At 37.9% G+C, this 281806-nt stretch overlaps 2 protein-coding genes, 1 long non-coding RNA gene and 1 pseudogene across 6 annotated transcripts; 1 reads left to right on the top strand and 3 right to left on the bottom strand.

Moving 5' to 3' along the window:
- Positions 1–70172: 70172 nt before the first annotated feature.
- COMMD10 (COMM domain containing 10) lies at positions 70173–252604 on the bottom strand. Of its 4 annotated transcripts, XR_012037696.1 has the most exons (8): positions 252455–252604; positions 250832–250922; positions 246798–246908; positions 245006–245161; positions 220011–220121; positions 129450–129559; positions 71632–71691; positions 70173–70910 (listed from the first exon to the last, which is right to left on the bottom strand). XR_012037696.1 is itself a non-coding variant. In XM_072840614.1 (7 exons), exons 1-7 carry the CDS (start codon positions 252493–252495, stop codon positions 70872–70874), a joined length of 609 nt encoding a protein of 202 aa, XP_072696715.1. In that variant the 5' UTR covers positions 252496–252602; the 3' UTR covers positions 70173–70871. The 4 variants fall into 4 exon arrangements, 3 of the variants coding, with proteins under 3 accessions (XP_072696715.1, XP_072696716.1, XP_072696717.1); XM_072840614.1 differs by lacking the exon at positions 129450–129559 and having other exon boundaries at positions 252455–252602; XM_072840615.1 differs by lacking the exon at positions 129450–129559 and having other exon boundaries at positions 252067–252517.
- Positions 199774–250723, top strand: LOC140641183 (uncharacterized). Its single transcript, XR_012037697.1, has 3 exons — positions 199774–199975; positions 204024–204185; positions 249794–250723. It is a non-coding gene; the product is annotated as an uncharacterized lncRNA (long non-coding RNA).
- LOC140641988 (small ribosomal subunit protein eS24 pseudogene) lies at positions 226088–227283 on the bottom strand (annotated as a pseudogene).
- A 12658-nt stretch (positions 252605–265262) lies between the features above and the next one.
- ARL14EPL (ARF like GTPase 14 effector protein like) lies at positions 265263–277142 on the bottom strand. Its single transcript, XM_072840613.1, has 3 exons — positions 277047–277142; positions 274772–274911; positions 265263–270407 (listed from the first exon to the last, which is right to left on the bottom strand). Exons 1-3 carry the CDS (start codon positions 277140–277142, stop codon positions 270185–270187), a joined length of 459 nt encoding a protein of 152 aa, XP_072696714.1. The 3' UTR covers positions 265263–270184.
- Between the last annotated feature and the right edge of the window lie 4664 nt (positions 277143–281806).

The raw sequence follows: 281806 nt of genomic DNA, 5'->3' as shown, positions 1-281806 counted from the left end.
GAGCCTGATGATCTTCAGGGAGGATGACAAATAGTGGACACTCACGCAGGTTATAGGAGCGGGTGCTGGTTCCCTGTCACTTCATCCCAGACTACCCCTCACCTAGTTACTGGGATTCCCCACCGACGCACCAGGAGCCCGAGTCTTAGGAGATGAGGTCCCTTGCCCCCCCCCCCCCCCCCAGTAAGCGGCCGACCTGGCACCCGCATTCCTGGCTGCGCCCGCGGCTCCCGCCCTCAGCCTCATGGACACCACCCAGGGCCAATGCCACCTTCCTGTGCACCGGCTTCCAGGCTGCCCAGCGGCGGCCCGCGGCGGTTCCACGCAGAGGGACCGAGACATTGCCGCGGATGCTGAGCGACCCGGCCGGTGGTGTCGTCCCCAGGGCCTGCTTCGGTCCCCTGATGCCAGTTCCCATTAGGGCGGGAGGCACTTGAGGATTCAGTCTGGCTCCTAAGAGCATTCCGCCACCGGAGAGAGGGGCTTTCTCTGCCCTCCCGGGGGACAGGACGGCTGCGACAGGGCCCACGCGGCGGTGCAGCACGGGGGCTCGTGCAGCGTGCCCTTGCTACGTCTTTGCTTTTTCTTGCATGACCCCCCCCCCCAAAGAGATGACAGATTCTCTTGTGCTGGGGGGGGGGGTGTCTTCAGTTGGGAAGTCGAAATGCATTGGTGTCAGTAATGAGCACCCGTGCACAGAGAGACCCCTCTCCAAAAGAGAGCAGAGCCCCCCACGCCGCACCCCCGCACCCCGCCCCCCGGCCCCCCGGCCCCCCGCACAGAACCACTCCAAGCGAAGAGAGGCCGACGCAACGAAGCGGGAGCGCGAAAGGAGCTCAAGCTAGTAAATGTGTCAATTTACTTGGACTCCCTGCAATTTAGAAGCTGATTTCAAAGAAAAATTGCTTCAGGCCTCAGACTCCTGCGTGGCCAACTGCGGCCAATTACAGCTGACGGGCCACGGGCTGGGAGGGCGGGCTCCTGGGAGCGGCCGCGGCCACCGGCGCAGTCACAGCTAATGCAGGCGGCGGGGCGCTGGCCCCGCATCCCCGCCTCCTGCTCCCCGGGACGGCGCCCGACGGCGCAGCAGCTGTCGTGAGGCCGGTCGACAGCGGACGGGACTCCGGAGAACCTCGCACCCCTCCACGCAGTCCCCTCTCCCCTTTCCGACCTTCTGTGGTCTCCGGGCGCAGGGCGCGCTCCGCGGCTTGGTGCTCCCTGCCTTCCCGCGCCCCCACCCCTGCCCTGCGAGACCGCCTGGGTTAATGATGCTGCCTCCAGCCCCCCCCCCGCTCCCCCGAAGGAAAAGAAACAGTCTGACCTGAGCAAGAGTGACTGGGCAGAGGGGCAAGAAATCCAGCACCCCCCCGCCCCCCCACCGCAACACTCACTCACGCATCAATCATGACAGAGGCCTTGTCCATTGACAGCTTCAACCTGAGAGTGTCTCACTTAAAATCCACCCTCTCCCATTGCCAGCCTGAGACGAGGGATACGGGGTTATCAGATTGCTCTGTGGTAAGAAGGAACATATTAATCTCAGCCGAGTTTCCAGAGATGCTGGGTTTTGGTTTGGTTTGGTTTGATTGGGTTCTGGCTCAGAAAGGGCAGTTGTTCAAATAGTGTTGTTGTTTGAGAGTGAACCATTAATCAGTTGTTCCTTCAACAGATCCTTCAAGAATCTATCAAGGGAGCTTCAGTTGTTCAGAGGGGAGAGACCTCTGCCAGAGCCAATCTGAGAGCAACTGGAGGATTCGTTACATCTGGTCAAAGGGAGCCTGTCTGGAGGAAGGAGGAAACCGGTGATCTGGGGAAAGCTTCGGATGGCACCTCAGCCAGTGGGGTTATTCTAGGTCGAGGCAGACCGTGGGAGGCCAGAAGCAAAGGGACACAGCCACCAGCAGGTGGGGCCGAGCGGACAGAGCAGGGTAGACCAGATGACTTTTCTCCTCAGCTGCCCCAGCCCTGGGTTCTGTACCTGAACTTTTTTCTTTTGTGAAGACAACCGTCTAGACGAATGAAGATAACCTTTCCAGACCAATCATGACCTTCCACTGGGACATTTGCATGCAATTCTTACAGAAAGGTCACCCAGAAAATTCCATGGTTGAAGAGCATCCTTCCAAACAACAAATGTGACAATTAAAACAAAGCACCCTTCTCATGTGGTGGCGCGGAAGCAGCTGGGCTCCAGGATGGCTTGGCTGGCCCAGGCTCATGGCATTTGTCACCTAAAGGAAACAATAGCAGCTCTGTAGGCATTTCTGTCTGAAAGGGCAGGAGCTATTGCTGGCTGCTCAGTTCAGGACAATGAGACAGGGCAACAAGAGACTTCCCATCAGGACTACAGGGTGGTTTCACACCTTCCCCAAGCCCCTACCTACCCCTGCCTCCCAGTGTGTGCGTGCATGTGCTGGTGAAGAAGACTTGGTTTTGATTCCAGAGCAGGACTTGAAGCTTGGGGAAGGGCACAGGCAAAGAGGCTGTGGGTGTGTCTCTTCCATTCTACTCTGAAAAAGCCAGATCGCCCACGGCTTTGTCTGAAATTGAAAAATGTATATTAGACTGTTAGAGCCAAAGACACATTTCTCACTTTCTCCTGTGGAACCAGCTCTTCCATAGAAACGAGTGTTTATGGATAGATTATGGCTCCTCTAAAAAGATACTCAACTGCTGGTTATCTTGCTGGGTACTCTACCTAAAGGGAAACTAACCCATGTAAAGCCCTTACAGCTTAGATGGCTTACTTTTGAACCTTCTTCCCCATCCATACGCCTCCTACACAGCTCACTGGGTCAGGGGTTGGAGGCCTAACCCACAAAAAGGACCCTTCAATACCTTTCCAATGACCTATGAGCCATATGGTTTCCAAGAAAATAATAAAAGGAAGAGAAATAACTGAACCTATTACATTCCCTCTGCCTTTCTGTGTCTCTTTCTTTTTCTCTCTCTCTTGGACATGAGCCATGAATAAGAGAAGAATTTCCCACTGGCAGGAGAAATTACTCCTCAAGAGTCATGAGGTAAATTTAGAACAAAAGCAACCAAAATTAGGGGCGAGCTGGGGCAGGAGACAGGCAGAGGAAGCTCTTGTTGGCTGGGAGTGAGCAAGAAAGAGACATAGAATGTAGGTATTTTGTCTCGATGGTGCAGTGCTGGAATAATGACCCTGCTGGAGCCCCCTTGAATCCTGCTCCATTTCCAGATGACCCAGCTACCGATCCCCTGGTTTCTGGACTTCCTCACTTGCACACGCACCTTAACATTAATTCCCTTTACTTTGGCAAGCTTCAAGAAGTCTCTATCCCTTCTTTGAAAATAAGCCTGGGAGAGGGAAAAAACCCCCACACAACAGACATCTTGGGGAGACTTGCTTTGCCCGGGCCCAGAAAGGAAAGGGTGATTATATTGAGAACACATTTAATTGTTCCTAATCTATTTGATTAAAGGAAGGAGGACCCAAAGCTCTGCAATCACTGGACACAGAGAGGATGATCCGAGGCAGTCAAAGGCGCTGCCATTTATACAGATTATTGAGTAACCTGATTGCCTCAGAGGGAGAGTGATGGGTGTCTGATCTCTCCCAGCAGGAAGGCTGCCCATTGGAGACTGGAAAAACTGAAGTCACAGCAGCTCTCCTGTCTCCCTCTGGGCAGGGCCAGCAGCATGGGCACCATAGCAAATACGGCTGGAGAAGAAGTCAAAACCCTGTTCCACCTGATTCCTTGAGCCTTGTGGACTCTGACACAAGATGAGAGGCTACAAGAAGGCTAGGAGGATGCTAAATTGTCAATCACTCAGGTGTTTTATCTTTTTCCTATTGGGTTTACAGTGAACATGCTCTAGGTGAGGAAGAATGCACAGCAGTATTACAAATATCAAGAAGTTTCTACGCCATTAAATGTTCTTTGCAGCCTGTTTGAGGAGGCTGGGAGGACAAAGGTAGAGCAGATTATGTAGTATTAAAAGACCTCAACTAACCAGAATTCAACTAACCATAACTTCTCAATTAATTAGACACTTAACTTTCTACTTTTATAAACATGAAAGGTCAAACGGCCAAAAAATTCAATTAAAAAATGTCAGACTAGGTTATTTCTTAGCAGCTACACATTGAGATCTCTAGGATTATGACCTTGTCATACTGCAGGATCTTGACTCACATGAGAATGTTTGTTTTGTTCAGTAAGTTCTAGTGACAAAGGCATGTGTATGATTACAAATACTTTGGATAGGTTTGCAATAGGTTTCTGTTTTGTTCTCATAGAAGCAGGGAATTGGATGCTTAAATGCTCACCCATGAGATCCTATACATTATTCTTTAAGACTATATTATAACAGCCTGAATATCATATTTTCTTCTGAGAAGAGGGATCATGAGGATGGATTTTTCCAGGTGCTCCCAACTTAAACAAATGCCTCAAGCACTCAATGACATGAGTGAGCCATTGCCCATAAACAAGTCTTGGAATTTGGACTTCTTTGGTTAAGAGACATGGGTTTAAGTCTCAGCCTTGCCAGTCGAGGAATGACCTTGAGAAAGCCTAGTCTCATTTTCCTCAGCTATAAAATGGAGAGATTGTATCAGTGTCAAAAATGATCTATCTTGGGCAGCCTGGGTGGCTCAGCGGTTTAGCGCTGCCTTCAGCCCAGGGTGGGATCCTGGAGACCTGGGATCAAGTCCCATGTCGGGCTCCCTGCATGGAGCCTGCTTCTCCCTATGTCTCTGCCTCTCTCTGTCTGTGTCTCTCATGAATAAATAAATAAAATCTTAAAGCCACCTGGATGGCTCAGTGGTTGAGCGTCTGCCTTTGGCTCAGGTCATAATCCTGGGGTGCTGGAATCGAGTCCTGCATTGGGCTCCTCACAGGGAGCCTGTTTCTCCCTCTGCCTATGTCTCTGCTTCTCCTCTCTGTGTAATAGAATAAATAAATAGATAAATAAATAAATAAATAAATAACCAACCTTAAAAAAAATAACAACAGGAAAGTGTTTTGGAAAACACAAAACAAAACAAAAAAAAGCAATCATCTATCTCCAAAGATATTTTCACTTCCAAAACCTGCCACCACCATTTGGAGAGGAAATTTCAAGGCTACTTGTCTTAATTTGAGCCCTAAATTCAAGGCAAGTTGTGGAGGGTGGTACCTTTGAGCGAATCTCCTGCTCAAAGTATTACAACTTTGCCCTCTGAGGGAAATTCCACCCGGGACGATCATCCTGCATATTTAGTCCTGATTGTAGTTTACAAACTTCTTGATATAGAAACACTTTGAAGGTTCCAGTCCATCACCACGGTTTGGCATTTAAAGATATATGCCTCCCATACTGGAGACCCCCTGACCAGACCTGAGATTACGTAGCCTGGAGGACACCTTTGTATCCCTCAGACCTCTCATTCCAGGCGGAAACTAGAAGTTCTTCCAAATCCATTTGGAGATGAAGAAGTGGCAGGCTTCACATGGGAAAATGATGAGGTGCTTCCTTCCTCTTAGAGCTGGTGACCTCGCTTTTCAGGACTCCCATGGCCTCATAGGCCAAGGGGTCAGGGGGCTGAAAAATAGGGCAGAACCAGGTTTCCTTTTAGACCACACACTCAACCCACTGCAACAGCTGCGTGTAAGCTAATGTAATCAGCGTGGGAGAGACAATATTCCTAATGCTAAGGCTTGGGCTCTGGAGCGATGAAGCTTGGACAAGTGACTTCATCTACTAAGATTTTAATTTCATAGGCAAAATGGGTTTAGAAACAATCCTCACTTCATAACCTTGGTGTATCCATTCAGTGAGAATTTATGCCAAATACCTGGCAGATAGAAAGTTTTTAGTAACATGTAGCTCCTATCTTGTCATATCCCAACGACCCCAAAACTTTTCTCTGTCCCCTCAGTCTCCCGAGGACAGGGCATCACAAGAGCCAAGTTTGCTATGACCTCTCTGTCTCATCTAGGAGGAGTGGGGGCTGAAGAACCTTCTGGTTTGTGGTGAGCATGAATCGGTTCACTGGCTGTGAGTCAACAGCTCTGATTTCTGCACCTGTGACTTCACTCAGTCCTGAAGCACCACCTCTGCCCTTTGTGGATAAAGGTGAGAAATGAGTCATTTTTGCCACCCTCAAAGCCCTGATGGTTTCGATCACACCTATGTTCATTAGAGTTCTACAGGAATCACAAAATAACTTTTAGTTGAGGTTTGGGCAATCAGATGCAGCCAAGCTTAATTAGAAAAGAAGAGGTTGTATAATTTGACACAAGGAGGGATAGCCAGAGTTTCATTGTGGCACTTGGGCTAAACCAATGGGCTTGAGCACATTGGTTCACTCATTCTGCCTCTGCCATTTGCCAGCTGCATAGCTGTGGGCAAGTTGGCCCTCTCCAAGCCCACACTGCCTTCATTGTGAGGAGAAGGTAAAACTCTAGTAGTAGCTCTATCCTAGGGTTTTGCTGGAGACAAGCATTCTGTAGCTTAGCGTCTGTTGATATTGAGTCTACTGAGCTTCTCTCCCAGATCCACTGATGGCTAGTAGGCAATTCCATGAACCATCTGATATCTCTTCATCAATGGCAACTGTAAGCAAGCAGCTCATCCTCCTTCTGGACTGGTCTCCCAACTTGCACCACATCTACCAACTTGGACTGCCCCAGGACAGCCCTGAGCCTGCAAATCCACCACCAGCAGGGGCACACTTCTTTATCCCCTGCAGGTCATCAGCCCTGGAACAGGCTGGGGTCAACAGAACAGGGAAGGCTTCCACCTGATCCCCTCTGGAGATCACCTGCCCCTAGAGAGACTCTATATCCAGCAGGAAGGTGGTAGGGACTTCATGACTCTGGGTTGTAGCTCTGGTAAGATACATGGCAAAGCTTCCTCCTCCTCTTCTTCTCTTGACTACCTCTTAGTCTTCCAGTGGAACTTCCCACCACCCACCTGATATCCTTCAAGTCTTGGTCATAGCATTTCCTACTTGGACTTAGTGTTTATTTCAACCTTTTTTTTTTTCTATCAAATGTTCAGCCATTCTTAGCATGGACTCTGGTCTCAGACTACCTGCATTGCAATGCTGCTTCCTATGGATGTGGCTTTAGCCAAGTTACTTAAACTCTCTGCAGCTGTAACACTAGGATAATAATAGCTCCTCCTTTACAGAGTTGTCCTGAGGACTGAACAAGTGGATGCAGGTAAAGCTCCGGTGAGGCATCTGGAGCACAGTAAACAGCTGACTGCGGTGCTATTGTGTTCTTATGCCTGAGGGACATCTCATAACCTGTGGTGTTCTTCAGAGGTTTCACCTTGCAGGAGAAAGGGAGTAGAGACTGTCCAGTCAGCTCTCCACCAGGATGCAGAGTTAATCCACTGTGTTGTAACACACAGTTGGACTCTCCCTCTGCCTGTTTATCACGATCCTAGGGCAGCTCAGAGCTTCCTGCGCTGGGGACAGTTCCTCTTCTGGAACTCTCTGTTTACTCACATTTCTGTAGATCCACCCTTCCCCAATTACACACAGGGAAATATGTATCCACATTTTACAAACAGATGTAGATTTAATTTTTAAAAACTCAGTATACCCCAAACATGTCCATCTTGCCACCACTCCCATGCTCAACCCCATATCTTCGCAGGAGATAGGCGAGAAAGGGGCAGTTATGCTGTGTCCCTCACTCTCCCTAAAGATGGGCTGCTGTGGTTCTTAATATTTCTCCTCAAGAGCCTCTTTTAACAATCTTCAACAGCAGAGGAGTAGAATTAAAGGAAGATTCTGGGGAGCATCCTGTCTTTTTGGCCAGTTGGGTAAAACTCATGGAAGTAATGTTCCCAAACCCCACCCTCCATCCTCTCCCTACCCAGACCCCAATCCTCACAGTCCTAAAAATGGCTCAGGACAAAAGTCATCTTCACAGAAAGTGCTGGCAAAAGACCCAGTGGGAAGGAAGCTACCTTTGCTGCATGCAGGGGCTTGCGAGGGCGACTCTGAGCACTCCTCACACCTCTCCCATCTGTGTGGCACAACAGACTCCAGACATTTCCAAATAATTGCCCATCAGCTTCCCAGTAAAACGAAAAGGCCGTAGTTGGCACTTTCTTTTCGCTCCCCACCCAAGCTGTTCACGCAAGAGGAAAAAAAAAATTTTTTTTTTAAGCCTACGAGTTGAAAGGCTTTTTTTAAGCACCTACCCACATGAAGGGAAGACTGTTTAATTTAGAGCTAGAGCTACAAGATCAAAAATAGGAATAATTAAAGCCTGAGATGTAACTGTTAAGATAGGCATTTTTATTTTCTTTGCCAAGTTCTTAAACAGGTAAACCACATATTTAAAGAAAGTGCTAAGATCTGAAAATCCCAATGGGGATTTTTTTTCCCTTGTTTAAGACGTAATGAGTGCAGTCTTCAGAGACCAGGGAGCAGGGTTTGTTAAGCTCCCTAAACTGTCAGCTGAATAATTACCTAGCAAAGTCTGTGTGTAGGTGACTCCCCATGATTTAGCCTCTTTCCTGTTTTGAAACAGAAGGTTACTAACCTCTGGAACAAAATTTGGCAAACTCAGGGAATGTCAGTTTGTGGCCTTCTTTTTCATCATGTGATTATTTGATTTTTAAGCCTGGTAAATATACTGAATTTCACTCAAGTACCCTTTCCATTTTGTCCTAGAGGATGTAGAATTTAAAAACAAAACAAACAGACCAACAAATAAAAAACCCAACCAAACACAAAATATCTCCCTTTTTCAGAGTGGCTGGAGCCAAATGAACTTTATGTCAAAACCCACCAACAGCCTGACAGTTTATACTCCAAGGAGAAGATGAAACCGGCACATTAAGAACTGAATGCAAAATAAGAATTCTGAAAAAAAAAATCTCATGACTGCCAAACCTGTTGGTTTTTTAATATGATTATAATTTTAAATTATGGCTTTAAAATATCTGAGTGCTTAGATGTTATTGCTTTAAAATCTCCACTTGAGGGGCTGTGGCTGTGGGGTTTCCCATTCACCTAAAAGGAATCTGGACAGCTGACTAAAGGGCTCATCCTCTTGTGGCATGGATCTCCTCCTCCTCATCATATTGAAACTGAAGTATTCAACCTCCTTCCCCACAGGGTGCAAGGTACCTTCAAACAAAGACAACGCGTGTCACTATGCTAACTTGACTGAAAGCACACCTAAGCAATGAACTCAAGAGCTGACACAAAACCTGATGTGGAGCAGAGATCATACCTGGCTTGCTGGTGTCCCAGAGGAACTTTGCCTGGGTGTTGGGCAGGTCTGGTAGCTTCACCTGACCAGGCGCGAGAGGTGGGATTTGCAGAAGAGAACACCAAAATCTCAGTTCCTTGTTGTAAAGGAGGAAAATTAAGAGCCCACCTGTTCCAGAGCTGGCCAGCTTCCTTTAGGTTCAGTTGAATAGGATGTTCTGTTGCTTCTGCCCTAAAATCAGCAAACTACCTCCCGGCTTCTGCTACTACCTCTGTCATCTGCCAAACATCAAAATGGGCCCCGAGTAGGCCACCTACTTCTCTATCAGGGATAGTAGGAGAGTTCAGAGGAGGGCAGTGATCAGCCAGTGTTATCTTAGACTCCTGTCCCCAGCTAGAAATCTCCATTGTCCATGTAGACAAAGGTCATTGGCGAAAGAGGCAAATCCCCAGTGTGGCTGTAGAGTGTTCCTGATGGGACCTTATTTCTAGACTTACCAGCCTTGATCGTGTTCCTGGGACTGGAGACTGGCCATCAACATTCACAAACCACAAAATGAAGAAACAAATGTAAAGGAGCGATCCTGTGGCCACATATTTGGTAGTTTCCCATTGGAATCAGGAATTAAGTTGTTAAGATGTTTTATTTCACCCTGATTTTTTTTTTCAGGTCACCCTTGCCCTGGAAAGACTTCTGTTTATATGAGTACCCCTTGCCTCAAGACAAGCTGCCAACTTCTTGGGAAACTTTTCTATCCTGACACCCAGAGTTATTTCCCAAAGTTTGGGGCTGGCATTTGTCTCCACTCTTTACTTAGGCTACTAGGTTATCAGTGTTCCAAGAACCTTGAACACCTTAGGATTTTCACTGTGTCTCCCTCAAGTTTCAAATCGCTTGTGAAAACCGGGTATGTCCCGATGTCTTGTAGATCCCAGCCAGGACGCCAGTTATGCCTCGATGGGGCTGCAAACCGGTTTCAAATATATGGAACACACATATACACCCGTGAGAGCTTGAAAGCCACCACTGTTGATGCCAGCCTGCCTCTGTGACCAAGAAAATGGCCCATGAACCCAGTCCTCAAAAGATGCTGAGAAAATATCTCAGCATAAGCAGAAAACAGATATTCCTCCAATCCCCACCTCCCATATTCTTTGATAATATTAACTCCATGGCTGCATGATTGCTGCTGTTACCAGATCCCACTCTTCCCTGCTGCCCAAATCCAGCCAAAAACTGTCTTGATCCCTCCACCCCACTTTCTTTCTTTCTAGAAACTACAAGGACTGTATGATTTGCTTGAGCCGAGCAGTGAATACATGGCCTGTGGTCATTTCAAGGAAGAGCTTTCAGTTCTGCAAAACTTACACATCAAACTGAGAAAGAGACAAGTAGACAAATGGCTTGGGGTCAATCAGGGCCAAGGGCTCAAATAACATCTAATTCTGATTCTGACAGGTGCATGGACTTGTGAATTAAAATTTGGGACACCCTGTAGGAAAGAAAGTAAATCCATGCTCTTTTTTTTTTTTTTAAGATTTTATTTATTTATTCATGAGAGACACACAGAGAGAGGCAGAGACATTGGCAGAGGGAGAAGCAGGCTCCACCCAGGGAGCCCAATGTGGGAGCCGATCCCTGGACCCTCGGATTGTGACTTGAGCCAAAGGCAGACGCTCAACCCTTGAGCCACCCAGGTGTCCCAAAACTCATGGTCTTAATGGGAAGTCATTGGTCAAATGTTATAGTGTGGTCCTGTCTCACCCAGACGGGCCCCTTCATAATTCCTACACTTCATAACGTTTCCTTCAATCTGTGGGAAACTATTTCTGTTTGGGTTTTTTTTTCCCCTTGTGTAGTTCTTACACATCTTCTAGTTTACTCTGGGTAGCTTAGAGTTCCAAAAATGTCTTTTTTTTTTTTTTTCTCATGACATTTTGCAATTGCTTCTTAATGAGATGTAATATCTGGCCAACTTACTGAGATTCTCTTATTAGTTGAGATTATATTTCAGTTGATTTGCAAGGATTTTTCAAAGAGACAATTATATGGTCTGCAAGTAAAAAACAGCTTTGTCTCTCCTTTTTCAGTATTTATACGTTTTGTTATTTTATACTATTGTATCCCATTAGCTAGGATGTTGAATCATAATGGTGTTTGTTTCTGATTTCAAACTAGAGATTCACCATTGAATATGAAGTTTGTAGAGGGGTTTCTTTCCTTTGTTAAAATGTGGCTGTTTTATTTTAATTCTATTTTGTGAAGTGGTTTATTACATCACAGATGGGACTTTGTTGAACTCACTAAAATATTTTTTTCTGAATCTATCAAGAAGACATTATGGTTTTTCTCTCCTAATTCCTGATCAAATGAATGACATTAATGTTTCCTCATGTTGAAATATCCTGGCATTCCAAGGATAAGCCCTACTTAGTTAAGATGTATTATTCTTTTAGTGCACAAATGGATTTAATTTACTAATGCTTTATTTAGGATTTTGCTGTCCTTGTTCATAAATGTGATTAATCTATAATTTCTTCCCTCCCAATATCTTTGTTTAGTCTTATAATATGGTTACGCAAGTCTCAGTCAGGAGCTGAGAAGCTTCCAAGTTTATTCTGTGCTCTGAAAGAAGTGATATAACCCCCAAATTATCTGAGCTTTATGGCTAACTGCCTAATTTTTACATGTTTCTGTAATTATTTATCTCTTTAGTCCATTTTAGAATTTATATTTACCAAGAAATCACCCATTTTAAAATCCACATTAGCAAATTTATTTTATAAAGTTGAGCATGGTGTGTTTTATGTTTTAATTTTCTTAATAGAATATATGTCCTTTCTTATTTATAATGTTTCATTAATTTCCTTCTTGTTCATAATTGGCTTTGATCAAAGCCTTGATCATTTTTCTTTTTTGCATTTATTCTATTAACCCCTGCATTTTCTCATGCTTATTAATTCTTTCCTTCTGCTTTTTGGAGGATCACTTTAATTTGTAACCTAGCTTCTTGATTCAGATGTTCCATTTATTTTCAAAAAATCTGTCATGGGGTGCTTGGCTGGCTCAGGTAGTGGAGCATGCAACTCTTGATGTCACGGTTGTGAATTTGAGCCCCATGTTGGTATAGGGATTACTTAAAAATAACTTTTTTTTCTTTTTTTCTTTTTCTTTTTAGAGAGAAAGCACAAGCATGAGGTGGGGGCAGAAAGGGAGGGAGCGAGAGAATCTTAAGCAGGCTCCATGTGCAGCACAGACCCCAACACAGGGCTCAATCTCATGACCCTGACATCATGGCCTGAGCAGAAATTAAGAGTCAGATACCTAATCAAGTGAGCCACCCAGTTGCCCCCAAAATAAAATCCTTAAAAAAACTCCATCTCATTATCTAATTAGGATATTTCAGGCTATAAAATGTCCTCTGAGTATCATTTTGCATGCATCCCACAAACTTTATGCCTAATACTGTGCTTACCTTTTCATTTATTCCTGAGTTATTTGTCATTTTGGTAAGATTTTCTCGTTAACTTAGGACTTATTTAAAAGTCTGTGCTAAAATGTCCTGGTAATTATATCTAGGAGACATAAGAACTCCTACAAATCAATACTGAAAAGACAGCTCATTACAAAATGAATAAAAATTTGAACAGTCAACTCATCAAGAAGACACATAAGTGGCCAAAAACCATGTGAAAAGGTAGTCAACATTAGCAGTCATGAGGGAAATGCAAATTAAAACTACAGGGAAATACCACTTGACATCCACCAAAGGGCTGCCATTGAAAAGATGTTAAAATATCAAATGTTGGTGAGTAAGTAGAACAAAAACTCTTCTATGTTGCTGATGAAAGTATAAAATCACACAACCACTTTAAAAAGAGTTTCTAATAAAATTAAAGATATCCCTACTCTACAAACCAGAGACTCTGTTTCTAGGTATATACCTCAAAAGAAATGAATGCATATGTTCAGAAAAACCCTTGTTCAAAAATGTTACTATTAGCTTTATATACAATAACCCCAAACTGAACTCTGTTATTACCAAGTGAGTAATATATCTGCACAGAGAGATACTTAATAAATGAATAAATAGGGGCACCTGCATGACTCACTTGGTTAAGCATCTGACTTGATTTCAGCTCAGGTCATGATTTCGGGGTCATGGGATTGAGCCCTGAATCAGGCTCCATATTCAGCTCAGAGTCTGCTTGAAATTCTTTCTTTCTGCCCCTTCCCCAACTCATGATCTCTGTCTCCCTTTAAATAAATAAATAAATAAATAAAATCTTTTTTAAAGAAATGAATAATAAATAAATGAACTGTTGCTACACACAATAAACAGGAATGTATCTCAAAATATGCCAAGTTGAAGAAGCCAGATACAAAAGAATATCTTCTGCATGACACTATTTACATAAAGTTCAAGAACAGATAGTGATCATCTCTGGATGGCAGGATGACTGGAAGGGGCAGGAGGAATAATTTTTGAATGATGGAAGTGTTCTAGATCTGCCACTGAATGATTATATAGGTGTGTACATTGAAATTCTATGAGCTGCACACTGAATACCTGTGCATTTAACTATATAAATAAGAAGAACAACACCATAAAAAAGAGGTTTCTGCCCACTTTCTGTAGCTAATTTACAGTATTAAATGTAGCTAATATTACAGTATTATTAGCCAATTAGCAGTTGGCTAGTAAATGTATTTAAATACTTTCAGCTACTTAATATTTATTGAGATTTCCTTTGAATCATAGTAGATAGTACATTTTTGTTACTGCTCCATGAGTATTTGAAGGAATATATGTAATTCTGTTAAAAATAACTTATACAGCTTGTAGTTTCTTATTCAAACATACCAGTTTTCTTTTTTTTTAATGGTCTTTCTGAGAGAACTGTGCTAAAATTGTGGATTTTTTTCACTTATTTCATCCAGTAAATATTTGTTGAGTTCCTACCTTTGAGGAACATACGTTAACACCTGAGAGCAAAGGGTGTGGAGCCAGACCACCTGGGTGTGAATTCTGGCTCTGGTATTAACTAGCTATGTGACAGTGAACATGCCACTTAGGCTCTCTGTGCTCCAGTTTCTATATCACTAATATGTGGGCAATATAGCACCTCTTCTTTGTGTCTGTCATAACTATTAAATGAGAACATGTGAAGTCCTAAAATAATGCTTGCATATAAGAACTTAATAAGTTCCTATCACATGAAAGGAACTATGCTAAGCCCTGTTGATATTACAATGAAAGAGAAAATATAAGACATGGTCTGAGGCCTTCTGGAGCTCACAATAGAGGAGTCAGACTTTTTGTCAATTGCATAAATAAATGTATAATTACAATTGGGATAAGTGCAACAAAAAAGTGAAAACAGTATCACAAGAGCATCTAACAATGGGACATGCACTATTTTGAGGGATTGGAGAAGGCTTTCCTAAGGAAGTAGCATTTGGGCTGAGAAGAACCTGGTTCTGACTTTCAAATACAAAAGAATTTCTTAAACGAGTCACAGTAAGTATAGCCTATAAAATCTGATTGCATTAAATTTTAAGCTAGTGTAGTTCAAAAATGCTGCAAGCAAAATGAAAAGACAAATCAAAGACAAGAACAAGATATTGCAATGTATATGGCTGAGAAAAGTTTACTTTCCAAATTTATAAAGAAATTCTACAAATCAATAAGAATAAGACAAAATGTATAAATGCAGGGACAGATGACAGGAACAAGCCGTTCATATAATAAAACTGGAATAGCAAAAAAATACTATAAAGTTACTCAACCTCATTATTAAGTAAGGTAACACAAAATACAATAACAATGAAATAGCATATTATACCTGATATACTGGCAACAATTTTAAAGTATAACAAAATCAATATTTGGCAAGGGGAACTCTACCACCACTCTAAAAGTAAATTAATACAATTAATTTGGAGAGCAGTGAGGCAATATCTAGTAAAACCAAATCAGCACATAATTTTTGACTTAGAAATTTTACTAATGTTTTGGAGTGTATCCCCCAACTTTCTAATGTTTTCACATCATGGCCCACAGTGGATTTTATTTTACCCAAATCATGAGTCTCTGTCTCAACAGGAGAAATTTAGCCTATTTACATATATTATGATAACTAATATGACTGGATATATTTCTACAACCTTATTTAATGTTTTCCATGTATCCTACTTCAAAAATATCTGTTAGCTAGCACCCCCCACACCTTTTTCCTCTGCTTTAATAGGGGGAAGTGCAGGAAATACAGGCATAGTGGTGGGTGTGAACCCAGCACACGTTGCTCAGGCCTGTGTCAGGCAAGAGGCATAGAAATGTACTCAGCACATAGTAGAGATGCAACAAATACTTGTTAAGCTGCAATCTAAGGGAAAGCAGTAGTGGACTGAAGGATAGCAGTTTAGAGGAAGTCATTGGTTTTTAGCTGCAGGTTGAATTCTTTGAATTTTTTTTCCTCCAGAAGTTTGGACATTATAGATCCTATATCTATGTTTTTCTGGTGATCACCCTTACACTTGAAAACACATTTAGGCACCTATTTTTCTATGGATCTCTGGTACTAGTCAATGTCTGTATACTCTCCCTGAAAAGTTATCTATTGATTTGATACAATTCTAATATTAGCCTGCTTTCACTTTCTTCTCTGTCCCAAACCCAGCACACTGAAATCATTTGGGATTATTTTTTATTATTTTAAAAATATTTTATTTATTTATTCATGAGAGACACACAGAGAGAGGCAGAGACACAGGCAGAGGGAGAAGCAGCCTCTCTGTGGGGAGCCTGATGTGGGACTCGATCTCAGGGCCCCAGGATCATGACCCAAGCTGAAGGCAGATGCTCAACCACTGAGCCACCCAGGTGCCCCAAGATTTTAGTTCATGTTTAGCTGTATTCATTATTTTTCACATTGTACTATCACAAACTTTTTAGATTTAACTACTAAGTTTATATGCTTATTGGCTTGCCACTTTCTTATGACTTGATCTGTTTCTTAGGGTCGCTTTTCTTCTTGCTAGAAACACTCGAGTGTATCTGCTCAGAGAGGGTCTGTGGGGGTCAAGTCCTTGTGTGTCAGTGATTTTAGTCTGCCCTTGAACTTTGATGCTAGTTTGGCTCTCACCCTAACATGATAGTTCTCTGTAGCCTTTCTTTCTCCTGCATCTGAAAACCAATGACTTCCCCTACACTGCTATCCTTCCGTCCACTGCTGCTTTCCCTTAGATTGCAGTTTAACCAGTATTTGTTGCATCTCTACTATGTGCTGAGTACATTTCTATGCCTCTTGCTGGGCACAGAGGGGTGCCTGACGCAGGCCTGAGCATCGCATCGTGTGCTGGGCTCATGCCTACCACTGTGCCTGTATTTCCTGCACTTCTCCTGGATGACTGGCCGAGGGGCTAACCTGCTCAGGCATAGCCAATGCCCAGGCTGGCCAACAGCACGGTGTGGTCTGATATTCCACAAAACCCCCAAAACAGCAGCAAGAGAATGGAGTTGCACTGATTTAGTTCTCATTCTTATGCATTTCAATGGGGGAAATGCCCAAAGAATAAAGCTGTAAAAATAACTCTGGCTGCTGTTTGGCCATCTGCCCACCAAGGGCAGAGCTTAGGGCATCTGGTCCCTCTGATAAATGCTCTGACCCAGCTCTGCCTGACAAACCACATCTTTCTCACTATCGCTTTCTGAGCAATGACGTTTGGGAGAGGAAAGACCAGCTTCTTGGCACCGCACTTTCCCTAAAGAAAGAAAATAGGGCTGGGTGTGGGGAGCGCATTTATTAAATCACCTGGAAGACTTGGGTCCTCAACCCGAGAATGAGAGTTGACTTGTTGAGGATGTTGAGGATGAGGAGGTTGACTTGTTGACCACTGTCACATTGATGGTAGGGTAGGTGTTGGAGGGTTTTGGGGCTGGGGAGCAAATAGAGATTTGGAAAAAGTATTTCAGGAAGTTATCATCTATATTTTATGTATGACCACTCTGCCATCTTGAGTTGACAGCCACGGATGTTATACATTCCTCTCATTTTTGTAGATGAAGAAACCATGACCCGGAGAGGAAAGATGACAGATTTGTTTCAGGCCACATAGCTAGCCATAGCGGAGCCAGGATGAGACTCAAGGACACTTGGGTCCTACACTGTACTTCTCTTGACTTTACCTGAAATATGTCTTTAACTCTTGCTCTACTTGAGATCATCATCATCACCATCATCACTGTGATTACCACCATGACCACCTCCACCCCCATCATCATCATTGTTGTATTCATCATCATCATCTTCACCAGACATTCTATTGGCCACTTATATAAACTTATCTCTCGAATTGACAATAATCCTACAAGGCAAGTATTGTCTCTGTTTCTCACTCCTTGTTCATGTTCCCAACCTTTACATACTATGCATACTATGCATCCTGACACACAGGATCTATTACCACCAGGTGCCTCTATCTGTGCTCTTTGTCTTTAGTTGTAAGATCTCTTCATATCTTGCCCTAATGGAAAATTGGCTGTCTCCCAAAAAGGCCACATCATCTGTACTTTCTCAAGTGGAGAGGCTATTTGGGGCTCACCATCATTCATTCCTTATATCAGAGGGCTTGAGGGTGGGGCAGGTATCCCAATGTATTTGTAATTCAATTCTCTTCCCTCCAACTTCAAAACCCCCAAGTCCTTCGAAATTCATGTCACACTTTCCTACCTGCCATTCTTACTTGCAACTGTTGTCTACCAATCTACTCTCCTTCATTCATTAATGACTCTAGCATCTAGCTCTCCATGCCAATTCCTGTCACCATTCTTGGTGACTTAACAACCTTTTAGAAGAGCAGACCATTCCATACCTTTCATGACCGCCTCCCCTCTAACAATCTTTAATCTCTACTCTCCCCCTCAGCCACCGTCTCATGCTTGTGTTCCAAACCCTGACATCACATCTCTCCAATACCAATCCATTGACTTTACCATCTTTGTATATTTCTTTATAAAGATACAAAATATATGCCAAGATAACATATATGCATATGTATGCAAGATTATTTATATACAGTGAGTTTTTATATATAAGGAGATATATATATCTCCTTATATATAAACACACACACATATGTGTTTATATATATATATATCTCCTTATATCCTCACTTACCTCCTTGTTCTGCTTCATTCCATGGTTTACCATTACAATGGATGCTTTATGAATTCTCGTATTTTTCTTGCCTTTTGTTTTCCATTAAATCCATCTGGCATAAGTCCATTCAAGAGTAAATCCATATCCACATATCTTGTGACCATAGCTGAGATGTTCCAAGTGGTAGCTGAAAATACAGAGGGGCTATAGGGTTTACCTTAAACACATTACTGCACACCCCAAGTACAAACCCAGCATGTTTGGCAGTTTTATGATACTTCCACTCGATGACAATTGTTTCACACCTTCCCCTCCTTCTTTCAATTTTATGAATGGCTATCTTCATTTGAGTTCCCCTAAAGGCTGTGCCTGAGAAACAGGCTTACTTGAAGATAGTTTATTCGGGAAGTGATTCCAAGGATCCAGAGAGAGGACCTGAGTAGTGAAACAGGGAAAAGTGAGAAAGGCAAAGATGTAGGACTGAGTTGATTGCTCCTATGGGCAACAGAGGACCATTGTAATTTCTGAAGAGCCTGAGTGAGTGTAGCTCAGATTTCTCTGCTCAGGTAATGAAATGGTGAGCGTTGACTTATAGGCTGTCTCCCAAGGGTCAATGGTGGCTCTTGCACTAACTCCCCCACATCTCCAGGCTGTCCCAGGATGAGTGCCCAGCATATTCTGTGGGCATTCATGCAGCAGCTTCAGGAACATCCTGGGGCAGACACTGTCACATTGCTGTTGGGCTGAGTTGTTTTGAAGCCTTCCAGACTGGTCCCTGAGGATTTGAAATAAGGCAGAAAGGAAGTCCCCGGCACTTTCCATATCCATCATAGACCCTCCAATTCAGCTGAGTCTTTATCCAAAGCTACAAGCTTTGCCCAGACTCCAGGCAAGACAGCGAATGAAACGAGCCCTGGTCCCCTTATTCCAGCTGATCTTAAAGTCATAGCTGATACTCATTGTCTATTTCTACCACTCAGTCCCCATTTCCCTCATTCTCAGCCAGCACTGAGATGGTAGAAGTTGACTGCTTTATGCAGGGACCTTTGTCCCCTAAGAGGCCCACCTCTTGATGCCTTGCATTTAGCAGGTCATAGGTGCTGAACCACCCATTTACCATAGTTATTGGTAAAGAAAGCTCTGAAAGTCATTTGTGTAGATCTCCTGAGCCCTGACACAGATTTCCCTGCTTTCCTGGGCTAGGTGGCAGCCATCCAGCATGAGGAATATGAGGGCACTAGCCTTGAGTAGAAGGTAAGAGGTAAAAAAGTAAGTTGTTAGAAGCTCAACCTGATCAGATGTGTGTAAATACAGACAGAATCACGCGCTAAGACATGGCCAGCCACTCGGCATGCCCCCTGAAGCCTCTCTCCTCCATGCTTTCCCCATGGTACTCTTTGCTTTCTTCCCTACTGTTCTTTTAGGAGTAGGGCATCTTGGGAAGATTCATGTCCATCCAGTGAAGGCATGTACCTCTCTCCTTCAGGTCACTCTCTTCCCAGAGCTTTGTGATCCATCACATCCAAGTAGGTCATCCTTGGAGGGGTGGGTGAAGTCCAGGGGTATGGCCAGCAAGCATCCAGGCCACCTCTTTCCATGAGGAAACCCTGGTCTGTACTGGGAGCAGCCACAACACAGTAATGACAGTGTGCAGGCGGGGGCAGGGCGGGGTGCAGGCAGGACCCAGATGGGATACTGGCCTCTCTTGCAAAAGACGAAGGGAGGCAGCCAGGTCCCAGGAGCACATTGGTTCCACTTGCAAGCACCCAGTAGCCAGGGAAGAGCAATCGGATGGAGAAGTCCTAAATCAGGAGATGTTGGCCTGCAGCAGCAGGCCACCAGGGCTGACCTGTGGTCAGAATGCTGGGAGCCACAAATAAACTATGGATTTGAGAACATCCAGCATGGAGGAGCTGTGGCCTCGGTGGGAGCCACTGGAACAGGGCTGGCCCACCCCGGTTCCCACGTCCCCTGCTCCACCCCTCGGGTTTCCCGCCTAGCATGTCCTCCTGATCCAGCCTCCTCCTCTCATGTCTCATTCCTGTACTCTGTCTGCTGGCCCCATGTCACTGTCCTTCAGGGTGGCCTGAGCAGCTCCAGCAGGCCTGAGGTAGCAAGAGAGAGGGCTGGTGCTGGGCATGTGCCTCCTCCCACCAGCCATGGGCCCACCTGGGTGTGCTGGCTCTGGGCCACGCTCCCAGCCTGGCTGTGAGACTGGGGACAAGTCACTTGGCTTGTCTCTGCCTGTTTCCTCCTCCATAAGATGGGGATGCTGGACGGTGATGAAAAAACCACCCTCCTCCTAAGTTGTTGGTTGAGTGAAGCAATATGTGTACAGTCATTTAAGAGGTGCAGAGCTGATGTGTTTTGAATCATTTCGATTACTGTTCAGAGCAGTATAATTTGGTACCATTTTATAGATGAGGAAATTGAGGCTCCAGAATGAATCGGCATTCACTGAATGACATGCATGAAGCAGGCACCACAATTGGAAATCCAAACTCTGTGACTCTAGAGCCTAGGGTGTTTTTGGCCTCTCTAGGTACAGACAGGCAGGCAGGTGAACAGACAAAGAACACTCCCATCTCAACTGGGTGGGCCCTGGGCCCCCGCCAGAAGTGGGGATTCTGAGTGGTGCTGCTTCACTTTTACTTCTACTCCGCATCCTAGAAGCAGACCACAGTCTGGTGCCAAAATTCCTGCCACAGAATGAGAGACCCGACTCCAGACTAGATGGAGGCAGGAAGAGAGACCCAGGTGTCTTTTCCAGCCCCTGGCTCCCCCCATCCCCCATCTTGCAGGTAGGGCTTCCTGGCACCCCAGCCACCTGCTGAGAAGCCATGCCTCCCCCCGCCACCCTGCTGAGCAAGAGAGATGGGTCCCTGTGGGGCATACACTGAAGCAGGGGCTGCAATCCAGTGCCAGAGTCACCCCAAAGTCCTTCTCTCGGCCTTCCCATGGCTCTGTTCCTGGATGGAAACCAAGTGGGAAGACGGATGTTGTGCAGTCTGCGCCCCGTACAAAGGCTCCCGCCAACCGCATTCTCCGAGCTCTCCCAGGACCTGCTTCTCTTCTCAGTTTGCTTCTTGCAGCCCTGTGCCAAGCGTTCAATTAACTACCCTGCTTCTGCCCCCTCCCCAGCCAAATGGGTACCAGATGCACCATGGAGACCTTGGATAAAGTGGGGAAGAAAAACTTTACTCAGGCAAATCAGCAGAGAAAACACAATTAGGCAAAGCAAACAGAGCCGAGGAGGCTGGTAAGAAAGCCAAGCGCCCGGGAGCCCACCTGCAACACATTTCCAGGAGCCCCTCAAAAACCATCCTTTACTAATGGGGGCCATATGGAAGCCCCCACTCAGCAAGGGGGGCTCTGAGCATAGCAAATCAAGACAGCCTCCCATGCCAGGGGCTGGGGAAGTGAGAAGAGGGGAGTTTGCTTGTGTTCTACCCTGGAGTCTCCAGGAAGGATGTAGGTAGGGCCTGTGGCTGCTGCAAAAACATGAGAACTCAGTGCCAAGAAGCCACCAGAAAATTGGCCCAGCTCCTTCCTTATCTTGCAATCTAGACCTCCAGCCAGAGCCAGGAGTTGCAATCCCTGGAAGAGGGAGGGGTCGAGGCCGAGTTTGCAATAACTGCTTCTTTGGGAGGCCTGCTCAAATCACTGAGCTGCAAATAGCAGCTGGATCTCTGGGGAGCAGGGTGAGGGCTCCTTGCTGGCCAGCTCCAAGCAGCAGGCAACCCCAGGGGAGCTTCTGCCAACAGCTGACACCCAGAGCCCTAGGTAGTGTGGTCCTGCCGGTCCCCGGGAATGGCCGCTGAATGCGGGGCTCACTCATCGTCCAGCAACATCACAGATACTGAAGCATGATTTGAGGAGTTGCCTCTTACCTCCCGGAGCAGTACAGAGCAGGGAGGTAGGGGCTGAAGCACGGCCTCTGGCATCCAACAGACAGAAGCTCGAATCCCAGTTCTGCCACTTATGAGAAGCTCTGCAATGTTGAGAAAGTACCGAACCTCTCTGGGCTTGTCTTCTCATTTGTCAGCTGGAGATGCACGCTGAGGTTGCCGGGAAAATTAAGTGAGCCAGGTGCACATAGCTGGCATGTGGCTGGAACTTAATAAATGGCTGTGGCTTTGTGCTGAGCGTATCAGAAGGCCCTAAAAAGCCCGGGAAATCAGGAGGTGGGGGAGAGAGGCGTGAACATGCAGAATATATAGGGAGCGGGTCGGTGCAAGGACATGAAGGAGCCACTGTTGAAGGGCACACAGCAAGGGGCTGGTGGAACTACGTCATGAGCCCTGCCAGCTTCTTAGCAGGGGAACGGTTCTATTTTTCAAAAGCAAACCAGCCCAAAGGAGGCGCCAACTGTACTGTGTCTACGTGGTGGGAATGAGCACCCAGCTGTTTCTTTTTCCCCCCGAAGCCTTGCATGGTACCTGAGCTGGCGCTCCACTCCTTTCCTGAGCCTTCCAGCCCCGAAGAGGGCTGCCTTGACTCTCTCCTGTCCCCCTGCTCTCTGGGGCAGAAGTAATGCCAGAGGGAAGTGCTGGATTCCACCTGGTAAGGAAGGGGTCCCGGGATCTTGCAGCAGATCACCTGCGTCATGGCTCAGTCCCAGGAGCTGGTCTTGACAGCCCAGAGGTCTGGCTGACCTTGTGGTTGGGCCAGACAGAAGTTCCAGCCTCTGTGCACAGGTGTGATGCCCCACAGCCCTTGGCGGGGGGGGGGGGGCTGACATCTTCTGGGAACCCTTCCTCAGAGTTGGCCAGAGATGTGGACCTCAAGCATTTGCAGGGGGAGCTGGAGGGAGGAGCCACATGGCTGTAAAGTGGGATCTTCTATTTTGAGATTTAATTTGACAGCATAGCATGAACTTCAATCTAGAAATACAGCTTATCATGCGTCCTATGCATCTGTGTGGTCCTATGGTGGTGCAAAGGAATGAATGGGTTGGCTACATCAGTGGCCCAAAAAACACTAGGAGAAGAGTCCATCCAAACTGGCAGCCAGGGACCGGCCCCCGGATGACAGGAAGGCCGCAGGGAGTCCAGCCTTTGTCCTCTGTGTCCTAGGACGCCACCACTGGTATTGTGCTGCGTGGCACGTGAGCAGGGGCCCTTCCCCCACTGAGAAGGCTCGGGGTGGTGGAGAGTACAAGCTTTGGAATCAGCCGACTGTTTGAATTTGAAGTGAGCATCTTTGTGTGGTCTCGTGAACTTGGGACTTAATCTCCTTGGCTTTAGCTCCCTGCAGTGCTCAACTACTAGGGTTTCCGTGAGGATTAAGTAGCATCAAGTATATACCAGGTCTGGTTCAGGGGGAACAAATTCCCTTTCCCTATGGTTTGGGTTCACAGCCCAAGTTTGCGGGGTCTGGCCAGTCTTACTGCACCCAAGCCCCTCCTGTGCTGCAACACTACCCCTGACAGCCCCTGGGCGCTGGACCCCACACACCACCCTCCCTTCTGCCTGGAGTTGCCTCTCTCCAGCTCCTCAGTACCCACAGCAATGGGCTGCTCGACCTGCACTCCAGTGGACAGCCTGATGGCATCTCCACTCTTCCACCCATCCTGAATCACCCAAAAGCAGCTACTCAGGAGTTAGGAACAAAGGATCTTCTGAGCAGCAGCAAAAAGGTCAGAGCATAATCTGTGAGAAACTGGACAGGATAGCTAGCATGTCCAGTTGGTAGGAAGCCTAGAGCATCACAGAGCTCTGAGACCCAGGCTGGACTTCAGATCTATCCGAAGGTGCTTTGGTTCAATGAGAGAGAAAAACCAGTAGGATAAATTTTTGCAAGGAAATGCAAGTTGGCTTTTCTGAAGAGACATAACCCTAAGGCTCTGTCTGACTTGTTTTCTATTTGTGCACATCTATCTCTGAAGCCAAAGGAATGGACAAAGGGCAGGATCAGAATCAGAAGAGTCTCAGGTCTTATAACACCTCAGCCCTTACACCTGTGTCACTCACCCTAAACTGGTCAAGCATAGTCATATTTGTATTTTAACCTTGCACATCCTTCCAAAACCTTAAGGTATTCCAGCGCTCAAAGCAGAATTTTACCAAACCTCTTGTAAAGCCTGTTAACTGTTTCGAAGCAAAAACTGCGGAAGGAGCAAGCCTGTTTTATCCAGGATTGTGTCTCCAGCATCTGCCCCAATGCCTGGCACCTAGCAGGTGCTCAGTGAATGATTGTGAGACTGAACTCCTCTGATCTGCCGTGGATCTGTGAGTCTGACACTTCTCAGAAGACAGAATTTGAAGGTAGACTTTAAAAAAAAAAAAAGATTTTATTTATTTAAGCAGAGGGAGTGGCAGGCAGAGGGAGAAGCCGGGAGCCTGACACAGGGCTCAACCCCAGGACCCTGGGATCATGACCTGAGCTGAAGGCAGATGCTTAACCAACTGAGCCACCTACCCACCCCAAAGGTAGACATTTTAAACTCGGTTCCACATCACTTCAAACCCAGAGTGACAGAGTTGTGGACAGGAAGGTACATAAAATCAGGCAATTAATAAAATGCAAAAAAAAAAATTTAATAAAATGCAAGGAATGGGGAGGAGATCTCAGCTACTAGACTTGTTTAGATCATTTGTCTACTTGTTTAGATAAGGACAACTGCTTAAAAGATTAAAAACAAAACAAAACAAAACAAAAAACCCAAGAGAAATACTCATGCCTCAGACAATGGGTTTTCTATTCTTTACAGGCATGAAAAAGAAAAGAAAAAAGAAAAGAAAAGAAAAAAGAAAAAAGAAAAGAAAAGAAAGAAAAGAGAAAAAGAAAGAGAGTGACCTCAAATTTTGGAATCTCCAGTAAAATTACTTTTCAACCCAGCTGATCCCAGCCAGCCTATCCCAGCCATTCCAGTCCAGCTGCTAACAGCAAAGAACAGCTGCCTGCCACTTCAGTACCACTCAGGCTGCTACCCAGGAGACACCAGGCAGGGCAGGATTTCAGACACTCCCAGACCACTGGTGAGTTGGTCCCTGCTCCTGTGCTAGAAAAATCTGAGCTGGGAAGCCAGAAGTGCCGCCTCTCCTCCTGCCGCCAGCACGCAGACTGCTGCCCAATTGGCCCTTCACTGTGGTTTCTGATCTGGGCTTTAATTCTCTGAACACAAGCGAGCTGAGTTTGCTGTATCTTACTGAGAGTTACCTGCAGTGGGACACGTCTGACAACACGCGTGGGAGCAGCATGCCTTAGGAGGAAATACTCCTCCACTGAGACTGGGAGGTGGAACGTCTTTGTTCTTGAAAGCTACAAAATAATACCACCCAAAACTGGCAGGGGGAGGCAGAGGGCATGTGATGAGGGAAGAACCTTCAAGCAACAAAACCAAGACATGAAAAATACCATGTCTCAGTAAGGAACTCTAGGAGCAACGTCCCTATCAAATCCCAGGACTGGCGGATCGTTGGCACAGTAAGCAGCTGCCACCAAGGGAACACGGGACTAACGTGACTGTGAGCTCACATATACTGGACATACCAACTCTTCCTAACAACTACAGCAGAAACTAATGCTAATTTTAACCTCTAAGAAGTGAGTGAACATGGATACCTAACAGGATTTCAGTAACCAGTAATTCACAGGTACGAAGAAGCACTTTCTAACATAAATAAGATGTTCTCTTAATTATGTTTTTCCACATATCATCTCAGAAAAACTTATGTTTTAAAATCCAGATCTCCTCATAAATAAATAAATAAATAAATAAATAAATAAATAAATAAATAAAATCTTTAAAAAAAAAATCCAGATCTCTTGTTTCTCCCTAAATATCCACAGATAACTTGTGGCTTCAGTCTTGAGAGTTCTGGGTAATATCCACTGACTCCTTTAGCCTGTTTTTTCTGCTCCCATGAAATGTAGGTAGCATTCCACCCCCCACCCCCACGCCTCCACAAAACAACAAAACAAAACCAAAAAGGGCACCTGGGTGGCTCAGTCAGTTAAGTGTCTGCCTTCAGCTCAGGTCATGATCCTGGGGGTCCTGAGATCAAGCCCCACCTTGGGCTCCTTGCTGTGTGGGGAGCCAGCTTCTTCCTTTGCCTCTACCTCTCTCTCTGTCTCTGTCTGTCATGAATAAATATAAAATCTTAAAAAACAAAAACAAAAACCCAATGACTCAGTAATGGGTCCCCAACCAACTCCAGTCAGTTGTGCAACAGCTTGTCCCCTTCCCGATCAGGAGTGTCACCTGCCTCCACTCCCTGGCTTCTGCTGCACTATGCAGCTTAGCTGTGGTAGCCCAGCCACGCTCTCAAACATGATTTTCTTGCTTGCCCCACTGCCCCCTTCTGTATTTGGTAGAGAAACTAGCAGTAGAAGGGCTGCGGCCAAAAGGTAAATCTTTGGTAGGGAAGGGACAGGAAGGGAAGGAGATGACTAATGGGACAAAGACCTGAATAATTCCAGGTCCTTCCTTCTCCAGTCTCCTCTCTTGTCTTCTCTGGTGTCCAGTTCATCTTCTGAGGAAAGCTTCCTTGGAAACTGGCCACCAGCCATTCCCACAATAGACAGTCTGTTCTCAGAGGGGTTAATCTCTTTCTATAGCATGTGTGTGTGGGCGTGCATGCAAAGACATACACACAATGCACACTCCTAGAGAAGCATTCTGATTGACCTGGCCTAGTGCTATAGTCTGCATGTTTGGGTTCCCATCTCCCTAATTCTTATGTTAAAATCCCAACCCTCCTCAAATGGTGGTATTACTAGATGGGGACTTTGGGAGGTGGTTAGATCATGAGGGAGGAGACCTCATGAATGGGACTGGTGTCTTATCAAAGAGGATCCAGAGAGATCCCCAGCTCCTTCCACCATGTGAAGACACAACAAGTAACAAGTCTGTGGCCTGGGAGAGGGCTCTTACTTGACCATGCTGGCACCCTGATGTCACACTTTTGCTCTGCAGAACTGTCAGAAATAAATTTCTATTGCTTCTAAGCCATAGTATTTTTTATTTATTGTTTTTATTTTTTAATTAATTTATTTATTGTTTTTATTTTATTTTATTTCATTTTATTTATTGTTTCTAAGCCATAGTATTTTGTTATAGCAGCCCAAACAGACTAGACACTCAGTAACCAAGATACACAGGTTTTGTGCCTATTTCCATGACTATTGGGTATTATGATTGAAGGTACCAATAATGAAGGTACCAATGAAAGGATATAGATGGAGTGGAAGATAAGTTCCTCCAAAGAAAAGGAGAGTGCTGCTCCAAAACGAGAGGAAGAGTGATTACAAGTACACACACACACACACACACACAAGTGGTATCTACTATACCCTCCTTGACTGCAATCTATACCTTTCTCAAAATATCTGCTTAAGATTACTGTGGCTCAAAGTGTCCCTTAGGCATCCTTCCTGTGACTATTTTTCCTACACTTCCAGGTGACATTCTCATCACAGTGTTCCAGAGTTCAAGAGAAGAATGTTTTTAAATCTTCTGTTATTCCTTTAATGTGCACATGTAGACACACACACACATACAGAAACAATTGTATTTTCAAGTTTTATTATAACCACCCCCCCCCAAATATTATGACTGGTTTATACAATCAAAGTTCATTTAGGTTTCCCTAAATATTTTCCACTGTATTTGCTCTTTATTCTTTCTTCAATCTTACACTTTCCATCTGGGATCACTATCTTCCTGCCTAAAGTATATGCTTTAGAATTTTCTTTATTGTGAGTCTACCAGTGATTAAAATTTCTCTGTCTTTTTGTTTTGGTCCTAGACTTTATATTTGTAAATTTAATTTCTTCTTACTCTTACAGACTATATTGGATAGATATAGAATTCTATGTTGATTGAATTTTGTTTTTTCAACATGTTGACCTCATTATTTTAGTGGTCACTAGCTCACATGTGATTGTTGAGAAGTCAGCTGTTACTCTAATAGCTGTTCCTTTGATGATTATCTTTCTTTCCTAACTGTTTTGTGATTTTACCCTTTGGTTTGGTAAAGGAGTGGATTTCTTTCTGTGTGTACAGTTCGGCATATTATGTGGTTTTAGTTCTAGAAAATTATCAGCAAAGAAGGAGAAGAAGAAGATCAGCAATTGTCTCTTTAAATTTGCATCTATTCCATTCTCTCCTCTTCTTCTAGAACTCTTTTTAAGCTTATTTTTAGTCTTCTTACTCTATCGCTTGTGTCTCATTCTCTCCTGTATTTTCCTTCTCTCTAGTTAATTAGTTTTTTGGTCTTTCTGTGCAATAGTTGAGATAATTTCTTTTGATCTATTTTCCAATTTACTAATTCTCTCTTCAATCTAGTCTAATGTGCTAATAATCCCATTCATTGAATTCTTAATTTAAATTATATCATTTTTAGTTCTAGAAATTCTATTTAGGCTCCTTTAAATATCTTCTATATCACTTATACTTTCCTATTTTCTGCTGATTGAATTGACTTTAATAAGAGTTTTATAGTCTGTGTTTAACAATTCTAATCTTTTAAAATCTGTTTATGTTATGTTTCACTCAAGGTTCTTATTTCCTTGTATGTTTGGTTACCCTTGATTGCATGCTGGCCACTATGATTAAAAATACGATGTTTTTAGAGGTAATTCAAAGCTAACTAAGATGAAATTATCTTCCCCCCAAGGATTTTTGTTTCATTTGCTCATCATGAGTCTAGGACCACCTTAATACAAATTCAGGCCTGGAAGTTGTTTTGAACCACCCAAATTATGTTAACTCAGGCTACAAAGCTGAAACAGAGTGGGGGGGGGTGGGGAGAAAGAGAGAAAAAGAAGATTAAGAAGAGGAAGAGGATAAATGAATGAAAAGAAATTGAATAAAGAAGGAATTACTTTCAGTTCACCCTTACTTTGCAGATGAAGCCAATCGGGATACCAGCTTAATATGTATATGGAACAATTGTCATCAAACTCACATCCTGAGCTTTAAATCCTTGGCTTTAACCTCTGTTCCCATCACATGAGGCCATCACAACTATAACTCAGTTATCATCTGTTTCTTATGGATCAGCAAAAGTCCTCAGAGTGGAAGTTGAGTTGAGTGAGCAACCTATCTCTTCCAAGATTTTGCCTTGGTAATTCTTCCCTCTCTCGTTGGCTCTTTAGTGCTTTAAAATTGTAACTTTTATATTTCATCTGTAGTTTTGATTTTCCCCAGCAGAAAAGCTGATCTAAATTTCCTAACTCAGCATTTCAGGAGTTATTCTGTTTTATGTTAATAAAAAATGTCAAAGCAGAAAGTAAGGGAAAAAAATAAAAATAATCTGAAACACCACTGTCAGAGATGTCTAATTATTAAAATTAAAGTTACAGTAAAAACCTTTTCAGAATTCTATGCATACATTCACACATACATTATTCTCTATAAACCTGTATTACTTGATAGTCTGTTACTTCTGCCCAACATGATCATTTTTCATGTTAATACAGATATCATCATTGATAATGTTTGTACAGTAATACTATCTAGCACTTACTGAGTATTTACCACGGGCATGGACTTTCAATGTAATTAACTCATTTAATCTTTGGGACAACTTTCTGAAATAGATTTTATAAATTTTGAAGCTATTTTAGAGGTTTTAAGACATCTTCTGGATTCGTAAATGTCGGCAAAGAGATACTCAATAAAATGTGTGATAAAAAATCACACACGTACTGTGATAAAATCACACACGTAGTGGTAGGGTCGGATGTGAACTGAGACAGACTGACCCCAAAGCCTAGGCTTATAGGGGTTCTACAGTGCAGAGTATTCCACTGTATTCCACTGAATGTGTTAAATCAAGCCACATATTCATGGATAATTAAGTTATTCAGTTTGTTTTGCTATTATATAAAAAATAAGTTTCAAAAAAATCCTTGCCATACATCTTTATGTACTTATTTACCTATGCTCTCAGAATGAATTCCTACAGAGAATCGCCATGCTAAGAGGATACATATTTCCAATCTTAGAGTTTGGTACATAGTGCCAGACTACCCTTCTGAAAGTTTTACCAATTCATAGTCCCTCTATCACATCAGTTTATAAAAGTGGCAGTCCATTGGCAACCTTTTTGTCAATATTTTCCTCCTTTGATGCTCTGAGCATGATTACCCGTGTTCTTTTGCAAACTGTGCTACTGAACTGTTACTGTCTGCTGAGCTATCTATATTCTCATTTGATGCATTTCTTCCATTCAGCCTTGGCTTTGTTTGCTTTTCCCCCCTTTTCATTAGTTTGTCCCGTGCAAAGTTCAGCTTTCTGATCACATTTTCTTTCATAACAGAAAGCTGTCTTCAGGGTGTGGGATCATTCAGAGTCTCCTAAACCACATTGTCTGATGAGGATGCAGTTACCTGAGTGACTAAGATATTAATTTCAGGGCTGCAATTCTTTTCTCTCTTGATGCTCCAGAATTGGCTCACTTTCTCTCTCCTTTTTTAAAAAAAATTTATTTATTTATTCATGAGAGACACACAAAGAGAGGCAGAGACACAGGCAGAGGGAGAAGCAGGGTCCCCTTAGGGAGCCTGAGGTGGGACTTGATCTCAGGACCCCAGGATCACGACCTAAGCTGAAGGCAGACACTCAACCGCTGAGCCACCCAGGTGCCCCTCCTCTCTCCTTTCCAGTCAAAGACAATGAGTGACTGGTGGTATCCCAGCAGTTTTTCCCAAGCCCATAAAATCTTCTATTAACAGTGTGCAAGCTTTAGAGAACACACATTGAACCTTGTTATACTACTTAAGGGGACTCCCATGGCCCGTCTAAGAGCTGTGTTGCGGTCCCAGAACTTCAGTCTAGCCTTTGAAATAGAATTTTCAAGGTAACCTTCCATCGTCCCACCCTTCTTCTCTTTCTTGTTTCCTTCCTCACACATTTCTTTATCATTTCTTGAAGACCACAAAGACAGCACACATTCAAAAGAATAATTCTTAAAATCCCACTTCTCTCTTTCTTCTTCTATTCTCAAATATTCTGTATGCTTTCCCATTGTATTTCTCTTCCAAATTTCCTCCCTACAGCTTGCCTGTTATTCCAAACCTGTAACTCCAAAGTTCAAAGAGGACCTCTAAAAATGGCAGACTTCCTGGGATGGCAAAGGAGAGGGAAAAATTGAGGAAAGGAAACAGAAAAAGGAGATTCCCTCTTCTAAAGGAAATGGAAACACTAGAAAATGCAAAAATTTTAAGCTAAAAATTTGTGTCCTGTCAGAAACACAATGCAGTGTGTTTTAATATGGGTCCAAGTATTTTTTTGATCCTTTCTTCTGTATGCTAATGGACAGAGGAGTAATGTGCAGATGAACCCTCCTGCTGGGATGGGGGTGTCCAGGGACAAGGAAGTGAGCAGGTGTGACTTCCTGCCTTAGGGAAGACCAGAGATTTAGGGCAGCCCTCACACTTGCTGTCACTGATATTACTCTGATCTAATGCCACAGAACCAAAAAACATTAAAGATGAGAGAAAGGAGTCTTATAAGTTCCTAAGCTTCTCATGTTCTAAACTATGTTCTTTGGGAGACTAGGCCATATTTAGACATCTGGTGAGGGACAGGGAGGGAGGAAAATAAGCTATAAGCTAAACAATGAAACAATATTCCTTACTGCCAAGTCATTCTGACACTTTTATATGGTAATATTAATTACATAACTCTATGAGGAAGATACAAAATGTGGCTTTAATGTTTTCTTTACTTTATTTGACCGCAGGACTCTTCTTCTGGAAGCCCTACTTCTTTACAACAAAATTTGGCTAAGAGTGGATAGATTTGTATTTTTGTCTTCATTTTTATGGATGAAGTGTTTTATAGCTCCACATGCTTCATTTGGTAACAATGCACAGAGGGATTGTGTGTGTGGGGGTACTGTACAATAGGATGCAAGGCATTTCTTTATGTTTAAGATGCTGTAAAGCATAAGAGATTTTAATTTTTCTAAGTGCCCTTTAAGTTGATTTTAAAAAAATATATGCAAATCATAGAAAATTTATAAAATATAAGTGAGCATTAAGAAAATACTGAAAATGGGGGTGCCTGTTTCAGTCAGTTAAGCATCCTACTCTTGGTTTCAGCTCAGGTCATGATCTCAGGGTTGTGAGACTGACCTCCACTTGGGGCTCTACTCAGTGGGGAATCTGCTTGAAGATTCTCTCCCTCTGCTCCTCCCCCCACGAATGCATGCACTTTCTCTTGCTCTTCCTTAAAAATAAATAAATCTTTAAAAAAAAAAAAGATACTGAAAATTGTATCAAGAAGAGACTGCAGGATACTGAGTTATCCAGAAAGAATTCTCTTAATGTATTGTGTGTTTTTTCCTGTATTTGTATGTAATACAATGTAGGCATGTCAATGTGCATACATAGCTTTTAAGAAAGTTAGTGTTATAACCTGTATGGCATGTTGCATCTTTTCTATTTGCAGTATGTTGATGAAGTTATTAAAATTTTTTTTCAAAACTTTATTTTTAAGGGCTATTCCTCCATTTATATGGCTGAACCAAATTTATTAAACTTTTTCCATTTCACTAACCATCTAGGCTATGTCTAATCTCTCACTGTTTTAATAACACCATATTGGGGGAACTTGGGTAGTAGATCAGTAGATTAAAGATTCAACTCTTGGGATCCCTGGGTGGCGCAGCGGTTTAGCGCCTGCCTTTGACCCAGGGCGCGATCCTGGAGACCCGGGATCGAATCCCACGTCAGGCTCCCGGTGCATGGAGCCTGCTTCTCTCTCTGCCTGTGTCTCTGCCTCTCTCTCTCTGTGTCTATCATGAATAAATAAATAAAATCTTTAAAAAAAAAAAAAAAAAAAAAAAAAGATTCAACTCTTGATTTCAGCCCACATCATGATCTCAGGGTTGTGAAATTGAGCCCCATGGTGGGCTTTGTGCTCAGTTCAGAGTCAGCTTGAGATGCTCTCTCTCTCTCTCTCTCCCTCTGCCCCTCCCCCCATGTGTGTGAATGCACGTGAGCTCTCTCTCTCTAAAAATAAAGAAATAAAATCTTTTTTAAAATAAATAAACAACATCATGGTGAACATCTTATATATAAATCTTTGATTTCACCTCTGCTTAATTTTTTCAGGATAAATACCCAAAACTGTAATTGCTATGTTAAAGAGCAAAACAATATATATATTTACATATTATATTAAATATATTACATGTAAATATAATATTTACATATTATATATTTATTTACATAATACACACCACTTTAGAGAAAGATATATAATATTTATTGCATGGTTGCTTGGATCTCATTTTGTCTTAGGACATAAAGGATGCTCCCATCTATTTTAATAGCTGCTTGGCATTCCACTGTATAAAATGTACTACAAGTTTTAAACCAATTGTCTATTGATGGACATTTGCATTTTTACAAAAGAAAAACAAAAAAGAAGGAATAAAAGCATAGCATTTCACATGTGTGCAAAAATATCTAGGCCATGTTCCTAGAAATAGAATTGTTGCTTTGAAAGGTGAGTGGAGTCAACAACTTTGCCAGATATTAACAAAATTCCATGCAGATTGTGCTGTTTTATATTCAGAACAACAATAGTATGAGAGGGCCTCTTTTCCCCGTTTATCTTAAGTGCAGGCTTTGTTAAAAACAGAATGCTCTGGCATTCTGTGTTGGTAAATTATTAATAATCAGCCTTCTGGGAAGAAAATAAACTTAGGTTTAGCTCTTTCTCTTTCTCTCTCCATTCATTCACTCATTCATTTTAAGTAGGGTCCACACCCACTTGGGGCTTTAATAGGTGCCTGAAATCAAGAGTTGCATGTTGTACTACTGACTTCCCTTGTACTTTTTTTTCAAGTTTTCATTTACATTTTATTTATTTTTTATTGAAGTTCGATTTGCCAACATATAACACCCCGTGCTCATCCCATCAAGTGCCCTCCTCACTGCCCTTCACCAGGTCACACCATCCCCCCACCCACCTCTCCTTCCACTATCCTTAGTTAGGAGTCTCTCATGGTTTGTCTCCCTGTCTAATTTTTCCCACGCATTTTCTCTCCTTTCCCTTATAATTCCTTTCATTATTTCTTATATCCCCCGTATGAGTGAAATCATATGATTGTCCTTCTCTGATTGACTTACTTCACTTCCTTCTACTTTAAAGATGTCCTTAGAGTTTATTCTTGAGAAATCTACTGTCACATTTAGCTTTATTTCTCCAGAAGATGTAATGTATTACTTTTACGCTTTCTAATCTTCATTTATTCCTTCTCCAATGTTCTTTCTTTATGTAAATTCAAGTTTCTTACCTATACCATTTTCCTTCTCTCTGAAGAATTTATTTTAAAATTTCTTACAAGGTGGATCCACTGCCAACAAACTCCCTCAATTTTTGTCTGAGAAAGTCTTTATTTCTTGTCTTTTGAAGACACTTTCACAGCACACAGAATTCTAAATTGGTATGTTGTTTTGTTTTGTTTTCTCTCTCAACACTTTAAATATTTCACTCCACTCTCTTGTTTGTGTGGCTTCTAAGGATAAGGTGTGTGCAATTCTTATCTTTATTCCTCTTTAGGTAAGGGTTTTCCTCCCCATATTTCTTTCAAGTTTTTTCTTAGTTTTTAAAAATTCTTCAGTTTGAATATAATATGCATAGGTAAAGTTTTTCATTTTTATATGTTTTTGTTTTTTGTTTTTGCATTTATCCTCTTTGGTGTTCTCTGAGTTTTGGATCTGTGGCTTGGTGTCTGACACTGATTTGGAAGACATTCTCAGTCATTATCACTTCAAATACTGCTTTTCCCTTTTTCTTCTCTTTTTTAATTATCCCACAGTGCTTGGGTACTCTATTCCATTTTTTTATGGTCCTCTTTTTACCTTGGTTTTTCAGTTTTAAAGTTTCTATCCACATATCCTCAAGTTCAGAGATTCTTTGTTCAGCTGTGTCCAGTCTACTAATGAGCCCATAAAAGGCATTCTTCATTTCTGTTACAGTGGTTTTAAATTCCAGCATTTCTTTTTGATTCTTTCTTAGCATTTCTGTCTTGCTGCTTATATACCCCTCTGTTCTTGCATGCTATTTTTTCCATTAGATTTTTAGCATATTAATCATACTTGTTTTAAATTTCCAGTCTGATAATTCCAGCATCTCTGTCATGTCAGTCTGATTCTAATGCTTATGTTGCCTCTTCAAACAATGTTTTGCTTTTTATATGCCTTGTAACTTTTTGGTGAAAGTCTCACCTGCTGTATTGGGTAAAAGAAACTCTGGGAAATAGGCCTTTAGTCATGTGGTGTAGTGCATGAGCAAAGAAGAAGCATTCTGTTCTATATTTAAATCTCAGTCTTCTAGTGAAGACTGTGCCTCTGAACTGTGAACTTCACAAGGGCGTCTCAATGTTTTCCCTTCTTACGTGGGACATGAGGGCTAGAAGGGGCTGGAGTTGGGTATTTTGTGTCTCCTAAGTTGCCTAAGCTCTAGGGAAACCTCAAAAGATGAAACTCCAATAAAACAGTTTTTTTCCTAAGTGCAAGCCTTGTGAGGAACAGAATGGGATATTTCAGAAAGGTAACTTCCCCCTTCCCCATACCATAGAAGCATGAGGGGATTTTTCTCCAATATTCATCATGAGAACCTGGTGGGGTCCCTGCTGGCAAAATCCAACTGAAGTGTGGAGGGTCCTCTCTGACTAATCTCCCTGGAGTTTTTAACTCTCTTATTTGTCTACATTGAGCCTCCAGCAATTTGTCATTTACAGTTTAGGTTTTCTACCTGGTAATGGTTCTCCAGAGCATTTTGCTCACAGGTATCTTCTCCTGGAGAGTGTGACTCTTTGAAACTGGTTGTCTGTCTCTCCAATGTAGGGGGACACTGGTTTTGCCCTATGACCTCACCTCTCTGACAGATCTAAGAGGAATCATTGATTTTTCAATTTGTTCAGCTTTTTACTTGTTAGGATGGATCAACAAGTTCCAAATTCCTTACCTACCAAACCAGAAGCCTGGGTACTATTTAAGATTTTCCCTTTGTCACTGATTTTCAGCAATTTGATTATTATGTGCTTCAGTGTTTTTTGTTTTTTTTGTTTTTTTTGCTGTGTTTCTTCTGTTTGAGGTTCAGTGCGTTTCTTGGATCTATGGGTTTCATATTTTGTCAAAACTTGAAAAAACTTTGGCTGTTTCTTCAAATATTCTTTTCTGCTGCCTTCCATTTCTTCTTCTGAGATTGCAACTGCACGTTATCTTTGACTGATTAATATTGCCACATAGCCCACAGATATTCTGTTCATATTTTTCAAAATTATTTCTGTTTCATTTTGGATAAATTTTTCTGTATTTGGATTTATATTCTACAACTCCCAAGTCTACCGATCTTTCCTTCTGCAGTGTCTACCCTGCTCTAAATGCCACTCAGTGTACTTTTTCATTTCATATATTATATTTTTCATCATCGTAAGTCCCATTTAATTCTTCTTTATTTCTTTCATTTCCCTCTTCATTATGTCCAGATTTTTCTTTAATTACTTGAATAAACAGAACATATTTATAATAGCTATTTTAACATCTTGCTAATTTAATTATCCCTATCACTTGGGGTTTATTTTTAGTGACTTTTCTCCCAGTTTGGATTGCATTGTCCTGGTTTTTTATATGTATAGTAATTTTTATTGGTTGCCCTGACATTGTTAATTAATTAATTAATTTATTTATTTGAGAGACAGACAGAGAGAGAGATTGAGATCATGAGCAGGGGAGAAGAGCAGAGGGAGAAGCAAACTCCCCGCTGAGCAGGAAGCCTGATGCAGGACTCCATTCCAGGACCCTGGGGATCATGACATCAGCCAAAGGCAGATGCTGAACCCATTGAGCCACCCAGGCATCCCCTGACATTGTCAGTTTAACACTGTTGAGTACTCAGTGTTGTTGTATTCCTGTAAGTAGTGAGTTTAACATTTTCTGGCAGGTAGGTGAGTTACTTTCACATTAAATTTGACTCCTTTGAAATATTTTTTAAAAGTTCTGTATAAAAGGAGCCCTTATTCCCTACTTCTAAGACTTGCCCTTCTGAGGGCTCTACTGGGAATATTCTTCAATTCAACAGTGTCTCTTTACTGTGGCTGCACATTAGTCAAATATCCCCAGTGCTCTGTGAGCTCTGGGAATTGTTTATTTTATAGTTTTCCTGTAATTTTTTTACTTTGGAAGTTGGTCTTGTCTAACTTTGTGGGATGTTTTTTACTTCTGTATTCATTATGCTCATGTTGCCCCTCAGTTCCTTGAACAAAGAGAGTACACTCAGATCGGTAACGACCAGACTCAAAAGACCCCTGTGAGTGCTTCTACAGCAGTTAATCCTTCATGGCCAGAAGGAGAAACAGTTCTATTTATGTTTATCAGGGATGGAGGGAGATGCAGAAATGTGGTACCATGTACATTTCCCAAAGGCTGAAGGGACCAAAAGTTGTTTTTGAAAAATGTTATCCAAAATATTTATGTCTTAAAGACTTAGACCCTATTATCAATAATAAGCCATTTGGGACTATATCTAAATTGCCATATAGCCAACATCAACTCTGGCCTTTGTTGTACATAAAGCAGGGAACATATGGTGAAGGGTATTAGTACTTGAGGATAATAAGTGACCCAGCTTTTTAAATTTATGTAAAATCTATTGTGTACTCTATGCTATGCCTTTGTGAATATGGCTAAGACTAACTTTTCTAATGCAGTTGTGTAAATTCCTGCCACTCCTTGACACTGAACATAACAATAGTGCCCATTCCCTTTCCTTGCCACCTATCACTTTGAATAGGAATATTCACTGGGGATATATTATTACAAAGACATCTGACTATATCTCCAAATGTTTCCTGGGTTATCTAACCCTTCTTATGTCAACCCAACCCCTTACTCTTCTCTGACCTGTAAACAGCTCTGGGTCGAACATATCAGGATTTTGGAAAGAGAATCCATTGCCAGAGACCTCAGCAGCAATTCTTAAAGCTATTTTGTCCAATAAATGGCCCAGAGCTGAATTCTGATAGCATATCCAGTCCTGATGTCCTTTCTGCTGAAAAGAGAAAAATTGGGAAAATAGTATTTTCTGAGATGAAATAGTGGAAAGGAAATAGATTATACATAATCACTTTAAATGTTGGTATCAGCAGAGCTGGAAAAATCCCCTGGCTAAATCCCATGGTGAAAATCCCCTAATTTTGAGGGGATTAAATCAACTGAATAATTTTGGATGGGCAGATAATAGAAGTAAGCATACTGACAGTTAAACTACTCTAGGGAAGGAAACTTAATTTTTAAGTCTCTGGTAATAATTGCAAGTAGAATTTGGTATTTTTTAAGCTATACAACTGGGACTGTTTCTTCTGATACAATTTACATTTCTATAATCTCTGCATGCCAGGAGTGTTAACATTTTATTCAAATACAAATTCATAGTTTAACTATTACTGGCTAGAGACCATTAGATATTAATCTCCCCATTTACCTTATCAAAAAAGGACCCAGGCATGATCTGGTTGATATAATAATCCCTATAAAAGATTTTCCTTTCCCATTTTCAACACAGTGGCAGAGCTCCGAGAATGGCATTAATGTGTTTAGCAAAGGATCGTGAACTGTGGGGTCAGTTTCAAGCCATGAGAAGCACAAAACTTTCTCATGTCTTTTGCTTACAACTTTCTGCCTGGTTGGCATTAATTGCAGAGATATAAAATAAAGTTGGCAGAAGATACAGGCAGGAAGGGGAAACAAAAGGCATCTCATTGAGCACATTACTAAAGCTTGTCCCTTAGCAACTGCTAGCTAGGCCCTCAAACACGCAGAAAAAGCTGTGACAAGGCAGTGGGAGCTCCCCTGGGGCAGAGATTTGTGCTCCAATTTACCCCTGTTCTCAGTGCTTAGTGTACTGCTGGACAGAGCACAGGCTCAGCACATGTGATACATGATCAGTGGTGACATCCTGAGGAGCCCCTCTCTCTGAGAAGGAATGTGCCTCTCCCCCTTTTCTTGGTAAAATGGTGGTCAACAGAAGCAAAATGGAACCAGATAGGGTTCATTCCTCCTCTTTTCAAAGACACATCTTCCCTGATGGCCTTGTCCTTTACCTCTATGACCAAAATGTGAACTCTTACTGTTTTTACCCATCCCTGTTTCTTGTTTGTGAATTAGGGTCTTTCCAACAGAGAAACAGCATGTGCTAATGTAGGGAGACATGAAACTGCAGAGTATATTTGTGAAACTGTTCTCTTTTTCTCTTTGTGTTTTCTTTATCATTCTGGCTGTTGAGAGTGAGTGCAGAGGTTAGAGTGAATCATATTCCTTTGTTCATGGCACATTATCATAATTGCTCTGTTCAGATTTCTCTTGTTTTATTTATATATCTATTCCTAAGATTGACTTCTGGCTTATGACATGCTAAGGCTCACACTGATACTAGATAAGCCCTGTAACAAAAAGACACACCATTTTTCTTTTTAGAAATCATGTGTATAAAGACACCTGAGGGGATAACAGGTCAACATTCTAGAGAGAAACTGAAGACAAGTGAACTGATCCACTGTAGCTGCTTTTTCTCTGTAGGCATCTGTTGATTTTGGTTGAAGAGCAGAATGAGAGAAAATAGAAGACTTTTTTTTTTTTTTTTAAACCATCTCACAGGGCTGAAAACCACAGTTTCTCCCTAAAGATGTCTCCCAAATTCTGAAGTTACACTGATTGTGAGCTTAAAAAGCAAGTAGAAAACATATCAAAAGTAGAATGGACTTTGGGGTAGTCTCACAATGATGAGGAAACAAAGACTAGAGTTTGGGACTTAACAAGATGGGTATACCAAATGACCACATCAGCACAGACTTGGATGATTATCCCCTAGAGCAGGGATGAAACAGAGGTAGACTGAGACTTACAAAAATTGCAGCTAAGCATTTCCTTAGTTCAGTCTCTGACTAAGTCATCAGTCTCCAGACTGTAAGCTTCATAAAGGAAAAGAAGAATCAATTTTGATGAAAGATGACATAGTTTGAAGCCTCTAAAATGTTTAAAATCCACAATTTCCAGTGTACAACAAAATAAAACTTAAGAAGCAGGAAAATGACTAATAATCAAGAGCTAAAACAGTTAATAAAAGCAGACTAAGAAATGAACCAGACACTGAAGTTTGCAGACAAGGCCTGCAAAATACACAAGATTAATAGAAAAATAAAACAGAAAAAAAAGATATAACTATTGAATGGAAAAAAGTGAATCATTACAACAAAGAATTTGAATCTATATTTCAAAAGAGTCAAATTGATATCCTGAAACTGCAAAATGAGAAGCTCCACTTTTACTCTAGAAGGAGAGAGCTCCTAATGAACTTATGCTCCTTCAAATAACAGCTATAACCCCGAAAAACTACACATCAAGGTGAAAAAACTATCTGAAGGCTGGAAATGGAAAAACACAGGCTAATTGTAGAAGGGAGTTGAAATGTAGAAAAGTGATTTGTACAGAATAAATTTCTTGTTTGGGTCACTTTACCCTGAAGGTAGTCACAGATGTAGTGACAACAGTGCCAAGTCACTAAAACTTCAATAGGAAAATCTACCAACTAACTTACTGTTGATAGGAAGCAGAGAAAGAAGCATGGGACAACCACAGTAATTAAAGAAAAAAGGAGGGAATATTGGAAAGGAAAGAGCTAGAGAAAAATCACATCTTAATTCTGTATATAAACTTAGTCCAAGTCTATGGCTAATTAATGCCTCATGCATGCTAGGGAGAGTGAGAAGGAGCTTGGAGCTAAAACTTAGAGAACTAAATTCAAAACCAAGCCACCACCCATCACAGGCATAACAGTATGCTGTTTGAGTTTAATTAATTAGTATGATCCTCCATGTTTCAGCTCTTGGGGTCAGAATGTGCTCAGAATCATGCCTCAAGTGGGCAGGCTTTCAAGGTTAACACAGGATCTGATCATTAGCAGGAGTTGGGACTTTTTCATGGCTTTAGCTGCCAACATTTGTGAAAGAGGGTTCAGGAATATCGTTTTAGTCATTAATTCATCCAACATTTCTCAACCCCCCACTACATTTCACAACCATCTGGCTCTCTGTACTCATGAACAAGCCAATCTCTTACCTTAGCAGTACATAAACGTGCAATAGAGATCTGGCCTGGGCTCCTGGAAAAAAAATTTGCATTTCAGTTCTTGGACTGAGGGAGCTTTCCTACTGAGTCTTGGGATAGGCCCCATGCTTTGTGTCCTGCCATATCTCCAGGAGTGAGCACAGTGTCTGTACCAGATAAGTCCTTATTTAATAAATGCTTGCTGAGTCAAACTGAATTTATTTGAGATCTTCGGAGAAAAATTCAGTGACTTCACATCAATTCTCCAAGGATATATTTTTCCTGCTACTTGTCACCTGTAATGGTTTGTAAAACCTATAATTCCTGTCTGGGAGTCCCTGGGGCTTAGGTATGTATATAAACGGTGGCTATGTGGCTACCAGGACCTTCATATACTTTACACAAATCAACTATGAGCTCTAATTGTTTTTAATCCTTGTACAAATTCCTGATGGAATCAGTATAGGCTGTATTCCTGGGCTCAGGCCACATCCACTTTCCAGCAAATAGACAACAATATGTACTGATTAAGAAATTCTGCCTACTGGGAAGATTTTCCTGCCTTTCCATCTTTCAATGCACTGTGAGTGGGACCATTATCCTGTAGCTGACCTTTCCAATATTTGCAGCTGCCAACATTTAATGCAAAACCATTTATAATTAGGCCTGAATTTTAATTTTTTCCCCTTCAGGTAGCTGGTCACAGGGAATTTTCCATGAGGCCTAATGGACATAGCAGACCCTGGTCTCATAAACATCACTTCTAGCCAATAATGGAATGCTTTTTAGCCTTCTCATCATTATAGAAAGGGAGAGCAGATAGCTTTCATGTTGGGGGTGGTTTGGATCATAGGGTCACTTAGTGCTTTGTGTCTAAAATTCACCAGAGCCCAGTAAAAAGCTGGGAGTAATGTATAAACAAGAGAAGAGTTACCTGCCAAAGGCTTTGCTCCAAAATCTTACAGGATTCAACAAAGACTTGATATAATACTCCAAGCTGCTACAGATACCACAAGCTCTTTTGGACTCTGTTGAGTCGCTAGCACCAGTGCCTACACCCATTAGACTGCCCTTTCTTTCCTTAAGACCTACTCAAACTTAACAGCTTTTTAAAAATTATATGGGGGGATCCCTGGGTGGCTCAGTGGTTTAGCGCCTGCCTTTGGCCCAGGGCGCGATCCTGGAGTCCCGGGATCGAGTTCCGCGTCGGGCTCCTGGCATGGAGCCTGCTTCTCCCTCCTCCTGTGTCTCTGCCTCTCTCTCTCTCTCTCTCTCTATGTCTATCATAATAAATAAATAAATAAATAAATAAATAAATAAATAAATATTTTTAAAAATTTTAAAAATTATATGGTAGGGTTGACTGCATGGCTCAGTTCATTAAATATTCAGCTCTTGATTTTGGCTCAGGTCATGATCTCAGGGTCATGAGATCAAGCCCTGCATTATCAGGCTTTACACTCAGTGGGGAGTCTGTTTGGGATTCTCTCTCCTTCTGCCTCTCCCCCTGCTCACATTCTTTCTCTCTCTCTAAAATAAGTAAATTTTTAAAAATCTAAAAAAAAATCACATGGCAAATGAAGACTAGATTATTCATTAAGCAGAATAAGTCTGTGCTCAGGGGAGAAAGAGAGACAGACAAACAGAGGAAGAGAGGGATACTGATTGATTCACTTTCAATGAACTTAGGTTTTTGAAATCTAAAAATCTAGAAAGAAAAATTTAATTTTAGCAAACATATTAAATCTATCTTTCATAAACTAGAATTTTATTTTGGATTACTTAGGTAGCAAAATATTTTAAGTATTTAGATCATCTAAATATCTTAATCAGGTAATTACTGAATGGGCAAAGCTGCCATCCCAACGAGAAACATTATACTTGCAGAGTCCAAATAAGCCCACCAAGCATTGTGTCCTCCCTTTAATGGAATAGGACATAAGGTTCAGCAACTTGTTTGGTAGGTCCTGACAACTAACCAGATCCTTATGTATTTCACTGAGGTGGAAACTCACTATATTTTCATGGATATAGCTCTTTCCCACTGACACAAACATCTTTTCAATTTTAAAGTTGCAAGCAGCCTAGGTGAGGGTTCAAAACTCTTCTGTGACTTTGGAAAATTGCTTTCTGTGCATAGCATCACGTGAGAGAAAGTTTGAGAGGTACTGAGGTAAGTACATGTGCTAACAGTGATGTGTAATAAAAAGAGTTCTTAACATTTTCCCAGGGGTTATATTGAATTTTGCCTGAGCTTGCTCTTCTCAGTGAAAACTACCTATTACTAAACACATGTCCTGAGTCTAGTTATAAGATTGTAGAAAATGCTTTATAAGAGTTTACCTAATTACTAAGAAAAGTCTAAGCTCTGTGCTTTTATTTGTCCATCACAGGCATCACCACTCACTTGGGGACAGTCACACATTCTAAGGCGCAGGAATGGTTCATCAGGCTTTAGAAAGCTTGTCCCTGGGGCACCTGGGTGGCTCAGTGGTTGAGTGTCTGCCTTTGTCTTAAGGCGTGATCCCGGAGTCCTAGGATTGAGTCCTGCATCGGGTTGTCCTGCAGGAACCCGATGCAGGAGAAGCATTGGGAACCTGCTTCTCCCTCTGCCTCTGTCTCTGCCTCTCTCTGTGTGTCTCTCATGAATAAATAAATAAAACCTTTAAAAAAAAAAAGATAGCTCTTCTCTATAACTTAAAGCTTTTAATGACAAAGAATGTCACTTCAGTAGAAATCTTATACTTCCTAAAACCTGTTTACACATCCCTGTGTTTTGGACCCAGAGTGACTTGCCATTTTACTGTGAGAGGTGAGAGGCTGGGGAGAGTCATTTTGTCTTGGAACCACTAGGACAGTACCTAGAACCACAGTGTTTATAGAATCCTTGATCTAGGTATAAGCAGACTTTTGGCCTTTTTGTCCTCAGATTCACTCCCTAGGTCTCTAAGGAGGCGGCTCAGTTTTTAGTTATCTTACCAGCACTGCCCCAGAAAAAGTTTTCTTATTTTTTTCTTTGAGCCTTTTTCTATGCAAAGAATTATGGTGTATGTGGGAGGTAAGATCACAGTGAGAGGCACAGCTAAAGCAAAACAGCCAGGTAAGTGGCTGCATACATTCCTCTTCAAAACGTGACTTCTTGGGGTTGAGAGAAGACAGTCACAAGGGTACTCCCACACCTCTATGTGATTCCCACAATGCAGGAAGGGACTGGTGACCTCATGAAGGTCAGAGAAAGGAGACACCAAAATGCTACCTTCAGTTCCATTTCTTTCTCCTGGCTTCCCTCACTGGAGGGGACTGGGAAAGGGTTATGATGAGCATTTACTCCTATCATGGTACCTTTTCACACCCCAGACACTGTCAGGTGGTTACAGGGTGGTGGCTCTTACATGTGCTGGTCCCATCAACAGTAGGACCTGGTCAGCCCTGGGCCCTTTTACTTATGGAGAACAAGCCCCAGCATCCCTTTGGCTGCATTCAGATGACAGTTAATAATCCTTATAAACATGACAGTGCACCTAGCTGAGGCTCACTCGTAGGTTCTGGGAGACACCTTACTTTGCTACAGTGGGATAAACCTCTGTGAGATTTATCATGAGTATAGTTACATAAACCCTTCTGTGAGAAGTCAATAAGACACGTTTCCCCAGTCTAAGAGCTCAAGAAAACTGGGCACTTTATGCATTTTTTGCCTAAAACAGACATTTTCAGAAGGCTTTTCATCCTTCTGAATGAGGGTTCCTTATTTCACTGTAATTTATCAAAATGTCAATGTTGTTAGCTTCAAGAAATAAGAGAGCAAAAGTCCTGGACTGGGGTAGCCAAGTGAGGTTCTTCCCTCAGGCACAAAATCTGTGGAGGGATGCTGCAATCAAGATACATAATATTTTAATGCAATATCTTAAAAAAATAAAAAATAATGCAAAAATAATTCAAATTTTCATAATGAAGAAAATATCAAAAGTTTAAGAAAAGAGACCAGTGTCATTCTGAGCTATGTTGAAACCTGAGGCAAATGAAAACTTCAGTAATATTTTGTTCATCATGGACACAGGATGTCTCTTCACACTGTACAAAGAGATAAAATCATGATCAGAACCAGACTCAAATATGATACAGATGTTGGAACTATCAGACAGGAAATTTAAAGCAGCTGTGATTAATAATATTAATCACTATAATGGAAAAGGTAAACAATATGTAAGATCAGATAGATTATTGCAATAGAGAAATGGAAAGTATAAGAAAGAAAAAATGGAAATGTAAGAAATAAAAAAACACAGTAAAGAGATAAAAACTCTAATAGACTCATCAGTACATATGACACAGCTGATGGGGGTGATAAATCAGTGAACCTGATGAATTCTGAAGAAGAGAATTCGTGCAAACTAAAAACAAAACAAAAAGAAAAGGGAATGGGGAAAAAAAAGAACTAGAGAAGATATCAAGGAGCTGTGGGATACTATCAAGTGCCTGACATGCACAAAATATGAATCCCTAAGAAAGAAGAGAATGGATCAAAGTAAATACTTGAAGAAATAGTGGCTGAGAATTTTCTAAAATTAAGACCCAGACATCAAACTCAGATCCAAGGTCAGAGAACACCAAGAAGGATTAAAACAAAAACAAAGCAAAAAACCTAGGTGGACATATCATAGTCCAACTGTCCAACTGCTGAAAACCAAAGACAAAGAGAAAATCTTGAAGGCAGCCAGAAAAAAAAAAAAAAAGATACATTATCAATAAGAGAAAAAGCATAAAAATTAGAGTCAATGTCTTATCAGTAGCCAGCCGAGTAAGAAGAAAATGAAGAAAGATCTTAAGTGGGCTTAAAAAAGATACTGTCAACCCAGAATGCTATATGAAGTAAAAACATCCTTTTAAATGGAGGAAGAAATAAAGATTCTCTCAGATGAACAAAAACTGAGGAACTTGAGGGTATTCAATTTTGCTGCCACCTTCTCTACAAAAAAATGTTAACTGAAGTTCTTCAACCAGAATGAAGAGAACATAGGTCAGAAATTTAGATCTATACAAAAAAATGAAGAGGTTGAAAAAAAATGAAGATAAAGTGAAATATTTTACCTTTCTGGTTATTAACTGTTCTAAAAGACAACTGATAGTCTAAAGCAAAGTAAGAACAATGCATTATGCATTTATATCTTATCGAGAAGTAAAATGTAAAACAATAGCACAAATGATGAATGGGAGGCATTGGCAATATGTTGTAAGGGTTTTAAGTTATATATAAATTAGTATAATATTGTATGAATGTAGATTCAGATTAACTTAAAAATGTATATTGTACACCCAAGAAAACCACTAAAAATATAAAGCATAAATAAGTCAACAGAGTGGGTAAAATGGAATAAAAATGTTCAAATAAGTAGAGAAGGCAAAAAAAGAAAGAAAGAATGAGGATTTTAATCCAATAACATCAATGATCACAATAAATGTGAGTTGTCTAAAAACATTAGCTAGGGATCCCTGGGTGGCGCAGTGGTTTGGCACCTGCCTTTGGCCCAGGGCGCGATCCTGGAGACCCGGGATCGAATCCCACGTCGGGCTCCTGGTGCATGGAGCCTGCTTCTCCCTCTGCCGGTGTCTCTGCCTCTCTCTCTCTCTGTGAGTATCATAAATAAATAAAAAATAAAATAAATAAAATAAAAACATTAGCTAAAGGACAGACAATGTCAGATGCGGAGTGGGTGGAAAAGTTGCCCAACCCTAGGCCATCAACAAGAAACCCACTATTAATATAAAGACATATATAAGTTAGAAGTAAAGAGTGGACAAAGATATATAATGTACTCTACACAACAGCAAAAAATGGATTAGCTATTTCAACTTCAGATGAAGTAGACTTTAGAACACGGAATGTTGGGCAGCCCCAGTGCCACAGTGGTTTAGTGCTGCCTTCAGCCCAGGGTGTGACCCTGGAGACTCAGGATCGAGTCCCATGTCAGGCTCCCTGCATGGAGCCTGCTTCTCCCTCTGCCTTTCTCTCTCTCTCTCTCTCTCTCTCTCTCTCTCTCTCGTCTCTCATGAATAAATAAGTAAAATCTTAAAAAAAAAACAAACACGGAATGTAATCAGAGATAAGGAGGGCCTTTACATAATGATAAAGGGGTCAATTATTCAAGATGACACTAATCCTAAATGTGTATGCGCTTTACCTCAGAGTTTTAAAACAAATAAGGCAAAAACTGGTAGATCTAAAGGGAGAAATATACAAATCCAATATTGTGGTTGGAGATTTTAAGTCCTCTCTTAGTAACTGATAGAACAAACAGGCAGAAATCAGTAAAAATATCTGATCTGAACAACACTATCAACAAACTTGACCTACATGAGATTTATGGAACATTCCATCCAATAATGTCAAAATGCAGGTTCTTCACAAATGCAGTAGAATATTCTCCAAGATAGCCAATTTTGTGGCCCATCAAATTTTTAATGATTATAAAGAAAAGAAATCATCCAAAGTATCTCTTAGCATATGCCAGAATTCAGCTAGAAAATATTTAAAAATTCTTTGGAAAACTACCAAATATTTGGAAAATTAAACAATATACTCCTGAACAAAATTTAAATTGAATGAAATTCAAAACAAAATATGTCAAATTTGTGAGATGCAGCTAAAGTGGTGCTTATAAAGAAATATATCGTATTAAAAGTATTATAGTATAAAAGAAGATCTACAAGGATTAACTTAAGCTGCTATCTTAAGGAGCAAGAAAAAGATAAATACATTAATTCAAAGAAGCACAAAAAAGAAAAATACCACTAAAGATTAGGGTAGAAATCAATGAAATTGAAAACAGAGCAACAGAGAAATCTATTAATCTAAAACTAGGTTTTAAAAAAGATCTATAAAACTGATACAATTGCACCTGAATTACAAGAAAAAAAAAAAAAGAGAAGACACAAATTACCAATATTAGAAACAAAAGATGAATATAATTATAGACCCTACAGATACTAAAAAGTTGCCAAGGAATCATTATGAATAACATTTAGGCCACCAATTTGACAGTTTGGAAGAAATGGGTAATTTCTTTAAAGAAACAAATGATTAAAGTTGACTCAAGGATAATTCAAAAACATAAAGAAGCTAACTGTCATTAAATCATTTGTCACAAATAAAACTCATGTGGCTTTATGTCAAGTCTATTAACTTTACAAAAAATACTAATCCTACACAATATACAGTGACAAATTTGGATTGAATCCCAGGAATGTAAGTGTGGGTGGACATATAAAAATCAGTCAATGTAATCTATCATATTAATGGAATAAGGGAGAAATACTAACATTTTCCTCTTGATAAGTACAGCAAAAGCACCTGTTAAACTAATCCATGATAAAAATTCTCAGCAATCGAAGAACTCTCTCAATCGCCTGGATGATATACACCAAAAACTTAGAACTAACATGATACTTAATGGTTTAAAGACTTGCTTTCCAATCCATGGTTACCAGAAGGGAGGGGAGGATGGGGATGGGTTACATAGGTGATGGGGATTAGGAAGTGCATTTGCTGTGATGAGCACCAGGTGTTATATGGAAGTGTTGAATCACTGTACTGTCTGCTAGAAACTAATATTACATTGTATGTGAACTGACTGGAATTTAAATAGAAAGAAGAGAAGACAAGACAAGAGAAGAGAAAAAAGGGGAAGAGAAAAGAAGAGATTTGCTTTCCTCCTAAGATAAGGAACAAGGCAATTTTATTTGTTCTCATCCCTGGGTCACTGCTAGTGCAATATTTAATATTTATTTAATATTGTCCTGGGGGTCACTGCTAGTGCAATAAGAAAAAATTGCATAGAGATCTGAAAGGAAGAAGTAAAGCCATGGTTTTCCTCTCAGACTGCATGATCACATGTGCAGAAAATCCAGAGGGATCCTTAAAAAGTTACCATCATTAAGAAGCAAGTTGATCAAGTTCACAGAAAGCAAAATTAAAATACAAATATCAGTTGTAGTTTTAGATCATGGCAGCAAATAATTTTTTTTTTTAAGATTTTATTTTATTTATTCATGGCAGACACAGAGAGAGAGGGAGGCAGAGACACAGGCAGAGGGAGAAGCCGACTCCATGCAGGGAGCCCGACATGGGACTCGATCCCAGGTCTCCAGGATCACACCCCGGGGCTGAAGGCGGCGCTTAACCACTGAGCCATCCAGGGATCCCCCGGCAGCAAATAATTAGAAAGTTTAACATAAAAAATACCACCTAACATGGCATTAAAAAATTAAAACCTAAGAGATAAATTTAATAAAATGAGTGTCAGATTTGTGCAATGAAAATGACAAAACAGTGCTGAGAAAAATTAAACAAGTGGAAACTCACTATTGTTAAGATGTGACTTCTGTGCAAATTGACCTATAGATTAAATGCAGTCTCAGTCAAAATCTCTAGGCTTTTTTTTTTTTTAATCCTTCATGTCAACTGACAAGTTAATTCTAAAATTTAGAAAGAAACCTAAAAGCTCTAGAATATCCTAATCAATCTTGAAAAATTATAATGAAGTTTATTTCGTGAGTTACTATACAGCTACAGTTATCAAGTAGTGTGGGTTTGATGTAAGAATATGAGACCATGTAAAGAGTCCAAAATAGACCTTCATAATCAATGGTCAAGAGATTTTGACAAAGGTGCCAAGATAATTCAATGGGGGCATAAAGATACTCTTTTTAATAAATGATGCTGGCAAACTGGATATCTACTTAGAAAAAAAAACCTTGGCCTTTACCTTATATCATTTATCAAACTTACCTTAAAATAAATTATAGTTTCAGCTTTTATGTTTAAAACCAAATACAGGGGATCCCTGGGTGGCGCAGCGGTTTGGCGCCTGCCTTTGGCCCAGGGCGCGATCCTGGAGACCTGGGATCGAATCCCACATTGGGCTCCCAGTGCATGGAGCCTGCTTCTCCCTCTGCCTGTGTCTCTGCCTCTCTCTCTCTCTCTCTGTGACTATTATAAATAAATAAATTGAAAACAAAATAAAAAAAAAAAAAACAAATACAGGAGAAAATGTTTGTGAGTTTGAGGGAAGTAAAGGTTTCTTGGGACAGAGAGAGCAGGAACCGTAACAGAAAACAAGTGCTAAGAGTAGACTTTTTCAAAATTACACACTCTGCCTTTGAGAGGTAAGACACTGATAAGGAGAAAATATATGTAATGAAAATAACTGAGAGTGGAGTCATTTCCAGACAATATAAAGAACTGTTATAAATCAACATTAAGAAGACAATCATCACAATAAAAAAACAAGCAGGTATTTGAAAGGACAATTCTCAAAAGAAGGTATGTGAATGGCAGAGACCACAAGAGAAATTGCTCAATAGCATTAATCAACATGGAAATGCGAATTAAAACCACTATGCATCCAGAAAGACTAAAATTAGACTGATAATACCAAGTGTTGGTGAGGATGTGAATCAGTTAAGAATCCGATGGATGGATGGTGGGAATGTAAAGCAGTAGAGCTATTCTGGAAAAACAGTTTGGCAATTTCTTGTAAGTTAAACATTTTTCATACAACTCATTAGCTCTTAGGCATTTCCACAAGAAAAATCAAAACCAAAGACAGACACAAATGGTCATAGTGGCTTTACTCATAATAATCCCAAAATAGAAATAATCCAAGATCCCATCAAGTGATAAAAAGATAAACATTTTGTGGCATATGCATACAATGGAATATTCTTCAGCTATTAAAAGGAACCAACTTTATATACATACCACAACAAGGATAGATCTTAAAAATATGCTGGACAATGGAAGCGTGGTACAAAAGAGGACATACTGTATACTCCCCAATGGTGAGATTCTAGGATAGACAAAACAAATCTACAAAGACAGAAAATTAATCAGTGGTTGCCTTGGGCCAGGGGTGGAAGAGACTGAGTGTATAGGAGCACATGAGATTTTTTAGGAAGGGAAATGTTTTATATCTTGACTATAATGGTGGTTATGTGAATCTATGTATTCATGTTTCAAAACTTACTGAAATGTACCATTAAAAATGAGCATACTCTATTGTATGTAAATTAAATCTCAACACATTTAACTAAAAATAGGTCCTAGGTTTGGGGCTTTTTTTTTAAATATTTAGTTTTCAGACAGACAGCTGGATCTCAACATCTGGGGAGATGCACTGCAATGGAGCAAGCTATGCCATTCTAAGGCCTGTGATGTATCCAACTGCTGGACTAGAGCCCTGGGATGGCTTTCCTTCAAACATAGGAACATCCCAGCTTTACAAGTCCACCATTCTGAATGTCTCTGTTTATAGAACCCTATTCTAGGTGTTAGGAGAGGGTGGAGAGGTCTTGGATAACAAGGAAGTCCCATCAAGAGCTAGTGTATTCTGAGTCTAGCACAGTGCCTTTGGGATGAATGAATAAGACACAAGTAAAAGAAACATTTCCAGAGGAAACCTTAGGTCTCTGGGACAGTACAAATGCAAAGACTGAGGCCAGCGGTGGAGAGGAAGCAAAGCAATAGCTTCAAAGACAACCATCAGGCTGGGAAATGCCTCAGTACTGGCTCTTAGAGCACACCCCAGCTATGAAGTACATGGCCTAAGCATTTGCAAATCCTGGCAGTGTCCTTCACTGATTTTGCTCGTCCAGGTAAATAGAGCCATCCTCACTGTAGCAGATTCCCCAGTGAGAGGAATTTTATTTCTCGTGCACCTGCAACTCTCAACAAGATTCATCTTCAGTCCAGGCCAGCCTGCAAAGTGTAACTCTCATTTCACTGGAACCCCTTGCAGACATCTGGCCTCTCTAGGCCACTCACAGGCAGGCCTATTTTCTGCGCACCCACATGTCTATTGCTTCCCACCATAGAAGTGTATGCACATCCCAAATCAATTAATCAGCATGGGCTTCTTCACAATGACAGCTAACAAAGACATTGTAATCATGGCTGGACTTAGCTCACACAGCTCTTGCTATATCCACACTCCTCCTTGGCTCATGTGTGACCCATCTGTTGATGAGAAATTAATGACACACAGTGTATCACATATGCCAATACATTCATTGTAGGATTCAAGCTAGAAGTCATGCTTTTGGGGAAGCTTCAGAGAAGTATGTGGAACATGCTCTGTTGGCTCTCCTCCACTAATATAAGACAGGCCGTGGCTCCCTGGAGAACATCTGATTGGAAATTGCAAAATGTCCTAAGTAAACCAACATGATAAAGGAAAATCATTAGCAAAATTAAGCCATAGATACTATAAAGAAGTGATGGGAGAGGCTTTATGTGAGGTGTATGACCACCTCAGAGAAACCAGTGATGCTTTGAGGATGGTAGAACAGGGAATATTTTGCTTTGCCCACAAGCCTGAGATGCTGGGAGTTAACAGGTGGCTAATTACCTTAATGAGTGACAAACCCTAAATTCAATGTATTTGACAGACAGCTAGTTGCTTTCCCAAAGGTAATAGCATTGGCAGGGGAATTTCTTGAACTTCCAAAGAGACTCTTTTGAACTAGCAGGTAAGAGATAACCATGTTTTGGAGTGTTTTCCTCCATTTCCTGAGATGGCGGTTCCTATCACCCCTTTGCAGCCCACCGGAAGAAGTAATACAATGTAATTCATAGTAAGGATTTGGATTGAGGATCACGAGACCTGCTTTCTGTTCCAGGCACTACCCACAAGATCTTAGATAGGTCACGCATTTTCTCTGAACCTCACAAGTGGTTAGACCACACTTAGTATTTCCCTAGTTTCTTCTGGGTCTTTTCATATTGTTTTCAGAATGTTCCTTTAGCTTGCCTTCTAGTAACAATCATTTACTTGACCTCCCAGTTGAGGGCCAATGCTGCTGCTCCCAACCAGCATTTGGTCAACTTTACTGTAACAAGGAAATCTAACTATTGTAAACATTTATGCACCCAACTTATGAGCACCCAAATATATAAACCAATTATTAATAAACATAAAGGAACTCATTGATGATAATATAATAGTCAGTGTTTAACACTCCACTTAACATCAATGGATAGATTATCTAAACAGAAAATCAACAAAGATCAACTTTCACATACACATACATAAACAAATTCCTGACTCCACCCTAATGGCATGTTGGATCTCTCCTTGGGCTACTACTGCTTCTAGTCAAATAGGAGTGTTAAAATTAAGTTATGCTGAGCTAATCAGTCCTTATTCAGGATCTTCTGTGTGTCAGGCATCAAAGTAGGCAGATGCTTGCACTGGTCAAAGATTTATGACAAGATCCCTGCCCATAAGAAACTCTACTTCCTTTTCTTTGTCTGTGACTATACTAACAGTTAGTGAATCTACTAGTCAGGGTCCAATCAAGAGACAGAAACTATACAGTGATTTAAATAAGGGAAGTTTAACATAAAGGACTATAAGTAATGACAAAACATTAACTATAAAAGAGAACTTTATAGGGTACCACAGAGCTGAGGGAGAACACTCAAAGAAAATGAACTTGGAAGAACAACTCCCTCTTTAAGGCTAACGTTTATAGCTGGTTGGAGAAGGTATAGCTTGAAGTCTGTTGGGTGGAAGAGAAGTCTGTTGGGTTTCCCAGGCCAGAGATGGTCCCTAGTCCCTGGGAGAGCACTCAGCAACCTTCTGGGAAGTAAGTAAGCCACATCCAGTGACCAGATGTGTACAGGTGCATAGAGAGTGCCACTGAAGGTAATACTCTGCACAGGATGCCCAGAGTATGGAGTGTCTGTGTTGGGAGGACCATGGCAAGGTGTTCCCTAGGCCAGGGCTGCAAGGTGGTCATCAAAGGATTCTGCAGAACCTGTAGGAGAGGCCTCTTCCTCCTGCCTAGTTCCTCCAGCGCCTCCACTGAGAAAGCTCAACATGGTGATCACTGTAAAGGAAAAGAGCTGGAAGGGCTTCCAACCATTATTTCAGAGCAGGTATTGAAGGGGACATTCAGAGCCGAGGGGCAAGACCTGATTTCAGAGAGCCCTAAACTGGGGGTTGGAAATTGAGTGCACCCATGACCCCAGTGTCTCAGTTTCAGTTTATCCATTTATGCAGTGGACATAATGCCTGCTTAATTTACTGAACAAGACTACTGTGAGGACCCCATAAGGGTGAAAGGGCTTTGTAAAGTGTGAAGTTCTACAAGTCTGCAGCGGGTCACTGCTGTGCTAGTGGTAGTCAGCATTACAGTTGCTGCTCCATCAAGCTGGGTGAAGTTAAGGCCTTGGAGATGAGATTAAGGCCTTGGAGATGAGACCCTGTCTTATTTATTTTGAACTGCTGGTACCTGGAACACTAGGCACAAAGCAGGCACTTAGTCTTTGTTACCAGAACTATACTGTTTTACTTATTTATTCAGAGTCTCATTAACTGAGTTGCTGAGCTGAAGGTAACACTGTATCTGACCAGTAATGGATCCACTATAGTTCACCTTTGTGAATGTTTCCCCACCTTTCTTCCTACCACCAGGAAGCTGCTGGAGTGGTCCCTGGGGAGAGCCTTTTTGCCTCCTGATCAGCCTCTTCCTGGGGACCTGGAGCAATGCCTTTGTTGCAGATCCTGATACTCAAGCAGAACAGGAGTTCCACAAAAAAAAAAAAAAAAAAAAAAAAAAAAAGAAAAAAAAAAAAGAACAGGAGTTCCACTAGGACTTCACTTGCTGGACTATTAAATGGATGCATAAATCTATACATGTATAATATATGAATGAATTTATAAATGTATAAATGGTGGATAAATGTATAAATGAATAAGCAGAGTCACCCAGCTAAGGTCTTGCCCAGCATCTAAGGCTACCAAAATCAATCATTGCTTAAATATACAGCTTTAAAAAGCACACAAAAATCTGTCCATCCTTTTCTTCCTCTCCCTTTTTAAAAAAAATAAATGAAAAAATAAGGGTATATATGCAAAGCAACTGGTGATTTATTCATTTATTTACCGGATTTTTGCAGTAGAAAGCTCACAGAATTCAGCAGGGTTCTGTCCAGGCATTGTGTGTACCACTCTCTGAAGTCTGAAGAGTCTCTCTCTGAGTAAAGGGTAATTTCTTGGGGGTCTGCCCCTCCCACTCTGCTAGTCCTGGCACTGCTGCTGATTCGGGTATGGAGAAAGCTGGGAACAAGTTGTGGCTGGAGGGGGCAAAAACTCTGGACATGTGGATTTGTCTAGGAGAGAAGCCTCCTGCCATCTGGCTCTCCACCTCCATAATGGCAATCCCGAAGGAGAAGCAGAAAAAAGGCAAGCAAGTTTAATTAGTACCAAATGTATTATGGGACATTTCAGAGATCTCTGCAGGGAACTGCAGAGAAATTTGCAAGTTCTTTAAAGCTAAACATCACTCATGCAATGATAATTTTTTTTGTTTTTGTTCTGCCTATGACACGTTTTGTGGATGATGTTCAACCACTAAGCACTTCTACAGGTTTCGGCAATGGTAGCGGTTAATCGTCAGAGGCACAAACAACTTGGATGGCAGAATCAGTTTGCTCTATTTTTGATACACAGAGGGATGGGTCCAATACCTCAGAGTGAAATGAACTATGGAAACAGTCTTTCATTCATTCATTCCCCTGCCTGAAGCAAATCCTGTGGGTTTCATATGATGTAAATCAGACCGACTTGTAGATAACAAAACACATTTAGAAAAGGAGGCACAAAGGTAGTCCTCAAGTGGCTGGGTCATCTGTTACTGAACCACATAATGGTAACTTGATCAGTCCGTTAATATCTCATGCACTTTATTTCTCAGTTTCCTACTTGGCTGTGTAGTGTTGTAAATGCTTAGTCTGGAATGAGAGGAGCACTGTTTTCGATTGTTCTTGTTCTTCCACAAATTCAGCAAATGGTTGAAAGACAGAATCATGTCAGACTACCAAAGGTACATTCTTCCTTAGCTTCCTAGGGAAGTAGAGGGCGAGGATGGAGTTCAAGTTCTCAGGAATGTATAGGAAGGTGAGGGTGAGGTTGATTGCCGCCCTGCAGGAAACCGGTCTCACTTCTCTGTTGTGGTAGGTGTTCAACCAATGAGCCTTTGAAACGGACTCAGCAAACTGACTCTCTCCCCTCTGTTGTCAGAGAATAGGCTAAAAGTGTCAAGCTGGTCTTCGATGAGAATCAGTCATTGATTTTAAAGACTTGCTCTCTTATTCAGTGCCTACTTGAGAATGAAAAGGTTTCAATAATGTCTTAGGTATTTTTGTCCATAGCTCTCTAACACGTTTACCACTGAAAAATAAGGTCTGCTAAGAGCTGTAAGGGACAGAGAGAAAACTGTGATTGCATTTAATGGCACTTGACTAGAGAACCTCCAAGTGCTCAAATCTTGTCCTGTCAATCACTCCTCAACTTTTGATATTCCCAAGAGAGCTGCATACTGAAAAACTCCTAGCAGATGGGAAACAAAGTGATACTTCATCATTACCTTTCAGAGCTTGATAAAGCTGGGTTAGAGCACATGGTTCACTCGTAAGCCTTAAGAATGACCCTCCCACCCTCTTCTCCTACACACTTCTGCTTTATCCCCAATTTTGGATGCCAACTATATGGTATGTAACAATAATGTTTCACTAAGGTGGAGAAAGATGGTGAGACCCTGAAGGATCCTGGTTTCACTGGCATTCCAAACCATGGAGTGAAAGCAGGGAGTTCAAGAAAAGATGACCATGCACAGACACAGTCTTTTTATAGTACTCTATCCAGCATCTATCCAACAGTAAACACGGCCAACAATATTTCATTTTTTTGATTTTCAGAAAAAATTGATCTGAGTACAGTTGACACAAGTTTACATTAGTTTCAGGTGTACAATATAGTGATTCAACTTCTCTATACATTATGCTATGCTCCCCACAACTGCAGCTACCATCTGTCACCATACAAAGCTATTACAATACCATGCCTAAGTTCTCTCTGTGCTATGCCTTTTATTACCATGACTTATTCATTCCAACTGCAAGCCTATATATCTCACTCCCCTTTGCTCATTTTGCCCATGCCCCCACCCAACGTCCAGTCTGGCAACCATTAGTTTGCTCTCTGTATTTATAGGTCTGATTCTGTTTATTGCTTCTGTCTCTGTCTTTTTTTTTTTTAGATTCTACATATGAATGGAATTATCTGGTATTTGTCTTTCTCAGTCTGACATATTTAATTAGCATAATACCTTCTAGATCCATCTATGTTGTCACAAATGGCAAGACTTCATCCTTTTTAATGCTGAGCAATATTCCATTGTTCCACATGATTTTTACCCACTCATTTGTCAATGGACACTTGGCTGCTTCCCTATCTTGGCTGTTGTAAATAATACTGCAATAAACATAGGGGTGCCAATATATTTTTGAATTAGTCTTCTTTTTCCTTTGGGCAAATACCCAGTACTGGAATTACTGGATCATATGGTATTTCTATTTTTAATTTTTTTGGGAACTTCATACTCTTTTCTGCATTGGATCTACAAATTTATATTCCCACAAACAGTGGACGAGGGTTTCTTTTTTCTTCAAATCCTCCCAATGCTTGTTACTTCTTGTCATTTTTATTTTAGCCATTCTGACAAGTATAAGGTAATATATCATTGTGGTTTTGATTTGCATTTCCCTAATGATGAGCGATGTTGAGCATTTTTCCATGTGTATGTTGGCCATCTGGAAGTCTTTGGGAAAATACCTATTCAGGTCCTCTGCTCATTTATTTAACCAGACTGTATTTTTGGTGTTTAGCTATATAAGTCCTTTATATATTTTGGATATATTAATCCCTTATCAGGTATATAATTTGCAAATATCTTCTCCCCTGTAGGTTGTCTTTTTGTTTTCTTGATCATTTCCTTCACCATACAAAAGCTTTTTACTTTGACATAGTCTCAGTAGTTTATTTTTGCCTTTGTTTCCCTTTCTTGAAGAGACACATCTAGAAAAATATTGCCATGGCTGATGTCAGAAAAATTACTGCCTGTATTCTCCTCCAGAAGTTTGTGGTTTCAGGTCTCATATTTAGGTCTTTTTTTTTTTTTTTAAGATATTTAATTTATTTATTCATGAGAGACACACAGAGAGGCAGAGACACAGTCAGAGAGAAAAGCAGGCTCCACATAGGGAGCCCAACATGGGACTCAATCCCGGGACTCCAGGATCACACACGCCCTGGACTGAAGGCAGGCACCAAACTGCTGAGTCACCCAGAGATCCCTTCATATTTAGGTCTTAATCAATTTTGATTTATCTTTGTGTATGGTGTAAGAAAGTGGTCTGGTTTTATTCTTTTACAGGTTGCTGTTCAGTTTTACCAACACCATTTGTTGAAGAGACTGCCTTTTTTGCACCATATATTCTTGCCTCCTTTGACATAGATCATTAATTGCACCATATATTCTTGCCTCCTTTGACATAGATTATTAATTGGTCATATAAGAGTGGTATATTTCTGGCCTCTATTCTGTCCCATTGATCTATGTGTCTATGTTTGTGCCAGTACCACACTGTTTTGATTACGACAGCTTTGTAACATATCTTGAAATCTCAAATTGTGATACCTCCTGTTTTGTTTTTCTTTTTCAAAGTTGATTTGGCAGTTCTGGGTCTTTTGTGATTCCATATAAATTTTAGGATTATTTATTCTAGTTCTGTCAAAAATGCTATTGGTATTCTGATAGGGATCATATTGAATCTGTAGATTGCTTTGGGCAGTAGTATGGACATTTTAACAATATGAATTCTTCCAATCCACAGGCATATAATAGTATCTTTCCATTTGTGTCTTCTTCAGATTCTTTCATCACTGTTTTATAGTTTTCAGAGTACAGTTCTTTCACCTCCTTGGTTAAATTTATTCATAGGTATTTCATTATTTTTGGTGCAATTGTAAATGGAAGTGTTTTTTAAATTTCTCTGTTACTTTGTTACCAGTGTATAGAAATGCTACTGATGCCTGGGTATTAATTTTGTATCTTGAAACTTTACTGAATTCATTTATTACTTCTAGGAGTTTTTAGTGGAGTCTTTAGGGTTTTCTCTGCGTAGTACTGTGCCAACCAATATCTTAAAACTGACCAAATGGAATAGCAAATCATACTCCCTTAAGAGATGCTGGGAAGCTAGAGAGAGAGAGAGAACAGGAAAATGGAGAACTAAAAGCATTTCCCCTCTACAAGACATTCACCTTCTCCCTGCAAAAAAGTTCTATTTAAAACCCTGTACAGAGAAGCTTATGAAATAATAAGGAATAGAATTCTTTAGAAAAACTCAGAATACATATTTAGTCTTAGAAAGCCAATGAAACAGGGAGTAATTATTTAATATAGGAGAATTGTTCACTTCTCAAAAAATATGACTGGATAGAAAGAAAATGTGATGGGATGACTAGGTGTTTAGGTAGTTAAGCATCCAACTCTTGATCTCAGCTCAGGTCTTTATCTTAGGATCATGAGTTCAAGTCCACAATGGGTATGGAGCTGAAAGAAAGAAAAGAAAGAAAAGAAAAAGAAAAAGAAAAAGAAAAAGAAAAAGAGAAAGAGAAAGAGAAAGAGAAAGAGAAAGAGAAAAAGAAAAAAAGAAAAAGAAAAAGACATTCCATGCTCATGGATTAGGAGAACAACTATTGTTAAAATGTCTATACTACCCAAAGCAATCTAAACATTTAATGCAATCTGTATCAAAATATCACCAGTATTTTTCACAGAGCTAGAACAATCAAAATTTGTATGGAACCTTTACAAAAGACCCTAAATAGCCAAAGCATCTTGAAAAAGGAAAGCAAAGCTGGAGGCATCACAATTCCAGACTGCAAGCTGTAATACAAAGCTATAGTAATTAAAATACTATGGTACTGGCACAAAAATGGACACAGATCAATGAAACAGAAAATAAAACCCCCCCAAAAACCCCACAACTATTCTTTTCAACACAGTAGGAAAGAATATCCAATGGGAAAAAGACTCTTCAACAAATATTGATGGGAAAACTGGACAGCTACATGCAAAAGGATGAAACTGGACCACCCTTATACGCCATACACAAAAATAAACTCAAAATGGATTAATGATCTAAATATGAGGCTTGAAGGGTACCTGGGGGGCTCAGTCAGTTAAGCGTCAGACTCTTGGTTTTAGCTCAGGTTACAGGGTGAAGAGATTGAGCCCCACATTGGCTCCACAGTCAGTGGGGAGTCTACTTGAAAATTCTCTCCTTCTCTCTCTCCCCTGACTCACATGTATGTGTGTGTTCTCTAAAATAAATAAATCTTTAAAAAATAAATATGAGACATGAAACTATAAAAATCCTAGAAGAGAGCAAAGGCAGTAAAGTCTCTCACATTAGCCATAATAAAATTTTTCTAGATAGGTCTTCTGATGCAAGGGAAATAAAAGCAACAATAACTATTGGGACTACATCAAAATAAAAAGCTTCTGCATGGCAAAGGAAATACCAGTAAAACTAAAAGGCAACCTAAGGAATGGGAGAAGATATCTGCAAGTGGCGTATCTGATAAAGGGTTAGTATCCAAAATCTACAAAGAACTTACAAAACTCAACACCCAAAAAGCAAATGATCCAATTTAAAAATGGACAGGAGGGACACCTGCCTGGGTGGCTCAGTGGTTGAGTGTCTGCCTTCGGCTCAGGGAGTGATCCTGGAGTTTGGGATCAAGTCCCACATCGGACTCCCTGCATGGAGCCTGCTTCTCCCTCTGCCTGTGTCTCTGCCTCTCTCGGTGTGTCTCTCGTGAATAAATAAAATCTTAAAAAAATAAATAAATAAAAAAATAAAAATGGAGAGGAGACATGAATACACATTTCTCCAAAGAAGACATCCAGATGGCCGATACATGAAAAGATGCTCAACATCACTCATCATTAGGGAAATAAGTTAAAACTACAATGAGCTGTCCACCTCACATCTGTCAGAGTGGCAAAAATAAAAAATAGAAGAAACAACAGGTGTTGGCCAGGATGTGGAGAAAAAAGAACCCTCGTGCACTGTTGGTGGGAATGCAAGTTGATGCAGTCACTGTGGAAAACAGTATGTATGTTACTCAAAAAGTTAAAAATAAACTTCCCTACGATTTAGTAATCACACTCCTGGGTATTCAACCCCCCAAATAAAGAAACACTAATTCAAAGGGATACATGCACCCCTATGTTTATTGCATTATTTACAACAGCCAAATTATGGAAGCAGCCTAAAGGTCCATCAATAGATGAATGGTAAAGAAGATGTCATATATATATATATATATATATATATATATATATATATATATATATATATATATATATAAATACACACACACACAAACAGCCAATGGAGTATTTATTATTCAGCCATCAAAAAGAATGAAATCTTGCCATTTGCCATGACATCGATGGAACTAGAGAGTATAATCCTAAACAAAATAAATCAGCCAGAGAAACAGGTGATGGGGATTAAGGGCACTTGTCTTGAGGAGCACCAGATGATGTATGGAATTGTATATTGGGTACCACTATATTGTACCCTTGAAACTAATATAGCACTGTAGGGTAACTCTACTGGAACCAAAATTAAAAAAAAAAAAAAAGACAGATGTATAAAATTGCATAAAATAAAAATAAATAAAAAGAAAAAGGAAAAAAAATAAAATTGCATAAAATGCAGAAGTAGGACAGAACAGGGCTAAAGGAGAATGATGTTAGCATTTAAGAATTTTTAAACTTTTTGTTTTAACATAAACTCTGCTAGGGGGTATTATTACAAAATAAAAAAGAATTAATTAAAATGTCTTTCAGATTATCCAAATTGTAAATTGATTACACTGAAAGTGTAACCTAAAAAAAAAGGGGGGGGGGATCCAGAAGTATAAATGCATCTAAGGGAATAGTATTAATCCAAGGAAAATGATCCAGGAAAACCAGAGATGGGAGGAGTGGTTCCTAGAAGTAAGTAAAGGAGCACTGCTAAAAGTGACACATTTGGGCAGATTCCCAGAGTGCCTGAAGGAGTCACCCCACATATGGCCCCCATACTGGCCCATCTGCTCAGGGCACCTATCAACACATTTAAGTCTGCCCAGCAGAAGTGAGTAAGATCACTGACCCAAATGTACAAGGGAGGTTAACAGCATTCTGGGCAAAGGAGCCCTCCAAGCCTGCGGGTTGAGGGGTGCCTGCACTGGGTAATCTGTAAGTCCAGAAGTAGATGCATCCAAATCTTCTTTTTATTGCTCCTCTAATGACTTTGGATCACACAAGTAATGTATAGAACAGACTTTGCAATAGGAAACAACAAATTTCTGAAAGCAGGAGCCTTCTCTGCTGTGAGGGAGAAAAGCTGGATGTTATAAATCATCACTCTGTCAAGAAGAAACTGTTACTTCACATTGGATCCTACATCTAAAGACACAGTTGGTTGCACTGGGAAACTTTTATTATTATTTTTAAATATTTGAGAGAGTGAGCGAGAAAGAGAGCATGAGCAGAGGGAGCAGAGGGAGAGGGAGAAGTAGACCCCACTGAGCAGGGAGCCCAATATGGGGCTTGATCCTAGGACCCTGGGACCATGACCTGAGCTGAAGGCAGATACCCAACCAATTGAGCCACCCAGATGCCCCAGCTTTGGGAAACTTTTAATTAAAATGTTGCTCAAAAACTTTCTGCATGGCTCTCTGCATCTTGCTTGCATTCTTCATTATCTAGGTGAACATTTTTGGATCTTTGCCCTGTATGTTTTTGATAACCTAGAACAATCTGTGCCATGGAAGGGGAGACCTCTCTAAAACTGTGTCATTGAATTGCCCCACATCAGTGAGGAAAGCCTCTTTGTAGGCATTGTGTATATGTGTGTGTCTTTAATCAAGACACTCTTCAACAGGAAATGAAAATCTGGGTGAAGAGCTCACAAAATCCATACATATTTATCATCTTTCTCTACATAAGAAGGTGGCTGATGTCTTTCCAGAGCACTTCATTTGACCCTCGTACGTTAATTATCTCTGAATTTCATAGGAATGTAATTGCTTTCCAGTCTTCAGAGCACTGGCACCAAAAGCATGTCTAGGTCAACTGCTTGACTATCATAGATTTCACAGCAGTGGGAGAACTTGCTCTAGCATTCTGGATGGGAGAAGGCTGGGTCTCTAGCAGTTCAGTGCGCTGTTGTTCTCCCCAAGAACACCTCCTGCTCAGTGACCTTCAGGAGATCCTCCCCAGAACAGTTGTAACTGTTCCCTCGTGGGATTACCTGTGCATTGCTAAATCAGTTTGAAAAATACTCTTGTAAATTTGAAATTTATGATGTCTCTGTTTTTAAGAATTTGGATGGTACTGTGCAAATAAGAGAGGCATGGGGGAAAAAACTAGTTATGTACTCTATTAATTCACTCAGCTAATATTTCCTAAGGACCCTGATGTCACAGGATTACTTACATCAGCATGTAATAGAGCGAGATGCTGGATGGCAAAGTAGAGCACATGGCCTGGGATGTATGAGTCACTACTTTCTCTGATCACTTGGAAAATTACTGTGCTCTGCTGCCAGAGCATAACCACATTTCTGGACAGGGAGGGATGCTGAAGATTCGAAGGTGGGAGGGATACAGCAGCCTGTTTTTGGGGACAGCTTTTTGCTTTGTTCCTAAGTAGCCTAGAAGAATCTGAAATGAACCTGCATGAAGAATGGGAGATGTAAACTAGAAACAGAGCATAAAGGAAATCTGGTAGTATCAGAAGCAAGGAGGCTTGGGGAAACACCTTGAGAAATCACGGAGCTCTGTGCCTCGCAGCAAAGCTGCATTTATTACAGATGAGAAAAACCTTATTATTGACTTTTTCTTAAATAATTCAGGTGCAATGTATCGTGTTCTTTAAAAACTCAGTTCCAGAAATAAATGCAACAGGTACATTTACTATTAACTGCTTTCGCCTTCTGTCCTTTACCTAGATTCCTTTGAAGAGAAAATATTTTAAAAACCCGAGTCATTTAGAAAATGAGATTCTCAGATTCTCATTAAAAGATGCTGAAGATGACTGAACTCTGGTTTTTATGAAGGGAAGCTTATTATATATTCATTATTTTTCCTGCCAGTTTCACTAATCCTGTAGCATCCTCTTCCTTACAGATTTTTAGACTGGGCCTGCTTCAACTGTCTTATTTTTGCAGACTATTTCTTTTGAAATAAAAACTAATAACTTTCCATTTCAAATAAAGCAAGCAAAGCAGTCTATGAAAACCACCATCAGTTGGATGTAAATTGTGGACCTTCAATCAGCTAGTACAACCTTTACACCTCAGAGAAAAGCAAAACGACTATTAAAAGCTTCAAAAGTATGTGTCAGGGTGGGGAGGAGCAGCAGAGAAGAAGCAATGATAAAATCCTTGAAGTTCTCTAAAATTATAAATGCCATTAAGCTTTACTATAAAATCCTTCAAATTAATGTGTTCCTAATTTTAGCATTAAATGAGGCTGGTGTATTGAGTAGAAGTATTTGCATAATGATGACAAAAATCAAAGTTTCAGGGGAAGCAAAATGGACTCATCTGAAACTTAAATTCTAATTCCTGAGCAGCTTCTGACTAATGAGCCTGAACAAGCCAGAATTGTCCTGGCCTTCTTCCTCAACAGTGGAAAAAAGGATTATGTAAAGACTTTGGGGGAAATTTATAATATACACCGCTGGCTCCTCAAACTTTTCCTTCAAAGGAGCCACGTTGGGGGAGGAGGGTGAATATATCTATTCCCAATAGTTCAAGGGCTTAGCCTAAAGTTGCAGGCAGCAAGCACAACGATTTTTTAAAGCTTCCCTTTTTCTCCTTAATATGTATATGTGTTTTGAACTCTCTGCCATAAAATATTCATGTCTCTTTAAAAATACAAATGGTTTAGATAACTGGTGAATAAGAATTATGTTACCCCCATATTAGTTAGTTAGGCTTTAGGCTAAGCTGCTGAATGAAAAAGATCCCAAACAGAGTTGCTCAAACAAGGTGTTGAATTCCTTATATGATGGTCTAGAAATCGCAGCTTGTTAAGGATGTAACAGTAGCACTGCTCCACAGGATATCTGGGGACCCAGCTTCCTTCCATCTTGTTGCTCCCTACCCTGATGGCATTATCCTTGTCTGCTCAGTCAAATCTATGCTTCAATCCTAGAAAGGGGAAAGAAAACTGCAGATGAATGTCATTTCCACTCACATTTCACTGGCAAGATCTAGTCACATGGCTGCAGTAGCTGTAGAGGATGGAAAATAGAATTTTCAACTGATGGCCATGTGGTTGGTAAAAGTTAAAATGCTGCTAAAGAGAGATACACCACATCTACCTTACAGATTTCTGTATCCCTGCCAACTGCTCCATCCTCTACGGATGCCCCAGGGAAGGATGGCCTAAGGCATGTGCAAACCTTTCCTCTAAGAGCCACACAGTAAATATTTCAGGCTTTCTAGGGCACATATTCTCTTTGGCAACTACTCATCCTTGCTGTTTCAGGACAAAGGAGTCATAGACTCTATGACTAAATGTCAACAAAAGAACACGACTATTGTTTTAGTCATCCGTTAGAGTATAACACATTACTATACATTAAGAAGTTTAAATCAACACACATTCATTATCTCACAGTTACTGTGGGCTGGAGTTTGAGTCCTTCACATAAACTCTCACAAGGCTGTAGTCATGGTCAGTTGGGACTGTGTCCTCATCTGTAGGTTTGACTGGGAAAGGGTTCACTTCCTAACTTACTTGGGTTGTTTGTAGATTTATTTCCAATGGCTGTGGGGCTGCCGGCCTAGGGACTCAGCTTCTTCCTGGCTGCTGGTTGCTCTCAGCTCACAGAGGTCACCCACAGTTCCTCATCGTATCATTCTGCCCACAGCCCTTCTCACAACATGGCAGCTTGCTTCTTCCAAGCCAAGGAGAGAGGAAATCTCTACAGCGAGTTTGGTAGCACAACAAAGTTTTACATAATGCAACAATCAGGGGAGGGACATCCCATTTCCTTTGTCAGATTTGAGTGGTTAGAAGCAAGTAACAGTGGTGCTCACCCTCAAAGACAGAGGATTGTACCAAGATGTGAATACCAAAAGGCAGGGATGACTGGGAGCCTGCCTACCTAGCTATGTTACAATAAAACTTGATAAAAACAAGGGGTGGCCTGGCATAGTTTGCTGACCCCTGGAATAATGAGTAAGGTGTATAAAACACTGTTTAGGTAAGAGATAAAAATTCATAGAACAGAGTTAGAGCAAAAGACTGGTCAGAATCAGAAGAGATATGTAGAAAGAGAGCTCCAGAAAAAAAAAAAAATTCAGATTCTGATCCCATCCTGTAATATACAAGTTATCTTATCTTGGGTTATGATGAAGAAACTGAGCTTGAGCAAATTTAGTATCACATAAAGTAGTGGAACTAGGACATGACTCTTAGACTGTCATGAGGGTCCAGACACTTAAAATTTTATTTAAAGTGTAATGGATGCCTTTGAAGGATTCTAAGCAGAGAGATGGTATAACTAATGTGACTGATGTTTTAGAAATATCAGCTCTGTGTGAAGAGTGCATTGAAGGAGGCTAGAGTGGAGGCAGGGTAGTCCAGGTCAAAGACAGCGGTTGCCCAACAAAGGCAGTGCCCTAAATCTGCAAGACATTCTGGTGGTAGAAGTGACAGGACCACCTTATAACCATAATGCATTCTATAGTCTCCTTACCCATGACATCTGGTCACATGGATCTTCTTTGGTTCCTTAAATGTGCTAAACCTTTCCCAATCTCTAGAATGCTGCATGGGCCATTCTACATGTCAAGAAGGCTTTTCACTCTGTTCTTCTATTATTTACTCTATTTCTCATGGCTTCTTGGCCTTTCAGCTAAGATCAAGTATTAGTTACTCTGTTCTTCAATTGCTTTGTTCTACCTCATCCCACAGGACTCACTTCAAATCTCAAGTCTCAGTGGATCTTTCCTTGGTGCCCCAATCTAAGTTTGGTTCTATCTTTGATCTTCTCTTAATAGAAGCCAATTATTTTCCATCCTATACTTCGTCACAATGTATTACATTTTCTTGCTTTTAAAAAATTGACTCTAAAATATTGTGCTTTAAGAACCATGTTTATTTTGTTCATCATTGTTAATATGGTGCTAGTATACAAAGTTCCTAGAATCATAGGCATAGGCACTCACTGAATATTCGTTAAAATACATGTCTGGCTTCAATGTCCTTACACTTAAATACTGTGCTAGTGCCTCTCACATTTGCTAATTATAGAACAGATCTCCTCTTCAACTTTTCTGGTGTCATCAGTGTGACATACCCCAAGTAATTAGTGATGTTCCAGCGTCCAACTATCTCACATCATACTCTTCCCAAAACCTGGTCCCAGGTTAAGGACAATGTGGAGAATGAAATGATGAGCAGTAGGAGAAACCGGTGATGAAGTTGTCTTGAGATAGCTGAATTCTCACTTACTGTTGGTGGTGGTATAAATGGATATGGGCCTTTGGGAAAAAAATTCATCAATATGCAAACATGGCTTTAAAATAAATATAAATAAGGGTGCCTGGGTGGCTCAGTCGGTTGAGTGTACTAACTCTTGACCTCATCTCAGGTCTTGATATCAGGGTTGTGAGTTCAAGCCCCATGTTAGGCTCCATGCTGGGTATGGAGCCTACTTAAAAATACATACATACATACATAAATATAAGTAAAAAAATACACAAAAAGGCACGTGCACGTGTGTGTATTTACGTAAGAGATCTGAAAAGATATAGATCAAGAGTTTCCAAGTAGTTAGGGAGGCACTTCTGGGAAGTGGGGAGTGAGACTGGCAAAAGAGGAAATTTTTTTAAAACTATGGGCAACTATTATTTTTATAATAAAATCTCATTAAAGATAAAAATTGAAAATAAATCTTCATACTTTTTATGTAATCCCACCTCTAGTTGTCTATACTACTAAAATAATGACAGATGTGGTCCAGGGGTTGTAGATATAAAGATATGTCACCAGTGAGTTCTTTTATGTGTTAAAAAACTGGAAATAGTCTAAACGTCCAACAACAGATTGGATAACTACATAAAGTGGAGCTCATGCACATGATGGGCTATTTAATATACATTAAAATTATATTTTAGATTCTAAGGACAGGAAAAACGCTCAGGTATAATGTTACATAAGCAAAGCAAAGTATGGAACTATTTATGGCATTATTTCAATGTGTTAGGAAAGGAAGAAAAAAAGAGAAAAAAATAATGAGAAAGTCATATGGGTAAAAAAAAAAAATACCCACGTTAGTAAAATCTACCAAAATGTCATTTAATGGCCATTTGGATGATAAGAGTCTATAATTTTAGGTTATTTCTTTATGATTTTTGTTTTTTCCTAATTAAAAAGAATCACAAATTATTACTGGAGAATCACAAATATTATTTGTAGTAGGTGTAAAAATAGTACATTAGTTCTTTTCTAGTAAGTGTGCCCCATCCTCATGTCAAGCACTCATTTAAGAGTGCCTGCTAAGAGAGGAGATTCCAGCACTTGTCTCTATCTCCCATATTTCTATGAAAAAGTAACAGGTACTCAGTACTGTTTGGGAGCATTTTCTTTGGCGCATCACAACAACAGTGGTGCCTTATGGAATGAAATTATCTGCAATTAAATATATTTTGGGAATAGCTATGTTCTCAGTTGGAATTCGACCTTCTACTTGTCCTTTCTTCAATGCCCTTGGTCAGACTTTCTTGAACTAGACTCATTGAGAGGAAGCTCTTTACCACATTTTTGTATAGTTTTAGATAATATTCTTAGAGAGTATAAAACCAGGCCTTTTAGGGAGCATAAAATGAGCTACTAATCGAGAATTTCATTTTGGACTGTCATGTTTAATTTAGATAGCTACAATGGGAGTTAAATTGGCCATTAAACCAATGAAAATTTCTACCTATCCATATGGTCACTGTCAGGAGGCCCTAACAAATTCCACTTGAGATGATGTATGTGTTTTTGTATATAAGAAGTCTGAAAGAATAGCTCCCAAAATGTTTAAGTAGTCAGGGAGCTCCCTCTGGAACAGGCAGAACAGAGTGTAACAACATTAGACAGTTCCCATAAGCTACATATGGAAATAAATGCTGTTATACTATGAACACGTCTTCCAGATATCTTATTAATGGAAGTTTAAGTTAAAAACTTTTTCAAATTAATCAACTATGGACAGCAATGGTAATATTACTTTCTGAAATCATCCAAACTGCCAATCATTCTAAGCAACAACATACGGCATACATAAGGGCATAACTTCCAAATATTGAACATTTATTTGAGAGACCTTCAGCACTTATATGATGCAGATACCTCATAGAAAGAATGTGATTTAATTTCAGTGGCTGTTTGTTTAACCATAGGACATTTCTGAAATCAAATTTCTTCATATGAAGAAAGTTGTGTTTGACTCCAATCAATCTCTGTCTTCCTCAAAAAAAAAAAAAAAAAAAAATCTCTGTCTTCCTCAATTTTCCCCCTTCTATCTTCCCACTCCCTCCTCCTGTCTTTCTTTGTAGAAAGAATATAGAACAAGTATTTCAGTCATAAAATTTCAACTGGTAGTATTTTTTTTTTTATAGGCGACCATACTCACATTTATATAATCACCGCATAAAATTCTGTGTGTACCTCAGTTCACCTAATTCTAAAACATAAACATTTAATGGACTAAAATAAATTAACATATTTATAGGAAGAAAATGTAAAAGGTATCGGTTTTGAAATTTTAAGGATACTTATTTAGCACTCATGACAATTATTTTTATTGATGGTCTGAACCTGTCTTCCATACTATGAAGTGAATCATTATTAATTTGTAGTACAAAGAAAAGCACATGAAAACCTAGACTATCATTAGATCATTACACTCAATGAAAAAAATTAAAGTGTATTCAGAAGCTCACAGTGGAATTAACTGATATACTACTACTTGCTCTATTTTAAATTTCTTTCCTATATTTCCCAAGCAAAACATCATTATATTCAAGGAAAAATAAAGTTTTTTATTGCATTTGGTTGCTTTCTTTGCTTTTATTAATGTAATTACTGGAGTTCTGTATTCTAAGCTACACATCGTACTTTGTATCCATGGATCCTCCTTGATACATAAAGTATCCTCAAATATGTAAAAATAAACAGGTCAGGCAATAAAGCGAAAACAAGACAGTAATAACAGTATGGTATTTACTGTTCCCTTTAAAGTGAAAGTATTCTTAACAATTGTTTGCCCTTGGCTTACAGAGCGAGAGAATGTGTGTTAGGAGCTCTAAAAACAATCATCTCCCTTGGCTGTTATTTCTCTATGAAGTGATAAGCTGTGCAGTTTATAAGAAGAAAGCTACTGAATCCTTCAGAAAACACAACCTGGCAGTCTATCTTCAGAGCAGAATGATGAGGTGGCAGGAGTGTGATGGAGGAACCGGTCTTAGAGAACATCATGTAAGGGAATCCAGCTGTGCTTGTATGGTCTCCAGCTATTTATAAAGACAAAACAAGAGAAGAAATGGCTGAAAAGAGAGAAATGCATATGAAGGGTTGTTCAGAAACTTGCAGATAGGAGGGAAAGGATGGCAGTGGCAACCATGCATATTAAAATCCATTCATACAGCAATAGATCTACCATGTAGAAAAGTTTTCTTTTTGTATGAAGATATTAGAATTCATAGCAGTGATCTAAGTTTTCAAATTTGTTAAGGACGATGTCTGAGTTCTACTGTTTTAAATATACTCAGCTGTTTTAATTTGAATGATCACTATGCAAGACTTTTGAAAGGGTGGGTAGTGCATCTTCCTGGATTTCAAAGTCAGTAAAAGAAATAAGACATACCCTCAAAGACAAATCTTTACAGGCCTGCCATCTCCCTTCTCCCTTAGGCCCCAAATTAAAATATTTAGTATTAAATATACCTAACATGCCAGTGTGGCTAGGTACCACATACTTCATTACTTAATGCTTTACTTTAAGGTAAGATAATAATCCTCTTGCCTTAATTAAAAACATTTCTACTTTCTTCCTGATTTAGTTTGTCAGATTCTCTTCATCTCAGCAATGCTTCCTGCCGTGAAACATACGGTGTTTACAAGGGATGTTTAAAGAACTTAGCTCCATAATAGGTCATTTAAAAATAAGAACTCATAAAAAGAATGCAACATTTTCAAACCCCACATAGCAGATATTATTTTAAAAATACAGACCTTGTTGTAGAAATCAAACAACTCTTTGTGACTGAATTCCACAAGAACTTTCTCCATGCTCTGGAAGGAAGAAGAAAAAGAATGAATTTAGTTATACATAATTTACATTGTAGCTTTTTCCTCTCTGGTTAGCTCCAGAATATGCCTTATTCTCCAAGTGGTTTAAAAAAATATCTGCTCCACTCAACCCCACTGTTCCTAGAACTCACAGACCCACTTAATGACCCTCTACTTTAGCAAAAGATTTCAACTCTGTAGGGACATCTGTTCTTTAAGTTGACTCCACAAAGGTTAATAAAATATATGCCAGCAAAAGAACAATTTCATGATCTTTTTTTTTTTTCAAGACAGAGATAATATATGAGATTGTATTTCATCTTTCTCAGCAGTCCATTTGAAATCTAGCAAATACCATTACGCAAAGACACTGGAGGCGGCGTATCTGATTGAACTCATCCAGCCATTAATGCCTCCCGTCAGCACAGCTGCTGCCTCCAAGCATTAATCTAGCAGTTATGATCTTAACATGCTGAGATTGTTACCTTTTCTAATGTACAGACTCAGCAAAAGTTAACAATTAACGAGACAGCTTCAAAGCAGAGACTTCAACACACTCCTTCCTTTCGCCTCAGATGTGACAAGGGCAACCTTTGTGGGAGTCATGGGTGCAGAGGAATACTGTGCATATGTGCACAATGGTGTAGCAGAGTGCAACGGGGATCTGGCCCACCCCAACCTGCTTTTAGGTGATTTTGTAAACTGAGGAAACATTTAGAATAGTTTCTGAAGATGGGTCAAATGTGTCTGATTCAAGGTACCTTTGGCAAATGAAAGTTAATGAGGAGAGAATGCCAAGAATGTGTTTCCTGCTCTGACCATGCTGTCATGCTCACAGGACAAAAATGGGCACCATGAACGAAGAAGCAGACCAAGGTTGAAGACAGATGTGAATTCACGTGCTTCATCGCTTGTTTCTATGGCTATTTTTTTTCTTCATTTTATCTGTTTTGATGATTTCCATTTCTACTTTAAAAACCAATGTTTTCAAAACAAAGTATTTCCACTAACTCCAGGAAAGTCAATGAGCCTATGTTCAGATATGCTGCCTCCCTTTTCAAGAAGCCAAGGCACAGAGGATCAAATTCCACACTTCTTTTCTCTTGCAACACCTAGCTAAGTTGTTAGCTTTAAAATGAATAAAGGAGCATATCTGCTTTAAAGTTTCATTCTTTAGGAGGGATAAAAGTAGTAGGCTAATTGACACATTATTAAATCTCCAAAGGTTGAAATCAGTATTATCTAGTAGTGCTATATTTCCTTCCAGCAGTTACAGGAAGAGGATAGGCCTCAGTTTATCCTATAGAAAAGCAAGACAAGTTCATTACTTTCCCCCCATCCAAATGTTAGGAAGGACTAAAGACTGAATCAGTTTGTGAACAACTGATTTACTGTATGGACACTCAGAGGTCATAGCCAGGCTGGGTCCTTGTTTCCTGAATTTTGCTTTGTTTTGAGGTAGCGTTTTCTAAAAGGTTACATTAAGGAAAGGGAAGGAAGGTAACTTTGAAAATGTACTTCTTAAAATAACAACAGCTAAAATAACATGTGTGCACATGTGCATGTCAGTGTGTATATATATGTATATATAGGGAGAGATATGTATATATATTTAGTGTTTTGCTTGACTGAAATACTCAGCAACAGGAAGGGAAACTGCTGATACCTGAGATAAAATATGCAAAGAACTTATGCCAATATCAGGTATAATCACTGACAGCTATTATCATTTCCCATTCAACCCACAGCGACTTAGAGAAGACCATGAGAATATGGGAGAATACGGGGAGAATACAGGAGTGGTTTTAAGTGTTCCATATCTATGTGTACAGAGATTCTCTTTAGAGTTTGAGAATCTACGTTTACCCAAGGGGTGGCCAAGGGCAGTTGTGTTAGGGTGTAAATGATGGAACTTAGATATGTGGGACAAAAAGGAAAGGAGGGCTGGCTGAGAGCCAACTCCCCACATTGTCAAGCTCTGACACGGAACCTCAGAGAGCCCAAGAATTCTAAATTCAAATCTCACCCTTCAGGACACTACTGAAGGTACATTATCAAGGAAGGAGTACAGATTGTATTTACTTAGTAGTTTGATAACTTTATTTATGACTTTAAATTTAGATATATGGCCCAAGGCCTCCATTTTCACTACTGCTTCAGGTCCTGCAAATATTAGGAATGAGTGTGATCAGAATCTTTCTTTGGACGATATTTTTAGGAGAAAAACACACTCTGAGCTTTCTTTGAGAATGTAACCAGAAAGTCACAAATAGGCTTTATCAAACCACAATTAACTCTCTAGCTTCATTGTTTACTCTTCAGAAAATGTGTGGAAGATTCTGTTCACTAAGGAAGCATGTTTTCAAACAACTTCTCTTCAGTTTCATGTCTGGACAGAAATCAGTGCAGCCTAGACCCAACAAAGATATAAGAAGTGTATTTAGTTTAATGAGAGTCCAATTATTAGTATTTCAGTGCTTGGGCTTGGACTGTCTAGCTCTATTAACACTCTGGGCCTTTGACTCAACTTATGGTTCATTAGTATCTTTGTTAAGGCAAGAAAAAAAAATAAAAATGAAATTCAAACGTGCCATCTCAGCTATCAATAGCAACTCTAACAACAAACTTTCAGGTGAGAGATGTAGAAAATCCTGGCTATGGTAGTTTTATAGGCTATTTGACAATGGGTTTAATTATCCATGTGCTTCATGTCTATCACTGTCAATAGATAATGAGATTTGACGACTTAGTTCTATTTTTCCCCCCAAAGGGTCAGAAAGATAGTCTGGATAATAAACTGTAGCCTATTATGTCATTCTAAATAAGAAGAGAAATATCTTAGTGACATAAAACTATAGTTGCAAGTAATCAAAATGCTGTCGCCTTGTCCATTATATACCAAAACTTGAACTATATACCTCTAATCACTTGGTGAAACAAATACATGTATGTATTTTTCATATATCTTCAAATAGTACTGTACTTCACTACTTTTTATGTAGTCAAATGTTTAAGAAAAAACTTTATGAGAACATTACATTCCCATTTTTCCAGTAATTAGATACAGAGGATATTTTCATACAAGGCAAAATGTATTTTAAGTTAAAATAATTTGTTTAAAAAATGGTGATTCTAACAGGGAGTTTATATTGTCTGGCAGAGGAATATAATGACTTGTTAAGTACTACAAATTATTTCTGGAAGGGCTTTTCATTGCTTGTGTGTTTAAGAGGAATATCAATGGATACTTGTTATTATCCAGGACAACTTACGGGTAACATGTAGTAGATTTGGTGAAGAAGAAAAAAAAAAGTAAATTCAGACATGAAGAAAATGACAGTAATACAATAACAGTAGGGGACTTCAGCACCCCATTTACTTCAATGGATAGATCATCCAGACAGAAAATCAATAAGGAAACACTGGACTTAAATGACACATTAGACCAGATGGACTTAAGAGACATATATAGAACATTCCATCCAAAAGCAAGATGCATATTCTTCTCAAGTGCACACGGAATATGCTGCAGGAACGGTTACATGTTAAGTCACAAAACAAGTCCTAATAAATTTAAGAAGACTGAAATCATATCAAGTATTTTTGCTATAATGGTATGAAAATAAAATCAATCACAACAAGAAAGCTGGAAAAACCACAAACACATGGAAGTTAAACAACATGCTAATAAAAAAGCAACCAGTCAACAGAGAATGAATAAATAAAAAAAGTACCTTGAGACAAATAAAAATGGGAGCACAACCATTCAAAATCCATGGGACATAGCAGAAGTACTTCTAAGAGGGAAGTTTATGGCAATACAGACTCACTTCAAAAAACAAGAAAAAAAATAAACTTCAAACAACTTAATCTTATACCTAAAGGAATGAGAAAAAGAACAAGCTAAACTCAAAGTTAGTAAAGGGAAAGAAATAATGAAGATAGGAGTGGAAATAAGTGAAATAGAGACAAAAAAATCAATGAAACTCAGAGCTAGTTCTTTGAAAAGATAAACAGCATTGCTAAACCTTTAGCCAGGGGATCCCTGGGTGGCGCAGCGGTTTGGCGCCTGCCTTTGGCCCAGGGCGCGATCCTGGAGACCCGGGATCGAATCCCACGTCGGGCTCCCTGGTGCATGGAGCCTGCTTCTCCCTCTGCCTGTGTCTCTGCCTCTCTCTCTCTCTGTGACTATCATAAATAAATAAAAAAAATTTAAAAAAAAATCTTAAAAAAAAAAAAATAAAAAAAATAAACCTTTAGCCAGACTTCTCCAGAAAAAAAGAAAAGGCCCAAATAATTAAAATCAGAAATGAGAGGAAATTACAACCAATACTGGAGAAATACAAAGGATCATAAGATAGTACTACAAATAATTACATGCCAACAAATGGGATAATCTAGAAGAAATGAATCAATTCCTAGAAACATACAACCTTCTAAGACTGAGTCCAGAAGAAATAGAAAATCTGAACAGACTGATCAGTATTGAAATTCAATCAGTAATTAAAAAAAAAAAAAAAACAAAAAACCTCCCAACAAACAAAAGTCCTAGGCCAGACAGCCTCCTAGGTGAATTCTAACAAACATTTAAACTAGAGTTAATACCTATCCTTCTCAAACTATTCCAAAAGATTGAAGAAGGAATGCTTCCAGAGTCCTATGAGGCCAGCATCACCAAGATACCAAAACCAGACAAAGCCACCATAAAAAAGGAAAATTACAGGCCAATATCTTTGAGGAACACTGATGCAAAAATACTCAACAAAATATTATCAAACTGAATCATACATTAAAAGGTCATATACCATGATGAGGAAGAACTTATTCCAGAATGCAAAGATAGTTCAACATCCACAAATTAGTCAATGTGATACACCACACTGACAAAAAAGATAAAAATCATATGATCATCTCAATAGATGCAGAAGATGCATTTGATAAGATTCAACACACAGTTATGATAAAAACTACTGACAGAGTAGATACAGAAGGGAATATACCTCTGACAGACCCACAGCTAACATTATACTCAGTGGTGGAAAGCTGACAGCTTTTCCTCTAAGGTCAGAAGACAAGCATGCCACTCTCACCATTTTTTATTCAACATAGTATTGGAAGTCCTAGTCACAGTAATTGGATAAGAAAAATAAATAAAAAGCATCCAAATTGGAAAAGAAGATATAAAACTGTCACTATGTGCAGATGACATGATACAAAATATAGAGAACCTTAAAGACTCTACCAAAAAACTATTATAACTAATAAATTCAGTAAAGTCGAAGGATACAAAATTAATATACATAAATCTGTGGCATTTCTATACAATTATAACAAAATCAGAAAGAGAAATTTAAAAAACAATATTACTTGCAATAGCATAAAAAATAATAGAATACCTAGGAATAAATATAACGAAGGAGGTAAAAGACCTGCACTTTAAAAACTATAAGACACTGATAAAAGAAATTGGAGAATACATAAATAAATGTAAAGATAGTCTGTGTTCATGGACTGGAAGAACAGATTCAATGCAATCAGTATCAAAAACCAATTGCATCTTTCACAGAAATAGAACAAACAATCTTAAAGTTTGTATTGTATGGTCAAAAAGACCCCAAATGACTTAAAGTGATCTTGAAAAAGAACAAAACTGGAAGTATCACAATTCCAGATAATCAAGATATACTACAAAGCTGTAGTAATCAAAACAGTATGGTACAGACACACACATGCAAACAAACCACATAGTTCAACAGAACAGAACAGAGAGGCCAGAAATAAACCTATGCTTATATAGTCAATTAATATTCAAAAAAGGAGTCAAGTACATACAGTGGGAAAAAGACAGTCTCTTTAATAAATGTAGCTGGACAGCTACAAGTTAAAGAATCAAACTGTACCACCTTGTTTCACTAAATACAAAAATAAACTCAAAATAGATTTAAGACTTAAGTTTAAGACCAGACACCATAAAACTACCAGAAGCAAACACAGGCAATAAGCTCTTGGATACCAGTCTGAAAAAGATTGTTTTGGATCTGTCTCCCCAGGAAAGGACAATAAAAGCAAAGGTAAACAACTAAGAACTACAGCAAACTATAAAGCTTTTGTATGGTGAAGCAAACCAACAAAATAAAAAAGCTACTGAATGAAAGACGAAATTTGTAAATGACATAACTGGTAATGGGTTAATTATCAAAATACATAAAAAGCTCACACAATAGGAAAAAAACCCCAAACAATATGATTAAAAATGAGAAGAGGAACTGAATAGGTATTTCTCCAAAGAAGACTTACAGATGGCCAAAAGACACATGAAAAGATGCTCAACATCACTAATCATCAGGGAAACACAAAACAAAACCACAATGAGATATCATCTCACGACTTGTCAGAATGGCTGTTAACAAAAAGACAAGAAATAACAAGTGTTGGCAAAGATGGGGAGAAAAAGGAACTCTCCTGCACTGTTGGTGGAAATGTAAATTGGTGTAGCCACTATGCAAAACAGTATGAAGGCTCTTCAAAAACTTAAAAATAGACCTACCATGTGGTCCAGCAATTCCACCCTCTGGGTGTTTATGAAAAACAAAACAAAACAAAAAACCCACCAGCAAATCACCAACCTGAAGAGATATAGGAACACCTATGTTCACTGCAGCATTATTTATAACAGCCAAGATATAGAAGCAATCTAAATGTCTATTAATAGATGAATGGATAGAGAAGACATAGTATATATAAATAAAATAGAATATTGATCATGAAAGGAATGAAAGCTTCCCATCTGTGACAGCATGGATGTACCTAGAGGGTATTATGCTAAGTGAAATAAGTCAAACAGAGAAAGACAAATACTGTATATTTTCCCTCACATGTGGAATATAGAAAACAAAACAAAACAGAAACAGATTCATAGATACAGGAAACAATCTGGCTGCCAGAGGGGAGAGGGGTGAGGAGATAAGTGCAACAGAGAAAAGGGATTAAAAGGTATAAACTTCCATTTATAAAATAAATAGACATAGGGATACTATATACAGAATAGGCAATATAGTTAATAATATGTAACAATTATGTATGGTGACAGACGGTAGCTAGATTTATCATGGTGATCACTCTGTAATATACATAAATGTTGAAATATTTGTACATTTGAAGCTAAAGTTGACCCTTGAACATGAGGCTTAGGGATGCTGACCCCCTCCATTTAAGTTGAAAATCCATATGTAACATTTACTCTGCCCAAACTTAACTACTAATATAGCCCACTGTTGACTGGAAGCCTTACTAATAATGATAACATAAACAATAGATTAATACAAATTTTGTAAGTTACATAGATTATTTACTGTTTTTATTTTCTATACTGTATATACATCATAAAGCTACAAAAAAGAAAATGTTATTAAGAAAGTCATAAGAGAAAATATATTTACAGTGCTGTACTGTATTAATGAAAAAAAAATCCATGTATAAGTGGTCCTGCCCAGTTCAAATTCATATCATTCAAAGGTTAACTGTAATATAATATTGCATATCAACTCCACTTTAGGAAAAAGAAAAGAAAAAGAAAATTCACCCTGGGCTTTAGCTGTAATGGATAACTCTTAGAAAAACTCTTTTTAGAGATGGACCACACGGGTCCCATAAAAATTGTCAGGTTACATGCGTTTATATAATTACTTTTTCCATGTTAATGCAGACAACATGAAATTCCACAAGTGTGCTTTTAAATAAAAAATATTACAGTTGTTTTTCAGACACACACAAAAATAGGCTCACAAAATATGGAGAGAGCCCAAATGTCCATCGATTGATGAATGGATAAAGAAGATGAAGTGTACACACACACACACACACACACACACCATAGAATATTACCCAGCCACCAAAAAAAAAAAAAAAAAAAAAAAAAAAAAGAAAGAAATCTTACCATTTGCAACGACATGGATGGAGCTAGAAGACATCATGCTAAGCAAAATAAGTCAGTCAGAGAAAGATAAATACTATATGATTTCATTTATATGCAGAATTTAAGAAACAAAACAGATGAACATATGGGATGGGGGCAAAGAAAAGGAGATACGGAAAACAAGCCCTAAGACACTCCTGACGACAGAGAACAAACAGAGGGTTGAGGGTGGGAGGTGGGTGGGGGATGGGCTAGATGACTGATGGGGATTAGGTACTTGTTATGATGAGCATCTGGTGTTGTATGTAAGTAATGAATCACTGACTTCTACTCCAGAAAGCAATACTGCACTGTATATTAACCAAAATTTAAATTAAAAATAAATAAATAATTATTCAATTAAATAAAAAAAGAAATAGGCTCGTATGATGATTATATGTAATCTAAAAGTCCTGACACTGCTAACATTTCAAAGTATTTTCACCTACATTACTTCATGTTAATTTTAAAACAGTCTGAAGAGGCAAGGCATGTCATAAAATATTCCTCTTTAACAGATGAGCACACAGAGGCACATCGTGGTAAGAAAGCCACCTAAGAAAAACAACCATGCAACAATGGACAATGAACTAGAAGAGTCTGAGTTGGAAATTAAGGGCTATCCAGAACTGTTCTTTTCATGTGAGACAAAATACAGATAACAGTTTCAATAGGTAAGATGTTACTAGAAAAAAAAAGGAAGTAATTTAGCAATACCCAACTAGGTCAAGATACTATTATACATACCATTTCACATAAACAAAGATTTTTTTTTTTTACATTAAAGGTGAGGTCAGTAAATAAGATCTTTTTTTTTTTTTTTTTTTTTGTGATTCTGCTTTGTTGTTATTGTTGGGTGGGGGATAAAGAGGATGGGTGATGTGTACTGTTTATCTCACATACTAAATATAAAGGAAATGATGGATAAGTGAGAATATATTAAAACCCAAAATTTCCATTCATCAAGTCATATCATCAAAAACTAAAAGGAAAGCCACAGGGACACCTGGGTGGCTCAGCAGTTGGGCGTCTGCCTTTGGCTCAGGGTATGATCCCGCAGTCCCAGGATGAAGTCCCATATCAGGCTCCCTGCACGGAGCCTGCTTCTCCCTCTGCCTCTGTCTCTGCCTCTCATTCTCTCTGTGTTTCTCATTCATGAATGAATGAATGAATGAATGAATGAATGAATGAATAAATACATAAATAAATAAATAAATAATTTTTTTTTGAATAAAAGGAAAGCCACAGAGACTCATACCCAGAATATACAAAAATTACTACAAATTAAAAGAGGCAAAACTCCATTTAAAAATGGACCAGAACATATATCCAATCATTGTGTTGTACACCTAAACCTAGTACAATGTTGTGTCAGTTATACTTCATTAAGAAAAAAAGCCACCTGGCTGGTGGTATTTGGCTGGAGTGAAGGAGGAAACAGTCAGAAGACTCTCATGATGCCAGATGAGATTGTTAAAAGGGACTCCAGCTATGTGCTGATGATCTGGAAGCCTGGCTCTGGTGGAATACAAGTGGGAGAGAAACTAAAAATTCTGGATAGTTCTCTTCTTGGTAGGTTTCCTGGCAGTTTCCCCAGCAGACAGCAGTACTTCTGGGCTGCCCAAGAGTGCCCTGGTTTGACAGCCTTGCTCTGATTTTAAAAAGGCAAAAAAAAAAAAAAAAAAAAAAAAGACAAGAGGCTTGAAGAGTCACTTCACAAAAGGCATCCAAACAGCCAAAACCATGTAAAAATGTATTAGCAACCATATGGCTGGAAGGCATGAAAACTTGTTAACTACTCTGAAAACTTGGCTGGTATTATTTACTCAAGCTGAATATATGCATACCCTATGACCCCAAAATTCACTCCTAAGTATTCATGTTATGTTCAACTGAAATGTACACATACAGACACCATGAGACAGTACAAGAATACTGATAGCACTAATATTCAAAAGAACCAAAAAATGGAAGTAACTAGAATTTCTTTCAACAGAATATGTAAATAAAGTGTAGTACAGCAATACGATGGAACATTATATAGAAGTGAAAATAACTACAGCTAAATACGACATCATGCATGACCCTCAAACATATAAATGTCAGAGAAAGGAACAGAAGACACGTATTGATTTTTTTCATTTATATGGGGACTTAAAAAACAACAGTAAAAAAGGTTTTAGAGACAAATTCTTAAGTGGTACAACTATAAAGTAAGAAACAAAGATATTACCAGATGTATTCAAATAGTGATCACCTCTGGATGACTGGATAGAGGACAGAGGAGGTAGTACTTAGGAGGAGGAGGCATAAGGGAGGCTTCTGATGTAATGACAATACTGTATATATTTCTTGGTGATGGGCTAAAGGTGCTCTTTTACAAGTCACTGTGCTTCTTCTATGTATGTGTGCCGTATTTTACCAATTAAAAAAAGAGGATGGAACCACTAGGTATTAAATTCATTTGTTCATTTTTATTCAATAAATATGGATTAAATCCCTACAGGGCCTATTCTAGAAATACATATACGTAATGAGTGACAGAGACAAAAGTACCCCTCATTAACAAAGGCAGACAACAAACAAGATTTGTAACAGTAAGACCAACAGCAATAACAATTCATATACATACATGTAAGAATGTCTATTGATGTTCAGTGTTAGGAAGAAAAATAAAGCAGGGAAAGGGGAGGTGGGTAGGTGGAGATTCAGTGGTAGGTAGGTAGAGAAGATCTCACCGAAATGATGACATCTGAGCTAAGATATAAAAGAAGCAAGGGACAAAAAAAGACAACCTATAGGATGGAAGAAAATACTTGCAAATCATTATCTAGTAAGAGTATAATACCAGAATATATAAAGAACTCCTATAAATCAACAACAAAAGGACAAGCTCAGTTTAAAAAAAGGCAAAGGACAAAACAAAAAAGATACACAAATGGTTAAGTAAGCCCATGAAAAGATATTCAACATCCTAAGTCATTAGGGAAATGCAAGTCAAAACTGCAATGAGATACTTCTTCATCTTTAGTAAGAAAAATATAATTTTGCCAGTGGAAATGGAGAAAACCCAGCTGTTGATGAGGATGTAGAGGAACTGGAATCCATACACATTGCTAGTGGGAATGTAAAATGGTGCAGTAGCTGTGGAAAACAACCTGAAATTCCTGAAAAAGTTAAACAAAGAATTACCAGCAATTCCACTCCTGAATATATACCCAAAAGAAATGAAAACAGGGAGTGAATACTTGTACACCAATGTTTCTAGTATCTTTTCAACAGCTACTCAAAGCAATATGTTGACCTAATAAGCAGTTAAGATTTTGATGAAAAGATGGTAGTGGAAGCAAGACCATAAGGAACATTGAGACATTACTTAGAGTAATGCAAATGCATGTATAAAATTATACATGTTCACAACTCCCTCAACCATCAGTTTAGGTACTGTTGTGGGCTGAGTTGTGTCTCCCCCATATTCACATTGAAATTCTAACCCCCAGGATCTCAAAACATAACTGTATATAGTGTTAGGGTCTTAGACAATTAAAGTAAAATGAGGTCATGTAGATGGGCCTGAGTTCAACATGACTGGTGTCCTTATAAGAAGAGGAGTTAGGACCCAGAACACACAGAGAAAGACCATGTGAAGACACTGAGGGAATATGGCCATCTATAAGCCAAAGACAGAGGCCTTAGAAGAAACCAATCCTGTTGACACCTCGATCTCAAACTTCTAGCCTCTAGAATGTAAGTAAATAAATTTCTGTTATTTAAGCAACCTAGTCTGACCTACTTTGTTATGGCAGCCCTGGCAAACTCAGATGGACTCCTGGCAAACTCAGATAGACTCCATCTTCTGGGATGGACAGAAGATCTTTCTTCTAAGAACAATGGAAAACCACTGGAGAGTTTTAACTATAAGAATGACATAATTTGGGCAGCCCCGGTAGCCCAGCGGTTTAGCACCTGCCTTCAGCCCAGGGCGTGATCCTGGGGACCCGGGATCGGGTCCTGCGTCGGGCTCCCTGTGTGGAGCCTGCTTCTTCCTCTGCCTGTGTCTCTGCCTCTATCTGTGTCTCTCATGAATAAATAAATAAAATCTTAAAAAAAAAAAAAAAGAATGACATAATTTTATTTACATATTAACAACTGCCCTGCTTTTATTTGTAAATGTAGTTGGCCAAACTGGGTGTGGAGAAACCAGCTAGGAGGCTACTGTATTGGTTCAGGCCACATAGTGTTTTGATTTAATGTGATGGCAACAGTGATAAAGTAGAAAAATGAGATATGGTATAGAGGTGAAGAGATAGTACTTGGTGACAGATTTGAGCGAGGGTATTTGTATAAAGGAGTAGAAGTCAGAAGGACCCTCAGCTTTCTGGCAAAAGATGGAGGCAGGGAAGATTAGGAAACTAGAGAATACCTGAAGAAGGAAAGACTCAAAGGGGTAGTTTCAGACACAATTAGCTTGATTATGTCTGTGAGACTTCCCTGCAAATGAATGAAATAAATCCAGAAAGCCAAAAACGATACTTACATTGATATTTTGTTATGATATATGGATATTTACAACTGCAAAAGTGTGGGGCACCTGGGTTAAGCACAGTTGGTTAAGCCTCTGGCTCTTGATTTTGGCTCAGACCATGATCTCAGGGTTGTGCAACTGAGTCCCACAATGGGCTCCATGCTTAGCAGGGAGTTGGCTTGAGGATTCTTTCCCTTTGCTCTTCCCCCTACTTGTGCATGCTCTCTCTCTCTCTCTCTCTCTCAAATAAATAAATCTTAAAAAAAAAACAAAACAAAACAAATAAGAATGAAACTGTAAGAGTAGATATGACTGCCCAGGAAAAGAATGCAGTATAAGAAGACAGGAAGGTCTGGGGCTCACCCTATGGAACTCCAGTATTTAGGGTAGGTGGTGTTCCATAAATGACAAGTACCACCAGGCCCACAAATTAGGCTAAGAGCACTGACAGGTGCATAGTATGTGAAAACGTATGGTGGGCACTTATTACATGGGTCAAAATAATTTAGTGAGTTAGTATACAGGTAATAAAACTGGGGAGCCTTATTTTTAAATATATCTTCAATCTTCCATTTTCCAGTAAAACACATTAAAGTAGGGATCCCTGGGTGGCGCAGCGGTTTAGCGCCTGCCTTTGGCCCAGGGCGCGATCCTGGAGATCCGGGATCGAATCCCACGTCAGGCTCCCGGTGCATGGAGCCCTCTGCCTGTGTCTCTGCCTCTCTCTCTCTCTGTGACTATCATAAATAAATAAAAATTTAAAAAAAAACACATTAAAGTCACTAATAATATTAGGTAAACATACACAGACTAGAAGATTTACTCTCTTTTGCCTTCTACATATAAGATTACAACCAAGAACCCATTTAGGAAATTCATTATTTATATTGCTTAAGCTGGTCTCCTGCATTAAAACCTAATTTAGAATTCTCTGCATCCTCTCTGAACACTCTGCAAAGTGAAAATCAGAGTGCGAGATTAAAATTCTGCCAACTTCTTAAAAAACAAGAAAGATACATTTGTTCACCCATTCCTTTTCATTTTTAATTTGTAGTCTTATCTACAAGCACCTGGATAATGTTGCACTACCCATTAGCAAAACTCTCATGGAAATAAAATTTAGTAAGGCCTTCAGAGAGGTCTAAATTGAAGAAAGCTGACAGTAAAAATATCCTTTGCTTTCTCATTACTTAGGAAGTAGGAACACATACATTTTCCAAGTGAGAAATGCATTAGCCTTTGCACAAATTATCCAAGTAAAAACAACCCCCAAATAGTACAGGTCTCAACTAGTTAAGAGTTAAGCCAAATTTACATTGCTTAGTTGGATATTGGAATTAGAAATGACACAATTAGCTTTTCACCTAGAAAATCAGAGGAGGTGAAGGATTCCAGTAAAAGAAAACCTAATCTCATGTTCTGACAGAATCTAAAAATACTTTGCTAGGTACCTAAAGAGGAAGTTTTCTCCTTTTCAGTTACATGAAGGGCAAAGATAATACGTAAATAATATTTCAAGCTCTACTGAATGTTGACTGGATTTACAAAACAAAAGACAGTAGGCATCATTTATTTAATAAATACATCTAAACATTATGTCCTAACTATATACAGTAATAGATAACTGTAAATATATTCCAGTACCTCTATTCACTATTATTGCTCAAAAAAACCGAGGGATGTAATTTAAGCTCTCATCACAGACTGAAAATAAAACCCCATGAAATTCTACGATACATATAAGCATTAGCCATTTCTGTCATCATTCAAGAAACATTACAGAGAGCCAATACAAAGACAAACAGGAAGGTGTGATATCCTTGACCAAAGAAAGGTCCTTCTCTAGGTAGGCAGGTTGCCCTTTATAGCTAAGAAGGTACGTGGGACAGAAGGGAGGAAGGGATCCTCTGCCCATCTGTCAGATCAGTGGAATCAATCCTGGCAACCAAAGGGGTAACAGATGTTACAATCAGCTCTGATTCGGAGGGTGCCAGCTTGAGAAGGTGCAAGCAAAAGCACCGTAGGTGGAGGGAAAGCAAATTTCCACTTTTCTATGAAGCAGCTTGACTACATGACCTCCCAAGGTTCTTTTCAATTCTAGAGCTTGAAGATGTTGAAAGGCAAACCTCTATAAACAAATTAAACTGGTGAACTGAGATAGTTAAGAGAACCACAAAATGTCAGTAAGAAAGAGCTCTGGCAATAACCCTAGTTCAACCCTTTTATTCAAAAGATGAGGCAGCTGGTCCCACAAAGATGAACCAACATGAAGTATATTATGGGGAGACCAATCATTGTTCTTTTCATTTTACTGTTAGGATAACTCAACCTAAAATAGCACTTTCACCTGCAAATCAGGCTAATTTATAGAAAAAAGTTCTCTCCGTGAATTTGCACATTTACACCCCCTCTCTAATTCTACACATAAATACACAGAAGCTATGCTGAGAGTAAATCTTTTGAAAAATAGGGTTGATAAAGCACCAACGTGTCTTAAATAATAGGGAAATAATGTGAACTTAAATTTTCAAATCCTCACAACTTTCCAGAAAAAAAAAAGGTAATGTTTGTCTTAAAAAAAAACAAAAAACAAAAAAGAAATACTAGGAATATTTCATAGAAGTTAACATAGTATCACTGCCATGTTTAAAATTCTAATTCCAAACAAACAAAAATATGTCAGCCCAATGAATACAGAACATCACAGAGAGAGTAAGAGAAATAATCACTTGCACCTGACTATGGAGCTGATCTCTATCACTCCACCAAACCCTGTGATTCCAAAGGCTCTTCAGGAAAACAGCAACCTATCCAGCAGGCTCCCACATTTCCCGGGCACAATAGCCCGTGCTGCTTGAGGGGGGGAGCCGGCAAACTGGAGACACCTCAGTTTATATCAAGGTTTTATAAAAGCTGCAAAAGGACAATTTCAACAAAGAGATGGAATACAAGCCACGAAAGACATTTCTTAAATCAACCAAATGACAGCTTTTCTTTTTTAAATCTTTGAAAAAGTTTGCCAAAACACTTTCTATTTAAGAATATAGACATACACAGTAAAGGTGAATTTCATGCTTATTAGCATAGCATTCAAGACTTCCAGAAATCTGGCCCCTGACTCCACCTATAGCTTCAAGTTTTCGCATCCTTTTAGCACACTGTACGCACCAGCCATACCAGTACACTCTGCAGACTGCCCTTTGGGTCTTTGGTCATGCTGTTCCCTGTGTTCTTTCAGTGGTGCTCCCAATGGCTCTTGTGGGTAAAAGGAGCACACATGTGGATTTGGCCAGATCCTTAATTCAGTTGACCTAACAGCCCTTTGTGCATATTTCAGTTACTGCTTTTCCATGCTATACAGAATGGAATGACCCACCTTTGTACTACAGATGGTAGGCTCTTCAAGGGCAGGGGCTATGCTTTCTTCATTGTAGGCCAATAGCCAAGTATGGTATTGATCATAGTACTTAGTAATACGTATGTTTACTGAGCTCAATTTTTATTTATTTTTTTGAGAGAGAGAGAGTGTGTGTGAGTGGGGGTGGGAGGGGCAGAAGGAGAGGGAGGGAGAGAATCTCAAGTAGGTGCCACTCCCAGTACAGAGCCTGAGGCAGGGCTCTATCTCACAACCCTGAGATCATGACTTGAGCCTAAATCAAGAGTTCGACACTCAATCGACTGAGCCAACCAGATGCCCCTTATTGAGCTAAGTTTTAAGAAAATGTGTTTGCTAAATTTAAGCATGCTTAAATACTTTCCCTCCCATGGGGAAAAATACTATACAGAGAGGATTAGAATAACTGGATTTTGTCTAAATGATAACAATATTTTTCCATCATACTATAGTATTTACCCCACTGATGAAGTACTCTTGTAAGTCTCATAAGTCTTGTTTTATTCAATATATATGCATAAAGTACAAAGTACAGTAATTTAACTACTGATTTCCTAGTTAGCTTGAAAAATGGCTTTTCACACTTGAAGGCCCCTTCCTATGCTGGTGAAATCAGAAAATTTGAAGTTTTTCACATATTTAGCTAAAAACACAAGTTTTGGCTGTCAAGAGAACAGTGAACCATTTTTGACCAGAAACTTTTACTCAATATAAAAACTGTGTCAAAGTGTGTGTGACATATTATCACAAAATGCTTAATCAGAGGTATCTACTTCAGCTGCTAGGACATTTGACCCATTATTTTTATATGCCCTTTTAATTCTGGCTAAAATATTATTTTGTTCTTGCATAGACAAAACAGTATGTTTAGCAGTCATATCATCATCATATTTTCTGTCCTCTTAAAAATTACAATATGCTATGCATGAGCAGATCACAAACTTGGAGCCAATCAACATGCAGCTTCTATAGTATTCATTAACTGTAATTTATTATGTGTATGCTGATATGTCATTATGATTTTCAGCTTTGGTACTGAAATATTTAGCTATGGTTGCTGAATATAATCAGCAAGATAAGAGGTTTTGAATATGATTACAAGAAGCTCCTTAAATGTAGTGAGAAATTATGTTAAGAGCACTGACAGCTACAAAATGGAGCTTCTTTTCTGTAATAAATATTATAGGTGATGCTATCTTTTTCTGGAAATTACTCTTTATTCTAATTATAAGTACTTATCTGATTACTGAAGCATTATCATTACAGATTTAGAAAGGCTGCATTCCTTAACTTCTTAAAACATGTGTTAGTATCCCAGCTGAGGGATTCCAGGTAAACTAGATACTAAATGAAATGTTCCCAGTGCATGGTTTTTAAAGACTCTGAGCTCAATGTCCAAATTGGAGTTTCTCCTTTGTTCATAAAATCACTTTATTGTATTCAGAGACAAAAATGTGGATGATGTGTGTGGACTTCAAGAGCTACCATGGATTTTGCATCCTAAATTAAATAACTGAATATAATTCACAGTGTTAAGAAAAAGGTAATTAAAAACATGTTGGTTTAATTTTTGTCTATTTTGCACTGTCATGTCAGTCTTCAAGGAAGAGGGCTAATATATGCACCTAAATGGATATTAATTTCACAATTTAGTTACAATTTATATTTCTTACTGGCACATTGGAAGCTCTGTTTCTGGAAAATAAAAAAGGGTAAGTTCAACATTTGCTTCATGTTCTTAATGGCACTGGATTTATCGTGTGCTAAGGGACACGTGTGCTTAGGACAGCTAAGAATGCACTGTTTGTGAACCTGCAGAGTAATCATAAGACAACCCCTATTCTACTCTCTACACTTAATGGACCCAAAGTCCTAAAGACAGGCAGGAACAATAATTTGATCATGGGGTTAATTTAAGGCAGTAGCCTTCTAGAAGAAGTTGTTATCTTGTAATCATGTTGCTCCATTACAAATTTTTAACTTGTAATGGTGACAGATGAAGCCCGAGCTCATTTTCCCATCCTCATTAATTCCCTGCTAACCTAAATTACCTGATTACAATTTGCACAATCTTCTTGGAATTGTGAAATTAACTAACAATGCGTATTCCAAAGATGAAATGGTTCTAACACGTTAGTACTTTTCTATAAGCCCGAGTAAATCTGAGGTTCATGATTACATTTTACATTTAAAATACAGTATCTGCTTGTACATTTTAGTTTTTTCAAAATAAAGTTCATGCTTTTTGATATACTCTTCCAAGAAATCCATCTGAAGAGATAAAGGAAAGTTGAAAGATTAATTTCAAAGAAATTCATCACCATGGAACAATGTTCAATGTTCAATGGAACATTACATAGCCAGTAAGAATATGGGCATATATAGATACTATAATTAACAAATATATTAATGGGGCATATTACCGTGTCTGGGGCATAGTACAATGAACTCAACACAGAGAGTACTGGCAGGTAGTTAACTTGGTATTATCGTAGTTGAGGAAAGGGTAGAACAAGGGTTTTATTTTTAATTTAGGGAAAATAATAACTGGAGAATTTAACTAATAATTTTTATATTTTATTTTATTTTATTTTATTTTATTTTATTTTATTTTATTTTATTTTATTTTATTATTTTATGATTTTATTTATTTATGAGAGACACAGAGAGAGAGGCAGAGACGCAGAGGGAGAAGCAGGCTCCATTCAGGGAGCCCGATGTGGGTCTCAATCCTGGGTCTCCAGGATCACGCCCTGAGTCAAAGGCAGTGCTAAACTGCTGGGCCACCAGGGCTGCCAGAACTAGTAATTTTTTAAGATTTTTTTACTTATCTGTTTTAGAGAGAGAGAGAGCATGCACAGAAGTGAGTGTGAGCTGGGGGTAGGAGTAGAGAGAGAGAGAGGAGGAGAGAATCTCCAGCAGGCTTCCTGCCAAGGGTATGGAGTCCAACACAAGGCCAACTCTCAACTCAATCTCATGACACTGAGATCACAACCAGAAGAGAAACCAAGAGTTAGATCCTTAACTGACTGAGCCACCCAGGTGCCCCATTAACTAATACTTTTTATTTTTTATTTTATTTTTTTTTAACTAATACTTTTTAAACAGCTTTATAGAGATATTAATACACCACACAACTTTCCCATTTAAAGTGCATAATTCAGTGGTTTCTACATCCACAGAGTTGTACAACTCTAGTTGAACTATCACCACATGTAATTTTAAAGCATTTTCATCACCCCCAAAAGAAACCCCATATCCTATAGATATCATCCACCTACTCTCCTAACCCCAGTCCTAAGCAATGACAATGTACTTTCTATACCTATAGATTTGCCTATTCTGGAAACAATATAAATTTTAAACTGATCCCTAATGCACACCAATATTTAAGGAATGATATAAACAAGTGGAAGTTTGCAAACACAAAAAAATGAGGGATGCCTTGAGAGGCAGGATAAAGACCTGGAAACTGGAAAAAAACTAGAAAAGTGTTATTATGGACCCTAAGAAAAGAGTTTTAAGAAGGAAAGTGTGATTCAAGTATCAAAGGCTCCCAAGAACCAACTGAGACAAGATACGCTTTTATTTCGATTCCATGACAAGGACAGTGTTAGCGACACTGGCCCAAGTATTTTTGGTGGATCAGTAGAGAGAAGCTAATCCCTGTTGATTAGAGGGATTATAGAGTAAGGGAATCAAATGAATGTAGACCAGGGGCTGATAAACTCTAGTCCACAGGCCAAATCTGCCTTGCTATCAGTTTTCATAAAGGCTTATTGGAATGCAGCTACATTCATTTGTTTAGGGTTCATCTGTGGCTGCTTTTGTGTTAGGAGAGCAGAGTTATATAGCCTGCAAGTTTAAAATATTTACTATTTGCCCTTTTCAGAACAAAGTTTGCCAACCCCTACTGTAAAAAAATGTCTCAAATTATTAGTTCTATTTACCAAAAATGCCCCAATCAGTATCCATATTCCATGTTATGTTCACAGTTTAAAAGGTCCTGTTGTTTATACCCAAGGGGAGGTAAGTAAAATCAGCTGTCTTGAATATAGTGCAATTATTACTCACCTCAGGGTTGAAAACTTCCTACTCTCTTCACTATAATCCGATGTGCTGCTGTTTTAATAGGGAAGGCTGGTGATAGGCCCAGAGGCTGTTAGATCATATTCTCTGATTATGCAGAATACATTACTTAGCGGCTTATATTTATGTAACTTTTCAAACATTAGTAAAGTCCTATCTTATGCACACTTCTTTAAGCGAATACAAATGTGATTTAAAAATTGATATTTTGGGGCAGCCCCAGTGGTGCAGTGGTTTAGTGCCGCCTGCAGCCCAGGGCGTGATCCTGGAGACCCTGGATTGAGTCCCACATTGGGCTCCCTGCATGGAGCCCGCTTCTCCCTCTGCCTGTGTCTCTGCCTTTCTCTCTGTGTCTCTATGAATAAATAAATAAAATCTTAAAAAAATAAATAAATAAAATCTTAAAAAAATAAAATAAAAATTGATATTTTTTAAAAAGTAAGTATTGGCTCAAGTTTTCTCTCTTTTCTAGTTTATACTAATAAATACTTTTTTGAACGATTAGTGCCAAGGGTTTTATTTTAATGAGTCATACACTTCTATGAAGTCCATAAAAAATTTGTCTGAGTGTAGTTCTAAAACTCCAGTTTATCTACAAAGAGAAGTAAGAAACCAAAGGTTTGGATCAGAAACATTAAAACTCAATTGTTCAGCTTTTGCTTGTCCTATGTGGCCTCTGACTGGAATGACTCATAACATAATAAAGCTACACAATTTGGTTTAATGCTTTGTATCTGTTGATGATTAGAGAGTCTTAATGCCTCTCTAGTCTAAGTCATTAATATTAATGAGTTTTGTGATGACCTAGGCCAAGTTAATAAAAATAAAACTTTAAATATTCTATTAAGAAGTTCTTAATAATTTTGAAGCTGAAATTACTTTACAGCATTTTTTTTTTTTATAGTGCTAGAAAATAAACAAGACTTTCAAAGGCATTTCCTATCCTGAATGGGGGGGAAAATGACAGAACGGTAAGAGCATCTATCAAACACTGCTTTTTGATTACAGGTTACATAGGGCTGCTTCAAAATTACAGATTAATGGAATAGGGAATTTAGATGTATATTCTCTAGATGACTGGAATACAATATCAGAAGAGGTTAGATCTACTTAACCCCAAAGCGATTACAGGTAATTTTTACTTTCAAGTCAGATCTGATTTAATAAATACAAAATTGATCAAGTTGGTGGGATTTACCCAAATAACTGTGAAAAAATTACTCATTTATGTCATGGAATTGGAAAAAGTCAGTGATTTTGTAAAAACGAAATGTGTGGAGCAATGCTATTTAAAGTGGGGTAAAAGAATGGCCTAAGGATTTTTCTTTTAGAAGTTTATAAAGAGACTGGCTTGAATAAAAGTTTGCAGAAACTTGTAGAAGCAGCCAAAGACTGTTGTAAATGAGAGCTCTGCCAAATAGACACAGGCTCCATGTAGACGGGCCAGAGTAATTTGAAATCCATATTGTTGGTAACAGAGCTAACTGATGCTTTCTTAGAGGATGATCTTCCACATAGGTGACAATATTACAGGTCTTGGTTTGGAAATGTTAACCCAGTTCACGGAGAGCACTTAGGTTCAAGCAGTGAACAACTAGATCTGAGATAGGCAGTATATAAAATATATTAGGCAGAATTGGTAGTACATTCTTTCATTCCAGAATGTTTACCAAAAATGATGACATAAAGAAACAGTATTCCTTCCTCTTTCCTTTCTATTCTCGATGCCACCACCTGGTCTAAGAACTTATTTATCAAAAACCAGAATGCCGAATTTGCCTAAATTCCATTTCTTCCGTTTCCTTATTCTCTAGGTCATTCTAAATATAGAGGCCAAATTCAGCTTTGTAAAGTGCTGCTCTTCTACTAAAGGGTATCTCCACCCATTACCCTCTTTGCCTTATTGGTCAAGATTTTCAATAAACTGATCCCAGTCTATCTTTTCCTTTTTAATTAAAAAGTTTTTGAAATATTAAAATTAGAGGGACCAATATGGCAGATATTCATATATCCCAACACTTAGGTCTATCTCATATTACCATTTTGCCTTTAGAAAGAGTAGATTAAAAATACACTTAAAGTCAGCCACCACTCATCCCAAATCCTTCCCTTTAAGAGGATGAAGCCTTATTGGAAATAAAAACATAAAGCAGGAGAGACGCCTTGGTGGCTCAGTGGTTGAGCGTCTGCCTTTGGTTCAGGGCGTGATCCCAGAGTCCCAGGATGGAGTCTCACATCGGGCTCCCTGTGGGGAGCCTGCTTCTCCCTCTGCCTATGTCTCTGCCTCTCTCTATGTGTCTCACGAATAAATAAAATCTTAAAAAAAAAAATAAAGTAGGAAATCAGAGATAGTGAACAAAAGACTTAAATATGTAAAAATAGAATTACTGACTACACCAAGATGAGAATAATTTTAAAAAATGCTATCCATTTATTAATCTTAGATTGGAAAAGTGAAAATAAGAAGATAACAATAAAATGGCAATTAATACCTCTTTTGCCTTCATTTCAAACTTGTGCTGGAGGTGAAATCAGACCTAGTATTTGGAGATGGGATTTGAGTATGCAGAAATGGGGTAAGGGTATTCACTAATTCTCCTGCCCCCATCCCTTATTCTTCTACCAAAAAGTAGAAAATTAAGACTAGCAAAGTATAGATCAGAAGGGGTAAGACAATTACCTTCTTTTTTTTTTTTTTTACTTTTTTTTTTTTTTAATTTTTATTTATTTATGATAGTCACAGAGAGAGAGAGAGAGAGGCAGAGACATAGGCAGAGGGAGAAGCAGGCTCCATGCACCGGGAGCCTGACGTGGGATTCGATCCCGGGTCTCCAGGATCATGCCCTGGGCCAAAGGCAGGCGCTAAACCGCTGCGCCACCCAGGGATCCCAAGACAATTACCTTCTTAAAAACTTGTATGTATGCAAACCAAGATGGCCTGCAATCTAAGGAACCAAAATAACTGGCAAAAATTATTTCTCAGTACATAGCTACATTCATGGAAAAGTTGGGGAGAGGTTTGCTTAGGAAGGGGCTAAAATACCTGAAAAGAATAAGTATGGTATTTAAAATGTGTTTCTTAAAGAAGATGAAGATTAACCCTAAAATTAAAAATACATAATTTATTATATTAAAAAAAATCACAAAAAGTAACATGAAAATGCATGACAGGATACCGGGCAAAAATACAGCTCAGACTAATCCATTTTTTTCTAACATGAACAAATTAAGATTTTTTATTTACTGCCTGAAATCCAAAGATCAATATAGCTTGTGAAGTAAAACGTGAAAATTCTAAGGGGGAATCATAGACTGTGTAATCATCTCAGTACAACATGGTTCAGAAACTGGGTCAGGAATCATAGGTTTGGTAGGTGGCCCAAGATTTCTCCAAGTGTATCAGCTTTCCTCTGATAGACTTGGTAGGAAGTCCCCCCTCTACAAATACTACATTCCGACAATACTATTTCAGTACTTGGAAACAAGGTATTCACGTGCAATCATGCATGTGACAGTAAATGTAAAATTTTGTTGTTTTTTTGATTAGTCATACTTTAAATACTGGCAAGTTACAGAAAGGGACTGATTGATTGGTTTTAAAGATTTTATTTATTTATTCATGAGAGACCCAGAGAGAGAGAGAGGCAGAGACATAAGCAGAGGGAGAAGCAGGTTCCCTGTGGGGAGCCCCATGTACTCGATCCCAGGACTGGGATCACACCCTGAGCCAAAGGCAGACATTTAACTGCTGAGCCACCTAGGCATCCCCAGAAAGAGATTTATTTATTATTTTTTAAATATTTATTTATTTATTTATTTATTTATTTATTTATTTATTTATTTATTTATTTATGATAGACATAGAGAGAGAGAAAGAGGCAGAGACACAGGAGGAGGGAGAAGCAGGCTCCATGCCAGGAGCCCGACGTGGGACCCGACCCTGGGACTCCAGGATCGCGACCTGGGCCAAAGGCAGGCGCCAAACCGCTAAGCCACCCAGGGATCCCCCAGAAAGAGATTTAAATTAATAAGTGTAGTAAGAGTCATTCTTTAGAAGGTAGTTTTATTTTTGTTGCATCAATGCAGACCTATTAGTTCAGGTACAGATAGTGTCTTTTAAAAAAGATTAGAGGTAAAACATTAAAACCTGTAAAATATTTTCCAACATCTTTGAAAGAAAGTGATGCTAATCCTTAGCACCTTGGCCAGATTCTAGTTTGGACAACTCCTTGCCATTGAACTAGTCTCCAACATTTATTTATTTATTTATTTTATTTATTTATTTATTTATTTTATTTATTTATTTTTTATTTTTTTTTTTAGTCTCCAACATTTAAAGAAGAAAAATGTAGCAATTCAATTTTAAAAGAATCTATAATTTGGATCTGTAATTTATTAATACCTCAGAAATGATGTAAAGTTTCCAATTTTAAGTAAAAACGTGTATTATATTCAAGGATCTGTGTAAGCAGATTTTTCTTTTCTATACAGTCAAACTAACTTTGGCTGCCCTAGTTTTCATTTAGTTACAGAGTAAAATATATTTAAAATATTTGATGCAATCCTAAATATGCTCTCTGCCCAGATTTTAAAAAGTTCGAAGGCTACTCTTCTCTTCCCACTTGAATCTAACTGATCATGGACTTTTTTTTTTTGTTGAGTTCAGATCTTTTGAAGATTCTTCATTACTGGCAGAAGTTCAAATTCCTGAGGTCCACTCCAATCCTTCCACAATTCAAGTTGAATTATCTTTTTCTTATTACCTCCCCAAGGATGCTATACAAATTTGCTAATTACTACCCTCAAACACTTGTGTTTCTCAAAACAATGCCTTTGCTTCCACGGTCTCCTTCAAAGAGAATGAACTCCTCCAGCTAACATCCACAGCCCAAATCCAGCTATTCCTCCAGCGTCAGCCCCAATACCTCTTCTATGAGGCCTTTCCTTGTCTCTCAAAAGGAACGCATCTCTCCCTCTGAGCCTCAATACTGTTCATACTTGAGGCAGTAGTGCAGTATCTTATGACACATTTTACCTGGTATTGCATTTCCCCCAAAAATACATCATCACCTTTCCTGGAGGATGAAAGCTTCTTTAGGGTAGGATCTTGTCTTCACTTTAGGATAAACAGCACTGCTGTGAAGTGTGGGGCCTCTGGTGTCAACCTGCTTGTGTTTTAAACCAGCCTTTACAACTGTCCTGAGCAAATTATGAGATATTCTATGCCTCAGGTTCCTCAGTTGTAATACGGGGATGACAAATGCAGCTACCTGACAGGGATATGAGGATTATGTAAGTTTTACGTGTTGGAAGCACTTTAGGCCAGAGGCCTGGTATTCAGATTGCAACTGTTTGTAATCATTGTCATAACCATCCTGGTATTTGATACTCCACATGTACCTAGCCCAGAGCCTTGAACAGAACAGACATTTAATACATGCTTGCTAAGTTGAATATTTTTTGGCCTTTTCAATTGAATGGAAAGTAAAGCCATATATAAAATACTGAGTAAAGAAAATAAAAGCAAATACTCTCTCAAATATAACATTTTAAAAATAAACAATTAAACACATAGAGTTATGTAAGTGTTATCCAAATATATTAACTTTTTGGAAAGGGTATAATAGCACTGCTTGGATATAATCTAAACATGCTCACAGTTCTGAAAGCTACTTTCATACCTATAAGTTGTCTAAGAGAGCCTTTACATAGAAAATGAAGGTCAGTTCCAAGAGCATTATCAGGACTGCATGAAAGGATCCTGACTCTGGGCAGGGAAGGAAAAGAAGCCAGTATGTATAATATTATGTTCTAGGCAGAGAGCATGGGGAAGATTGGCTTCCTTTCGCACATGGCACACGAGGTTGCTTCGTATTAAAACTGCAACTTCTAGCTATTTTTAGATGTAATATCTCTTGAACACAGACCACCAAATAATGCAAAACTATGTTACTATTTTGTAAAGTAGACAAAATGACTTTTGTAGGGAGTCTATGGAGTTCATATCCACTGGTGACCTAATCCAGAGGTGAAGACATAGTATCAGTAGTAGAAATATTTTCACTACTCTTTTTCATCTATATGTGAAAGCAAAATGAAATGCCAACTACTCCAAATACAGTTGGGATCTGAGGCTTTTAGGACATGAACTTACTTGTGGTTTAGTACTACATAGCCATATATACAGTACAGATTTGTTTCAGAGAAGTAAATATTATTCTTGAAGGCAAGGCAAATAAACAATGTCTCACAGTAAAAAAACAGACCACATTTTGCATTTAGAGGACACCTTTCAAAGAGGTCAAGATATTTTGTGAAAAGCGAGATAAACAGTATCTTTTTTCATCAAGCTCCTAATTAGGAAAAATACATGCTAAGATAGGCAAGCAAGGAATCAGCAATATGACACAGGGCTCAGGCTCAATAGTCATAATGGAGATCACAGTGCTGTGTGTGTTATGTCAATGGGTAGGCCTCAAAACTGCACACTTTTCTTTTCAAATTAGGCCTTGATTTGTGTTTTACATGGCATTGTGGTTATTGTCTTGTGAGAAGAGAAGAAACAAAGACTCTAGTCTTTGCATGCTGAGTGTCGTGGCAGGGGGGGCGGGGGGGGCGGGGGGTAACAGGAATGGTAGGTGCTGGGAAATGCTGCAAAATGGCCCAGTGAGATTCTACTGAAGGGATATCTGGAGTAGTTGAACTTGCACGAAGCCGTGCATTTTCTGACTATTGAAGGGAATGAACTAGACTATTACACAGTAGTATGGTTTCATACATATATTCAAAATTTGACTGAATTACTGCTGCACAGATCTGGCAAGATGAAATCCTCTCCCCACTGGCCACCAGGTCCTGCACTTCAATCACTAGTAGTCATCTAAGGATAATGTACACCCCAGAAAGCAGAGCCAGATGCATCCTACACAGCAAGAGGCAGGTATAATGTGGAATAGTCTGGCTTGATTTAGGGGCTACATTATAATAGTAAAAGGCTCTGAAGTACCAGGTTCCTGCTCTGGGTAAAGTCCAGCTCTCTTTAATTCTTAATCTTTCTGGGAAGTGTTGTTTGGTACAATTCAAATACACTGTAGCATTTAACACATGTTCAAAGAAAGTCCTTGAAGAGTAAAGTATGAACTATTCATTTCCTAAAGTGTGTGTGTGTGTGTGTATAAATAAAAACTTCCTTAAATATTATTGAAGGTCTTCTGTAAACCATAGACATTTTCAGTCCTGACAACCAAATATCAAACCTCATTTTGAGTTTTTCTCCTTTGCTACATGAACTGTTTCTACTATAGGGACTAACAAGACAATTTCCAAAGCAATATTTTCAAATTTTATGCTCATTTCCACAAAGGAAATAATGGTGTGCCTGATAGCACACTGGCCATTTTAAAGCAAGACTGTAGATTTCTGTGCCATAGAAATATTGGCAGATATTGTACAAATGGGCCTAACTTGTAGCTCAGATTATTTTGGAAATGAGGAACAAAGTTTGAAAAACGTATTTTCATTGTGCAGGTACAAAATGTAAAGAACAAAATGCAGAAGCATTTTGTCCTTGGCTCACTTCAGAATAAAAGACTTGGAAATGCACAGACTTGGACTTGACAACTAATATTTAGGCAATAATCCATTTCTTTTCTTTCTTTCTTTTTTTTGGCAATAATCTATTTCTAATGATTAGGGTCATATATTTCCAAATAATTAACCCTGAAAAAGCTGACCCTACAATTACTCTTTGGCCCTAAGAAAATCATACCTTAATCGCTAAAGATAAAATTTAAGCATTATAATGTCTTGTTATAGGAGTGGCAATTAAGAAAATAAAGATTTATGGATAACGTAACAACACACATGTATGCCACCTATAAATCATCTTAGGCCTAACTTTGAAACTAGTAATGACTGTTCTCAATTTTAATTACAAAGGGCAAGAAATTTGCCCATAACATGTATTAAACTTTCACTCTGTTGAAAAGTACATTACATGATATTTGGACAGTTTTGAGGGATGTAGAAAGTTTTAACATAATAGGAAAGGGTGGGCCAAATGAAAACATGGACTCAAACAGAAAAAGATGAGAGGAAACATTGAATAAAAAGCAGTAGAGCACCAAGAAGTTAAAAGTACCTGCTCTGGAGTCAGACTGCCTGTGTTTGAATCCTGGGTTCACAAATTATTAAGTTGCAGGGCTTCACAGCAAGTAATAATTAATCTCTCTGTGCCTCACACTCACTTATCTGAGTAACTTAGCTCAGGATGATAGTGAAGACTGTATGACATGTAATGTCTTAGAATTGCAAATGACACAAAATAGATGCTTAGTAAACATTAGCTAATATTAAAAACTATGGGAAACACAGTATTTCTGAAACCCAAATACTACAATGGCTGGCTAGTACTACCACGGATTGACGGATTGAGAGATCCCAAAGACACAAAACAGGAGCATGGAATCTGCTGGTAGTCTTAAACAAAGAATAGTTGAAGTTGATAAGCAAAGATAAAAGTAAGAAACTAAAACTCAGTGTTGGTTCATAGGAATGAAAAAGCCAGAGATCCACATCTATGCAAAAGGATGTAAAGTAACAATGAGAAAACGGATGAGAAAAACAAAAAAGGCAGGAGTCAGGAGTTTTGGTCACTAATAAACAGAAAGATGTCAAATAAATGCATTGAAATGAAAACTTCTAGACATGGTAACATATTTTTGGAAGGACCCAGCCGCAGGCTGGACTGATCAATTTGATGAAAGAACTTTACTAACATATGAAAAAAGTACACATTAACATCACTCTAACCTGACTAAAAAATAAACATAAAAAACATCACCTCCCTCCAAACTGCTCCCCGCACACCCCCCATCCCCCCGCACACCCCACCGCTGCAAAAAGACCCAAGAAAATCCTCCAAATAGTTGTAGAAGAGCTATTTAGTATTACCCTGGTAAGATTAGCCAAACCTTAAAAGGAAACAGCAATTGTCACATCAAGATTTTCAGATTCAGTATCTCCATGGGTATATCTCTGATTTCTGATTGCATCTAGCTTTTCTATTCAATAAACAGTTTTGAACATTATAATCAACTTCTTTTTATTCAAAACTAGTCATATTGGCAAATTAGGTAGTACTGAGAAATGTAATTCATTACGGCAGTTTTCTTTTTAAGTATGTTTTTAATCAGTTTTGGATGCAGGTACACTTTTAAAAGAAAAGCAACAAATTTCCATGGGCTACTGATGTCTCTAAAGTAGAAACTGGTTTTGTTAGAAAAAGTCAAAGAAAAGTGAAATCAAATTTTCTAAGTTTCCATGAGGCAGTTCATGTACAAAACCACTCTGATTTGTTAATAATTTCTAACTTTCACAGAGACCTTGTTGCTTCATGTCTTCCTGTTTTTGAAGAGTTTAATGAAAAAAGCATATAATACTATCCCATAAATATATCAGTACCGTGTAAACTAAAATTTTTACTTTTCTCTTCTAAACACCTATTAGCAAATTTTGTTTCAAGATACAATTAAGAAAAATATGACAAATTCAAGCCTGAGGTCTAATTTTAAACCACATTCATTTTCCAAAAATGTAATTAATTTAAATGAGGTTATAAAGAAATCAATCTGTTCGTTTTAGCAGATAATTTACTTGTGCAAATTAGCTATTGCTTTGCATGACTATTAATACCTGATTTTCTCTTTCTATTGAATCTTGTCTAGAATAAGACAGTGAAATTCTTTTATTATGCCCACTAAAGTTTGTGTTTACTTCTTTTAATACTGATATATTGATCAAAACGCTGATACACCATGGTACTTTTGAAAGCAACATGTCGTCTTTTTTTTTTTTTTAAGATTTTATTTATTTATTCATGAGAGACACAGAGAGAGAGGCAGAGGGAGAAGCAGGCTCCATGCAGAAGCCTGACGTGGGACTTGATCCTGGGACTTCAGAATCATCCTGAAGTCATCCTGGGCTGAAGGCAGGTGCTAAACCACTGAGCCACCCAGGGATCCCCAGCAACATGTCTTCTTAATAAAATGAGTCAATACTGAGTACTGAATACATCAAAATACTCCAAGTTACCTTGGAATAAAAATACTACTTAACCAAGTTCTTCTCAAATAGGGTAACTAAATATAAACAATACCCAAATATTACTCAAAAGTCAGTACTTTAAATCTGTTTTTTGGGGGGAAGAAAATGAGCCCACAAAAGAGGTTAATGCTAAATAAACAGCTTTTACAAACTCATTAAGTACTATAAACATTGAAAACGTTTTCTGCCCATTAAAATGTGCTGATAAGCCTCCATTAAATTTTCATCATTTTCCCAGTTTTTCTTAATTTAAAAATCTGTGCTTTCTACAATTTTACTATAAGAGAAAATGGATCATGATGGCAAATGAGGCCACATTTACCTCTTCCTTTTCTCCTCAAATTTCAGACAGAATATCTTGTTTAAGAAAGGTAACATTAGGGGCACCTGGGTGGCTCGGTGGTTGAGCATCTGTCTTCGGCTCAGGTCATGATCCTGGGGTCTGGGGATCCTGTCATGCATGGGGCTCCCTCTGAGAAGCCTGCTTCTCCCTCTGCCTATGTTTCTGCCTCTCTCTGTCGTCTTTCATGAACAAATAAATAAAATTTTTAAAAAAAGTAAAATTAATAGTTCAGGAAAACAAGAAAGAGTACCTTCACAGAACAGGAAATTCGAGGAAGTTCTATAAGCTAAAAATCAGAGATTTTTTTTCGAGAGAGAGAGAGAGAGAGAGAAAGAGAGAGAGGAGGGCGGAATGAGGGAAAGAGGGAGAGATAGAATCTCCATGAGCAGGAGAGAGAGAATCTCTCCGTGAGCAGGCTCCATGCTCAGTGCAGAGCCCAACTTGAGGCTTGATCTCGTAACCCTGAGATCACGACTCCAGCCAAAATCAAGAGTAGATGCTTAACTGACTGAGCCACCAGGCACCTCAAAATCAGAGATTTGATTAAAGGGGGGAAAAATCAAATCATAGAAAATTGGACTAAATATAAGCAAAGGGGAAGCTACTACAGAAGTTCAGAAAAACAAACCTCATGATCAGTAAATAGTACGAGGAAGAGCATATTTTCTCCAATGTGCTTTTTGACCATGCAAAGTCCCAGAGTGGACAGTGGGATCAGAGGAACACAGCAAGGTGCCAGGTCACTTATGGTAAGGAAGTCCCAAATCCAGATAACAAATTCCTGCAAGAAGTCACACCTTGCCCAGCCATACTGTCTGATTTTGCCTTATAAGTCACTGAATGAAGGCTTCTTCTCTGTCAGTACTTACTTATTACCCCCAAGAAATAAAGAAGAATGGGTCCCATTTGGACTGAGAATTAAATACTGTACAACTACCAAAACTGCTCAACCTAGAGTTTCAACTATACATATGAACAACCAACAGTCACCAATCATTTAAGGAAACATCAGCAAGAAAGTCATCACATTTAAACTGAAGAAATAACATACCAGCAGAGTAAAATAAAATTAACATTCTAAGTGAAATGAAAAGATAGCATATCATCAACAACAAAAGGAACAAGCAATTAGTATTTTGATAGGATCACATTAAATTTGTAGATTGCTTTGGGTAGTAGAGACATTTTAACAATATTAACTCTTCCAATCCATGAGCATGGTATATCTTTGCTTTTTTGTGTGTCGTCTTCAATCTCTTTCATCAATATCCTATAGTTTCCAGAGTATAGGTCTATCATTTCATTAATTAAATTTATTCCTAGGTGTTTTATCCTTTTTGATGCAACCACAAATGGGGTTGTTTTCTTAACTTCTCTAATTGTTATTTTATTATTAATGTATAGAAATGCATCAGCAGGGGCACCTGGGTAGCTCAGTCAGTTAAGCATCTACCTTTGACTCAGGTCATGATCTTGGGACCCTGGGACTGAGCCCCACATTGGGCTCCCTGTGTAGCAGGAAGCCTGCTTCTACTTCTCCCTCTGCCTGCTGCTCTCCCTGCTTGTGCTCTCTAGCAAATAAAGAATTAAAAAAAATTTTTTTTAAAGAAATGCAACAGAAATGCATTACAGAAACGCAAAGTATTTTAATTTTGCATCTTGCAATTTTACTGAATACATTTATTGGTTCTAATAGTTTTATGGTGGTCTTTAAGGCTTTCTATATATAGTATCATGTCATCTCTAAATAGTGGTACTTTTACTTCTTTCTTACCAATTTAGATGTTTTTTATATTCCTTTTCCTTGTCTGATTGCTGTGGCTAGGACTTCTAGTACTATACTGAATAAAAGTGGCAAGACGGGCATCCTTGTCTTGTTCTTTATCTTAAAGGAATAGCTTTCAGTTTTTCCCCCACTAAGTATGATGTGGTATGCCACATATGTTCTTTATTATATTGAGCACATTTCCTCTACATCCATTTTGTTGATTTTCTAATCACAAACAGATGTTGAATTTTGTTAAATGCCTCTGCATCTACTGAGACGATCATATGGCTTTTATCTTTCATTTTGTTAATGTGGTGTACCACAAGAATTCAATTGCAGATACTGAATCATCCTTGCATTCCTGGAATAAATCCCACTTGACGTTGGTGAATAATCCTTTTAATGTATTGCTGAATTGGGTGAAAGGGATTTGGAGGTACAAACTTCCAGTTTTAAAATAAATAAGTCACAGGGATGAAAAGTACAGCATAGGGAATATAGTCAATAATATTTTAATAACTTTGTATGGTGACAGATGGTAACTATACTTATTGTGGTAAACACTGTATAATACATAGAATTGCTGAATCACAAGGTACACATGAAACTAATAGAACACTGTATGTCAACTATATTTCAATAAAAATGTCTATTTTGAAAAAGATTTCTACAAAATTAAAAACATGCCTGATAAAATAACGACAATACAAAGCCTAAGAAAATGGACTATAAATGTAAAGGACCTGTCTAAACTTCAAATCATTTAGCCTAGACAAGAAAAGGCAAGAGATTCTCCACAATCTCCAAAATGAGAAAAACATGAAGTAAGAGGAATGGAAGGTGTAGATTTAGAAGCTCCGGAAGCTACCTAACAAAAGGATAAAACAGAAGTGGGTGAAAAAGTAATGACAAAAATAAAAGAAGAAAATTTTCCTTGGCTGAGAATAGATTCAGGCTTTCAGATAAAAGTACGAAGGGGTACACTAATAATAAACACAGACAATCTAATGTTGGTAATACCAAAATTCTGTGGACACAAATTTCAAAATCTTCTGGGGGGGAGGGGAGGCTGAGGAGGGGAAGAGACCAAAGGAGAAAGGGAAATAGATCTATAAAGATATAAAAATCATATTGATATTAGAATTCTTTTTAACAAAATTAGATAATGAAAGTCATGAGCAAGGTCTTCAAAATACTAAAGTTATTTAAATGTAGAATTCTGTCAAGTCTAATAAGCAATCAAGTGAGACACTAAATGTACATTATCAGTCATGCAGAGACTCAGGTTAATTTATATCTTCAGATATAATCTTTTTTTTTTTAATTTTTATTTATTTATGATAGTCACAGAGAGAGAGAGAGATAGAGAGGCAGAGACATAGGCAGAGGGAGAAGCAGGCTCCATGCACCGGGAGCCTGATGTGGGATTCGATCCCGGGTCTCCAGGATGGCGCCCTGGGCCAAAGGCAGGCGCCAAACCGCTGCGCCACCCAGGGATCCCTCTTCAGATATAATCTAAAAGAATTACTAAATGGTCAATTCTACTAAAACAAAACAAAACAAATCAACGAGGAAGATGTAAAATAAAATTGTGATGTCGAAAGTAGTAAAATTCAATTTACTAAATTCAGTAAAACTAAAATTATTTTTTAAAAAGATTTTATTTATTCATGAGAGACACGGGGGGGGGGGTGCAGAGACATATGCAGAGGGAGAGGCAAGCTCCATGCAGGGAGCCTGATGTGGGACTCGATCCCAGGACACCAGGATCATGCACTGAGCCAAAGGCAGATGCTCAACCACTGAGCCACCCAGGCGCCCCAGTAAAACTAAAATTAAATAATTACTCATACATAATGTTAAAAAGAAATAATAATCTAAAATTAAAGTCCAAAAGTATTTTAGAATAAAGCCAGGAAGAAATAATACACATATACTAAACAGCTCTAGATACTGTTCTGAAAGGTTATCAAAGTTCAGTAAAAGAAAAGCTTTTGAATGTTCTCAAAATATTCTTTGTATTCAGTTATACAAAGAAATGCCCAACAAAGAAAAAAAAAGATTAATTTCTGTGCCTTTATATTTAACATGAGTTTGCTAGTCCCCAGATATACCCACATTTAGACATCAATAAATCCTTACTGGTATGTAAAAATCACCATAATACTGTTCCTGGAGCTACTGAGCTCTCTTTAAAACTAATTAGACAAAAGTTATAGTGTATGGCATTGAATATTCTATACAGATTGGAACTAAACAATGAAATAACATATGAAATGAAATTATTACTCAGAAAGGTTCAGTATTAATTCTTGGAAAATACGTCCTCCAAAGTTCAGATGACCACAGCATTTTTTTGTTTTTTAGTTTCATACATTTTATTTTTTAAGCTTTAATTTAAATTCCAGTTAGTTAACAGACAGTGCAATATGAGTTTCAGGTGTACAATACAGTGACTCAACACTTCCATATAACACCCAGTACTTATCACAAGTATGCTCCTTAATCCCCCATCCACCTTCATTTTCGTAACCATCAGTTTGTTCTCTATAGTTAAGACTCTTTCTTGGTTTGCCTCTCCTTTTTTCCCTTTGTTCATTTGTTTCTTAAATTCCACATGTGAGTGAAATTATATGGTATTTGTCTTTCTCTGACTGACTTATTTCGCTTGGTGTAATACTCTCTAGCTCCATCCATGTTGCTGCAAATGGCAAGATTTCATTCTTTTTTTTGTGGCTGAGTAATATTCCATTATATATAATATAATATATATATATATATATATATATATATATAGGCACATACAGATACACACACACACACACACACACACACACAAACACATACCACATCTTCCTTATCCATCCATCAGTTGATGGATGTTGAGCTGTTTCCATAATTTGGCTATTGTAGATACTGCTGCTATAAACATTGGGGTGCATGTATCCCTTTGAATTAGTATTTTTGTATTGTTTGAGTAAATATCTAGTAGTGCAATTGCTGGATTGCAGGGAAGGTCTATTTTTAAATTTCTGAGGATCCTTCATACTGTTTTTCAGAGTGGCTGCACCAGTTTGCATTCCCACCCACAGTGTAAGAGGGTTCTCCTTTTCCCACAATCTCGCCAACACCTGTTGATTTTTGTGTTGTTGATTTTAGCCATTGTGACAGGTGTGAGGATTCATTAACCATATTACAATGGGTTCATTTCTGGGTTTTGTATTCTGATCCACTGATCTATGTGTCTATTTTTAGCTCATTGTAGTTCTGATTTGTACTTCCCTGATGATGAGTGATGTTGAACATCTTTTCATGTGTCTACTGGCTATCTGTATGTCTTCTTTAGAAAAATGTCTATGCATGTCATGTGCCCATTTTTTTTAAACTGGATTGTTTTCTGGGTGTTGAGTTTTATAACTTCTTTATAGATTTTGGATATCAATCCCTTATCAGATATTTCATTTGTAAACATCTTCTCCCATTCTGTAGGTTGCCTTTTAGTTTTGTGGCTTCTATTACTGTGCTGAAGCTTTTTATTTTGATGAAGTTCCAATACTTTATTTTTGTTTTTGCTTCCCTTGCCTCTGGAGACATATCTAGAAATAAGTTGCTATGGCCAATGTCAAAGAAGTTACTGCCTGTGTTCTCTTCTAGGATTTTTATGGTTTCAGGTCCCATATTTTGGTCTTTAATCCATTTTGAATTTATTTTTGTGTATTGTATAAGAAAGTGGTCCATTTTCATTCTTTTGCATGTTGCTGTCCAGTTTTCCTAGCGCCATTTATTGAAGAGATTTTTCCCCATTGGCTAATCTTTCTTGTTTTGTCAAAGATTAATTGATCATAGTGCTATGGGTTCATTTCTGGGTTTTGTATTCTGTTTCATTCATCTATGTGTCTATTTTTGTGCCAGCACCTTACTGCTTTCATCACTACAGCTTTGTAAGTAATTTGAAGTCTGGAATTATGATGCCTCCAGCTTTTCTTTTCTTTTTCAAGATTGCTTTAGCTACTCAGGGTCTTTTGTGGTTCCATACAAATTTTAGGATTGTTTGTTCCAGCTCTGTGAAAAATGCTGTTGGTATTTTGATAGGGACTGCATTAAATGTGTAGATTGCTTTGGCTCCTACAGACATTTTAATAATACTTGTTCTTCCAATCCATGAGCATGGAATGTCTTCTCATTTCTTTGCGTCATCTTCAATTTCTTTTTTATAGTTTTCAGAATACAGGTCTTTCACTTTTTTTTTTAAAGGATTTTATTCATTTATTCATGAGAGACACATGCTTGCATGGGGGGCCTGATGTGGGTGGGACTCGATCCCAGGACTCTGGGATCACAACCCGAGCCAAAGGCTCAACCAGCTAAACCACGAGGCACCCCCAGGTCTTTCATGTCTTTAGGTACTTTATTATTCCTAGGTATCTTATGGTTTTGGGCACAATTGTAAATGAGACTGATTCTTTAATTTCTCTTTGGGCTGCTTCATCATTGCTGTATGGAAATGGAATTAGATTTCTGCATTCTGTGATTTTACTGAATTTGTTCCTTAGTTACCGCAGTTTTTTGGTGGACTCTGGTTTTCTATAGAGTATCGTGTCATCTGCAAATAGTGAAAGTTTTACTTCTTCCTTGCTGATTTGGATGCCTTTTATTTCTTTTTGTTTTTTTATTGCTGTGGCAAGGGCTTCCAGTAATATGTTAAATAACAGTGATGAGAATAGACATCCCTATCTTGTTCCTGACTGTAGAGGAAAAACTCTCAGTTTTTCCCCCATTTAGGATGATATTACCTCTGGGTTTTTCATATATGGCCTTTATTATGTTGAGGTACGTTCCCTCTTTATTGAGGGTTTTTATCATGAATTGATGTTGAACTTGTCAAGTACTTTTTCTGCATCTATTGAAATGATCATATGGTTCTTATCTTTTTATTAAAGTGGTGTATCATGTTGATTGATTTGCAAATATTGAACCACCCTTGCAATCCAGGACTTAAACCCCACTTGATTGTGGTAAATGATTTTTTTAATGTATTGTTGGATTTGGTTTGCCAGTTGAGAACTTCTGCATCTGTTGTTCATCAGGGATATTGGCCTGTAATTCTCTTTTTTAGGGTGTCTTTATCTGGCTTTGGTATCAGGGTATAATGCTGGCCTCAGAGAATGAATTTGGAAGTTTTCCTTCTTTTTGGGGGGAATAGTTTGAGAAGATTAGGTATTAACTCTTGAAATGTTTGGTAGAATTCGCCTGTGAAGCTGTTTCTGAACTTTTGTTTGTTGGGAGTTTTTTGATTACTGATTCAAATTCTTTGCTGATTATCAGTCTGTTCAAGTTTTCTATTTCTTCTTGTTTCAGTTTTGGTAGTTGATATGTTTCTAGTAATTTATCCATTTCATCTAAGGCTATTCAATTTGTTAGTGTATAAATTTTCATAATCTCTCATAATTGTACTTCTGTGGTGTTGTTATTTCTCCTCTTTCATTTGTGATTTTACTTATTTGGGTATTTTTTCTTTTTGGTAAGTCTGACTAAAGGTTCATTGTTTTATTTTGTTTTATTTATTTTTTCAAAGAAACAGCTCCTGGTTTCCTTGATCTGTTCTACTTTTTTGTTGCTGTTGTTTTTTAGTTTCTACATCACTTATTTCTGCTCTAATCATTATTTCCTTCCTTCTGCTGGTTTGGGGCTTTGCTTTTTCTTTATCTAGCTCCTTTAGGTATAAGGGTAAGTTGTTTATTTGGCATTTTTCTTGCTTCTTGAGGTAGGCCTGTATTGCTATAAATTTCCCTCTTAGGATGGCTTTTGCTGCATTCTAAAGGTTTTGGATCATCATGTTTTCATTTTCATTGGTTTCCATGTATTTTTTAAAAAGATTTTATTTATTTATTCATTCACTCACGAGAGACACAGAGAGAGAGAAGCAGAGACATAGGCAGAGGGCAGAGGGAGAAGCGGACACCCTGAGGGGAGCCTGATGTGGGACTCCATCCCAGGACCCTGGGATCATAACCTGAGCCAAAGGCTCAGCCACTTAGCTACCCAGGTGTCCCTGTTTCCATGTATTTCTTTTTAAGATTATTTATTTATTTATTCATGGGGGTGGGGAGGGCAGGGACACAGGCAGAGGGAGAAGCAGGCTCCACGCAGGGAGCCCGATGGGGAACTCGATCCCGGGTCTCCAGGATCATGCCCTGGGCTGAAGGCCATGCTAAACCACTGAGCAACCCGGGCTGCCCGGTTTCCATGTATTTTTAATATTTCTTCTTTATTTCTTGGTTGACCCATGAATTGTTTAGTAGCTTGCTGTATAGCTTCCATGTATCTGTGGTCTTTCTAAATTTTTTCTTGTGGTTGACTTCTAGTTTCAAAGCATTGTGGTCAGAAAAGGTACATGCATGGTATGACTTCAATCTTTTTTTATTAGTTGAGGCCTGTTTTGTGACTTAATCTGTGATCTTTCTGGAGAATGTCTTCTTCTTCTGGGAATCCTATAATACAAATGTTAATATATTTGATGGGGTCACTGAATTCCCTAGGTCTGTTCTTGTGTTCCATAATTATTCTTTTTCTATTTTGTTCAGTTTCATTATTTTCTGTTATTTTGACTTCTAGGTCACTAATTCCTTCCTCTGCTGCTTTCAGCCTGCTGTTCATTGCATCAAACCTGCTTCCAATCTCATTCATTGCACTCTTCATCTCTTGACTGATTCTTTTTTCACCTCTTTTATGTCTATGGTAAGGGTCTCGCTGATGTCTTCTATTCTTTTCTCAAGCACAGTGAGTATCCTTATGATTGTTGCTTTAAGTTCTTCAGCAGGCATGTTACTTATATCTGTTTTCCTTAGATGTCTGGCCATGGCTGTATCTTGTTCTTTCACTTGGGATAAATTCCTCCATCTTGTTATTTTGTCTAAGTCTCTGCCTCTTTTCTGTGTTAGAAAAGTCACTTACATTTGATTGGCCTCTTCTTTCTCTTTAGTTGTGGAGTTTGTTCTATCTGTCTTCAGGTCAATTTCTGGAGTATTTAGGATGATTGGCAGTTACCTAGTTGTTTTTTTGGGATGAGGTGAGCCTAGGGTCCTTCTACTCTGTGGCCATCTTCCTCTTCTGACCACAGAATCTTGATGTTAAAGCAGTTCCACACATGAGAATCTTCAAATTATCTACTGCTGATGTTTCAATTAAAACTGACCTGAACCTACCACAACAGTCTTCCTTTTGTTTTAGTAACCAAGTTTGAGGTCTTATTTTTCTTTCTGAGAACTGTACACAATTTTGAAAAGAAATGGTATTTACTAAAAAGAACAGCAAGTCCTAAACTAGCACCATGACATCGGGTAGAGGGCTCTTTGCTACTAATGCTCATGGAAATTAATTTTGAGAGTTGAAATGAGTCTTCAATTTACAATGTTCACATTAAGAGTAAACTGATGTCAAAAGCTGTTTTGTCTTCACGGTTTTGCTAAAATGTCCTCTTGTGTATTTTCCTTTCATAAATTTCAAATGAAAATAAATAAATTTTCTATAGCACAGGCCATCTGGAAATGAATAATTCATAAGTTTAAAATATTAAATAGAATAAAAACAAAAGAAATTTAACTTTCTACTATTAAAAAAGAGACAGTGGGCCCAAAAATGGAGCCACTTGTGCTAAGCACATGTCAGGAAATGTAGATGTAACACCTAACTTAATTACAGTTTCAACATCTCCAAGGAGTGCAATCTTAAACCAGTCAATGTGGAACAAGCTGGTCAGTTGTAGTAAGATAATCTGCCTGTAAGATCCCTGCCATCCCTTAAAGGAAGGTGACCTGAAACAACAGACTTCTTGCTAGTAACTTCCTTGTCCTGCTCCCACCTGCCTATAAAAATCTTTGTGCTGCTCTTTGGAGTTCCTTTCTATCTGCTAGATGCTGTCTGATTCATAAATGGTTGGGGGAAAAAAGCTAATAAAACCTTTAAAATTTACTCAGCTAAATTCTGTTTTTTTTTTTTTAACACTGCTCAGTAAACAAGCTACATACTTAAAATATCTATAAAGGGTCTTTGTAAGATTCAGAAGACTTCTTTTTAAAGAGGAAGGAGGAGGGGTAGGGGGAGAGGGAGAAAGAATCTTAAGCAGACTCAGTACTGAGCAGGGAGCCTATCACAGAGCTCCATCTCATGACCTTGAGATCAGGACCTGAGCTGAAATCAAGAGTTGGACTCTTAACCAACTAAGCCATCCAGGTGCCCCTTAAAAGACTTTTTGTATCTTTTTAAAAGATTTTATTTATTTGAGAGAGAGAGAGAGTACAAGCAGGGGAGGGGCAGAGGGAAAGGGAGAAGCAGATTCTCGATGAGCATGAATCTGGTTCAATCAAAGGACCCTGAGATCATGACCTGAGCTCAAATGTCAGACACTTAACCAACTGAGACACTCAAGAGCCCCAGACATTTTTAAAATTTTGTTTCAAATGTCAATATGGGGCACCTGGGTGGCTCGGTCGGTTGAGTGCCCAACTCTTGGTTTCAGCTCAGGTCATGATCTCAGGGTCCTGAAATCAAGCAAGCCCTGCCTTGGGCTCTGCACTCAGAGCCCTCTGTCCTTCTTCCAAAATAAATAAACGTAGACAACACACCCAAATCTCAATATGACACAGAAGGAAGAAGTTGCCCATCCTCTGGCTTCTTGAAACATTAATCCAAGGACCTTTTAACTACCAGTCTTCAGATTTCAACTGTCATATACATGCTTGGAGCTGATAATTTTTATAGCACCCAGAATATAAAACATTAAAGTCCAGTACAGATTAAAACTAATACCCAAATTATACTTCAGCATAATCCTGTCCATGCTTACTGAACTTTAGGAACAGGTATAACAGTGTTCATCATATATTCAGTAACTCCAAAATGAAGAGAAGTTGCAAACTCTACATATGAAGTTGGCCCAAGTCTCCAACTTCAGTGTCATTCAGTGATACAAGATCATCTTGGGCTTTACAACAGTATGGTCAACTTTCATTACATTTTAGATTCTTTTTTTCTGATCATATATCCATCTAGAAGCCAGGCACAGCATTTTAATATGGTAAAATATTATGGACTTGCCACCCTTGGGATATTTTTCAAATGCTTTTGGAAATTTTTATAGAAGGTAATTTCAGTCATGCATATTTGGGCTAATTTATTTAGCTGAGAAAGAATACAAAAATAGCTCCATATGCATACCCATGAAAATTTAAGAAAATGAGAAAAATTAAGATTGGATCTAACTGCAATGTTTCTGTAGACTGCAACTCAACTCACATTAGTAAATGTTTCAAAGATAAGAAATATGCTCTTCTCTCCCAGTTAATGAGATCAACATTTCTCAATATTTTAATAAAGCATTTTATATCTCTTACAGGCAAAAAAGACACAATCCAAGAATCCAAATAAATCTGAATTTACAGTTGGCATAGATGTGCACTATTAAATATCAGTGTCAGCTTATGCTATCATTAAATTCAAACTAAGATCATGATATGTGAAGACTAATTGTTCCTAAATCATACTGCATCAATAGATGACCAAAGGAAAACATCTTCAGGGGAAACATGTAGTTAATGGTAGATTCCCAAGGCTGATTTATTCTTTTAAAAAGAGAGTCTGCTTCAATTTGTGAAAAATTTGTACAATGGGGCACAAACACTTAATGAACAACAAAAATGAAGATAAAGTAACACAAAATTAAGCATTTGTAATAATGTGAGGGCTTCAGAAACAATGGAGAAGAATAATAACGAAAATGGGTTTCCCTCTGTCATTCTGCCTAATTGGTAGCATTAACTAGGAGCTCTGTGTGCAAGGGTCCGTGTGGATACAGGCAAGCTCCAGATCAGACAGCAGGAGCCATAGTGGGTATACAGGAAGCCGTCTGCTGGGCTGTAATCCCTCAAAGGCCAGAATAATGCAGGCCTATTTATGCAGTGCCAAGATGTACAATGGAAACCTTACCCCTTCCCATAGGGTTTGCTCCCTTTCTTCTGGGATGAGGCTCTGGTTTCTGGCCTGGGGATGTAGACCTGGAGTGTCCTGGTTTCATGTATAGACTTGTAATGAATCTTTCTTTTTTCAGCTCTATATCTTCTTCCTGCCCTTCTTCACACTCGCAGATTTTCTGCACAGAGGCTCCTTCAGATTTAGCCAGGTGGAGAGAAGTCCTCTTACCCCTGTGGCTCCCTCAGGGCTTGTTTCATTTGTCAGCTTACTCCCATCTTTCCTTCTCCCACAAATTTCTTGAAAACCTGCAAGTGCAAGTGAGTCTCTCTGGCTTTCTGGGATCTCTGGCTGCACGGGATCTACCGCTTTAGGTGCTCCGATGTGCCTCTTTTTTTTGAAGTGTCAGGAGGGACAGGAAGTCCACCTGTCTATTCAGGCTTCCATCTTGTATCGGCTGGGACTCCTTTTCAAAAATTTTAACCAGACTTCTTCCATCTAGTGCTTGTAACTGTGTATAAAAGTCTTCTCTGCTAACTTTAGAACAGCTAAACTTTCTCACCTTTAAATAAATTTTAAAACTCCACAGCATTTCAATTTAATATAAATTGATGGGAAATCAGTAGCGATTTTCATAACTGAATGATAACAAATTACTATTGCTACACCCAATGCTCACTTAAGTCTAATCTACCTCCAGTGAATCTTAAGAAGATTCAGTTTCTATTTCAAGTTCAAGGGTTTCTTTACAAACTAAAAGATAAAATGTATTTTTTCCCAATTAACTCAGCAATTGAACAATAAGCAATTAGCTGTGAGACAATGAAAATAAAAATCTTGCCTTTTTTCCCCTCAAGAAGTCAACAAGTCAAAAGGTTGCAGAGGTGGGGGGATAGGGTAACTGGGTAATGAGCATTAAGGAGGGCACATGATGAGATGAGCACTGGGTGTTATACTGAATGTTGGCAAATTGAATTTAAATAAAATTTTTAAAAATCACAACCCTCCCCAAACAAACAAACAAACAAACAAATAAGAGAAGGCAATGAATCAAAGGGATCAATGACAATAGTATATGGAAATTTGGGGAAATAAAGTTTGCCATTATTCATAAAATCAAATATGAAAAATAGCAATAATATAATCTTTAAAAATTCTAGAAACAGAAACTAACTTTAGGACAGACACACCACTGAATAACAAATATGATTGTTAAGTGACTATGTGAATCACAATTAATTGAATCATTATGTTGATTTATTACTTTACTGCCATTGTCTCATTGCTGGTGCATAAAATCAGATGTGGAACTGGTCTCTAGCCAAGAATTCCCAAAGAAACAGAATAACAAGAAGTACAAGTCGTATAAAGCCTGCTTAAAGTCTGTACCATATTATAGTCTATTTTAAAGATTTTAATAAGATATAGAAAAACGTTCTGAAAAATTACAAAATAGTATAGTTTATGTGATATAAACCTACAGCCATCTCTGTCATGCTGCCATTATCTTTTAAGTGTTTTAGAATTCAAATTTAATGTGGTGGAGAAAGAGCCCTACTAAAGGTGGGAAAAGTAAATAAACTGACCTCCACAATGTCTTCTCGTTTCTAAATTTTCTAGACTATTTCACATTCTCAGTTCTTTACTTATTAATGCTTTAGTGCCATGAGAAGTAAAAGTTACTTTTCACTTCACAGTAACCTCAAAATCCTACATGAGACAAATGTGTTTAGAATTAAGATCTTACATTAAGACACATGAACATTAGGAAATCAGACTTGGTGATCTGCCATGGTCAGGTTGTTTAATTTATCCAGATGTCTGACAGATGAAAGATCCAAATGCTGATCCACAACAATCACTGGAATAATGTTTGGGAACCTACCTAACTATTGGCATAAAACAAAAAGTAAAGTACTTTTCAATAAAAAGTAAATACTTACTTGTAATCATTTATATATTTGAAATAGTCCCAACCGTAAGAGTCCTGAAGAGACCACGGTAAAGAGAGTATGGTGATAAAAATTTTGACTTTAAAGGAAGAATATGCTAGTAATCATGCTTTGAAGTGAACTAATAACATAGTTAAGAAAATTTTTTTCACTAAAAACAATAAAAATTGCTAAAGACAGTATTACTAACATTTAATGCAGCATAAAATTATAATAATGTATACTGAACTATTTTTGTTTTTTGCTTTAGTATTGTTTTCAAAGCCTGGTGGGAAAGTTAAGAAAAATAAGATTATCTGCACAGTCAGAGTGGTTTTCAACTCTGGTACTAACAGAACCAACAGAGACCACTAGCAAACATTTTCTATGCTCAGGCCCATTCTCAAATCTTTAGACCAGGATAAGTTCATTACAACAAAATAAAATTGCATCAGAAAACACAAACCGCATGGGCTGTTCTGATGCCTATTTAGGTCTGGAACACCAGGAACAGACCAGCTTTACCTTCTCATATCTTCCACGTCTTTGGTGTAAACTCTTTATTCTTCCTCTGTCATCCAGTTTACTTCTGCTTTCTTTCTTTCTTGGTCGTCTTCTTCTTCTTTTTGATTTTTAAGTTTTTATTTTAATTCCAGTTAGTTAAAAGATAATGTTATATGAGTTTCAGGTGTACAATATGGTGATTCAAGACTTACTTCCGCACCATCACAAGTACACTCAGTCCTTAATCCCTGTCACCTTTCCTGACTTTGACGTTGTACTTTCTCTAATTATTCCTCACAGGGTTGCCCTGTAGTTCATCTATATCAGAACTGAAACTTCAATGTTGCCCCAAAGCTACACTGAAGTCAACTTATGCACTCTAAAATTTCATGTAAGGGGAATTCAAGGTCACGGAGGGTTGACTGTTTAATGAATATTCTGATGTGAGCACACGGTAGTACACAGTAGAGGGAAAATACACATGTTTTGATCCTTTATGCAGTTACGAAAAGCAATATATGACAAAGAGCATGAGTTTCTGGTGAAATGTAGTGCAGATGAACTCAAAGATATATCCTGGCAGATTCCAGTGGGTACCCCAAGATGGTTTAGAACTCAGTAATGGGAAGGAAAAAACTGATCATCTTTCAGTAGAAAACATCTCTCAGTGATAAGAAAGTCTTTATCAGTCATTATAGGGGATCTATTGTAGTGGCTTTGCACAGTACCCCTCTTTTAAACAGATGTGGCCTAGAAATGGTTAGATGTATTGTTGTCTGGCTTGAAATTCATGCCCTTCAATCTTTTATATTTTTGGAAATGTTTATAATGTTTTTGCAACAGATTTTATTCTATCTTAATAATTTCTTTTTTTTTTTTTTTTTGAAAGTAGGCTCCACACACAGAGTAGAGCCCAATGTACGGCTTGAACTCACAACCCTGAGATCATGATCTGAGCTGAGATCAAGAGTGGGATTCTTAACCAGCTGAGCCACCCAGGCACCCTTCTACCTTAATAATTTCTAATTTCTTACTTATTCTGTAAGTGGTAAGCTCATATGAATATCATAATAACAGCACCAATCTTATGATGCTAATGTACACAATTTACCAACCTTCAGACAATGTATACACAATAATGAAATGCATATACTTCGGAAGGTACCCTGAGTACAATGAGTTCTGGTGACATCAGACTTTGGCCTTTGTTTTTCATTCTTTATATCCAAACCTACAATGTCTTACTCTAGCTCAAATGCATTAAAATTCCAATTCATCAGTATCCAGATTTTCTGATAATTATGTAATCACCTTTAAAAACTAATGGCTGCATACTGTAGGTTATTGGAAAACCAGATGCTTAAATAATTCCAGGAAACCTATTTCCTTCTTGAATGTTTTGAAATCTAACTAATACAAAGATATTCTTTAAATTGTTTTTATTTTGACCTTATCCTCAAAAAACAGATTAAAGAAGAAGTCACAGGATTTTATTTTTGACGCAAGGGAATACTCGAACATTAAAATGATAATAGCTTAAGAGCCAGAAATAACTCTATTTTCTACTATTTTTTTGGGTAAAGATGCCAAATTAAGTTGTCCAAGATATGAATAGATTAGAAGGTCAAATAAATAGACAAATCTGAGTTTGTTGTAAGCTGAGAGAAGATTTATTTTAAAATATGTGAATTCCTGCATAACACAGATAATATAAATATGCTTTTATTCCAAACACCATTTGTAAAAGGTCTAACTTTGGGACTGCTGATCCCATACATAAGAAGCCTTCTGAGGAAAGAAAGAGCTGGAGGCCATGTATTGGGTTTAGTGATTGAAGTCAACATAATCCAAAAATTTATGTATGGGAAGACAGAACAAATCTTTAAAACACAAAAGTCTTTGCTCAGATATTTTTTAAAAAGGAAAAAAAATACTGCCTTTTTTTCTTTTTCTTTCTTTCTTTCTTTCTTTCTTTCTTTCTTTCTTTCTTTCTTTCTTTCTTTCTTTTTACTTAAAATTTCATGCTTAGTTCAAGTCTTTAGCATACCCAACCAAATCTTAGACATAAAAAACCTTAGACAAATGTATGATGTGAGGAGCTGTTTGGTGAATCATTTGAGGATTTAAAGTAGGGAAATAAAATGATTAAATCTGCATTTTAGAAAAAATCAAGTATTCGCTGTCTGTCACACGCTTAAATAATTTGAGACTATGGTAGTTCCTAAATTACAACTTGTAGAATAACTTCAGCCTTATAGAATATTTCCTCAAACTGATTATCAAGTGAATTTCCCAATAAAACTTTCTGGCTGGACTGTCAATGAGTGAAGTTTCCTACTTGACAGTATATTTTCATTCATTCATTCATTCATTCATTCATTCATTTATTTTGAAGATCTAATTGGCTTTATTATGTGATTCACACATTGGGCTGTATCCCATCTAGCAAGTATTGGGGGGGGGCTCCCTCCTACTTCATGGTTTAAATAACTTACTTGACAATATTATTTGTTGAGTATATTACACACATATGATACATATAAATAAATTACATATAGAGTGGACATACTCCTAAATTTTTATCGATAGTGTATATAATCAAGGAAGGTTGAGGTAAAAAAAAAACTTCCAACAACAACACTGAAGAAAATTTCATGACATTAGACTGGAATTATTTCTTAATTAGGACATACAAAGTGGAAAACCATGAAAGAAAAGGTTGAGAAATAAATGAGATAAATTGTATCACATTACATTCAAAATTTCTTTTCCTTGAAAGATGCCTTAAGACAGTTTAATAGCAAGCCACAGAAAGAAAAAAGATAATTTCAACATATACAACCAACAAAGGGCATGTATCTACAATATCTATAGACCACTTGAGAGATAAATGGACAAGAGATTTAAAAAGGCACTTTCTATAAGTGGTTATTTACACAGTCACATGTACATCACTTGTCAAACATGCTCGACTCACTAATAAGGAAATGCAAACTACAAGTTCAGTGTGACACCTGTCTACAAAGTCACCAGAAATGACAAACACAACAATACCAAGTTTTGAAGATGTGTAGCAACCATAGCTCTCACACAGAGCTGGTGGGAAGTAAACTGGTAGAGCCACTCTGGGAAACTTGACTATCTATTAAAATTGAACCTGTGATCCAACAATTCATATCTAAGTATATACTGAATAGAAATGCATGCACATGTGCTCCAGTCATAGTACAAACTCAAATTCCCACCAATGTGAAAAATGGTTAAATACTCTATGGTATGGCCATATGGTGAAATGATCTGCAGCCAGGGACAAAAGTGATGCTATACAAAATATGGAGGACTCTCACACAAAGTTAAGCAAAAGGACCCAGAGACAGAACAGTACATTCTAACCGATTCAATGTATACGACATTCAAAAAACACATCTAATCCAGCATATTAAGATAGTAGAAAGTGTGGTTAACTTTGGGGAGCAAAGTAGGGGTAGTGGTCAGGAATCAATAAGAGGGCTTCTGTGGGCAGCCCCGGTGGCGCAGCGGTTTGGCGCCGCCTGCAGCCTGGGGTGTGATCCTGGAGGCCCGGGATCGAGTCCCACATCGGGCTCCCTGCGTGGAGCCTGCTTCTCCCTCTGCCTGTCTCTCTGCCTCTCTCTCTCTCTCTCTCTATGAATAAATAAATAAAATCTTTAAAAAAAAAAAAAAGAGGGCTTCTGAACATGCAGATGTTTTCCTTCTTCAGTGGGTGGTGGTTACACAGGTGTATTCATTTTGTAGTAACTCACTGAACTATAGATACGCTATACTTCATTAAAACATACGGAGACCAAAGGCTAACTTTAGCAACTTTAGTCTGAAGATAAATTTATTTTCTTAAACAATGGGCAAATTTTTCTTCTGACTTTTCAGAAAACCCTGATTAGAGGGAAAGAGAAAATTATTTTAGTATGATAGCTAAAATGTTCTCATTAAAAAAAAAATCATCATTATATGTGTTTTTAAAATTTTTGTAGAACTGGCATTGGAAACTTATAAGTCTTCAGAGAAACTAATTGGGAAGTAACAGGTGAATATGAATACTGGAGCAGTTCCTTTGATACGATCCAGAAACGAACAGATAAAGAGGAGAAAAAGAAAAGTCAAGTCGTATTTAAAGAACTGTTTAAGATACGTATGAAAACAACTCCTTCTGAACTCAACAACACTGCTTCACACTCCCTCCAAAGCAGAGAAGTTATCTAAATTACTTGTACTCAACTGTGTCAAGCTTAAGAGCCACTTCATACTGAGCTGAATTTTATTTTATTTTTTTATTTTTTATTTTTTTTATTTATGATAGTCATACAGAGAGAGAGAGAGAGAGGGGCAGAGACATAGGCAGAGGGAGAAGCAGGCTCCATGCACCGGGAGCCCGACGTGGGATTCGATCCCCGGTCTCCAGGATCGCGCCCCGGGCCAAAGGCAGGCGCCAAACCCCTGCGCCACCCAGGGATCCCTGAGCTGAATTTTATATGGGAGCTGGAAAGCCACAGACTTCAAAGCCACAATCTGGAGGATTTGTCCCTAATGGCATGTCAGGATTGCATACTAGAGCTATTTAAGAAAGAAGTCTTGGGCTCTATTTGCATACTTCTTTTCTTACCAGCAGCACATCAGCTGCCATTTGTGACTTACCCATTGGCATATAGGTTTGAACCAAGCTGGGCTGAGCCAAAGCAGCTCTGATTAGAAATGGAAGGCTTCAAAGACGTTACAAGGCTGGGGCCTTCATGTGGGTTTATGTAACTGTTGGGACATACAAGTTAAATATCTCTGTCCTAAAGAAAAATTTTTTATACTGAAGTATCAAAATTGTCATAAGAAAAAAAAGATAAGCAATTGAGTTAGAACAAAATCCAATCCACAGTGTCAGGACCAGTACTCTCTGCTCAAAAGAACCTTAGCATAAAAGTTCAGAAATAACAATGCTTGATAAACTGGAAAAAAAATGACAAATGCAAATTCGATGATGTTGAGTATTTTCTTAGACATAAAATTATAAAGTACTTATGTGTGCCAGACACGATTAAAATTGCTTTATATATATTAACACATTTAATCCTCAAGCAACCTATGAGATAAGGCATGAGACCCAGAAATGTTAAGTACTTGTGCAAAGTCACATGAATTATATCTGAACCCAAGTAATCGGATTGTAATTTCCATGCTCATACTGGAAGAGATTGGTTGATTCTAGCTAAAATGTACACCCATATAAAATATGGGGCATAGTAGCATTTATTATAGTCATCCATTCAACAAGTATTTATTTATGATGGGCCAGGCACTATTCTAGGTGCTTGGAAGGTAACATATAAAACTAAAGCTCCCTGCTCTTGCAGAGTATGCATGCATTCCAGGGGAGGCTAACAGACAATAAACAAGTAAAGTATGTAATTTATCTAATAAAATATATAGCTTGTCTGAAGCTATAGGGCATGGGGTATGCTAAAAATATGGTGAATTATTAGTTCCTAAGGTAGACAGGGAAGTCTTGCTGAAAAGGTGACATCTGACTAAACATTTGACAGAAATAAAAGAATAAACCACAGGATTATCTGGGAGAACATTCTAGACAAAGAAATAAGCAAGTACAAAGTCCCTGAGAAGCAAGGATGTATGGTATTTTTAAGAAATGACAAGGAGACATTATGACTGGAACACAGAAAGCAAGAGGGAAATTAACAGATGACTGGTTAAGAGAGGTAGTAGTGGGATACATTATAAAAGGCCACTGTTAGGATCTTGGCAACCGTTTTAAGATGGGAAGCCATTTGAGAGATTTGTGCAGAAAACCAAAAAGCAAAGTATTTTGCGTTTTAAGGGCTCTATAAGAATCCTTGGAGTTTTTTTTACATGAACACAACAGGCTAACAGTAACAAACAAAAATAGATGGTAATAAATGAAGTAAACATGTTTGAAGGGGCAGGGTCCCTATTGACAGTAAGAACGAAGTTAGAAGCGGCTAAATTTTCACTGGCACTGGAGTTGGAAAATGGGTCTGAATCAAAATCTGCTATGGATGCCAGGTTGACAGCAGAGGCTGAAGTAATGGGAATGCAGAGTCAGCAGCACCAGAGTAATGTAATGAATTCCTCAAAGAAATATTCCCAGGGAAAGACCGAGAACGTCATTTGGACAGCTTTACTAACTAACAGACACTCTTAGTCAGGCATTTGAAAGACTGCCTGTTCTAAAAACAAACAAAAAAGTACTGGTTTAGCACTGAAAGGAAAACCATTTCAATTTCCTAACAGTCATTAAAATAAGAAAACAGGAAAATACTTCGCATATAAATTCTCAGGGTAGTAATAATCTAATGCATATGGCTTTGAAGATGGGTAAAACTGTTACTTTAATACACTAAGATGGATGAATAAGGAATGACACAGATTGCTTAGGCAAACATAGTTGAAATGAAGTAAAATTCAGTGTTCAATGGATAAACTATTGAAGTATCCAGTAATGATGCATTTAAATAGGGCAATTTGGCTGGAACTGTACTCATATGTAAATAATTTAAACACACATTGAGCTATGAACTAGCTAAAAAATATTATGAGTTCTAAAAACATACCCAATAGGATAATTTTGTCTTTAAGGTTAAAGAGAGTTGATTTTAAAAGGGTCTCAGGTTCCCTTTTGTGAAGCGATCCCTTAAAGTATAAATGGTTGGTGGAACACAGGAAGCCGCTGACGTGGAACCTTGGGGGGTGCCAGAGGAGAAGGGGCAACAGCTCTACTAACCAGCCACTCAAAAAGAGTCCAGGTCATGCAGTCTCTGTGGGGTCTGAGACTTCTTAATTTGCTACAAAATCCTCACTCTATCTATCCAAATGTCTACACCCTACCAATGAACTTGAATCTTGAAGGTACTATTTGTAAGGCGACAAAGACATCAATCATTTGTGTGATGTAATTTCAGATTGGTGCTTTTTATACCCGCTTCACTGTTTATTTTTCTCCAATTGTGAAATGTGCCAGAACCTACTTATCTTTTTTTTTTAAACAAAAAACACTGATACAATTAAGAAGAGTGTGGGTTAATAAGAAACAGCTCATCATTCAGAAACATAGATTAAAGGGCAATAGTAAATACTTAATTCCCTAGAGGGGTCTCTCTGGTCCTTCAAGACTGAGAATTATAAAAGCTGTAATTCCCTATGGCTGCTAATTGTGGGACTGCTGCTTACCTGCTGAGTGTCAGTCTGAATTGGTTGCCCAGATAGCTACAAAGCTGTCACATATGTATTTCAGGTATTTGATTTTCCTATTAAATTCCTAGGGCTAGATTCACTGTTTCTTGGCTCTCATCTCTTCATTTTTGCCATTTTTTTGGAGATACTTTCAGAGGTTTTTGCATGTCTGAGTTAACTATTTGCATTCACATTTCATGGATAGATTGGCTGGGTATATACACTTCTAGTTTCAAAACCAGTCTTGTATAGAGCCATAATGACCTTTCCTTGTTGTGCCCTAGAATTCAGGGTTGCTGGTGACTTTAGCAGTCTAATTCATGTTCTTTTGTTGGTAACCTATTTTTTCCCTTTTTTAGAATCTCTTAAGATTTTCTTTACCTTTACTGGATTGAAACTCTAAGAGTATGTATTTATATGGGAATATTGTATTCATTTATTCTGCTTGATATATGCTTAGCCCTTCCACCTGAAGATTAAAATAGTTTTCTTCAGGTCTTGAGATTTTTAAAAAATTATTATTTCCTTAACTTCCTATATGTAGTGCACATATATTATTTATGCACATTATCTTTGAATCCTTCTGTGTTTTATTTCACACATCATGTTCTTAAAAAAATCAAAATATAACACAGTATGTTAGAAAGTGATAGACTGTAAAGTAGAAGGTCTCTGACATGTTTGAGGAACAGTAAGGTTGGTAAGGCTGAAGTGAACTGAGTGAGGGAGAGAGAAGAGTGGAAAATATGAGAGGGGAAACCTTGAGGGCACCATACCATTTAGGATTTTGTAGGCTAAAACAGACTTCTCAATTTTTCTCAATTTGAGTGAAGTGGTAAATCTTTTCAGGGTAAAAAGCATGGTTAAATCATGCATTTCCTCTTTGTTAGTATTTTTAAAATAGAGTTAATGTTCCAGTTATAAAAATTATGATTTATTTTTAATTTATTTCTATCAGAAGCCCAGAAATTTTGAAAAAGAACAATACCACAGCATACTTTTATTCCAATTTGTAGTGATGCCCCCCAAAAAATTGTATGCAAGATTTGTAAGCTGAAGCACTCTTAGAAAAAAAGTTTTTTTTTTAAGATTTATTTATTTGAGAGAGAGCAAGAGAGATCACAGAGGGAAAAGTAGAAGCAGACTCCCTGCTGAGCACAAAGCCCAAGATGGGACTTGATCCCAGGACCCTGAGATCATGATCTGAGCTGAAGGTAGATGCTTAACTGATTGAGCCACACAAGCAACCTCTTTTCTTCTTTCTTTCTTTCTTTCTTTCTTTCTTTCTTTCTTTCTTTCTTTCTTTCTTTCTTTCTTTCTCTTTCTTTCTTTCTTTCTTTCTTTCTTTCTTTCTTTCTTTCTTTCTTCTTTCTTTCTTTTCTTTTCTTTCTTTCTCTTTCTTTCTTTCTTTCTTTCTATTTTTAAGAGAGAGAGAGAGAGAGACAGTTTGCACGCCTGTGTCCTTTGTGGAGCCCAATGCAGGGCTCGATCTTAAGAACCTGAGATCATGACCTAAGCTGACACCAAGAGCCTGATGCTTAATGACTGAGCCACTCAGGCACCCCAGAAAACATTTCAATCAAGTTAAGTAGTTATCACCTTTAATCTGCTTTTTATTATATGGTCAAATTATTATTTAGCAAAGTTCAGTTGGTATATATATATATATATTTTAAATGCAATAAGTACATACTGCATTTCTTCCAAGCCGACACTTCTTAAATCTTCTGCCTGATTTACACTAATGCTATCAATTCCTACTGAGAAGAGTAAGGCTAACAGAATCCTTTGTTAAGGTGAAATGACTGCAAAGCTAAGGGGTCAGAATATAATGTCATTGGTGTTTCAAACAATTTTCCTAGTTGTAATCCAAGTGAACTTAATACGACTAAAAATGATTTGGTCTAGTATGTGATAACCTTCTGTTCTGAATAAATTCATTTTATCTGGAAATCAATATAGCTCATGCACACAAACGAGGTCTGAAAATAATAATACCCCAGAGCTCCAACAGGATGCCATATCCTTGAAGTTTTTAGACCAATATGAAAGGCTCCTTCCTGGGAGAAATGATGCTTCTGAGCAAGATATTTCTTAAAATACTATTTCCAGAATGGCTTGCAACCACCATAATAAAACATCATCAGGAAATTGTCAGCCCAATTGTTCACCACATTGGTAACATAGAAAAAAATTCCCAAATTTCCTGGAGGACAGTAATTAACAGAACAGTTTTACGATTAATAGGCTTAAAGGCAGGAGTTTCAGTGAATCTAGACCAAGCAACTTTTATATCTTTGATGACTGTCCTGACCACTTTTAACTGGTTTAATGTAATTTTAAAATGTTTCCTTAAATGGCACATCTGTTAACAGAAACCAGCTTAAACTCCCATTAAGTTTTATTCCACAAACCTCAAGGTTCTGCTCTGAGAACCTCATAAGTATCCACCATGCTGTAACAGGATTAGTCGTGTATTTCAACGTTAATCTAATGGTTGTTTTAAAAAAATTTTAAATGTGTTTGCTCTCCAGGAGTTCATAGTTAAGCAAGCAATATCAATTCTGCTTGGTATAAAAACCCATTTCTACTGGCAATGATATGAAAACCCAAACCCATAACCCTTATATGGGTGGGACAAACCCCCAGGGAATGGGCTCATCAAAGCACAGAACCAAGAGTATGATGGAGACTGAGCTTTGACAAGGTACCACTGGGTAAGACTCAAATCAGTAATCATTTCTGTCATTTTCAAATATGGATCTGTTTAATGCCTTCACTAGTTTGGACTAACCATTTGGACGATCCCAAACTGTTCTGAAACCTTTGCATTTAGCTGTCCAAGGTTTTGTTTTTGGTTTTGTTTCAAGCTTGAAGTAATTCAAGGCATCCTGTAGCAACATACTGCATCAACAAGTTGATTTTTAAAAAATAAATGTCTTCCACTGAAGAGATCAATGTTCTTAACTATTATCTCTTTAATTAAAGAAAAGTGCATGTGGGTGGCTCAGTCAGGTGTCTGTCTTTCGCTCAGGTGATGATCCTGGAGTCCTGGGATCAAGCCTCACGTTAGGCTCCCTGCTCATCCCTGCTCAACGGAGAGTCTGCTGCTTCTTTCTCTCCCTCTGCCCTTCCTCTCCCTCAGCTCATGCTCTCTATCTCACTCTATCTCAAATAAATAAAATCATAAAAAAAAGAGATGTGCTGTACAACATAGCACCTAACTACACCTGATGATACTGTATCAAAATCTGTTAAGAGCACAGATCTCATGTTAGTTGTTCTTGCCATGGTCGTAATAATAGTAATAATAATAATAGTAATAATAATAATATTACCATTCAGCAAGCAATGAAGAAAAAAATAATAAACCTGAAGGTAGTGAGGCTGCTCAGCCACATGGCCTCCTTATGCAAAGCTAATAAGCAGAGGACTATGCTCTTTGACGGGAACTTTCAAATAAACACAACTTAGAAAACCTGGACAATGGAAAAATTAAACTGTACTTAGAATACATAGTAGAAAACTGACAGAGTGAATCTTTAGGATATGAGAGAAAAGAACAAAAACTGGATAAAACCTAATAAAGTATATATTCGATGGACTGAGCCAGAAAAAGGGAGTAAAGCATTCTTGAATTTATTTACGGTCTCACGTACCTAACTAGTGTTTAAGTTGGGCTCAACGATATTTTAAATAAACATGTTTCAAATTACTTTTCATTTCAAATAATTAAAAATCTTAAATAACCCAGGCTATGTTACTTCATGTACAAATATATCTTTTCATTGCCAAATAACTGTGCATGTATTCTGGTTCACAAACAAACCCACACTAGATTATATATTGTCATATTCTGTTCCCCAGCTGTTTCATATATGAATCGTTTGTCTCCCTATTAGATGATAAACTTCTTTGAAGCAAACCAGACTGCCTTCTCCTTTTGTATTTGTTCCTGCTAACATACCGCTGGACTATGGAACCACTCAGTAAGTGCTTGTAGAATTGAACATATCCTTCATCATTGTCATCTCTGTTCTCTGAAGTACAGTTGAATAGATTTAATGCCTTGGTGCTGTCAGCTTTTATACTTTGTCCTGCTTCCGTGACCACCATGGTAGAACAGGGCAAATTCAATCTTTACATTTATTCAATGTTGCTCCTGCCAGCATTATCAACAAGGATAATCAATGCCAATTCAAGTGGTGAGTTTTATTACATACGAGTACCTGTCACCTAAAGACAATCCAAAACACCTATAGTAGACTTTGTCATTATTCATTTGCAGCTGACTCAAAACAAATGATCAATCCTATATATAAATTCACTGCCTGCCTCCATAAATGGGAATTTAAAAAATAGTTAAGAAGGGAAATAATAAAAATCACTATTTTTAAAGTAGAAAAGTTGAAAATGTTCTCTGTGTACCAGCATGTTTATGCCCAAATGTGAAGGTAATGTGAACTGACCGTACTGCCTATAGACAGATATTTATTTTACACTTTTACAGAGAGATAAAATAATCAACCTTAATCCTATCATAAGCAGGGAGTCAAAATCAAAACCACAATTCTCACAGTAAGTTAATCTTCCAAAATAAGACCATGTCCCAGTGCTTATTCACTGACAGTGAATAAATTTTTCTTTCCAATGCAGAAAGATTAAACTGAACTATGAAGTAGTTAAAGCTTGTTTATAATCAGGGTTAAGTTATAACATGAAACTAATTGAAGAGATAGTCACAATGGTCCCAAAAGGTCCTATTTTAATAAGCTTGAGAGGAAAAGGATCAGAATCCAGGCTTAATTGTCATCTACAATCCTACAACTCATGACAAATCACAATTTATGCAGCCATGAAAACATCCATTTAAAGTCATAGCAGGATTATATCATCTCTTCAGATTTAATTGAAACTCTGAAGGCAAAAAAAAAAAAAAGCAGTAGACTATTAATGGTTCTTTGACAAATCTATTTTATTACACCTTTTATCTAATTCTTTCAGTTGAAATAAGAAAAAAAATACTACTTATGAACATGATAAATGTGTTATTTCCTTAACTTTAATTACTTTGCCTAAATTAATTTGTATTAAAATTAACATCTAGTTTGAGTCATGCAAAATCAACAATAATGAATAAAACTGTACTTTATTTTTCCAGTTTTAAAACTCTGGCCCAGAATATAAATGATGTTAGCATCAAAATGGTGGTTTTATGGCTCACACTATACTAGATTTTATTTCTCCTAACCCACTTTTTAAAGGTGAATTCAATGTGTATTTTTAAATCAAGCCACTACAATGACTATGTAGCTGAAAAACTCCTATCTGTACCAATTTCCAATGGCAAAGTTGAGATTTTTTTCTCTAATTTAAGGAAAGCAGGAATGAAACCAAAATGAACACCTAAGAGTCAGTGACAGTAACCGTATTCACATTTATCGCCACGATGAAAAAAAAAAAATCCTTTTAGTCCTGATTCCTATAAAAGATTTTAAGCTCCATTGAAATGTAAGCATATGTGCATTATCCTGATGACATTTTATTCCCTCTCTTGCCTTGTTGACATTTATAACATGACCCAGTTCAGCTAAAATTACCACAGTGAAAAAGTAGCAGCATTGTGATAAGTGATTTTACCTAGACATGCTGTCTGGTTCCCACTGGTATACACATACTGACAACTGACATCCCTGGGTGAGGGAGACTAATTTCTTCTACTTGTCTTTTCATGATAAAAGGCATTGATAGTGACTTTTTAAAATTCTTTGCTTCCAAACTGAGAAACTGAAAAGTCGTGAATGCTTGGCATCATCAATCAAGTTGGAAAACTAAGCCCTGTAATAACACACAAGCAATAAATAAAATAAAATAAAATAAAATAAAATAAAATAAAATAAAATAAAATAAAATAAATTAAAAAAATAAAATAAAATCCCAAAGCCAGTACCTTGGGAAATGAAGGTAACAGGAATGAAACCGCCAAAGTAGGGGATCTTAGTATTTCTGGCCATGTTCCCTGCTCCCCACCGGTAACAGTGGACTGGTGCCGGGAGGCATCTGAGACAAAACATAAATGCAGTATTTCAAGGACAGTACTCTTCAATGTTAAATTATCAGTAACTATGAATGGAATAAGAAGTCTCTGCAGGTAGCACCAGATTACAGCTGTAAAATCAAGGAGTCTTTCAAAGATACTGTGAGAGATAGAAAAAGGAAAGTAGAAGAGTACCTCCAATGGACTGATGGATTAGAGAGAGGACGGATAATCATAACTAATGTACCACAAAGTCATTAAAATTAGTGGTGGGAATAATAATGTCTGCTCAAAGAAACCCAGGCCCTGTTGACTGAAAATTGAAGCTCTATCAAGGAGGGAACTAGGGAAGGAGGATCAGAGCCCTCAAATAAGGAGAAATAAAGAGAAAAGAATTTCTGTCCTGGCCTGAGTCCAGTACTTAAGTGATGATACTTCCTAAATGATTGATTCTAACTTGTGCCAAGGAGAGTGAAGCTGGAGTGCTGATAGAGACGGGCCCTGCTTACCACCCTTGTGAACCAGGAATGCAAGAGAGTAAGAGAGTCAGGCAGAGTTTATAGTATAGGTACATTCACCAACACCTTGGGCCTGGGGCACAGAAATCTTGAGAATTTGTGCAAAATGAAGGTGCAGTTATACGAAGTCTACCAATGAGTGCTTGATGTTTTTAAACTGTCAAAATCAGCAATGTGCCTATATGAAAAACTCCTTATACTGTATTAGGGGTTAAATAAATCATAACTGCAATTTTATGAATAAATATGTAATTTCAGTGTGGTTGAAGTCACGCTAGGTGGGATTTGGAGGTACCTGGGACACCTGCTGTGGGATGGTAAGAGATAGCAGGAACATCCACTAGTGTGTGTATGACCTGACTGGCACAGGAGTACACACTTACGGGTACCTGGCTTGAGGCAAGAAAGGGTAAGGCTAGACCTATACAAAGGTGGTCCAGAGACAAAAGTTGTTTTTAGGAAGAATTCTGTGAGACCCGGAACCCAGCACAGCTGCGATGATTAAAGTGAACCCAATGCCATTTTGGATGCTCCGACATTCACATCTGGAAGAGCATCAAGAGACAGCATTGCTAATGAGAAATGCTACCCAAGGCACACATTACAGATGTGGTGGTGAGGATCCTGTGAATGCATGACAAGACAAGAGTAGAGGAACAGGCGGAGCCTGTGTGCACTAGTGAAAGAGCACTGGAGACTATCAGAATAAACTGAGGTACACATCATAGGGAGGTGACAGGTAGGACATGAACCTGTATAACAGAGATATTACCATTAACATGACTGCACTGAAGCCTCAAAATGGTGTGTCTTGAGTCTGCGAAATATTCTATTCTGACAGATGTGATAAGGGAGAGGGAGTAATCTAGCAAAGGGTGGAGGTTAGGGGAAGAGCACATACTCTAGAGCAGACTTGTACTTCTATAATATTTAGAAAAAGAAGCTTCTCTCTAGTGACATTCTTTATTAATGGTCCTGTTGCGGGGGGTGGTGGTGGTGGTTTTCTTAACCACGATGAGGACAGCTACAACAAATGATATTTGCCTAGTGCCAGTGCCCATGAAAAACATTTTATTATTCATTAACTCACTGAATTCTCACAATGAAGTTAGGAGGAAGGTACTGCTATGATTGCACTTCACATGAATAATGGAACTGAGTTTATGATTTATCCAAGGTTCCATGGAAGGTTAAGTGATGGCAGCAGTTTAGGGACATTTTGGCAAGACCTCTGCTCCAGAAGCATTCTGTTTGGCAGCTTCACTGAGAGTGCACAGAGTGGAAACCTGAAAGTATCATTAGCCAAAGCCAGAAGCAGGGACAGGGCCATAGCAATGAACCATGTCCTCAGTCTCCACCTTGAGGCTAACCAAGAGAGGAGTAGAGCTCAAGTATTCTAAGTCAGGCTGTGTGGGACTTAAAGACTATGCTCCCCATATTCTGTCCATATTAAGGAAAGTCATAGCTCCTCAAATTAAGGGAAGAAGATGAATTTCCTCCGGTTCAAGGGGCTTGGAGGAATGAAGAGGGCTTTAGTCTTCTCAGGCTGATCTCCAGGTTCTCCTCAAACCTTAGGAACTCAGCATTTCTCAGTTCACCAATGGGAATATGGATCCCACAACTTGAATTCTCCCCACAACCTAGCCACTGTCTGTATTCCACTCCAGGCCCAACCACCACTGGGCTTCTAAAAAGTGCAAGCTGGAAAATATTTACCACCTGAATTATAAAAACTCTCTGTATGGACTCTATAGGAAACAGACTATGATAAATTTTTCAAAATAAGCAATAAATAATAAACATACATGATACAAAATATCACAAATGAGAAAGCCAAATATGAAATGGTCATGTTAGTTTATGTACAATCATTTAAAAATGCTAAATCTTTAAGCAAGACATAATTTCAGTTGATAAGTAGTCTGGAACATCAGCACTTAAATTTTTAAGACACATTTACAGTCTAATGATACATACTGAATGCTATATTTAATAGTGGCAAAATAAATTTATGGCCAAATTTTAAATGCAAGTTTAGATAAAATCAATTACATTTTACAGGTCCTTTTTTCTCCCTATAGACTCTCTAGCTTAAGCTGAATTACTTGTCCAAAAAACTCTTAGCTTTCATTCAAGGAGTTGGTAAAAAATGAATGCTTATTATGGATCAGACAGTGCATTTGGGATCTTTTACTTTAATGAAATGTATATTTTAAAAAGATGAAAATAGAAGAAAACAGGCAAAAGAATGGCAAGCTGTAATAATAGGTGAAAAAGAAATTAACAATAGATGAGATGGACATGGTGCTGGTGACGTACCTCCCTAAGGACATACATTTAAGTTAAGAAAGTCAGAGAAGGAGTTAGCTATGTGCAAAACTGGAAGAAGAGTTCCAGGCAGATGAATAAGAATGGCAAATAAACTGCAGCAGAACAATACTATCCTGTGAAGAACTACAAGGACATGAGTGTTACTCTGGTCAATGAATGAGGTCAGGTGGGAGAGTGAGAGAGTTGGGCCCAATGGACAAGGTTTCACAAGCCACAGAAAAGAGTCTGGATGTTCTGCTAAATACAATGGAGAGTTACCAAAAAAGTGTTCTAAGCAAGGAGTATTGTGCTCCAAATAACATTTTTAGGTGGTCAACTTTAAACTGTATAAAAATGGATTAGAGAGGCTCCAGTGGGAATCAGGAAAGTCAAAGGACAATGAGACTTTGGAACAGGTGGCAAGAGATTATAAGAGGGGAAAGTAGATTCAAGATACAATTTTTTAAAAGATTTATTTATTTATTTTAGAGAAAGAGCACACGTGAGTTGGGGGGAGGAGCAGACAGAGAGGGAGAGAGAAGCCTCAAGCAGATTCCATTGACGCAGGTCTTGATGCCAGGATGAGTAAGTTAAATTTATGGTCATGACTGAAGTTGTCATACAAAATGTCAAAGACAACAATGATAACATACAAAGATTAATACAAACAAACTACATATATATGCTGTAGTCACTTCTACTCATCAATGGGCGGGTAGTTCTGGAATGTGAAATAAGGTCAGAAAGAAAAACTGAAAGCAAACACAACTGAAAATAAGTAAAATGTTTGTATTCTCAGGCAACATGACCTTGTATGTAGAAAACCAGAGAAATCTGCTCCTTCCAAAAACCACTGGAACTAAGAAATGCATTGAGGAAAGTCATGGCTTACAAGACCATAGTAAAAGTTAACTGTATCTCTATATACTATCAACAACTCAAAAGTGAAATTGAGAAAATAATTCTACTCATAAGAGCTTTTAAAAAAAATTAAACTCTTAGGAATTTAGCAACAAAAAACAATCTTTTCACCAAAAGCTATCAAGCTGATCTTTATAGAATTTATATACAGAAATGCAATGAATGTAAAGTAGGCAAAATAATTTTAAGAAAGGAAAGTAGAAGGACTTTTATAACTCAGTTTCAAAAACTTGGTATAAAGCTACAGTAATCAAGATGATGTGGTATTGGTCTAAAGATGGACATTTATATCAATGCAGCAGAATAGTCTGGAAATAAACCTTTCCATTTATGATAAATTGATTTCAGACAAAGGTACCACCAGGGAATTATATGAAGGAAAGAACAGACCACATGGCTATCTAATTGTCCCAGCACCCCTAACTGAAAGACTCTCCTTTCTTCTATAAAACTATAAAACTTCTGGAAGAAAATATAGGAGAAAATTATTTTGATCTTGGGCTAGGCCAAGATTTCCTACATATATCACCAAAAGTATAATGAAAAAAATTTGATTAATTGGAACACAAAATTAAAAAGTTTTGCTCTAAAATATTACTCATATTTAAGGAAATTCAAATTGAAAACCACAGTAAGATACCAGTATACATCTAACAGAATGGCTATAATCCTGAAGGCTGCCATTATCAATCATTACTGAGGAAGAAAAACTGAAAACTTCTTACTTGGCTGGTGGAAATGTACAATAGTATAGCCACTTTAGAAGAGTCCGGCAATTTCTTAAAAAGTTAAACATAAACTTACCATATATGAGCCACCAACTCTACTCCTAGGTATTAGCATAAGAGAAATGAAAGCATACATGTATCCCTACAAAGACTTGCATATGAATGTTACAGAGGCATTATTCATAACAGTTCTAAATTGGAAAAAATCCAAATGTCCATCCAACTGTGGAATGGCTAAACAAAATATATTTATACAATGAAATACTATTAAACAATAAAATGTAATCACCAATATATTCCACAACATCAAGGAACCTCAAAAACATGATGTTAAGTGAAAGAATTCATTGTAATACTTCATCCATTTTAGGCCTAGATTTTATCACAAAACCATGGAACTATAAGACATTCAGCAGGCATTAAAACAAAAATAAAATTTAGTACTCATTCAATGAACAAATATTTATAAAGCATAAGTGACAGATCAGGAAATGGCTTGGCATTGGAGATACAATGATGAGTAAAAACAGAGGTGGTTCCTACCTACATCCTTCTAATTCTACTGAAAAGCAAGTTCCCTTCCAAAGTCCTCCTGTAGATTAAGGATTTATTTGAGCAGCAAGATTTATGGACTATTTCTCAATGAAAAAGTATTAGTTCAATTTGTAAGAAAAAAAACAGGTTGAGTTAAACTTCCAAATTCAAGTTTCCTTAGAGGACTTGGACTAAAGAACCAAAAAGAACATCATTAAGTGAAGAGACCTGGAGATGGAGGCTCAAAATGCTTTGTTCTTTTCAACAGCAAAAAAAAAAAAAAAAAAAGGATTAATAGTAAAACCATTTCCAAAGACTTATAATGGTGCTTCTAACACATGCTTTCTTTAAAAAAAAAAGGTACAATGAGCTCAGCTCTTAGAAACATAAAAATGCTTGAAGCAATTAGGCAAGGAGTACAACTGGAATACCTTCATTCTTAAGGCTACATTGAGTGCTTCATTTTAATCAGATGATTTCAAATGCTGCCTTTTGAATCACTCCAGTCTGGCTTTACCTTCTATCAGTTTGCATGCCAGTGATCACAAACTTCTTTAAGAGTTCCCAACAATACATCATAGTCTCTTCAGGGTTTTTGAACATGCTATTCTTACTGCCTATAATATTCTCTCCAAACCCCTTCTCTCTCTCTGGCTCTGATTGAACCTTACAGTTTCAGCTCATGTCTCAGTTTAGATCTTTCCTGACATTCCCCGGTCTAGGTTAAGGATTCCTAGACTGTGCTCTGAAGGTACCACGAACTTTTCCTTCCTAGAACTCCTAAAATATCTAATTATAAATGAAATATCTGATTCAACAATATGTTTGTAAATATGTTCCCAGAGCCTAGGAAAGTCTCCAGCATCTAGTTTGGAACTCAATAAAGATTTGTTCGATAAATGGCATTCAGGTAAAATATGGATAAGCATACTCATTATTTCTTGTTTCACATATTATTTTGTATTTTTCGCTGGTATATAAATTTAACTTATTTTGTACTCATTACTGAATCAATAGAAATATACTGACATTTCCAAAGTATTTCCTAGATTTCATTTCCTCCTGTTTTTTTAAACCACATCATTTAATATAGACTGTATCTGATTCCTATAAAGACTTGCAATGTGTAATTTATAAGTGGACAGCAAAAACACAGTGAAAGAGGTCAACTTGAAAGGAATAACAGACACAAAGCTAAATAACACAAAACACTATTAAATATTTTACAGTCTAATTTAGAGCAATTTACAGATACCAATCAACTAAAATAACTAATGTAAAAAAAAAGTCTAAATGTTGTGTTCTTTTGAATTCGAATTTCTTTTGTGAACAAAGGTCAGAATGAATAACTGAGATCATTTTTTCTAAGGTTATCTTTCTGTTCAACCTCACATTTCAGAATGGAACATTAAATTTGCTCATAAAGCACTATGTCAACTTTATGGCTACAAGGAGACACTCTCTTACTTTTAACAGCATATTCCCATTTAACTAGATGAATCAATGAGTCCATTAAAAATCTTTTGGAATATAAGAGTTCGATAGTCTAACAGATACATGAGCCATAATTATTAACCAAAATAATTCTAACCTGTATTACAGGTTTCCATGTTTTTACCAACAGAAATTTCAGGATAAGTAAATTTCCAAATTAAACTACTAAAATTTCATTCCAATAGTCAAAACTAACTTTTCTTAAGATCCACATAAACTATTTTTTTCTACTTGGGAAACATTTTCATGAAAATAGAACAACAGGCTTAAATTGAACTTAATTATCCCTAGACAGTCAGACATCACAATTTCTTCTTAATTGTACTCTGTGTCTTCCCCCAACTCTTTAATACCCCAGGGAGAATTAACAAGTTTTCCTCCCTTGATCACACATCTATTTGGAACATATTCACACACTTATCAATGCTGGCTGATGCACCAGGCATCCCTATGCCCATATGCTCACCGAAGGACATACCACATATCAAAGGACTCAGTACAGTACATCTTCTCACGAACCTGCTGTGCAGATTTGTTTTTGTTTTTGTTTTCTGGTTGAACTGTCTGTCCTCTCATCTATCTCTTTATCTATCTAGTTATTTTTGCTCTGGTAAGAAAAAAAATCTCAGAAAATAAAGGACTCCAAAAATCTACCCTGATTTTCTTCCTGACTTACAACCCATTTAAACAAAGAAGAGTGGCTAGAACTAAAATGTAACATTGGAAACAACCAGCAGGACCACCTTAAACATAGTTTACTAAATCGAAAGAACAAAAACAATTTTTAGTTAAAAAAAAATTTATAAAAAACAGAAACTCTCCTCTAACTTTCAGAAAGTGATGATACAACTTTCAATCTATACATAGCCCATGATCAAGAGATGTGAGTATCTATACTTTTTCCAAGTTCAACACCAGTAATTAGTATTGTAAATCTAAGGAGTCTTTCTCATTGCATTACTAGGTGATCTTGAAAACACAGGCTTCTATCAGGAGTATGTGACTGACTAGCTATGTAAACAGAGTAACTATCACCATAAATATCCTCAGCAGTAAGATGAAGGGACTGGTATTTCTTTAAGAAAACAAAAACAAAAACAAGACCCTTTACAGATTCCCATGGGACAAGAGGTATAATCATTACTTGTTGCTTAAAACAGTAATGACCAATATACCACAAATTCAAAAACCTAATTGTTCAGTTGGTGATTTAGATGAGTTATGAAATAATTGCGTACATCTGAAAATCTGAAATAACAGATGTACGCTATTCTATTTTTTCAGTGTTGAGATAATGTTTGGTTAAATAGAGGTCAAAGGATCCTTAGCAATAACTCTATTTGTCTTTCTCCCACCACAGGCCAAGGCTCAGAAACTCTGATCCACACAAATATGTTCCTGTTATCCCCTTACATTCCCAGAGTTTATTAATCTATGTTGCCTACCTCTTCCAGGCAAAAACAGAATGGAATTAAAGAATCACAAGACAGAGATAAATATGGTCAACTCTTAGTTACCCACTAGGACATTCTCTCGTGCCCCAAAGTTCCCTTGCTTCCTGACTGAATACCCTGTAACACACAGAAGCCTTCACTCCTGAAGAACATGAATGGAGGAGAGTCTGTTTGAGAAACTCAATACCTGGATTTGTTATCTGAGACTGTAATACTTGATAATGCTGTGTAAGTAATTATAGATGACTCTGGGTGCACTGTTATATCTTATTATCTAATCCCTGCCCCTTTTATGAGGTCTCTTTACTGCTTAAGAACCAATAATAGCTCCCAAATTCCAGTCAGAGGAAGCTTCAGCTTTGATGCTTGGCTTCCAAAGATAGCATAATCTGAGCTCTGGCTACACATTCAAACAAATTGCATATAACCTTAGGACCAAAACTTGACAAAGACAGTATCAACATGGAAAACTAGCGCCCAATTTCCTTAATACAGGAAAAAAAAAAAGCACTAAACAATCATCAAAATATTATCAAACCCACTGGGATATTAAAAAACAAAATATAATGCCAGAATCAAGAAGCATTTATCCAAGAATAACATGATGGTTCAACAATAGAAAAATAATCAATATAATTCATTATTTCATAAAATAAAAAGCCAATAACACATGATACAAAATCCTAATATTACGTGGATAAGATGCTAAAAGGACTTGGTATATTTAGTTGCTATTTATTTATTTTCCTATGGCTGCTGTAACAAATCATCACAAATTTGATAGCCTGAACAACAGAAATGTATTCACTCACAAAGTCTGCAGACAGTTGCACTGGGCCAAATCCTTAGTGTCAGCAGGACTGTACTCTCTGGGAATCTACTTCAGCATTTCTTGACTTGTGGCCATGTCTTTAGGGATCCCATCAACTTGTCCTATGTAGGTCTGTCAAATTCCCATTGTCTCTCATAAGGACATTTGTGATTATGTTTAGAGCTTACCCAGATACTCTAGAATATTCTCTCCATCTCAAGATCCTTAACTTCATCAAATCCGAAAAGATACTTTTCCTTATAATATGTACAAGGTCCAGGGATTAGTACCTGATATTTTGAGGGACCCATTATTCTACCTACTACACTTTTCCTTTAAAAAAAAGTTTTATTCTCAGTATTAGTTTACTAGAGCTGCCATGCAAAATGCCACACAGTGGGTGGCTTACACAACAGAAATTTATTTTGTCACAGTTCTGGAAGAAGTTCAAGATCAGGTGCCAGCAGGACTGGTTTGTACTGAGGTCTCTCTCCTTGGTCTCCTTCTTGCTTTGTCTTTATGTGGCCTCTTCTGTGCAAATGTATCCATGATGTCTCTTCCTTTTCTTAAAAGGACACTAGTCATTTTGGATTAGTGACCCATCCTTAGAATCTCATTTAACCATAATTATCTCTTTAAAGGACCTATCTCCAAATACAATCACATTAAGGCCTAGGGCTTCAACCATATGAATTTTGGGGAAACAAATGAGTTCCATAGCACACTCTAAGAAGGTTCATGTTGGGGAAGAGTAAAAGCCCTAGTCAAGGCTAGTTAAAATGTTTTGTTTTTGTTTTTTTTTTAAGATTTTATTTATTTATTCATGATTTATTTAATCATGATATTTATTCATGATTATTTATATGATTCATGATATTTATTAATCTTTTTTAAAAAGATTTTATTTATTTATTCATTATTTTATTTATTTATTTATTCACATAGAGAGAGAGAGAGAGGCAGAGACACAGGCAGAGGGAGAAGCAGGCTCCATGCCGGGAGCCCGACGGGGTTTCTTTCGATCCCGGGACTTCAGGATCACGCCCTGGGCCAAAGGCAGGTGCAGAACCACTGAGCCACCCAGGGATCCCCTAGTTAAAATGTTCTAATGACAAAAAACTCAATGCAAGTTTTTTTTGAGCCCTTATTACTCTACAACTCACCTCTAAATGGTTATCCCAATGTCTATTTTCCTTTTTCTACCCTGTCTCACAAGAGACTGCTTCCTAGAACTATAACTCTACTTTTCCTACTTCCCAAAAACATATGCCAAACCTGAATCAGGGAAACTCCTACAGCCAGCTCCTGTGCTATTCTGAAAGGTCCAAAAAAAGACCTGTTAGTTTTGCTTACTAAGCTGGGTCAACTTACTTAGAAAATTGTGTTTTCACCAGTAAGTATGCTTACAAACCGAGCAAGGCAAAACTGTTTTTAACAGTGTAAATTGGTAAACAATCCAAATCTACACAGTAGTATCTGTATGGAGTTTACTGTTAAGAGCAGTTGATTTGGGATTGTGAAACTGGGGGGATTTTCTTTCCTCCTTTATACTTGCCAGTATTTTCTAAATCTTCTATTATGATTATCTATTACTTTTGAATTAAAAAACCCTTTTGTAAAAATATGTCATTGTTTCTTAATGGCTACTGAATAACTGTTTACTCAAAAGTATCTTTAAAAGGATCTATTAAAACCTATCCCCCCTAAAATCTTTGTGAATCCTACAAATTTAATTTACAAGTTTTCACCTTTTTGTCACTTCAGCTGATAATGCAAGAATTACAAAAGATAACAAGAACTTGAACAAAATTATAATTCAGGATTGGTATGTTTAATTTATAGCCACTTTAGAAAGTTCCATGCTAGACATGCATAAAATTTACTGGTGATTGATGATGCTGTTTATAATAATAATTTTTGTGGAAATAGGAGTCTCCAGTAAAAACATAACCTAATGCTCTTAAAATTATTTCTATATGATGGGGTGCCTGGGTGGCTCAGTTCAGCAGGTGACCCTTGGTTTCAGCTCAGATCATGATCTCAGTGTCCTGGGATCCAGCCCTGCATCGGGCTCTATGCTCAGTGGGGATTCTGCATGAGATTCTCTCTCTCCTCCTGCCCACTTCCCTCATTCATGATCTCTCTCTTTCTCTCTCAAATAAATATAAATAAATCTTAAAAAAAAAAAAAACCTGTTTTTATGAGAACATCAGATTTGTCTTGTGTTTTCACTGAAAACACAAACCTTTCTGGTCCACGTAAACACTGCACACACATACACACTACATATATTTTTTATGACTAGCTTTTCCTCTTTTTTGTAATGCAGATAATTGAGAAGTAGGTAAAATAATTTTCTGAATTAACAGAAACACAACAGGAAATATTACAAATAAAAACTCCGTAAAAATTCAAATTTTCTCCTCACTGTGAAATCTGATCAGTTTGCTATCTCTTCTTTTTCCAATAATAAAAACTTTATGTAATGGTTAAAAATAAGTATCAAAGGAAAAAAGATTTCCTTAATGTTAAAATGAGTCTTTTGTATGTAAAAACACTATATTAAAAAAATCGGACATTGTGTTCTTTTAGGATTAAACCTCTAAGCTGTCTAACTGCAGAAAATTATCAGTGCTGTAATGGTCTGGGTTGTCTTACTTCAGAACAACTGTCCCCTTGGTATTAAGTTCCGTAAGTGATAAGGCTTTTCCTTTCCCACAGGAGGCAACCTCAAGAGCAGTTTTTCTATTCTTACCTCAATAGTAAGAAGGAAAAAAAAAAAACTGTTTTTCTTCCAGGCACTCAGTATATCTTCCAATATTTATACCAAAGTTTTCCTCACAAAGGCAATCTTTAATTAAAAAAAATCTCTGAATTGATCTACAAAGAATTAGACTATATTAAAAATATTGATTATAAACAAATGAGAATAAAGGGAAAAGCCATTTATTTTTAAACTAAATATTATACCTGCATTAACAAAATATTGAATATAATCTTCATCAGTGACTTTTTAACTTGACTATAATGCATTGATACTAGCTATAACACTGAAAATATTCTGAGATATTATCTTAAATATAAGTAAACTTTATATATGTACATCTTTACACAATGCTGACTATGCAGATAATAAAACTACATAAAACATTTTATCAATCACATTCACTGATACTGCATTTGCATTAAAATATGAATTCACATAAAAAAACCTCAATCTATTATGAAAAGGCTACAAATTTTCTGGACTGTAAAATTAAAATGAGACCGATAAGCAAACCCACATGGTGTCTTCATCCCTCCAGAGGTATGTGCTGTCTATCAAGGAGATGAGATGGCAAACATCCAAAGGGTAACGTCATGAATTCATTGGTCCTTAACCTTTGTGGATTTATAGGCTTGACAGTACTCATAAATGCTACAGACTTCTTCTCAGAAAAAAATTGTGTGTGCACAAAATGTAGCAATTTTAGGAGCTTCACAGACCTTCTGGACACATAACCCCATGCCCTTACACAGATGCCTGGTATTCACTGGCTACTTGCATAGTGACCCAAAGGTCCAGAGACTGTGGTAACTTGTCATTTTGCTGGGGCACACATTTGAGTCACACTAAAATAAAGCTGAAAGACTGATGTGAAGCAGCAAGTCACCAAGTTAGTGGAGAGGCCTGGCATTCACATCTCAGTTTGACTCTGGCAGCTTTACAACTCATAATTAGCAGAATAATTATCAAGAAGTACTTTAGTGGTAATCATGAATATATTCTGAAGGTCTCTGAATTTCTCATAACAAAAAGGGCTCAATGTGCTTTCATATATTTTAAGACTCCTCAAATTATATCATGATGATTCTCTAAAAGAAAGCAGGCTTATAAAAGAAAATAAACCAATAAAAAAATAAAGTACATTATCTTCATAGACATTAACATATTTATTAAATCCATATTTTGTATAAGGTACTTCCTAATCATTGTGTAGTTTATGGAAATAAAAAAGATATATACTCAATCTTCTAAGAGCATTCGATATGCACTGTTTATTTTATTTTTTTTAAGATTTATTTATTAGAGAGAGAGACAGAGTGCTTGCATGTACATGGAGGGGGGGCAGGAGAGGGAGAGAGAATCTCAAGCAGACTCCCTACTGAGCCTGGAGCCCCATGTGACAATCTCCCAACCTTGAGACCACAACCTGAGCAGAGGTTAAGAATCAGATGCTTAATGAAATGAACCACCCAGGCACCCCATACTAGGTTTATTTCTAAAAATATTGAGCACAAAGAACCACATGGCTGAAGTTTTATTATGGATACGCTAAAACAAGTAGTTAGAAGTGTTAGATACATCCACAGTATCCTTCAATTCTTATAATCATTACAGTTTTTTTCTTTAAGATTTATTTATTCATGAGAGAAACAGAGAGAGCGAGAGAGAGCGAGAGAGAGGCACAGACACAGGCAGAGGGAGAAGCAGGGTCCAAGAAGGGAGCCTGACGTGGGACTCGATCCCGGGGCCTCCAGGATCACACCCTGGGCTAAAGGCGGCGCTAAACCGCTGAGCCACCCGGGCTGCCCCAATCATTACAGTTCTAACATGGATTTGCTGATAGCCTTCAATGTTTGTACTGACTTATGTCATGTGAAGACAAACCATTAGAAATTCAGTTAGTTATCCTAAAATAAACAAGGTTGGGATTATAAAATGTAATGAATTCATTATCTAATTTTAACAAAATGCCAAGAGTAATTTCTTGAACTAGTGTAGAGTTGGCGTGTTTGGTATTTTTTTTTCATCAAAAGTTCTACTGCATCTATCACCTGGGCCCCCACTTTACATTCTCCTTTATCCATTTCCCCCCACCAGCATACCTTTCCCGGGCACATACATGCTGTTTCAGCACCTCCTATCACTGGAACTTCATTTCTAATCTTCAATCTCCTTGCTAGGCCCCTTGCAAAAAGCTCCAGCCCCAGGTAACCAGAACCATCACCCCTGGCTTAAATATGTGGGCTTATCCACTCCTATACCTCAAAAGGTATAAGTACCTGAAGAGAAGATTCCTGCTTCTATTCCTAGAACTTTATGAGGGGAAAGCAGTTTCTAGTTTCTCAAGTATGAACTCTGATCCTATTTCCTCATCAAAGCTACAGATGGTTGACTTACTCTAGGTGCTATAAATATTACCCTGAGTTACATTACGGATCAAGTCAACTTTTGAGTGTCAGAAAAGAAATCCAAATGATATTTATCAGATTGTTTTTCAGGAGAAAGAGGTTAGAATTAATAGACTGATGATTTACTGAGTACGCTGGGTCGGAGGCCCTGACTGAGGTGGTTTACATATATCCTCATTTGGTCAATACAATGAAAGAATTATTATCACTATTTAACACGTCATAAGAAAACCAGAGAAAGGGAAACTTGCCATGGTTGGAATTCAAACGCAGTCCTATCTGATCCATGTGTGTTCTCTTAGCAGCTACACATCATTGTGTTTTATGTTTAAGTTTTAAATATCATTGTATAATGTAATTATTTTGAGTTGCTGATTGTGTGTATGTAAAATGCAGTTTTTAAAAAAAGATTTATTTGATTTAGAAAAAAAGCAAGCAAGCAAGAGTGCAGAAGAGGGAGGAGAGGAGGGATAGAGAAAATCTCAAACACACTTCCTGCTGAGCACTATGCATAGAGCCCTGAGGGGTTCCCATGACTCTGAGATCAGGACCTGAGCCAAAATCAAGAGTCAGATGCTTAGCCAAATGAGCCACCCAGGTGCTCCTGCATATGTAGTTTTTTTTTTTTTTTTTTAAGATTTTATTTATTTGACAGAGAGAGCACACACACAAGTAGGCAGAGCGGCAGGCAGAGGGAGAGGGAGAAGCAGGCTCCCCTGAGGAGCAGGGAGCTCCAGGTAGGGCTTGATCTCAGGATCCTGAGGTCATGACTTCAGTGGAAACAGATGCTTAGCCAATTGAGCCACCCAGGCAACCCCTAAAATGTAGTTTAAAATAGAGATGTGTTGAAAACCTTTATCGATCTTCCAAATCCATGTATTTAAAATTCTGCAAATATTTGAAAAAGCAATTGAAAAATGCCTAAATATGTGATTTGAAGCTCACTAGAAATTCCTTATGCAAACTTATATGAATTACTAATGAGTAAAAATAGCAAGCTAAACAATAATTATTATCAAACTATTTTAATATGATCTCCTGGTAATACATCAGGGAATAAACTGAAATTTCCCTAAGTTAATGGCAATTTCAAATAACATTAACTTTTATACTTTACTTTTCTTCCCCAAATTTCTAGTCAAATACTTGCAGAAGAAAGGAGACTATACTGTATTATTTTCTTTGTAGAGATATTTTATGAGCTATGAGAACAGTATCAGACTTGCTACTTCAATTATATTTTAAAAAGCACACATTGTTTTGTTTTAAAACTTTACAAAATTGGGATGCTTGATGATTCAGTAAGTTCAGCATCTGTATCCTAATTTTGGATCAGGTCATGACTTCAAGGTTGTAGGATTGAGTCCCTAGCTGGGCTCTGTGTTCAGCAGGGAGTCTGAGGATTCTCTCTCCCTCTTCCCCTTCCTCAACTCTGGCATGCTTTCTCTCTCTCTCAAATAAAATAAATAAAATTTTATAAAATTTCACCAAACTGTATATTCCATTTTGTAACTTGCTTTAAAAAAGAAATCAGTACTGCTTTTTGAAATGTATCCATGTTGGTAACATAGAAGTCAAATTCTTGCATTTTGATTGTTATATCTCAGGGTTAAAGAAACCTCTTTAATCATCTGCTTAACAAAGGCCATCACATTGTTTCACTTTGCCACTATTACAAATATAATTATCATCCTATATATTAGGATGCTTTCCAGTGTTGCTATATGAAGGCATGAACTTCAGGGTCATAGAGATGTGCATCTTCAAAATTACCAGGTGTGTTAGGTAATTGCTTTTTAAACTGCCTATGTCATTTAACTTTGCCACCAGAAATGTATAAAGAGTTCTCATTTCCCTACATAAATACTTGGCGGTATCAGACTTCCCATTTTTTTTGTCAATTTGATGTGTATGCCAAATGCTATCTCATCCATGTTCGTTACCTGATACTCCATTGGTTATATCATTACTGATATAAAATTTCATTTTTCTTAGTGCTGACACTGCATTGTGACAGTGTTTACATATTTTAATGGCCATTTTCAAGTTGCTATAATTTAAAACATTTAAGAATTAGCTTTTCAGTCTGGAAATATAATTTCTCCCTCTTAGGAAATGTTCTAGTTTTGCCACTAGATAGGGCAGTATCTCTTAAAAAGTGCTTGGCCTATTCAACACAAACTTATCTGGTTTTGAGGATTCTATTAAATAAATTTTAAAAAAAAGTACTTCTAACTCTTATGCTATAAAAATATTTGGCACTTATGACAAAGGGCAGGCAATATTAAAGACATTAAAGGTACTTACAATGTCATCTTTTGACACATATCTCAATGAAATTAGTAATTCAATCCTCTGCTTACTGAAAGCACTTTATACATTATTTATTTTACTCAGCCTAATAGCTGGTTTATTGCTCTTACATGAAGTTAGTTCTTCTAAGGCTGGGATCTTTGTGTTGTAATATCTTTAAATGCAAAATTTATCTTTAAGGAACAAAACATTAGAGCACCCTAAAAGTTTCTCCTCATGTCCTCTTCCAGTGCTATACTATACTTCAAGGATAAACACTATCCTGACAACTAACAACATAAATGTGAACTTCATATACGTAAAATTATGTACTTTGTGTTTTTTTGCCTTTGGCTTTTTTCTTTCAACACTGTATTTATGTGATTATCCATAGTGCTAAATACAGCTGTAGTTCTATACTGTCATTGACATCCAGTATTTCATTATATCACCATATTAAAATGAATTTATCTATCCTACTGTGCTTGAGCACTAGGTTAGTTTCTACATTGGGATTCTCATGAAGAGTACTGCTAGGAACACTGTTCATGTCTTTGGGTGAACATGTATCTGTGCTTCTGTTGGGTATATATCTAGAAGGGTGATTTCCAGGTTACAAAGCACATGTGCGTTCAATTTTAGAAGATAATGACAAATAGATTCCCAAAGTGGACTACCAAAGCCTAATTTTTGCATTCACTCATTCATTTATTCCCTAATTTTGAAAAATGCATCAAGCAAAAATGTGTTAAGGTACTATGCTTGACACTGATGAAAGTGGTCAGCACCAAGTTCCTGTATCTCCACAGCAATCATTCCTTCCTATATTCATTTTCCTGAATACTTAAGGTAGGCCAGGCATTGTTCTACAGGTGGAGACCATCAGATTAATAAAAAGGACAAACTCCTCATCCTCATCCTCATGGTACTTACATTCTGATGGGAAGACAAACAACAAAACATAGGTAATAATAAGTTAAAAAAGATGCAATATCAAAAAGGAGAAATGCTATGAAAAAAAATTAAGTGGAACAAGGGGGAAGAATGTGGGAGTATTTTAGATACAATGCATAGGGAAGGTCTCTCTAAGAAGGTGAAATAAGGTTCTGACGTAAGGAAGTAGAGATAAAGGTAGTGAGAAGTAGTTACATTTAGCATCTACATATTCTGAAAGTTGAGATAATATGACTTGTGATGGGTTGGATATGGGGTGTGAATACAGTGATTATGATAGACTATTCATAAATGTTTGGATGAATAACAATATCTAATAATAAGTTTGTAGAATGAGCCTGTCAACAAATGCATACTAATTTATTAGGCAGTCTTCAAAGTGCTGAGTATGTCCTCTATAATAATACTAAGATTGTATTTCAAATCTTCCTCTGCTGACATCCCAACAATCAGTTGATACTAACTTTAGTTCTTGTAAACAAATAATTCTTATTCTTCCTAGGAGAAAAGATTTATAAGTGAAACAAACATATGAGCATGTCTGTATATGTGTGTTTGTGTGTGTGTATATGTATATACACAATCTTAATAACATCAAATGCTTAAACAAGTAACTATATAAAATGTTATTTTCTAATTAATATGTTATCATTTTGATGCATGAGTACTAGCAAAATCTTAAACAAATGGTTAAATCTGCCAAGTAAGTTTTTTTTTTAAGTACATAAAAACAAATCTTTTAAGGGGAGCCTGGGTGGCTCAGGTCATGATCCCAGGGTCCTGGGATAGAGCCTTGTGTCTGACACCCTGTTCAGTGGGGGTGTCTGCTTCTCTTTTCCCCCTCCCCCTCCCGCACTGGTGCTCTTTCTCAAATAATTAAAATCTTAAAAAAAGGGCAGCCTGGGTAGCTCAGTGGTTTAGCTCCACCTTCGGCCCAGGGCGTGATCCTGGAGTCCTGGGATCGAGTCCCACGTGGGGCTTCCTGCATGGAGCCTGCTTCTCTCTCTGCCTGTGTCTCTGCCTCTCTCTCTCTCTCTCTCTCTCTCTCTCTGTGTCTCATGAGTAAATAAATAAAATCTTTAAAAAAATAAAATCTTAAAAAAAATCCTTTAGAAGTGCCTTGAGGAAGTTATTTTTAAATGTTTTAATAAGCATACTATGACAACGCTAAAGTTGTATACTCTATGCTATTATTACCAACTGCTATTGTATTTTTAGTGTTGACTTTTTTCTTCGTGTTTTGATTTTAATTTATGACAACTAAACAAGAAGGCAGGTAACTTGGTTTTAAGTTTAGTAATACCACCACACACTGGCTAATACTACTAATAATATGAAAGGACAAATGACAAATAAGTCTCTTTAACTATTCTAGCCTACTTTTTGCTTTACAAAATAAGAATAGCAATACTTTCATGTTACTTCTTTAGAACTAAAAATCATATAAAGTACACTGTAACTTTGGTTTTATTATGCCAAGGAACACTATCTGGAAAATCAGTCTTAAATGACAGATATGGCACACCAAAATGGCAGCCTATGTCATAAATAGTCAGTTAAGACATCTTTTCTCTATTAAAACAATGAAAATCTTAAGTGCTTGGTTTACAAAGCCTTGGTATGTACTTATCCAGAAAGTGTTATACTTGATCCTTGTATCTGTAAAGAAAGGAGGGGGAAAAAATGAAAGTGAAAATTTCCACACAGAATCAGAAGAAGAAAGAAGAGTATTAATCTAATTGTTTAGTTTTGAAAAGCTTTAGAATAAGATGGAACAAAATCTTAAAAAATATTAAAAAATGATTTCCCCCCTCCCTCTGATAAGGCAATGTTCTGAAATCAACTGAGAAAACGTGATGAGACAGAACACCTACATTATTACCCTTATGCCATCTCTTGGAGGACCCACAGGAAGAACCCAGGAAGTCAAAAAATCCTTAACCCTAGTACTCTCTAGGAGATTACTTATTTTAGTGGGTCAAGACTTGGACATATAGATTCATCTAAACTATTAGTAACAAAACATAATATAATTCATGTCAATTCAAAACACAGCTATTAGACAATTGTAATACCTAAAAATTAAATGCTTATTTCAAGATTAGAGAAGTAAAAAGACCAAATATTCTAGATTGCATATAATTTAATGCACATAGTAATGCAATAATTATATTGATAAATCTAACCAATTAAATTTAGTAAGATCAAAAGCATTTTTAAAAGTACTTCAGATTTTCTTTTCTTTTTTTTTTTACTTCGGATTTTCCAAGTTCATTAACCCTAATTCTTAAAAAAATAAAAAGGCTTACTGAAATAGGAGAAGAAAAAAAGCTAGATTGTATTATTGCAGTTATTTGGACACAATATTTCTATTTATAATATTTTAGGAGGAAGGGAGAGGAGAAGAGCTGATTGCTTCCTCATGCCTGTCAGCTCAACATCAAGGAGTGTCCCTGTTTCTCAAGGAAAGTCAGACAGAAGACTCTGCTTTGGTTGGAATATATTTCTGACCCAAACATCTGCCAAAGAGATTTGCTTCTGGCAGTTTATCTCTCATAAAGTAAATATGAATTTTAATTTTATTTCACTAATCCTATTTTCAAGAAAACTATCTCAAAATATCCTCCTTCCTTTATTTTTTTAAAAGATTTTATTTATTTATTCATAAGAGACACACAGAGAGGCTGGCAGAGACATAGGTGACAGAGAAGCAGGCTCCATGCAGGGAGCCCAACGTGGGACTTGACCCTAGGACGCCGGGATCACACCCTGAGCCAAAGGCAGACACTCAACAGCTGAGCCATCCAGGCATCCCTCCTCCTTCCTTTAAATATAAGTGAGCCAACTCATATAACCTCTACATTTTTCCAGTGCTGGAAATCAATGAGAAATGTGTGCATGGGTTCACCTACCCATAAGGGAAGTGGAAATTGCTGTTTCAACTCTAATACCACTCAGTAGAACAAATGGATTAGGAAGTTTAGTTTTTTTTTTTTAATATTTTATTTATTTATTTATTTATTTATTTATTTATTTATTTATTCATTCATTCATTCATTCATTCATTCATGAGAGATTGGGGGGGAGGGGAGAAGGCAGAGACACAGGCAGAGGGAGAAGCAGACTCCATGCAGGGAGCCTGACATGGGACTCGATCCTGGGTCTCCAGGATCAGGCCCTGGGCTGAAGGTGGTGCTAAACTGCTGAGCCACCCAGGCTGCCCTGGATTAGGAAGTTGTTTTTGTTTTTATTATTATTATTTTTTGGATTAGGAAGTTTAAAGTTCAGGGATGGCCTGGGTGGCTCACTGGTTGAGCGTCTGCCTTTGGCTCAGGGGGTGATCCCCGAGTCCTGCGATCAAGTCCCATGTCGGGCTCCTTGCATGGAGCCTGCCTCTCCTGTCTCTGCCTCTCTGCCTCTGTGTCTCTCATGGATAAGTAAATAAAAATGTTTTCTTTTTTTAAAGTAAGTTTAAAAGTTCAGTTGGCTAAAAATTCAGGATAAACTTGTAGAAATCTCCTTCATGAATTTTGCACAATACACAATTATATACTGCAACCATACTGTAATACTGTACTGTATTTACTGTAAATGTAATTACATACTGTAATTATACTGTAAATGTAATTAGTTAATTACAAAACACCTAGTAGCTGATATTCTGAATGCTTGACTTGAAGACAATTCAGCAAGGAGCTAATAATTTCAGTCAACAATTTTCAGAAATAAGAAGGATGAAATCTTATCCAACTTTGTTTCTAAATTGCCTTTTTACTTTCAGCTACTAACACACCAGTCATGTATATAAGCTAACAAAGGAAGGGAAAGAATCAGTGGAGGTAGAATTCAAAGTGTTTTAGGCAAATAAGAAACACTGTGAGTAATAGGAAGCAAATATAAAACTGAGAGTATCAAGAAAACATAGTAAAAACTAAACAAATGCTAAAAAAAAAAAATTTCTAGGGGCACCTGAGTGGCTCAGTCGGTTAAGTGTCTACCTTCAGCTCAGGTCATGATCCCAGAGACCTGGGATCAAATCCCATGTCTGGCTTTCTGCTCAGCAGGGAGTCTGCTTCTCCCTCTTCCTTTGCCCCTCCCCCCACTGCCCCACTGCTCTCTTGTGGGTGCACTTTATTTCTTTCTCTCAAATAAATAAAATCTTTTAAAAAACGTCTAACCAAATTAATAGGCGTCAACTTTTCCTAGTATCTGTGTTGTGAAGGTGCTTAAGAAAGTGATGATATAATGTAGGTGCTAAGAAAGTGATGACATAACTTAGTCTCTTAAAAAGAAGCCATCACAAGCTTAGTTTTGGGTTGTTATTTTATATTTTGCCAATGTATAAAGTATAATACTATTTAGAAAGGAACATAGGTAAATACACACAAACATACAATACATGTGTGTATATGAAAATGTGTATATATGTGTAGCATATGAGTATGCAGGCATATGTATATTCTTATAATGAATCATGTAACTGAAATATATAATTTTTGTTCAACAAATCATGTAACTGAAAGAGAGACTAAAAAAACTACCTCATGAAACAGAATGGTGGAGCTTTTTTCTCCAGGTAAGGAATGATTACTGCACTGCTTCTAGATACAGGCAAAAACTCACTAACACCAGATGCTACCATAGGTAGTATGGCTAATTAAGATTTAATGTACTTTTCTACTTCAACAATTAAATGGGAGGAGCTGCAGGGAATCTGTTTTATAGTGCCAGGCAAATCATATGATGATCAGAAAAGTGAAAATAAATTCATACGAAAAATCCTGTTTTCTTGCATTTGTTGGAAGAACATTTGCACTTAGGTGGAAGTCCCCTTCTCCCTTTCAGTTTAAAACGTATGCCTTAGATTTTAGCGCTTTCAGAGTAAGGTTTTAGACATGCCAGATGTATGTCTAAAAAATCTAGAAAATCGATGTTTAATGAAAGAAAAAGAAGAGCTGCTGAAGCTTGGGAGCCATTTTACTACTCTCTGATTTAGCAGCATCTAACAGAGATGGCAAGTTTTATCATGCACCTTTAGCTACTAAATTCACAAAACAAACAAAAGGTTTACCAGGGGAGGAAGAGAGTGATCAGACTCTATCCTCTAGTTACTCTTCCAGTAAAACAGCATGTGTTGTCTAAAATTGCTATGGGAACCTGGGAGCTCATAAGGCAAATCGAGTTCTAGTTGAATGTCTTCTTTAATATCCTATACTATGACCTCCTCAGTAAATAAAAAGTTTACATCCAGATATCCATTATAAGTATAATCAAATATTCACATTAAAATGAAGTACAATGAGGTTAAACTTTGTGATTTAATTATCATGCTGAATTCTTATTAAGCATGTAAGTAGTCTGCACGATGCTTTTGTTTGCATATTACAACTGATAACATATTCTGTAAATTCCAATGCATAAAGGGAAAGACAGATTTGTCCTCAGTTATCCTTCTGCCTATTAATATAAAGAAACAATAACATTAGTAGACATTATTTTCTCCTCAAAATGGTATAAATATCTGCCATTTATATCTAACTAGTCAGCCCAGGAATTAGATCCAAAAGGAAAGTTAGTAAAGAAGGCACAGAGAAGAAGGGAGGAAAAGAGGAAACATCTAAATGAGTATGAGATCAGAAATAATAAGGTAAGCCCCAGTGTAACATGTCCCTATAGGAACCATTCACATTTCTTTTCAGAAAAGTGGAGTTTAGTTCAGGAGAAAGAAAATTTGATTGAGAGAGCAAATATTTAGGTTCACCCCCACCTTTGTCATTTACAGGCTGTGTAACTTTGGATAAATCAAAAACCTTCCAGGAATTTGCTCTACAGACTTCAAACCAAACAGCAACTTCCTATTCTTTCACTTAATGCTACAGTAAGTCAGGGTGTCAGCTCATGACATTAACATGATTTGCACAGCAACAAACTGACATTATTCCATTATTAGAAACCCTTTATAGTATTGGGTAAAGTAAAGAGACTACTACAGGGGAACATCTACTAAAAAGCATGCATCTCTGCTACGTAGCAAGGGGGAAGCCAAAATGCACTCAAAAATTAACTAGCTTCTTCTTGGCATCCTTTTCTTTCTCTGTGACTAATATTCAAATCTTTCCCTTTAAGGGAAGCAATGGGCATTTCTGAGGATAACCTGACTTAAGGCTTTAGTTTTTAAAAAGTTAAAACTGTGGAGTATGTGTACATGTGGCAGAAAAAAGAGTGGAAAGGAGTAAAAATGAAGGGGTCACGATGGGTGGCAATTCTCTTTACATCTTTGGTTGTCAGGCCTTCCATGTGATAATTGCAAGGAAAGAAAGCATCCATAGTTCTGGCACTGGGCTGAACCCACTTGAGAATCGCGGCTAGTACACTTCAAGTCCACCTCCACTACTAACTCAATACTTACTGTAGGCAAGTCACATAACGTGCTTCCCGTGCTTTTGTATCTGAACTGGATTCTACTCAAAGGGTAACTGGCCACGTCCATGGGAGCCTATATGGTAATTTACACTTCACTGCACTTTCAGAAAGGTAGAAAAAGTAGCAGAGTTCTTCTACAGATATTCTGTTTGTGTAAAAATAAAATTCTGTCCTCGGCTATACTTATAATTCTTTTTGGCAATAAAACAAACTGTTTACAAAGGACAATAATATTTTAGAAAGTAAAAAATGTTACCCAAGGTGTTCATTTAAATCTCCAAAACACATTACCTACAAATAGACAAGAGAATGAATGAAATGACCTTTATGGTGTCTTCCAAAACTGAAGACTCTATCATCATGAACTACATTATGTAAAGTATGAAAGGCAATCCTACATTTAAAAATGCCAGAAGTGTTTACTGCAGAAATGATGAAAAAGTATGGATACTTATCTGGCAGAAATAATTATCCTTTCTTGATTATATACTTCTGATATAAATTATTAACAATCTATAAAGGGAAAACACTTATCATCAAGATGTTATTTGTGTATATACTGGAAGACAGGTACAGAAACGCTTTTAAGCTTTATTTAGAAAACCATCTGTCACACTAAAACAATATCCATTATTTGTTAGGTTTTTAGTGTTTAATAAATTTGAAAATTAATAATATTCTACCCATACACATAATTCAGAATGTACTATGTTAGCTATTTCTCCAAACACTATATTAGACTGGGATGAGCCATTTATACTAGTAACAACATGAGAGATGTTTGAAAACAGCATGCCATACACAATTTATAGCTATATATAGTGAACTTTCTTCCTTAAAGTAAGCCAGTACGGTAAAAACACCCTAACTGACACCTTAACATCCTCGCATAATCACGTACATTAATCAAAGCAGGCATGGGAGTATTAAGAGATTTCGCTATTAAGTTTTTTTATACCAGAAATTCATCCTTATAGCTTTGCATATCAAAAATTGTTTAGCCATGAATTTATTCCCATGGACAACAAAGCAATTAAAAGTGGAAAATAATTTTTGCAAATATGCATAAGTACAATTCCTTTAAATTTTCTGAATACAAATAGCCTATAAAAATATCCATCTATACTGTATATTATTGGTAAAACCAGGAACAACAGATCCACTTGACCACCCACTATATGGCTATGTGCATTTATCCTAGCATATCCGTGTAGCTTTCATTGAGATCAGTGTTCAGGACAATAAACAGCCTCAAATTCAAGAGAATTCTTTGTCAGCTTACCACAACCACATTTCTTCATATCAAGTCAATCAGCTTACCACTATAAAGGGGGCCACAAGTTATGACAGAACTTTTAAAGTGAAATGGTAAACATCTGAATACATAACCAAATGAAAAAGCTTGAAATTTCATTTCTAGCTTGATTAAGGCTCCGAGTTAAGCAGCCCCCAAAGCAAGCCACATGATTGTAATACAAGTTCATACAGCAATCAGAAGCCTCTGTGAAAATACTTTATTCTACCATTTATTAAACAGATCCTCACTACTTAGCTGCCTGTCCCTCATAAAAGGTACAACTAGATATAATCAAAGACACAGCAAAAAGAGGCTAATTTTACTGAAGAAGTTATATTACAAAAATATATTTTCTTCGAGTTGAAAAAATATTTCTCCATAGATTCAAAGTCATGAACAGTAGATTTCCAGACTCTTGTAAAATTTGATGTGAGCCTCAATGTAGCTGAATTATGGAACCACTGAAAACTCTTAATTTCTAGGTAGTTGGAAACCCTTTAGAAACAGGGGTGGAGAGGGAAAAGTGATTATTATTACTGTTATTAGTAGTGCGGATAATATTAGCTATCACTTACTGAGCATTGTGACTCATGGCCACACTATAAGACAGGTATTATTTTAATCTTACAGATTTAAAACAATCAAGCTCTGAATAATGAAATGACCTGTTTAAAGGCATATCCAGGACCACATGACTTCCAAGGTCCAGCTGTCTATCACACTGTGACACAGCCATGCTTCAAAATACTCTCTTTTCCACAGCCCAAATCTCCAATTCTTCAATATAGATGGTACACATGAGAAACTATTCCGATCTAATTTACACTGAACTTAAGTAACTAAACCCTACCAGAGGCAGTATTTTCATTTTTCAAAAAGGAGATAACTATATTCAAGGATGGTATAGTAGATTGTGAAATAAAAACGAGGAGAATGACTTGCCATGGGAAGTAGATTGGTCCTCTAGAAGAGGACATGTATACATTCCTCCTGGCATCTATTCTTTTTTCTGTAAATATCACTACTCCAAATTCAGTGTGGTACTACCAATCACGTGGCCTTCCTCCCCTAAAACCCTGGTGACCATGAGAACCATGGAGGGCCTGGACTTTGTTTTCCTTGGTGATTTTTAATTGTCCCTTAGGCAAACAACAGTCATTCAACCTCATCAGAAATCTGGGACTGCAAGAATGATTTGCATGTGGAATGTGCAGCCCAGGGGCAATACCTGCCTGAGAATAAAGCCCACAAGAGCAAGGCTGCCCTGAAGGATTTGGAGACAAAACTGTGGTGATATTCCTCAAAGCCCTGAATCCTGCCCTGAGACCTCTTGGTTCACAGTTCTACCTGAGCCAGTGAGTTGTGACTTGTTAATTTGTGTTAGGTCTCCAGATACTAGCACCCAAAAGAATGCTGACTAACAGGTTTCTGAGAGTTGCTCTTGAGGTCATCCTCCACCAGGAGTGCTTTGTTAGTTCTTTGCTTTCTCCAGTGCATTACCCAAGGATGTGGGATTCAAGCAGGGCAATGAAGAGAAGCAATTTCAATTCCAGCTCAAGAATGATTACTGAATGGTAAATACAGGCATACAGAATGAGATTTGGCGGCTAAAGGCAGTATTTATGGATATATTTGTGGAGGCCGAGAAAAATCAAGCCCATTCCACCTCAAGTTTAGCGTTAGCACAAGAACTTCAGTTACAGGAAGAAAACAGCTTACAGCTTAACGTCCTAGAAAGCCCCTATTAGAATAAGAACAGAGCCCAAGCCTAGGGCAGGAAGCACCTATTAGAATAAGAACAGAGCTCAATGTCCTTGAAAGCCCCATATCAAAATGTAAATAAAACTTGAGAAATTCCTCCATCCCTTCTGAAAATCCCCTAGACCAGCCTGTAACCCACTTCGGGGTCCAAGTCCCTGTTGCGCTTTGTCAGGTATACTTGGACCCAAGCTCGAGCTAGCTAATAAACCCTCCTGCGCTTGCATCGGTGTCGGCTCCTTGGTGGTTTCTTGGATTCGCAATTTTGGGCACAACATATTTTCCTACTTGGGATATCTATGTACAAAATCCGAAAGGAGCATGACTCTCATCTGTAAAGTCCTACTTTCGGTCATGATTGATAGAAAACCACTATGTTACAATGTCAAGACTGTAGAAAGTTATAATAATAAGGCAACAAGACAGCACAAAATGTATAATCAAATGTATCTGATTATAAATCAAATATAATCCAGCAAATATCTGTAATTATGTTTGTTTGTTAAAATACAGATTTTACATAAGTTAAATATTCTTTTTAAGTTTTCATTTCCCAATTTAAGTTTTAGATGTAAATCATATAGAAAGTAAAAATGCAGCTACTTCAAAGTTTTACAGAATTTAAGGTTTGAATTTTCGTACTCATCTCTTTCTGGATTGGTATTTTGCCTCTGAGTATTAGTTGCCTTACCTTATTAATATTTCAGACACAAAATTTATATATAATTAAGATATAGACAAAATGCCATAAAGTGTGGTTAGTAATGTATCTATCATGACAGCAATTCAAGATGATTTAGCATTCATATCCCAAAAAAGCTAGAACTCTTGATTGCCAATGATATAAAACTGAACCCAATTAGCATAAGCCAAATGGTAATATATTGTCTCATAGGATTAAAGTGTAGGAATAGGGATCGCTTCGGGACTAACTGGATTTAGGCCTCAAAATACATATCAGGACTTAGTTTCTCTCTCTCTACCCTCTTAATTCTACTTTCTGGCATGCTGGCCTCTTCTTCCTTGCTTGAAGGTACTATAGTCATCTTTCAAAGTATACTGATAGGTATTTAGCCAATTTGGACAAATCAGTGTGTCCACAGAGGCACAATGTGCTGACAGCTGATTGGTGGAGCTCACATACACCATCTCTGAGCTGATAGGTGGGTGTGGCCTGACCCCAGGAGTGAGGAAGGGATGGATTCTTCAAAGGAAAATCAAAAGGATGTTTTTCAGAATATCAGGAATACAAATTACATCTTTTTCATAATAAAAATTATGTGAACAAACAATAAAAACTACCAAAAAATGCCCTAGGTGTTTTTAGTATGCTGAAAACTAAAAATACTTTCTTGAAAACAGTATTCATTAGACTTTTGTTGCTGTTTCCTTAATACTATGACATAAAGCATTAAAACTTCTATTTTCCACTGTTCAAATTTCCTTTTACAATGTCAACTGAAATACAATGTTAACTGACAAATTCCCTTTTACAGTGTTAACTGACAGTTGTGGCTGTCAAAAAAAAAAAAAAAGGATATATTTCTGAATAGTTAGAGACTGAGACCAATTTTTGCCAAAAAAATAATTGTACCAGAGTTCTTAGTTGCAGAGAATTTATGCAGAAAAGGACGAAGAAATAGGCGAAGAAACAGGAATGGGAACAAGCTGGAACTAAAGGGCACAAGGAAGCCAGAACTGTGCCCAATATCATGCTGAAGGACGAGTTGGCCTAGAAAGCCTCTAATGAAAATGCTAGAACCACAGTGCCTCCACACAGTGGGAGGCAGGGCCTAGCACCTATAGTAAACCCTAACCTGTAATAAACCCTTAATAAATGTAATTTATTATTCTCCTAAAAGCAGAATTTAAGTATGCAGCAAGTGCTATTTTCACCATGGTCCTCTATGATTGATAGATGATCATTAAAAAGGAACACAACTAAAGATAATTTCCCAAATCATACAATTATTGGTAGAAAGTAAGCAAAACAAAGTATTCAGAACCAGCTATTTGGCTCTAATTGCAGCAGAAAGAATTCCTTAAAAATAAACTCCATCTCCTCCCCCAACAAAATTTACCCTGCCTGTACAACAGGCTTTATTTAAGTTGAGTGGGCTTAAGAATACAATCGATAAACCTGGGAGATAATCAAAGTTTGACTTCTGGGGTAGGTTATAGCAGGTCATAAACAAGTCATTTCTTTCTCAGATATCTTAACCAGATACCATGAGTGTGTCTGGTTAAGTGGTCAGTCACTTACTACAAAATAAGTATCACTGTGCATCCAGGTGGATTTCCATTATGGCCGCTGGAATCTGATGGAGTCAATATTCTGGTGTCAACTGACAGAATAATGTGTTAGCTCAACCCTTCAGATTCCTGTCCAACCTATGAATCTACATACTTGGAGAAAAAGTTGTCACCTGGCTTCTATATTACCAAACCACTTTTGTGGTTGCAGGATAAAATCCCTTATCATTCTCTTTGAATTCTACCCAAAACACAGAGCTATAATTTAAGGAAAATAAACCATAAGATATAAAGGAAGTATTTAAGAGGAAAATTTGGCTTACAACATACAGTTGTTTTCATTAAAGTACAAGTATTTGGAAGCCAACAATTTTATCTATAAAAAAGCTTTGTTTAAAAAAAAGAATTTAATTACTACAATACGTTTTCTTAACTCAGTTAAATACAACTACAGTCATTTCTACATTTCTGTTGTGAGTCTGAATTAGAATATGCTAGGAGGGACGCCAGGGTGGTTCAGCGGTTAAACATCTGCCTTCCGCTCAGGGAGTGATCCTGGAGTCCTGGGATCGAGTCCTACGTCGGGCTCCCTGCACGGAGCCTGCTTCTCCCTCTGCCTGTGTCTCTGCCTCTCTCTCTCTGTGTCTCTCATGAATAAATAAATAAAGTATTTTTAAAAAATATGCTAGGAACATATCTGCATATAAATGTTAATACATGAAGTAATTCTTTTTAAATTTTTATTTATTTATGATAGTCACACACACACGTACAGAGAGAGAGAGAGAGAGAGAGAGAGAAAGGCAGAGGGAGAAGCAGGCTCCATGCACCGGGAGCCCGACGTGGGATTCAATCCTGGGTCTCCAGGATCGCGCCCTGGGCCAAAGGCAGGCGCCAAACCGCTGTGCCACCCAGGGATCCCTACATGAAGTAATTAAGAGATCATGTAATCTACTTTATAGTGGTGCCCCAAATTCTGTCACTATTCTTTGTCATATTCATATCTAAGTAGGTTGATGGGGATTTTTTTTTACTTCGGTAAAGTAGTTGTGCAAGTAACATAAAAGTTACTTTTAAACACTAAAATAACTTCTAATGCTATGTACTAATCCATAAAATATGGTAGCAATCTCTGTATATATGTGTAACATTTGATAGTATTGAAATACACACATTATCATTTGTCTGTAAATGAGAATTCTACAAAAAAAAAGAAAAAAAAAATACCGCCACTACTATCTGCTCCTATTGATATTCACTAATTTGGGTTATATTTTTTGCTATAATTTTAGCCATCAGTTCTTAATTACAAAGGTTTTGTAACATTTTATGTATTAGAGCATGAGAAGCTGAGGAAAGTCTGATAAGTTTAGGTAGAAAACAGAATCTTTGGGGCTTCCTTTGGGGATATGTATTTTTACACTGTTTTTGAAGTGTTTTTGTTTTTGTTTTGTTTTGTTTTTTGTTTTTGTTTTTGGAAACTTGAGTCATTTATCTATATCTTAACTTTCATTTGGGGCATACACTGAATAGTATTCAATAAATGTAGTTTAATTAAAAATGCCACAGAAGGGCACCTAGGTGGCTCAGTCGGTTAAGCGTCTCACTTGACTTTGGCTCAGGTCATGATCTCAGGGTCATGGGATCGAGCCCCAAGTTGGGCTCCCTGCTCAGAGTGGAGTCTGCTGGTCTCTCTCCCTCTTCTCCTCCACCTGCTTGTGCTCCTCCTCCCTCTCTCTCTCTATCTCAAATAAATGGATAAATAAAATCTTTAAAAAATAAGAAAATAAAAATGCCACAAGAAACAAAATATTCAACTTTCTAGTGAAAGTTCAAATTCTTACATATTTCTAATGTTTTAAAAAGGCAAGAAGCAGAAGACCATAAGGAAAAAGAATGTATGCTGTGCAGCTATCATGCACTACTGATTACACTACACTCTTGGCTCAGTAAACTTCAGTAGAGAAACTAATAGTTTCACCTCCACTTAAAACTTATGATCCTGCCAAGGAAAACAAGTTCTCAAAAGGTCAAAGACATATTGATCTACTGAGCCAGGGAGAGATGATGTTGTTCCCTTACTCAGTCATTTCTTAAATATTTCTTGGGGTCCTTGCGAGTATTGGGTCTCATGACAAATGAGATCCTTATTCTCTAGAGGCCACATTAGAAGACATGGGACAAAAGGCACTAAATGAATGATCACAAATGTGACAAGTGATATGATATGAAGAGGAGGTATAGTAAGGCAGGAGGACTAAGCCAGGTCAGGTCAAATTGGGAGAAAATTTCTCTCAGGAGATGACACTGGACAACTGAATGGTAAGTAAAAATGCTGAGAAGTATTTTTTTTTTTCAGACAGAACAAAGAGAATCTGTACAAACCCAGAGAGGCAAGGACAAAGTAAGTATATGTGGAAGTGTACATGACAGGAAAGGAGGAGTAGAAGGGCATGAATGTAACGTGAGGGATATGAGACTCACACAGGAATGAGAAGATCCTAAACATTATTAGTAAGCAGGGAAGCAAAACCAATTTACAAAAGCAGTTTTGGTTATAGGAGCAGAAACTGCAAGGACTATGAAAATAAATGTGTTTTAAATAAAAGTTTGTGAGATGAGAGAGAGGGCTGTATCTCGAACAGTGGAAGGACTCGTCTGTTACTTCCATTTGATTCTTGGATTCATTTGAGCATGGTTACCTGTTGTCAGTAAGAGGCCAAGAGAGAGGAGGACTCTGAGGAGGGAGCACAGAGAAGCTGCTCAGATAACTGGAAGAGATGGAAGGGATGACAGCCAGAGCTCAGGAAACTACAGGCAACTAATCCACCCAATGTGCTACTTACTTTCTCCAACAGCATTGGGCGGCACAGTAGAGTCAGAGGAATTCACCCAGTCAGATTTCATGAGGGTGGGTGCAGGAAGAGAATAGGGGAAAGAGCTTTAGGCCACTGAAAAGGGAGTCAAGTGATGGGTCAAAGTCCAAGGTGGATGAAGAAGAAAAGGAGAATGGGAAGTGTCAACTAAAGAAAGCTCAATAAAGGCAGAAAGGAGGAAGTAATCAGAAGCAAGATGTCTGTACAGTGTTTGTTATTTCAAAGTCAGAAAGTTTCTGAGGATGGCTTGAAAGGTGGCTGTGTTGGTGATCAGCTGTACAGGGAGAGGTCAAGGAACTGTTTCACCAGGAATGCTCTCTTTGCATAGGACCCCTTGCCCTCTCGGGAGAGGGCCCTTGTTGCCTGAGAACTCTCCCAATAAGACAGCCTGGAAAACTGCTACCTCCTGACCCACCCATTCTACTACCAACTTGAAGAGGCTAAGGGAAAAGCAAGAATGAGAAAGCAAAGTCAAGGAATAGAGTGCTTGAGCCAGCTTTTCAAAAAAAGCTTGAAAAACACAGACCCTTTATTGAATTGCTATCTTCCACAAAAATATAAAAGGTAAAACTGAAAAAACAAAAGTATAGCTCCTCTACTAGACAGTAGGACTGGGGGTCTGTTAAACTGCCCTTGTTCATCATTCTCCTTCCCATATCCTTATATCTAGCAGCTACCTATAATATAAATTCAGAGTACAAATTCACCTTTTGTTCAAAGCAAACAAAAATACAAAAATTCCATGCCCTTTTAAAACACACATCCTTGCTGGGATCATTCTGAATCACTCAGGTTGAGAAAATATACAGATCTATGGGTACAGAGCTCCAGTGAATCATGGAGACTTTTTTCTACATCTCCCTCTCTATATTTAGCAATAGAATCTATTTGTCTTTGGGGGAAAATTCTAGATGTGCCAAACATTTCATTTGGCATTTTCTGTATGTAATTGCATTCAATTCTCTCAAAATTCTTGTCAGGAAATCATAGTATTTACATTTTGCAAAACAGGAGGCTGAGGCCTGGAGAGGTCAAAGTAACCTGCCCACAGTTACAAAGCTACTAAGCGAAGGAGGTCAGGATTTGAAGGATCTGATCACAAAGCCCCAAAGTCCATTCATATCACTTTGTCTTCAACTTAATAAATGTTACACTTTTCCTTTATTATCATTTATATATAAAATTCCCAGGTTTAAGCACATAGAATGTTTTCTCATACATAATATTAAAAACAGCTCAACCCTTGAGATGCATCAACTATTTTTCAGTAATAGCACGTGATAGTCATTCTAACAGACCTCCACTCAACTGGTTTTCCTTTGTTAAATCATGATGCTTCCCACTGCTGCCAGTGAAAGGTGATGTTGCCTCTTTAGTGTTATTTCCTCATTCCACATGTCCATAAGTGATGAGGCTCCACCCTAGGAGTTAGGGTAAACCACTAAGATTCCCCAGAAAGGCTGGTGGAGAAGAAACTGCAACCACTAAAATGTGCCTATGTAAAAGGAAGAGAGGTCAAAGAAATGAGTATTTGAGAAGATAAACACTGAATTACAGGATCACGACAAAGGGAATTCAATTCAAAGTTAATTCAAATTACTCTAGAGGGAAGTTGATTTTAGTAAAGAGCTTTAGAGAAAAGAAGAGAAGAGAAGAGAAAGGAAGGTAGGTAGGTCAGTACACAATTAGGGAAAATAAGGTATGGGTACAAAACTAGGGAGTGAAGAACAGAAGAACTTATCTGCTAGGTGAAAAAATTAGAGAACTATGGAGAAGACAGAGAGGTCTGCCATGTTTCTGCATGTGATTACAGTAATAAGTACATCTATTGGACTTCCAGAAATAAGTCCAAGTAAAATGAGGTCCTGTGCTATCTCATCTGTCATCCATAAAATGTCTTTCAATAGTCATTGACAGTATTTGTTCTCAAAAGCCTCACGAACTCAATCCTTGAGTATATGGAATTTAGGAAATGTGGTCAACCCCAAATTATGAACTTTAAAGAAGAGAATGATCAAAATCATTAAAATCCACAAAAATTATAAGAGGAAGTTAGACTGGCTTAAAATAACCCCAATATTCTCTACAATGCATGGGAAAACATAATCTTAAAGATGTTCTCCCCCATTTCTGAGGATCAACACTTACATCATTCAGTTACAGCCCTACCACTGTACTGACTGAAGTAACGGTAAAGACATCTCCTCAGTCACCACAAATGAACTGCTTTGTAGATTATCAGCTTCCCCAAAACCCCAAAACTGATTGTAAAACTTATATTCATTCAACAAGTATTTACTGAAAGCTCCTATATGTCTGGCACTGTGCTCAGTATGGTGAACATAATAATGAACAAAACAGAAATGCTCTATTTCTTTCTAATGAAAAAGAGAGGTGTTCCCAAAGAACAAAGCTTTCTTTTGAAGAAAAAAAAAAAAAAAAAGTCACAAGTTTAAACTGACTGCTACTCCAAAAGTCTTTACCCTTATTAATTTCAAGGAGGCCTATCATTTCCTTCTGGAAGGATATGGATTCTTTAAGTCCTTCTAAATAAGGATTTAAAGAACTGGGAAATATCACATTAAAAGTAAAAACAAGACTGACTCTCATTTTAATGAGTTCATATTCTATGTAGTCTCTGAAATTCTCAGCCATGAGTTGGCTAAACCCAGATTTTTAAAACTACTGAGGCCTTTAAAGTTTATTCTCAAGGAGTTTGCTAAAATCTATAGGATTTAGATCCTCTAAAAATTTCTTTTTCCTTTCAATTCTGGTATCATCTCTTCAGTATCTCCAATATTTCATATTCCAACTATAATGTTAGATATAATTACTTTCTGTATTATCTGATGAGCCAGTGGCCTCTCTCACCAACAATCTCTTGATGATTATGTATTTTAATTTATTATTTTCACTTACCTTCTTTCACTTACAATCTACCTTTTGTCACTTGGCTGGAATTTTGATATCTTTTTACTTAATTTTCTAACTTCTTAAAAGATTTTATTTATTTATTCATGAGAGATACAGAGAGAGAAGCAGAGACACAGGCAGAGGGAGAAGCAGGCTCCATGCAGGAAGTCAAATGTGGGACTCAATTCCGGACTCCAGGATCATACCCTGGGCAGAAGGGAGGTGCTCAACCGCTGAGCCACCCAGGTGTTCCTGAGCCACCCAGGCGCCCTGACTTTCTAACTTTTTAATCTTTGTGAGGGTCAAGGTACTTTAAATCCCCCAAAACAGACTGCTGTTTTTCTAAATCCTTGATAGCTTCGGTGCTTACCAAGAAAAATGCTTTGCTCTCTAAATTTTATTAACATTTGAGAGATCTCCTAAGTTTCTTAGCAATAAAGTTTCTTCTCCACGTAGTTTTACTTTCTTTAAAAATTTATTTATTTATTTGTTTGTTTATTTCAGAGAGAGAGAGAGAGAGGAAGAGACACAGGCAGAGGCAGAAGCAGGATCCTCACAGGGAGCCCGATGTGGGACTCGATCCCAGGACCCTGGGATCACATCCTGAGCCAAAGGTAGATGCTTAACCGCTGAGCCACCTCGGCATCCCACGTAATTTTACCTTGATGTAGTAACAATTTTAATTACGTCAACTGACTACTTCTTTGACAAAACTCTCTCAAAACAGGGCTGAGCTCCCACTGACTCTAACCATACAATTCTTCCCCATTTTCTTTTCTTTTCTTTTTTTTTTTTAATTTTTATTTATTTATTCATGATAGTCACAGAGAGAGAGAGAGAGAGAGAAGCAGAGACACAGGCAGAGGGAGAAGCAGGCTCCATGCAGGGAGCCCGATGTGGGACTCGATCCCGGGTCTCCAGGATCACGCCCTGGGCCAAAGGCAGGCGCTAAACCGCTGTGCCACCCAGGGATCCCCTTCCCCATTTTCATAAGCAATACTACCACTCATCCATTTACATAACCCAGAAACCTAAGGATCACCCTCAACATCTCTTTTTTCCCCTCGCCTCCCTCCTGGTTCCCAATCCTAAATTTGTAAGTAGGCTAATCTACTTCCAGTTACTAAAGAATTTTTTTTAAAGACTTTATTTATTTATTCATGAGAGACAGAGAGAGAGAGAGAGAGAGAGAGACATAGGCAGAGGGAGAAGCAGGCTCCCCGCAGGGAGCCTGATGTGGGACTCGATCCCGGGACTCCAGGATCATGCCCTGGGCTGAAGGCATCTGGGACCCTGGGATCACAACCTGAGCCAAAGGCAGATGCTCAACCACTGAGCCACCCAGGCATCCATAGAATAAAGAATTTTAATCTTGCCTCAGGGCCTATGCACATTTTATTGTCCCTATTAAAGCATATTAAGGCAATGTTCTTCCCTCCTAAAAGACCTAGTTCCTTCTCTCTTTTTTTGGGTTTCAACTTCATGTCATCCCTTTCGCCATAGCTAATATAGTTTTTGCTCTCTGATCTTAATCTTCTTCCCCTCTGTGTGTCCTTCATATAACACCCTTCACCTGGTAATTCCATAATTTGCCTGTTTACCTGTTTGTGTCTCTATATGTTCCCCAGGAAAATGTGAGCTCTGTGAAGGCAGGAGCTACCTCTGTCCTTACTATTTACCTCCTACTCTAAATATGCCTGGCACATATTAAATGTTTAGTAAATATTTATTGAATAAATTAATAAATACACTTGAAAGTCTAGATGAAGAAATGCTGAGACGCTGGTCAGTTTTATAATACATATAACTGTGGTAAACAAGACCACGGATGCTAGAAGTTAAAAATGACTTTCTTATGTTAGAAAATCTTCCTTCACATTTTCATCTTGATGACTTCAAATATGTCTCCCCCTGACCAGCAGTATCAGGATCACAGTGCTTTTTCAAAATGATGGCTCTCTAACAAATGCTGCATTCAACTGAATAGACTCCCTATTATTGTTTCCCTACTTCTTTATGTGGATTTTTATGATTAAGTGTGCTTTGCACTTTTTAAATCTATGACTCAGAAGTAATACATATTGTACATAGGTTTAAACTACTCCCACTTCTAATTTCTCACACATTAGTTACAAATCACTAGTTTAAATTTACTTTATATTGCTACTCCATACATTTGCAGAAAATGGCAGATACAAAGCATAATCCTGGTCTATATTAAGGATACTGATAAATAAACATCCCATAGCATAAAAGTCAGCTTTCAGAAGTCACAAACTAAATATCCATTCACCATAAATTCCATTTAATTTATTCAACATAGAAATACATTTGGGAAATGAAATGTGATTAAAATAGATGTATAGCAGGAATAAAGATTAACATTTCTCTATTTTCTTCTCAAAATGACAGCAAAAAAAAAAGTCTTTTATATCACAAGAATGAAAATGTAGTCAAAAGCTGATAGGATACTATAATATACATAATCTCCCTAAATGTCCCTGAATTAAAAGAATTGATTCTCTGAGAACAGTTTTAAAAACTCATTTTTTTTAACCAGGAAAATTTTTCTTTCTTAATTTTAGTTTTACTACATTTGCTTTTCAAATAAACTTTCAGATTAGAGGCCACAAACAGATAAAAGCTAACATTTCTCAAACGTTTATGAACGAATTGCTAATAGAAAATGTTCTATCAGCTGTACTCTCATTTAGGCAAGTACTATTAAAAACATACTATACAAACTAGTGTGTTGTATGAAAAAGCAAATCCATTATTCAATACAGGAAAAAAAAACTGAACTGGAAAAAAATGCCTGTTTCTTATATTTTACTCTATCTTGGTGGCCTAGGATCTAAACAAAATGTAAATGAATAACTTGATTGTAGAAGGGATCTGGTGAACATGTTAACAATTCATTCTAAGCAAAAGAGCAATGATAATTACAAACTGAGGTATATTATTGCTTTTAGATTTAAACCATATCCAAGTGTTCTTTCCCAAAGACTTTTTTTTTAGAGAAACAAAGAGATAGAGTGTGTGGGTACACAGGCAAGTGGAGGGAGGGGCAGAGGGAGAGAATCTTAAAGTGGACTCATTGTTAAATGTGGAGCCCTACTCAGGGCTTATCCCACAACCCAGAGATCATGACCTGAGCCAAAACCAAGAGTCCCAAGAGTTGGAAACTCAACCAAATGAGCTACCCAGGCACCCCCATAGTGGTTTTTTTATAAATTTGAATATAAATAGCCTTCTACTCAAAACTGTTTATACATATAAGTGAGAAACATACAGAGATAACCTAATGGTCTCTAAGGGTACACGGCAGGTATAACTAGCATTAACCCTAAATTAAAATGCAAAGACTTCATTACTGACTGTCCAAAGATACGTGAAACTCTCAAATGAAAACCTAAAATCCTATTTTAGGTTAAATGTTAATATATTTACAGTAAGCCTTCATTAGTACTTGGTCCTAATACTTTTAATATCAAGAACAGGAAAAGCTTCCTTAGTTCTTATTCTTTGAGTTGGAATGATTTAATTCTATTTCAAAGCCAACTCACCATGGCACAACCAGTGAAAAATGTGTGTTAGGTTCACAGAATTAGGACTCTATTACAATACTGCTTTACTCAAAACCCATCTTTCAGATGTTACCTGTTAGTTTCTCTTCCTGCTTTTCAGAGACACTGTCATTTCTTTATTCTTTGTAGATTCTAGGGCCCTATTCACTATAAGATTTAGTGAATGTACCTGGGTGTTGAGCACTGAGCTAGCTAAGTATTTTGCTGGCTTTATTTAATGCTTGTGGTATTCCCTATCTAAAATGTAGGTACTATTACCACTGTATTTTACATAGGAGAAAAATCAACTCTTAAAAAAAAGATGATTTATCAATGAAGCAAAGCTAACTCGAGATAGAGATGGCCTTCAATCTAGGCCTGTAGGAGTGAAGTCCATAAATCCAGCTCTTTACTATTGCTTAACACTCTTACAGTTTGAGGTAATATCTCCAAGACGGTCTCTTCTCCACCCCTATTTCTTCAGTGTGCTGCTATCTCCTGACAATTCAAATACAATTATATAGACAAGATCCTAAAACCTCTATTTTGGCCCTTTCACTGCAATGTTGTATTTCCAAATTCCCAAGGGACACATTCAGTTAGGTGATCTAATATTGTCCCCAAACTCAGCAGAGACGATTTCCAAAATCCTTTACAACTGAATTTTAATTTTTACACAAAAAACTCTACACATTAGTCCTCATCCAAGCTATTTTATTTCTATCCATGGAAATACCATTCATCTATACTCTTCAACCCTTCGTTCTCTTTATAAAACTACAATCGTAGGCTATGTTTTCCCCACCTAGAAATGCCTTGTGGGTTTGAATTTTCTACTTTGTTCCTTCTACCACAACCTGACAGCCCAACCCATCCTGTCTTCCTGCCCTTTGCATTCTCTTACTTCCATCCTTCCTGTTCACCACCACAGACTGATCTTCCCCAAACATAATTTTTTATCAAGTCATTCCATTTGAGAAATCTATAAAAGCACCCCATTGTCTACCACTAAAAATCTACCTGTCTTGAAAGGATTCCTTATTCCAACCCCTACTATGTGCCCTCTGCTCTCATAAGGCTGTTCCCTTCTTAGCTCTTCCCCAATTCTTTCAATCCTGCTCTAGCATAGAACATCTGGTTTTCGGTCCACAATCTAACTCTACTCACTTCTTTGGGTCTTTTTTTTTTTTTTTTTTTTTTAAGATTTTATTTATTTGAGAAAGAAAGAGAGCACACAGAAGCAGGGGGAAGGAGGTGGAAGGACAGAGGGAGAGGGAGAAGTAGATTCTCTGATGAGCCATGAGCCAGATGCAAGGCTTGATCTCGGAACCCTGGGTCATGACCTGAGCTGAAGGCAGACATTTACAGACTGAGCCACCCAGGTACTCCTTCTTTAGGTCTTGAATCAAGCCTACCCAAGCCTACCCATTCATGGCTGCTTAGAAACAGGAAGTACTACAAAAAGGCTACAAGTCAGTGAGCCTCTGGTTCTGACATTATCCAGTATGGTAACTTGGGAGAGACTTCTGAGTCTCTGCTCCAGATTTCTGTTTCCTCATCAGTATAATGAGAAACTGAATTAGATTATCTCTAAAATCTCCCTTGCTTTGAAAACTCTTTAAATTCCTACAATACTTACTGCCTTAATACTTCAACACTTAAACATTAAAGGTTGTGTCTATATTTAATCTTCTTTACTAGGTTTTAAACATCCTGGGGATAAAAGTTATGTATTAGATGTTTTTGCAAACTCAAAAGACATAGCACAATTTGATAAGAGAATCCTAAATAAACATCTGTGACTGATTAACTTTGACAACTCCTCTATTTATATCAAGATAAATAAAGGAATCCCCTTTTAAGGAATAAAGCCTTAAAATAATCTCATAATTTTCAAAATCATGAAATTAGGATATGAGGGCAATTTGTTTTGCTTTTTAAATCCTCCCCCCACCCAATTCCCTTCCTTTTCTTTTCCTCAGTTAATGTAAGTAGCAAGTGATAAAGCAGAAACTGAGAATTTCTTGTTAGGAGATCCGTAAGAATATATTTCCTAATACTTAGTATCAGTATTTCAGAAAATTATTCTGTGGCAAAAGGGGCAGACCCCCGTTTAGCTCAGTTAGCAACTTCTACAGCAAAATATTGACCTTTTCTCATATTGGTTCCCTTTCAGCTCTTTTATTTTAGTTAAGGGATCATAAAATCACATGGATGAACACGGGCCCAGAAGCATGATGAATTATATTTAAAAACATGCTTACTTTGTATCCCCTTAACAAAGAGCACGTGGAATCCATATGTCTGTGGTCCAGGTACATTACAGAATAACCTATATCTAATGCAACTGAATGATTAAGGCATATAATATTATGTTTTCAAACTCTTAGGGATGGAAGATAATTTGTATGAATATATTCTAGTGGCTGTTTTCACAGCTAACCACTCTTGAGGATATGTCATGGCATCAAATTTTTTGTTAAAATCTTATCAGGCTAATTTTTCTTAAGGCTACTAGGAATGGCAGAACCAACTGCAAAAAGGCCTTATCGAGGCTAGAAAATAAACTTTGCCAAAGAGGCTGTACTTTCTGGTTCTAAAATTTTACATGCTTCTTAGGAATTAGAATGGTACAAGTTTTTCAGAGACAGGAACATCATCACCCATACTATATTTATGTGCCAATTTTTTAAATTATAAATTTATGTGCCAATTTTAGAAAATATAAATATGCATACATGTTTTTGCGAGTAAATATGAGCATGTGCAGACATATAAAAAGCTACATTTTTAATACTGTCAAGGAGTACAGCATAATGTTCATTAGATATTTTATAACCTTATATAGTATTTTATTTAATGTGATAATTTTACAATAGAGCTAATAAATATTTAACATAACCATCCACAATGGGAAAACATTTAAATAAGTTTTGTTTAAAGCTTAAATCTTACAAAGCAATCAGAATCTGAGACATGCAAGAGAACCTAGTCACGTATCTAACACAATGTTACATAAAAGGGGTTCAATAAATAATTATCTGTCTGCTTGATTTTTAAGACTAGATTAGTGACAAAAAAAAAAAAGACTAGATTAGTGGTTTCTAATTTCAACTTCATCATTCATCTATAAAATTGGCTCATGTCCACCTTGTTTTCCTTATCTCTAACTTGTTCTACAAATCACATAGCAATATATATGCAATATTTAAGCATTAGGAAAATAGAAGTATAGAAATTAAGGTATTATTTCTTACATAGATATAAACACAGAGAACCCCAATAATTCTCATAGTGTTTATTCTTCTTAAGTCTATTTTTTTAAAGTTATGGCAGGTGATCATGTTACTTGAGTAAAAAAACTGAAGCCAAGTATGCACAGATACAGTTCATTCATTCACCTAACAAAAATCTAAGCCCTACTATGGGCTGTGTGGTATAGTACGTACCAAGGTGAAAAGATGAATAGGGTGTGATGGCCTGAATATTCAGTGTCCCCCCACCTCCACCACATTGGGATAGAGGTGGTATTGGTAGATGAGGTCTTCAAGAAGTACTTAAGTCATGAGGATGGAAGCCTCATGAAAGGGATTAATGCCTAACAAAAGAGGCTCCACAGAGATCCCTCACTCTTTCCACCATGTAAGGATACAATGAGAAGGCTGAGAGTCAGAAGAGGGCCCTCACCAGATCATGCTGGCACCCTGATCTAGGACTTCACCCTCCAGACTGTGAGCAATACATTGCTGCTGTTATAAGCCATCCAGCCTGTAGTTTTGCTATTGCAGCCTGAACAGACTAAGATATAAAGTTAAAAAAAAAAACAACAAAACAAAAAAAAACCAAACCTCAGTTCCATTGTGGGATGAGACATACCTCAACAAATAGAAATGTGTTAAAGTGGTCACCTTGCACTGAGGAAGCCTTGGGCAAACAGGAATAGAATGGGTGAAATTTAAGATTTAAAGGATGAGTAGGTATTTTCCAGATGGCAAGGTAAGGAACAAAGAAGGGACAAAATATGCAGGGAATAAAATGATGTCTGGCAATCTTAGAGAAACTCAATCCAGAAAGCATCTAAGGTGGTGGGTGGAAGGCAGAGGTACAACCTACAAGGCTTTGACACAACCAAAGGAGTTTGGAGTCACTCAGAAGTGGGGATGGAGGTGGGGGTCATTGAAGAATTATAAGCAGCAAAATGTCACATTAGACATTTATATATGTATTTATGTATTAAAGATTTATTTATTTGAGAGAGAAAAGTATGTGAGCGAGGGGAGGGACGGGGAGAAGGAGAGAGATAATCTCAAGCAGACTTCTCCATTGAGTGGGGAGCTTGATGCAGGGCTTGATTCCACAACCCTGAGATCATGACCTGAGCCAAAATCAAGTCTCAGTCACTTAAACAACTGTGCCACCCAGGTATCCCTATTTATTTATTTTTAATGGCACTAGATTGGAAGAGGAAGACTCCTGAGGGCAAGATGATAAATCAGGAGATTAATTCAATCTCTTGTGAGAGATGATGAAAGCCTCAGCTAAAGCAATGGGGATGGGAGAAAGATATTAATAAAAGTAGAATTTATAATACTTACATATACTTTAAATATGTGAGGACTAGTAGACAGAGAAATAACGCTTTCTCTTGAATCTCTTCCTTTCTTCTCTCACACCGCATTCTACCCGCCCAAGCTTCTTTCTGCTCTGCCCAATACCATTAAGCCCTTGCAGATTCTTTGTCTCTATCAGGACTCTATCCATAGGATTCCTGAACCCACTGCTGTGGCCTGAGCTCCGGGCCCCATGCTGCCAGTCAGTAGTCCCCTGACTATTTCTGCATGCCCACCCACTAGCCTCAGCTCGACTCTGACCCATAGGGTCAGGGCCTGCTTGCCCAGTGCTTGCCCAGTGCCTGGGACCTACTCAGGCTCTGGCAACCCAGCAAATGTGTCCACCACCCAGGAGGCTGCAATCATATCTTCTCTAGAAAGGTTGGAACCCCAACTCTGGGGAGGGGTCCCCTTGTTGGAAGCATTCCTTCCCTGGACACATTCTCCTCTCGCCCTAGGGTGTCTATTACCCTTCTCTCTACAGTTTATAGTTACTTGCCTATAGTAGCTAAATAGCTCTATGTTAAGTTTCCCTTGTTTAAATCACTTTGTGGTTTCTGTCTCCTGACTGGACCCAGAAAACTCTGATAACAATAGTAAAAAAATAAGTAACTTACTATTTCACAATGAAGAACATGAGAACTAATTATAAGGAATATTTTTTCACAAATAATGAGAAAATGAAAGTGAATCATCTATTAGGAGTATAACCTGATAGGACCTAAACATGAGAAAACAGAATTTAAGGCTTTATTTATTTATTTTTAAATTTTATTTAAATTCAATTAATTAATATATAATGTATTGCTGGTTTCAGAGGCAGAGGTCAGGGAGTCATCAGCCTTATACAACACCCAGTGCTCATTACATCACGTGCCCTCCTTAACATCTATCACTCAATACTCTATCTCCCCCACCCCCTTCCTCTCCAGCGACCCTCAGTTTTTTCCCTGTGATTAAGAGTCTCTTATGGTTTGAGAATCTAAGGCTTTAGAATAAAAATCTGAGATACATAATAACATTTTTATATTACATAAAATAACCATAATACAACTGAATTAAAGTACCTACAAATGAGGAAACACAAAATTAAAGTCCTCAGAATAATACTGGTAAGATCTCGACTCAGGGAATACTTCAGTTCTGTTGGTTAAAGCCTAAAGTGATACCATGAAAGTGTCCAGAGAGCTGAGAAGGTCAAAGTAAAATTCAAACTCAGAATAGCCTATCAGGCCCATTTTTCTACTTTTTAAAATTATAGTAAAATACATATAGCAAAAAATTTACCATCTTAATCATATTGAAATGTACACCTAGTGGCATTAAGGACACTCACATGACTGCATGACCATCACCACCATCCATCTCCAGAGTGTTTTTAATCTCTAACAAACTCTATAGCCATTAAACACTAAACACTGCCTTCCTACTCCACCCTCCTCACAGCCCACAGCAGCCACCCTTCTGTTTTCTGTCTCTATGAATCTGACAACTCTAGGTGCCTCACATAAGTACAATCATATTATATTTTGCCATATCTCCAAGGTTCATCCATGTTGCAGCATGTGTCAGAGTTTCATTCCTTTTTTAAGACTTGAGTAATATTCTGTTTTATATATATTTACCATGTTTTTATCTATTCATCTGTCAAGGAGCATTTGGGTTGCCTCACCTTTTAGCTACTGTGAATAATGCTGATATAAACATGGGTGAATAAATATGTTTGTGTTCCTGCTTTCACATCTTCTGGGCACAAACACAGAAGTGGAATTGCTGGATCATATAGTAATTCTATATTTGATTTTTTGAGGCATCACAATACTTTTCCACAATGGCTACACTATTTTATATTCTCCCTGGCAATGCATAAGGATGGCCATTTTTCTTTTCATGCTGCCATTTGATAAACACCAATTCTGTGCCATACTGTGCTGTGTTTTCACATAAGGATATCTACCTAAAACTATTCATTCATTCAATTCATGTGTAATTATTTATTAACTACTACATGTGAAGTACTTTCTAGACCTTGGGACTACAACAGAGGAAAACAATGCCACTGCCCTCGCAGAGTTTATATTTCAGTAGGATGACATAGATACAAAAATAAGAAACATATGACAGATGATGAAAAATTCAGTGGAGACAAAGGAAGGTAAGCTGACAGAAAGTACTGAGGCTGAGAGAAGTCCCTCTCTGAATGGTGCCACGTGAGGGGAAAGGGAAGGGAAGGAGAGGAAATTGCTCTGAGAGACTACAAGAGCAAAGCAGACTTGTTCCACAAGCAAACCACTGCTCTCCACAAGCAGTGTGATGGCTGAAAATAACCATGACCTCTCTGGATATAAATATATCTATACTTACTATATAAAATAAATTACATGATCCAGTCCACCAATGCAAAGTAAAAGTTACAATTTTAAAAGTCAGGAAATTCCAATGTTTATTCTCCTACTCTGTTACTAACTTGCTTAGTACAACTTGGATCATACAGCATTATGAAGATATATACAACAGGAAAATTGAAAATTACTATACTTGTAGAAATAATGTTGGAATATGTTTGCTAGAGGAACTATAACTTAGACATTTCCTCATTTCTAAGAAAGGGAGTTTAGTGACAAGGCTTTTTCTAATTCCTTAAAAAATGAAATAAGTAGGGAACAAGAGATAGTTGTTAGATGAATCAGGATTATAGGATTTTGTCTTGCCCTTATCTCATTTATTACCTAAATATTTTTGATATATATTAAAAGAAAACAGGAATTGGGGTGCCTGAATGGCTCAGTCTGTTAAGTGTCCTACTCCTGATTTTTGGCTCTGGTCATGATCTCAGGGTCATGAGATTGAGCCCCACCATCGACCTCTATGCTAAGCATGGGAGCCTCCTTAAGATTCTCTCCCCCTGCCCCTCTCCCTACCACATCCCCCCAGTATGTACTCTTTCTCAAAAAAAAAAAAAAAAAGAACAAAAAAGGAATACAAGAGGGTTATACATATTCATTTATATTATTATATACATTAATGAAGACTACAATAGAGACATAATTTTAGGTAATTTAAATGTTACAAACTTTATAAGAGCAAAAGACAAAGGTTTGATTATATTAAATAAAATTACTAAAGATGTCTTCTCATACTCATCTATGTATTACTCAAATGTTTACAAGAATATCATCACTGAAATATTAAATAGTTTTTCAAAAAGTTATAAAAAAGCACAGAGAGTTCAAGCCCCAAAACTTTACTACTCCAAATGAGTGACTGAAGTTATTAGTATTTTTAACTTTAACCTATGTACACGCAGAGTCAGACTCAGGAGCACCGGTCCCTGTTCCACGCAGCAACATGGTTCCGAGCCTGGTCCAGGGCTGTGGCTACAGAAGGCGACACTCCAGAAGCACGATGGCTTCACAACACAGAACACTTCAAGGAAATCATTTCTCCAAATGAGAATTTAGCCCTGTTTTCTAAGGTATCAGCCTAAAACTGTAGGAGTGAAGAAAAAGCAGTTAAATATCTCCTACCTAGGACAGATACCATAGAGCAATTGCTAGTCCAAGCAAATGCTCTAAGTCGGAGGGAACAAGTCCTATGCCTTTGTGGAACCAAAAAACTAAAGTTATCTCATAATCTAGGGTAGCAAAATTAGAGAAGGAAAAAGAATGCAGTCAGCATCAGCACAGAATTTTTCTTTATATAATCTTTCTTTCTCTCTTCTTACCCTCTTGTGAGCCTTGAGGCAGTATATATAATATCCTTCCCAGTCCTGTAATAATTGAAAGTTTTTCTTTCCTTTTCTCCCCACCTCCATCCAACCTTAGATATTAACTTAAATCAAATTTTCTCTATAAAAAAAATATCAGGTGGTAAAGGCAACATGGGATTTTTCCATAACATTTTTCAAACTTACCAATATGCAATATGTAAAGTGGCTGGGCTAAGAGATGTTTTTTTCCAGTCTTGGGATATTCTTCTATAGCTCTAGAAAAATCACTGAGTAAAATCTTTTATTGGGGCACCAACCACGGCAGCTGAGTTTAGACATAATTCACAAAACAAATCACAGCATTTTGGTTTACTGCACAATATGGTGCAAATAAAATCTTCTGGGACTTTACCTAGAGTACCTGCCCATACAGAATTATAATCATTCTGGGAAAATGGGCATATTTGGCCACTCACAGAATCCTGAAACGTGGAATTAGAAGATTTGGGTTCAACTCTTTAAGCTTTGCAAATACAAAAATAACACTGAATATCTTTATAAAAATAACTGATCTTTGCATCTTACTTTATAGTTCTTGACATATTTTCCCTTAAAGAATGGTGACCAGGGTGTCTGGGTGGCTCAATCAGTAAAGTATCCATTTCTTAGTTTTGGCTTAGGTCATGATCTTAGGGTCATGAGATCAAGTCCCACTTCGGGCTCTGCACTCTGTGAGGAATCAGCTTGGGATTCTATCACCCTATCCGTCCGCCCCTCTTCCCACTCACTTTCTCTTTCTCTTTCTCTCTGTAAAAATAAATAAATAAAACTTAAAAAAAAAATCATGATGAGTAAAAACTCCGTGGAACGATTATTACCACCATTTCACAGGGAAACAGACTCATCAAGTCCACAGAGCCATCTGTAGATGAAAAAATGAGAGGCAAAGAATGACAAGCCTGGGCAGTCTGCTATAGCAGTGCACTCACAGCAGTGACTGAATGTTTGTGCTCCCCCAGATTCACATGTGGCTGTATTTAGATAAGGCCTCTAAGGAAGTAATTAAGGTCAAATGAAGCTACAAAGGCAGAGAACCCTACTATGACAGAATTGGCGTCCCTCTAAGAAGAGAGATCAGAGCACTCACCTGCTCTCTCTGAGTGCAAACACCAAGGAAAGACCAGGTGGGGACACAGTGAGAAAGCCAGGAAGACAGCCCTCACCAGAAACTGAGTTTTCTGGTACCTTGATCTTGAATTGCCCAGTTTCTAGAACCATGAGGAATAAATATTCTCTGTTTCAGTCATCCAGTTTGCAGTATTTTGAGATGGTGGCCCTAGCAGACTAACACACTGTGTACATAGGAGTTTTAAGAGTGGCTGATTATCATTTTATGTTAAGAAACTACAATTACAGGGCAGCCCATGTGGCTCAGTGGTTTAGCGCCTCAGGTGTGGTCCTGGAGACTCAGAATCGAGTCCCATGTCAGGCTCCCTGCATGGAGCCTGCTTTCTCCCTCTGCCTGTGTCTGTGCCTCTCTCTCTTTCTCTCTCTCTCTCTCTGTCTCGAATGAATGAATGAATGCAATGAATGAATGAATAAATAAATAAATCTTTAAAAAAGAAAAGAAAAGAAACCACAATTACTAAAAATATGACATGGTGAACTGTATTCCTTACTTGAACTGTGCTTGGAGCCAGGAAACAAAACCAGGGGGGCTTAAGGGGTATGATGTTTTAACGGCCTGAAACATTCTTCTCACAGAGGCACCCTCTCAACCAGAGAACCAGATTATTCAGACTTTCTTGAGTTAAATTTGCTTTCTTTATGCACTGCCAATTACAGCCCTGGTCTCAGAGGCTCTCTTTGGCCTTCAACAGCAGCACAAGGCCACATTAGCAACTTCAGAGGGGCACACACTTTCTTTAGATATGTTAATAAACTGGAACTGTTATAAGCTATGGATTGAGATAAATACTGGCTTTATCTGTGAGTTTTGTATCTTGGTCATGAATCATTCTGTGTAAGGACAAGATAACTCTCAAGGGCAAAGCATTTTCTTCACTTCCAAGTCTTTAGGTGTGCTTTACTCTAGCCTCCAAGGACTTTAAACAGATTCCAAGGCTCAGACTATAACCATTGTTTTTTCTATTTTGCCAGGAGCACATTATAGCTTATTAAGTGGCTGTCTGTAAAATATATTTGATCAGTACAATGAAATCTCTCTTAAAAAAAAAAAGGTCTAAAATTCCCCCCGCCAAATTATGAAACTGAATCTTAGAAAGTGGTAAAGCTCAGTTGCCATCTTCTTTTTACAACTTTGTATTTTATGAGTAAATGAAGTAATCCATAAGCTTCTTTGAAATAAAGGTACATGTGGAGGGGTCGCTCCAAGATGGAGGGGTCGCTCCAAGATACAGGAAGATCTTAAACTCACCTCCTCCCACAGACATACCAAGTCTACAACTACATACAGAACAATTCCCTCTGAAAAATCCAAAGTAGCTAAGTAAGTTTTTCACAACAAATGGTAAAAGGGGCACACTGAGACAGGTAAGGAGAGGCAGAGACAGGGTCCTGCCAAAAAACCCATCCCTGAAATTGTGACCAACAATCAGGAGAGATCTCCTAATTCTGGAGCTTCTCCATGAAGACTGAGGGGTTTGTGTCTCATAAGAGACACCTCAACTCTTGGGACCAACAATGAAGAAATGAGCCACAAAAACATCTGGCTTTGAAAACCAATGGGCTTACATCCAGAAGATCCAAGGGCTGTAGGGAACTAACACCTCTGTTAAAGGGTTCATAGGCAGATTCATTCACCCCAAAGACCAGCACAAAAGCAATAAGAAAAGCACATAGACTGCACATAGACTGCTTTGGTGGAGATTTGTTTGCTTATCTTAAAGCATCTGCTTGAGGGGAGGGGGCTTGTTAGGACTCTCTCTGAATATGGAGGTGCTGACAGGTGCCATTTTTGTGCTCTCCCTCTATCCTGATAGCATTAGGGGTGCACTCCAGCCCTGTGTTCTCCCACACCTTGCCGGTGTGCTCTGGCGCTATGCTCTTCTGCTGCCTCATGAAAGCAGATGGGCACACCCTGACCCTGCACTGTCCACTGCCTTAGTAAACCTGTGAGAGCATGCAGTCCACTCAGGAGATGCTCTCTGATCACCTGGATCTAGTGGCCAGCAGAGCTTGGATTCCTGGGCCTCATGGGACTATAACAACGAGAGAGACAGTTCTTGACAGGCTATCAGTCCCAGAGCACTACAGACAGCAGAGGGAAACATCCTCACTCTTTCCATGAAAAAGGCCTATTTATTTATCTGACCTGAGGGTCAGACTTCAGGTTTGCCACACATCTAGAGGCTACAAAGGTACTCTTAGGTAATCTAGTACAGGGAATGCCATCTTCACACTCTTCCTTGGTGTTGCTACAAATTCCACACTTCCCCAAAAGGAGCATACATGTTCATCTAAAAGCCCCAATTTTTGCAGTTGTTACTAAGAGGACACTTGCAGAGTGCCTGGTCTGCAGACAAGCAGAGATTATCATTATAGGACCACAGGACTATATTTGCATACTTTTAAAATAGTTGCTGAGGGTCTAGCTTCCAATCAGCTTGAAACTAAGTGCTGACTTAAATCCCTCATTTTGGAAAACTGACAGGTCTTGGCACATACTCAACAGCTGGACCTATCAAGAATGAAACAGGCTGCTTAGACAGCCTAAACAAAGGTTTGAGAGACAACCAAGAACTAGAGTAGGTTGAAAGATAAGACCTACTTCCTACATAAGGCCTCTCCTTCAAGACTGGGAAAGCTGGCAGTTTCACCTAATACATAGAAAAAAACCCAGAGTCAAGCAAATGAGAAAAAAGAATATGCTTCAAACAAAAGAACAACATAAAGCCTGGGGGAGAGGGAGACTTTAAAGAAACAGAGATAAGTAACTTAACTCCTAGAGAGTTCAAAGCAATAAAGACACTCACCAAAACAGGAAACAATGGATGACTACATGAGAACTTCAACAAAGAGAGAGTATAAGAAAGTACCAAACAGAAGTCCAGAGCTGAAGAATACAATAAATGAAATGAAAAATATGGTAGAGAGATTCAACAGCAGAGTAGATAAAACAGAAGAAACGATTAGTAAGCTAGAAGACAGGATAGTAAAACTCAATCAGAGTAGCACAAAGAAAAATGAATTTGAAAAACGGAAGGTAGCTTAAGGGACCCCATAGGGCTTCAAGCAGAGTAACATTCAAAATATAGGGGTCCCAGAAGAAAAAAGGAAAGAAAAGGAGAGAGAAAACCTATTTGAAGAAATAATGGCTGAAAAGTTCTATAACCTGGGGAAAGAAATAGACATCCATATCTAGGAAGTGCAAAGAGTTTCAAAAAGGAGCCATATCACCATACATTATAATTAAAATGTCAAAAGTTAAAGGTACAGAAAGAATCTTAAAAGGGCAAAAACAGAACAACTTGTTACATACATGGAAACCCCAGTAAGAAAACAGGTAGATTTTTCAGCAAAACATTACAGGCCAGAAGGGAGTGGTAAAATATATGCAAAGCACTGAATCACAAAAATTTTCAACCAAGAATACCTGGCAAAATTATCATTCAGAATTCAAAGAGAGTTAAGGAAAAGCTAAAAGAGATTATTACCAAAAAAAAAAAAAAAAAAAGAGTTTATTACCACTAAGTCAGCCTTACAGGAAATGTTAAAGGGACTTTTTCTTTAAACTGAAAAGAAAAAGTGTTAATTAGGAACAACAAAATATGTGAAAATATAAATATCACTAGAAAAGGCAAATATATAGTAAAGGTAGTTGATTAATCACTTATAAAGCTAGTATGAAAGTGAAAAGATAAAAGTAGCATTAAGATAACTATAACAGGGCAGCCCCGGTGGTGCAGCGGTTTAGCGCCCCCTGCAGCCTGGGGTGTGATCCTGGAGACCCAGGATCGAGTCCCACATCGGGCTTCCTGCATGGGGCCTGCTTCTCCCTCTGCCTGTGTCTCTGCCTCTCTCTTCGCTCTCTCTGAAAGAATAAATAAATAAATCTTTAAAAAAAAAGATAACTATAACAACAACAATCAGTTAAGGATACACAAAGAGACATAAAATATACATAGAAAAAATAAAACATGGGTGGGGGTAAAAACGTAGAGGAATGTGTTCAAACTTAAGTTTCTACCACTTAAAATAGACTGTTTTATATATACGCTGTTATACATGATGAGCCGCATGGTAACTACAAAGCAAAAACCTACAATAGTTACATAAAAAATAACAAAGAAATATAAGCATAATACTAAAGAAAGTCATTAAAGCCTAACTAAGTGTGGCCCAGGTGGCTCAGCGGTTTAGTGCCACCTTTAGTCCAGGGCCTGGTCCTGGAGACCTGGGATCAAGTCCCACATCGGGCTCCCTGTATGGAGCCAGGTTCTCCCTCTGCCTGTGCATCTCTCTCTCTCTCTCTCTCTCTCTCTCTCTCTCTCTCCCCTCTCTCTCTCTGTGTCTCTCATGAATAAATGAGTAAAATCTAAAAACAAATAAATAAATAAATAAATAAAGCCTAAATAAAAGAGCAAAAGAAAAACGAAGAAACAGAGATCTACAAAACAGTCAGAAAACAATTAACAAACAGCATCCTTATCTACTTATCAATCATTACTTTAAATGTAAATGGACTAAATTATCCAATCAAAAGAAGACCCATTTATACATTGCCTACAAGAGACTAATGTCAGATATAAGGACACAACAAACTGAAAGTAAAGGGATGGGGAAAAAATATTCCATGCAATGGAAACCAGAAGAAAGTAGAGTTAGCAATATTTATGTCAAACAAAATAGACATTACAACAAAGAGTCTATAATAAACAGACATAAAAGGGGGTATATAATGAAATATAACAAAAGGGGGTCAACCTAACAAGAGGATGTAACATTTGTAAATATGTACAGAGTCAACACAGGAGCACCTAAATATACAAAGCAAAAATTAAAGACCTAATGGGAGAAAATGATAGCAATAACAGTAGGGGACTTTAATACTCAACCTAGATCAGTGGGCAGATCATCCAGACAAAATTAATAAGGAAACACTGACCTTAAATGACATATTGGACTGGATAGACTTAATCAATACATACAGACCATTCCATCCAAAAGCAGCAGAATACAAATTCTTCTCAAGTACACTTAGAATATTCTCCAGGATAGATCACATGTTAGGCCATAAAACAAGTGTTAATAAATTTAAGAAGACTGAAATCATAGCAGGTATCTTTTCTGAACACACAGTATGAAATTAGAAAAAACTGCAAGACAAAAATTGGAGAAAATACAAACATGAGGAGACTAAACCATGCTACTGAACAATCAATGTGTCAACAAAGAAATCAAAAGAGAAATTAAAAAAATACCTTGAGACAAATGAAAATGGAAATACAACTTACCAAAATCTATGGGATACAGCAAAAGCAGATCTCAGAAGGAAGCTCATAGCAATACAAAGTTACCTCAAAACAAAGACCTCTAAAAACACAAGGTTACACCTCAAGAAACTAGAAAAAAGAACAAGCAAAACCCCAAATTAGTAGAGAGAGAAGAGAGAGAGAGAGAGAAAGAAAGAAAGATCAGAGAAGAAATAAATGAAATAGAGACACAAAAGACAGAAGAAAAAAAAATCAATGAAACTAAGAACTAATTCTTCGAAAAGATAAACAAAATCAACAAATGTTTATCTAGCCTCATCAAGAAAAAGAGAGGGCTCAAAAAAATAAAATCAGAAATGAGGAATTAAAAGTTACAAGTGATACCATGCAAATACAAAGGATCACAAGAGACTACCAAGTATAACCATATGCCAATAAATTGAACAACCTAGGAAAAATAGATAAATTCCTAGGAATATACAATCTTCCAAGAATGAATTACACAGAAAGAGAAAATCTAAACAAATCAATTACTTGTAAGGAGATTAAATTGGTAATCAAAAATTTCCTAAAAAATAAAAGTTCAGGACTAGGTAACTTCATTGGTGAATTTTACCAAACATTTAAAGAAAATTTAATATCTATCCTTCTCAAAAAAATTACAAAAAAGTGAAGGAGGAATGCTTCCAAACTCATATGCAGTGATCGTTATTACCTTGACAGCAAAACCAGATGAAATACCACAGAGAAAGATGATTACAGAACAATAACCCTGAAGAACATTGATGCAAAAATTCTCAACAAATTATTACCAACCAAATTCAACAATACATTAAAAGGATCATACATCATGATCAAGTAAAAGATTAATTCCAAGGCTATAGGGATGGTTCAATATCCACAAATCAATAAATGTAATACACTACATTAACAATAAGTAGGATAAAAATCTTACAATCATCTCAATAGGTGTAGAAAAGGCATCTGATAAAATTGACCATTTATTTAAAAAAAAAAAAAAAAACCTTTAAGAGAGTGAATACAGAGTGAATGTACCTCAACATAAAAAACAATGTATATGACAAACCCACAGCTGACATCTTACTCTTAAAGCTTATAGCTAAGATCAGGAACAAAACAAGGATGACCATTCTTGCCACTTTTATTGAACATAGTATTGGAAATCCTAGCAATAATCAGATAAGAAAAAGAAAAAGAAATAAGAGGCATCCAAATCACAAAAGAAAAAGTAAAATCGTCACTATTGGAGAACATGATTTTATATAGAGAAAACCCTAGAAACTCTAAACAAACAAACAAACAAAAGCAACCTGTTAAACCTAATAAACCAACTCACTAAAGTTGTAGGGTACAAAATGAACATACAAAAAGTCTGTTCCATTTCTTTACAGTAACAATGGATTTCCAGAAAGAGAAAATAAGAAAATAATCCCATTCATAGTTGCATCAAAAATACCTAGGAATAAACTTAACCAAGGAAGTGGAAGACCTATACACTGAAAACTATAAGAAATTCATAAAAGAAACTGAAGGCAAAACAAATGGAAAGATCTGTGCTCACTGATTTGAAAAATTAATATAGTTAAAATTGTCCATATTACCCAAAGTAATCTACAGATTCAATGCGATCCTCATCAAAGTCCCATCACATTTTCCTCCAAAATAGGACAAATCCTGAAATTTGTATGGAATAACAAAAGGTTCCAAATAGCCAAAGCAATCTTGAGAAAGGAGAACAAAGCTGGAGGTTTCACGTTCTCTGAAATTTCAAAGCTGTAGTAATCAAGCCAGTATGGTACTGGCATGAAAACAGAAACACAGACCAATGCAACAGGAAAGGGTTCAGAAATAAACAGTCATTCAAAACAAAAGGAGCAAGAATATAAAATGAGAAAAGGACAGTCTCCTTAATAAATGGTGCAGGGAAAACTGGACAGTCACATGCCAAAGAATGAAACTAGACTACTATATTATGCAATACACACACACACACAAAACAACCCCAAAATGGATTAAACACTTGAATGAAACCCTGAAACCATAAAACTCATAGAAGAAAATAGGGGGTAAGCTCCTTGACATCAGTCTTGGAGATGTCTTTCTGGACTTGACTTCAAAAGCAAAAGTGACAAAAGCAAAAAATAAACAAGTGAGATTGCATCAAATTAAAAAGCTTCTACACAGGAAAGGAAGCTCTATCAAAAAAATGAAAAGAGAATCTATTGCAATGGAGAAAATAACTGGAAATTATACATCCAATAAAGGGTAACAGCCAAAATATATAAAGAACTCATACAACTAAACATCAAAAAAAAAAACAAAAAACAAAAAACAATATGATTGGATAACAGACATTTTTCCAAAGCCAACATCTAGATTGCAAACAGGTACATGAAAAGGTGCTCCACATTAGTAATCATCATATCAAATCTATTCTGGTCTTACTATAGATAACAATAGTTTCACACCTGATTATCAAAAAGATAAGAAATAAAATGTGCTTGGGACGCCTGGGTGGCTCAGTGGTTGAGTGTCTGCCTTCGGCTCAGGGTGTGATCCCAGAGTCACAGAATCAAGTCCCAAAACGGGCTTCCTGAATGGAGCTTGTTTCTCCCTCTGCCTGTGTCTCTTTCTCTTTCTCTCTCTCTCTCTGTCTCTCATGAATAAATAAATAAGATCTTTAAAAAAATTAAAAAATTTAAAAAAAGAAATAAAATGTGCTGGGGAGGATGTAGAGAAAAGGGAACTCTCCTGCAGTGTTGGTGGGAATGTAAAATGGTGTGGCCACTATGAAAATAGTATGGAGGGCTATTCCATGTGACTGTAGCAATTCTACTTATGGGTATTTATGCAAAGCAAATGAAAACACCAAATGAAAAGATTTACGTACCCCTGTGTTCATTACAGCAGTATTTACAATAGCCAAGATGTGGAAAAAACCTAAATGTCCACTGATGAATGAATGTATAAAGAAGATATAGTGTGCGTGTATGTACATATACATCTGTTTAGATACACATATATACACACACACGATGGTATATACTCAGCCATTAAAAAAAAAAATGGAATCTTGCCACTTGTAACAACTTGGAAAGATCTTGAAGGTATAATGCTAAGAGACATAAATCAAAGAAAGACAAATACCATATGATATAACTTCTATATGCAATCTAATGAAACAAGACAAATAATGAACAAACAAAACAAAACTCATGGATATAGAGAATGTAGTCGTTGTTGCTGGGGAGAGGATTGGCAGGTGGGCAAAATGGGTAAGGGAGTCAGGAGGTACACATTTCCAGTTATAAAATGAATAGGTCATGGGGGTGTGTTGCACAGTATGGTAACAATGGTATGGTAGTGCATATTTCCAGCTGTTGAGAAAGTAGATATATTCAAAGCTCCCTCATGCACTCATTCTCACTCTCTCACTCAGACACTATATAGTTTATATATATATACATAAAGTTTATGTAATGTTTCTACATATATGAAGTTATAAAATGTAGACATATATTTTGTAACTTATGGTGAAGGATGGTGAGCAGACTTATTGTGCTCACCTCCCAGTGTATGCAGATACTGAAGCATTACAATGCACACCTAAAACTTATATAAATTTGTATGTCAATTATACCTCAATAAAAAATAAAAAGATATATAAAGTCATTTGCAAAATATGACAGCTTCTACAGTTAATGTTTAAAAAGCTAAACAGGTACTATTTTAGCTTGACATTTTTATTTCATTAGCAGGAATGAAAATAAAATAGACAACAAAGGCAAGTTCACTAGGAGGACTTATTCCAAACTGATGAAAACTTAAAATTTCATCATAGATCTACCCAAAGCTTTGTACAAACAAATGTCCATTATCCACATTTACATGGAGAGAGGGGAAAAGTTAACCAGAAATTCAAATTTCAGACTAATACAAAGTTTGTGTCTATTGTTTTGGGAAAATAGTTACACAAAGTAATCTCAATTATCCCTGTATAGCTATAAGCCCACAGTTTCAATGAAGAAAGGGTAAAAAACTATGTTTCCTCATATGCAAGATAAAACCAAAAACTTACAAATTTCATTGAAATGGAAATTGGATAGGCTTTTCTTTGCACATCATTTAATTTTTAAATTAAAATAGATATATCATCTAATCTTTTACTAAAACAGGGTACTATACAAAAAATGATTTCAAAAGTGAAATATCACTACTTGGCGATTTAAATTACAAGAACATGGGATCCCTGGGTGGTGCAGCGGTTTGGCGCCTGCCTTTGGCCCAGGGCGCGATCCTGGAGACCCGGGATCGAATCCCACATCAGGCTCCCGGTGCATGGAGCTTGCTTCTCCCTCTGCCTATGTCTCTGCCTCTCTCTCTCTCTCTCTGTGTGACTATCATAAATAAATAAAAAATTTTTAAAAAAATAAAAAAATAAATTACAAGAACAGAAGAGTAATCTCATACTAATTCAAGAATTTCATGCCATAAAATAAATCCAAACTATAAGCTATTTGCAAAATAATCAAGATACTTCCCTTGTGTTGGTTTTTGAGTTTTAAAAATTATTCTTTACGATCTTTTCAAGAAAAAAAGGCCATTTTAAAAATAAATTTTAGTAAGATGCTTTAAAAAAAATCTAAGCAGATCTAAATAAGAGGTACTAACAAATATGTTTTATATTTTGATATTAACAGTATTTGTATATATCTATTTAATTGATGTATTTAGAAACTTCTCACTAAGGTAAATAATTATTTCCTTTTAGCTTATTCTTTACGTTGTAAGACTCCTCTTTTCTTATTTGAACCCCTAAAAAAGTGATAAGGAGCCCTCTAGTTGCTAGAGAGGTTTCCAGAAATGGAACTGGCCAAATTACTAACAATGCCTGGTTCCCTCACTCTAGTTTACTAAGCAAGAGTTGCTCCATGATTGTGAAATACACACACACCTGCACATACACAGTAAGAGTGGGGCAGAATTGGGGGGGGGGGGTTGCATTTCTGAATTTCCCATCTATTTGAAGACAAGGTCTTCCACCTAAAATAGATGCAAAACTATTGCTCCAAAGTAGATCCCTAAGGTAGGATCTCAAAGTAAAATCCTCTACATGATGATGATCAAACACTGATGAGAACATGTATGTACCAGTATTTCTTCCAAAAGACTTAACGTGGGGCACCTGGGTGGCTTAGTCTGTTAAGCACCTGCCTTCAGCTCAGGTCATGATCTCAGGGTCCCTGCACTGAGGTCTCTGCTCAGCCAGGAGCCCACTTTTCCCTCTACCCCTCCCCCTACTTGTGCTTTCTCTTTTTCTTTCTCTCTCTCTCAAATCAATATAATAAAAATTATATTAAAAATAGTAACAAGTAAATAAAATCTTTTAAAAATTTTAAAAGAAAACCAAAATACTTATGTTTCTCAACTTTGTCTCACAAAATTGGCAAGGCAGTACACACTGTGCTGTTCTTTCACACAAGATGCACATTTTTGCTCACATTAAACTGTTGGGTTATCCACAATTTAAAGTCTTCATCCACAATCAGTTCTAAATTAACCAAGTTCAATTATCAAAAATTATGAATATACATAATCCACCCAGTTGGCGTGGGGCCTGGTCACCCTCCACCTGCAAAAATACATTCTTTCTAACAGCAAAGAAATTCACCAAAAACAACTTGGTTAGATCACAGCCAAGCCTGGTATCTGAGAACCTAATTATGGAGACAATAGCCACCAAAGGTTATAATCTTTGGCCATTTAAAATGTTAAACACCTTCCCTCACACATACATATTATATAAAAGATACAGTTGACACTATATATATAATATATATACTATATATATATATATATCTCACTAAATGAAAGTGGATGTGTATATGTTTGGTCCAGTTGAATTGCTTTATAAAACCTCTAGATATTTAAAGGAATTTGCAAAAGGTTCTCTAGAATATGTAAATCTGAAAACTTTGGTTGCTCATATACCTGGTATCTGGGACATCTATTCCAACTGTCTATGACAAGAAAGATTTCCTTTGGCTGATTTTATCCAAATGTCATGGCAACAATTGTTCTCACTGTAGATCAGGACAAGTAAAGGGGTTTAGTGATTAAATATATTCTGTTTCAGAATTATAAGATCATTAATGTGACCTTGGGGAAATCATTCTCTCTCTTTATAAAACTGCCAATTTATAAGAATAAGAATTAAAATGATTCATAGGAAGCAAAAGAGAAAAGTAAAATGCTGGAAATGCACTGGGTCCTACTAAAGTTGTCTCTGTCACACACAATAGCAACAGAAACAAAAGATAACTCTAAGATCTGGTTCAGATTATCACTTACTGACCATGACAACTATGCTAGTCACTTAACCATCTTGTGTGAATTCAGCTTTCTCTCATCTATTATTATTAATATGCACAGTACATGCAGAGTTAGAAGCATCAATGACATAATGTGTAAAAATATGTTAGAACAATAAAGGACACATATTTGAATTAGTACCAATTATGGTTATAAGCATAAATGAGATTGGAAAAATGTACTATTATTCCTTAACAAAATGACTTATTCATGTAAAAATGATATTTTATTCATTGTCTGATTTACTTTACTACAATAATAAAATTTAATACCTCAATTTGTCTCTAAATTTGATGTATTTTGGGGATCTCTGGGTGGCTCAGCAGTTTAGCGCCTGCCTCTGGCCCAGGGCGCGATCCTGGAGTCCCAGGATCGAGTCCCGCATCAGGCTCCCAGAATGGAGCCTGCTTCTCCCTCCTCCTGTGTCTCTGCCTCTCTCTCTCTCTCTCTCTCTGTCTATCATAAATCAATCAATCAATCAATCTTTAAAAATTTTTTTGATGTATTTTTATTTTATAACTCAATTATATTAATTCCCTTACCCAAAATTTTCCAATAATTTAAAATCAACACATATTTACTAAATTCCAAGTATGTACAAGGCACTATGCCATGTCCCTTTACTAAGAAGTTCATCAAACGTAGAGTGCCAAGGCCCTTTCCTTTCTTCATTTTGTTCTCTTGGGTTTACATTCGATTTAAATGGTAACTTTACCTGAGATTCCCTCTACCCCCAACTATTTCTAAAAACATAAAAAAGAGGAAACTAAAATTATTCCACATTATCATGTACTTGGCACTACACCATCACACTCACATTGTCACGGTCAATCCTCACAATAACCCTAGGAGATAGGTATTTGCAACCCATTTTAAAGATGAAAAAGAGGAACACCACATCAGAGAAAGAATTTGAATCAGGCTTGCTGAGTCCAAAGCCTGTGATCTGTCCACTGTGTTAGCAGTTCCCAGACTTTTATTTTGTCTTATCTGAATGCAGCTGACACACAAAGTTACATTTGTTCCCATGACTGGACTTCACAGACCAGTACCATACATGTGCATGTGCGCGCGCGCGCGCGCACACACACACACACACACACTGGCGGGCCTCATGACACTGGCAATATTTTATTTTCTAAGAAATAACATATTTTTTAAAGCTCTATCTACCCACAGCATTATTTTCTAAAACAAAAGGAAAATGTCATGAAAAAGAACAAAGACATAATTGTCAAGTAAGAACAAGCCCTCGGAAGAAAGAACAGTCATCAAAGCTTGTCAAACTTCTTTCTTCTGAGGGCTTGTTTCTCATTCTGCCATTTTTATCACAGAACAGCACAGGGTGTCTAGCTGGAAGAAGTGAAATGAAGCATGTAGTTTCCAGTGAGAGAGAAGAAAATCAGAACCTAAAACAACTGTCCTACATCCTCTTCCTATTTTCAGAACCAAGGTGGTAAGAATGCATGTCACCTTGACTAAAGCAATGGGTTTTCTTGAAGTTTTATAAGCCAAGGATCTGAGGACAAATAAATTTTGTACTAGAGGTTTACAAAGAAGGTAAAGAGGGATGCTTGGGTGGCTCAGTGGTTGGGCATCTGCCTTCGGCTCAGGGCGTGATCCCAGAGTGCCAGGATCAAGACCCACATCAGGATCCCGCAGGGAGCCTGTTTCTCCTTCTGCCTATGTCTCTGCCTCTCTCTGTGTCTCTCATGAATAAGTATATAAAATCTTTCAAAAAAAAAAAACCAAAGAAGGTAAAGAAGCTTTGGTACCAACAAATGAACATTTCCAGTATTACTATGTATCTTCACAGACAGCAGTCCTTCTTGAGGTTTCTCCTTCAACTAAAATCTTTACACCTGATGCAATCAAAAGAGCAGTTAAAAAAAGTCAATCTATTTCCTCGTGCCTGGGAGACTTACCCATCTTCAGCTGCTTTCCTGTCCCTCCAGCCTTACCTATCCCATTTAATTAAAAAGAGCAAGTACTGTGTCTTTCTCATGTTTTGATGCAGCATCTCACATTAGGATTCTGTGACTCTTTGAGGGTCAGTATATAATGAATTTATTAGTCTACTGCCAAGCCAGAAAAATATGTAACTTAATGAATTTGAAGTAAATTTTCAGAATAAATTTATATTTTAAAAAATTCATAGTTTGTCCTTAAAACAATGACCAGTAGAAAAAGAAAACCTTTTTTTTTTTAAGATTTCATTTATTTGAAAGAGAAATAGAGCCCAAGCAGGGATAAGGGGAGAGGAGGAGGGAGAGGAAGAGAATCTCAAGCAAACTGTGGTGAGAGCGGAGCCCAACACTTAGCTCAATCTCACAACCCTGAGATCTTGATCTGAGCCAAAACAGTCAGATGCTTAACCGACTGAGCTTCCCAGGGGCCCCACAAAAGATAAGAATTCTGGGAGTGCATATATCTAAATATTCATTAGAATCTCCTCCATATTTAAATTATAAACACAGGCAATTTCAGATTGTATTTCAATGATTCTCTGCTGGCATGAGAACTCTGGAAATTCCTGGATATTTTAGCAGTCTAAACAACTCATCCCCATTAATTACTGCCGTATAGTCCCACATGCTACAGAATGGCATGATACTGTATTCTGACAGGAACACTACCAACCACAAGAGTGTTTACAAAGGTAGAAGGAAAATCACTATATATGTTTGGTATCATTCAAAATGCAGATAAATGTGTTTCTCTGGTATTTCTCATTTAATCATTTATCCAACTAAAAAATAATTTTCTTAATTATTTGATTCAGCCCCTTAAATTATATATTTGTCACTAACACAAGCATTTTGCAATAAATTATAAATAGTCATGGTTTGATAACATTTTCTAAAAGGAAATAGAAATACTGACCTTTTTCTAAGCACGGTATTTGTATTTTTGTAGACTTACTAGGCAGAGGATGGGATCACAAGTATAGCAAGGGAGGCCCACAGACAGAAAACCACCTGCTGTTTGCTGGCCAATTGCACTTGAAACTGACCTCTACAATTCATGACCATTCAGAAGCCTCTAGTGTATCAGGCACCACATGAAGGTACTTTACCACTTCCAATCCCTGACCCACTACTATTTCATCCTGATTTATTCTCAAAAGTCTTCAGAATGGAACATATGCACTAGATGCCTAAAGCTTCTACATGGTCACTTTGAAATAAAGCTCATGGTTTTACAAAATAATTCTTATAGGCCAACAGAGTTAGGAAATTTTCTCTTTTAAGGATTAAATAGTATCCTGACATACTATACATGGTGCAGTTAGGTTAGGTATCCAATTGCCTGAAGATAAAAAAAAAATTTAAAATAAGTATTCTTGATTTTGTCACTAACTCCCTTAAAGTATAGTACAATGCTATTGGAAGACTCTACTCACAATGTAAATAAACTGCTTTCTAATTGTTTAAAGAGAAAAACCACAAAGGAAGTGAACTAAGCATTTTTCTAGGTCCTATATTTAGGATTCAATCTTACTGAATATAGTCAGCCATTGTGCATACTCTTCCTTTTACTCAGATTATCCATTCCTTTTTTCACTCACTTTTGAAAGCCTATTTCAAATGTGTACTCCTCTGTGGAGTCTTCCCTAGGTATATAGAAAAGATCAATCCCCCACATCTATGTGTACATGCTGCACATTGAATACACCTCTATGACTCATTACCATTTAGAAGTATCTAGTATGTCAGGCACCATTTTAGGTGCTTAACAAATTTCCCAATGAAATGCATTGTTTCCAAGCCTTGCTCACATCACTGTGAGTCCATCCTGTGGAGAAACCTTCATACCCTTTTATATCCATGCAGAACCACCTATCACAGAGCATGGCACATAATGGGTTTTAAATATTTTCATACTTTATTAACACTATGCATTTCATTAGCAGAAATATACAGTTGAATTTACCCAAAATATAAGATATAATTTCATCAGCATTTATTATTCTAATGTAAAATTTGATTCCTGATTTTCTTCTATGGCTGAAATTGACATAAATAATTGCTCAACATCAATATATTTTTCCACTATATATTTTTCATATTCTCATTTTTGACTCTTTTTCCCCATTTTCTATTGAAAATCAATTGCTGAAATAACTTTGTCTCTGAATCAGGAGAGTTATTCATTACATGCTTTATTACATTGGAGTCAGATCTGTATTCAGATCTCAACTCAGTTACTTACTAGCTATATGATCTTGCTTTTCTAGAATGGAAAGAATAGTTTCTATTACACAGAACTATTGTGAAGAATAAATTAGATAATTTATATATTTTTAAGATTTTACTTATATATCTGAAGAGAAAGACAGCAAACAAGGCAGAAGGAGAGGGGCTTGATCATGACCTGAGCCGAAGACAGAAACTTAACCAACTGAGCTACCCAGGCACCCCTAGATAATATATTTTAAGCGCTGGCACATACTAAATACCTAGTACATGGACACTATTGTCCCTGTGACACAGATTTAGCCCTATTCCAGCAATGACTACAGTCTTACTTCAGACCGGTGGTACCCAAACAGATGTGTCTAACACAGAACATGAAAAATATTTGTGTGACTATCCTGAGAGTTTTGATTGATGGAAGATAGGTACAGGCTCAGGGAGTATAAGAGAAGGTAACTATAGGACAAGAGAAGGTAGGTACAGGCTCAGAGAGAAAACTATCCCTTGATGACTGAAATCACAGCTGAAATCACTATTTTAAGATATTAAATTTATTAAACTTTTTAAGCCCATTCCCAAAACCACTTATTAGCAAAATGTTGGATTTGTTAAAATGCCAAATTTGAATTCCCTATTTCCCATTTTGTGGATGGAGTTGGAGTGTATGATGCTACGTGAAATAGGGAAAGACAATTACCATATGATTTTACTCATGGGTGTAAGTTAGGAAACAAAACAGGTGAACATATGGGGGGGAGGGGTAAGAAGAGAGAGGGAAGTAAACCATAAGAGACTCGTAAATGAGGAGAACTAACTGAGGGTTGATGGAAGGAGCTGGGTGGATGGGCTAGATGGGTGATGGGTATTAAAGAGGGCACTTTTGATGAGCATTGAATAATGTATCTAAGTGATGAACCACTGAATTCTACTCCGAAACCAACATTGCAGTGTATGTTAGCTAAAATTTAAATAAAAACTTGGGGAAAAAAAAGACATATTCCATTCAACAAAGTATTTGTCTATACAGCCAGCTTCCTTAGCAATCATGCTTAATTAAAATAATTATACTCATTTTAAATTCTCATAAAGATTAAGATGCAGAAAAAAATATTTCCCTCTATAATCAATTCCTGATTGGCGGTTTATTAATTTTTAAGATCAGAGAGACAATGTCTTAGTCATCGCTGTCAGTGCATGAAGAGAGATCTTTAACATTATCACCATGGCCCGATGTGTTCAGGGCTCAAATTGGCTCTTCTGTGAGGTCAGAGAGGTCTCCATTCTATCTGCTGGTAAAAGTTTCTATGTTTTACTGTTGTCCGACTTAACTATTTAGCTCAGCATTTTAGAACAGTCTGTATGTGTGAAATAAAAACACTGTGGTGGCTATGGGATTTATTCATTAAAAACTTATGGGCAGCCCAGATGGCTCAGAGGTTTAGTGCTGCCTTCAGCCCAGAGTGTGATCCTAGGGACCCAGAATTGAGTCCCACGTCGGACTCCCTGCATGGAGCCTGCTTCTCTCTCTGCCTGTGTCTCTGCCTCTCTCTGTGTGTGTGTCTCTCATGAATAAATAAATAAAATCTTAAAAAAAAAAATTAGTAATAACTGGACACCTACCATGTGCCAGGCACTGTTTTAGGCATGTTTCTTCCTGCTCTCTGGGAGTTTGCTTTCTAGGACAGGGAAACAGCAAACAAACATAGTAAGTAACAGTTATGTTAGGGGTGACAGTTCTACGAAGAAAAGTAGAATAAGTTAAGTGGATAAAGAATGACAGGAGGGCCGCTGTCATTATGTGTAATGCGTTCCAGGAAGGCTTCTCTCTGGTAAGATATTTGGGCAGAGACCTAACAGAGGGAAACAGCAATCCACATAGATTTCAAGGAAAGAAGCATTCTAGAAGAGGAAATGGAGTGCAAAGGCCATGAGGCAGGAGCATGACTGAAGTGCAGCAGGACAAACAAGGCAACTTCTGTGGTTAGAACAGAGTGAGCAGGGGAAACAGGTAAGAGATAAGGTTGACCAGACAGCATAGAGCTATCTCTTGGAGGACCTTGTGGGCTAAGCTAAGGCCTTCGGGTTGTTATTCTGAGTAATAAGGGAAGCCCTTAGAGCATACTGCATAGAAGAATGACATAATCTGAACTATGTTTAAAAATTATGACTGTGTGAAAAATAAGCTTCAGAGAACAAAGGTAGAAGCAGGGAGATTAGAGGCACAGATGACAGATTCTTGTCAAGTATAAATGATTAGCCACAGGAGAAATAAAATTTCCTGGACTTAATTAATGAACATGTGACCTAGACCCTCTAGTCCTGGGGACAAGACTGCAAAAGATGTTAGCACCTGTTACATGTCAAAGCACAACTAAATTGTTTGCCAACAAATTAGCCAGACCTGGGGAAAAAATAATTGCTTGCAAGACAAATGGCACTTCATTTACAAAGTTTTTCTATAATGTAGATTAATTCTTAAAGCTTTAGATGCACATGCCCAAATCTGTCAGATTCATGAAAGTCAAACTACAAAGATAGGAATGAATTATCTACTTCCAAGAATGGGAGACTAAGACCAAACTCTCCCACTAAGGATTAAATAGAAAAACGTGACAAAAATCCAAAAACAAAAATTCAAAAACATTTGCATGAAAGCACTAGAGAGCTGACAACAAAGTAGCGATTTTTGTTCAGGATCCCAAAGCAGTCCAGGGAAGTAAACCCAGCCTTTGGAGGCATTCCTCCTTTCCTCCTTAATAGAGGCAGACATTCAAATGAGTAATTAAAAAAAGGTGCAGGAGGGGGTAAAGATGAGCCATCTTATTAGCAATTTACAAAATAAATATTTAAGCCACAATAAAGTAAAAGCTACATTTACCAAAAAGTCTAAAACTAAAAAGACTTCTTACCACGTTCTGGTAACGACGCCAAACAAGCATGCTGATACACTGTTGGTGTAAGTGTATTCCATACAACTACTTTAAAATTAAATATACACATACTTTAAAGCAGATGGTGAAAATGACTCCAATTCTTCACCCCTTGTTATAGACATTACCTCTGAAATGTGATTCTGTAGCATCTTCCATAAATAGAGTCTATTTCCCTATTTTTGACTCTACTTTGGCCAATAGAATGTGAAGTCAACAACAGGGAGCCAGTTCTGCACCTATGTCTCAAGAAGCCTGGTGTCATTTCACGTTCCCTCTGAACCAAGTGAACAAGCCCAGGCTCAGCCACTCAATGACGAAAGACATGAAGCCCAAGCACCCCCATCACCGCAACGAAGGAAGCCGTCCTAAACTAGCCTACCCCCAGCAAACCACCCACACATGAGCAAGGCCAGCTGGGATCAGCCAAGCCCAGAGAGCAAACTATCTTGCCCACTCACAGACTCATGAACAATAATAAATGGTTAGCATTCTAAACCACTGAATTTTGAAGTGGTTTGTTATAAAGCAATGGCAAACAGTACCCACAGTAAAGTATTGCCATAATTATACCTATAATTATATGTAATTATATACATATAGTATATATGTAATACTGGCTTTGGAACCAAAAAGTGGCCTAAGGCTTGAAAAATGGTGCACAAACTGTAAGAAAAACTGGAAAACAGTAAGAAAATTTTCATCAGAGGCTAAAAAATTTAGGAGCCTGTGTATGTAGCAAAAAAAAAAAAAATGGTAAAAGTATGTTACCTATATAATACTCAGAAGGTTAAGAAGTTACTTAATGAACATTTGATTTGGATTTGCCTAAGATCTCTAGGCAAATGTGGAAAGTCACCTCATTGTTCCTAGCCACACATGATAAGGTAATAATGGCAAGAAAGGGATGAACCAAAGAAAAAAGTAATCCCTTTACAAGGAAAATTTAGGAGGAATAAAGATGGGCCAGGATTTGCTGGGTTGAAAAATACAGTAACTTCTCATCTCCAGTCTCTCAGCTGGCAAACATTCTCCAACACAATACTATCTAGGACTGTAGATCAAATCAGGTGAGTAGATGTAAAACCTTTTGTTAATGCCCTAAATGGACTATGGAGGGGCTTACTAGGCCCTCTCAGCTAAATCAAAAGCCTCCCAGTTCTCAAAGAGTTGTCTCACGGAAGTCTGACACATCCAAAAGAAGTCTATCGAAAGAGGCATGCCTCAGAAAGAATTTTCACTGTGGCTTTGGGCATATCATAAAGCCCAGCAAGTCCACTCACAAAGCAGAAACTCAAAAGGAATGGGTGATCCTATGTAACATGAGGCAATGTACAAGAATATCCACAGCGACAGTATATATATTAGCTAAAAACTGGAAACAATCCAAATGCCCATCAACAGTATAAAGAATAAGTAAAATGTCATTTGTTCATATAATAAAACACTATACAACACTGCAAACAAATAGACTACAGTTCTACATGACAAGGATGAATATCACAAACATAATGTCGAAGAAGCCAGAAACAAAAGAACATAATCAGTATGATTTTTATGAAATATGGTCAAAAATAAAACCGTCAAAGCCAAATTGGTGTTTGGAGATACATGGTTAGGGGATAAAATTATCATGAGAAATAGGAAAATGTTACCAGAGAAGGGTGAGTGCATGGGAGAGGAAGGCAGGGGAATTTATTTAGAAGAAGCTAAGGAGACTTCTGGCAGGCTGGCAATATTTTATACCCTGCTCTGGGTGGTAGTTACACAGATGTTAGCTCTGTGATTAACTGTACATCTGTGTTTCATGCATTCTTCTGAATATACATAATTTGACAGGTGTGAGAGATGTAAGTCACACTACAGGTCAGACTACGGGAGCCACAGAACTAAGCAGGTGCCCAGTTCACGAGCACCACAGAAGAGATTTATTTTTTAAAAGGAGATGATCTGCTGAGATTTTATTGGATACATGTAATCAAAGCAACGCTGATTTATTGTGTCAGCCTGTTTAAGAGTAGAAGGGGTAAAAAGGATTGCCCGCGTTTGCGCCATTCTTATAAAATCTAGTGGATACTATATTATGACATGAACTGTGAGTGCATCTCAACAGGAACACAACTTGCTTTCAGTAATAGTTTACTGAGTTGTGTGTTCCACAGCCATTCAGAAAATCCTGATATTTATCTAGTTGCTCCTCGTAAGTTAAGTTCCGTATGGAATATTACATGAGGAGAAACACTTGAGAAAGAGTCTCTCCTCATGCCAGAATAGCTAAAAGCAGGAGGCCTCCGTGTGAGGCAAAGACCAGAGATGAGAGACTCCACAAGATACAAGGCTCTCTTGTATCCCTTGAGACTTCCTCAAGGCTCCATACTATCAGCTTGACCTATATGATAAGAGACATGGATAGCACAGAATAATAATATATTACCTAGTTTCCATTAGAGCTTTCTTTAAAAAAAAGGCACCACTATAAAACAAATAAGAGAGTTACAGACAGATTCAGTTAAGAGAATACTTTTCTTTAAAATTTTAAAGTCATTAAACAAGAAAAAAAATTCTGCTTGAACTGGCACCTAATAACTTTAATTAAATTCAGAACGTACCAGTTGGCTGATGTTAGTAGTGGATATACTATAGGACTATTATAAACAAAACTTTACATGTTCCTATGAATCTGTAATTGTGAAATGGGCCAGAAGATTAGTACCATTTTATTTTGAAAGAGCATTAGAAAGCAGACAAAATGCAATTTTAATATACAAGTTAACATACTGAGATCTGTAGTGTATTTAATTCTCCAAATATAGACACAGTATCTCATCCCTCTCTTACAACATGACTTTAAGACTTGTCCCGTAAGGCACCTGGGTGGCTCAGTGGTTGAGCGTCTGCCTTTGGCTTAAGTCATGATCCTGGTGTCCTGGGATCGAGTCACACATCAGGCTCCCTATAGAGAGCCTGCTTCTCCCTCTGCCTATGTCTCTGCCCTATGTCTCTGCCTCTGTGTGTCTCTCATGAATAAATAAATAAAATCTTAAAAAAAGATTTATCCCATATAGAAGTGGGGCCGGTATCACTCCTCCATGAACCTGGCAGACCTTTGTGATTGCTTCAACCAATAGGGGACAACAGAAATGGTACTACTGACTTCTGGGGCTGGCCAACAGAAATGCCTGTATTTCTGAATTAGGATGCTCACCTGAGGAATTTAGTGGCCATTGGCATGAAAACGAGGTGGAGAACATTAAAGCCAAAGGGCACTGAGGAGAGGGTTAGTGGAAGCCTCATGGACCTATCAGTGGTTGCAGGATCCTTGTTTTATTTTGGGAGAAAGTTTAGAAATACTGTTGTTGGCAGAAAACTTGAGAAGACGAAATATTCCTAATGTACATTCTCACTGCATATGATAACATATGAGAGGAAAGCTAAAGAATATACCATTAATTCTAAAGGGGCAAGGAAGCACCGGGTTAAATAAAGCCTTGTGACCTAATAAGCACCTCCAGGTGATAAAAAGATTCTCAAAGAACGTAATGGCTTCCAGGTAAAGATAAAATCTAGAGTGGGACTGGAAGATCCTATGCTGAGATTTCAGAGGGAGCTAACACAGAGCCTCAGGGAAGTGTTCAGACTGGTAAAAGGTCTCACAAGGTGTATTAATTTTTATTGCTATATAACTACTAGAAACATAGTGGCTTAAAACAACATCCAATTATTAGGTCACCGTTCTGTAGGTCAGAATTTCAGACAGGCATGGCTAGCCTCTCTGGTTTGAGTCTCACGAAGGTATTATCATCAGGTGTCATTCAGGTGGGGCTCTATCTGGAGGTTCTGGGGAAGCATCCACTTCCAAGCTCACTCAGGTTGGTGCAGAATTTAGTTCTTGCAGCTAATGGTCTGTGTTCCCTGTTTCCTTGCTGTCTACCAGAGAACATGTTTCCTCCTAGGGACTGCCCTCATTCTGTCTCACCAATTCTCCATCTTCAAATCGGAAACATTGAATGTGGAGTCTCTGGCTGTGAATCTTGCTGATTTCTTCTGCCATTAGACAGTGAAAACTGTTTAAAAGCATTTAAAAAGCATACCTGAATGGGTCAGGGCCACCCCAATAATCTCCCTGTCTTAGGTCAACTGACTTGAGACCTTAAATTTCTTTAAAAGATAATGATGTGTTTAAACAAAAATAATCACATAGTGTGAGGCTTATGAAATGTGTAAGAAAAATATATGGCAACAATAGCAAAAGTCTAGGAAAGGGGAACCAGCAGTATACTACTGTAAAGTTCTTATGAGTGCTTAGAACCTGAGGCAAAAAATTGTGTACACCATTCATATATTTGAAAGCATACTTTAATGGTTAATATTTTTCCAAAACATTAACTGAAAAACTGAAACTCAAAACATTAAGTTTAAATATTTTATTTATATCAACAACAGAATTTGTTATAATTTGTTATACTTTCTTGGCTTGAATGAAAGCAAGCTCACCAATATTTTTTAAATCTACTTCTTTGCTTAGGTGATTTTTAACCAAGGGAAATGCCAGGTGAAACAATTCCTCCTGACCAAGCACCAATCTTAAGTAATTTTAAATTAGCTTCAGTTTAACTTAAACTTCTTTGACAGGACACCATTGTGACTGATACTGTTTAAAAAAAAAAAAATTCTTAGGGATGAAGGAGTGCACTTATCATTGTGAGCATAAGGTGATATATGGAAGTGTTGAATTACTATATTGTATACCTGAAACTAATATAACACTGTCTGTTAATTACCTGGAATTAAAATAAAAATTTTTAGGGACACCTGGGTGGCTCAGCAGTTGAGCTGCTGCCTTTGGCTCAGGGCGTGATCCCAGGGTCCCAGGGATTGAGTCCCACATCAGGCTCCCTGCAGGGAGCCTGCTTCTCCCTCTGCCTGTGTCTCTGCCTCTCTCTCTTTCTGTGTCTCTCATGAATAAATTTTAAAAATAAATAAAGAACTCTTTAAAAAATAAAAAATTTTTAAAAAGAAAAAAATTCTCAAGGTCACTTAAACATTTGGGGAAATTGCATTAAGCAAATTTCATGAACCAGTTTTTGAAGATCCAAACACCATGCTTATTTTATATTACAATTATAAATACTGCATGCTGCTAAAACCATTTCAGATGAAATTTCTACAGGACTTAGTCTAAATATTTAAGAACCAAGTCAGTGACTATTTTTTTTAAAGTAGTATTCATAGAAAACAACTTTTTTCTGGTTAGAAATTTAAAATTTGAAGACACTTCATTTAACTTTTCATAACTTTATTACAAATGTGAAATTAGAATGCCTATAATATCCCTAATTTTTATCTTATATACACTTTTCCATAATAATTTATACTCTTACCTGCTTCTAACTTATTTTAAAATTGAACAGGTATATTCATACCTCTTGCCAAAGTCCTGAGTTTATCAAATGTTCAAAGTTAGATTCTCTCCTTTGTTGTAAGCAAAGGGATAGGCTTTTATCTTAAGCATACAGCTTTTTATATAGTCAAATTTTTTCATTGTAGAATCTCACTTTTTCTACATAAAAGTCACACAGCTAATACAGTAATAAGCCCAAATGGTTACCCAACTCCAGTGGTAAAAGTTAACATTTTGCAATCCTAACAGAAGACAACAAAACAAAGCCTAAGTTCAAACACCACTATTATAATCTATCAATGTATTTAACAAATCAGTATATAAAGTACTTGATACTTACCCAATATACTCAGATCAAGGCTATGTGCAAGCCAGATTATAATGAAATATCCATCAATTTTTAAAAGATACCAACTATAAAGTCATAAATTCAAAAGAGAGTCTACTGTATTAAGATTATCTACCAATGAGGTACTAACAGAAAATGTTGACAAATTTATACACTTTTATTATCTATCTGTATGAGTGAGCCATTTTCTCCAAAATGTTCTGATGGTACATATTCTTTGATTTTGTATGTCTAAACATAAAATGACTTTCCTTTAAATATTCAAAATATTGCATATATTCTAGTAGGCCTAAATTTGACATTATCTCTAAAGATGTACGTAGCTGTGATTAGCCCAGAGTCATTCAAAAAGCAATAGAATTGGATCCAGCTTTTTGCCTAATGTTTACTTAGTATTCATTTCTAATTTAAGTTCAAATGCTTCAGGAAAAGAAAAGAAGGTGACTAGCACCGAAGATAAAAATTCAGTAAGGTCTTATGACAGACCTAAACTTCCCTTATATTTTCTTCCAATTGCTGTCAAATAGCAATCTATCCTCAAGATATTAGAGAGGATATTTACAAATTCAAAGAAATCTTCTTTGTGCCTTCTACTTTCACAGCCAGCTCCACTTTTGACAAAACTCAGTATTAGCCTTATGAAGAGTGGAGTATTTAAATTATCTTGTCCCAACCTTCTCTTTAAAGGATAAAGATACCCATGAACTGTACTGTAATAGACACTTTTACATTTCCTATCATATTTAATTCTCAGACAAACCTTGTTAGGCCGCTATTATTGTCCAAATTTTCAGATTAGAATTTGAGCCTCAAATAGGTAAGTAACCTGATTGAGATTCTTCAGCTACTTCCTTCCTGGAAGGCTAACAGTGTGATTCTGAAGCCTGTGTTGTTTTCACTGCATATCAATGCCACCTTCAAAATCATTCACCTTACTCTGTCAGATCTAATATGGAGTTCTTTATGACCTGGATGGGAGAAATCACTGAACTCAAGCCCTTTATTTTGGACAGGAAAGCACCAAGATGAGGGAGGTGAAATGCTTTGGTTCCATGACACACAGCTAGTTAGTAACAAATTCTAAACCCTTTCTTCAACAATATTGACCTTGCAGGGGAAGGAGGACAAAACAAAAAACACCCACAAATAGTAATCTTCAACCAGACCTTTTAAAATATAATAAGTTGGGGATCCCTGGGTGGCGCAGCGGTTTGGCGCCTGCCTTTGGCCCAGGGCACGATCCTGGAGACCCGGGATCGAATCCCACGTCGGGCTCCCGGTGCGTGGAGCCTGCTTCTCCCTCTGCCTGTGTCTCTGCCTCTCTCTCTCTCTGTAACTATCATAAATAAATAAAAATTAAAAAAAAAAAAATAAAAAATAAAATAAAATATAATAAGTTAAATGTAACAGTTGCTCTCAAATTTTTCAGGTCCTAATTTGTTAGGATAATTGAGTTTTAGAATTCCTCTTATACTAATGAATGTGATATGTTTTAATGGCCTAGAAAATAAAAATAAAATAAAATTAAAATTAAAATTAAATAAAATAAAAATAAAAATAAAAATAAAAATAAAAATAAAAATAAAAATAAAAATAAAGGGCAGCCCAGGTGGCTCAGTGGTTTAGCGCTGCCTTCAGCCCAGGGCCTGATCCTGGAGACCCAGGATCAAGAATGGAGCCTGCTTCTCTCCCTCTCTCTCTCTCTCTCTCTCTCTCCCTCGAATAAATAAATAAAATCTTTTTTTAAAAAAAAAAAGAAAAATAAATAGGTGATTAATGTTGCTAACATAAATTAAGGCAAACCCCTACTGTACAAAGTGGCAGAAGTCGAGTCTACAAGAGTGAAAACCATGGAGGATAGTCCTATCTGAATCTAAATCCAATTAAAATTACTTAGCTGGTAGCAATAGAACCCAGCTCAATATATTTAGAAGAAAACAGAGAATCATATTAGAATTCTTCAAACTGGCACTTATTAGGTCAATATACTCACACTTTTCCCTGTCAGTTTAAAAATTAGCAACTATCACCTTCATTATCTCATCCCCTCCCTTTTTCACTGGGCACACAGAATATTTACCTGCAAGATTTCCTAAGAATATATTTAGCTAACAAATACAGAATACCAGTGAGCTTCTATTTAAGAACCTTTTCTCTCTCCTAACAGACTCTAATCCTATAAATCAGCAGGAGGCTGGTAATAGGCAGGAGACTTTCTTAATGAACACAGCAGTACTTCTAAATTCTAAGAAAGAAGAACCTGACAACTCTGAAGGCATAGAGAAGTGAGGCATGTGCGAGACGAAGCATGTACAGCACAAGTCATCAGGTAATACAGGGGAGTGACATGATATTGTAATTATGTGAATTCAACTATGATTCACTTATATGACTTCACCTACACACTTTGCAGAGAGAGACAGAATTAAATAATGCAGGTAATTTAGACCCACCATGTCCCTGAATGAGCCTAGAAAATGTCGAATTTCAGCATCCTCCATCATTGAACGCAGATGTGGGCTAACCGCGCTAAAAGACATACATGAACTGTACTTAACAAGTTAAAGAACCAGCACACTGTTCAACAAACTCCCAAAGAACAGTAAGATGGCAGACACGGACCTATTTAGGAACGTGATGCTGGTATCCAACATGACGCATTCCTAAGGGACTCCCTTTGCCTGAGAATAGTCCGGTCTCTATAAGATCATCACCAGCTGCATGGCCATGAGACTCTAAAACCCGTCTCTCCCTAAGGTGAGGTGCCACTGTATGTAAAAGAAAAAAAAAGTGGCCACCATTCTTTTTAACATTAATGTGCAAAAAGGAGACAAGTTTTGTGGGGGAGACTGGCAGAAATGAGACTGGTGGTTTCTGAATCCACGTTGAAGTTGATTTGGGTTGACTTGCCACATGAACCACTTAGTGGATGTTAATCAGTGTAAAGGAAGTCGACTGGGTGAAAGAATTTTTATTTCAGAGCCTCAAAAACTACCTAAAACTACTTGTAAAAACCAAACTGCTCCCAAAAGAATAATGGAGGTAAAAAGCACCCTCTGAAAATAGGTCAGGCTTGCCCTCTGTCAATCCAATCAGCAAGCAGCCATACCAGTCAGGAAATGTTCTACTTTTACACAAATCACTACTGCTAACTTCTGAGATCACTAACAATAAGCTGCTAGATACAAATTTGAAGGTCTAAATTTAATTTCCCCCTAGCAATTAGACAATAGGTGAGAATTAGGTTAATAAAAAGATAAAATATGATTGCTACTTCTTACAAATTTCAAGGGGAATTATTATGTTTCCTGAGCCTAACTGCCATCCTGGTACTGAATAAATGGTTATGTTCATACTTGACTGTGTGGTGAGCCAACAAGTCAGCTTGAGGCTGGGTGATTGGCTGGGAACATTAGACACCCCACCTCCCCAGACAGGGCATGGCTGCCAGGGGCCCTGAGGCCTCACATGGTACCTCAGCTGGCCTGTTACCTACTTGCACTTCATTTGAGGAGCGATGCTCTAAGAACAAGTCAGTAAGGACTGTTTTCCTACCAGAAACTCTCAGATTCTCTAGTACTGTACGTACTTTACCACCCAGACGGCCTCACCAGGAAAGAACAGGACACAGCAAATGGAAATAAATCACCTACCCTCCGGAGATTTTTGTGGCTCTCAAAACAAATGTTTAAGAGCATAAAGATTGTGAGAATAGGCAGTGGTCTTGGACCTCACTAAAGACAGGTGGCAAAGTAATCATTATGGAAGCACAGTGGCTACTTTATTAAATTGTAAATTATTTTCAGTCTTCCTGGGCAAATAATTAAAAGTGACTCATGGTTTATTAACTTCAAGGATCCAATGAGACAAAGCATAAAAGCATAAAGAATAATACCTGGCAGATATTAAGTGGTCAAGAAATGTTATCTACTACCGTCATCCTCTTGACTAAATGTGATGGGATCAGGGTAGTGGTCACTCGTCTGTGCGCCACAGATACAGAGATTCGGCTTGGATTGGCTCCCCCAACCCAGGCTGACTCAAATTCAGCAAGAGATAATTCCAGAAGGGATGACGATGTAGGTCAGCCACCTGCATATTTTAGATACTATTATGAAGAAATTAGATGTCCCTTGGGCCTCCAAATTGGCCCTGACCCATGTTAACTGACACAAGGCAACTCAGGGTTTTGCTTCTAACATAAACTAAATTTCTTTATGAGAAATGTTTCATCTTTTTTAAGGGATTACTACTAATTAGGCCACATTTTTCAACTGTATTTTTAAACTTGTTCTGTATCTTAACTTATAGGGTAATCTCTCCATCTCCAAAGGTCACCATTCAAGAAACAAACAGCTAAAAGATATATGATTAGGTAGTACTTTGTTCATAAAATGCATCATCAAAGAGAAGCATAAATGCATTTATGTGGCAGCAGTATTATTAAATAGTCACTACCATGCCAACCTAAAATATCTGAGGAGGTGACTATTATGTAACTTAGAACTGACTAATAGTAGTCATTTGAGTCATTGTCAAAGCTAAGACATATATAAGGGCGCCTGAGTGGCTCAGTCAGTTGGGCATCTGATTTGCTGATCTGAGGGTCATAAGACTGAACCCCATATGGGGCTCTGTGCTCAGGAATCTGCAACAGATTCTTTCTCCCTCCCGTTCTGTGCCTCCCCTTGCTTGCTCGCACTCACTCTCTCTCTCAAATAGATAAACAAAATCTTAAAAAAATGAAATACATTAATTATTCTACTCATCTGTCGAGAGCACAAAGGATTGACAAATTTACATAGTTCAATCAAACTACTTTAGGTACATGTTTACAATTTTCTTATTTTCTTGTACTTTAGAATCAAAAGAAGTCTATATACCTTACAGTCAGTTGAAAGTAGAAAATGCCAAATTGCAATGGGGATGAAAATCTTAAATATCATCTACATGAGGCAGAAAAACTTCAGGTTTCTCATTTTAAAACAAAACCATCCTATAACTAGCAACTTATTTTTCATAGACTATTTCTTTTCTCATTAGAGCATTAACAACTACATGATACCATCCTCCTCCTCTCTTAGCCCAAAAGGATAATTACAGTATGCCTGCCTCAAAGGAGTGTTTTGAGGCTCAATATTTGCAAAGAGTTTTGAGCCCTGTAGCTGAAAGCTATTAAGTAAATATGAAGTATTGTCATTGAGAATGGTCAAATAAAAGCAAAGATGATTTAACATCATAGAAAATTACATTGATAATTGGCACAGTGCCATGCTACCCCTGTGGACTTGTTCTTTCAGAGCACATACTCTATGAAAGGTCACTGTGGGTGAAAAAAAATCCCACAGGGAGTTCAAGTAGCCTACACGGCAATATTAGCAATTACGGAAGTTGTATTCTTCCTCTACATTCATTTGGGAATCCTTTCTACTAATTAAGAGAAAAGGAACAGTGATTTGTTAAAAATGATGGCTACAGACAATTCAATCTCAGCGGTTACAAACTAGAATATGGTGTAATACCGAACAATATTTTTTAAAGAGCAGACTATTATACAAGCTATCAAGCCAGTACTCAACAATCTTCCAACATAATATATTCCTAAAAATATTTTCCAGGATAACTTATGTTATAGTTTAACAAAAGGTTAAACTACAGAATTGCAAATTCAAATTCAGTGTATATTAAGTACCTTACTATGTGAGGCTCATTCTAACAGGCATTTTGCTGACCTTATTTCAATTAATTCTAAAAAATAATCCTAACAGACAGGTATTACCAGCCACATTTTCAAATTGGGAAATTTGCTACAAAAAAAAAAAAAAAAAAAAAAGATTCAGATTCTTGCCCACATTCTAAGAATTTAAACTCAGTTTGTCACTTTTAATCCACTGTCCCCTTCATTCTGTCAGACTAGTAATCAACTGACCAATTATTTAACTTCACTGGGCATGAGTTTTCTCATCAATAAACTCAGAAGGTTGAAATATTCCTAAAGTCTAAGAGTGGCTGGGTGGCTCAGTTGGTTAAGTGTCTGGCTCTTGGTTTTGGGTCAGGTCATGATCTCAGGGTTGTGAGACTGAACCTGGTGATGGGCTCACTGGGGAGTCTGCTTGAGATTCTCTCTCTCTTCCTGTGCCCCTTCTCCAGCTTGCTCTCTCTTACTCACTCTCTCTTAAATAATCTTTTTTTTTTTTTTAAAGTTTTTATTTATTTATGATAGTCACAGAGAGAGAGAGAGTGAGAGAGGCAGAAACACAGGCAGAGGGAGAAGCAGGCTCCATGCGCCGGGAGCCCGACGTGGGATTCGATCCCGGGTCTCCAGGATCACGCCCTGGGCCAAAGGCGGGCGCCAAACCACTGCGCCACCCAGGGATCCCTCTCTTAAATAATCTTAATAAATAAATCTTAAAAAGAAATGTCCTTAAAGTTGGTTTCCTTTATTCTCTTTCTTGATCTCTCTCTCTCTCAAATTTACTGTTTTAATACAATTCAGTGGCTCCTAATGCATTCACAGTGTTATACAACTAATGTTCTAATTCCAGAACATTTCATCACCCCAAAAGCAAACTCAAAACCTTTAGGCTGTCATTCCTCCACATTCCTTCCCCCTAGGCCCTGGCAACTGCTATCTGCTTGTTGTTTCTATGGATTTGCCTAACTTGTATATTTAATAAATGGAATCACACAATATGTGACCTTTTATGTCTGGTTTCTTTTACTAAGCAAATGTCTTTGAGGTTCATCTACACTGTAGCATGTATCAGTACTTTGTTCCTTCTTATGGCTCATTAGTATCCCATTGCACATATACACCACACATTGTTTATTCATTCATCCACTGATGGGCATTTGGGACCTTTTGGCTACTGTGACTAGTATTGATGTCAACATGCATGTACATGTCCTTACTTGAGTCCTTCTGGGTATATCTAGGACTGGAGTTGTGGACTCATATGATAATTCTATGTTTGACTTTCTGAGGAACTAACAAAGTATTTTCTACTATAGCTCAATCCCACCAGCAATTACAAGGGTCCCAGTATCTCCCCATCCTTACCCACACTGATGTTCTTTCTTTCTCCTCCTTCCTTCCTTTTCTCTTTGTAATTATAGCCACAATGAATATACGGTGGTATCTCACTGTAGTTTTGATTTGCCTAATGACTAATGATGTTGAGTATATTTTCATATGCTTGGTGGCCATTTGTACATCTTCTTTGGAAAAATGTGTATCCAAGTTCTTTGTCCATTTTTAATTTGAGTTGTCTTTTTGTTGTTGAACTGCAGGAGTTCTTCAAATACTTTAGATACAGATCTCTTAGATAGATACATGATGTGCAAATATTTTCTCCCATTCTCCAGGTTATCTTTTCATTCTCTTCATACTATCATTGATGCACAAAAGTTTTTAATTTTGATGAAGTCCAATTTATCTTCTTTTGCTGTTTGCATTTTTGATATCATAACTACCAATCAGTTGCCAAATCCAAGATCTCGTTTTTGCTAGAAAATTCCATAAGCCTTTACTCATTTCATAAATAAAGTTGTATCTGAATGACTCTTTTCTTTTACTGCTTGAGAATTACAAAAGGGTTATTTTGGAGTATTTATTACATTATCCTTACTAAGGAAGTGGTAGCATTTTAAGTTTGGATAAAATTACCCTGTTAAGATGGATGGGCTGGAACTCCTTGAGATAAAATGGGTTATCTCTGAAAGAAACTGCACTTCTCCATTACAAAGAAGACAGAAAGAGGAGGTAAGAGGAAGAGAGGAAGAGAGGAAGGAAGCAAGCAAATTCTCCCTTTTTGAGAACCTCATAAATTAACAAATACACACAAACTTTAAAAACATTCCAACATGCACCCTTATGTTTATAGCAGTATTATCCACAATAACCAAAATATTGAAACAGCTCAAATATCCACTGACTGATCAATATGTGTGTGTGTTTACATATGCAATGGAATATTACTTAGCCATAAAAAAGAATGAAATCTTGCCATTTGCAACAACATGGATGGAATTACAGAGCATTTTGCTAAGCAAAATAAGTTAATCAAGAAAGACAAATACCATATAATTTTACTCATATGTGGAATTTAAGAAAAAAAAAGAATTAAAGAAAAAAAAAATGAGGCAAACCAAAAAAACAGACTCTTAACTACAGAGAACACACTGATGGTTACCAGAGGGGAGGTAGGTGGGGGAATGGGTAATAGGTGATGGGGATTAAGGAGGGTACCTGTAATGAACACCAGGTGTTGTATGAAAGTGTTGAATCACTGTATTGTACACCTGACACTAATACTACACTGTATGTTAACTAACTGGAACTTAAATAAAAATGTAAAAAATAAAATAAGTATAATTTAAAAAAGACATTCCAAACTCTATGTCCAAACATGGATAATCAATCCCTGGAAAAAACAGCTTACCCTGCAATAAAAATTCATTACTCTTGCAGTTACTAGAATTCTAACACATGCAGCATTTCTTTTTTTTTTTTAAAGATTTTATTTATTTATTCGTGAGAGAGAGAGAGAGAGAGGCAGGCCAAGACACAGGCAGAAGGAGAAGCAGGCTCCACGCAGGGAGCCCAACGCAGGACTCGATCCCGGATCTCCAGGATCCCATCCTGGGCCGAAGGCGGCACTAAACCACTGAGCCACCCAGGCTGCCCACATGCAGCATTTCTAATATCTACTTCCCTTATGCTGGTATCTACCAAAAGGTTTAAATATGGCTTCAAAAGGAAAGGTACTGCTGAAGGGTTACTAGAAAAATAAACCCTATTTACCAAAAAAAGAAAAATAAGAAGATGGAACATATAAACATAATATTCTGCAGCCATTTAAAATGGTGTTGCGGAGTATCTACTGACAATGAAAGATGTTTATAACGTAATGCTCTATGGCAGGAAAAAATGATTTATAATAAATGTACTATTTGGCAAGCCATATACTAATTCTCATTCAAAATTATTATCTGTATGCCATTTATGTAAGTTGTCAATTATGAGTTCTGATTAACCACAACCATAATAACAAATACATAGTGTTTCACTGATGTTATAAAAGCAGAGTTCTTCAGTATAAGCAAACTTTATATATACAAACTCTGGATGATAACAAAAAAAGTTTTAAAAACAAAGTATGACACCGTAAAAAGTGTATATATAGCATGGGACTTCCATTAATTAGAGATCAAAACTTTTCTGAAAAGTTATCAAGATTTTTGGAAATGAGATTACATTCTGTCTCTTGATTTTGCTATTAGCAGGAGCGGGGGTGAGTGGTCAGATACGGATAATGCTCCTTCACCAGCCTTACTGCTACCCCTTTGTTCATCTAGAAGCCCTACTTATGACATGTTCCCACTGCTTACAAATTTCATTCTCCGTTATATAAGGTAACTGAAGGCGACTACGCTCTGTGCATTAACTGAACAGTTGCCTTCGGAACCTCAGACATGTCATCTAAGGACAGACCAAAACAAACTGGTGACACGGAGCTGATGCTACATACAAACAGATAAACAGCCCATAGGCTCACAATGACTAGGCATCTTGGGATGATTATATTTCCAAGTAAAATGGCAGGTGATCCAAGATTTGAGGATCAGATTAAATCCTTAAAGAACTTTATATACAGACATGAGTTTTTTTTAAAGATTACATAATTTTGGATCATCATAACAGTTGAAAAGCTAAAAAAAAAAACTACAAAGAGATTTTTATATGTGAACATATTAGAAAAATCTATTTCCCCAATACCACAGAAACAGTCAATAGTGCCCAATAATTTGCTGAAAGAAATATAATAAAAGTGACTCTTCTTCTTCATATAAGTTTAATTTCTTCTAAATAATTCTGATTTGTGATTGATCTCCTCCATTCTCATGACTGAAATTATAATCTAAATTCAATGATGTCCAAATCTCGATTTCTAGTCTATAATTTTCTCCCAAGCCCCAGATTGCCAACCATTTCCACCTGGATATCACAGCTATGTCATGCTCCATGGGCTCAAAAGATATCTCTATCCTTTTCATATGCTTTTTCCCTCACCTGAAACTCCCCTGCCTGTCACTGTCTCTAAAACTCCTTGCCCTGTTTCCGGAGCTCCATATATTTCCTCTTTTGTAATAGTCACTAAACTTCTATTTACTGGCTTGCTAGACCATGATGGAAAATAAGACCTTTCTATCTCACTTGTATCTTGCCTAGTATCTCTTACACAGGTAATGTTTAATAAATATCTCTTGAATGGAATTTGAGCTCTTTAAAAACCTACTGCTTATTTAATTTATGAAACTGCATTTTATTTGTGCAGTTGTCTAATTCATTGCAAACACTTGTATTTCAATTACTTAAACCATGAGTTTCTGTTATTGTCATTTATATTCCATAAAAATACATCAAACAAAATGTAAAGGTATTTCTAAACACATTCTTATTATGTCTATGGAATATTATAATTATCAACTGCCTCTGGATATAAAAAGTTAAAAAGGTTCCAAGCTATTGTCCAAAGACAAATAAGGGTGATATTATTTGTCTCCCTACTTTGGAATCCCACAAAATTTTTAAAAATAATGTTAGTAAAGAGATGATATTTTAATGCTGAAATGAGCTTCTGGAGTATTTTTTAAACGGATTTTCTTTTCCAAGATTCTTTGATCATTTCCTCCAAATGAACACTCAATTCTATCACATTCTAATTGTGTATCAATATTCTGTTTGTCTGAACTAGGGGTGGTGGAAGGGGAGGTGGGCGGGGGATGGGTGTGACTGGGTGACGGGCACTGAGGGGGGCACTTGATGGGATGAGCACTGGGTGTTATTCTATATGTTGGCAAACTGAACACCAATAAAAAATAAATTTATAAAAAAAATATTCTGTTTGTCTTTACCCATCAAAGATAACATCCAAAACTATATATATATATTTTTTTCTTTCTTTCTTTAGCTTATAAAGTCCTTTCATGGATAAATGCAGTTTCCATTAGGGAACCTGAAATATGTAAAAAGTTTACATACACACAAACACTCTTCTCACACAGATACAGGGAGGTTCACTGTGATATCAAGGAGCTATACATAGATGATTTGAACACATCAATGTACTTGAATACATAAGATCTTTCAGAAAGTCCAAGTGACCAAAAAACTAAAAAAATAAATTCCACTAAATTGGGGAAAAACATTTTGTATTGCTCTTAGGTAGAAAATATGACACCTGAAGGCCACTATCATCGAGAAATTGATCACAACGAAAAAAGATACAAAACAAAGTTAAGAATTAGAAAACTAGAGCCAGAAAGCCTTAGGAATACTTAAATAAATTTGATTCCAAAGAACCAGGTTTAAAACACACACACACACACACACAACCAAAGAAATAGGTTTTGTTCCCAGAATATCTGGATAATTATCTCACAAATAAGGGCTGTTCCTATAATTCTCTAACTGCTAGAGTATTTTTGATCAAACTGCTTCTGCATGTTCTATAATAAAATAAAAAACGTATAACAAAAGTTCGTTTAATTTGTTCACTAATTTTTTCACTAATGTTCATTTAATTTGTTCACGAATACAGAAATTATAAAATAGAGGGCTCTCTAATATTACAGAAATACCTGAGTTTTTCACTGGTCTCCCAAAATTATCCAAAGTAATTAATTAACTAGTTATCAAAGAACCTATATTTGAGATGGTAAACCTTTCTCCAGAAGCTCTTAAATTCTTTGAATGCAAACTTTGAGTTTCTAGGTGTATTTGCAAAATAATTATGGAAAGCCATTTATCAAACTCAAAAGACCTCTTTTTAGGTCACGACCTTTCAACTCCTAATTACACTCGTGGGGAATAACCCTTAATACCAAGGAGGCTTCATTCATTCATCCATTCATTCATTAATCGGTCATTCAATAAATGTTTGTTTAGTACCTATTCAATATACACAAAGATGTTTATCACAACATGGAAACAAACCCATTATGTGACAATAGAGGAACAATTAGAAAATCATAGTATGTCATAACCAAAGGACAATGCAGTCATTTAAAATATATTCATGTAAGTATGAAGCAATATGGAAAAGATTTTACAGAGTTACATGAAAAAAAGCAGTTATACGTAAAAATCAAAGAATTCATAGGATCACTTTCAAAATAATCCATGGAATAAACACCAAAATAAAAGAGATCAAATAGACTGGCTGCATCTTGGTAGTAAATCTATGAGTTTTCCTGTATATCTCTGGAATTTTCAAGTTTTCTACAATATACATACACAACTTAAGTAATGAAAAAACCTACAATTTTTTTAAAAAGAAAGACAATCAATATTTATCAATCATTCCATTTGAGAAGAAAAGCCATTGACCAGTCTTCAAAATTTTCTGAACCCTAAATAATCATCTCAAATGATACAGATGAAAATTAGTATCTTGATACAGAGTTGATGGAGGCAAAGTTAAATTTATAAAATCACTCTTCAAAATCAGTGAGTAAAAAGCCCAGAACTTTGCAGAATGTTTATTCAGATCACAAGATAGCAAGTTGTAGAAAAGGTAATAATTGCTACTTACCAAAATGAGAAAAAAAAATTTGATTAGTGAATGAGATTATTGCCTCATAACCATATAGAGTACTGAACAGTACTAATAATACCTCAATTCTTGTTCCTAGGCCAAATATAATCATTATTTTTAAAAAATCACTTCTAAGAGATCCATTAGAAAAAACAACTGGAGTGTCCTATAGCAACACCTAACAGTGTTGTGGGTTTTGGAATTTTACTTGACTTTGACTTTTCTCCCCCTATAATTTTCAAAAGATCCATTATAAATATACAGCTATTAGAGAAAATTAACTCAAATTATCAAGGGACTACGCTGAAATACATTCACTACATGGATTAAATTTGTAAAAATACAACATTTGTAAAATGCAGTCCTGCTCATCAGAGTAGCTTAGAGAAATTTGAAGGTCCTTCAAAATCCGTCAATACAAACATCACTTTTAAGGAAATCAAAATTCTTTACATTTCTAATACAAGAGTTCATATATGAACAACATACGTATTTTCCTCTTACTAAGATTATCTGTCATAAGCAGATCTAAGGATGTTTTCTTTGTAATGAGATAGCCTATTTCTTTGTTCATAAGGTATCAGCATCATGATGCCAAGTAGCTATTACAGTGAAGTATGTTAATAAATGGAGCTTCTACTAAACATCAGAACATATAACTGTACTTACTATGTAAAAGTGTTCAGTTATATCTCACATTGACTTAAAGTGTAAAATTATTTCAACTTAATCAAAGGAAAAGGAAATTTAGAATCCATATCTCTATCACTTTTTGGAGAACCAACAACCAACAATTAGAACAGCTTTCAGGGCACCTGGATGGTGCAGTGGGTTAAACATCCAACTCTCGGTTTCCACTCAGGTCGTGATGTCAGGGTACTGGGATGGAGCACCATGTTGGGCTCCACACTCAGCACACAGTCTGCCTGGGATTCTCTGTCCCTCTCCCTCTGCTCTTCCTGTTCCTGCATGCATACATGCACACTCTCTCAAATAAATTAATTTAAAAAAAGAACAGCTTTCAGCACCCTCAAATATATATGCATATTATAGGATCAATTTCTAAATTATTAAATAAGCAAAAGATACAGTATAAATAAAGAACAGCAATGAATAAAGCACAGAGCTCTGAGGTAAAACTGTCTGGTTTCTAGTTCTGCAATTTTTTTAGTTGTACAACCTAAGAGAATAATTTAGCATGTATGTGTTTCCATTCCTCTGTCTACAAAATAAGGATAATAATAAGAATTCACACCTGAAAGAAGTATTTTAAATAAAGGAGTAGCTAGCACAGAGTGAGCACTAACAGGGCTTTCCCTACTTTTTCTTCACTCTCAATAGAATTTGCCATCCATTTTGGAAAAAAGAATAAAGATCTCTAACTCAAAAAATTGGTACTGAAAGTCCTAAATTCACTCGAAATTGTAAGTGCCCATCCATAAAGTACCATGTACAACCTGAGCATAATCCAACTTAACATCAAGATAAATGACCGTTCCTCTTCAAGGCGAATTTTGTCTCAGTTGTTTCAAAAGAAGACAAGATTGAAATACAAAAATTCTTTCTTAAAAGACGTACCAAAAAAATTTAGAACCACTGTACTAACAAAACACAACTGTCTTGGCATTGCAAAGTTACTGGGGAAAATGCAATAATGCTCACTCAATAGCAAAATGTAAATATTTTAGTGTTTCTGGGATATTCAAAGTTAAGGTGCTTTGATTATTCAAAAATGCCAACATTGTTAAGTATAAAATTGCTATTCTCTACACAAAGACATTTTAACTGTCTATGATTAGCCTGGAACTAGTTATACTATATAAGTTATTAGAGCCATTCAACTATCATGGGAATTATTTTGTTCTCTTTTCTCATAAAGAAATTAATACAAGTGACAGAATGTAACAAAAATATCAACAGTGTTGAAGGCTTTTTAATAAATTTCATTTTGGCAAATAATCATAAAGAAATTAACAAACAATGGAATCATAATGATTTCATTTATTTGTTCTGTACATATCTGATTAATAGGCATTAATTTTGTTGATAGAAACAAGAGAACTCTATTGTTATATACCGATTAGAAATGTGAACACTTAGCATTTCCCACAACTACGGACTTCACACATTATTTTGAATGTTATTTCAAATAACACTGTAAATGCCAGAGGTTAGGTAAGCAAAGAGCTCTACTGCCCTCTAATGAAATAAACCAAAAAAAAAAAAAAAAAATCTCATTTTGAGTTATCTTGAAACAGGAAGATAATCTTACTTTGCTAAATGCAGTAGACAAACGCTAAGACAATTAACTGCAAACAACTAGAATATATATCAAAATACTGTAGGAAAAGCTACAATCACCCAGTTTTCATGATAAAATTAGTAGCAAAACAGGAAAGCCCTGAGATAAGAATGTTCCAAGAGAAAGGAGACCAGTACAACAATGCTATCTAATGTGATAGCAATTAAAACTTCACTGCAGGCTACACTTTTCATGTGTATGTTGGAAGTGAATAAGAAGAAAGACTCTTAGAAACTGCACACTTCAGTGAATTACAGGAAGTTTTCAGTTCAACAGCTCAAAAGTAAACATCAAAAACAGTCTTTCTCATAATTTTTACTTACTCTAATCCTCTCAGAATTATTTCAAATGCACATCTATTTTCAGGATAACTGCCTTGTGTCATCTTCACTTAAAATAATTTTATTTAATGCTTCCTGTTTTAAACAAATGCCAATTTCAGAATATGGCAACTGTATTCTATGATACTTTGCATCATAAACTAACAGTGTTAGCTTTTTGTCGTTCTTTAAATTAAAACTCTCCCTTCTTTTAACAAACTTGGTTTTGAAAATATGCTCCATATTCCTGTTCCTTTCACCTAATATTCCAACCTGTCAAGAATTCCCAAACTCTCATTCAAGTACAAAGAATAGAGTACCAGATCATAAAAGAGAGAGAGAGAGAGAGAGAGAGAGAGAATGTAAACAAAGGAAAAAGTACAGCTTCCCAGCAGCAGTTCAGTGAAAGAACAGAGATGTGGTAGTCAAGTGTAGACACACATCACTTGGAGATGGCAAGAGTCTGTCCAGGCCGACAGGGGGCAGACACTTCATTAAATGTCTTCTGTTTAGCAGATACAAGAAATGGGCCAAACCCCCACAATGCTATAGGGAAGATAGGCAATACACAGAGGCTCACGTAAGTCTGCATACAAAATAAAAATACCCTTTACTTTTGTGTGCTGCCACTCTTCTTCCCAAGGATCTGTTTGCCAGTGAAAATGGTTCCCCAGCTCTACAAGTTATAAGGATAACCACACATTCATTCAAAATTTCAAACCAGCAATGCACAGGAACATCAAATGTACTCAAGCCTCTATCTCCAAAGAGGTGAATTTTACATCTGTAGAGATTTTCTAAATAATATGAATTAAAAACATGACTCTTTTACTAGAAGCATGATTCATTCCTCCCTATTGCTTAAAAATATCACTGCCATATAAACATTTTGAAGACATAAGGGACCTAGGAGGATTCATGCATCCCGAAGTCAAGCACTGCCTAAACTGTGATACTCAAGGTACCCAGTATATGGTCAAAATAGTATCCATCCCACCTATATTTTACATTTAGCTATTCAGACATAGTATATGGTAGTCATGAGAATACAACAGTGAAAGTGTACAGCCCCTTGGAGTGTATGTATATATATATATATTTTTTATGATAGGCACACAGTGAGAGAGAGACGCAGAGACATAGGCAGAGGGAGAAGCAGGCTCCATGCACTGGGAGCCCGACATGGGATTCGATCCCGGGTCCCCAGGATCGCGCCCTGGGCCAAAGGCAGGCGCCAAACCACTGCGCCACCCAGGGATCCCCCCTTGGAGTATATATGAATCTGTGTAGGTATGTATGACATACACAGGTGCATATATGTGCTTTCACTCAGAACAGTCCCAGTCTACACCAGTGAGGTCCAGATATTATCCTAAACCTAAAGGAATGCCTTCCCTAGTTCAGGGAAAGAAAAGAAGGACTTCCCAGGCTGTCCTTTGCCTCCCCAATTCCCAGTTAGCCTAAATATGAAAATACATGACCAAAAAATAAAAGGGGAAAAGAAGGCAAAGAAAGGCAAAAGATTAACTCCATCAGGAAAAAAGTTTATTGTCAGCTTCAGTTTAAAACAAAGATATTTATTTATCCAGCAGCCAAAAAAAGTTTTATCGATGATAATGATGATGAAGATGGAAGCAGCCTGCATTTTTTTGAGCATTTACGTAATATTAGGCATTCAACAAAATACTACATACAATGGGTATCTACTCTTCATATAAAACCTTGTGAGACAGGTTATTATTATCCCCATTTTACAAGGGAAGACACTAACACTCATAAAGATTTAAGTAACTCTGCTACCAAATTCAGTATACTAGTCAGTTCAACATATATCAGTATACTAGTCAGTTCAACTCTTAACCACTAAATTTATATTATTTTACATATTATTTATATTTATTAACTGCAAATGTATGAAATGAAATACTTTTGAAACACTGTGGTGAATTAATTATATGTGGTGAGACCCAACTCAATTGCCTAAAATTTTGTAGACATGGAACGTGGGCTAGGTATTGGTTCTAGTTCTTACGGTTAATAAAATGTGCATGATATAACACATAATGAAAGTTCTAACAAAGAAGTAATAATAATCCCATCCTTCAATGGCCATTATAAACAATAACATTTCTCCCGTCATCCTCTGATCACATCCAGGCAGAGTAATCTCTCCTGCCTCTGATCCTCCTACCTCATTCTCATCTTTATTTTATTTGTCTTAACATGAGGCGAAGTCTCCTTCCGTTAAGGGGGGGAGGGGGAGTCACTCCCTCAGAAAGAGAATCAATTACAATAAAAATACAACAAATAGCTTTTATTGATATCTTAAAATATATTTCTCTATATGCTACAGTAAAGAAAATATTCCAGGCCAACTCTTTCAAGTAGATTACACGTTCAAGCTTCTTGAAATTAACATTAAAGGAGAAATCACCATGCGGTAAAAAACAAATCCAAAATTCCATTTTGCAAGAATAGGAATTTAAACACATGCACACAAGTGCTACACACACACACATACAAATACAATTCATGCCACCTTCATAATCTAGGCATTGGTTAGACAACAATAGTCCCTCTAGCATATGTATGCAGCTTAAAACACAAAACACTCAGAAATATCCACAAATATCTGAATCATTAAAATCTTGTATCTGGCATTACCAAGTTTTCTTATTGCAGAATTTAAAAGGAGACATTATGATATGTTTTTGCAAGAAAGGCACCTTGCAAGACATTTCTTCAAATGAATACTAAAGTGACAAATCATTCTGATATCAAAAACTGTCACTTATAAATAAAGAGCTGTTAATTTGTTAATCCTTATTTGATTGTATTTAAATTTTCAACCAAGAGAGCAAAGACCTTGCTAACAATAAAGTACATGACCCAGTAAACAAAATACACTGTTTCAATGAGATACCATTTCTTACCTTTGAATCTTCATTGCTCACTCCTAGCTGTAATACAGCCTGAGGAGATTTCAGTTTCGCCTGAGCAGAGTGAGCCATCTGAAGGTTAAGCTGCCATTCGACTGTCTCAAGCTAGAAAAGACAAGTGCAGATTGGAATCAGATGGTATAGAAGGAAGACAACGGTCAACTTTAAGCATATCTCCCATCCATGGGAATGAACATGAATAACCTGGACTTCGTGGAAAGTCAGTTCCCGGGCTCCTTCAACCTGCATATTCTGCAAATTCTCCCTTTGGGCTCATAACACTGGCCTTGTGCCACACCTGTCAAATTCAACAATAAAGATGGTCTTCAAATACGCTGTATTCTAAAAATAGAGGTCTTAGGCTAAGCAATGAAGTACACTAAAAGAGACAATGGCTTTTAAATAGTAAATTACTATTTTAAGATAGTATATATGTAAAGCCAATGATTTTTAAATAGAGATTTTAACTCACACTTTAATGACCTCTCATTATCTTTCAAAACTCTGCATTAGGTAGAATACAGGTAAGACTTTTTGTTTGTTTAAATTTAGAGGAAAATTGAAGTACCCAGATGGTAAGAGGTTCACACATTTAGACACAGTTAGTGAGACTGGAAAAGAGCCAGACAAAGAAATGATATTTATTAGTGAGCAGGTGTTATCATGCTTTCCAAAGTACTCTTATTATGGTTCCCGGTTATGACAGAAACTAATTAGAACATTTCCTTTGAACTTATTAATTAACATAATAATAGCAAAACTTAATCAGGTAGGGCAAAAGTAGTAAAGACAGACTAAAACAGTTTAAGTTTTCTCTTAAAATATTAAACAGCACAAATGTGGCTTTATTAAACTCGATAGATGACTGGTTTCTCTAATCTCAGAACTGTGAGTATAAATTTTGAGATTTAACTTCCAGTGAGTCTCAAGTATCAATATTTAGGGAAGACTGTAACATGCAACTGTCATATGCCTCAGACAACATGGCTCTAATAACTGAATGAGTAAAACTAACTTACTACATTGGTAAGAATGGCAACCTCACAACAATTTTTACTCAACCAAAATACTAACTGCTACCTTGAAAGACTGTTCAACGGCTAGAATCACAGCAGTGACTCAAAGCCAAATTGGAAAGAGAGCAATGAAAGTATGATCTATTTGAGAGAGGATATGATGACAAAATAAAGATACGGTTTTGTTCTTTCTGGCACTGAGCCTTTGAGGGGTTATGGGTAAAAAGAGGAAAGATGTTGCAGAGACATAGCCCACAATACCAGAAATAAAACAATTTAATGGTGTATGTTAAGGACCCTTAACATACTGATCTTTAACACACATCAGAGTAAGTGTAGTCTCTAATACCAGCCCACCACTCTTTTGAACAGTTATGTGCAATAGATCTACCAATAAATAAGAAAAAGTATGCCATAACCATTCTCATATATCCAAGCATTTTGATACATGTCACTGTCTTAATTGAAAAGTACCTTCCAGATACTCATATGAACCTAAAAGATACTGTCTTGATCTTATTTTACTGATCCTATCCTAGCCCTTGAAGCACTTAGAATATTAAGTGAATGAATTAAAACACAGCCTCATTATGGCCAATAATTTGCATAAATTAATGCATGCTTTGTCTTTGCATAACAGTGGTAAAGGAGAATTTACAACAGCACTGAGCTTACGCTTTCATTCAAGCTTCAGCTGTCATTCACTAGCTATGGGAACCATGGAACCATGGTTAAGTCACAATCTTTTAAGACCTCAATTTCTTCATAGGAATTAATCTATGTGAACTATCTGCTTTCTTGAATTATTAGTAATAACAATTAAGAAAATGCATATTCAAAGGTGTTTTGGAAACTGCAAAGTATTATAATTTTTTTTTTTTTTTTTTGGTCAGCAGAGTGTTCAACAATTTATTTTCACAAATATTTAAGGTTAGTATAATATTTGTTTACTTCATTAGCATTTTTTGTATTTTTTATTAGAGTTCAATTTGCCAACATATAGTATAACACCTAGTGCTCATCCCATCAAGTGCCCCACCTTAGTGCCCGTCAGTCACCCAGTCACCCCAACCCCCCGCCCACCTCCCCTTCCACTACCCCTTGTTCGTTTCCCAGAGTTAGGAGTCTCTCATGTTCTGTCACCCTCTCTGGTATTTCCCACTCATTTTCTCTCCTTTCCCCTTTAATCCTTTTCACTATTTTTTTTTATATTTCCCAAATGAATGGAAACCATCTAATGTTTGTCCTTCTCTGATTGACTTACTTCACTCAGCATAATACCCTCCAGTTCTATCCACGTTGAAGCAAATGGTATTTGTCGTTTCTAATGGCTGAGTAATATTCCATTGTATACATAGACCACATCTTCTATACCCATTCATCTTTTGAGGGATACCAAGGCTCCTTCCACAGTTTGGCCATTGTGGACATTGCTGCTATAAACTTTGGGGTGCAAGTGTCTCGGTTTTTTCACTGCATCTATATCTTTGGGGTAAATCCCCAGCAGTGCAATTGTTGGGTCATAGGACAGTTCTATTTTTAACTCTCTGAGGAACCTCCATACAGTTTTCCAGAGTGGCTGTACCAGTAGTATTATAAATTTAAGGCATTTTTGATTACCTGCTTTTTTTCTACAGTATCTTAAATACAGTAGACATTCTGTATCTGTTGAACTGAACTGAAATGGAAATGAATCAAAGAATCCTCACAAGGAAAGAAAGGTAATTTTTAAGAGTCATGACTAAAAGAGTTGGTGGGTTGCCTTTCTTAAATTCCAGAGCCTTTTCCATGAAACTGTGATTTAAAAATATTTGTTCCATGTCCATTTTAAAGAGTAATTTAAGAAGCAAACAAAATTGCTAAGTTCCATACGTATGTATATGCACATACCCACACCCACACACAAAATTTCTTAGAAAATGATCAGTATTCAGAAACCTTAAATGAAGAGGGAATACAGAAAGAACAACTAGAACTATAAAAGAATACTTAACAACTACACAGAGTAATAATAGGAAAACAAATAAACCCTTTTCAGTGAAACTAGGAGACAAAGAAAAATCGAGAACCATTATAAAAAATAATTGACACATACACTTCAAAAACATAAATATCCTAAGAAACAAAAGTTTGGAAAGAAGTCATTCTTTACATGGTTTATAACACACTGCTATATTATTGGCCATATCTCTAATAGGCACTAGTAATAGAAATATAAGCAAAATCCCACTTAAAATGGGATGATATTGTATAGTATACTACTGTGGGTGAAAACTGTATAGTATACTATTGAATTATCATTCCAATGATATTAATAACTACAAAATACAAGAGTCACCAATATTTCAATTAAATATAAAATAAGAAAATCTAGTGTACAATTTTGACTTACATTAGCTCGACTATATATGCTTCTATTTAGAATAAAATTCTGCCTCATGTACAGCAGACATTTATACATTATAATATCAGGAATCATTTTAATATTTCTTTTCTTATTTCACACTCAGATTTAAATCTGAGAGTCCTTATATCTTAATCAACATCCTAGATTTAAATGTCACCTAGGGGATGCCTGTGTGGCTCAGTGATTGAGTGTCTGCCTTTGTTTCAGTGCATGATCCCGTGGTCCCTGGATCAAGTCCAACATCGGCTCCCTGCATGGAGCCTGCATCTGCTTCTGCCTATGTCTCTGCATCTCTCTCTGTCTCTCATGAATAAATAAATCAATAAATCTTTTTTAAAAAATAAAATAGAAAATAAATGTCACCAAAATAACATAAAACACAAGAAAAATAAGACACTGATATTTTTAAGGTGTTTCAACCCAAGTCAAACTGTTTAAAGGATAGTTCTTTTTTTAAGATCTTATTTGTTCGTTTGTTTGTTTATGAGAGACACAGAGAGAGAGGCAGAGACATAGGCAGAGGGAGAAGCAGGACGGAATCATGACCTGATGCTCAACCATTGAGCCACCCAGGTGCCCCTAAATGATAGTTCTTACACATCTCGCTAACATTACTTCTTACCTGACAATGTTACTAATATGTCAGTTCAAAATATGATTTAAATACATATATATGAAAATAAATAAATAAATAAATACATATATATGACTTCATTCTCTCTCATATTTCCATGTAATGACCTCAATGTAAACTTAAATTTTCATAAGTGCTTTGTAAACCACAATTCCAAATCACACAGAATCAGCCAAAATTATAATTCTATTAACCGTTTTAAATGGAAAAAGAAAATGTAAAGTTTCATACCATATTTTAACTAGTGGGGTGCTCTAAAACAGAAGCCACTGTTTGGATCATACAACACAGTAAGAAATACTTTTTATGTTGCAAACAACCATATATGCCCCAAAGTTCCACAGAATAATTTTTACCTGGAGGTGTGTTCTTTAACAAGTTTCATTATGTTTCATTTTGAAAATGCTATTTGAAAATCCTCTAAACCACTAAACCACTAATATTTCAGGCTATTTACAGTTAGAAAAATACTGCTCAAAAATACTGAATGAGTTTTAGGAACTACATGTGTAGGTAATCATGAAAAATTTTATTATTTATCATAATAAATCATGAAAACACACAAAATTAGAGCCATATCTGCTAAAATAGAAAACACTATCTATATTGTTACTATAAGCCACCATCTACTTTATAACTAGAAAATACCATAAATAGAAACTTCATTTCCATATGGCTCATTACAGAAACTATACACCTCTATTTACTCTAATGAAATACAAAAATTAGGCAGTTGACTAAATGTTTCATATGAGAACATAAACCTATTTGTAAAGCTTAGCTAAATACTTGCTCCACAAATTTTTTCTTAACCACTTCTGACTTCGATTTCTTCTTTTAAATCTGATCGATCCTATGAAGTGCCCAATTTAAGAAATAGTGACTTCTGGTATCAAGGACTATGAACTTAGAAAAAAAGAAATCTTTCTACAAACAGCACCTACATCCCTTACAAAATACAAAGAACAACTATCTGAGGGCTCTATAAGGCACAAAAAGTACATAGAATTTGGAGAATCAAAACATAATGCAACGTTAGCAGCCATGCATCAAAGAAATAAAAGAGAAGTAAAAAAAGCTACTTTGACAGAATTGAAAATACAACATACCAAAATTTGTGGGATGCCACAAAAGCAGTTCTAAGGGAGAAGTTCATACTGATATATGCCCACATCAAGAAACAAAAAAGATTTCAAACAACCTAACTTTACACCTCAAAAAGCTGGAAAAAGAACAAAACCCAATGTAAGTAGAAAGATAGAAAAAATAAATACTAGAAATAGATAAAATAGAAACTAAAACAATAAAAAAAGATCATACCAAGATCTAGAGTTTTTTTTTTTTTTGAAAAGATAAAAATTAACAAACGTTTAGCTAGACTCACCCAAAAAAGAAGAATCAAATAAATAAAATCAGGAATGAAAGAGGAGACATTACAATTGATACCACAGAAATACAGAAGACCATAAAAGAATACTATGAACAATTACATGCCAATACATCAGACAACCTACAAGAACCGGATAAATTCCTAGAAACATACAACCTACCAAGATTGAATCACAAAAAAAAAAGGAAAAAAAAAAAAAAGAAAATCTGAACAAATTCCTAATAAGGAGATTCACTAACCAAAATCCTCCCAACAAACAAAAGTCCATGACCAATGGCTTCACTGGTGAATTCTACCAAATATTTACAGAAGAATGAATACCAATCTTTCTCAAACCCTTCCAAAAACAAAAGATTAGGGAACACTTCCAAATTCATTTTACAAGGCCAGCATTATCAATACAAAAATCAGACAAGGGTGCCACAAGGAAAATTACAAGCCAGTATCCTTGATAAACACTAAAGCAAAAATCCCCAACAAAATATTACCAAAGCAAATTTAACAATACATTAGTAGGACCATACACCATGATCAAGTGGGATTTATTCCAAGGATGCTAGGATGGTTCAACATTCATAAATCAATCAATGTGCTATACCATATTAACAAAATCAAAGATAAAAATCGTATGATCATTTTAATAGAAGCAGAAAAAGCATCTGACAAAATTCAACATCCATTTATGATTAAAAAAAACTCTCAAAAGGCTGGGTATAGGGGGAAGATGTTTCAACATAACAAAGGCCAGATATGTCAAGCCCACAGCTAACATCACATTCAATGGTGAAAAGTTGAACGCTTTCCCCCTAAGATCATTAACAAGACAAAAATGGCCACTCTTGACACTTTTGTTCAACAAAATATTGGAAGTCCTAGCCAGAACAATTACAATTAATAATAATAATAATCACCCAAATCAGAAAGGAACATATAAAACAGTTGGTGAAAATGACAAGATTTTATATGTAGAAAATCCTAACAACTCCACCAAATAGCTCTTGGAATTAATAAATGAATTCGGTAAAGCTGTGTGATACAAAACCAACATATAAAAATTTATTACAATTCTATACACTAATAATGAACTATCAGAAAGAAATTAAGACGATCCCTTTACATCTACATCAAAAGAATAAAATACCTAGAAATAAATTTAACCCAGGAAGTGAAACACCTACACATTGAAAATCACAAGACACTTCATGAAAAGAAATGAAGACACAAATATAGGAAAAATATTCCATGCTCGTGGATTGGAAGAATAAGTGTTGTTAAAATATCCATACTACCCAAGCAATCTATAAATTCAATGAATTCTCTATCAAAATTCTTTTTTTTTTTTAACGTTCTTAGTTTATTAATCCTCTCGTGAAAAATCTGCACAATCACCACAGATAAAGCCACTGCAGAGTCTTTACTCCTTCTGTTGTCCAATCTCCAGCTCACTTTTTGCCAGCACCAACGTTGGCTTTTGCAGTCCCCCTGACTTTCTTCATTCTGTTTTTGCATTCTTTGCGCTGTTTTCTTGAAGTCTTTTTCTTCTTATACAGGCCATGTCTTGCAAGTCTATGTTTGGGTTCATTTTTCTTTGCATAATCCAAGGAATCATAAATCATGCCAAAGCCAGTTGTCTTGCCACCACCAAAATGGGTTCTGAATCCAAATACAAATATGACATCTGGTGTGGTCTTATACATTTTGGCTAGTTTTTCCCGAATTTCTGTCTTAGGTACTGTTGCCTTCCCAGGGTGAAGAACATCAATGACCATCTGTTTCCGCTGAAGCAGTCAGTTGGTCATGAACTTCCTGGTCTGGATAGTTTGTGTCGTTCATGATGGCAGCCGAGCTTCAAGCAGCCGGGGAGGAAAAGAGCCTCTATCAAAATTCTAATGGTATTTTTACAGAAATAGAGCAATCCTAAAATTTATATGGAACCAAAGAAGACTCCAAACAGACAAAGCAATCTTGAGAAAGAACAAAGCTAAGAGACAACATGCTTCCTGATTTCAAACTATATTACAAAGTTATAGTAATCAAAAACACGATGTTGGCATAGAAACACACACACACACAGGTCAATGGAACACACTACAAAGTCCAGAAACAAGTCCACACATATACGGTCAATTAATTTACAACAAAGAAGTCAAAAATATACAACAGAGAAAGGCCAATCTCTTCAGTAAACAGTGTTGGGAAAACTGAACAGCCACATTCAAAAGAATGAAACTGGACCACTATCTTACATCATGCACAAAAACGAATTCAAAATACATTAAAGCCTTTAACATAATACCTGAAACCTAAAACCCCTAGTAGAAAACATAGTGGTAAGATCCTTGACATCATTCTTGGTGAGGAATTTTTGGATTTGACACCAAAAGCAAACACAACACAAGCAAAAATATACTAGTGGAGCTAAAAGTAAAAATCTTCTGCACAGCAAAGGAAATTGCCAGCCAAATGGAAACACAACCCACCAAATGGGAGAAAATATTTGCAAATCATATATGGATCCAAGATCCATAAAGAACTCACAAAACTGCAAAATAAATAAATAAATAATCTCTTAAAAATGAGCAGAGATATGAATTGACATTTTTCCAAAGAAAATATATATATTGCCAACAGGTACATGTAAAGGCACTCAACATCAGGAATCATCAGGGAAATACAAGTCAAAACCACAATATCACCTCAACCTGTTGGAATGACTATCAAAATCACAAGAAATAACAAGTGTTAGTAAGAATACAAAGAAAAGGGAACCTTCGTATACTATTGATGAGGATGTAAATTGGTATAGCTGCTATGGAAAACAGTATGGAGGTTCCTCAAAAAAATTAAAAATAGAACTACCATATGATCCAGCAATTCCACTTCTGGATATTTATCTAAACAAACTCAAGAAGATATCCACAACCCCATGTGCATTGTACAATAGCCAAGATGTGGAAACAACCTAGGCACCCATAGACCACTAAATGGCTAAAGAAAATGTGAAACACACACACACACAGAGGAATATTATTCTACCACAATAACAAAAAAGGGAAATCTTGCCATTTGCAACAACATGGGTGAACTCTGAGGGCATTATATGAAATAAGTCAGGCTCAGAAAGACACACCATATGACCTCACCTATATGTGGAATCTAAAAACAACAACCACCACCACCAAACCTATTGCTACAAAGAATGACAACCACAGGTTGTCAGAGGACTATTGGGGAGGGAGATGGGTAAAACGAATGAAGGTAATCAAAAACTACAAACTTGCAGTTTATCAAATAAATAATTCTTGGAGATGAAATGGACAGCATGGTACTACAGTTACTACTACTATATCATATATTTGAAAGTTATTAAGAAAGTGTATCTTAAAAGCCCTTATCACAGAAAAACAACTGATAACTATATATGGACTAGATTTACTATAGTGTTTACTTCACAATGTATACAAATATTGAATCATTACAATATACCTGAAACAGATATGTTATAGACCAACTGGATCTCATTTTTTAAAAATGACACAACGACATGCTGTCTAGAGAAAAACACACTGAAGATAATGTGAGCAATTTGAAAGTTAAATGATGGAAAAAGATGTATCATGCAAACATTAATCAAAACAAAGCGGGGTGGGGGCTATAAAATTATCCAAAGTGGAGAAAGACATTATATAACAATAAAAGGACCAATACACCAAGATATAACAACGCTAAAGGTCTTAGAGCTACAATATATGTCAAGCAAAAATTAATAGAACTAAAAGAACTAGAGGAATCCACAACTGTAGTTATAGACTTCAAAACTTATTTCTCAACAACTGATATTAGAATAACTAGACAGAAAATCAGCAAGGATATGAAGACTTCAACAACATCATCAACCAAAAGAATCTAATTGATATTTATAGAACACTTCACTCAACAACATCAGAATACATATTCTTTTCAAACACCCACAAAATGTATACCAAGACAAACCATATTCTGGGCCATAAAACGTATGCTTAACAAATAAAAAGAAATGAAATCATACAGAACGTGTTTTCTGACCACAATGGTACTAAACTAGAAATCAATAACAGAAAGAGGAAAATCTCCCTTGGAAACTAAACAACACACTTTTAAATAATCATTCTGTCTCAAGGAAAACCCATATATACATTGAACTATTAGAAAATAAAAAACACAACATATCAAAATTATGGGATATAGCTAAAGCAATGCTGAGAAGAAAACTTAAAGTACCAAATACTTAAATTTGAAAAGAGGAAAAAAATCTCAAATCAATGATATGAGAACCTCAAGAATCACAGGCAAAATAATTAACCTCAACCAACTCAGATACCGTATATAAAAATTAATTCAAAAGGGATATGGATGGACATAAATAAAAAAATATAAAACTACAAATTTTTTTAAAAGATTTTATTTATTTATTCATAGAGACACAGAGAGAGAGAGAGAGAGAGGCAGAGACACAGACAGAGGGAGAAGCAGGCTCCTTGTGGGGGAGCCTGATGTGGGACTCGATCCCAGGTCTCCAGGGTCACGCCCTGGGCTGAAGGCGGCGCTAAACCGCTGAGCCACCCTGGCTGCCCAAAACTACAAATTTTTTAGGAAAAAAAAAAAAAACCACTAAGCCAAAGTGCTTAAATGGTCTAGGGTCTAGGGCAAGGGAAAAAGTTTTGAGACACAATACCAAAAGCAAATCCATTCCAAGAGGGACACCTAGGTGGCTCAGGGGTTGAGTGCCTTTGGCTCAGGGCGTGATTCTGGAGTCCCAGGATCAAGTCCCGCATCAGGCTCCCTGCATGGAGCCTGCTTCTCACTCTGCCTATGTCTCTGCCTCTCTCTGTGTCTCTCATGAAAAAATAAATAAAATCTTTAAAAAAAAACAGAAGTCCATTCCAAGAAAAACTGATAAACTGGTCTTCAACAAAGTGAAAGTTTTTGCTCTGCAAATGACCCTAATTAAGAAAGATGAGAAGTCAAACTACAGACTGGGAGAAAACATCTGCAAATCACACATCTGAAAGGATTAGTCTCCAAAATATATAAACAACTCTCAAAACTTAATAGTTCTTTTTTTTTTTTTTTAAAGAAGTGATCCAATTAGAAAATGTGCAAAAGGCAGAGAAACATTTCAATGAAGAGGATATAGAGATAGCAAAATAAATACAAGAAAAAATATTCAACATCATTAGCTATCCAAGAAATGCAAATTAAAGCCACAATGAGATATCACTGCACACCTATCAGAATAATTAAAATAAAAAATAGTGACAACTCCAAATGCTGCCAAGGATGTAGAGGGAATGGATCCCTTATACACTGCTGATCAGAATGCAAAATGATATAGCCACTCTGGAAAAGGGTTTGAGAATTTCTTATAAAACAAAACATGTAATGAAACATGTATCACCCAGCAATTGTACTCATGAGTATACTCTAGAAAAATAAATACTTATGCTCATGCAAAAACCTATATACAAATGTCTATGGCAACTTCATTTGCAACCAACAAAAACTGGAAACAATTCAGCTATCTTTCAAAAGCTAAATGCTTAAACAATCTGTTTTATATATATACCAGAGAATACTACATAGCAATAAAAAGAAATGAACTATTAATACCTCTACAACCTCAGGGGTGCTTGGGTGGCTCAGTTGGTTAAGAGTCTGACTTTTGATTTTGGCTCAGGTTGTGATCTCAGGGTCATGAGATCAAGCCCTGTGTTGGGCTCCATGCTTAGCAAGGAGTCTGCTTAGGATTCTCTCTCCCTCAGTCCCTACTCCCACCTCCTCCTTTCTCAAAGCAAAACAAGACAAAACTCTAACAACCAGAATGAATATCCAGAGAATTATGGTAAGTATGAAAAAGGTCAATCCCAGAACATTGCATACTGTATGATTCTATTTATATTATACTTCTTGAAATCACAGAAACTATAGATATACAAAAGAAATTAATGGTTGCCTGAAGGGTGTGGGATGGGCATGAAAAGGAAGTGGGTATGGCCATAAAAGGTAACTTGAGTGAACCTTGTGGTAATGAAAATGCTCTGTATCTTGACTGTATTAATGTCAATGTCCTGCTTATGATATTGTACTATAGTTACTCAAGATGTTATCACTAGGGGAAACTAGGTGAAGGGTACATGGGATCCCTCTCTATTACTTCTTACTACTGCATGTATATCTATCATTATCAAAAGGCTAGTTCACTTAGGAACAGCATAAATTAGAGAAAGAGAATTAGTAAATGTAAATAATTATGAAAATTCTGCTAAATTCATATTTATACCTCATCCTTGGGTACATGATTATGACATTTAAAGAAAATCTACCATTCTACAAGGTCCCTATGATTCTTTTTTTTTTTTTTTAATAATTTATTTATTCATTAGAGACACAGAGAGAGAGAAAGGCCGAGACACAGGCAGAGGGAGAAGCAGGCTCCATGCAGGGAGCCCAACGTGGGGACTCGATCCCCGGTCTCCAGGATCACACCCTGGGCTGCAGGCGGCGCTAAACCGCTGAGCCACTGGGGCTGCCCGGTCCCTATGATTCTAATTGGCTTTTCCACATTCTTTGTTTCTAAAATTTATATATATAAAAATGAAGCATGAGATAAGATCTTCTTTTGCAAATTTCACACAGGGGAGAAGGGGATTTTTCAATTCAATGTAATACGTTTAGTAAGGTTAGCTTCTTTGAAGCATTTCTCATTATAAATATGTATCACCAAGAAACCAATACATGCTGGAAAAATCAATTTCTGAATATATAAAAGGTCATATTTATGATCCCTGAATAATAGCACAGGTACATGTATGTTTATGCAATTAATCTTTGTTTAAAATGATAGAGTCAGTAATTTTACATTTGTCTAAAACAGAGAAGTTTCCTCTATTTCAATTATACTGTATGGAGATTTATTTCCTCAGGCAAAAGAGATACAGGGTTTGCCAAAGGACACAAGATGACACCACCAACTTAGGAGTACATTTCAGTGGAAACATTCTGTGTACCAATAAGAGTATACAGATGATTTATTCCTCAATTTTTTACCTTCTTTTCTTTGGAAAGAAATTGCTATTAACTATGAAGAAGGTACTTAAAATCAGCTCAAAAAGATCCATTAATCATATCAGGAAAATGTTAAACAGTCTATCATTTGGAGGCCCTCCAGGAGATCTCAAATTTTATTCCCCATTTTTAAGCTGGTTGTGCCCAAGTTACAAAGCTGCATTCTAAAACATCTCATGTGGAACTTAGAATGAATTTGCAAACAGAGTAACATTGTAAATGGTGATTAAATTACCAAGTAGTTTAACAGAAGCAATGCAAGTGGTTCCCTACTTTTTTCCTAACTGGAGGAGTATCTAAAACTCAAAACGTAACAAAGTCAAGTTCCCTTACCCAATGGTTAAAGACAGGTAATATCTTAGGATTAAGACAAATCTTCAATTTCCATCATTGTATCTATGCAGTTTTCTTTATTACATACATAGATATCATCCTACACACAAGTATCCAATTTGAGAAAAAGCTTGATGCTTTCACGGTATTAATGTTTCCTATCTTTATGTAAATTCCATTAAGTTTAAGAGACCTCCATTTCTTATCATGAGAATCAGACTTTCAAACTGGTTTTTTCATTTTTAAATAATGGCAAAATGATATAAAGGCTGGCTTGTGCACATAGAGAAAATCAAACAAAGCAATGTCACCATTAATTGAAATGAAAAAACTACAGTAATAGTTTCAAGAAGAATGATCCAAGGATCAATTTGTTTATTTTTTTTAATGTTAAGTCTGAGATGCCTATAAGACACCCAATAAAATTACCAAGTAGGCAGGCCCAGGCTAGAAAAAGAATTTTATAAAGTAACATGTAAGCCCTGATGTCTAGATGAAATTGCCAGGGAAGGTACAAAAGAAAATAGAAGAAAACTAGGGACTGAGTGCTGGCATTATGCAAAATTGTGGAAATGAAGAGAAAGTAGCAAATATGATTACAAAAAGAAGAAGAAAAACCAAAGGAATATGGATCTGCCTTATATCCATCTTAGGCACTAGTGACATAAAAATGAGTAATTTTAAAATCTCTGCTCTCAAAGTTCCAAGTATAGTGATGAAGACAAACATGTACAAAAACAATTTTGATGTAACATGTCATCATGTCTGTAAAAAATCCTAAGTAATCTACTAAAAAGCTACAGAAACTAGTGAGTGACTTGAGGAAACTTGTGGCACATGAGATTAACGTGAAAAATCAACAGTATTTCAAGATATTAGAAACAACTAGAAAATATCAAAAATGCAATCCCACTTGTAGTAGCAAGCAAAATCATGGCAATACACAGTGTCTTGGTCTGTTCCAGCTGCTATGACAAAATACAATAGACTATGTGGCTTAATAATAAAAATTTCTCACCGTTCTGGAGGCTGGAAGTCCAAGATCACTGTGCCGCCATGGTGGGGTGAGGGCTGCTGACTTCTCTTTGTGTTCTCACATGGCAGAAGGGGATAAAGCAGCTCTCTCTGGTTTCTTTTATAATCCCACTCATTAGGATTCTGCCCCCATAAACTAATCACCTTCCAAAGGCCCCACCTCCTAGTGTATAATCACCTTCGGCTAAGTTTCAAAATATGAATTTTGGGAAGACACCAATATTCAGTCTATAGCACAGGGATACACTTTAAAAAATCTGACTAAATCCTGGACATTGAAAAACTACAAGTTACTGGAATGAATTAAAGAAGGTACCAGTATATGGAGATATACCATGTTCATGAATTTAAAGGCTTAATATTGTTAAAATGTCAGTTCTACCAAATGTGATCCACAGATTAAGGGCAATCCAATGAAATTCCCAGCAGGCACTTTCTATAGAAATTGACAAACTGATTCTAAAATTTAAGTGGAATGGAAATAACCTAAAAAAGTCAAAGCAGGTTTGGAAGAGATACATTACCTGACTTCAAGATTTATAATAAAGCCACAGCAATAAAGATAATGTGCCACAGGCAAAAGAATAGAAATATAGACACACCAATTGACTTCTGACAAAGATGACAGGTAAATGATGCTGGGACAACTAGCTATTTATATGTTGTTCAGCTGCCCCCTCTCGTCACCCTCTATGTCATCCTCTGATCATTGGCAAGAATAGGGGGCAATAGGTCTCCAAGGACCAAACCACACAACTTCCCAAGTCCTATGAAAGAATTTTCAGTTGTGACATCTGTAAGTACACAAAGACAATGCCAGGATCCAGAGATAATTATTAGGCAATACAGCATCCATACTACATAGATGGGAGCACATGAGCATATATCAAAAGATGCAAACAGATAAATGCCTTGAATTAATATTGGAGTTAATCTGCACCCTAGGTGACTGCCCACCTTGACAAAACATACTGCATAAATCATACTACAAAGGGACACACATTAGGCACTCTCCAGAAGACATCAAAAATCCAAAAGTGACTAAATCAATGCCCTTCTTTACTGCTGCTGCTACACCAAATCATAATAAGAGGTACAAATGCTTTCTTATACATATCATAACTTAGGGATACTTCCCAACCTAAATCCTTAAGTTCAGATGCGACTAAAGTCAACCTAGTCTCGCCACTAGGGTCGCATGGAACTTAATCATACTCCTTGACTCACAGACGTGGCCAAAATACCTAATCATATGGTCTTCACACCCAAGCTGTAAAGTGATGAGGGAAAACATCAATGAACCATCCTTCAAACTGTTGGCCACTGCTGCATACCAAGAACATATGAGAATAATAGCGTAAGTTTGAGGACACTGTCATTTAACTAATGCTCTCACAATTGGCAACACTCTGAAAAGTACATCAACTCGATTTAGCAATCCTTGAATACTATGCACATAATAAGAGTAATTTTGCTAACGACGCAATTTTTGGCATTAGTAAAATCTTTAATTTGTTAATGGTTCTGGTTTTAGGCAATAATTTATAAAGCAGAGAACACATTTCTGTTTCAAATAAGAATGATTAAGAGTCTCTTAGAAATAAAGCTCTTTAAATTGATTGCTGCAATACAGCTAATGACATTACCTTCTTTTCCTGGAGAATCTCAGTTTTAAGCTAAAGCAATTCTTCCTGCATTTCCGCTTTTAAAAAGGGAAAAATGTAAATGGTTAAGCCAAGTATTCCAGCAAAACTCAAGAGTTATGAAATAAATGAACCACAAAAGGTTTGAAGTACAACCAAAGCGAAAACACAAAAGAATACTGGGTGGGGCATCCAGCTGGCTCAGTCAGAAGAGCATGCAATTCCTGATCTAAGGGTCGTGAGTATGAGCACCATGATGGGGGTGCAGACTACTTAAAATAAATAAACTTAAAAAAAAAAAAAAAAAAGAATACTAGGAAATAGGTGTACCTGGGTGGCTTGGTTGGTTTAGTGTCTGACTCTTGGTTTCGGCTCAGGTCATGATCTCAGGGTCATGGTATCAAGCCCTGTGACAGGCTTCATGCTCATAGTGAAGTCAGCTTGAGATTTTCTCTCTTACTCTCCCTCTGCCCTTTCTCCTACTTGCACACACTCTCTCTAAATTCTTAAAAAGAGAGAGAGAGAGAATACTAGGAAATAAAGAAACCCACTCCCTTATTTGTTCTTTCTCCACCAATCAATACAAATAATCCTTCTTTATAAGAAAATCTAATACACTGCACTTCAAAACGCCACAATTTGTAGAGCAGAGATATTATTGTTTACTAATTCAACAACTATTTATTAAGAACCCACTGTCCTCCAAGGGCTATTTAAAGTAATGGAAATATAATAGTGAACAACTGCTCTTGTGGAGCTTACAGTATAGTAATAGAGACAAAGAACTGTAAAAACAGACAAGCAAAATATATAACGTGCCACACAGGAATATATGTTATGTTAAAAAAATGAAGTAAGAAAGTACCATAGACGTGTGAGTGCTTTTCACTGTGATGACCAGGGCAAGACGCAATGACAAATGTGACATCAGAACAAACAGCTGAAAAAGGAAGCCAGCCATATGAACCTCTAGGAGAAGAGCTTCTCAAGTAAAGAGACTGGCAGTGACCAAAGTCAGGCAGGTGAAGGATGTTAAGAGGTGAAGGTCAACAAGATAAGGTGGTGGACTGAGGGGGTTATGGATTAGGAGTAACCTTAAAAGCAATCATAAGAAATTTGACTTCTACTGTTAACCCATGGAAAGCTTTTGGTGGATTTGGAGCAAAGGAGGTATAAAATAAGACTTAGAATTTTAAAAAATCACTTTTAAAGTTCCTAATCTGGTAATGGTAGGACACAGTTTATATCATATTACCCTTTTTACAAATAAAAATTATAACCACTAGACAAAATACATTATTTTATTATGATTTCTTTAGAAAGTGGGGGAGGGGCAACTAGAGAGTGAGAGAGAGAATGTCAAGCAGACTCCTGGCTCAGCACAGAGCCTGATATGGGGCTTGATTTCAAGACCCTGAGATCAGGATCTGAGCTAAAATCAAGAGTTGGACACTGAACCAACCAAGCCACCCAGGTGCCCCAAAGAGAAAACATTTTTTTAAAAAATGATTTGAAAGCATTGGGTAAGAACTAAAAGCTGGTAGAAGTTAAGGGAATTCAACTCATTTAAGACAGGAAGCACACATAGTAACAGATTCACATTTCTATGACACAGTACAGACTGTTCAAACTAAGAGAAAGCCTCAGATTTGGCCCTGTGGGTCAGCAAACCCATTCCACAGTATTGACCCAAGAAAAATGAAAATATCTGTCCACAGAAAGACTTGTACACAAAATGTTCATAACAGCCCTATTCATAATCCTGAAACTGGAAACAGCCCAGATGTCCATCAACAGGAGCATAGACAGACAAACTGATATTTTTATATGATGAAGTACCACTCAGCAACAAAGAAAATGACTGATATAAGTAACCACATGAATGAATCCAAAAAAATATTATGTGAAGAGGTATGAGTAAGACATTTGAGTCCATGTACATTAAATCCAAGAACAGACAAAACCAATCTGTGATGACAGAAAGTGAGGGCAAGAGTAGAGGAATCAACACCTGGGCATTTTTCAGGGGATGAAAATTTTCTTTATTTTGTTATGGATGGTGATTAAAGAGGTGTATATAATTTCTGAAACTCACTGACTGAACTCTTAAAATCTGTGCATTTTACTACAGGTAAATTACATTTCAATAAAAAGCAATAAACAAATCTAGCAGTATTTAAACCTCACAAACATTTATACTCAGTCAATCCCAGCACATGAAAAAATATGTCTTTCACTTGATTCATAACATGCCAATAACTAAACAACACAGAGGCATAAATTCAACTTGTACGTGGATATAATTACAACAAAATACTTTTTCCATAAATGCAGATGATAATAAATATTTAAATCTTGAAGAAGTGTTCAAACACGCATTCATAGCTCTCTGTGCTTCAAGATTTAGCTCCATGAAGTACACTGTTCCTGCCCTCTTTACATAACGCTATTCATCCATCCTTAGAATTCTAAAAGAAATGAAATATGATACTTTAAAAAATGCTAAAGCAAAATAATACAGTAAATTTACAAGTATCCAATCCAAATGTCTAATTTCTTATACTCCATATAAAAAACAGGTATTTAACAATAAATGAAGCAAACAATTAGCTGTTACACTTAACAAAGTGTATTGTACTATAAATGGCCTTAAAGAGACATATTTTTTTAAGTTTTTTTTTTTTTTATTTATTCATGAGAGACACACAGAGAGAGAGAGAGAGGTAGAGACACAGGCAGAGGGAGAAGCAGGCTCCATGCAGGAGGCCCAATGCAGCACTTGATCCCAGAACTCCAGGATCATACCCTGAGCTGAAGGTAGATGCTTAACCACTGAGCCACCCAGGTGTCCCTAAAGAGATATATTTTTAAGAATGTCATAGAAGATTATGATTTTAGAAATATTGGCTATCCATCTTTAAATGGAATTTTCTCAAGAACCTGGAAGAAGATACGATGAAATTTCACTAGTGTACAATGAAATGAATAAATATTATGAATAAATTCACCAGGTATTTGGTAAAGTTAAGAACATTCTTAACGGGAGAAATTCACATTAAACGTATTCCAAACAAATTTAAGTGTCAAATATATTTTTAAAAACTCTAACAAACAGGGGATCCCTGGGTGGCTCAGCTCAGGTTTAGTGCCTGCCTTCGGCCCAGGGTGTGATCCTGGGAGTCTCTGCCTCCCTCTCTCTGTGTCTCTCATGAATAAATAAATAAAATCTTAAAAAAAAAAAAAAAAAAACCTCTAACAAACACAAAAGTGCATTTTAAGAAAAGGAGCAGGCTACTCAGAGTGCTTAACATATGCCTTACATGCATTTCTCATCATCACATCTGTTACTAACTAAGGAGCAGAGTTAACTTAAAACGTAAAATTATTTTGGGGAAAAATTATACAAAATATTTTGTAAAATCACAGGGCACAGAAAAATTACGCAGCTAACACCTAGGTTGTAGTATAGACTAATGGCTTAGGAATGCGACTACTTGTGTCAAATCCCAGCTCTGCCACTTTACAGTCTCAGAGAACAGACAAATATGTCAGTAATAACTGAAATAGAAGTTTTTACATTTTATAGAGTAGGAATAAATGTAAAGGAACTCTAAACAGAATTTTACGAGTAAAACTGAATACAGTATTCAAGTTCTATCTCAAGGGAAATTCACAATTTAATAAATGTTGTAACACAGGCATTATAACAAAAAAATTAACAGAAAGCCTGTTAGGAGGGCACTGCTGACACAGGCAACAGTGATAAGAGGGAAGAAAACAAAATTCGAATAAGTGGTGGTGACATTTCAGTATCAAGTCTCCAAAGAGATAAGGTATATTAAAAAAAAAAAAAGTGAGATGGGATAAAATTTAAAAATCCCTTCAATCATATCTGGCAAAATCTATCATGAAGATTAATTTTCAGTCTGCCTCTGACTTACTGGACCTAAATAATAAAAGACAAAAAGGGGTGTTTTTAAAAATTAAAAATAAGCACCTTTGATTTTTTAACTTATTACTTAACCGAATCTGACAATTTGAATTTATAATTATTACCCACAGATGTTCCACTGCAAGTACTACATAGAGAGTTCATGCAAGTGAGCCCCTAAATTACCCAAACCAACAGTCATTATAGATACACCTTTCGTTCACTACGTAAGAAGTCTCTGCCATATATTTTTGTTGCTATTTAAATGACACTATCTATTTTCACACAGCCTAAATAGTTATCAGAGCCAAAAAGGAAGACAGCATTATAGCTGCAGGAGGTAGCATGATTTAAAAGGAACAAAGCTTAAGAAACAGACCTGATTCTCATGTAAGCTTCACCACAGACCAAGCGCGATAAGGTGGTAAAGATACCCTTTATAAAGTATTATTTTCTTCCTTTTCAAAGATATCATACATACACAGAAAACTCTGTAAACCACCCTACATAGTAAAATTGTGCCTGACACAGAAAAACTGTGTAGCTAACATCTAGGTAGACGTATACTATCATGGTGTAGGAGTGTGACTACTTTTGCCAAATCCCTGCTCTGCCACTTATTCAGATGCATGATCCTGAACCAGTTATTTAGTCCCTCTAAGCCTCAATTTTATTTTCAATATAAACTATAACTATTAAAAGGTTTTACAAGATACAAAGCACTTAGCAGAGCATTTGGCCTACAATAAATACATGAAATGTTTGCTATGATTTTAAGAAAGAAGAACAAAGCTGCTGGAAATACAATGACAGATTTTAAGATATACTATAGAGCATTAGTAACAAAAACAGCATGGTACTGGCACAAAAACAGACACAGAGATCAATGACACAGAATAGAGAGCCCAGAAAGAAACCCACAATTACATGGTCAATCAATTTATGACAAAGGAGGCAAGAATATACAAGGGAGAATAGACAGTGTCTTCAATAAATGGTGCCGAGCAAGCTGGACAGCTACACACAAAAGAATGAAACTGGACCACTTTCTTAGATCATGCACTAAAATAAACTTGAAATGCATTAAAGAAATAAATGTGAAACTAAAACCATAAAATTTCTAGAAGAAACCATAGGCAGTAAATTTCTTTGACATCAGCCGCAGCAACATTATTTTTTAGATATGTCTCTTCAGGCAAGGGAAATAAAAGCAAAAATAAACTGCTAGGACTACATCAAAATAAAAAGCTTTTGCACAGCAAAAGAAACCAACAACAAAATGCAAAGAAAACCTATTGACTGGGAGAAGATATTCAAAAATGATGTATCTGATAAGGGGCTAATACCCAAAATAAAGAACTTATAAAACTCAACACCAAAAACACAATCTGATTAAAAAATGACTTGGACATTTTTCCAAAGACCTACATGTGGCCAACAGATACATGAAAAGATGCTGAACATCATTCATCATCAGAGAAATGCAAATCAAAACCACACTGAGATATCACCTTACACCTGTTAGAATGGAGAGAATCAAAAAGACAGTAACAAGATGAGGATGTGGAGAATAAGGAACCCTCCTCCTGCACTGCTGGTGGGAATGTAAATTTGTGCAGCCTCTGTGGAAAACAGTATAGAGTTGCCTCAAATAATTAAAAATAGAGAGGCCCCTGGCCAGCTCAATTGGTACAGTATTGGACTTTTTTTAAAAGATTTTATTTATTTATTTGAGAGAGAGAGAGAGAGAGAGAGTGCATGAAAGGATGGAGGGTCAGAGGGAGAGAGAGAAGCAGGAAGCCAACACAGGGCTCAACCCCAGGACCCCAGGATCATGACCTAAACCGAAGGCAGACCCTAACCAACTGAACCACCCAAGTGCCTGTAGAGTATGTGACTCTTGATCTCAGGGTCATGAATTTAAGCCTCACATTAGGCATAGAGCTTACTTTAAAAAAAAAAAAAAAAAGTAAAAGTAAAAATACCATATGATTCAGTAATTTTCTGAGTACCTATCCAAAGAAAACTAAAACACTAATTTGAAAACATATATGTACCTTTATTTATTATAGCATTATTTAGAATAGCCAAGATACGGAAGCAACATAAGTGTCCACCAATAGATGAATGGATAAAGAAGACACATGGTGTGTGTGTGTGTGTGTGTGTGTGTGTGTATAGAAAAAGAATTTTTCTTATAGAAAAAGAATCTTCTGCATTCTTAAGGGAATAATACACAATTTATCATGTCCTTACAGCCTCCTCTTTGCATATTTTATATAACAACTGATTAAGCCACTTCTTAGATGTTAATATAATGCAACATAATTTGGATAAAAAATATTACTTTAAAAAAACTATCATCCAAAAGACACTGAAAAATTACACACTAATGGAAGCAGGAAGAAGAAATATTTTTAAGTGTATAAGTATACTGTACTTGTATAAATTCAAGAAAGAAAATTATATAAAGAAAAAGGCAAATATTAAAAGGCAAGTACAGATTTTGCTAAATTGAAATGGTTGCTAAATTGAAAGAAGAACCTCAAGGACACAGAATGGAAAACTAAAATCTGTACAGGATATACAGAAAAGTAGAAATTTAAATGATGAAACATGAAGCCATGATGTGGAGGACACCTGAGAACTCTCAGAATGCAGTTAAAAAAAAAAAAAAAAAAGGAGAGAAATGACAATAATAAAGAGCACTCTCTAACAGCCTGTAGCTTACATCATACGTAATGGTAAGAGACTGAATCATCACCTCCAAAACCGGAAACAAGGTGGAGCACCAAGCTGGCTCGGTCAGCACAATGTGCGACTCCTGATCTCAAGGTCCTGAGTTCGAGCCCTACATTGGGTGTGCAGATTATTTTTAAAAAATCTTAAAACAAGCAAACAAATTAACTAAATAAATAAAACTGGAAACAAGGTAGGATGTTTGGGCTTATGAGTCCTACTTACCATCATATTAAAAGTACTACTCAGTGCAATAGGGTAAATAAAAATAGTAAAACACTGAGCAAAACAAATAAAACCTGAACAGACTGTCTCTATTCATGGACAGGTCATAGAAGACAAGATCAATATATAAAAATCAACGGTGTTTCCATATACTAGCAGTAAACAACTACAACCCAGAATTTTAAAAACAGTACCATTAAAAAATAAATAAATAAATAAAAATAAATAAATAAATAAATAAATAAAATGAAAAACAGTACCATTTACAATAACTCTAAAAACAAAAAATACTTAGGCACAAGTCTAACATAATACATACTGAATTTATATGCTGAAAAATGAACAAAGCTGTTATAACAAATCAAAGACAACCTAAATATGTGAGAGAGCTATACTCAATACTACTAAGAAGTCATTTCTCCACAAAGTGATCTATCTATAAGTTAAACATAATCTCAATCAAATTCTCAGCTGGATTTTTTGTAAATTTTTTTGAAAAGCTCCTTTTCAAATTTATATGAAAAGTCAAACTAGAATATGCCAAACAATTATGAAAAAAAAAACACAAAATAAAACCTAAAGTTAGCAAACTCACAATACTTGATTTTAAGGCTTCCTACAATGCTTCTGTAATTAAGGCAGTATGATATTGGCATAAAAGCATAAAGATAGACACAGAGGTTAATGGAACCAAAAAACAGTGTCCAGAGAAAGAGACACACAAGTCTGTCAAATGATTTTTGACAAATGGGCCAAGGCAATTCAGTGACAAAGGATGTTATCAACATATTATGCTGGACATGTATAAATGAATATCTAAAATGAACATCTTTATGCAGAAAAAAAGGAAATTTAATCTGCAACGTACACCAAATTAACTCAAAAGGGATCTTAGAGCTAAACATAAAACATTAACTTATAAAGCAGAAGAAAACAAAAGGGAAAATCTTTGTAACACTGAATTAGGCTACAAATTCTTAGATACAAAACCAAAAGCGGGATCAATAAAAGAAATTAACTGATAAAGCAAACTTCATTGGAATTAAAAGCTTTTCTTCTGCAAAAGCCACTGTTAGGAAAAGGAAAAGGGAAGCTATGGATGAGGAGAAAATATGTGCAAATCCCATCTGAGGACACATGCCCAGAATACATAAAGAATTAAAAAACGCAACAGAAAGAAATCAAACACTATCTCCATATTATAACAACCCAAAACAAAAACACTCCCATGCATTTCCATATGCTGGGATTGACACCTGAGACTGCCCTTTAGATTACTAACGTGGAGTTTCCTTATCTGTGATAGTATGGAAAAAACAGGCAAAAGCTCTGAACAGATGTTTTACTCATGAAAATATACAGAGACAAGTAAGCGCATAAAAAGATCATCCACATAATTTGTTGTTAGGAAAACACAAATTAAAAACACAAAATACCACCACAAACCTTAGATGAATAGCTTTGATAAAAGCAACTGACAATACTAAGTGCTAACAGGGTACTAGAACTCTCAGAGAATGCTGGGGAAAATGCACAATTATACCAATCCTTCACAAATCCTTTTAGCAAATCAGAGACGAGGAGAGAACACTTCCCAGCTTGTTTCACAATTCTAGTCTTACCCTGATACCATCAAAGATACCACAAAGAAACCATTATCTCCCATGAACACAGATGGAAAAACTGTTAACAAAATATTAGCAAATCAAATAGCAACATATAAAAAGGATGATATTCCACACCAAGTGAGACCCATCCCAGGAAAACAGAGTGGGTTGTAAATCTGAAAATCAGTTATGCAATAGAATCTAATATAAAAAGGCCAAAATCTGTGGGATCATTTAACCTCCAGTGACTAAAGGTAGAGCTGAAGAGCTCTGAATGTTGCTGCTATTTTACATTTGTCCCTAAGTGTTCACTTTGTTCACTAACTGCTGCTCGCACTAACACAGACACACAAAAACAACGTAATTATGTTATTCAGTAAAAATGTAGTAAGTCTTACAGACAGCTACACAATTGACAAAAAAAAAAAAAAAACAACTCTGCCTGAGTACTCAGAAAAGCAAAAAAAGGAAGACTGTCTCATTCCCATTCTGAAGTCACCGAACATATTTTAAACTAGCAACTAAAACTAAATCACACTGTGGTAGCCAATACGTCTGGAAATAATCTTACAAGAATATTGTATATAGGGGCCCCTGGGTAGCTCAGTCAGTTAAGCATCTGCCTTTTGTTCGGTCATGGTCCTGGGATCCTAGGATAGGGCCCCGCATTGCAGTCCCTGCTCAGCCAAGGAGTCTGCTTCTCTCTCTCCCTCTGCTGCTCCTCCCTGCTCATGTTCTCTCTCTCTCAAACAAATAAATAAAATCTTTAAAAATAAGTAAAAAGTAAAAGGAATATTGTATATATTCTTTTTTTTATTTTTGCCTGACTACCTCTCATAAAACATTACCACTCTAAAACCCTTAAGGTACAACAATCTTTGCCATTCTTATTGAAAAATATCTTTCGGTTAATAGAATCCTCTACCTTGTGGGGAGCAAGAATCCTCTGCCTGAATTTTTCAACTGTTTCGTGACCCATAGAAGACCAAGCATTGCTGAACGCTTCTGCTTTGTCTTGTCTGAGATGAATGGTCTCTAACTGCTGCTGCAGAGCCGCTGGCTTCACGTTGTGATACACTGCCTATTCAAGAGGGAAAAAAAGATCACACATATCTCCAAGATTCATACAGAGACCTCAGATTATAATTAAATACAAAATTATCTTTAAATGATTTGAATGAAATGAATATTTCCTATTTCTATTGCAGAGTTTTAAAAATTTTACCAGTAATAATATACACAACTGGAAGATGCAGGGTTAAAAGGCCTAAATTATTCAGGCTATGCTTTTCCATTTTTGCCTGTGTTTTAAGTAATCCTAAGTCCACTTCATGGAAAAACTTTTTTGTAGCTATGTAAATGGTACCATAATTAAAATATCATTTCCTTATTTCACTTAACTATCTCAAAGAAATGTACAGGGCACCTGGGTGGCTCAGTTCTTTCAAGCATCTGACTTGGGCTCAGGTCATGATCTCAGGGTTCTGGAATTGAGCCCTCAGTCAGGCTCCCTGCTCAACAAGGAGTCTGCCTGAGATTCTCTCTCTCCCTCTGGCCCTTCCTCTGCTCATATTCACTCTTTCTCTCAAATAAATAAATAAACCTTAAAAAAAAAAAACAAAGAAATATACATTTATTTCTCAAATAAGAAAAAGTTTTCCAAGAAGCACTTTCTCAAAATTATCAATATCAACTTCCTAGGTAATATATAATAAAATATTATAAACATTTCTAGTAACATCTATTTCTTATCATCATTCTGGAACAATTTTTTTCATAAACTTCATGGTTGCTCTGTCCTACCTGATTATCTTTTACTAGTAATGAAAACTCACCAGGATTAAGAACTGTAGTCACCTTCATGATCCGTAATCAAGCCTATATGTAGTAGATGCCTGGGAGCTTGTCTTCCTAACAGTATCTGTTCTCTACAAGACTCTAGAAGCCACAGTACTATTTAAACTTTTATTTCACAAATATTCTACCAAGTCAACGTTCAGGAATTTAGTGAGACTCTATTCTAAGCCCAGCAATGTGCTAGGTTTATACAAGAGGAACTAAAGATCTGATAGGTCCCTCACAGATTCAAAATCCTGTATGAAGGTTGACATACAGGAAGTGACAATGTGCTCCACTCTGACAAGGCAAGGATAGAAGGGATCCAGATGAGGGGAAGGCTGCCCAGGGAAAGATCATGGTGGCAGTGAGAGGAGTGGGACTTGAAAGAAAACTGAATGTACTGGAATGTAGACAAAAACTAGGGAACCAAAAGGGCAGCTCAGTGGGAAGAAACAGTATGACAAAGGGTCCTCTAACAACTACTTCTCTTCTAAATGTTTTATTTATCATTCTCGTTAAAGAAATCCCCCAAAATCATTTATTAAATTTCTTAAATAAGAGAAATTTCTCTAAGTTATCAAACAAGGTAACAACAAAAATGTCTTATGCCCGTCTCAAGTCAGTGAAGTCTTGATTCATGCTGTCAAATACTTTACTCATGCTACTCAACATGCAGATTGTTTTCTAGAATGCAATACGGTAGGGAAAAAGTCATACATTCAAAATTTTTTTTACTATATTAAAATTATCAATTAAAATATATTCGCAGCTTTCATCTGTACCCTTTTTTGGAAGAAATACGATGTTTACAGCTATCAGAGCAGTACCAATCTGCAGTAAACGAACCATGGTTAGGAAGCATGGAGCACTCAGAATACCTGTTCTAAAATGAATGATACTGTTTCAAGAACTAAGTGAAGATCTTGTTTCTCTAGAGAAAATGCGGCCTGAAGTTTTTCTTCTTCTTCTTCACTGAAACTGCTCTCAGCCTACAACATAAAAAGCAAGCTATTAGCACACATTCGAGTATTCAAAACTTAAAAACTCAACAGAAGAGTATTTGGAGATTCATGTATTCATATGTGGATGAGAAACTGAAAGAAAAAGTGAATGCAGGGTGAAAGAAACTGATGTGTTTGTAAATTTCATTATCTCAAAAATCACAGTACAACTCAATATTTGGATCATGCCAAATCAAGCTCATTTTAAATTTAAAAAAAAACCATCATCATCATTTTAAGTTCTATGATTTATAGGAGGTGGAAACTAACAGTAACTACCAAAAGAGATGGACATTTACAAAAAACAATACTAGAAGGTAAAACCCCAAAATGTTGACAGTAATTAATAGTAATGTCCACCTTCCTCATTCAAGTATATTTACTGAGTATTTATTATGTGCTACAGAGAAATACATTTCATGCCCTCAAGTATACAATACTCTAGTTAGAAGAGCATGTAAAGGGCAGCCCTGGTGGCACAGCGGTTTGGCGCTGCCTGCAGCCTGGGGTGTGATCCTGGAGACTCAGGATAGAGTCCCGCATCGGGCTCCCGGCACGGAGCCTGCTTCTAACCTCTGCCTGTGTCTCTGCCTCTCTCTCTCTCTCTGTGTCTATGAATAAATAAATAAAATCTTGAAAAAAAAAAAAAAAAAAGAAAAAGAAAAGAAAAGCATGTAAAAACAAATAGTTATTCAAGTAATTTTTATTTTGATGAGTTCTTCAAAAATGTGATTTACAAGAGCATCTAGGGGTACCTGGGTGGCTCAGTCAGTTGGGCATCTGCCTTCGGCTCCAGGTTATGGTCCCAGATCCTGGGATCAAGACCTGCATTGGGCATCCTGCTCTGCAGGGGTCTGCTTCTCCTTCTGCCCCTCCCTCTGCTCTTGCTCTCTCTCTCTTTCTCACATACTCTCTCTCTCTCTCTCTCAAATCAATAAATAAAATCTTTTTTTTTTAAAGAGCATCTATAGAACAGGAAATTAAGTCTTTTTTATAATTTGAATACATAATTTTCAAGACTTACACATTATACACATTAATTTGATAACCAAAATATCAGAGAAGATGGTTACCAAACTGAGTAGAACCTCTGACCAGTTCCCTTCTTTCCCTGACCTCCCTTCTTTCAAAATAATCTCCCTGACCTAAAGACACTGGTTTATTAAGTATGAAAAATATAAACTACCAGAATAACTTTACATAAAAATAACTACTTTATCCACACATACTAAAAACACCTTTCCCTTACGGCTGCCCCTCCCTAACAGCAATGTGGAGAAATTTCAGAAGTTCCACAAGTCCCCGCCTTGAAAGCTTAGGACAATAACTACATGGCTGTTCAACTGAAGCAGCACTAGAACCTAAAGGTAGCATATTTTGGGAGGTCAGTCATAACTCCTAGTCCCTACTACCTGTTTTATGACTGGGAAAATCATGAACCCAATTTGGCCAAAATGCCAATCACTTACCTCAAGAGAAATGTTTTGGCTTAAAAGTTGGAGGATTTCTGTGACTACCATACATCTTCTTGAAATAATCACGTAGGGGCACATGGCTCCGTCGGTTAAGCATCTGCCTCTTGATTTTGGCTCAGGTCATGATCTCAGGGTCATGAGATCGAGCCCCATGTGAGGCTCCAGGGTGGAATATGCTTAAGATTTTCTCTCTCTCTCTTCCCCCTGCCCCTCCCCCGACATGTGTGTGTGCGCACCCACGCGTGCTCGCTCTCTCAAATAAAGTCTTTTTTAAAATTATGAAATAATGACCTATAGTACCAGATTTTATCAATATGAGGAATATTATAATAATATTCCTGAGTCACAAAATGCAATGAATATTTATAATTTAACTTCCAAGTTGGTCAATCTGATTCCTTTTAACATACATCAAATAAGTTGTTTTGACAAAACAATAGTAGTGACTGGGCAGGTAGAAAGATAAAGTTGCTGTAAGGAACAGATGAATTAGTAACACAAAGCCATTAGAACAGTATTGGAGGGAGCAAACAAACTGGGAATCACAAATACCGGGGAATGGAGCTGCTCTTAGGTTGTGGTGTCTAGTCTCTCCCTCTACATCACAGATTCCTTATAGCCAGGAATTTGAGGACCTATATCTGTTTTCTGTTTTCCATGCAAGGAAAAGAAATAACTCTAAGAATAGCTATTGAGCACCGACTCCATAAGCACCAATGTATTAGGTATGGAAAAGGTAAAGATGGGTAAGACATGATAATTAAGGTATTCAAGGTCAGCGAAAGACTTTGCCATCAGAAAACAAATACTATGCTGTACTAAACTGATGTGACAATGAACCAAGTGTTTTAGAAGCATAGAAAACAAATTATTGAGAGCGAGATGGCCAAATCCTTGAAAGATGCCTAGTTTATTCACTGAAGAAGGGAAGAAAGACATTGCAGTTAAGGAAAAGAGTGTATGCACAGACACAGAGGTAGAAAAGTTCACGTTCTAGTAAAAGAGCAGAGTACAGTGTGATTGGAGCACTTGCAAAGTGGGAATAATATAGCTTGTGGCCATATTATACTATTATTATAAAGTGATTATAATACAATGCTAAAGATTTTGAACTTTTTCCCATGGGGTAATGGGAAGTCGATGATGGCTTTAAACACTGTAAAGATATGATCAGGGACTCCTGGGTGGCTCAGCAGTTGAGCGTCTGCCTTTGGCTCAGGCCGTGATCCCAGGGTCCTGGGATCGAGTCCCGCATCAAGCTCCCTGCATGGAGGCTGCTTCTACCTCTGCCTATGTCTCAGCTTCTCTCTGTGTGTCTCTCATGAATAAATAAATCTTTAAAAACAAACAAGCAAACAAACAAAAAGATATGATCAACTGGGCTTTTTTGTTTTTTAGGAAAAAAATATTTGGAGAGATAAATAGACTAGCATCATGAAGCAACAACAGGAGGGAGAAGACTTTGAGCAGAGATACCAGTTTGAAGACAGTTAATGCATTCTACAGCAGGGACATAAAGGATCTGAACTAAGACTATGAAGAGAACTTGAATTTGAGAGACACATCAGATGAAGAAAGGGCTCTGAAGCCGGTTGGCTCCCAGGAAAAAGAAGAGGAAGTGGTCCAGGTTCTCTGGGTGTGGTACAGAAGTGCTGAACCACTATATTCTACACCTGAAACTAACATTACATAGTATGATAACTAACTGGAATTTAAAAAAAAAAAATTTTAAAGTTCAGGTTCTCATTTAATGGTGACGCCTGGCACCACCAGGCAGAGCAGTTACTAGTTACTAGGTGCTCCATAAACATGTATTGGATGGAATTAAATTTTCACAACGCATTAAAGAAGTTAACTTAGATTGGTGACCAAGGAGTAAATCACTAAACATCAATATGTCCAAAATAATCACACCCTTGAAATAGAAGAGACAGATTCAATAAAAGATTAAATATTGGGGTGATAGCAAAACCACATCATTATTTTTAAGAGGAAGAATGAAATCAGAATTTCCCCAAAGCATGTTACACAGAACCTGAGTCCCAAAATATATACCATAATATCACAGTTCCAAGGTCAAACACGTTTGGAAAATCTTGCACACCATATTCACCCTTAAATGTTTACTGTAAACACTACCATAAAATATATTTATATTTTATATATTTATATTATAAATATTTATATATTTATAAATATGTTTATACATGCATATGTATACACACACACTCTCTGAAAAGTTCCTTAAAAAAAAAAGATTAAATTTAACGAAGAGAGAGTTTCCCAAATTCTTGACGATGGGACATTACAAAATTTTCTATAGACTCAGTGAGCACTGGGGAACACTGTACTTTGGAGAAAGTTTCTCAAGTAGAAACAGAGTTTCAGTGCAATCACAAGAAAGTATTATAAACTACAGAAATGAAAAATACAAACCTTCAGGTGAAGTTTTTGAAGAATTCGGGTGAGCAACCGTGGAAACCTTCCTATTTCTATTGCATTTATCAGCGACACTGCTTTTTTCATGCTAAACAAATTTGTAAAACAAAATTTTAACATGAGTTTTCTAAGTGATACTGTACTTGCCATAAGTACACTTGTCCATAATTACTATTGTCTCAAAGTTTCCATTTCAACAACTCTGATTGCTATAAAGAAGATAATGGCCAGCAAAGGAAGCAGGACATTTCCAGAAAGATGCCACCCAAAAGTACTTTTCCATTTGGCAGTTTCTCTTTCTTTGAAGCAAGGTGAACTACTGAGGGAAGCTTGCATTCTGTGGGGAGTGACATTAACTCAGCAGCGAGTATTTAATACTCACTTAACCCACAGAGGAACTATGGAAAGAGTGGAAGGAGGAAAGTGGCAATGACACCAAAATACGAAGAAAAGAATGCTGCACAGCAGATAATGCTATTATAAGTGTGTGTGTGATAGACAAAATCATTTGGGGTAACAGTACATAATTGTTTTAAAACCCTGCTTCAACAGTAATAATCAACTTTAGGCGATAAGAACTATTTTACTGCATTATACTGGATATAGCTTACTGATGTGGTGGGGATTAAACAGGTCACTGATGGGAGGAACTGGCCATCACAAATCAAGGAATCCAGGAAGAAGGAAAAACTTTAAAACGACAACTCTCTTCTTCAAGAAGATTCCTGCCCAGTCAGGGCACAAGGAAATTACTTTCCAACTTCAATTACTTACCGGCACACACCACCTGCGCTAGTATTTGTTTTCCATGAAATGAGAATCACTTCTATGTAAATAATTGCATTTTAAGAGAGGCCTTTATATCACCACCCTGGACAGCCCACCTCACCCACCAAAAATGAACCAAAAATAAATAAAATGAAATCAAAAGGCATGTTACCAAATTCTGGCTAGATACTGTAACCAGCTCAAAACCCGGCCTTGAGCTACTCTATCGGCCTGAGGGCTACTCTATCTTGACTGAAAAGGATCTGAAGGGGCGCCTGGGTGGCTCGGTTAAGCGTCTGCCTCCCACTCAGGTCCTGATCCTGGGGTCCTGGGATGAACCAGGAGGGGGCCTCTGCCCAGCAGGGAGGCTGGGTCTCTGTCTCCGCGGCCTCCCGCAAGCTCTCTCTCGTCCTCCCTCAAATACATGATTTTAAAAAAAAAAAATTATTTTAAGGGATACTGACACGTGTTAGGGATTAAAGTCCGTCCGGCACCAACGCGAGCCCTTAGCATAATCAGGCCCGAGAGAGCGCGCCGAAAACAGAAAGGCCACAGCTTCCCGCGTCACTCAGCAGCACTCCAGGGAGGCTCGGGTCCTCCCGACCGCACACTGGGCATCGCGACACACGCCACACGCCGGCCCACGGCCCCCAGCCGCCAGGCGCCCCGCAGCCCCGTAGGTGAACCACCGGGAACGGGAGACGCCCACAGCCCCCGCACCCCTGCGGGGCCGCCCCGCCCTTTCGCCACTCCGCACGGCCACCCCCTCGGCGGGGCGCGTCTCGGAGCCCAGGCGACAGCCGGCAGGGGCGTCCCGGCGCCGCCCGCGGCCCCGCCACCCCAGGCAGCTACCTGGGGCTCTCCGGCAGGATCAGCGCCGTGGCGGCCGCCATCCTTGTCGCTCCCACGCCTGGCCCCGCCCATGCGCTGTCAGCCCAGCCAATGGGGGCGGGCCTACGGAAAGCCGGGAGGGCCCAGCCGCGCAGCCTCCGCCTCGGGCGCCGGGGCCGCCGGGGCCGCCGGGGCCGCCGGGGCCGCCGAGGCCTGGCCCTGCCCCGGGGCGGAGGGGAGGGGCCGTCCTCGCCGTCCTCCCTCCGCCGTCGCTGTTCCGCCTCAAGCCGGTGTGCCTGTCAACTAGTTATCTATTTGCTTATTAGACATGCGCAGCTGACCCTGGACCGCTGGCGGTTAAGGATGCCCAGCCGGCCACAAAGTCAAAAATCCAGGTAGAACTCTGGACTCCCTAAAAAAAAAAAAAAAAAAAAAAAAAGAGCTTTGGACTCCCCAGAAACTTAAGTACTGACAGCCTCCCGTTCACCGAGTGCCTTGCTTGGCGACAACCTAGTAGATTGACTCATTTTGTAGGTTATATTTATTGTATACTATATTATTATAATAAGCTGCAGTAAGCTAGAGACGAGAAAATGTTATTAAGGACATCCTCGGAAGGGGCGCCTGGTAGCCCAGGTCCTGATCCGGGGTCCGGAGATGGAGCCCTGCGGTTGGGCTCCCTGCCCAGAGGGGAGTCAGCTTCTCCCGCTCCCTCTGCTGCTCCCCCTGCCTGGTGCTCGCGCGCGTGCTCTCTCGCTCTCTGTCAAATGAATAAATAGAATCTTTTAAAAAAAGGAAATCAAAAGGAAAATACATTACAGTGCGGTACTATATCAAAAATCTGAGTATGAGTGGACTTGCGCAGTTCAAACGTGAGTTGTGCGCAGGTCAAAGGTATATATATCTGGATGTGAATGTGTATCTTTTTAAAAAAGATTTTATTTATTTATTCATGAGAGACAGAGAAAGAGAGAGGGGCAGAGACACAGGCAGAGGGAGAAGCAGGCTCCCTGCACCGGGCGCCCGACGTGGGACTCGATCTCGGTCTCCAGGATCGCGCCCTGGGCTGAAGGCGGCGCCAAACCGCTGCGCCACCCGGGCTGCGCTGAATGTGTGTTTTTATGTTGTAGGCATGTATAAACATATTGAGGTGTCTGTGCATATACATAAACGTTTACTTAGCAGAGAAAGTTTAAGCACCCCACCCCAGCCAGTGTCTGGTCTATGCTGCAGAGGGGCAGGCAGTGGTAAGCTCCCCTCAAAACCAGCCTGGGGGGTGTCACCCATCAACCCCCAGGAGAGGTCATGCCACCAGCTCCAGCCTAGGCACTGCGTAACCAGCCCTTCCTGTATCTGTATCCCTGCGACTGTAGGGCACCAGGCAGAGCTTGCAGTGTATACCTTCATTCCTCCAATAGAATTTGTTGAGCACCTATTGTATGCAAGATACTGTGTTAGGCATTGGGGATACAAAAAAAAACAAAATGCCTGCCCTCAGGATTTGCCGGTACTTCAAATGGACAAATTTTATTGCTCCCCTCTGTGGTCTGGTGCTGAGCTAGGTCCTGCTTAATAGGGAAAATTGATACCCACCCAGACTGCCATTTAGAATCTCACAGTAGAGCAGGGACACAACATGGGTTCATACAAACCTTTGTAGGCCTTGGGGAAAAACACATAGTACATTGAAAGGATTCGGAGGTGAGAGAAGTGGTAAAGCACGACCTGGAAACCTCTCTGTTACAGGTGGCATGAAGTCTTGAATGATAGATTATGGCTGGTGCCTTTGAGCTAGTGAGAAATGCGGACTCATTAATGTTTTCAAGTAGAGAAATTTTTGTGATGAGAGCTACTGTTCTTTTTTTGTCTTGTTTTTGGTTTTTGTCTTTTGAAGATTACTGTCAGCCAAATGATGATTGGATTGGAAAGAGGTAAGCAGGGAAGTCAAACAGGGAACTATTGCAATAATCTATGGAAGGCAGTAAAATCCTGTGGTAGTAAAATAGCATTAGAGGATGAAAAAAATAGCAAGTGAGTTAGAGTTATATTTCAGCTGTAGAATCTTCGGGAGCTGGCAAAAGATTGAATTTAATTTTCCTACCTAATTATGTTTTACTTAAATTATTATTTAAATTAGTTGGCATTCCTAGAGCAGCCCAAAAACATCCTAAGTGAAAGGAGAAGCCAGATTGCAAATTAAAAGTGAATAATCCCCACATGGATAATTGAGTCAATTATACAGTGTGTTGAACACATACAAATACATTTAATTCTACAACACTCCACACACTCCCCAATTTGTGCAGTATCAGAAAAAGATGTATGTGAATCTACATAAATTATAGGTGCCTGATACAAACACAGATTACTTTACCTGGCATCATTTTAGAAGGGTCCCAGTTGCCTCAACTTCTGGATAATTTCCCTTGTGTTTTAATTCCTTGCCTGAAGTAGAGCCACTAACCAGCTAAAACCATTTTGAATCTGTAATGAAATTTACCTCCTCGTTTCCTTCAAAACCATAGCTAGTATTTTGAGCTAAAGGGCATCAGAATGGTTGAAGCCCTAAATCCATGTAACCTGGAATGAAGCCTCCCCTAAATTTCTTATTCCTGATCTGAAAAATGAGAATAAGAATAATATCTGTGTTTGCTCCCCTGGGCTGCGGTAAGAAGTAAAACAGTGTGATGTTTATGTGGGAGAAGTACTCTCCCCTCCTTTATAATGCAAAGCACAGACTTCCAAGGTTTTAGAAAAAAAAAAAAATCTCCAGGGTTTCTCTTAATTTCATTGATGGGGTTATTACTTTCTATTGGTACTTGTTGCTATAAAGGCTTGATGCAGAGAATAATTTTACCCCTTAAATGAGACTCTCACCCAAAATATTTCTGTGGTCTCTGGAGTATAGGTATATGAGACCACGAAAAAGTCCTTGTTGCCACCGGCTAGAGACCTCCTAGAGGTCTATGCACCTCCTAGAGGCACAGTTCTATACTACCCCTAACCCTCAGACTTGTCAACTTGTCTTGATGATGGGTCCAGAGCCCAGATTAGCTGCCCTGATCTGTTATGGCTTCTAAACATGCTGAATGCCCCCAAACTTCTTCCATATCCTTGCCTTCATTGCAACTTCCACCAAATCCAACTTTTTCTATTTTTTCATCCTGTGTTAGCCTGGGTTGTCTACAAAACAGCCTGAGGAAGTGAATTGCATTCACTTTTGCATTAGGAGTGAATGCAAAAGGAAAGGAGGGAAGCAAATACAAGGAGACATGTTATCCAGCTGGTTACAGATGGAAAACCTAGTTTATTTCTCAGTGCTGTGGTATTTCCAGACACACTATTTTGAGGTACGGTGTCTTAGAACAGCCAGGAGGTGGGAGTGAGCACATTTGTCTGCAGACTCTTTCCAATCTTCTTGTTGGTCAAAATTTGTCCCATCGGCTCACACCTGCCCTCTATTCCAGGGGTATGTTACCTGGCACTTGTAGGCATTCATGGGGAAATCCAGAACTTCCATGAGTTTGGCACAACCCCTGCCCCTACCTCTTGGATATCTCCTCTCCCATTACACACCCCGCCAAGGGTGACAGCAAGTGGCAGGGGCTTTAAGAGCAACAGTTCAGAGTTCACTGGGGCCCCTTTATCAGGAAAGTTGAACAATGAACCAAGATGATGAACCATCTCAGGATGAAGTAAAGCTGAGCATATCTGGGGAGGTACATAACTCAGAGACAGTTTTGCTCCTTGGGTGGAATCTCAACCCACGAGTTGAATGAGCCTTGAATATTTTAGCTCTTTGGTGATGCAGGCTTTTTAGTTCACATATACCCTGTGTCTGTAACAGCAAGGTTGGAGCACTGTATCCCAGGAGCTAACACTTCCATCTGGGTAAGACCTTTGTCCTGTTTGGGGACCCTCCCTTTGGGCAAGTTCTTTTTCAAGAGCCCCATGGCCACTTCCTACAATATAGTCTGCACCCACTCTCTCCCCACACCACATGATTTACATCTTTGATACCCAGTGGAGTAAATACAAGATCTGGGCCTTTTATCCCCCACAAAGTCTCCTCCAACCCTTAAGGAAACCCTGGGTACACCTAGGAGCCCAGCCCAAATCAATGCAAGGAAGGGTAATTTGGAGGAAGGGTACTACCTACTCACCCAACAGACTAGTATCTGAGTCCTGGGAACCCAGTCCAGCCAGGACAGCCTTGTAAGCAAGCTCTTGATACATATTGTCAAACTGGGAGCATAGGCATTTTATTACGCACCTCGAATATTCTGGCAGTGGGTTGGCTAAGCACCTGGCCTAGGTCCTTAACTCTGTGAAAGTCTGTAGTCCTACAACTCATCCCACATTTCTCAGGTAAACTCTCAAAGGTTAGAGTCACAGAAGGGCAGAAGGCTAGAACTACCAACTACTTACACCCTGTCCCCAGATGACTAGCAAATGCAAAATTCACATTCCGCTGCTTTGTCTCATTCTCTTGCAGAAGCCATTGGCCCAGTTTTTCTCCTCCTCAACACCACACGGAACACACACCTCCCCCTTCTCCACAACACCCCTTGGTCACAGTTGCTAGCCCTGTTTTTAGCTCTGAAGTAAGCACTTGCCTCATAGGTGTGAGTGAATTGGTTGAAGTGGAACCGAAGAACACCCTTCTAGATGAGAAACATGAGATTGTTCACTCCACATTTCTCCTCTGATTCTCGGGGGAATGAAGTCTCAAAACTGCATATTTTTTATGAGTCGGTTATGGGAAGGTTCCTGTTTGATGTGAGATACATCAGGAATAAAGAACACATGAGCATCATCTGTTCTCTGAGTATTTGCACATGAGGTTGTGATGTGGAAAGGAAGCAAGAAGCTCAGGGGAAAAGGAAGAGAAAAGAAGAGAAAAGCAAAGCAAAGAATAGCATCAAGGTTGCAGGCCACATTTGCCCATAACAAACAATATTAAGCAAATGGAGTGTGGGCAGGGGTATGGGAGGGAAATGTTTATTAAAATGTGATAAAGATATACTTTGTGCTAAATGAACAGATCCCTTTCTACTCTAGTCTTAAAGTTGAAAATCATCTCAAATTATCACCCCTCCATTTTAATTTGCACCTAGTTTCCTCCGTTCTACTTCCCCTAGGCCTGTGCCATTAACAGGACTGATATTTACACATGGAAGGTGTGAAAGATTGAATGGTTTCTTCAGTAATTTCCACCACTGAACACAGTTGGAAAATAAGTTTCCCATACAGACATATTGTGTGTGGTGTTGTTACAGTTTCCCTTTAACCCCATCTCTAGTAAAGAAATAAAAGTAGTAGACACAACAAACATGCAACAGAAAAAGAAAACTCCACCCAGTGGCAGCAAATGAGAAGAGAAGCGTAACTTAATAACACATTTGAAAAAGTATCTTCCAGGAAAAGAAACAAAGCATCTGCCTGGTTAATATGTACCCTAAAGGTGATGCCCCACCTACTGAAACAGTGCTAGAAAGAGGTGTCCACAAAGCCATGAGAATTCCCCAGTGTATATATTCCCCAATTTAAAGAGGAGCAGGATGAGAGGTAAATAGCCAAGAGGAAAGTGTGGGAAATCCTGGGGGCTTTAAGTCTATGAGGGCTGGTACTCGGTGGAGGAACCTCCAGGAATCACTCTTTTGTCATGTCCGGGCAAGGGGAAAAGTGAGTGGTAAGGCAGAAAAAACAAAATTATATTTAGTATCCCAAATGAGGAGTAAGGAGTTAGAAATTTAAAAAGAGAAAATAAGAAGAAAAGATACCTGAAGACAAAGCCAATGGAAACGATTACATTGGAGCTGTAGTGAAAGTAGATTCCCTCAGTATCCCCTCCTCCCTCCACTATTAACACTGGCTGAAGTCCACAGGAACCCTAGTTCTTCCCCTATACAAAGTGGGAATGAGAGAATGAAATATGGAAATGAGGGGCACCTGGGTGGCTCAGAATCCTGACTCAAGATTTTGGCTCAGGTCATGATGTCAGGGTTGAGCCCTGAGATCAAGCCCTATGTTGGGCTTTCCTTTTTTTTTTTTTTTTGTTTTTTGTTTTGTTTTGTTTTGTTTTGTTTAAGATTTTATTTATTCATGAGAGACACAGGCAGAGGGAGAAGCAGGCTCCATGCAGGGAGCCCGACATGGGACTCGATCCTGGGACTCCAGGAACACACCCTGGGCTGAAGGCAGGCACTAAACTGCTGAGCCACCCTGGCTGCCCTACGTTGGGCTTTCCACTGAGTATTGAACCTGCTTGAAATTCTCTCTCCCTCTCCTTTTGCCCCTCTCCACCTTAAAACAAAACAAAGCAAAACAAAACAAAAAAGATAAATCTTAAGGAATAGAGAAGTGAACATCAGGCCTGGCTCAGGAGGAGTCAGAGGCTCTGGGGTGCCACAGTAAATGAAGGGCTAATCTAAGAGCCTGGGGCATCCCTCCTCAGGGGTAAATTGTGATACAAGACAGTGACTAAAATCTCAGAGTTGAGATATTGGAAATTAAATCCACCAAAAAATGCTACCCTCAGCCCTGGCTTCCCCCTAAGTTTTTGGAGAGAAGTAGATAGAAAGCAACACTTAGCCATCAAGCTGGCATCCTGGATGGAAAAACAAACAGATCTCACAGTAGCAGGCAAAAGAACTAAAAAACTCTGGCACCACATCAGAGGTCTGGGCAGAGCTGTCCACATTCCACCCAAACAGGATGAGAAAAAGGGACATGGCAACTGCATAGTCATCCCATAGAAACCTATATGAAAAAGAGGTATACAGTATGAAAAAAAAAAAAAAACACACATGAAGAGTGCAATCTGGAATAAAATATAGCCTAAGAGGCAGAAGAAAATCCCATGTGAATGCTCAAGATAGCACTTAGTAAGAAAATTCAGTGGAAAAAGAGCTAAAAGAACTTGGAAAAAAACATCAAAATTAGATGTAGAAGGTGTTGTGAAACCAAAAAAGAGATAGAGGACTAAAATTGCACCATTTCCTAACTAATATATAAGCCAGAAACTGAGAAAAACAGACTAAACACAATTGCAAATTGAATTTTTAACAGAAAGGAAGGACTATTCATAGCAAAGGAAAGAGACAAACACAAAGTAGATACTGAGAACACAGAAAGGCCAAAACAAAGATAACTATGTCCCCAAGTCAAAGAACCCAATAGATAGACACAAAAATACATTCAAATAGCATAGAAGTCTGACTCTGTTTTTGATGTTTGACAGCTAACAGCTTTCAAGCCCCCATCACCACCTCCCCCTGCTGCCCAGTAGGGCCAGACTAATCAGGAAGCCCAGGGGCTCCCTCCTTTAGCACTGGGAAGAAGTCCAAACCACATAAGCTGCTGGTGTGCATGGGATAACCATGCTGGTTTCACTCCCTAAACACCATGAAACACCTTGCCAAGAGCCCTTCTCCCTTCTCCCAGGCCATTTTTGGACCTGCTTGGGGTGCCTGCCCTACTCCTCCCAGAAAGCCCCACTATGTGAGTAACAAACCTTTCATACTTTCCCATTGTGTGTTTACCTTCATCAGTCTCTACACCAAACCCAGTTCCAGCTGGGGGTGACAAGTCCACCTCACTTCGATGGGAGTATCATTACAAATAAAAGCCAGAAGACAATTTCTCCATAAGATTGAAAAAATTCTATGTGTAGTTTGATGGAAGAGTGTATTGTGTTCCAAAGAACCTGATACAAAATGGTGATCCCAGGACAAATTCTGGTAAAGTTATCAAACTCCAAGAATAAAGTAAATTATTTGGGCATCCAAATGAAAAAAAAGTGAGAGGAAAAAGAATCGACAAATTTCAGACTTCTCCATAGCAGGATCTACAAAGTTTTGAGAAAAAATGCTTATGTCCAGCCAAGAAGCTATTCAATTTTTAGGCAAAAGTTACATATTCTCAACCAGAATTACAGTAATAGTTTTTAAGAGTTCCTTTTGGGAAAAGTGGTGGCTGAAAACAAATCAACCAAGACATTAATGAAAATAAAGAAGTCGGGAATGGGAGTCCTTTGGCATGTAGTGAACACTAGATCCATATAGAACTAAGGTTCAGTTAAAATGGAAATTAGGTTTATAAAATTAAATATGAGTATTTTAATGTTTGATGATGTAAAATTAATGTACTGCTAAGAGAACAAGTTTCAGAATGGACAAAATAAGTGCAATCAAATTTTAAGAGTACTGATTTCTAAATCTTTCACACTATCTTAAATGAATACATGGCATAAGCAATAAATTGGCTGTAACTCTGTAGGCTTTTCTTAATCTTTGCAAGGGTAACAATCTGCAGAACTGTGGTCTGAATATGGTCCATCAGTATTCCTGTGGAACTATTTCACTCATATTGTTTGATCTACTCAGTGATGACAGAGGCAACATAATCAGAGAGATTTTTATTTTGAAAACAATATGAAGTGACTTAATATTTACATCTTGCTTCATGAATCATATTCTACTCCTGAAGGCCCTTGAGTTTGAGACTCTGGCTTTAGAGGAGTATTTTAGGAACACATGCCTTTGTTAAAGAAGCAATGATCTAAAATAATTTCCTTGGTTTCTTTTCCTTCTCTTATCCACTTTACTAAAATCATTTTACATGTCTATAGGTAGATTGCATATATCACATACAGATCAAGATCCAGACATAAATATGCATACAGGGATCACTGGAATTCAATTTGGCAAATGTTCGCAAGATTCCTGACTAGTAAGATTTTTTCTATAATTTTCATCATCTACTTTGTATTTCCCTGCCTTGCTGGAATTTCCAAAAATGAGAATGTATTGTTTGTACAGAAACAGTAAAGTCATCATTCAAAACATAATAAAAACAAAGTGAATTACTTTTGTGCCTTTTTTTTTTTTACATTAGATGCTAAAAGAGCTTACCTATCAATAACATTACTTTGAGTGACCGAAATATCAACATCATTTCTTGTGGTAATTTGAGTAATATTTATTCATTACTCATCATCAAAATTCACGTAAGATCATTTTTGTGTTAAAGAAAGAAAGGTTCAAAGTAAATTATTAATACTACTGCATTTAGAAAGAGTGTAATCACTTGTCTCCTCAGCATAACCTCCCATCTTTTGTTTACACGAGATTTAAGAGCTTTTCCCGTTAGCGTTTGTTTAGATATTAGTAGTGACAAGAGGGGCACAGTTACTTTTCTTCAGCATCAGACAGCACAACATTACTGAAGATAATGCGGTTCTTCTAACAAGTCAAAGAGCCAGAGAGGTCCTACCTGGTCTCATTAAAACCCCAGGTAACTCATAGGATTTGTTTGACATGTCACCAAATTCCCTCATTTTTCCAACAACACGCCAGCCCATTCTCAGTTCTGTGTCTAGAACTGGAGTCATTTCTCCTTTGTGATACTTTCAAACAGAAAAAGGTCATTAGGCAAAAGCTAATAAATCCAAATAAAGTATGGATCTCAGTTAATAGTAATGTATCAGTATTGGTTTATTAATTGTAACAAATATGCCATATTCATCTGATATCTGTTATTTAAAAAACACAGTCCTACCCCATGAGGAACTTACGAACTAAGGTGAAATTAAAAAAAAAAAAAAAAAAGACAATGCAAAGTAGACAAGAGCGCCATGGTTGATGTGAACACAGGTCACTGTGGATGCTCTGAATCCACCATGGTATTCATGGTACCATAATAGCCACCCTTTATCAAGCTATGCTTACTGTGTGTGCCCAGCATAGTTTTAAGTGCTTTACAAGCATTATTTCATTGTACCTCACAACAGTTCTATGGGCAGGTCCACTTGCAAGGATAAGGAAACTAACAAAGAGAATTTGCATAACTTTCCCACAGTCATTCAGTGGTGGTGGTAGGTAGAGCCAGGACCTGAATGCCATGTGCTAACTCAAGACTTGACTTTTCACCACTGTCCTGCTGAGAGTTCCAGAAAGGCTGAAGGTAACAAGGAGCATGATCTTCAAGAGAGCTCACAGAAACTTTGTGATGAATGCATAACAACAGAAGAGGCTAAGAAGGAAGAGTCAGAGAGGAATGCGGTAGAATCAAGAGTTGAGATGGCTTCAAGAACCAGAGTGTGGCCATCAGCATTAAATACCAAGAGGAGGTCAAGCAAAAAAAATGATATAAAGGACCTCGGGCTTGGGACACCTGGGTGTCTCCATCAGTTGAGTGTCTGACTCTTGGTTTTAGCTCAGGTCATGATCTCAGGGTCGTGGGATCTGCTCTGCATCAGGCTCTATGTTCAGAAGGGGGTCTGCTTGGGATTCTCTCCATCTCTCTTGCCTTGTGCCCCTCTCCCTGTTCACGCTGTCTCTCTGAAATAAATAAATCTTTTTTTAAAGGTCCTTGGGCTTTAACTATAGTGGTGTTCTTGGGGATCTTGGCAAGGGAAGTTTGGGGTGCATGGAGGTTGGGGGGAGCCAATGCCAAACACAGTGAGTTGACAATGAAGAAATACGTGACAGATATGGATATACAGAGGGCACCCAGCTGGCTCAGTCAATAAAGCATGGATCTCTTGATCTCAGAATTGTGAGTTCAAGCCCCAGGTTGAGGGTAGAGTTTATGAAAAAAAGAAAAGAAGAAAAGGAAAGGAAAGGAAAGGAAAGGAAAGGAAAGGAAAGGAAAGGAAAGGAAAGGAAAGGAAAGGGAAAAGAAAGAAAAGAAAAGAAAGAAAAGAAAAGAAAAGAAAAGAAAAGAAAAGAAAAGAAAAAAGAAAAGAAAAAAGAAAAGAAAAGAAAAGAGAAAGAAAGAGAGATACATTGAGTGCTGAGCATTATTTCTAGAAGCCTGGCTGTCCAGATAAAGGAGAGCTCAGCAACAAACGTCTACCCAAAGAGAGATCATTTTCTACAGTTGGTTTTGCTTTGTTTTTCTAAAAATGGAGAGACCAGAGCATGGGTAGTGGGTGCTGAGCTGACCCACCTAGCTTCTCTTCCACTCAGTTTTGCAACAGCATCTAATTTTATGACTATTCCTCTTCTCCCACTCCATGCTGTCTTGTTGGGATTGCCAGTCTGGGGCGCAGGTTCTGACCCACCTTAGGACCACTCAATACTGTCACCAGGGACTTTAGAACTTGATTGACACTAGGATAAAAATGGTTAGAGTTGATTCACCCCAACAATGAGGAGGAGTCCAGACCATGGTTAAAAACCTCTTATGATTTTTCAGCGTGACCATATGGAAGCTTTCCCTGGCAGGCCTCAGGGAAGAAAGTTGCCTGTCCCACACCAGTGGGGTGCACAGCCAGGGCACTGAGTCTGAGGGGGAGTTGCAGTCAAGGACTAAGCCCCTTTGGCTCATGCTCTTGGCACACTTGCATTTCTGGCCAGGTGCCTCCATTCCTTGGTCCCTTTCTCTGAGGCTTTGGGCACAGATCTTCTTCAGTTACTTCTACTCCTTATCGGGAGGAGGAAGGAATCTGAAAGACACCTTTCTCCACTCTGACTCGGTAGCCATTACTCTTCCATGTCTAGACCTTACCCACCTTGTCTCCCCCAACACAAGGGGCATAAAGTTTTATTTATTTTTTTTTAAATATTTTTTTATTTATTTATTTATGATAGTCACACACAGAGAGAGAGAGAGAGAGAGAGAGAGAGGCAGAGGGAGAAGCAGGCTCCATGCACCGGGAGCCCGACGTGGGATTCCATCCCGGGTCTCCAGGATCGCGCCCTGGGCCAAAGGCAGGCGCCAAACCGCTGCGCCACCCAGGGATCCCGGGGCATAAAGTTTTATGCAGGAGCCTTCCGTTCAGGGCTCCCCTTGGCAGTGTTTGCACAGATCTACCTGAACCTTGCCCAGGAGGAACATGGAACAGAGGGAGTCCTGCTCCGTCTGGTATTAGTCTCCCTCTTATTCCACTGCAGTGCCTAAAGACTTGAGTCTTCTTCTTTGGCTCTATTTGTTGCTTTAAGCAGCTACTATGTCAACCTGACCACTCAGCTCTCCCCCAGATCAGCGGAGATCCTGACCACTGGTCCTGAAGGCCACGGTCTATAATGCAATACTACCCATCCCCAGAGAGCTGCCCTGGCACCTGTTCTTCTCAAAGCCAGTTCTTGTGCATTTCCTTACACATGATGGGCCCTTTTTTGGCTTCAGTTAGCCAGAGCTCTTTGTAGTTGCAAAACCCTAGCTGTCTTGAATGTATCTATAGGCTGATCATGAAAAGCCAACAAAGAAACTAAAAAAAAAAAAAAAAGTCCATATCAGTCCACATAACTAACTGGGTATCTTCAACACAGACAGCTTGAGAAAGAGACATAATGGGAGTTATACATTTTATCTGAAATATTTTCTCAACTATATTTCAGCCAAATGTATCATTTTCAGTTATCGTCCTGAAGCAAAAAACAAAGTACCAAGATAAAGATATATTTACCATACCTAAGGGTCTGTCATAAATTTGGAAATGTTAAACTAAAATGTTGAATTAAACCTTGAGGGAAAAAACCCCAAATCTATTTCAGTAACAGTCTTGGTTTTGTTCTCTGTGTAAAACTTCAAATGCCCAAGAGTGGCCAGCAGAGGGAGCCAAAACCAAGCATGTAACGTTTTCTCCACAAACCTTTTAAGAAAATGGGTTATTAAAAACTGCAAAATGTAAATGAACCTCATCTTCTCAAAATATATGCAAAAATCACAGAAATCATATAACTTAATGCTATTCTGCTGCCAAGTGCTGTATAGAAAATTTTAAAGCTGGAAGGAGATTCTGAATCTCAAGTAGTTCTAAAAAGAAGCATCCCCACCTCTACCCCCCAACCTCCCTTCCTCTCTCTCTCCCTTCCACCTCTGGGACTTGCTTGCAATAACTCCTAAAAAGTAGGTAATTTGTATTTTATTTCAGTTGGCACATTCTGAGCTGTATAACAACAGTTTCTCATTTGTCACTGCTGGGAGCGTACTGGTTCATATTGGAAATAGGTTAGTTGAGAAGCCAGAGAGCCTCTAACTCAGACCTCTTAAATCAGGCCTTAGGTATACCTCAGGAAAGAAAAGGAACACGTTTCTTTTTTTCTTTTTTTCTTTTTTTTCTTTTTTTTTAAGGAACACGTTTCTGATGAAGGTTGGTTGAAAAAGAAAGTGCTCCAAGTATAAATATCTCTCCATTTTCTAAGTGGTTTTGGATGTTTTGTTTATAAACAAGATAATCCAACTTTGCCCAGCGTAAGAGAGGGAAAGGGATTTATTGAAAGGATACTGGTTTGTACTATCCTTTTAGTGGTTTAGAGTTAAAATGTGGGGGAGGGGTGCCTAGGTGGCTCAGTAGTTGAGCATCTGCATTTGGCTCAGGTCGTGATTCTGGGGTCCTGGGATGGAGGCCTGCATCAGGTCACCAAAGGGAGCCTGCTTCTCCCTCTGCTTATGCCTCTACCTCTCAATCTGTGTCTCCCATTATTAAATAAACAAAAATCTTTTTTTTAAACTGTGGGGGAGATATTTTCTGCATATAAATAATAAGAGTTAATTTTGTGAGAAGTAAGTTTCAAAATTTGAAAATTTAATTAAAGATGGATTTTAAAAAACAAACCCTTCAGGCACAAATGACTTTACCTACAATTTCCAACAAATATTTAAGGAAGAAGAATGTCATCTGAAACAAAGTCTTCCAGAGAAGAAAAAAGAGAGAGCTGTTCCCCCTCCTTTTGGGAAGCTAGCATTACCTGTATATCAAAACCTAAACAAGGGACTTCCACTTCCAATAAAGATGGGGTGGATATATTTTTTCTATTTCTCTCAGTAAATACAGCTAAAAAGGCTAGACATTATAAATAAAACAAGCATAAAACTCTGAAACATGGAGAGAGGCTGGCAGATGGATAAGGACCTGACAGAAGGCATGACACAGTGGGAATTGGAGTGCGTTCTCTTTTTACTTAATATCACCTATGATTTTTTCTTTCTTTCTTACCCGCTCTATCCCTAGAACCTAATAAAGTGTCTGGCAAGTAAGAAGTGCTTAGTAAATTAACGGATGAATAAATGAATGAGGGATCACTAAGTGGTGGATTGATTAAGCATGCACGACTGTTGAAAGCAGTGTTGGAGAAAAAAAAAATTAAACTCAGTCCCTGGGGGCACCTGGGTGGCTCAGTGAGTCAAATGTCTGCCTTTGGCTCAGGTCATGATCACAGGGTCCTGGGCTCCCTTTGCCCCTCACCTCCCTCGTGCTTTCTCTCACTCTTTCTCAATTAAATAAAATATTTAAATAAAAATAAACTCAGCCCCTGATCTCTGAATTTATTATATATGCACTAAACATTGGCCAACTTAAGAACACACAATCATACAAAGTGAGGGCGGATATCTGCTCAAACTACAAAGTCTAAACAAAAATCAACACTTCGTAGACATGTCAGTGATGATGTCATTTCCTTTCTACAGTACCATGGAAAAAGGAAGAATTTTAGGCAATCTGTGAAGATGAAAAAGAATATTCCAAATACAGGATTAAAATAGAGATTCTAAAAAAGAAACAGTATAAAACTGCTTGGCTACATCATAACTAGAGACCATTCTCCTGAATAACCTGAAAACTGACTTCTGCTGTTGTAGACACCATGAAGAAGGAAGGAAAAGAAATAAGATACAATGATTTTCTTGGGTGCCTGGGTGGCTCAGTTGGTTAAGCATCTGCCTTCAGCTCAGGTCATCATCTTGGGGTCCTGGGATTGAGCCCTGCATCGGGCTTCCTGCTCACAAAGGAGTCTGCTTCTCCCTCTACCACTGCTCCTCCCCACCAACTCATGCTCTCTTTCTCTCTCTCTCTCCCCACCCCCCAAAAGATAAAATTGAAAAAAAATATATAAGGATTTTCTTCTCATTATTTCATACAAGAATATGAGGTAATCTAAAGCACTCAATGCCTAGCACATACTAAGAATCAATAAATCCTAGGCAATCAAGAAATCCACACATCAAATGACACCTGCTTGCAGGGCTCCTTTACTGAACAACTGTAGGTGGTGCTGTTGACAGTGCCGTCTGTGCGAAAGGCACCCTCTGGCCGCACGGCACATATCCTAGATGGCTAAACACTGCAGACCTGCTCAAATATATGTTTCAGTTTTCAAGGCATTACAAAACGACAACCTGATACTTACAATTTCTATACATATACATGAAGGCACACCACCAGCATTAAGAGAGAGCCAAGCAGCAAAAGGAATATCCTGTTCTACTGATAATTTCCTTGGTTAATGTCATCAGACAGTTCGGCTATACTCCTTGTTAATCTGAATTCAGTTCAAATCACTAGAGAGCTTTGTTCATTTTGTGACAAAATTAGACACTTGCCAAATAAGTATCTGACAATTCACATAAATTTATTTTTGCAATGATCATTTAGTGCAAGGACCTTTTAAAAATGCATAGAATTGGCAATAGATCAAGATGAAATAATGTGATTTCTAAAAAAGCACTCCATCAAATGTTCTGGCTGGGTTTCCATAAAAGCAGTATGAGGTGTTTGCATAGTAATCATGCTGTCTTTTACTTTTAGTTTTTGCTTAACTCAGAAAACTCACCAACATAATTTCCCAACACACTTTTTAAACCGGTCCATTTTAGGGATACCTGGGTGGCTCAGTGGTTGAGCATCTGCCTTAGCTCAGGTCACGCTCCAGGGGTCCTGGGATGGAGTCCCTCAACAGGCTTCCCACAGGGAGCCTGCTTCTCTCTCTGCCTGTGTCTCTGCCTCTCTCTCTCTGTCATGAATAAATGAATAAAATCTTTAAAAAAAAGGTCCATTTTAAATCAGATTATCTCATCTAATGTTTAAGACATAAATGATGACAAGAGACAAAAGGGAAAGATACTTGAAGGTTAATTTGCCTAAGATTAATTTTGTTTTTAACATGAAAATAGGACAGCTAGTGATAAGGCAGTGTTTTTCAAACTTATCTGGTCATGAGTCTTACCTGGATGACTGAATGGATGACAAGCATGGATTTCCAGGCCTCATCCCCAGAGGTTCTGATTCCTGAAGTTTGGGATGGGGTCATTCTTAAAAGCAGTTAAAGAAGCTTTACTATCAGGCAAATCAGGGAAATACTTGGCGTCAGGGAAACAACACTGACCTAGTCATGGAGTTCAAAATACAGGCTACCAGCTCTTCTGTGTGTCCTTAGCTGACTCATTTTATCTCACTGGGGCTAAATCCTCAGTTGCATAAAACACAGGATGAGTTTTAGTCTATAATCCCCTGGAAGACAGGAGCCAGCTGGGCTGTGCTCACAGCCCAGTACCCTGTGCCTTGCCTGATGCCTGGCACACAAGAACCTCTCGATTATTATCTGCTGACTACTTCACTAGCTAGACAACATGCGAGATTCCTTTTCAAATTTAAAATTACATGCTTCTAAAAATAAATAAGCCATAACAGTGCACTTGGTCAGCCATTTATAAAACAATAGTTATTCTCAAAACAAAACAAAATATAAACCAAAAGAAGCACCCACTCCTTTTGACTGGCACGGTGTTGGTGAGCATTTCAGAGGATCATGCTCGTGCAGCTTGATCTCTGCCTTCTTCGCAGGACATGATGGTTCAAGGTAGTGAACTGGATGCACCTGGCTCACAAAAGTAAGAAGAGGCTCAGTGAAAGTGATTTGAAACTGGAAAACCCAGGAAATTATGTGGAAGACAGAGTAAGTTTTCCTGCTACACATACAGGAAAATGCTGTGACTATAGCATGGCTTTTAGGATTTTTGTTGTTTTAGTCCCAAAATATCCTGTCAAGTAACAAGTCAAGAATTATTAGGAACTTTCCCTGGCACATGTGGATTGTGCAGAGATGAATGCTTTTGGAACTGACAAAGAGGGGTACCTGGCTTAGCCAGTGGAGCATGCAAATCTTGATCTCAGGATTATGAGTTCAAGCCTTGTGTTGGGTCTAGAGATTACTTAAAAATAAAAATCTTACAAAAAAACAAAAAACAAATCCAAAGAAGCCTTAATTCAAATTTCTGTATACCTCCTACGATGTATCGGAATTGAGAAAAATCACATCACATGTCAAATCAACTGCATATCAACATGAGCTAACATGCAATTCACTTTTACGTAATAACTTGTTTCCTCCCTTTGGAAAAAAATTTTGAAAATACTGATCCTGAAATGGAAAAAAAAAAGTAAACCACTAGCTTTTAGGACATTCAAGTCCAGCTATATAAGTACAAATTCTTCATAAAAATATTGACAAGTGTTACCAAATTCAATTTTACTGTTATCAAAACATTAATAAAAAATAAGACTATGGGGTATACAGTGCAAAATCACAAGGCATGGGGGTTGGGGGTCTTTTATAACTGAAAGAGCAATTCTGGCTTGGAACTGGTGTTGGTAGGTAAGGTTGTAAGGGTAACTGGGTCTTATTAATTTATGATTTTGTGTGCTATGTAAGAAAAGCTCTCAGCTGCGGAATTCTGAACATCTTAAAACTACATTGTCTCAGGCAGTGAAGAGTAAAGAGATTTTCATCTTGAGAGCAGAGATAGAGGTGTGGTTGAGGTGACGCTGTCAGCCTCTGGTTACAAAGTGAAGCCGTCTGAGAAGACACGGTGAGAAGGCCCCAGAGTGAGTGCCCATTCTACACTGTTCTGTAGCTGCAGAGAAGAGGAGTCTTCCGTATACCTTCCCAACATTTCCCCACGCCCTAAAATCCAGGTTGGCTTGGCTGTAGAGAAGAACCAAAGCAGCCGGTGCAACAGCTCCTAGTCAGGAACGGGGTAGGGCAGCGAGCTGACCACCTCCCCGGCTTCGGTGACAATGGCATCGTACACCCACCGTCGGTTACAGCGGCACTCGGGCCCACACTTGTTGGAATTGCACTTGGGGCAAGGGTAGAAGCAGCCCAGACAGTTCTTCTCCAGGCAGTCACACAGATCAGCGTCATTACACATCAGCCTGCCACTTCTGTCGTACTTCTTCCTGACTCTGCCAGGAAAACAGATGACAGGACCAGTTTCCTCAGCATGGAAAAAAAAGAACCAGCATGCAGCAAACCTCGTAAGTACGATCCCTTAATTCCTAGGAAAGAGCACCCCAAGGATGACCCAGGCACGCTTCAGAATAGTCTCTCACGGGATCCCTGGGTGGCGCAGCGGTTTGGCGCCTGCCTTTGGCCCAGGGCGCGATCCTGGAGACCCGGGATCGAATCCCACGTCGGGCTCCCGGTGCATGGAGCCTGCTTCTCCCTCTGCCTGTGTCTCTGCCTCTCTCTCTCTCTCTCTCTCTCTCTCTGTGACTATCATAAATAAAAAAAAAAATAAAAATAAAAAAAATAAAAAGAATAGTCTCTCGCAGCGGTGCCCCGCCGAAATTCTACCAATTTCTAACAGGGCCAGGCTAGTCCCCGACAGTACCCTTCGTTCTTCCAGCGTGCCGGGGAGAGTAATATTGCACCAAAGCAGGTTATAAAGACCAGCTGGATAGAAGCTTCTTCCTACAAATGCCCTGCCCCCAACTTGTCTTTAAGACTATAAGCATTCCTGGGACGCCTGGGGGGCTCAGCGGTTGAGCATGTGCCTTTGGCTCAGGGTGTGATCTCAGGATCTGGGATCGAGTCCCACTGAGGCGGGAGTCCCTCCTTGCAGGAGGCCTGCTTCTCCCTCTGCCTCTCTTTCTCTCTCTCTCTCTCCCTATCTCTCATGAATAAATAAATAAAACCTTAAAAAAAAAAAAAAGACTATAAGCATTCCTGATAAGAACTTTCCCTGATAAATTACACTTTTTTCTTTCTACAAACAAGCACTCTGGTGAATATGATTCTGTTTTTTAATGACTTAAGATAAATGTTAGAACTGTCTCTGTTCCATCAACGGGAAAACACACACACACACCCCTCCTCTGTTAACAGTCTCCAGGGGCCCCTGCCTCTGTTCCTTTCTGGTTCTGCCCATTACCCAGGGCGGAGGGAGAAAGCAGGTGACCGAGGTGGGACCCCTGGTAAGCGCTGTGCGCGGGCAGGAAGCTCCTTGCTAGAGGCTCATCAGGGGCTGCACCCCAGCTTTGGGTTCCCACCCTTCCTCTGCCAGCCCCACCATCGTCCAGGAGGCGAAAGCATTCACAAGAATTTTACCAGCCTCTCAAATACAGGTTCTTTTGAAATAAACCCTTTCAAAATTGAGCTGCTTGAAAGCCTTAGTGTAAGAAAAGTGTCTCAGGACAGCCTATATCCATTATTAAGAATTGGAAATTAAGGGCAGCCCAGGTGGCTCAGCGGTTTAGCGCCGCCTGCAGCCCAGGGCGTGATCCTGGAGACCCTGGATCGAGTCCCGCATCGGGCTCCCTGCATGGGGCCTGCTTCTCCCTCTGCCTGTGTCTCTGCTTCTCTCTCTCTCTAAATGAATAAATAAATAAAATCTTTAAAAAAAAAAAAAAGAATTGGAAATTAAAAAAAAAAAAAAAAAGGCTGGCCCTCAGCTCGTGTGGTGAGATTAGGAGACTTCTCCACCCTTTGTCCTGAAGCAGACACAGTAATGCTCTCCCCTCTCCTTCCCTCCTTCCTTCTCCTAACAAAGCAGGGATCCCTAACAGAGGATCGCTATGGAGACTCGCTGCCTGACGCCTCATGTTCTCCCTTCCACAGGAATACCTTCCACTGAAGAGTGATATTTAAAGCACTTCATCCGTGGCAGGAGGGCTTCCCACCCCCTGCTAAGCCCACCAGGAGATTCAGATGTCAGCACACCAGGGGATTTAAAATCCATTATGGAAATCGGGGAGTGGGTGGTCATGAAGCCACCGGAGAGCCCATATGGGACCTTGTCCTGGTCCCTTTGCCTCAACCCAAATTATTCCCTCACCTTAATTCAGATACCAACAGGCAAATTTTATAATTTCCTGCCCACCTGATGCTATCTTCTATAAAATTCTGAATTATCATACACACACAAGCGTGCAAAACATACATGCACAAATAAAAAAGACGAAGCAAACCTCCACATCCCCACTGCCCAAACTGATAAAGGGTCTAACAGCGTTGACATCCTCTTCATGCCCTGCCCACTGCATCCCTCAACCCCACCTTCCAAGAGGAACCACAGCTTGCTGTTATAAAAATCATGTCATAATCATGTTACAAAAATCAGGTTACAAAAATCAAGTCTCTGTCTGGCTCAGTTGGTAGAGCATGCAACTCTTGATCTCGGAGTCCTGGCACTTGGAATCGTGAGTTCAAGCCCCGTGTTGGGTGGGGAAAAAATCATCTCCCTGTTTCGGTTACATGTGTATGAATCCCCAAGCACATTGCATTTCCCTATGTCGTGATTTGCAACTTACTCATGATGGTACATCTAGCTGTTATTCAAATATTTTCACTTCTATGTGCATTCCACTGTATAACTTGTATATTCCACTGAGAATATACAAGTTTCTCATCTTTTCCATTATGGATGGGCATTTTGACTATTACTATCTTTTTTTTTAAGATTTTTTAAAATTTATTTATTCATGAGAGACACACACAGAGAGAGGCAGAAACACAGGCAGCGGGAGAAGCAGGCTTCATGCAGGGAGCCCGATGTGGGTCTCGATCCCAGGTCTCTAGGATCATGCCCTGGGCTGAAGGCAGGCGCTAAACCGCTGAGCCACCCAGGGATCCCCAACTATTGCTATCTTATTTTCTTTATTGTTATAGCAATGCTATGAAATTTTTGAACATGTCCCCTGTTGTACATGTATAAGAGTTTTTCTAGGATATATAAGCAAAAGTGAAGATGTTAGGTCATAAGGTATATAGGTGATACTAAAATTTTTTAAAGAGTGGTTGCACCATATTAGACTAAGTTCATGACCAATAGCTTCATCAACATTGACATTATCAGACTAAGTACTGCCTCTCTGGGGAAGTGGGGCACTGCCCTGTACTACACTGATGTGATTCCATATCCTTTTTTTTTTTTTTAAAGATTATTTATTTATTTATTCATAGAGACACACACAGAGAGAGAGGCAGAGACACAGGCAGAGGGAGAAGCAGGCTCCATGCAGGGAGCCTGACGTGGGACTCGATCCAGGGTCTCCAGGATCACGCCCTAGGCTGCAGGTGGCGCCAAACCGCTGCACCACCGGGGCTGCCCTGTGATTCCATATCCTGAATGTTTCTTAACCTTTTCTTCTACAAAATGCCTGTTCGTTGATTGGTTCATTTTTCTCTTTGGATGTTTAACCTTTTCTTATTGACTTGTATATATTTTGGATACATAATCTTTCAAATTATAAATAGCTTCTCCTATCTTGTGGTTTGTCTTTCATTATTTTTCAGGTGTCTTTTAATGGACATAAATTCTTAATTTTGATATAGTCAAATTCATCAATCTTTTTCTTTAGGGTTTGCTTATACTTATGATGTGCTAATAATTGATGTCGGAAACAAAGCAGAAAAAATTATTAAATTTCTTTACTACCTACAGCCCACTGACAAGTCCTTGAAATAGGCAGAGTGACAGTCCTCTGGGAACTCAGCAGCCTTGATGTTGATTCTTGGCTAAGGGCAAAAGGCAATCTTAGCCCAACCCCCAGGACCCTGTGAGTCTACTTTAACATATAACAATTCCTTTTGAAACTTCCTTTATCTCTACCCACCAAGATCCATGTTGGCAGTCATCCCCAAGCATATGACCCACTGACATACATCTGCATGGACTCATGACTGAAGGTTTACTAAACAGTAATAAATGACCTTTCCCAACAATAGCTAGGGCCCTCAGGATCCTGGAAACCTTGTTTCCAAAATACCTGGGAGGCTAACACTATCCATAACCCCCTTCCAACTTGAAAGTGCATAATGTGCCGTTCCTCATGACCCCAGTGAAGCTCTTTCTGCTCCCGGGTCCTATCCCTGTGCTTTAATAAAACCACCTTTTTGTACCAAAGATGTCTCAAGATTTCTTTCTTAGCCATTGGCTCTGAACCGTATCATCTTTCCTATATCAGCAATCATTGCACTTATGATATATCCTTGCATATTTGATACCTGAATTCATTCCCACGATTATATTATTTCTCCTTCTGGTGATACATCTTTCTTACTTTTCATCATCTTTCTTACTGAAGCTATTACTCTAATCCAAGGGCTTCTTGAAAAAAATTGATTCCTTCCTTCTTCTTTAAAAAAAATTGATTCCTAGTTTGGGATTATTGCCTATTTCTTGAAGTTACTAACTTCCAAACACATTGGGTGATACTGTACTTTAGAAAAGATATTTTTAAAACATAAAAAAGAGGCAACCTCTCCTTTGCCAAAACTCATGTATTTTATAATCCCACAAATCAAATGTAAGAAATCATGATCTTACTTGTATTTTACAGAAAAATACTCATTCATCTTTGACATCCGAGCTTTCTTTTTCTGCTGCCTTGTTTCAGGATTGAAGTCTGCTACCTGTGGGCCCGGGTTTTGAAACGCCAAGCATTTTAACTGCCGCTCTATCTGTTGCTATGAAACAAATAACATATATTGGTAGTAAGAACTGGATAATTTTGTTTTATGTTGTATCAAAATAAACCTTCTGTAGTAAGAACTGGATAATTTTGTTTTATGTTGTATCAAAATAAACCTTCTGTAACTTTTGCCATAATGTCATGAAAGTACAGATGTTTTACTTAGAGAAATAAACAGCTTAATTTCATCACATTTCAAAAGATGTTGTAAATTTCCTCAAAGCAGGGGATTCTGAATAAAGAAATCCATAGTATAAAACTCATATAATATAAATAAAGGAGTGTGTCTGGGTGGCTCCGTCAGTTGAGCTTCTAACTCCTGATCTCAGCTTGGGTCTTTTTTTTTTTTTTTTTTTAAGATTTATGTATTTATTTTAAAGGAAGGGGAGGGGCAGACAGAGATGGAGAGATAGTCTTAAGCAGATTCCCTGCTGAGGACAGAGCTCAATCTCACTATCTTGAGATCCCAACCCGAGCCAAAATCAAGAGTCAGATGCTTAATCATCTGTACCACCCAGGTGCCTCTCAGCTTGGGTCTTGATCTCAGGGTTGTGAATTCAAGCCCCACATTGGGCTCCACACTGGGCATGGAGCCTACTTTAATAAATAAGTAATAAAATAAATAAACAAATAAATAAATTAAATTTATAAATATAAATAGCTATATATATATGTATATATTATGTATATGTATTATGTATGTGTGTGTGTATTGCTGTTGTTGTTGTTCTGCTTAGTTGTTTTTATATATATATAAACCAAGCAGGAACAAAATTTCTTTTGTACTTGCAAAATACCCGGTGGCTTCTCAAATCTGGTGGGGATGAAAGTCAGAATTAGCGTTTTATGGAGGACAAAAACAAGGGAGTAAAGTCCTGCAGTTGTTGGCTTGAGAAACCCAGGTGGAGCGTCTGAAGCACCTCAAACCACAGTGAGAACCCCAGGTGCACACGGCCCCTCCCCCTGAATTCCATGTTCTCGAACAGGTTTCAAAACAGTCATTACTTGGGTGTGTGGACTCCATCAGGGCTTTGAGGCAGTATGAAGCCTGAAAGATCCGCTCTCAGTGAAAGCCACACTTGAAAAAGAAAATTTTCCTAGAATGGCTTTCTAGAGTGTTAGTGGAAATTTTCAAAAGAAACGGTCCATTTACAATTGGAAGGGAAACCAAGCCTAATGGAGACAAGCAACAAAGATGCTTTGATAAATCCTGATACCTTATTTCAAAAATGTAGCACATATGTCATGAGGAAAGGGCATGCCCTGCTCAAGGATTTTAGGAGAGAAGCATCTGAATGGCCCCCAAACACACAGGCTGATGGACATACAGATGAAATATTTTACCTGGAAACAAAAGGGGATGTTGTACAAACCAGTGTACAAACCAGTGACAGAGTCGCGGCCTGATCGGCAGTCCATTGAGCTTGATACTAGTCCAGGCTGCCTAAGATAACATACACACGTTTCTTGACATTTTCATCGCGGTGTGTGTATGTATGGGTTTGCTTTACAAACTTAACCTCATGAAACAACTCAGTGATTAGGTATGGCCATGAAAAAATGCAACTCCATACCATCGATTACCATTCTCCGTTGCATAGCAAGAGTCTGGGGACAGAGACCTGAGGGCAAGGCCAGCTGTGTCCAGGTCTTGGCGCTGCCCCTCGGTAGTGGCATGCCTCCAGCCAGCTCCCACTTCTCTGAACCTCAGAGTCTCCTTTCTGCAAAATGGGCTAACAGGAGCATCTTGTTTGTGAGAAGGATTTGGTGAATTAATATATACAAAGTTTTAGAATTATGACCAGCACATAATAGGGAAGAAAAAAAAACAAAGGTTTTTAAAATACTCTTCTTCAAGGGCAGGATTTTATTGCACAGAACACTGGGCTATAAATCAAGAGAGGTAAGTGGCGGGGGGGTGGAGGAGGGGGGGCACATGTGAAATGGGACCAGCCCCGCAGGGACCAGAGTGAAAAGTGTAAGGGGAATGTCCCATTCATAGAGAAGCAGAGAACCTTCCTGTGAAATCCTGACTGGACCCACCTTCCACCCAAGTCCACGCTCACCTCAGAGATCTCCAAATTGAGACCTCTCCAAATACCATGAAACCCTAATATCCATTTGCCATACCAGTTGCTTCTGTCCAATGTGACAGTTTTTCTCAGGAGGACTTTGACTTGTGTGTCCCTCGTGAGTGGAATTGTTTTTGTCTGATTGGTCATTCATTTCTGATCACTGAAAAAATAATTGGGGAGACAAAGTGGAATACATTAATATCATACATCCTCTCTGGGTGTCCCCACCTGGGTGGCTCAGTGGTTGAGCATCAGCTTTGAGCTCAGGTCAGGTGCTGGGGTCCTGGGATTGAGTCCTGCATCAGGCTCCCTGTGGGGAGTCTCTGCCTGTGTCTCTGCCTCTCTTTCGTGTCTCTCATGAGTAAATAAATAAAATCTTTTAAAAATATATATCATACATCCCCAGTAACTTAGTCCTGTGACTTTCTTCCCTACATTTTTCTTTCTTTCAAAGCCAGGTTTCCTGAAAAAGCCATCCAGCTTCCTCACCTTTTTTTTTTTTTTTTTTTACCTCTCAAGCTAAGACCAAGCATCTGCGCCCCACCCCCACCCCACCAACTCCCAGATCCCTTGACTTGACTGACACTCTTCTCCTCTGGGTGTTTCATGAGCAAATCAAACATACCTTTTACAGTTCTCAGCATCACAGACCTCGCTGGAGCAGGCAATGCTAAGACCTTCTCCTCTTTAAGACAAGGATGAATTCTTAGACCCTCATTCTTCCCGGGTTATACTTAGGCCCTTGAAAAAAAGGAAGACATGAATGCCCTATATCCCCAGTAACACTGTGAAAATCTCATCCACTCCTGTGGTTCCAGTGTCACCTCTTTGCAGTGCAGAGAGTCCCCCAGGGTGCCTCTAAAATCCCTGACCTCCTCAGTCAGGTTTTCTGACAAATTTCTAGTACAACTGGGGATAAGGAGAAGGCATCAGTGTTCCAGAAAACTTGGCTGCTGACATACCTCTAATTTACTTCAAAATACTTATTGTATACATGGGGCACTGTTGTGTGTGTGTGTGTGTGTGTGTGTGTGTGTGTGTGTGTGTGTGTGACTCTGGTGAAGCTAACACATGATGCTAATCGCAAATGCACAGCCCAGGCTGCTCTGCAGTGTTGTCTCAGAGAGGACCAAGCTCTGAAGGAGGCTTCCACAGTCCTGCTGCTTTTCTTCTCCCTCATCCACTGCTGGGGCTGTCTTCAGGGCACTCTTTTCTTTTCTTTTTAAATTTTATTTGAATTCAATTTGCCAATATATAGTATAATACCCACTGCTCATCTCATCATGTGCCCTCCTTAATGATGGGCATTAAGCAGGGCATTGTTTCCACCGAAGGAGGCAGGGTTGAGTCACCAGGTGGCCTGGGGTTGGCACACCACCTGCCCTCCAGCTGGGCATTCCACCTCTGTACTCCCAGGTCTGGGTCACTAGACCTTGGCTGCCCACTCTTCTGTATCCTGCTCTCCAGTTTCCAGGATTAGGTTAAGAAGTTAATTTTTCTTTCCTACCATTGTTAACAGTGATCTTCCTTTTCACTCTCTGTCGGCTGGAATCTACCCTAAAGATGGGGTAGTAGTATTAATAGTCCTTACCCTTGACTGAGACAGCCTTAACGTTCCTGTCAGCTTGACAAAACCCAAGACCAGGCTTATTCCTGACTCTTGGCCCTGACCTCGTTTTCCTTAGAGCTTTTACTTGGGTAAACTCATTACTGTAAGCTCTTTCTCTGTCCTATTGAGATATAAATCTTCTCGGAGCTTCTTGCCAGTTGTACAACCCAGGAACATCTTGCCCAGAGACGAGGAGGCAGCCCTATGAGACGTAATCAGCCAGAAAGATGGCGCCTGCGTTTGCCAGTCTCTGGGGGAGGGAAAAGCCCAACTTGCTAATTGGTGGGTGCCAATTAGCAAACACAGGTGCCTTCATCACAGAGAAAAACACTTGCAAACTCGGGAATAATTCCATGTGCTCGACACTTCCCATGGACCAACCTCCCGCCCGTCCCCTAGTCTTTTCCTTCTGCCTTTTGTCTCACACTGGATTCACACCAAGTCCTGGGTTCCCTCTCCTATCACCACAGCCTTGGATAAAGTCTCCTTTGCCTTGTTTAACTTCACTCCGGAGCAATTTTTACTTTGATAACCTCTCATGCATTTTCACATCTGATCAGCCAAACGTTCTTGTGGAGCATTTCCCACTTTGATGATAAAATCACAGGGAGCGGTTTTAAGAATTATAAAGTCCTTGTTGAAAGAGGACCTCAAACTCTCTTGGGTGTTATACTATATGTTGGCAAATTGAATTTAAATAAAATATAAAAAAAAAAAACCTCACTCCATTGTGACCTCAGTGTGTACGTCCTCATTGATTGAACCCTTCTTTCCAGCTTATCTCTAAACTCAGGCCAAAGACCCTACAGGCAAAATGTGCCCTGACGTAAACAAAAGTCTCCCCTCAAGCCATCAGGACTGAGTCGAGCCAGCAAGACTCCGTGACTGACCCCATGACAATGATACACCTGACCTCTATTGCCCACCTGCACTTACCCACCGATCTTGGCCTCACATTTTCCTTGCATAAACCTAGAAGTATTTCTAACAGTTTAGAGATGGCCTTTGAGATGTTAGTCTGCTGTCTTCCCAAGTTTGGCCTCGCTGAAATAAATTCCTTTCTCATTTGGCCACCACCCATCTCTCTGCCTTTGGACTTTGTCAGTGGATAGTGGCCGAACCTGGTCTGTTTGGGACCCCCGGAACCAGGGGCCCTTGCACCCCAAGGCCCCAGTTACCCTGTCAAATTCAAGGTCTCCTGGGGTTATAATTTGTAGAGAAGAATCTCGGTAGTCTATACAGTTAATGAGTCCTGCAACTATGGGAAAAGATAGGCTAGGGAAAGTAGGTATAATTTTCTGTATCCAGTCTTACCATCTGATCCTAAAACCTTTGCCTGTATCTTCTTCCCACCCTCAATCCATCCAAACCACTGCAGTTATGTTAATATTACTAAATTAGATATTTCTTTATTTCAGGGGGTAGGGGTCCAGTAACTAGGTATATGGATGAAAAGGCCATGTGATGTAAGGAGCACTGGGTGTTACACTGATGAATCACTGGGTTCAGTGAGTTACTGAACCCTACCTCTGAAACAAATGATACACTGTATGTTAATTAATTGAATTTAAATTCAAATAATATATTTCTTTATCCTATTCCTGGTAAGACATCCGTGATTCTTTTCTGCCAATAATATCCCATGAGCTCAACATAGCAGAGAAGATTCCTTACAATGACCTACCTCCAACTTTCCAGCCTAGTCTCACCTCCACCTCCACCTCCTAGCTCTTACCTGAGCTCACCACTCCCATTAACAAACATGCCTCCCATCTCTTACCTAACTTGGTGCTTCCCCCTTTGAGCCTTGGTTCTCTGCTCCAAGAAACCTCTAGAAACCTCCCCTGACCTGTCTAGTCTTTGAAGGCCCCTTCTTCCCTTGGGCTCTCTTTGGTGCTTCCTCAAGAAAATTTTCCCCCCAAAGGGACCCTAAATCCTCTACCATCTTCATGTGACAAATTTTCCTCCTCATGGGAAAAATATGATCTTCTGACCATCTTTGCAATCTAGAATTTTTCCTAAAATAGCATCCATATAACTGCGAGGGGAGAAATGAGTATCTTATGCAAATCCTCTGCCTAATTTATTTTATTTTATTTAACTCCTTTGTGAAATACAGTTCTCCACAAACAGGTTGGGGTGGGGGGGATGACTTGCTCCTTTATATTCCAAATAAAGCAAAAGAAAATTATAATCGAATTTCACTGAGGACTGAAATTTAATTGGATTTTATTATGAGCCCGAGATATCTGTCCCAGGAAAAGTAATGGAAGTGTGCAGAATCCCCCCCCCCCTTTTTTTTTTTTGCTTAGCTTTCCAAAGATAAGGGCTCTTAACCAGAGTAGCAACACAGGGCCTTTGATCTTGGATGAGTAAAGAATAAAGTACATATTTATTCCCACTAACCTCTAACTGAAATTCTGGCATTTCCTTCTGTTATAACACAGCCAACAAATAATAACAGTGTTAGCAAGGACTTGTGACTTTCTTGCCTGAGAAAACACAGATGTTTTCATTACCGGTTAGAGTTGCTGTAGATCTATGTTAAAATGTTATTAACACTTCTCGCTTCTTCAAAATGATGGTAGTTCTTAGGCCTGCTGCTAGGATTTGTTTGATAGGCTAATAATGAAACACATATATTACTGTCACAAATTGTTTTTAACATTTGGTAAGTGTATTTCAATAGAATTGACTTCCTTTGTTACCTTACAGATTTTATTTCATATGATTAAAAACATCATTCCAGGGGCACCTGGCTGGTTCAGTCAGGGGAGCTTGTGGCTCTTTTTAAAATTATTTATTTATTTTTTCATCTTTATTTTTTAAAAAAGATTTCTTTTATATATTTAAGAGAGAGAAAGAGTGCACACAAGTAGGGTGGGAGGGATAGACTCTGCTGAGCTGATGTGAGACTTGATCCCAGGACCCTGGGATCATGACCTTAGTGGAAGGCAGATGCTTAACCAACTGAGCCATCCAGGCATCCTGAGATGATGGCTCTTGATCTTGGGATTGTGAGTTCAGGCCCCACATGGGGTGGAAATATTATTTAAATAAATAAAATTTTTAAAAAGAATTAAAAAGGAACGCTTGTGTGAGAACTTTGATATAAATGCACACATTTGTCAGAGGGTCTGATGGAGCCCTTTCTTGGGCTCCTAGCTCAGTGATGAGCCTGCTTCTCCCTCTCCCTCTGCCCTTCC

This window comes from Canis lupus, chromosome 10 (genome assembly GCF_048164855.1).
Source record: "Canis lupus baileyi chromosome 10, mCanLup2.hap1, whole genome shotgun sequence".
NCBI classification, from domain to species: Eukaryota; Metazoa; Chordata; class Mammalia; order Carnivora; family Canidae; genus Canis; species Canis lupus.
The sequence above is the reverse complement of the archived record's forward strand: the minus strand, read 5'-3'. Positions and strand labels throughout refer to the sequence as shown.

Coding starts and splice junctions, on each gene's coding strand:
- COMMD10 (XM_072840614.1), bottom strand. CDS start 252,495: ATGGCGGCCGCCACGGCGCTGATCCTGCCGGAGAGCCCCAG. Junction 250,923..252,454: donor ATCCTGCCGGAGAGCCCCAG/GTAGCTGCCTGG, acceptor AAATTTGTTTAG/CATGAAAAAAGCAGTGTCGC. Junction 246,909..250,831: donor TTCAAAAACTTCACCTGAAG/GTTTGTATTTTT, acceptor TTTATGTTGTAG/GCTGAGAGCAGTTTCAGTGA.
- ARL14EPL (XM_072840613.1), bottom strand. CDS start 277,142: ATGAATGACCAATCAGACAAAAACAATTCCACTCACGAGGGACACACA. Junction 274,912..277,046: donor ACATTGGACAGAAGCAACTG/GTATGGCAAATG, acceptor TTTGTTTCATAG/CAACAGATAGAGCGGCAGTT. Junction 270,408..274,771: donor TATTTTTCTGTAAAATACAA/GTAAGATCATGA, acceptor TTTTCCTGGCAG/AGTCAGGAAGAAGTACGACA.